The sequence below is a fragment of the Ascidiella aspersa genome, chromosome 6 (genome assembly GCF_963924565.1).
Source record: "Ascidiella aspersa chromosome 6, kaAscAspe10.2, whole genome shotgun sequence".
NCBI lineage: Eukaryota > Metazoa > Chordata > Ascidiacea > Phlebobranchia > Ascidiidae > Ascidiella > Ascidiella aspersa.
The window spans coordinates 8,938,890-9,185,880 of NC_139452.1; the positions used below are offsets into that span (position 1 = coordinate 8,938,890).

Below are 246,991 nucleotides of genomic sequence, written 5' to 3' on the forward strand. Positions count from 1 at the left end.
GTGGTTCTCAACCGCCGGTCCGCGGACCGGTGCCGGTCCGCGTCAACTCTTCTGCCGGTCCGCCAAATGTATTACAATATTAAATCTAAATTGCAAAACTCAAGATGTTGAAGGCTTATCCATCAAATTAAGAAGTTCGCCAGCTTCGTAATTTGCTGCATTGTCACGTAACTTATATGAGTTAGTTGAAGGTCTACTTTGAACTTCATTGTGTCGTCACAATGCTGCAAGTGTTTTGGCCAACTGTATAAAAGTAGGCTACAACTCGTTGAAGTCTTCAACTTTAAGACCAGTTGTATGTGAAAGATAACAGTGTTTTAGTTGCAACTATTGCGTTATTAAATTTTAGGTTGATTTTTATTTTTGAAGGTCCACCGGAAAACCGCAAAACTTGTCCGTCCGCAAAACTTGTTTTGAAACTTTACCGGTCCCGTAAGCTAAAAAGGTTGAGAACCACTGGTCTAGATTTCATTGGATAGTTTATATTTTCCAAATGTTTACCGAAACCTTGCTCGGAAGAGTTTTTTGCTATACCTTCAGGTTTTTTGGGAATGCTGCCTTTGTTTTATGCTTGTTTTGTTTTATTATTAATTCTATACGTTTCAACTGTTCTAGTTAACGGCAACGTTTTTTTATTGTATGTTTTGCCTAATCCTAATTTTTTTGCCTAATCCTAATTTCTGTCTATTTAACTGTTTAAATGTGTTGCAATGAAACCTACTCCTAGAAAGTTTGAAAACTGACGTCACGAAACAGACCAAGCCAACTTTCCGGTTTTGAATTTCTATTCGATAAAAACGCCATGTGAATAAATCGGTATACGCCGTGATTTCAACTTTAGAAAGAAAAATTGGCAAAGAAAATACAAACAAGACTTTGGCAAAACGGAAAGTAAAAGCACGAAATAGTTTGGCACGAACTGACACCAATGGGGCGTCGTACCATAAAAGGAAATTATTCCGATCAACACCCGGAATAAGTTAAACACAACAAAAATATGAATCACACCCGAAGCGATAAACGGCATCTCGGTGAAACGTTTTGCTATTTTTGCCATGGCTCGAGGCTGTAACTGTTCCTCGGGTGCTTTTTCATCGGAACCACGAGTGACGTAGCAGCACGAAGATGACGTCACGCATGGCTTGGAGTCAATCTGGAAATGAGGCAAGGCATGTTTAAAGCACAATATGCAAATGCGACACATTTCCAATAAGAAAGATCTTAGCGGGAACGTTTTAAGCAAAACCAGTTGCAGTCGTAAAGTCTTAACGGTTATTAAGCGAAATAAAATTACAACGGGCAATAAACTTACAATAAATTCGACTCCGGTTGCTCTTCTTCTTTTGCGTTGTACCACACAAAGAGTTTATTTGAAGGCGGGAGAAACAGCATTCGATACACACAATAGTCGAAACTGCTGATGTAGCTTTCGAGGTGCTTGAGCTTGCTTGTTTTTCGGTTTTCAAACGTGGCTGTCGAAGTCCTCTCATCAAAATCAATGAATCCCTGAGGCCTCGCAGCTCACAAACAGTCTTTCAATATCAAGCTCAGCTTTCTCCAGTCGCTCTTGCGTTTCAAGAGTCTTTGAATAAAACTAGCGGACGCGCCGAGAGGCTGATGCAGTTTTGCTTTGGTAGATTTTTTTTCATAGAAACAAAAATTTTCTCTTTTCTTTTTTGTTTTTTCGTCTATGAAGCTTGTGTTTTTTTTTCTGCGCATCAGTCCCCTTGCAAACGCTCGTGCTTAATAGCATTCCCTGCGTTCGCTCGAGGAACCGGACCCGGAACAGTTCTCGGGCCAGTCTCCGACACAATCCTGCTAGCAGAGTTTGTCGGCGTAGCCTTTAAGCCGCTACTAGGCATCAGCATTGTTCTGTATTGTTTCTGAATAGCACACGATGAAATCCGACGGATACAGCTTGTCGTTGTCGGCGCGACGAAATACGGTCCAAAAAAGTTGCTTGCAAATCTGCTTTTCCTTTTGCCACCAATGCAAGGCGAGTCGATTTTCGCGATTCCAGACCGCCGGTCCAGAATCATTGCCAGTGGGGGCCCATGATGAGGCAGTAGACAAGAAAAAACACAACTTTTTTTAAAAGAGTTTTTCAAAAAGAAGCTGTACAAAGCTAGACACACAAAACGGCACTCTGTACAGTTCGACGTTCGCAGCTAGAATGAGGTGACGCAACCGTGCGAAGCTTTTATACGAGCCGGTCGCGACAGCAAAATGGTCACGAGGGCGCTCTCCTTATAAGGCGACCACGTGACAAGCGCGCGAAGTTTCTCGCGATTGCGCAAGATCCGGCGAAGCGCGCTGAGCGAACGACGACGCGACGTCGCCTGGTTTGTTTGTGGGCGCGCTGGGGGCGTCCGCGGGCGTGCCCAAACACACCACAGGCACATTCCTAGCGATCCTAGGTTGGCCGAGGGGCGTCGCTAAGCTGGGGCAGGTGTTTTTTCAGCCTTGTTCCATTTCGAAACACGCCTCGGTCGCCTCGTGTTTAGATTGGGTTACGAAGTTGCGAAATGCATCGAGCCGAATCGCGCTTTGGAACATGTTTGTCCAACACGTGGTCGAGCTAATGGTTTTGTTCTGCCTAGTTAATACTTTGAAATGAACAAACTGGTCAAAATATGACGGTAAACGTTTTTCAGGAGCTATCCTACATGGTAAGATCAGGAAGTTATTTTAAAAACAAGGGCCCCACTATAAAATGGCTAAGAAAATCTATTATTTCTTGTTTTTTCGTTTGTATACTGAAATATATTGTAATTTGATGACTAAAATCAGGGTTTTTTATGATCATTTATGTTGTTTAAAGAAGCCATCCCACCTGGTAACATCAAGTAGTTGTTTTAAAACAAGCGTTCTATGTATTATTGGATGTGAAAATCTATTATTTCTTGTTGTTTCGTTTGGATACTTATATCCAGTAATTTAATGACTATAATCAATGCTTTTTGTTCAAATTATGATACTATGGAACTTTTACGCCGTTTGGACACAGTACCGTAACCACAGATGTGTCTCGACTGGACGTCGGTGTTTAGTGGGTTGAATAGACGTTTAATGATGTACACTTGTAGTAACACTTTGATTAGGTTAAATATACCGCGCACCACTGCGCAGTGAAATATGACATCAGTTTAAGAGCATATACTTGGAATTTTTCTTCTGCGCGTAAAGAATTCCTGCTTCATAAACTTATGAGTTAGGGACAGAGAATGATGACAAGATTACAAATTTGTATTAATTGCCTTTACTATAACTATTACACATGCCACCGGAGCCCAAACGTTGTTTAATGAACAAGACAAAATAACGGAATTCAAATAAACTCAGTACCAACATCATCTACTGTAGAATAGCTTAATAGTATACATTTAACATAGCTTAAAAGAGCCGTTTTAACAAGCAGTTATTAAAACTATTGGATATAGCCGTTGATTTGTACCAACATAAAAGGCCTTTTGATAATTCGAAAGAACGCAGTAACTTTTTGCCGAATATGGCTATCATACGTCACTGCTTACACCCTTGCTGTACAACGTTACAGTTTCTCCATGCTGTACGAAATGGCATCGTTAGGAGTTTACACAAAATCGTGTCGTATTTCCTCGAGATAATGAGGTGAATTACCAGTTCTACGGGGCGCGTGTGATGCCTATTACGTCAAGAATCCCATCGCCTGACGAATTCCAAGCGGTGACCAGCTTTCTCCGGCGACCCCGGCTAGCTTTCGAGACTCGTCATTTCGAAACACGCCTCTGATTGTTACGTCACAGAAATTCCCCGCGTTCGCCCGACTGGCTTCGGACTCGGCTGGTCTCGGGGCATATTGGCGTATGCATGCCAGCGCCGATCCGTAGCCGTTCAGGAATGTCAGTCACGAGTTTGCGTCAAAAGTTGACTCACACTGCAGTAGCAGGTGATCGGGACAGATTTGATAGGGACGATTTTCTGGGGATTGAATAGTCTTTTGTACGAGACCTGGACAACTAGAGTTTTATCAGTTATTTTAAATTAGATTGGATTTTTAAAATAAAGCATTTTTTTAATTGGATTATAATATAAATTACAGAAATCGTAAAACTAGCAGTTAAACTAGAATGTGGTTTAATCAACCCACAATCATTTTTGATATAATCGCATTTGTTCTCATAGGAATGTTGGAGTCAAAGGTTTAGAAACTTTTCAGGCTGTAAAAATTAATAAATCTAACTACTTATTTCAATATTTGTAAAAGTGGCATTTTAGGTTCAAGTATAAATTAGATTAAAACTGAATTAGGGCACACAAACTTTTCACAAATTAGATTAAAATTAGCAGAATATCGCTATAATTTGTTGAAATATCCAACGAGAATTATTTAGTTGTCCAAGTCTATGTTTTCTACATCCCTGATTGACGGCTATGGAAGGAAAATAAAACGATTCCCAACGCGATGTTTTTGTCGTATTTTTAACCGAACATTTCGACAGTGCTGGGTAAATTTACAAAAAAAGGTTAAGACCCTGAAAGCGTCCCACCACCCATATTTACCAAGTCCGGAAGTGCGACAAAAGCCAAACAGAAAACCAACAGGACGCCTTAAAATAGGTTTACGATAATTGGTGATTTCGTCGGCAAACAGATGACCGTCGAATACGGTACGTGGAGTGGGCCACTAAGATATCCGGTTAACTGTTTGGAAACGTGCACAAAGAAATTATGTGTTTCTAGTGACGTACGCAAAGACCCATGTGTCCGTATGTCCTTCATTAATATTTAACCGACGAGCCCCCCTTTAGGTTTACGACGGATTATGCTTTACTCTGCTTCAAGCTATCAATGGAATCGTTGTCGGAAAGTTTTTTTTTTTAAATCCGAGTTTTAAAGACTTGCGCATTAATTCCGTCTATTTTAGTATGCCTAACGAATCTGTTTGTGCACATGGCATTCTAGTTGCCATGGTAAGTCGATCATCTCATGAAATTCACAAATAAATACTTTTGCAATCAAAGCACCAATGTCTCCACATATTATCATCTAAGCCCCTTGCTATAGTCAAAACATTTTCAATCTCTTATGTCAACAAGATAGAAGGCAACATCGTTGAATTACACAGCTCCAATATAACGTAGCCATGTGTTCCCGTGTCGAATAGATCTTTATTTTTAAGCATAATGGCTGGCAGTTGTATTTATGACGTATAGTAAGGTTATCAAAGACCATTCAGAAGTAGGTATATCATTTTAAACGTTTCGAATAACTATTAGTTACTAAGAGTTATTTGAAACGTTCAAAATGACACCTATATAGTTCTGTCTGGGCTTTGATATTTTTTTTAAATCTTAGTTTCTAGGAATAAAGATTCACACAAATGTCGTTCACTTTTACGTTGTCTTTAAAATGACGTGTTACTCCATCCTTGTAGGTTATGACTATTTTATTTTAGGAAAAGTAGTTCAATAATTACTAAATATAAGTTAAAGCTTGCTAGATTGGCATAGTTTTTAAAAACATATGAAGCAACCTAATAAACTTTTCCATATAAACCGTTGTCCAATGAAGCCTATAAATCATAATAACATTTACTCAATCAACAAGATGAATGAACTATACATTTCATTTTTTAAAGCGTGATATCTGACATTCACTTTAATTGTGTGTTTGATGGCGAAGGATCCAACGTTTAACTGTTGTTGGTGTCTGCCGGTTCGACGGTAAAAATGGGCACCTCACTTTGATCTTTTCAAGAGGCCTTTGATTTCGCTTGCCTTCAATAGAATTCCCTTCGGATTACACGCGTACCAGCTTGGCAGAGTGCCTGGTTAAACCTCACTTAATTGGTTTGCGGTAACTTCGTCCATTTACCCAGTGTGAAAAATTCTTCTTTTTCATCTTTAAGCATCTAAGGTACCAAGAGGGTTATACCAATATTCACAAGTAAACGCATAAAATGTATTAGTTTATTTTGTAGGCTGTAGGCCTAATGCGCTTTGTCATTTAAAAATATTTAACCTGCTTGTTAAAGGCTCAAGCTGTCAACAAATATTTGATATTGTATGTTAGGGCAGCATATGTTTTTATAATACAACAGATGTATTAGTGTCTCAAATCATAACAGTGTATTTAATTTAAACAATGAATTTATATCATTTTAATAGATATATTTTAAAACAGATTGTTTTTTAAATTATACTAATCATGATAATTTATCGCAGTTAAACTTTGGCATTCTATCGGAACATTTTAAAATGGTGTAATGGCTGTTGTTGCCAATTTTTCCTGTGCAGAAGTTAACCATTTTACCCTTTTTGTTTGTGTTGGTGGTATATGTAAGTTTAAACTATGGTAGGTATTTAGGTTATTCTTCCCAAACTAGGTTTCCCCAGAAAAAAAGGCGGGCTCTTTTCGTGACACACAAGGCTTTAACCATCATGAACAGCTTGCTTATAAACTTGGTATAGTATTAGTATTTAGTATGACCAACGTTTGTCGTGCGTTACAAGTCGCATTGTTGCCTAAAAAACGCACCGTCACCAATGACAAGGGCTGAAAAAACTGAAACCTGTTATATTGGGAAGATGTGCAACTCGTGACTAGTCGTCGTGACAAAAACACCTCCTATGGGCAAACAGGCTCCAGTGTGGAGAAACTGCCGGCCTGGCTTACCGGCGCCATGGTCCAATGCGGCACCAAACAGTGTCTTTTCGTGGATTTTCCAAAAAAAGAACTCTCAAAGAGATAATCCGGGCGCTTTGATGAAGTTGGAGTATTTGCCTTAGCACGGTTAGCAACGATTTTCGAGCTCGGTGCTTTTGTAGTCCAAAAGCTTAAAACACCTCAGCAGCACAACATCAACACGATTTTATCTGTAAAAAAGGCACATAAAGGTATATACACCGCGGTCTTCTCTTCAAAATTGTGCGAAAAACGAAAATCCAGATAAGCAAGGCACCATTGTGCATACATTAGCGCGCTCGTTATCGACCCTCGAAAATGGATACTTCAGAGGAAAATCGGTTTTTCATTGAGGATTTGGCGTAACCTGATGCCTTAAATGCACCGACGACCGCTGAGTACAAGGCTTAACGCTACGGCTTACTGCAGGTGTAATTTGACGCTCGTGCTATGAGTTTGAGTTGACAATCGGCGGTTTTGTGTTACCATTCTCAATAGGTTGTTGTTGTCCTTTCGCAAAGGAGAGGTCCATGCCGAACTTGGCATCTCGGGTGTCATGGGTCATAGGCCGAATGTACTTTCGGCGTTTGATTATGCGCGTCACAAATTAAAAATGGTAATGCCCAACCCTGGTTAGTCATTCACTCGGCCGTATATGTACGGAAATATGTCTTTGCACTGGGCTCTAAAGAGGTTGGGAGAATTTTTCGAAATACACTCATGTAACGCGAACGCCTATATGGCTGTTTAACTTCAATAAACTTTTAGTTTGACGTAAATCGTGATCTGGTATTTAACATCACCTGACATTGTGTGCCAAAGGAAATTTCTTTTTAAATCATATAGCTAAACTTTTTTCGGTTTTAAAATGATGATACATCAGCATTTTTGCCTTTTGTCGTTTGGAAAAGTGAACTTTGTACCATTTGATTGAATTCAAGATTTTGTGAATCTTAACTAATAACTAGATAAAACAGTTCTAATGGCAAACGATGAACCTTATGATTTCAATTTAAACCCACCATGGTCATTTTTTCGTGTTTTTCTGTGAAGTATACTCAATAATTATAAAATTTCGAACTAAAGGCTAGACATTTGTGATTAATATTGAACAGTTATAGATAGTAACCAACTCTATAAATCATGTATTGCAAAGGATATTACAAAAGGATAGAATTTATTTATGTTTTCTAATACCTCTTTACGAATCTCGGGTTGAGAAGCAATGTTCCTATAGGCAGGTCACGGGCAGAGGCTTCTCAAACCGAGTTTAATAAAAAAGTATTTTAAGTGTTTTTACGAAATGCGTTTAACTATATGTTATTTGACTTTGGAGCATGATGGTTTAAAGTAGTAGTAGGACGTAGTAAGAATATCAAAGCCCATACAAAAGCAACCTTCTTCGGGACCGTAAGAAGTTGCAATCCACTGGCCTATAAAATTAAGGTGACTTCACACTTTGCATATAACAGACGTGGTTGTTCGACATCTCCAAAATAGTCTCATTCGCGCGTCAATCGCACAGTGATTGAAAGCCAACACCGTTCAACCGCTCGGCTATTTTCGGCCGTTGCGACTGACGCAGGCGACCTTAAGAAACACCAACACTGGTGTTACCTGTGAACCACAAAACAGCAACAAGCGAATCTTTGTTGCGGCCCAAAAGTCGGAAATAAATCTGTAGCGAAAGCGCGAGTGCAGTCTTCCGTTTTCGACTAACCCTAAAATACGTTTCCCTTGTACGCGCGCGCAGCGATGGGTGTCTGGGTTTATTTTTGAAACGCCAAATTGCAAAGTGACGAACGCAGGACGAGTAAAAGCAAGCTCAAGTTTTAAGGGAAACGGCAGGAGGCAAGAGGGATAAACACAGTCTGAAATGCGGTTGTATGCAAGATCGCCCATGCGTCCACCCCTTTGATTCTAAAGAGCCGACGCACATTACAATGTCTGCGGTCACGCCCCCTATTCACTGTCTGCTGTCACACCCCCCTATTTAGCGATCACAGCAGCTCGCTTGTTTCGTCGACAAAGGGCACGTGACGTAATTCGGCGTATTTTTTCCGGCCAATGGCAAAGTCACGTCGACAGGGCGCACCCTTTATCTTATTGCAAGTTTTTTTACAGTTTGCCTATACCCCTGTGACGTATCTATCGTTTGTTTCAACCACGTGGCATATCGCAAACAGAAAACCCGCAGCCCCGTCTCATTCTGACGTCATCAAAAACCCAGGGAGAAGGGGCCGCCGCCTTTCGCCCAAAATCTTCCGTATCGTCTGCTTTTAACAAAGCACCAAGTTGTGCGGTTATAAGGTGTACGGCGGTAACTTAAGGTTATGAGCGAAGCCCTTTCAATATTGTTACACGTGCGTTTCAAGTTGGGGAGAACGGAAGTAGACTGTCTGCGGTCGTGCACCCCTTTGCGGCCGCATTCAATCCCCGTATGAAGGCTTGCAGATAAAATCGCGGGGCCCTATAGATAGAAAAAACACAAGGCAAGAGCAAACAAACATGACGTTCGCGCTATATTTTCTTGCATGCGTGATATGTGTTATTATGGTCCTTGTGGACCATAACAATCTAAGACAAGCGTCTGTTGGAGTTTCGGAATTCTCACGATGCAATACAGTCAATATGGGGAATTGGTAGTTTTGTTAGTGAAGAGCTAGTATATGGAACTAGACATTTTTTTAAAGACATTTCCGACGAAATAAGTAAATTACGTTTCGCAAACATTTACAAATAATTTATATATATTTATGACATTTCTGTAGCTAACATGATAACTGTCTCCACAAAACAATAGCAATATAGTGTTTAACACCAAACAACAAGTAAAAAAGGCATCAGTGCAAACCGGGAAAACGGAGAAAGGTTTGCGAATTTGCTCATGAGATTAAAACATATTTTCTAAGATAAATAAAGCGCGAAAATAAAAAGCCTCTAGGCAGGTAACAAGGATTGTTAGTATTTTACTATACAGGGCACCTTTTCCTATTTGACCAAGAATTATCACGAAGATACGTTTTGGGTCATATGATATGAAAAAATATGATATATCATAGTTAACAAACATACTTGAAACACAGAATAAAAATAATACTCTAACATTTTGATCGCTATTTTGAAATTAACGTCCGTATCGTGTTGCGATGGTTTGACGTTTGTGCCCCAGCTGTTTATAATTGCGGGATTTCACCGACACAAAAATACACCTGAAGAGTCATCGAGTTCCGACGATCGTTGGTACTTGAAATGTATTATCGGCCACCGTCGACCGTCACACAAGTGGGACTTTTCTGACGTTATGGGGTTGTTGAGTAGCGGCAAAAAAAGTAACCGGGCTCGCCCGTGTTTGAACGACGACTCGCTTTCGACAAATGGCACTTTCTCCCGTTAAACTGCGCGCCCAAGTCGTGAACTCCTGCTGTAGCGCTTCGTAAAAGCTGGATAAAATCTGAAAGGCGTATCACGATAAACCAATATAGCGGGCAATGAATTAACGGTGGTATCAGCAGTTTAATCAGCGGCATGTCGCGGGTGTTTTTTCCAATAGGCATATGAAGCTATGGAGAAAAGTTTTAGCACCTCGTACCATCTGCGATTAACGGCGTGTGTGTGTGCATCGAGCGCCACGCTCTCGTATTGCGTATTGTGCAAGCGCACGCATACACAATGCCGTTGTGTTTGCTTAAAAGTCGTAAAACCTCGGCGGCGCTGCGCCTGGCCGTTAAAGCCTTGGAACTAATAATTTCCTGTGTGTATTTTGTCCCCTGGGCAGCAACTTCGAGTTAACAACATCCGGCCGACCTTTGAAGTTCTGCCTTAGGACCAACTGAGATGATTTGTAGCCTTTATAGCGCTGTTTGTATTCGAAAAATGTTGCTGCTATTTAGCGGTATCCGGTAAGGAAATTCTGTCGATCTTTAGTTTTTCTGGTGCTTAGCCGTATAGGGCTAATCATCGCGTCGTTTCTGAACTTTCCCGGTTTCAGATTCGACTAATTTTAAAAGCGTGTTTTTTGCCACTGCTCGCTATTTCGGGATTTCAATTGTGCCCAAATGGGATTTCATTCGAGCATGATTGATTACCGGGTTAGAAGTTTGCGAAATATGCTTCTCTAACACAGTTTGGGGTTGTTTTCTACTATTATGCTTGGGGATGTCCGATAAAATCGGATCGGAGCCGATACCCGCGGTATAATCCGTACTCGTCTGACATTTTAGGTGCTCATGCGATACCAAATTAACACAGGATTTTAAAAGACATATCCGACCTTAAACTGTAGTTATATCTTGCAAGGTTAAGTTATCAAAAAATAGAAAAGCACAACTATGTAACTAAACTTCTTAGTTTTTTAGCTAAAACAAATGATGGCCTACTATAGAAAACGAGAAAAATGCCATTTAACTCTTTGGGCATAGCAATGACGTCATGTGGTTTTGGATTGCGGAACATTTTGTTAAACATTACGGGTATCGGTTCGACATAAGATTTCAATTATCGGAAACCCCTAGTTATAATTATAGGGTCGTATTCAGGGATGTAGTGAAAAAAAGTTCAAAAGCGCAGCTATTTTCAATGATTGCGGGAAAAAGGTCACAACACCGCTTTCCGAAAATCACGTTTTTTACACGTTATTGCAACCGATATGACGCCCTCATATAGTGCTGGTCATCGTATAAAAACTTGGATCCTATGGGGGGGGGTGATTTTTTCACTTTTGGGGGGGCTCAGGAACCTAAGAGGTGGTTGAGGATAAGGGTTGTTGTGTTCCCTTAAATCCCCATAAAACACAATAGGTTAAAAGAGATATAAAACAACTTTATTAACATACCAAATACTACAGTATTTTCTTTGTGTTTTCAGTTTTTAGCAGAACTGATGTTACTGTTTTTTGTGTAAGTGCAGTATTCTGTCTTTTAGTAGAGTTGTTTTAGATCTTTTTTCACTCTTTGTGATTCTACTGGCAGTGTTGACAGGCTTATATCCGAATATGAACAATGAAAATGAAATGGCGTTATTTATTATAACTAACTATTTTCTTTTCGATTTATCGTTTATGGATCAGGCGTCCTCTGAATGAGATAATGTCCACGCCGTATATGTCATATGGTTTAAAGAATTGTTAAATCGAACTCGAGCCATTTGGCGAACACAAAGTAAAACGCGAATTTTTTTCATATGCTTCAGATAGAATTGGCATTACAGCACAAACAACGGTCTTAAGACAGTGGTTTGCACAGATCACAACGTAAAATTCCGCCACTTAAGCGCCTCGAGCATAAATTCATTAAATTGCGGAATCTCGTCTTAAATTCGGAACTTCCAGAGCGAATAAACATCTCGGTTTTCACAAGCAACCACATGGAAAGTCATCTGCGACTTTTTAAGCCGGTTACAGGCGTTAATTCGAAACCACACATGCAATTTTGGCTTTACACGTAGATCACCGAGGCAGACGCAGAAACAAAAAACCCGACGTATTTCTCGTCTAAATGTATAGTGATTGTTGTTTCGCACAGATTTAATTGAGGTGAACTTGGCTGTTCTAACTTATCAGTGACATTTGCTATTAGGATGAGGAAATAGTAAGCGGCCTGCACGAACGGTTAAGTTACAAATATCGGGCAAAATTTGTAGTAGATTGCTGACAAACTAACTATAAACTGTACGATAGTTACAAAACGCCGTTATCAAAGGAATTAGACCGATACCACCCCAATATCGGATGACTACCAACCCCAGTTCGGCTACGATCCTAACATTATCCGACACCCCTTTAATTCATGTATGCCAAGCAACACTTTATACTTGCGAAAAAAGCTTCACACTTATACGCATTAAAGAGGCACAAAAACACTCTCTCGTGAAATAAACTCGACGGGCTGATTCCAGCAGCAAAATTGACCGCGGAAAACCTTTTATGACGTGCATTTTGAGCGAGGTTATCGCAGTCGTCCCATCTGCGACCGCTCCCCGTGGCATTTAGCACATTTTACAGGCCGTTGAGCGTCAAACGTCAGTCCAAACAATCTCGAGGTCGCCAGCGACGAAAACAAGTTTATTGCGCCGAGCTCGGGAAATGCCGGATGCTAAAATCGTCCGGTTGTTTCAGGTCGAGTGCTTTTTGCCGCGCTGAATTCTTTTCGCGGTGCCGATGTTAGGGTCGCTTGAATATCGTGTTGTGATTGCTGGGGGAGAAATCGTTGTCTGCGCTTCTCAGGGAAATTTCAGGTTGTTTACCTTGTTGTTTCAGAGAGAACTTGAATCAAATCCTAAATCAATTTCGTGGTAAAAGTGCGAAGTGGCTTTAAAGTGTATGTACCTATTCTATATGTGGAAAACCTTAACGGTAATTTAACAAAGATTGTACCATATTAGTAGAATTTCGCGTGAAACAGGGTCACTAAGCAAACTTCTTATTTTATGTGTCTACAGCTTGTGAAATCGTCTATCATTTTATAAACGGATTCTGTTTTTTTTATTAAATTCTGTCGTCATATTGTATGACGTTACTGGACAACGTACACTCGAACCTGTTATTAAAGATGGAATCTATCCTTGAGAGGAAATATCAAACATTTATGTCGAACTTCACGACAAGACTTGAAAGCCGGTATTGGCCACTTGGTGGAAACACAATTGAGTGTTTTATAAAACACCTGGTGATCAGAAATTCAAGGTGCGATCGTATCGTTTTTTTATTTATTTTGTTCAAACAACACGAAAAAGTCAACTTCGGCTGTTTCAAACGTATTTTGGGGGAATTATGTAGCAAGTGTTTGCCTATTTAACAAAACGAGCAACTGAGAAGTTCTAATCTTGGTATAGTGTATCCGTTAATAGCCGCTGGCGTCCCTTGAGCATACGTGCATTTCAGAACGTGCCGATCGGTGTGGGCGACACACTGCAAATTGGCGGGCGACACGCCGTATTAGTGACGCGTCGACGTCGTCTACGCGCTTCACGTTTTCCAGCAAAGCCAGCTGTACGCTTGCCGCAGCACGTGTAGTCTCAGCGCATCACCTCCCAAAATATTGTATTACCGTCGCCGCGAACGTTCTGGCTACGTTTTGTAGATTTTATCTCTTCTAACCGTTTGCAATTTTGTCGGCGATTTAACTATGCGTGAATTTCTTTCTTCGCGACTATTTTTGTTTCTTTTTTTGGGGTCGTTTCTACATTTTTCCTTTAGCCATTTTCGAGGCTTTTTACCGAGGCAAGATTCGCACGTTACTTTTTTTTCTTTATTGCAGGTTACGCTTGTTCATTTTTCAGCAGGTTTGTGAATTGCTTTAGTGACGGAACATACTTCGCATGGATCAACACCCGAATTTAAATACGCTCACATCAGAGCATGCATTTTTGTAACGTTTGAAGAAAGTTGGCAAAAAAATAACAAAAAATACAAACAAATCAAAAATGGCAAGGGGTATAAATCGACTTTCAGATTAAAAAATTTCGCAGCTGCAGTAATTCTTCCAATGTAAGTTTTGCAAAACAGCTACACAAATCCGATACGGAGTTTTCCGTTCAAAAATTCGCTTGAAGGCAGTTGCAAAATGTATTTATGTGTTGAGTTTCAGACAAAAAATATGTCTAACATGGGGGCCCTCACAAAGTTGTGTGGCGTATTTTTAATTTTCTGTTAGCCAAATAATATGTATGTAACCTATCTGCTCGTAAGCTTTTTTGTTTTCGGCATAAACGTGACCAGTAAACATGCAACTACATAAATATTGCACATTACCATTAGCCCTTTTTATCGCTGGTAATCGCTCGCCAAGATCGCAATCGCAGGCCATTTTAAGAAAGCCATTAGACGTTTTACAGCCGTTGGTGCATTAAACCTCGTAAATGCAGTGCACAGGAATTTAACAATATTGAATCTTCGATCATTCTAATAAACAATTAGCCTTTTTATTGCTTTTAGCTCAGTAGAATGCAGCAAAATTCATGTGCATGAACGTTAGCCAATTTTCGACTTGAGAAACGCCCGTAAATGCCCAATTTGTCAGATTACCGCAGCAACGCACCGCTCCGGTTAACACAAACATCGACCATGCCAAAATAAATTTTTGTGGGCCGTAATTGCGGTTTGCCCAAGTCATGTGAAGCATACCATTGTCGCAATGCAAAAATAACCTGTTTGGTCTAACGCTTTTTCGTAATGTAAGACAACACTTGTATTTACATGGCGGCGGGCTGTTCAGATTTTGAAGATAGCCACGAAGGACAAAGAGTATCCAACAAACGGGGGTTAAATGTTTGACCTTGAAGCGTTATCGGGAAAGAGTCAAGATCACATTCTGCACGGCTGGAGGCCACGCTCATTTCGCCTCGTGTTTACGTTGATAAATGGTGCGATAAGCGTTGAGCCGGAAGAGTGCTGTTGGCCGTTTCATTGTTATCTCTTGATAGCAGGATGCAAAAAGCAAGTCCTATATTCGTCAGGATTTATCGCCCCCAATCTGCCAGAATCGAACCGGTCAAAACCGGCTCAAAGCGGTTTGGCTTTCTCACCTCGGATACTCAGTTCACGTGTCTTTATTGCTGCGACTGGCGACTGCCTTTATTTTGTATTAGACCGCCACATTGTACAACTTATGTAGTAATATTTTGCCAACATGGCGATGCTTTAATCCTGGCGCCAGTCGCTTAAGCTAATAAGCTTTGGAAGTGGTCAGTCTTTTTACCTTTCAATCTCATTTTCGAAAGTTTATTGATTCAAAGCGTTTGACTAAACAGGTGTTCCATCTTTTGTGATCTTTGACCTTTTTTAAACATAGCAAAACTTGGCTTACATTTACAAATTATAGCAAACTTTAAATGCCAGATGGCACTCAACGAATGTTAAAAAATGCTTAAACATAATATGTTATATTAAAAAGCCGCTTTCTTAAATTTAAAAAAAAAATCCGCAAATTTTCAGTGTATTCACAGAACCCAGAAAACGCTATAAATTAACAAGAAAAAATGCTATAAATTAACAAGAAAATACCGTTAAATGTTTACAATCTCATGTAGACTCAGGCTAAGTGTGATATTACGCCTTGGAGTGCTATAGACGCTGTCCTTAAGGCCAAAACTCAGCTGATATAAAGGTGTGCACGCGCACGGCGACTTTTAGTACATTTAATCGGTCGAAATTCTTTGCTAAATTTGTTCAGCCGAATTGTGACGGACAGCTCGAAAAACCGGCGCCTGCAAAACTACGATTTTCTCGTGATTAAGGCTCGTCAAGGAAAACGCCCGACAGACGAGGAGTGCCATAGAGGCAGCGCCGTGTCTTCCGCTTAATGTTTTTTTCTGGCGTGTGAAGGTTATGTCCGGGTTAATCCCGGCTGCACGTTCGGCTCAACTTGTTTGCAGCCAATTTTCGCCATCGAAAATTGCCTTGACCGCAAACAAGTCGCCTTGCAAGCCAAAACGGGCGATGGACACTCACGATTTTTTGTGCTGTTTACCTTTCTCGTGTTGTTTTCGCCTGTATTTCAACTATAATACGACCATATATCGCAGATACGTAAAATATTCGTTGTTATGTTCGTATACCATTGCTGTTTGTGACCGTATTTGTACGCTTGACTTTTCCAATGAATCTCACGCCATTATCGATGTAAAATCGCCCTACTAAATTTTTGCTGCGATGTCTTTGGCCAGGCGTTCCCGTGCAGGAAAGGTCAACAGGCAAAAGTTTTAATTTGTTGTGATTTCGAGCACGTGCGTCACGATAACAAGAAGCACAATTTACCCTGGTCGTTAGTGGACGCATATAGCCTGTTCCATGCGCTTGTCCACCTTCGTTGTGTGGTTCCGGGAAATATCCGACGGTGAACAGTTTAATATTTTAGCACAATTGCTGTTGTATTTTTATGGCCCGCGTAATAGGCACTGCTATCTGTTTGTTTTGCCCACTTTAAAACCATGGGTCAAAAAGAAATTGTTATTTATGACCCATGTTTCAATTATGTTGTGTATAAACTACAGAAATAAGGAACACGACTATTTGCTCAGCGGAATTAACCTCCCGTGGCAATAAAGAACGAGTTATGCTTTAAGACTCGCCAATGAACCCAAAAAGCAGTAACACAGTAAAAATGTACAAAATCAAGATAAATATACGTAAACCAACTCTCTAACTTGTTATAATACAGTTTTTTATTACATTTACATAACTATACTTGTATTTCAATAGGAACTCAGCATCCTAAGCCGTAAGTATTTTTACTCACTCAAAAAGGATAAAAACGCTTTAGAAGAAAGAAAGAGTGGGTATGACGCAATTGAACCGCATCGTTATCAGCAGTTGCCTTATTAATTATAAAAGATAGTCTTGTTACAAAAAAATATTCATGTCGTTCTGCTTTAACGTTCAAGGTTTTTTGCCTCATCCAATGAGAAATTCACTCGAAAAAGTAAACAAGTATAAATAATGTAATATCATGCGCATAACAGAATAAGAAAAAGTACAATCTTGAAACATTCGTGGTTGTTCCAAGATGCTGACACTACTTATTCGGGTGTAATTTAGTTTGCTTCTTACCAAAAAATTGTTATTGTTACAAAATACACTGGTTTAAGTACCATTCATACATGGCAACTCAGGCTAATTTTTATTACATTATTGCTTTATTTGATCTGCACAGCACTTCTTAAGATGCCTTATATTAAATCATCTTCTTTAAAAAAAAGAGTAGCTAAAGCTTTGAGTAAATACCTGCAATTTTCGTAATCGTTACGAAGGTTGATTTTTGTTTGTTGTGGGTGTTGCACTCCGTGCGTCATCACAACTGTTACAAGAAGCGTTTGTTTAGTAGCACCTCTTATCTCCACTGTATCGAATCTCTACCGAAATGTCTCGCATTTACCTCGAGCGGGGAAAGTTTGCAACAGACCGGCCTTGTAAGGATTAAAAAGGCAGCACGGCCAATTAAATTGTACTTTAAATCAATACAATCGGTTTATGTGCGTTTTGTTTACAGCCGGCGTCTTTTCGTTACTTATTTTTGTTTATGCAAGCTTTGCTGTAAGATCACTATGCGGCATTGGCATCGGGACATCGGGTCCGACAATTGCTTTATACGTTAAAGCGAATCCGTCAAATCGCAGTCAACGTAAACCTTTGCATTTATTTTGATAATAAAATAACCCAAACAGAATGTACATTCCGAAGTAATTTGTTTTCGATTTTTTGCAAGGCGCGTATACCGCAGCAGGTCAGCAAAAGTTAAGTACAAAATCGCCCTGCTCATTGAGAACACGGCCCAGAAGCGAAAACAATGGAGCTGGCCGTTTTTTGTCTCTGTTATTTTCAGGCTTAGCACTTGGCATTGAAAACGGTCCTGTTCGCCAAAAAGGGGGGCCAGAACTTTTTAAGTGGCCTTAAAAGCAAGCCATAATCTTGACCGCTGCAAATAGAACGGAACCATGTGGGCAGACACGTTTCCACAAGAAAAATAAACGCTCCTTTCTGCTGCGATCGTTCCCCCGCAAACAATTGCCCCGTAAACGCTCGGACGGTTTTCGATCGAACGAAATCCCACTCTCAAGGCCCGAGTAAATAAACTTGTCCCCAGCGAACCCGACAGAACGTGGCCAATGTCACATTCTTGCGGCCGATTTCGCCAGGATCGCGATAGAAATAAAGCAATTTTGCCGCGTGGAGCGCTGAAAATTGATGATTTCAGGTTTCCCTTATCGTACAGTAGTTTTAACTTCCGACGCTGGCGCATTTTAAGTGACGTGTTGGTATCGTTCGCCGAAACGTGGCGATATTGACGTTGCGTACAGCGATAAGTTGTTGTGATTTATTTGGGCGTGCCTAACACAACAAGATGTATTTTTTAGTTACGTCGCATACGTAACCTTAAAAAGGTCAAAGCAGCACCAGTGTTCACCCGAAGAAATTTTCCTGCAGATCGAATGGTTATTTTGGTGAGAATCAGTTTTCAAGGTTGAGTTGGTGGAGTCCCAAATAACTCACAAACTTTATAGTGCAGAAATCCTAGTCTTAACTTACTAACAACTTACACGTTTAATTAACAAAGCTTATCCTATTTTTTTGTTGCTTGTTCAGTGTGTATTAACTTTGGAAAGGTTCTTTGCTGAATCTTGATTGATGACGAAAATAAAATTTTGCGAGCAAACGCTTTGGTGATTATGCGCACAGTGGCCGACCTCGGAGGAAATACTGGCAAGGAACGTCGCAGCCTTGGCAACTGAAAGTCAAAAAAAAAGTTAAAGTGGATCACGACGCCCCCACGTGGCCGAATCGTTCGTTGCTTGCGCCTATATACTTTTGACCTTTCGTCCGACCATAACTCACCCGAAGTTTTGGCTTCGTTGGTCATTGTAATTGCGCATTCCGTATAATGTAATCGGCTTTAAGTTTTCTGCTGTCGGGCGTTTACCTTTTGTCAAATTTAATCAGACTCGGGCGGGTCCGTGTATGTTTTGCCGAATCAACCGCAACTGCGTATTTGCTTATCTCTAGACAAAGCGCAAAATTGCAGGTTTTTGTACGGCTGCGGTCGGAAAAGCACGGATAATGGCGAACGCGGCCTTAACTGGCAGATATAATTTTGCTGAAGGGCGCGTCCTCTTAAACCCACGCTTCACTTTGTCAGCAGTTGTTCATCGGTCGGCAAAACCTCGACCCGGACGGTTTTCGATCGAACGAAATCCCACTCTTGGCGGCCCCGAGTAAATAAACTTGTCCCCAGCGAACCCGACAGAACGTGGCCAATGTAACATTCTTTCAGCCGATTTCGTCAGGATCGCGATAGAAATAAAGCAATTTTGCCGCGTGGCGCGCAGAAAATTGATGATTTCTGATTCCCCTTATCGTACAGTAGTTTTAACTTCCGACGCTGGCGCATTTTAAGTGACGTGTTGGTATCGTTCGCCGAAACGTGGCGATATTGACGTTGCGTACTGTGATAAGTTGTTGTGATTTATTTGGGCGTGCCTAACACAACAAGATGTATTTTTTATTTACGTCGCATACGCAACCTTAAAAAGGTCAAAGCAGCACCAGTGTTCACCCGAAGAAATTTTCCTGCAGATCGAATGGTTATTTTGGGTGAGAATCAGTTTTCAAGGTTGAGTTGGTGGAGTCTCAAATAACTCACAAACTTTATAGTGCAGAAATCCTAGTCTTAACTTACTAACAACTTACACGTTTAATTAACAAAGCTTATCCTAGTCTTTTTGTTGCTTGTTCAGTGTGTATTAACTTTGGAAAGGTTCTTTGCTGAATCTTGATTGATGACGAAAATAAAATTTTGCGAGCAAACGCTTTGGTGATTATGCGCACAGTGGCCGACCTCGGAGGAAAAACTGGCAAGGAACTTGGCAGCCTTGGCAACTGAAAGTCAAAAATGAAGTTAAAGTGGAGCACGACGCCCTCACGTGGCCGAATCGTTCATTGCCTTGCGCCTATATACTTTTAACCTTTCGTCCGACCATAACTCACCCGAAGTTTTGGCTTCGTTGGTCATTGTAGTTGCGCATTCCGTTTAGTGTAATCGACTTTCAGTCTCCTGCCGGGCGTTTTCCTTTTGTCGAATTTAATCAGACTCGGGCGGGTTCGTGTATGTTTTGCCGAATCAACCGCAACTGCGTATTTGCTTATCTCTAGACAAAGCGCAAAATTGCAGGTTTTCGGGTCGGCTGCTGTAGGAAAGGCGACGAACACGGCCTTAACTGGCAGACATAATTTTGCTGAAGGGCGCGTCCTCTTAAACCCACGCTTCACTTTGTCAGCAGTTGTTCATCGGTCGGCAAAACGTCGACCCGGACGGTTTTCGATCGAACCAAATCCCACTCTCGGCGGCCCCGAGTAAATAAACTTGTCCCCAGCGAACCCGACAGAACGTGGCCAATGTAACATTCTTTCGGCCGATTTCGTCAGGATCGCGATAGAAATAAAGCAATTTTGCCGCGTGGCGCGCAGAAAATTGAGGATTTCTGGTACCCCTGCTCGTACGGTAGTTTTAACTTCCGACGCTGGCGCATTTTAAGAGACGTGTATACGTGTCGTTTGCCGAAACGTGGCGATATTGACGTTGCGTACAGCGATAAATTGTTGTGATTATTTGGGCGTGCCTAACACAACAAGATGTATTTTTCAGTCACGTCGCATACGTAACCTTCAAAAAAAGGTCAAGGATATACCAGTGCTTACCCAGAAATTTTCCTGCAGATCAAATGTTTGTTTTGGTGAGCATCATTTTTTTAAGGTTGAGTCCCAAATAAATTACAAATTTATGGTGTAGAAATCCTAGCATAAACTTTTGCCAAAATGCAAACAACATACGCGTTTATTTCACAAAGTTTATCCTTGATTTTTGATGTTTGTTCGATGTTTGCACCTTTTGTGAAGGTTTATTGGTACGCCAAAAATATCGAATCCCTACTTCACAGCCTGTCAGATGTCTTAACGCTACACGGGACGTATTTTACAGTTGTACTCAATGGAAGGCGATAGAGGCGTACTTAAATGCAAAACAAAAAAGGGCGTAAGGAGTATTGACCAGCCACTTTGTAAACGAGGACAATCTAAACTGGTGGAATGTCTGCCCTGACTGTCGACTCCCTACAATATTTCACAAAACTGCAGACGAGAAGGAAAAATGTGAGAGCCAAAGTAATTGATGAAAAGCTGTCAGCAAACGTGTTTAGACAAGGAATAAACGGGTTAAAGGTGAAGTGCAGAAGTGAAGAGGCAAGAAAACTTAAGCTTGTAAGAACGCAATTGTGAACACAAGGTGAAACCAACATAGAAACAAACAATAAAATAATCTTTGCAACACTACTGCTAAATTTTAATTTTGATTGATTTTGCTAATTGGAAAGAAGTCAATGTTTTCCAGCAAATGCTTTGGTGGTTATGCGCACAGTTGCGGCCCCTTAACGTCACTGGCAACTAACTGGTGAGAAGAAAGCAGTCGAAGTGGAGCACGACGCCCCACGTGGCCAAATAACGACGCCCCACGTGGCCAAAAAGTTGCCTTGCGCGCACTTTTGACCTTATATTCGACCATAACTCACCCGAAGTTTTGGCTTCGTTGGTCATTGTAATTGCGCATTCCCTGGAGTGTAATCGGCTTTAGGTATTCTGCTGCTGGGCGTTTTCCTTTTGTCAAATTTAATCAGACTCGGGCGGGTCCGTGTATGTTTTGCCGAATCGACCGCAGCGGCGTGTTTGCTTATTTCCAGACAAAGCGCAAAATTGCAGGTTTTCGGGTCGGCTGCGGTCGGAAAAGCACGGATAAAGTCGACTAACACGGCCTTAACTGGCAGACATAATTTTGCTTAAGGGCGCGTCCTCTTAAACCCACGCTCCCCTTTGTCAGCCGTGGTTCATCGGTCGGCAAAACCTCGACCCGCTCCAAAACGCAAAATTACCCCCCTTGAAACTTAACGTTTACCGACATCGTAAGTACAATCGGTCGGGTGACAATTAAGCCTAGAAAGCCACGCGTTACGCTTGTAATCCTACCGCGTGGGCAAGTGTAATTTTCTCGAGTTCGGCTCGGACATTATGTTCTGTCTTTTGTCGCTGCTCCAGCAAAACCGCAAGGCTAATCCGCAACTGGCATTATAAGCGTTGTAAAACACAAAACCTGTTTACGTAGAAAGCAAGGCGGAGCCGTTATTAAGGCCGCTTAATGGGGCGGTAATTTCAGGGAGACATCGATCATTGAGCTGCAATTAGTTTCTGCTAAACGCCGACGTTCAGGTTAAGTCTTTGCAGAGCGGCGATGACTTAGCATCGAATTTACACGCGCATCCGGTTCAAAGAGGTGGACTTTTAAAACTAAAAGATTTAACCATTTGTGATGAACCTATGTTGCAAAGGACTTAATTCAAAATTCTTAAGAGCTGCTACGTAAATAAATTCGCTCTACCCGAGGTTTTTTTTATTTTTTTTACCTTTGTTTACATTTTGCAATATACAGAAACTGGTAAGAATCCAATTCAGCACACATTTAACGCGATATACTTGGTCGTTTTGATTTGTTCACTTGGAAAGAAATATATACGAAAGCGCTATAGGCCAGCAACGTGGCTGACCCATTTTCCGAAATTAGTTATCTTATGGACGCAAACCAGCACCAATTTCTCACGAAACTCTCAATTGCGTTGCGTAAATAGCTTTCCTTGGCGAACGCCAAGTTGAAAACGGCAACAGGGCGCGCTGTACATTTCCCACCGTGTCTACACAGTACACACGTGCAAGGGCCTCTGCCTTTCACGCAAGGTGCCGTGTAGCGTGTGACGTGAAGCTTGCGCCAAATTGCGCCGCAGAGCGCTTTCCCAGGCAAGCAACGACGTCTCCCATTTCCGGTAGGTACAAGCCTCCCAGCAACTTTGCAGCCGTCCAGCACCTGCAACTCTATAGCAACTGGCTCTCGCCGGGCGAAATGGCTTGAATGCAGCAGGTCGATTCGAGTACATTGTTTCCTTGCCGGTTTATTTGCTGAGCAAATTACAAGACCCAATTGACTTATCTGAAGGGCTTGAACTGCTGGTAACGCATCCACGCCTAACATTTTAAAAATCCGTGTGAGTTGTATGCAATGAGTCCTGCAGCACTTTTCATAGAGATACTTCAACCAACATGGTAATCATGTCTTTGTTTTAGTTATAATACTGCTGAATCAGAGTTAACGCGTTGAGACTAGCCATTTCACCTTCTGTGAGAAGGCTTTTTTGTTGGTGTAAAATGTAACCAAGAAAAGAGCCCAGTTGGTGTTTAAACTCATCATCTTTCAACAACGAGCTACAGTTTGCTCGCTATATGTAACGGTTTGTTGTTTGCAAATCCAAATATCGCTTTTAATGATATTTTACCTGGAACCAAATTTCTTGGCTAGGACTTGGTTTATTCCAAAATGAGTTTGTACAAACTGCCTAAAAAATCGTTGCCCTTAATGCCAATCCATTTCCTTGCGCGAAGCAGAATCGTATCGTGGACTAAAGCATTGCTGTAAGGTTTGTGGCCAGGCGCAAATGGAATTGAAGGCGAAATATTTCAGAAAGCATGCACGGCATTTTACGGCTTACATGTTAAACTATGGCAATCAGGGGTATTAACAAGGACTGCGAAATTATTTTTTGAAAAATGATATAATAATGAAATTATGGGTGATTCCGGAAATCAGAAACTCGTCGCAACAACGTCATGCGTCATCGGCCTACGTCACTCGCGCTTACTGTCGGAAACTTGGGTGACGCATATTTTTTGCAGTTGGTAACTTTCGAAAAGATCGAAAAACAGATAAGGCGGACTTGGGCAACTCGCCCAGCTGCAACTTTGACCCTCGAAACGTGATCAAACCACTGGAATACCCCGACCCGGCTTTCCTCAAGCGCCTTGACATTTGCACGCGAAAACACCATCGATTTCCTGCACTCCAAAGGCCGGGTAGAAAGAAGAACGCTCGTTGGGCCGTTTCCTGATTTCGCCGCTGCGACGCACGGCCGATTTGCTCTGGCGTCACTCTGCGTCTTGACGTCACGTGGTGCTGCCGCAATATCGCGGGTCGAGAACTGCGTAACTGTTGGCACCTGGTCGAACGCCGTGGGATTTGGACCAATCCGAGGTTGGATTTTTCGCTGGGAAATATTTATTTAAGGCTGCTTAAAGGTTGTGCGTTAAGCGGTGTATATGTCCAACCATTTAATCTCACGTTTTTGTTCAGTTTGCAATATTCTCACCCTTGTAGTTCCGGGTACGGTAGAGACAACCTCCAGGATGCCCGAAAACTGTACAGAATTTGCCAGTGTTAGTGAATTTAGTCAATAACTTTACGTTAGTATACTTAAGGCACGGTTTTCAAACGACTTGATTAGACTTGGCTTCAGTATTTTGATAAAAAATCACCTGAATAGACTCAATTCTTTTGGACAAATAACTCGGTTTGAAATGAAGTGTTCGTTTAGATCATTTTTCATAAAATTCAGTTATGTATCTCATTTTTTGCACCTAAAACAATTGGCTTGCTATATGTTTCGTTTGCGTCGTTTTTTAGTTAAGTTTGCTTATAATCGGGCGAGTTTAATAATTTTAATAATATACCGTCCAATAGTTGTTATACAAGGTCTTGATTTGGACTTCAGTTATTTTAAAATGACTTGTTAACAACACTGAAATTTGCTGGTTAAGATCCACATCATACAATTTAAAAAATTGTATGTTAAAATATATCTAGGTATCCTTAATGTGATTTTTCTCACAAATCCATAAATGACGACTGTCTTAAAATATTGCGAAAAACTAAACATATAGCGTAGGCCTATATGTTCAATCCAATGTAAACTTTGAACTGCTAAATTGATCATAGTAATTGTTGACCTTAGGCGCCTTAACAGAAGGTCGCTGTTGTTTTCAAGTAGACCTATAGTGGCGACAAACGCCTCGCGAGAAATGGAATTCACACAAAAATCGATTGTAACAGATTTGTTTTCCTCCGTGTGCATAAATCACCAGCAACCCGAGCGTTTATCGATTTGTCCTTTGCACAGAAAACTGAGTAAGTTGCTGACTTTTTCCGTAATCTGTGCATGACGTGGCCGGAATTGAGGCTTGCCTCAATGAAAAGCCAAGGCTTTTCTTTCACGCAGCCGAAAGAGATGTAAATCGACGATAATTTGGCATAGAGGATGACGCTTGGTTGCAAAAATGCCAAGTCAGTGCTTTGCCGTTTATCGATCTGTTTCCGGGTACTTTCCATAGAGCAATGTTTCATTGGCAATCCGTGCGGCGTTTTGGCTGGAATTTCAAAAGGAAGAGAGTCCTTGGAGACGACGGGCATTCCCTGACAACGTTTATTGACACAAAAATCACCCTGAAACACGCGGTTTTCTTGCGTCATGCCGAATGAATAACGCCCACTCGAATCCATTCCGCTTCGCCCCTTATCGAACACGTCGCTGAGATAAACAAGCCGAGTGGAGGACATGGCATGTGAAGTGCGCACTCAAAACGCACACTCGTACAACCAGATCACTAATTTGGACGGACGTCGACGCCATTTCGCGGTGGCTCGACGTTGTCATTCAAACATCTCATGTTGAAAGGTGGATTCTTTCTGCCACGTTACAAGAAGAAACATACACTTTTATAGAATCGTTATTTTTTTTTTTTTTCAATTGGCATTGCGAATTTCCAAGGTCGATAAGAAATTATTAACTGGTCCGCGTAACATGTTTGATTTTTTTGACCGGTATCATGTATTAGCCTAGTTAGATTTTTTATTTGATGGCTTGTGTATAGTACTAAGTTTGTACAAGAATTGGTTTGGATTAAGGATTTAAACATATACGTTAGTGTTATTTTTGAAATTATTTTCGTTTTAAAAAGGACTGGGCTCTCTATACAAAAGGGGTCCGCCAGTCGAAAACTTTGCGAACTACTGGCTTCACTAATCTATTAAGTAAGTGGCCACAACAATTTACAAAACATGAAACTTTGATAATCTAAAGCAAAATGATCAGAGTTGAAGAATATAGAAACCATTGCGTCAATAATTTTTTACCTCGAGGATGTACCTTTTTGGTCATTTATGTCGGCTAAAGTGAAACATGTTGTAACCCAATACATGGGTTTTCGGCGTAATGTTATAGAAAATATCAAATCCATAAGGCTGAACTTCATTTCTACACTGATGATGGCCAGGCTACATTGCATCTTAAAACAGAGCAATTTCACGATTTTTCTAATTAACGTTATATACTGAAACAAATTGTTCTAAATATACAGCAAACAACAAAAATAACACAAAAGGCCGACGTGCAGCTTAGCGCTGGTACTTTACCGCGCAAAGGCCAAAGGGTGCTAACCTATTGTTTTATGCATTTCGAAACCAACAAGTATTATAAATAGCGGATGGTCTTCAAACCTTGACAAAACGGATAAAGTTTTCAAAGTTTGGTGTTTATTTTTGGTTTCGGTTTTCGATTTCAGTTTGGATCCTTCCTTTTTCCAGAATGTTATTGTTATTGCAATGACTAATGGTTTCACTTTTCAATGTCACAATGATTAACTGCTACGATGCTGGTGCTTTACCGCCACCTTCCAGTAATGTTTTATTGTATTTAACTACTGGCGGCACTGTAATTTAGCGCGCAGCACACTTTCGCACAAACAGGAATATTTATAATGCCTGATTCTATTTTAATTAATCAAACGTATAACAATTAATCAAGAATCGTATTGCCACTAAAAAAATAACAGTTGCGGATAAGGTTCGCTAAGTGCTGCCTCTGAAAAGTGGAATCGTTTTTGAATCTTTTTTAGATCGCTTTGTTGCAGTTTAAAATTACATACAGTTTAGGTTTCCCTTCTATTATCATCCTGGAAGTCAAAATATTTCTCTGGGACTAATTTTTGGCCTACAACTGCAGTCAATTATTTCGATAACAAAAATATATCCTTATGACCCTTTACTGACACCGTGTGGCATATTAATAATATAAATTCTGCATCCAACCATTCCAGACGAACTTGTTGTCAACATTTGTTACTTTTTCGACGACTTTATTAATAATTTTGGTACGTATTGCTTTAGGTATAAATGCGCTCAAATCGATAAAGGTTGCAAGTACTGAAGGTGCATGCTGTGCAGTTAAGGTGATGACAAGCTAAAGAAGGAAGTAAATTGGACGAAGAAAGCATTGTAAGATATTTTTGAAAGGCCAGGAAACCTCAGTTGGTCACAGCTAACCAAAAAAGGTTTTCGGTCTAAACGATAGAGGTCTGCCAGGTAAGCTGGTATGTGACTGTAAATACGTTCTACTATTTTGACTATTTGAAGCTGGAGTGGTTAGTTAACTGTGATTTGAGCAAAAAATCCTTATTCCGCGGGCGTTTAAATCGGCGTTAAACAGTAATTCATCATCGAGAAGAGAACAAAGTTGATGGCAACTTTATAAAGTATTTTTTTACTTAACAGGCAAGAGTTGGGTGCAAGAACATGTGCATTCCGAAGCGCACGTCTCAAAGCGATAAGCAACGTATCGTGTGTTTAAAAACGAACATAACATATATGGTACAGAAAAAATGCGTTTTCAAAGCGTTCAAGTGCGGGCGTGCTTGTCACACATTTTCATTTACTATCATCGTAGCTGTGGCTTTCCGTTCCGCCGTGGCCATAACCTGAAAATAGATCACCATTAAAGTGCATCTTTTACATGATATTTAACTTAAAAAGGACAAAATCATAGGAATAACTACAACAATTCATGTTCATTAAAATTTCACAACAGCGTTCCAAACTGAAGTAAAGAGGGTTTACCTTAAAATGAAGACATTCACATTTTTAAAAAGAAGAATTAAAAAAAAGGAAAAACTTGACCTATTGTCCTGTGAAAAGATGATTTTTTTAATTCGGTGCTTTAGAATTTTTTTGTTGTAATTGTGCGGCACACTAAACGAAATTTCTAATATTTCATTTTTATCCTTTACAAAAAAATTAATAAACGTTGTTAAAATCGACAGTTTTGTCGCAGGAGGCATGTTCACATGTCTCCACCTTGGATTTGTCCTGTAGTGGATAATTACTTTTATATATTAAAAACTACTTAAATCCATTGTGTTAACCAGGGATTTTCAAACTAGAAATTTCATTTAAAACACCTCACTATCTTTCACCACCGATTGAAAATCTTTGTTTTAATTGATGTAAGTGCAGGGTTTTTTGTTTTAATTGATGTAAGTGCATTTAAACTATATTATAATACCAACCCTAACCAAGCGGATAAGCTTCTTTGGTTGTATTCAAACACTTACTTCAGATTACAAATTTTAATTTACCAAATCTAAAACGTATCGGCTTATGTGTTAAAGTACTCGGCGACCCAAGTGCTTTATTTAAGCCCATAGCGTAAAACAAGTAGTTGCAAGTTTCACATCACAACGCCATAAGATTAATGTTGCTTTTGGACAGGTATTTTTTCTTACCTTTGGGTCCAAAGAGCGCAGAATAGCAGGGGATGTCGCAATACGGCTTGTTGTTGTGCTAAAAATCGGAAAATACGTTTTATTGAATTGTATATTAAAGGACGAATCAAAGGGATTTCTAACATGACCACTTGCCTAATATGGCCCCTCTATACTAATGCGTCATCGTTTACAAGTTTACCACTTTTTAAGCAATTTTATTTTTTTGCATTTTCTCAAACCTGACTGCAGTTACTGATCCAGAACGGCCGAACAACTGGCATTTATTCCCCTAAACGTTCTCTTGAGTATCATGAAAATCGCAATACTACTATGGGTAGAAGTTGAAGTACAGGGGATTTTAATTACAATATTTTGTCAGAAAGTAAGAAAATTGTGCCTTTCAGAAAAACATTTTCTATTACAGCTCTTCTCTAAGTAAGTGAACATAATGGAATCAAATACACTCAAAAAGGAAATTTTGTATGCAGCAGTTAAAATTTATCTTCGATTGCATTTTTTTCGATCACAGCAGAGAAAAAAGGCCGCTCAAAACTCGGTGTGAATAGCTGTGCGATGCTCGTTACACGGTCGAGTCAAGCCTCTGGGAAAATTCCTCGTTATTCAATCAATCTCACCTCGGAATGCTTTCCGGGAGTCAGAGTTTTCCTGCATTTGTCGCATCTCAGACAGGCTTTGTGCCAGATCTTTTCGATTGATTTGATCTTTTCAGCTGCAAAACACAGCGGAACTGCTTTGTAATTCGTCGCTACTCAGCAGACGGGATGACCAATGATAAAAGATCGGATCCTATACCCGATACCAAGTGCTAGTATTGCTACTCGTTTTATATATAGGGTGTTATAGTTGTAGATCCGATACGAAATTACATAGGAATTTCACCTTTGATTTGCGATTCAACACAACGATTCTACATTGCAGGCTATATTATTCAAAAAATAGTATTTTCAACAATTGGATGCTGCTAAACTTCTCAACGATAAAGCAGATTGTGACCTAATAACCTGGAAATGCTTATTAACGTTTTAATTTTTTGTACTTTGCTTGTTTGAGCATAGTTATGACATCATCTGGTATCGGATCGCGGTGATTTTTGTCTACAATTTCGTGTATCGAAATAAAATGTTAAGTATGGACATCCCTACTCAACAGGGTTGTGCATATCTGGGTTTGAACATCACACTTTCTTTATTTACAGTGGCCGCAACGGCGTTCCGGTAAAGCATTTTTGCTGGTAAACCGTACAGGTAAAAATGATGTTCTTAATTCCACTGTAGAGAGACTATAGATCACACCCCAGATTTAAATTTGCCAATTTGACCTTCATTCTTATGCATGACATTAAACGATAAGCCAGGGTTTCTCTAAGTTGTTTGTTTTATAATCTAACTTTGTGACGTGATCTCTAGAAAATTATTCCACGCTCACATCTGGTTATTTACTTCATTGCATCATGCGGAAAACATTTGCCGGGGAATTTGCCTTAAGAACCTATATATCGGCCCGCAATAATTTTAGAATTCAGTATTTATGCGATTGTTGCCTTTTAAACGTACAGGCAGCAAAGTGTACACCGATGCATCAACACAATAACAAAAACCCTACCCTATGATCAGGAAGAAATTTGACATTTTCAGTAATAAATTTTACAATTATATTAAATACTGTCTTTATAGCTTTGGAAATTACATTTTAATGCATATTGCGATGCCAAATAGGTTGATTTTAAACTTCCTTTTAAAGGTATACTCAAAAGGAGCATTAAACTAACCTTAAATAAACAGCTGCTACCAGGCATAGTAATATAAATATTAAAAACACCTCGTCTTGTAATTATAATTGTAACATTGGTTAACAATTACAATTTCAAGAGGAGCTTACTTTGATTACTATAACCTCAATAGGGCTGACAATTGGACTTGAAATCGCAAATAGTTAGCGGTGTAGGACTAATTAACGTCAATGACATATTATGCCATATAATTGACTATTGTATTATGTATATTTCCAACAGTGCTGAAACTGCCGAGGGATACCCGCGAGGCGTGAGCGGCCTTAATCTGTGACTGAAACATAATGGTTGTTGCGAAGCAAAGCGCACTAAAAGGTTCCTTTGTTGCCCTTGTTTAGGCAACACATACTTAACAGAGGCTTTCTAGAGGTCACATTCTGGTGAAACACACAAATCCGGTTTTTAACGCGTGTTTCGAGAAAGCAGGCGAAACCAGAGTGGGAATGCTGAAAGACAATTTACCAGTGTTGTAATGACTTGAAGTTTTGTCAAGTTGTTAGCCCAAAAGACTTAAAAAATGACTTACGTTAAAAGAAGTTTTTTCATTGAGCATTTGTTTTATAAAATGTGGTTAAATATGCTATTTTTTCTGCAAAACAATTTGCTTGCTATATGTTGCGAGGTATTTCTTGTAGTCAAGATAGTTTACCGATTTTAGTATTTTATTGTCTAATTTTTATGACAAGGACTTGGCCTAAAATTGACCTACTATTCAAATGACTTGATTGGACTTAGGTTATTTTACGAATGGCTTGACTGGGACTTCAGTCATTTTAAAATGACAATCTAATTACTATCCAACAATAATGGTTTATTCGGCTGTCCCGCCAACAAGTTTTGCCCATTGCCCCCAAACAATTAAGAGTGGCCTTGCCTAATTACATTTGCGGGGTGGGTTTACAGTACACCGGTGTCAATGGATGTGCACCGTAGACACTAGGGAGGTGCACCAAAATACGTATGGGGTACACGTACACTAGTAAAAAAGGGTGTAAAGGGGTGCATGACGAACCTTTAACACTAAACAGATGTTTTTTTCAAGAAAAACCTTTTGTTAGAGCCAGTGGTGAACGTAAGCCGGACCTGTTCGAAACGGCGTTCTGTCAAAATAATTCTTGCATGTACGCCGTATCAGTAAAAAAATACAAATTTTACCAGGCCATCTTGCCATCACCTTAAATGCGTTTAAACTAAAATTTAGATTGTTGTACTTTACATCATTCGATAACCTGAGGTCACTTGTGTTAGATGTTCGTTGCGTTATGACGTTAATTTGTGACGTCATATTTCAAAAATGTTTGCGTTTCGTTAAGAAAATTATTCTAATTTCACCACTATTTGGAACCAACCAATGGCCTACATAATTTGACACTAATTCTGCACACATGTTAAAGTATGCTGCGTAACAATCAGGCCACAAGCAGCAGACAATACGCCATTAATTGAATTGTATAGCTAATCTATTCAATCAGGATACTTTATTTACAGGGAAGCACACAATAGGACCTGTAAATCAATAATGCTTACATCGGATTATTACCATAGTATTAAGCTATTTTGCACCTGTTTACCCTTGGTTGTGGGTGGGTAATGTATTTTAAAGTTAATGGTTTTGGTCTTATTCAGACGGGTTTAGGTCATATTCCGATGTACTGTAGCCTGTGTGATTTAAATCTTGTTCAAAATCCTAAGCCCGAATACAAACAAAATAAATTCTGAAAGAAAACAGAGATAGAAAAGGCGATTTCTGGAAAACAAATATGTAAATTTAAATCTCGGAAGACGAATTGAATCACACATTTCCATTTATTAAACTATAGGAGTGTTTCGTAACCTTTTTAGCGCTCGTACCCTATGAGTATTCATGAAATTTTTTCTCGTACCTCTTGTCTACAATGGTCGACGGAAGTAAATATAATTGTAATAATAGACATTAAACTCAGTGTATTTATAACCTAAGTGTTGAGTGCAACAGTCTTGTAGGTTTAACAAAATTTACAACGCCCAAACAATCGGTAAGTTTACTAATGACTTTTTATTTTTGCTTTTCGTAAATTACGCATTCTTCACAAATGCCTAAATAGCGCATAACTTTATAATGCATGTCGTACCACTGCTTTGGTGCTTCGTACCACCAAGGGATATACGTACCCCTGGTTTAAAAAACAGGATTAGAGAGACAAATAAACTTAAGTTTAATTAGTTGTTGGTTGATAACACGTAACAACAAAAGTCATTCAAAGAGATTTTTAATGTTGTAATGCAACAGTATTTTAGCTATATTAAAATGGGTGCATGAGTTCGTCAACATTCTACGTGTTTTCACCGTAAAAAAACGGTTGAAAAGCACTTCCATACACACTCACCGAAATAAACAGTTTTCCCGCATCCTGCGCACTTGTCCGGCATGTTTTCGCCTGAATGCGACGTTCCAAGAGCAGAATTAAACGTTAAATTGCTTGCTAATAACTGAAAAGAGAACAACACTGTTTTTAAGCTCAGCATTAATTGCGTTGTATAAACTGTTGCTACCATGCATAGTAATACAAATAAAAAAACAGGCTCCTCTAGTAATTTAAATTCTTGACCAACGTTTCGGCAACCTATGCAAGCCGCCTTCGTCAAGGTGAATGACACCAAACGCTTGTACGGATTGCGTTGTGCTGGCAATCGAAAGGCACTCTATAATTCGCTCAAATCAAAATCACGTGCTTGGTTAACTGTTTGCTGCTACGGTGAACGACCCCCGTGTTCCGTTCGAACGCATATATTTATTATATTGACAACAATAGTGCTCTAAATATAGCGAGAGGCACATCGTAACCGAAAACCAATCAAAGATAGATGATTAAGTTTACGAACGCTATTTTCTAAACACAGCCCAATACAGGTTTGGCGATTGATAGGCGGCTGCTTTTAACCCTACTAAATCGCCAGCAACGAACACTCGAACGTGTATGGCTGGTCGCAAGAGTCCATTCCGAGTAATTTGCATGCGTATATTGGAGCGTTTGTTTACTACAGCGCTAAATCTCTACACCGAATTGCGTGGTAACAGATATATATCGTGTTTATAGATATACGACTGTTTGTAAAACGCTGCTCTGGCTGCTTGTTAATATATTTCCCGATACAGTACACACGTCATATCAATCTGATTTGACATTTATTTTACACTATTTGAAAAAAATCATCACCGGTAACCATTGCTAATATAATAAATCAACTATTTCTGCTCCTAACTATTTAACTTTACTCACTGACAGTTTTCATACTCCGTATATAATGAAAGCCTGTTTACAAGTTTACCCACTTCACTTATCGTATCTCACTCGAATCTTCTGTTTTTGTGGTGTAACCAGACCGTATTTAAGGATCATGCCCCTTCCTAACTGAAGTTCCACCTTTAAAATATTTCAATTTCTTCAAGGTGCTAAATTTATTCTGCGCTTTGATGGTATATCCACATTTTACAAAAATATCCAAACGGACCAGCCAAATGTTGGCGTTACAAGAACGGCAGCGACCAGCTTGTTAAAAATACTTAACGTTTGTGCTTTGAACACTTGTTTGTATGGGCGCCCGATGTACACAACGCTGTCATAACAGGGCCTCGTCCCGTCGACATCGTGTTCATTCAATTGGGCTACACTGCAGGTCTGACCACTATGGCTGTTTACTACCAGGTACAACATCAAAACAATTTCAATGTACGTTGGCAATGAAAGTAAGTTCTGCGAGCCAATTCTGGCATTTCAGATTGACATTTGCTGTTCACTGCTGGCAACCCATTCATTCAAACCCGCTTTGAGATTCGCATGACACCTCGATACAACACAGCACACAACAATGCAACTTCAGCTCTTCTAGCAGCCAACAGTTAAACGCGGCAAAGCTATCGTCGTTATTGCTATTCTATTCTATCCTTTGTAACCAACCGCAATTCAGAACCAGATTGTCCCGTCCAGAATAAAGGAAAGTGCTTGCACGAATGGCGAGAAACCAGCACAGTGGACTGCAGAGATGAAACCCGATGCCGACTGTTGTCGCAAAGCCTTTATGCCGCAGCCTCCCCGAGCCAAATTTGATTAGCAATGGTGCGCGGCAGTTGGCAGATGGGACGGCCGAGCTTCAAAACCTAATTCGCTTGTTAAGCTATACTAGACGCCAAGTAGCCGATAGATCGCAAAGGTTCGGTTTTACCTTACGCTACCATTGCGATTACCGGGATAGGTGCTCGCAATGCAGATTATTTGGCGGCGTAACCTTCTAACTGTTTACCCAAAGAATACAGCACGTTTAACTTGTTTTGCTGAAAAGTGTCAACGCGGGGAATAAGTATAGGCGCTTTACCTTAGTTCGCCACATAACGTCGTTGTTTTATCGTAAAAACCTACGCTCATGATGCATTTATTTCAGAATTCGCTTGCGTATAAACGTTGAACACCCCCGACCGCACTTTCGAATACCAAAGTACAATACAAAGTTATAATTCAGTGTGAAATTTAAAATATGCGATTTGGTCTTGGCTTTAATACGGACTTTAAATGTTCGAATTCAACTATTTTTAGTAAATTGGCCTTAGTGATTCTTGTTTGATCCTAATGACTGGCATTCCATCCAGCCGCCGTACTATATTGGACATTATTGAAGTTATTAGTGTTGGAATGCCGTACATATCTTAAAACAACAATATTTATAAAAATTTCCAGTAGTTTAATTCTGGTATCTGAAAGTGCAATTTCTTTAAAGCATTTTTCAACATTTCGAACTCCGAATACCAAAAATTGTGAGCGAAACAAAACTGAAAGACTTGTGGTGTTTATATACGTATGCAAAGCCCCGACGCAACACAAAGACTTCAAATCAAAAAGTCTAAGATTGCCTGTTGACGGCAATTTACTTTGCTTATGCATTATTAACAACCGCGGCGGGCGGCTTAGCCGGAACGTTGTGCTTACGAAGTAATTAGCTGCAAAGCGTGCTACTTGGTGTACCTTTGTCAAACTATAGTGGCAAATATTAAAAAACTGTTATATTTCGAACAAAAAACTCACACTAGGGAAAATAACTGAAGCGTTCAATGAAAATCTGTAAACTATTACCAGTATGTTTTCTTCCATTTTAATTTGTTCACGCTGAAACCTTAACTGCAACATGAACAATTTCAAATGTGTGCCATCAAAGATATGTTTCATTTACCAACTACAGTTGCGATAATAAAAAATCTAATTTGCTAGGCTTGCCAAAATTTCAATACGACTAATCATTTCGTCTTAAATTATGCCCTGTCTTGACTGTGGGCTTCTCCGAAACCGCAAAAAGCTAACAAAAAGAGTTTAAATTATTAACCTTAGCTTTCACCTGAAACTGTAACGCGAACGATTCGGAGTATATCGCGTTCAAAGCGGCTCGCGTTTTCAATTACAACAAGAAGTTTCTTTGCGGCAGGGCTTTACACCAGAAACCGTCACGGCCATGGCGTGTATATGCCACAGCACACAAAGCTCTCTAACTACCCTCAAAACTAATTAGCGCGCCGTCGCCTGAACGCCGCGGTTCGCCTGGCAATGAAATTGACACAAGTTTTACCACCGTCCGGGCAAGTAGTTTATCGATTCGCGTTGACCTATAATCCGCATCGAGGGCGCTCTGCGAATTCGTTTTACGACGCCCGGGCCCGGCCATTGGATCTTGTATTTGCACAGCATCTGTCGGACATGTTAACGCATTCTTGTGTATACTGTTTATGTTCAGTAGCCGGCAAACATAAGGCGACTCAATTTTATCGCTTTGCTTTCACGGAGTACTGTTGAAAATTTTTACCCTATACAGCAGTGGCTTTCAAAACTTATTTTAGCTTGCGGTTCATTGCTTACATAATAAAATTCGCGGCACACGGCATTGGACCATTGGTAATACAAGTAGGTTATATTCCAAATCTCTACAAAACGTTTTGCGGCACACTTAACAATCGCACATTTTACTACACACCACTTGATCTCAGAAAAATCTATTTTTTGTCTCTCCTTAATCGTAAAACACACAAGTTAATTAGCCAAACACTTAACGAAAGGCGCAACAAGACGGTCCCTGAATATACAAAGAAGCAATAGCTTGAGCGGGATGATAAATTAAACTTGCATAACAATTTTCCGCTGAAGGGCGACAAGCTGCTCGCGTACCGCTTGGAAACAGTTCGCGTAAAACTAGTGGTACGACAAGAAAATGTTAAGGCGGTCACTAAAGCAGCATTTCGCTTTGAATATTAACAACCGTGAAGTTACCTTGTGTATCGTCTTTCATGCTCGAAGTTTCGTATTGGCTTTGCGCAACGCTGTGCTGCCGTTACAATGGGTCATTGCCAAAACGGGCAAGGGGCGCAATACTAGATAGTTTTCTTTTTCACTTTAAGAAATCAATAAAAATGGTAGTTGTCTATAAAATACATTTAAATGGTACATTGCCTACTATTAAAACCAACTGTAAACAAAATTGAAAGACGGTTAGTCCCAGCAAAAATTAGTTAAAGCTTCGCCTACATAAATTGCAGAAAATCATATTCACAACATGCCTTTAGAGACCAGTAAACAGCATTTGACAGGCACTTCAAATATTCCAAGCAAAACGCAGTACAGCCTACGCTATTCAGTAAACAGTCCTGGTCGCGGCTTCTCTAAGTTTGCTAACACGGATTCCTTTCACCCTCTGACGCACAGCTCTGTCCCCCTTGCTTTCCAAAATTGGCGCGGCCAGTCGCTTGGCAATCAACTTATTATCGCAAGAGATTGACTTGGGTGGCAGTTGACGGTACGCAGCGGGCAAGATGACATTTCCAAGTGTCGACTCCTGCGCAACAGTGACAGCCCGCGTATTTCTGCAAAATGACCGCACTTTATTACGCGCACAGCGTTGTGGCTAAGGGGTGACCTGCTTGACTTTGAACATCGTTCAACGTAGGCGAGTATCTTACGGAAATAGTCACGTGCAGTGCACTAGTTTGCACTTAGTGATCGATAATCCTGAAAGCTATTTTTTGCACATCTACACTAGGGATGTCCGATAATATCGGATCGGAGCCGAAACCCGATGCCGAGTGGTGGAATCGGTAAACGTCCGATACTCGGGTGGTATCGGTGCCGATCCGATACCAAATTAGTTTGACCATTTCCGATACCGAGTGATAGTATCGGTGCCGATCCGATACCGAGTGATAGTATCGGTCGATCCGATACCGAGTGATAGTATTTTGCAAAACTACTCCGAGTTTTCCATTTAAAAAGTTATTTTGTTAGAAAATAGCATGATTACAATAAAGGTAACTAGGCTTCCAGCGATAACCTTCGCGCGTTACAATTTTGCCAATTTTGCGTATTTGACAATAACAATGACGTCGTTTGGTATCGGATCAGATCGGCGGTACGTTTGCCAAAAATATCGCATATCGGTATCGGAATATAATACGAAGTATCGAAAATCTGGTAAGCCCTCTATTTAGATTTATATGTAAGTGTTAAGGCTAAACTTTGCATACAGTCTTATAGCGATAACTTTGTATACTTTTCTATACAAGTTTCTCTATAGACCATCTAATGCCAAATATTGCAAAATATAAAAACCTTTTACTAATTCTAATCTACCACTGAAGGAGACTATTGGATACATTGAAAATCCAATGTTGCTCGCTACGTTATAGCATAAGTATAAAGCTCTTACCGTTCCTATTCCTAAATCCTGCAGTAATAACGTCGGACTTCCATATTTATTGGCCCTCATTAGGGACGCCTAATCCCACCGGTAAACGACGTCAGGCGGTATAGGTTAGCGCGCGTCTTTAATATTCCCTCCGCCAAGACGGTTACAATTGTTTCCTGACGGGTTCCATTCAATGGTGATCTACCATCAAGAAGCTATTGCGCTCATGTGCTTGCGTATTATGCTTTTAAGAATTTCAAGCAACAGGACCGTTTTGGCTATACAGTAAGAGGAGCTTTACAGCACAGTTGCGTATTTTGAAAGTTTTCACATTGTGAATCTCCCCTGACTTTATCAATATCTTGGCCTTCTGCAAAAGATTGAAGAAAAAACAAAAACGGTTTTACATATTTAATACAATGGTAAGTGGGTGGTTTCAGTTTGTTGCAAACATAAAATCCAACTTTGAAAGTAGAAATAAACAATATAAGGTGTCCAGGTTACTGACCATACACAAGGTAGCATGTTGGGAAAGGACAAACAACTGAACATCGTTCAAACGATTCTTTTTTCTACCTTGGATTGAGTATACAACTCGTAATATTCTCTCGAAAGATCGGGTTAGAAACACCCGTATAGGAAGTGATTTACTGATGATTTGGTCATAGGCTTACAGGCAATACAATGCAAGATAAATCAGTGGGGCATTTGTCTCTTGATTTCCTTAGTTACGACACATTTCTTGTCGCTGGTTCTTTCCTTGCACAAAAAACCGATGATCACAAACAGTTTGTAGCCACTTTATGATCGATTGAATTGAGCGTTTTGACGTTCAAATCTTTTAGCCGCGATCTCCCTATAAACCATTTAAAGACGATCCACAGTTTGGCACGGATGAGGTACAGAAGGATATGTGTGTTACAGACATCGCAGGGCAGACAAACAATACAAACGGAAATCGCGCGAAGTCGTGTAATACTTAAACGATGTCATAAGTAGCGGAACTCGGTGGTGGTGGTGGTGGTGGTGGTGGTTCGTAGAGTAGTGGCCATAGTGTATCAGGCGCAGTAGAAAAGCTCAATATTTTCTAAAAATATTTGTACTTTTGCAAACACATTAATTTCCCCAAATAATAAACAGACAGTTTATGTGTGAGCGGTAGTTATATCATTTATTTAAGGTGTAATACTGACTTGAGTTACTTGTGCAGCTCATTTCTTGCATTTTTAGAAAACGGTTTCAATCATATCTGAAAAGATTGCTGTTTGATGGTGATGGTAGTTGGCCTTTGAATTTTTCGAACCAACACCATACTGATGCAATTCGTTAAGCACTGGTTTTTCAAAATGCGATTTCATACGTTCAAGCGGAATTGGAAAAAGTTTGTCGTTGCATCTTTGCTTATTATGCTTGTTGCCTTTATGTCTTTGGAATCCATCCTGAGTGAAGTGCTGGTAAAAGTGGAACACATCAGGAGTGAGGTACGAAAAATTCGTTTTAGGGCGTATTGCAAAACAAATTCCGTATTGCAAAACAAATTTCGCTTAAAGTAATATAAAACCTCTACGTTATGACTAAACTCTTTTAAATACAACAGTAAATTTAACTAGACTGGTTTCTTTTTTAGAAAAGTACTTAAACTTTATTTGGCCCCTAAACATTTTATGAAAAGTGCGCCAAAGAATGTTTAGAGATGACGTCATGAATGGACGTCATACAACAAGTAGGCAAAACCTGCCGTTTTCTGTCCAACAAATGTGAAACTTTAAATTCGCTGACGTTCGCAGGTTATGGAGTAGTCATTTGAACCCGAACGTTCAAAGTCGTTCACCATTTTAACCCCATTTAATACGCCGCTGTCTATACGGGCCTATATAAGCGTCGTCTCTTGGTAAATTGCAGCTTTAGCATGAAATGAACAGTTTGTATCCTTTTTTCATACGACCGAGCGGTTTGTATTATCTTATTAACGGCGTAAATCAACTTAGTGTAGTGACTTTGTCTGGAGTTCAAGAAGTTATAAGAACTCTAGCGACCTGCTACTTGCAGTCAGATGCACCAAAAGACGTGTAAGAGACTTAGGCAGCCGTCGGCTCTCGCCTAATGGTCACGTGCCTCACCTAAACACCCTAAACTGTACAGCAACCAAATTAACTGGTGTAAATTGTCCCCGGAGCGCAGCCTTTTTGTGGTATATATACAATCAAACCACGGTGCACGATAGTAACGTCAGTTCATTTGCAGGCGAAGAACGAAACCCACCGGGACAGGCTAGCGCGGCGCGCAAGACTCAAGGCCAACTGCCGGGTCCCCAGCGATGGCGGCTACGTCATATGTGACCGGCTACCGTTTACCGAAATCGAGTGCGGCGCGAGGCCGACGCAAAAAGGCGCGTACAAGATTAACAACACGGTGCACTTCGTCTGGCTGGGCGACGAGTACAAGATGAACTTCTTCCACGAGTATTTGGCAATGCGTTCGGTGGCCAGCATCCAGCGTCCGTCTGTCATCTACTTCCACCAGGGCCACAACAAGGAAAACATAAGTAAAGGACACGCTGCTACTGTTCTGTCTTCATGCCGCTTACCAGTGTTGCGTTTTCGAATAACTTGAACTGACTAGAGCACATATACACTATAGGCATACACAAGTATACGCACTATACGTAAAGATTTATGTATCCATCATGGTGAAACATTTAGCTTTGATCACGATGATGTCAATTTATTCGATAATTTTCGACTTTGATTTGAGATTCATTTTTAAGCTACATTCTACATCCGTGCATAGTACCATAAGTTTATTGGTATCCATTAATGCATTCAAGATTTACTCCACCTTTTTGGTTTAACTTGAGTAGTTTTGATGGAATTACTTGACTTGACTTCAATCGTTTGTACATAGGACTAGACTCGGACTTATGTCATTGAGTCATGCGACATGAGGTGAAATTAAGCGTTTTCGTTTGATATTTTAGTATTAAATGGAGCTATTTATCTCAAGTTTTGCACGTAAAACAATTTAATTGCTACGTGCTGTATTTATTATTTTTATTTGACAATTGCTCATATTCAGGTGACTTTTCCAATTTTAATGCTTTATTAGCGATTTGACCTAAAGAAGACTTGCTGTAAAATCTGCTTGACTGGGACTTGACTTAGGCAATGATGAGTTGGACTGGGGTCGTTAATTTTTAAAAAGACGTACCATTTATTTTCACAAAATTTAAAACGGCTTGTTTACAACACTACTGCTTAACATTTAATCCCGAATGTTCGACTAAAGTCAGATTAATTCGTAAAAAATTGCGATTCATTTCAATAATAATAGGTTTGCTTGAAACTTGAGTGGTTGTCTTTTGCTTATTCTGTTTATTTCGCCACAAGAAAAAAGCGCAAAACTTCACGGTAAAATCGGTTGGTTAAAATTATAACTATATAAATCAGCATTAAATATCACGCTACCGGTATTTATGTAAATATTATTTGTTGTGAAAAGTAGCCGCTAGTTGCTAACTAACATAGTTGCATAATTTTTAGTTTGTTAATCACAAGCACGCTTTCTGATCTAAAATAAATTTTGTATTCCTTGCAGAAAAGACGGAACTCTGGAAAAGAGTGCTGAGAGAAATTCCATGTTTAGAGATTTTGCAGGTTACCGCTCCTTCAAACGCTTTTGGTAATCAGGTAAGTTCAAAACTATCTGAGTAGTGCGTAATATTTTCTCATAAACTATTTCTTTATTGATCACAGGACGTTTCACTAACTTGCAATAAGAAATGCAACGATAGGAAGCTTTTGGGAATTAGTTTATGGTTTTTCCTTTTATGCAAACCAGGACTGCAGAGTCGGTTTGAAACAACTTGAATCCGACTCAGGCCAAAAAGTAAATTCATGCCCGACCCTATACATATATTACCCAACTCTTTGAGTACCTTTGACTTAATAGCACTCTATTCCACCCTTCCCATTAACCAAAATAAGGAAAACATATAGCAATCCACTAATAATTGGGCGTCAAACAACTAACCAATCCACATAACGTTGGTGGAAAATATTCCACACTTTGCCTTTGTGATTTACAACTTGTGGCCTAATCGTTTCCGGGCGTGGTACTGCACATGCCGAAATCGGGATTCGTGTAATCTCAAGTGGTCTTACTCCCGAATACCGAATCCAATTCTTGTCAATAAAACCGATGCCGTCGAGTCCCGAGTCTAAATCCAAGTATGCAAAATTTGCGTTTAACATATCGGATTCACGCATTGTTCTCCATGTTCTTAGTTCACCAAGGAAATCTCAAGATCGGATTTTTACCGACTGCTGATGCTGCAAAACATGGGCGGAATTTATTTGGACCTTGACGTAATAACCTTGCGAAGCTTTGATCAGCTTCGGGTTTATGAGGCATGCATGGGAACGTAAGTTACCGGTACTTTTAGTTTCGTTTGGCGTTTTCCTTTCTCGTTGTCATTATATACGAGTTTATTATTTCTTTATGAAAAAATTAAAAATGTAAGTGTGGCAATTTTAAAAGACAAACAGTATTTACCCTTTTTTAGGTACGTTTTCTAATAAAATTTTGTTAAATTTTAACGACTTTGAAATTCCTTTTTCGCTTAACCAAATTTCCCAACCTTACTTTATCAGTTCAAAGCAGGGCTGGGGAGTCGGACTCGGGACTCGAGTAAGACCTTGTAAAACTACCCGAGTCCCGAGTCCGACATGCGCATGCACACTACCGAATTTTAAAACTGATATGGCCACCAAATGGAAATTGTAAAGGTGGAATATTATATGGCGGAATATTTTCCAACCATGTAATGTGAGTGAATGAATTATTCGACAACCCTATAAGTCAGTGATTCCCAAACTTTTTCTCTCGCGTACCATTTTGAGCTTTTGTACAGTGTTCATGTACCACTTAAGTTAAGCCTACATCTGACTAGAATATCTCAAACTATAGCTATTTTAGCATATAAGAAAATGAGCATGTAGCTGTATTAAAGTTTGACATATGTCATTCCAAGAAGACATAAAAGCCATAAATTAAACAAAACACAGCAAATAGTTTTAATGCGATTTATGTAGTTGTTTTTTCTCCACCAGCTGCTAACAATTAACGTTTTATTTTCCTGAACAACATAAGTGTTACGTCATAAACAAGCGAAACCTCAACTTAAAGGTAACTAAAACGCAAGATTGCAAATTACCCAATCTGAAAGTTTTCAAAGTTGAAAGTTTTCGGAAATGTATACAGATGCTTTGAAAATTTTATACGTAGTCGCGTACCACCTGAAAGACTCTCGCGTACCACCGGTGGTACGCGTACCACAGTTTGGGAACCACTGCTATAAGTGGATCGGTGAATATCCACCTTAATTTAGTCACGTAAATTGGTTAAATACAGGCTGTAGAGTCGTCTAAAGCTTTGGTAGTAAGAAACGCATAGATAATAACTTAACTCCCTATCATGATGACCTACGGGTTGTTTTGATAATGGCATTGTCTTTACAGACAGTTTAATATGATTTCAATTGTAAAACAATTTTATTGTAACTATATGAGGCAAAAGTACATAATTTATACCAGGCGAACAATAAACGAAATTATACATTTGTCAAGCAATCGGGGGTTTATCCTGCTTTTCTTGCATTGTTGTTTGAAACGTTTGTTTGGTATATTTTTTCGTCTATAGTTGCAATAATATTGCCATGTAGAATATTGCCCGAATAGGTGGTCGACACGTTAGAAGCCTACATAATAACATTTGCCGGAAAACAGTTTTACAATTGAAACAATGCCTGACAGCAACAGTGCGTGTTCGTTTAAACGGATTTGCTTAGAATCCTAATATGCTGTAAATGCAAACGTTTCTTTTCAGCTCGGTCACAGACAGTCTGAGCAACGGCATTATCATGACAATGGCCGATTGTGATTTCATAAAGCGCTGGGTGCAGGCGTACCGAAAGCTGAACACCAAGAACTTTCTCACCTGGGGCATCAAGGTGCCCTTCGAGCTCTACAAGGAAGACGGCGGTGTTAACGTTCACGTTGAGCAGTACACAATCAACCGGCCCAACCCGTACATCGACAGCAAGTTCTCAACCACCAGCGACAACTACAACCTGTCCGAAAATTTCTTTCTGCACATTCACCCCTACTACCATGGTAAGCTGCAAGCCGAGCATGTGCTCAATGCCCGCGAAGAGCAGTTGCGCACCATGGACAACACGTACGGCGCCGCGGCACGGGTGGCCCTCTTTGGCTCCGAGGACCTCGTCTTTCTCACCGGCGAGACACCGTTTAAAAGAAAGCGGTCAAAACTCGTAACGTGAAGCTCGTATGGCATAGGTGCCTTCTTGTCGGTTCGGACACTGCACAGCGCCACCCGAAGCACTTTTCGTGTCTCGGTCCCACAGGCGGACCCGGTTTTTGTCCCGCTGGAGCCCTGAGACACTTTTACACCAAGGTTTCTTGACCAAGGGTGCGAGGATGCTGAATTAGACACAGAAAATTTATTACTGTAATTTGTTTCTTACCTCAGTTAAACGTAAAACTAACTCACAGTTTGGTATTGCGTTACTGTGTTATCAGGTACTTGCATGGGAATTAAATTAGAATGGTTTTGTTATTTGCGCAGTTCTGGAAGGGGTTGGAGAATTGGTTGTTGATTTAAAAGGGGTACAGCAAGAAAAAAGATACATTACCACTGGTTTAGACTGTTGGTTTTTATTTGTAGAAAATTAAAAATAAATAATAAGCTTCAGATTATGGAAATCCTTGCAATGTTGGCCTTGTGGACTTTTCACTCAGAGAAAATCAATTTATGACGTTAAAAACAGTAAACTAGAACTTCCATTGTAGGCCTCCTTATTGACACGACCGCTTTCGAAAATGAACAGAACGGCGACAGCTATAGTGTTGTATTTTTTATTATAAACTTACATGATATATCGTTAAGATACTCGTGGTTAATCATTTGCGTCATATAATCAATAAAATCTTTAGGAAATCGGCCTATTGACACACGAACCTATGCAAAGCAGGAAATGGTAAACAATTGACAAAACGCGGTGGGTATTTGGTAGTTTTGCCATACTGATAGCCAGCTCGCAATGTTGTAATTACTCAAGTCAATGACTTGTCTTGACTTAAATCATTTGGGAAAAATCACTTTACTCGATTTAAGTTTTTCGGGCAAATCACTTGACTTGGGGTGGGGTGGGGTGTTTCCATTAAGCATGTTTTTTTTTATAAAAATGGGTTATTTATCCTAATTTTTATACACAAACAATTCGCTTGCGGTACGATATGCTGCGTTTTTTTAGTGAGATCGTAATCGAGACAGCTTACAATTTTTAGTAGTTTAACGTTGACATTTTATTACTATAGGACTTGGCTTGAAATTGATTTGCTATAATTATGAGTTATGACTTGATTAGGACTTGACTTGTGATTTATTGAAAAAAAATGAAGTTGGACTTAAGTTATTTTACAAATGACTTGGAAAAAAATTATTCTGTGTGTGTTTTAATTAGTAAATGTTAACATGACGATTAGTCGTTTTGCTATTACAAAGTCGGTAAAACACCACGTCGTTTCTATTCTGGCGGTAAAAGCTTTCAAAATGCAATAAATCATTGTGAACATAACAGTGTTGAAATACAGATGGTTGAAATTTATGAGTATTCTATGTTTAAATGTAGTCATGCGTTTCCTTACATTTTCTGTAGTAGCATAGAATACTTACAAAACGCTAAAATTGTATGATTCAGCTAAAATGAACTAAATCAACAAAAATATGCCGGCATACGATGTGGCATTTTGTGGACATTTCTTTGAAACGATTTTAAAAATTTTTTGACAGTTTTACAGTAATTCATATATTCATTTATTTAACTTCAGTACCGGTCCGGTGGTACGGTACCTATAATATTAATATGTACATACGATTTTATATCAGTAGAAAGTAATATAAAATCAATATTATTCTATTACCAGCTTAGTAAAACTAAGTTAGTAAATATAATTATAAACAATAATCATCATCGCTTTTTAAAATTCCAGAGGGTGGCAAGTCCCCCCGTAGGGTCGCCCATGGTAAGAAACAATAAATGTTGTCCGTACAATACAGGGAAGTCGTGTAATTTTCCTGTCTGAATTTGTGCAGGCGGGGCACAACAGAGAAGAGATTTTTAAGCAACCGTTTTTAGTTTGCTCACATGATTTAATGCAATGACACACACACACCTAATTTTAAAACAAAGGTTAAATTGTCAAGCCGTAGCCTGTACAAAAAATGTTACTGATACTTAAAAAATTGGTGTTGCAAACCCAAAATCTGTGTGAAAAGTGACATGAAGTGCAGATTAGCCTGTACAGTATGATTGTGTGTTCTTTTGTAATTTTAGTAGATCTTTTGTCACATTTTTTAAAAGTTTAAGGAAATTGCAGTAGAGATGATAACTTTTTTTATTGAAATTGTTGTAAACCTAGCATACTCTAAATGAAACATGAATGTACCATTCACATAATATTAATATACCTGCAGTAGAATTACAAATTTGTAAAGGATTTGTACCTTTAGTTTCTTAGGTAGTGGTATATAATCATAAAGGTTAGGTAGCATTCACAATGTCCAATGGCGAACTCCTATCGCATGGAATCATGCTGTGTTTCCTGTGCGTTGGCTTTTATACATTGCTTTTGGGATATGATGAAAATCAATGCAAAATGACCTACATGTATAATCCGCCAGAATATGCAAAGGTTGGTTTGATATTTCCAAGTGAGATTGCTGTAAATAAAGTACATTTTATTAATAGGGTTATAATTTATAAGACTGAACTTCTGTTATTTTTGTGCACTCAATCTACAATATTTATATTTGCGTTTGCTGCGAAAGAAATTCATCTGGTTTAAAGTTATTCGGAGTTGATTATATGTAAATGTTTTTATAATGGCTGTCATCGTTTATTGCGAAAATGCAACTTACTTTTTCCTTTTAATGTTGGTTTTACATCCAAAAGTGTAAAGTTTGACGTAGAAACTATTTTACAAATTACCTTACATTTACTGAAGCACATAATTAAAATATTTTTTTACCATGGTTTATACCTGATTTTCCTTAGTATAATTATGTTTTGGCATGTTCAATTTGGTCAACTATAAACAGTTTTAAGGTTAAAACCTTATTTATTGTTTACCATTAACCAATGCCTGACAATTGCTCACCAATTTTTAGGTTCCTCTTGAAGATGAAGTAACCGAGGCATTTCCAAGGTACAACCTCTATTTGTATGGGGAAGGACACTATTTTCAACAAGTTAAAAGTCTTGATCTTAGTGGTGTTCCTGTTTTGTTTATTCCGGGCCAAGGTGGAAGTTATAAGCAGGTCAGCAAAAATTATTTTTTTTACTACATATAATTTTTTAATATTTTTTGGTTTATTTCTTATTTATTTTTTTTTATTCTTTATCTAATACAACAAGCATCCAACTTGATAATGAATTTCAAAGCCATATAGGTCAAGTTGATTAACATAATTTTGATTAATACTTTCGATACGTACTTGTATTATCTTCGATTAAACTTTGTGCGTCTTAATCAAGATAATTAAGCTTTGAAATTCATTATCATGCAGCTACATTATTTTAGATCCATGCATAGTGTACCCAAACATGCATTCAAGTTTGTGATTTTTCTTTAACCTTTTTAGGCTCGCTCAATTGGTTCTGTGTTGCTTTGGAAACACATCAACAAGCCAGGAATTAACCATTTTAACGTCTTCACTCTGGATCTGAACGAAGAACTGGTGGCATTTTACGGTGGGACCCTCCAAGCTCAAACAGAATTCCTCAGGCACTGCATAGAGAAGATCTTATCCTTGTACAAAACAACTGAAAACAAACCGAAGTCTGTTGCAATTGTTGGTCATTCCATGGGTGGAATTCTTTCAAAGGGAGTTTTCACGCTTAACGGTTTCGACCCAACCAAAGTGAGCACCATTGTAATGCTAGCAACCCCAAACTTATCCCCGGTCTTGAGTGTGGACTCGCTCATAGCCGGTTACTACGAGAGGGTAAACTCCTTCTGGCGTAAAAATGCCCAACAGCTGCAAGACGTCAACATTGTATCAGTTGGTGGCGGCCCGAGAGACTACCAGGTGCCAACCGCCTTGACCAGGCTCCCCCTTAATAGCAGCTCCAATACGTTTTCCACCATCGCCACCACAGTACCGAGGGTACATGTCTCGACCGAACACCAGACCATAGTCTGGTGCAACCAGCTTGTGCTTGTCACTGCCCGATTTTTTATTGACCTCCTGTCGCAAGACACTAAGCAAATCACTACCGACGTGGCGCAGCGCACTAGGGTTATGGATTTCCATTTCAGGCGGAACCCTGGTTTTGATGTTGTCCCCAAAAGCGACAAGCCGAAACTAGTGCGTCTATCAAAGTCCCATGCCTGGAACGAGGTGCACAACGATCGCTGGTCGATGAACAAGCTCGAAGCGGGGCCTGGTACATACTTTAGCTTTTCGATTGACCGCTTCTTGGAGCAGATTTCGTCCCATTTTGTCGCTCGCACTGACAGCCCTAAGGAAAAATGGATCCTGGCCTGTTCCGTCGACGAAACCGGCGCCTGTCAGCAGGCCACCGACCTTTCGGCTCAAGGCACTTTGACCGACAAATACAAGATCATCCACCTGGACTTGGTCGAAATGAAAGAGCGCGGATTTACCCACGTGCTTTTTCCAATGACCAAGAACTCCAAAGCAAACATCCTGGACGTTAACGTTTTATCTGACGGCGAGTTAAGCGCAAGCGTTACGGTACCGCATGTTTTCTCGAACCTATGGACTTACAACAAGGGCGCAAGCCACACGCTAGAGTCTGGCGGCTCGGTTGAGGACAGGTTCTACTACCGCGTAACGCTGGAAGGGTTTCAGAACATCTATCAGTCGTTTAAGATCTCGATGGCCGATTCAGGCGCCAACCAGCTGCTCAAAATGGAGGTGCCTTGGGATGAAGGCCAGACCATCTACGGATCCGGCAGCATTTTGGCCGGCCTATACAGCGGCCCCACCGACTTGAAACAATCGGCAGTGCTGCATGTTTACGCAGACGCGGGTGACCATAAACCGCCGCGCTTTAACCTCAAAGTCGACTTCTTTCAAGTTCTTGGCAGCCTGGTTCGCTTTTTTGGCGTGTCATTGCCCGTCTACGTTGTCTGCAACATTTTGCTTACCTACTTTTACATGGTCAACCAGATGCAGCTCGCCAAGCCTTGTCACTCTATCTGGGACGCGCACAACCTTACCGCCAAGCCCTACAAGATTCAACCCTTCATCAGCCTCTTTAAGTATTTTTATACCACTTTTGCACTGTTCTCTTCGGGCTGGACGGTTGCCGGGCTTCCCCTGCCCGACTCTATCACGATGGAAAACGAAAACCAGACGTGGTTCACATTCGCGCCCCTCGTTCTTTTCCTTTTTGCGTTTGAGCTCTTCTCTGTGACCAGGATCATCCAGCGCCTTATCATGGTCATCATTACCCCGCTTTTGCTGCGACTCTCAACCCTAGCTCCCTTCGCGCTGCTCACAGATTCGGCGACGGCGCGCTTCGTTCTCCACTCCGTTGTGCTCGCCGCCGCAGCCCAGCAGTTCAGCTCGCTAGCCTTCCTCTATATCGCCGCCGTTTCATTCTGTAACGTCTGCCTGCTGCGCAAAACCGCGCTTGACAACCCGGCGCCGCCTCCGCCGCCTTTGGACGTCCAAAAGCCCGCGGAAGGCGGCGAGGACGAATCGGCCTCCAAAGAGGAAAGCAGCGAGGCCGCCCCGAACCTTTCACCCGCCAAGAAGGAGCCGGATCCCACTTCGCCCGAGGACGACACCTTCTCGGTCAACTACCTTGTGCTGCAGATGTGGATTTGGCTGGCTCTCTTCTCGCTGCCCTCTCTCGTCGTGCTGCTCGTCAACTTTAGGTTTGTGTGGATTTTCGTGTTTAGTTTAAGCATTTAAACACTCAACAAAAACAAAAACTGACAACGATTGCGTTTCAACGGTGCTGGTCATATGCTTGTCGGCCAACGACAATCTACACTACATTGCTTTTAAAGAACAGACAACATTATATCGACTAAATATAAGCAACGATTTGCACAAATTTTTGTTATTAAATTTATAATTTTAATTTTGCTACAAACTTTAACACATTTCGGTTTTTTGAAGTGCACCACCCAATTTCTCATTTTCAACGTTTGAAAAAACTGGCACGCAGTTAAACTAGGTTTTACTAATTTATTTTATTGCCCGATAACTAACTTTAAAGTTAACTATCGCGGGCCGGATATTAAATTTTGTATCGAGTTTTAACAACTTGATTATCGTCGTTAAACGAAGGAGATCCAAATAGCTATTTTAAAAAAACCGTAGTGATCCTCACCAAATTGTCGTTCGGTTAAATTTTCAGCGATATTTAGTTCGGAATTGCTTCGGACACCATTTCCAATGCATTATTTGTTAATAAGCGCAAATAAGTCGGGGGCCGAATCATTTAGGTGAAGGCAAATCTTGTCGGCATTTTATAGACTCAAGTAAAAGTTTATTTGACACTTAACCCTTGTCGCAGTAGGAGTTTTAGGTATTACAACAGTTTTAGTTTTGTGTTTAAAATTTATTTAAGTTTAAATATAAATCCGCTAAGTCAATGTGTAACTAACAAATTTTTGGCACACTGATGGTACCTGGAGTCTCAGATTGAATCCGATCTTTGCAGATTTCACTAACAAAGTTTTGAACTCGCGAACTTTATTCAACGTTAAGAAAACATAAAAAAAATATTAATAATTTCCGTGCAGATCATTATAAATTGTCGTTCGGTTTAAAATTTCACCGAAATTTAGTCTTCGGACAACATTTTCACTGTATTTTATGTTAAGAGGGGCTAGGGCAAATAAGCCGGAGGCCGACACAATTAGGTTTCTAGGCAAAGTTTGTAGTATCGATCTCAAATAAAATGTTATGAAAATAAATTAATTTTTAAAGAAAATAGTTTAACTAAAAACTAAACGTTTTTGCACTGAATGTATTTAGACTCTATCTCAACACAAGATTTGTGAAGTCATTTCTATTGCAACGTCAGGTTATGACGTCATTTTAAAAAAAATTGCCTGCCCTGGTTCAGGCTATGCAACAATATTTTTTGGGGGGTCCGCCGTAAAAAAAGTTTTGGAACCCATGCTCTAACTTTATCCAACGCCTTGTCTCGCGCAGGAACGAAGGGGCTCTCCCCAGCGACCCCATGCTGCCCCAAGCCGCGATCGCGTCGGTCATCTTCGTGGCGCAATCGGTCTACCCAACCCACGATGGTATCGTGCGATCCAAGGTGGCTTTCCTCTCCTGGTTGAAGATGCCTCTCCTCGTGTTAATGGCTCTCATCTCCAGCCATTCCTTTCACAGGGCGCCCTGGTTCATTTTGGCATTTCTCGGCTTTCATTCCCTTTGCCAGATTGTGTAGAATCGCTCGTTATTTGTTTTGTTTTTGATTTCGGCTGCTTTGGAGTCCTCCTGCTGTTGTTTACGACTAAATTAAAGCGCCCTTGCGTTTTCTTCAATATATGCGATCACGTTCTTTTCTGCAGTATATTTGCGCGCGTGATTTCCTCCTCAAATATCGGACGGAAAATGAAGCAAAAAGACGTTTCCGGGTTTCTTTCTGTTTTTACCCAATTTTGGTTTATCGGTAAAAGGGTTGTTTTTTTACTAAACTAATATTTGCAGTCATTTTGCATGCCAGATTTTGTTTAAGGTGGTCCATTCGACAGGAAAAGAATGGGTGCTATTTAATTGGCCAAGCAGTTTGTTGTTATATCCATTTATTTTTCGTCTTGAAACTTGCATGTTTAATTTGATACTCGGCGGTTTTAATTAAATAATTTTCAATCCTCGAAAACGAACTGCTATTTTTCAGATAAAAGACTATAAATTAGTAGCGAACGACCAACCATGTTTAAAGCAGTGATTCCCAAACTGTGGGCAGCGTCACACCAGTGTGCCTCAAGAGATTGTCAAGCGCGAAACGTTTTTGTAATTTCTGAAAAGAGAGCATTTGTATTACCCATAGGCATACCCGCAAGCATTTTAGACTTAATTACGCACTATTCATTACAAATTAATAGTTTTGAGACATTTACTTATAGCAGTGCTTTTCAACCTTTTTCTGGAGTGGAACCCTATGGAAACGTTCCACTGGCTCGAGGAACCCCAGTGTTGTTCTGTTAAAAGTGTCCTGCGAAATAGTTAAGATTTGAGATTTTTAGTGTGCCGCGAGCCAAAGAAGTTTGGGAACCACTGGTTTAAAGTTTCAATGAGAAAAGTCCGATCTTAAGAAAACAGTTTGCGGTAATTTACTTCTGCGTTAACATTGCTAATCAGGTCTGCCGAATTGGTTTAAAATAACCGGAGTCCGATTCGGGCCGAAAAAGTCCATATTCAGCCAAATTAACTGACTCTGTCGAGTCAGGTGTCCATCTCTGAATTCATTCCCCTGGATTCCAGTTATTGCTAAGGACGTGACTTAAAATTGACTTGCTCTAATTACGACTTGACTTGCGGAACTGATGACTTGGAATTAACTTGTTATTTTACAAATGACTTGACTGGGACTTCAGTCATTTCAAAATGACTTGTTTACAACACGGGTAATAAACACATGATTGTGCCACACAACTCACCCAACCGCATAACTTGGATGGAAAATATTCCACCCTGCTATTCCACATTTCTCATTGACACTGGGTAGCTTTACCGCTGCCGAACTTGCTAATAATTAAGCGCACGTCGGACTCGGTATTGAATTATTCTCGTATCCTTACTCCAGCCAAATAAACCTCCTCTCTCGAGTCCCGAGCCCGGCTCCTACTCCGCAGCCTTTTTACTAACCACGCGTATTGGCCATTCAAAGCAAGAAGTTATATTTTAATTCAAGTATTTTCGGCTCAATACAACGATATCCTTTACCGCTTGGTGGCGCAAGCAAGTACTTCTTGCTCTGCATCAACATTTGATTTCGAAATATAACCTACTCTACTGCTTGGCCATTATCTTTCCTCGTCCTACAGTTCGCCAACTTGTCAAGATGCTGTTGGTAAATGTCGTAACCTCCAGTCAATCAAAACATAACAATTAGCTATGGTGTAAGTAACGTGTACAAACACAATGGTTGCAATCTAATGATATAAGATCAAAAAAGTTTCGTAGGTGCGACAAACAGTCCATAAAGAACTCTTATCAATCCAGCTTATTTTGTCTCTGGCAAAATTTATTATGAAATATGTTGACCATAAGTGCTAAACTTAGCCCCGGTAAGAAAATATATAACAAATATGTTTATAACTATGTTTAACCTCTTCATCTCGACTCGCTGTACAGTTATTTTCAATGAATTTTCTCAATCTCCCCTCTGCTCGTAAACAATCACCCCATTACCCAGTATTGCAAAGACTTAAGTCAGTGACTTGACTTCAATCGATGTTTTCAATTGACTTTTCTTGACATTAGTCTTTTGGACAACTAACTTGACTGATAAAAACATTTTGCTTGCTACATGTAACGATTGTGTTATTTTTCAGTGGAGTTACTGCTCATAATCGGACGAGTTTCACAATTTGAACAGTTAAATAAACGTTTAATGTCTATGAAAAAGACTTGACTTGAAATTGTTTTGCTCTAATGACTTAACTGACTTCTTGTTTATTCAAATTGGCTTTACTCGGACTTAAGTATTTTTACAAATGACTACACTGCGATCATTTCGAATGACTTGTTTCCAACACTGCGATTACCCACTTGGCGAAATCTTACAGTTGTGCTTTTACAACCAATGGTAAAAACAAATCACAGTATAGACAGTTGCTCAATCGTATTGCTTGTTAGTAATTTTAAGCAGAGACAAACTACAATTTGTCCTCGGTTGAAAGTACAACCAGGCCACGAGTGAGTCAAACAGTTTAAAAGGCCTCTGAAATCCTTACTCGAAAGGCTACAAGTTACAGTTGTTGAACGTGGGAGCGTTGGTCTCAAATTGGCAACGAGCGTTCGAATGGGTCCAGGCCGGTCAATCTACTACTTTTAGAACACGAATGCCTCGTCGGTTCGGCGCCAAGCCTTCTACTTTGTTGAAAGAGATCGGAATGGCCACCCCGGTTCCGGAATCCAAATTGGGCCAAACAGAACGGCGCCAACAAAGGCTACGCGAGCGTAACAACGCAAATTGTGCGCAATTTCAGGATCAGGCGAGGTTCAGAGCGATTCCGCCCGTTTTGTTGTTGTGATCTTTCGTCGGCGAAAAGTAGTTTGCGGAAAAAAAGAGAGGCCGTCACGCCTGGGCGCTTTTCTGACGCGCGACGACGTTGTGAAGCGCTGCTGCCGAGATCTGTTACAAGTGAGCGATTAGCCGCGATGAATAGTGACGGTTTTCCCTTTTCTCAGCGCGGCATCGCGTGGTTCGTGCTGATTTACGTTGATTTCACGGCACTGCAAGCGAAAACTGTGTGAAACAGCTTGCGCCGTTCCCGAAAGCGTCGACAGTTGAAAGGAAAGGCGCACATGTGCAGTGAGAAGGCAGTGTTTTGCACACGCCTGCTTTAGGTTGTATGTTAGCTGTGTTGAAAAACTAAGAAATAGTGCAATACGCGGTCGGCAATCTACACAAGACTGTGTGTAGAGGGGCTGCTGCTGCTGCTGTTGCAGTCACTAAAAAATTAACTGACTAAGAAATGATTGCAATTGTAAACATGTTATCGTTTGTGAACCAGTTTTAGGATACTAATGTTTCGTTTTCGTCTTTATCATTGGACCATGAAGGTAGGTTGCAGCAGACTGCAGTGAGCTGTAGACTAAATATGAATTGCAGGATTATTATGTTTATGCAGATGACTAACACTAGACTAGGCCAAGTCTTATTACTGTTCATTTTACTTATGGGCTATGGCAATTTAAGAGTCTGTTATTTTGAATTAAAGAATAACTTGCTATGATTTGCCTTATTTCTTAAATTAACCTTGAAAATTGTTAAGGTATATTCAAGTTGTAAGATCCTTCTGGACAATGAACTGAATTCCAACTCTGACAATGTCATTGAGCAAGTAGCAAACCAAACAAAGGGATTAAATTTGTCTGTGTAGTGATTTAGTTGTAGTTCAGCATGTCTCAAATGAGTAGTTGCTCTGATGGCACTTCGGAGGATTTATTAAAGAATATCGAAAAACGACGACAGCTCCGACAAAAAGAACAACTCAACGTTGGATGGTAAATTTATCTTGCTTTAGAGAAGTTTGCTCGCTTGAGTAATAGTGTAAACTATGCTGCTATGATAACTTACCATACGGTGCTGTGTATGAAACCCATTTACTTTAAAATTAAACAGCATCTCCAAAAAAAACGTGTGCTCAGTTATAAAACCATTTCCTTAAATAGGGATATAAAATATTTGTGGTTCTATTTTCGGATTTCATGTTTTATTTTTTTAATTACACATACACCCAAAATACCTTTGTGTCAGCCTTGAAAGCAGAGTGACGTAAATGACTTATAAAAAATAAAAATGTGATTTGGGAAAAAAATGTTTTGTTTAGGTACTTTTGGCTGCTGTCAGAAAACCCTGTTCTGGTAATCTTTCTCTGTGCAACTTTTTCTGTGGTCCTCTCTGTGATTGCGATATTTTTCACCAATGCACCAGATTTTAGTGAACCAACCAAGGTAGGGAATGGATTTTATTGTCGTGCTTAAAATAGATGATTTTAATTCCTTGTGTTTTACTTTTATTGACAAGCTGATCGTATTTTAAAATATATATATATATATATTTTACTTTATGCTACATAATGTATCTGGTACAAAATTTACTTCGATATTTTGCAATAGTTCAAGAACAATTGGCTATTTGTAAATGCTATTGGTTTAAATTAAAAAAAAATGTTTTTGTAGTGTTATTTGTGTCCTAATTTATGGTAAAAATTGAAACACAATATATAAAACTAGCAGAAATGTTGTCTAGTTATCTTTGATGGCAGATTTATATAGTTGTCAGCATTTTTATTATTGTTTTAACAAAAACGGTGCCGATCGAGAATCGCTATACTGTAGCTAAATGAGGTAAATTTAAAATTGCAAGAAATAAATCAATATGGTAGAATAAATATAATAATAATACTTGATCCATCCAAAAAAAGGCACCTCGCAGCCTAACCCAAATATTGTTAGCAATATAAACCTTTAGACTAAAATGTGGGAGTATGCTAGACCAGCACTTTAAAAAGTATTGAATTATTTTGTGTTAACATTTACCTCTTGACTTCTGCCTAACAGTCGGTATAATATGCCGCTTTTAAATTGTTCATCAGACCTTGCCAAATTGAGTAAAATCGCCTCCATTGTAAGACCAGGTCGGTGTATGTTTCAACTTGTCTCAATTATTGACAGCTCCCAAACTTAAGCCCACCCATGCGCTGTTTAACCCTCTCTTAAGGCGGTTAAGCAGCCCGTCCGGATATTTATCTCGCTTTCTGGCTGCCTAAAATCACAGAGATTTAGGTTTGCTTTTCTTACAAGGTTCTAGTTTCTGGTTAAACAGCAACGAGTTGTTGTGGTTCTGCACTCACCTAAGCACAACTGATTAGGGTTTGCAATCTATTCATATATATATATATGCCAACTCCTGTGTGGGGGGTAAGCGCATGTAAAACAGTGGGAGCTTGTTGATAGCATTTATATTATTTTTAAGCTTTAATGACCTTCTTTAAGTATTCCATATTTTTTTAATTTGGATTTAACACATACTCCCTAAATAATTCGTTTTGTCGGAAAGCTAAATTATTTGAAGAAAGTGTGTTTGTTTGGGTTGTTCATAAAATAATTATCCTAAATATTTTGTTGTACCACAATAGCATTTATATCTTGGTTTTACATTTCGTTTTTCAGGGCAACATTTAAAGACATCTTAGCTGTTAGTAACATATAAAAGTTGTTGCTCTTACATTTAAATCATTTTTTTCATTGTCTAACTATTTAGCCAAGGGCCCGTTTGGTCTGTTTACATTGGTGCGCAAGTCACACCAAGACTACCCATTCCAAATATTTACCAAGGGCATACCAATATCAGTGCAGGGAATGAGTTTGACTTACTGGTTACCTGGGTTTGTGGAAATTACCTTTCCTTTTCTCATTATATTCAGCCGTGTTAGGGATAATCACATCAATACAGTGTTGAGAAAAAGAGTCTCTTTTCAATAAGAACAGACCAATTGACGCAGAAATGACACAAGAGTACACATAAAGGAAAGCCATCGCTTTTCAAATCCCCTTTAAAACTGGCCGACCGAGTCCGTATGACGTCATTCGCCAAGTCTTGCGCCGATTCTACGTACAGGCGACGCGAGTTCCGTAAGGCCGCCGCTAATCCCGTGTGTTTTTTGCGTCAGGGTTTCGAGGTACGGGGCACCGATCTGGCCAACAAACTGGTGACGTGGCGCAACATGCTGAATCAGACCGGCTACAACTCGACGCTCTCCTACTGCCCCTACGTCTACATGAGGAGAAAAGCGGCGGTCCCACAAGTAAGTCTTGGACTCTTGGATGTTCTCTCATAGCGCCGTGCGCCTTTGACGCAAGGCGTTCAACCGTTTTTTTTTGCGCGACCCTGATTAATATGACTTGAAAAGATTGTTTGTTTTTTTTTGCAAAAAGCGAACAAATTGCAATGAGAAATTGTCGTGTGTGGCGTACGCCCATTTTTAAATTACGGGACCTAATGTGTTCTTAATTATTTTGATATATTACGAATACTTTTCACAAATATTCGTTTGTAAATCCCACAGCCATGAAAAATTCGCAGTTGACAGAATTGAAGTGACGTCTATTGTAGTGAAGAACAGAACTTACGTTTTTGCGTCCGAATTAACAAATTGCTTTCTACTTTACCTGACGTCTGATACACACGCGAAGGGTCGTGATTGTACGGGCAGACTCACGCGGCGACTCTCGTTTGCCTTCGGGAATCGGATTGCGCAAGGAAAAAGCTACAGAACAGAGTAAACGTTATCTCCCGGTCCGGGCAAGTTTGCGGTTGTACCTTGCCCCGTGCTCCGAGCTACAGCCGTCAAGTTAAGTGGCCACGCTCGAATAGTCATCCCGAGTTCGAGACAAAGCGAGCACGGAGCATGTTTGTTCAGCTTTCTCGATCGCGAGATTATCGACCCTCCCCCAGTCTTCACCGTCCCATGTTCGCCTTGGCGTATTTATTTCGCGAACGGTCGTTTGGAGAGATTGCAGATTTCATCAGGCGTTTACGCCACTTTCTACCTGAAAAGGCCGATTGTAAATACGGCTGTGAAAGCTGCACTACGTCAGCGGGTTAGAAGCGGGTGACTGTCCGTTTTTTGCCCTTTCATGCCGGTAGTATATTTCGTGAGGCTGTTTATCATACCTGGAAATCCATACTTTTGTGCCCAACATCAGTCTGTTAACATGGACTTCTCACAAAGCCCTCTTTTTAACCCTATTTATGCTGCACAATTATATCAAACGAAGGGTAAAAAATCAGCCGATAACTTTGAAATGGTAAAACCGCGATCTGTTACAAGTTAAACGCAAAACGAAGCTCAAAGAAACCGTCAACCTTAAACTGGCCGATCGGTAGAGGTCCATTAATCAGCGTCAATTGGCTTGCATCGGCCTCAAAACAGTGCCTTGTTCGTCGCCGGTCGAACACTTTTTAGGTAGCGTCGCGGTATTTTGTTGCTTTCGTTTCGCTGGTCGTCTGTTTGTTTAGGCAGCGCCCGGCCCCGAGGAAATTAGTTGTTATTTCAAGCGCTTCTGAAACCCGGTCTTCATCAATTCGACGTGATTGCTCGGGCGGGACTTTATCGCTGCGAACCATCGCTACTTTGAAGCAAATCGTCCTTGGACGTTGATTAATGCGACTGTTTAGGCGCTGTTAGAAAAAACGCGCCAACGGCGCCTAACTTTCCGGGAGAAAGCGTGATGAGATTTAAGACATTTCGCAAAGGTGTGAAATGGCATTCACGCGCAAACGTGAAATGCTGCTTCGTGCTTGCTGCTTGTGATGTCTGCGGGAAGCTTGATTGATTTGCCAAGAATGTCGTTCGCCATATTAGAAAAGCGAATTCATGTATATTGTATAGCTATGGTATTGCCAGTAAAATAAAAGCCCAAATACCCCCTGCCTTAAAGCCACTATATGACTAAAAAGAATGGGGAGTAAAATAAAAAGTTTGTTATTTCTACATTACGTGAGTTGTGCTTAATTTCTTGCCACGCGTGTATCAACGAGAAAACTTTTGTGTTTTTCATGATGAATCACCATGCAACTTTGTTTTACTGTAACAGTCGCTCTGCGTTGACTTTTGCAAGACAATGGATTACGCTAAACCTTGTTTACCACCGATGCCGAAGACCTATTCGCATTTTAACTAAATGTATATTGGGTCAACTCATCCTATTCGTGACTCAACCGAGTTAAGACCACGCTAAAGTTCTCAAAGATTGTGCAGAGCGAGCATTCGGGCCTTGCAGCTTTCGACCGGGCGAGTTTAGGTGATCGGAAGGATCCCGAAATAGCCGCGTTTTTCAGGTCGCACCGAGCAGCTATAGCGCGCTCCAACAGCAAGTCTAGTAGTGCTGTCGTTTCACCATCCTCGGCGCTCGGCTTCGCCAGTGGTTCTCAACCTTATTTTCTTTCGTGGCCCATTTTACGTTCCAAATTCTGTGGCGGCTGTGGCCCAATAAATTTTTATGAAGAAAAAAAATCCGTAAAATAGGTTTAGAACAAAACACAACAAAACATATTTCAAAAGAGATTATTTATTCAACCGTGCATTAGTGAGATACTTGCGGCTGAACAACAAATTTGCATTCCTTTTAAATTCCTTCCCAAGCCATAATTCCTGTAAAATTAAATATAGTGACACAAATGAAACTAAATCTAGCTTTTTAAATTGGTCTGTGGCCCACCTCAACTGTTCTTATGGGCCCACCAGTAAACCATGGCCCACTTGTTGAGAACCGCTGGCTTAGGCGGTTGTGGGACGCTCGCAATCGGCGTCACGTAGGAAACACTCGCGCGCCCATCGCTTCCTACCTGTGGCCCGACACACACACGTACAGCCACAAGCCCGGTCCCTATAGTTGCGACGCTGGCGCCGGGCCAGCAAGGCCAGCAAGGCCAGCTATTTCAGCTATTCCAGCGGCAAAAGCAAAGGCCCTGTGTTGTCGGTCACGTTTGTTTGTTCGGCCACGAGTCCGCCTGTTGTACTTTGACGTTTGAATCGGCGATGTGTACATGATCGCCATGCGCTGGTATCTTTTTAAAGGGGCAAGTTTTTGAGCTACGCACCCACCTAATGAACCCGTGGTAACTGATCTTAAATGATCTTAAAACAGCCAGAGCTTAGGATCTCCTATCTTATGATGTTTTCTAGGGTTTACTTCGTATATTGGTTCGGTATACGCATTTGATTTCAAAATGAATGGTTTTAAAGGGGATTACAATGCTATGGAAATAATGATGGTTGATAATCGTAGCCATTTAACAATCACTTCCGTTAATTTCTCATCTTCGTCATTTGGTGATCAACTTATCACAATATGTTAACCATTTTCTGTTTCTAAAGTTTTTGTTTTAGATACCCACAATATGTTACTAAATCTCTCTTTTTTTTTAAATCTTTGATTATTAACACCAAAAACATTGTATTTAACGCAGGGCTTGAGGTGTAATTTCTGTTCTAGACTTGTGTTCTTAACATAATGCGCTGATTTTTACGAGATAATTGATTAATGTTGATCGGTGTTCTACCGTCGGAAATGATGCGACAATTTGTCATTGCCTTTGCTCCAAACTATCTGTCAACATACCGGCATCTGCCCTTTAATGGCCTGGACATGCCCTGGAATCGTTTTCCTCTTGCGCGTTCATTTTACGACCGAACTTTGATTTTCCAATTGGACTTTGTGATTCAAGAGAGTCGTGATATGTCAGCTGGGCCGTGCTTTGTGTGCTTTACATAATTGGGATGACTGCGCAACCCAGCTATGAACTGCTCGTGTATCAAATAGCTCTTTTATGGAAAAATAATCTAGCAATTTGACTACATAGTGCTGTAAGACAAAACGTTTCATTTAGTTTTAAAAGTCACGATTTTCTAGTAGATTTTAAGAATTTATGGGATAAAAACTTACCAAACGTGTCGGCTACATTTAACTAAATAATGTGTTGCACCGTACAAAGTCTTCGACCGACTGGTTTAACCTTGCGTGATTTATCGCACACCTGGTCACCACGAGGTTCGAAAATGTGTCGGGAAATGCGAACCTTATGTTGCTTAAGACTAATTGAAATCGATAGGGCAAATGTGACCTGCCTTAAGTCGGCAATATCAATTGATCTTTTATAGTAGGCTCTGTACAGTGTACAGTGGTGTATCACTATTACCTTCGGTTCTTTTTCGCGTAGTAGCCACAAAAGTTGAAGCCGGTTCGCACAGGCAGAGGCTTTTGTGAATGAGTCCAGTCTGTGGGAGTCCACAGTTCGCGCGCGCGCGCAAATGCCAGAAGGGAAACCGGACTCACGTGTTTGCCGCGCTCAGCACACACCTCACTTCCGTGTCCGCTTTGCCGGGACTCGTACCTAGTCCAAAATCACTCGGCCTCGTCCGCGGCCTTCAAAACGTTTGGCGTTTACGCGTCGCATTGGGTTGGTTCGACCGGGCCCAGACCCTGGTTAGATACCCAACAAAACAGATTTATCAACGTATTGCAGAAATAAGACCAAAATTAGGAAAAAAAACGTCAAAAATCTAATAGGACCTTAACTTCCCAACAGAAGACCTGAACCTCCAGAATAAGATTACATTGTTGCTTTAACAGCTCATACAAGGTTGATTCACTTCGTACCAGCGCTTTGAAGTAAAATTTGCTTTTATTAGACCTACTAGAATCAATTAGTCAATCTGCGACAAATTATGGTAAATGCCAAACCGAAACTGGAATAATTAAAAATTGCCCAAATAGCCAACGATACACGCTTGCGCAACTATACAGAAACGAATTAAAATACACATCGTATACGTTTCAAAGTGTTCGATAGTCCAGCAAACTGCCCTTCTTTTAAAAGGTAAGTTAAATCATTGATGAAAAACGATTTGGTAGGACGTATAGTTTAGGACGACCTTCCGACATTTCTGACGAGTACTGATTGTTATTGTTAGACTCCCGCCTGATGGCGAATGCAAATCACGATTGATTGACAACCCTGTCTTATTGTATTTTTCCTTATTTATTGTATTTTTCCCTTATAATTCGTAAAACAATTTATGAATGACTCCGGCCGGTGTTTTTTTTTATTGAGTTCACGTTATACTACGCGACACAACAAAGCGGGCTATAAACTATACACTAATACCAGCCTCGTTTTGCCTGTGGCGAGAGGCATCTGTTTTGCGTAGTTGCCAGTTTACGCCGGTTCGCAGAGCCATTTATGAATGACTCGGGTCTGTGGGAGGCTTATGTTCTGGGTTCACCGGTATGAGCCACAAGGCCACCAATTTTTTTCCGTAATGCGACCGAATAACTGTATCTGATCGCCGGTCTAGAAATATAATTTTATGTTGTGTTTAATTGACTTGATTATTATTAAACGAAGAAAGCATTGAAAAAAATACTTAACAAATATATTAGGCTTCATAATTTTGTCTTTTCGCTGAAAAGATTCCAAATTTAGTTAGAACTTGCACCCGAGAACATTTGAACCGCATTTTATGTGTATTAGGGCAATATGCCGCGGGTAGAAAGAATTAACTCTGCGTGTCCCATCTGGTCCGTTGGCCATGGTTTGAGGATTACAGATTTAGACAAAAAGCTCTGCAACGCGGCCAACCAAATCCTTCGAACGATATGATTAGAGTTTTAAACAACAGTTCTGCATTTAGCTTAAAGTGTTGTTGTGATGTCTCCGCTTTGCATAGAGGATACGGGCAATTCTTTACTTTTTTTTAATATAACTCATTTATGTGGGAGGCAATTTGAACTGGGTTCCGTTTATGCTGAGTACTTAAACAATGCGGTACTTTAATAAAAATTATATAAAAATAACTCCGTGCTTTCCTTTGGCGAGAGCTATTCGCTTTGCATAGTGGCCTACGAGGCGCCTGTTTTAAAAACTATTTATGAATGAATCCATTTTGGAAGGGACTCGCATGACGTATTTCAAGGCCTCGATACATTTATTGTCAATTTTCTGCACTGTTTCAAACCTGTCATTTACCCGTAATAGTGTGCATGGAAACAAAGAAACATTTTACGCCACACCATTTTGGTTAGCTCTTGCTTTAAACAACATGAACTTAATCGCTTAACAACAAAAAAGTATAGTTTCATAAGAAAGTCCAAGATACCCCTTCAATGGGTCAACGTGAACCCACAGGAGGGCATGAACCCTTAGTTAAGAATCCCTTCTGTTTTGATGGACTTCGGCCATACGGGGCCATTGGCCAACACCAAGCGATCTAATACAAATACTAATACAATACCCGCACAACAAACACATGCGGGTAAACAAAGCGAATAAACTTCCCGGACGCGGAAAACCCACGCCCACGTCTGTACGCCAACACGCGTTAAACGTACACGCCGATCAGGCGCGCGCACCAATTCCCAGGATGCAGTCCATCCTATGCGTTCGCGCCGCGCCTCGTCCTAAAACAAAGGCCGGAACCAGGGCCCGGCTCCAATGGCTGATTCAGCTTTATGTATCGCTGCCCTCCCGATTCTACGCCGTTTGAACCTTGGGTCAAGTTGTCGCGTTTTGGCAAACCCTCGTAATCCAATATCAACTCGCTGTCGAGATTTTTGGCGCGCGCTGCAGGTTTTTGCTGCTCTCTGCCTTGTTGAGCTGCTTCCTCTCAAGACAATTGCGTGGCGCTTTGTTCTCACGGCTGAAAAATGAGTTATGTCCCTACCGGCGAGTGTATGTTTAATAAAAGCTACATTGTGATTCATCACAATTGTGTAAAAGTATTGATCAATGTGGGTCTTTACGTTTTGATTTAAGTTTAATTTTTTGTAATCACCTATGCACCCAATATAATGCAGTCATGGACGCCGAGTTTCGGGTGATTCGGGTTCTCCAAACACCCCTAGTAAAAACCCGGGGTGCCGAGCCCCCCTAAATAATGATAAATCCTTCTGTAAAAATATGTCATATTTCGGAATTTTTGAGCACTGCTGTGAACAACAAAAGTCGGCGACTATGGGCGAAACATAGAGAGTACAGTATGAATGATTCCAGGTATGTTTTCCTAAACAAATCCTTGTTTTCGCGTTAGTTAACTTGTCCGTTGCTTCCTTGTTTGTCATGACTCGTGTGTATTCAACTGAGTAATCTGGTATTTTTTGTTAGCGTTATACAATTTATCTCACTCACGCACTTTATAAACCTCAACAGCAACTGTATGTTTGAACTTACGGCGCTAAATCCTATTTTGGTGTACGTAATGGCCACGTGTTGCCACCCGTCAATCTACGCCAAAGTAACGACCCCAAAAATCAACCCAATAACCCGCCTATCCATTCCACTCGCAAAAAAATCAAATTTTACGCCAGAAGAGTCGCCCCTTCATGGGAAGGAGCCCGGAAAATAGCGACCGGGATTTGATTTGGGTCGCCCGCTCGAATTTCGCCACTCCAAACCCGACACGGCCCTTGAAAGACGAGCAGCGGCCAATCGAAACGAGTAGAGCCACTGGACGAATACCGGCTGGTGTTGAGTGGCACAGATCCCAAAGTCGCCGACCCGCGAGGGCCTTTTTCGCTCGCCGCGATTTAATGAATGTTCTTATTTCGCCGGCTGCTTTCCCAGACGCTCCAGAAATCAGCGAAAATAGCCGCGGTAACTGAACACGGGGTCCCGCGAAGGAAACCGCCGAAGATTTGATTTCGGCGACCCAACTTAAAAGCTTAAGCGGGAAAATTTACCGCCTGCTTGGCTCGTTCGAATTAGCGGTGCCGCTTTTTGAGCAGTTGCCATTTAAAAGCGACCGTTTATGCGTGCATGCCTTTTTGGGGGTTTCAAACCGCTCTGAAACCTATTCTATTAAATGTAAAAAAACTGCAGACTCTCAAGAACGGCAAATTACCGCCCGTCCGACCGCTTGTTGTTTCGGCTTGGCTGCGCCCTTTGCTCAGATCTGGTCGGATCATGATTCCCGACCGGGCCTGGCTTGTTGCGCTTGGCAGACGAGACCGGCTCTCGGCATATTTACCTAACAAGGTTAGTGAGCTAGACCGAGACGGCGCTGTCTAACGAATCGTGAACGTAACTGCCTTTCCTACGTGACCACGTCTAGCATGCCGACCTTGGGCCCCGTCTTGTGGACCCCGCGCTGTTTGTTGTTAGTCCCGACTTTAGTCTACTTGGCGATCCCGAAAGGCGCCAGGCCACTTTCTGTATTGTGATACCGCCGTTTGTTCAAACATGATTAAATGTCTATAATTTCCAATGTTTTTTTAATTTAGTTGCCCTATACCTGTGTTTTCTAAACCGTGTGTCGTCCTAGTGCGTCGTTTTGATTTTCAAGAGCTTTGCGCAAAGATTTCGTTTCGTATCTAAATAATATTGCGGTAAAACGCTTATAGGAATTTTAACCTAGCTATGACAATGTCATTAAAACTTAAATGCGCCAATTGATTATTATCAACTTCTGGTCAACAAATAAATAAAAAAAGTTAATAAAATTCCTAGCGCAAGTGCATTGAAATATCTTTTCCTAAGGAGGCCCGAGAAATAAAGTTAGCCGCCAAAGCGTTTTTTAGTTGATCTCTTTTCTTTAATAAAGGTCATTCATTTCCAAACTAATTCACGTGCCCCAAGTGATCCACCAGACCCCAGTTTAAAAACCCCTGTACACTAAGCTCTCGAATTTGTCGTTGGCTAGGCGCCCAACCTAAACCCATTATTTCATCTCCGCTTAGAGTCGAACCACTATCATACGTTTCCAGTTAGTCTAAAACCCGCCTATTACGTAAATAGGTCGGGACCGCTTCCGCATTTTACCGTCCTTTTCAGTTTATCGGCGAAAAAACGGCTCAATACGATGAATAATTGATTGGCGAACACCTGGCCTGACACTCCATCTGCCGTTATAGGGTTTAACTGGATTCGGCTCCGTGCATAAATGATTTTTTTAAATAACAAGACGGTCGCCGTGGTCGATTATTATAAATCAACTTGCGTTACTGATTTTTGCTAGAATCAAAAAAATGAGAACACACAATAAGACCTACAATGCAACACTATCGAAAGCAGAAAATATATGATATTATAGTAGTAAGACGAACGACATAATAAAGCCAAGTACACAGTTATATCTACGACAGAATAAGTTCCAAATGGTCTAAATAAGATCTAAATCTGTCAGAATAAGGCCAAAACGGCCAAAATAAGAAACTTAAAGACAGGTTATTATTAGTCGTATTTTGATTCCAAACTGTCTTTTATTCCGACGTTAATGTTGTTCTTATTTTGGTCTTATGACTGGAGTTCAAAAAATAGTTTGTAGTGCTTGAATTGTTCGTAAAGTTAAATCATTTTTTGTTGCTATTATTTTCACCCTTAATTCCGATTATTTTTACCCAAAGAAAGCCACACACTTAATAGATGTACACGTTTTTTGGATGGTCTCATTTCGATTCCAATTTCCAATCTGATTGTTCGAGCCATGCAAAAGCTAAGCAAAATCTAATTTCCTGTCGAACAAGATGGAATTTGACGCCTCGAATATTTGCCGTCTCGCGTCTTGCTACGTTGCCCCTGTGTGCCGTTGTTACGGCCGCCACTTCCTTGCTTTTGTTTTACCTCGCCGGTTTCCAAAACAGGACCTAAATTTGTTGTATTTTAGATTCGAAACGGCGCAACAGAAGTCTTTTGTTTTCCGTAGTCGACAACGAAGTAAATAATTTAAACAAATTGATGTTTTAAAAAAAAAAAAAATTAAAAAATTGATGTTTTTAAAACTTAGGCGTCTTCAAAAAGTTAACTCGTTTGAAATTAATGTTTAACTCGTCATTCAAAAGATTTAAAACTTGCATTTTGAAAAAAATTGAAAGCAAATAATTCAGTTAACACACACAACTCGCCAACCAGTTTGGTAGAAATTTAACGCCGGAGAAAAACACCCTAGGTCCCTAGGCCTTTTAGCCCGACAACTAAACTATTTCAATCCGTCTTTTCCAAACTTTATTCGTGTCACCTTGGTCAAATTAATATCGACAGCCGCTTTGCATCAAAAAACTGCTGGGACTAGTTCGAATAGCGCCGCTGTTAACAGCTGTTGTTCGCTTCGTCGTGTTTTGATTTCCTGTCCAGCGGTAAGCGACGAACTTTATTTAAGTGCGCCCAAAGTGTTGTCAGATTCAGTGGTGTGCTGGATACATGCCAAATCGCCGAATAGGTGCGAGTTTTTCTCTCAAAGAGCTAGAGGTTATTGTACATCAGTGTTTCTCAACCTGTAGGTCTCTACCGAAAGTTGAGTCGCTGTTTAGTTAAATCTATTGGGCTAGGTTTCCGCCAAGATGTATCTAAAATTCCCAAATTTACTGGTGAAATAATTAAGCTCACATTTATTTTGTGTTATGTGTCTTTTATTGTGTTCACTTGCAAAATGTTCAGTTTAGAGAAATTGGTCGGCAAAACCAGTTTTAACGCTTTGAATTTGAGTCTCCGCGAAAAAAAGGTTAACAAACACTGTTGTACATTGTTCAGCCGCCCTCCCCAGTGTATACAAACCAACGACCACAAGGCGCCCGTCTCCAAGCTCATATACACTCTTATGTATATGTTCAATCGTACATCCACATTTGTCACGCGACCGGGATTTATTCCAGCTCGCGTGTTTAATATCAAACACTGGCTCTGGGCGAATCCCGTTTGGCGCGATACACCTACAGACCTGCGCCCGCTGTAATTCTTTCACTCCACATTGAATTGGCCATGTCACTAGCTGTGACCCGTTTCCCATAGTTGAATTGCGAACTTGTTTGACGGCAAACAACGGTAAGCCAATGGATTTGTAGTTGATGTGTTCGTGTAAATTACGAAAACGGACAACAGTTCTGGAAAATGTAAATGCAACGCTTAATCCTTGTGACGTGTGATAGCTTTTTACAGTGTTTACCTTGTAATCAACTTTCGTCACATTCCAAATCGGTTTGTTACAGTAGTTGTGCACTTCCATTTTAAGGTTTACTAATTAGACCAGAAAAAAAAATTGTTGTAACTAAGGCTAATACATTCAGGTAGAAACGGGGTCTAATTTGCCTCCTAGTCAACACCTTACATTTTTTTGGTTATTGTCGTCGGTTTACAGACATTGTTGTCTCTATTGGTTGATTTTTGGCCTTGCAGGAAAGCCCCGGGCTTTTTGCCCTACGAGTTTGAAATACGTTTTAAATTGTTTATTTATTTAATTTTCTTTAAAAGCTAAACAAACGTGCATACTCTAAGTCTAAACAGTGTGTAGAGATTATCAATAAAATAAACGTGTAGAAATTGTAAATAAATCAAGTATCTACAAATTTTCTAACCATTAACAGTTAAGGATATTCTGTGTTTTTTTTGTGTTGCATAACACCTATATACAGCCTAACTGGTGTCAATAGTGTCAGACATCGCGTAGTCCGTCTCTTCAAGGTTATAAGTTAATTTTAATGTAATAAAAGTAAAAAATGAGCACATTTTTATCATTTTATAATTCATCTGTCTTTCTTGTAACACCGGGCGTATGTGGATTGTGTGAAATACCGCGCATTAGTCCGTTTGTCCAAGTTTCAATTAATTTCCAAAGAAATAACAGTGAAAATGTTTTCAAATGAGCACATTTTATTATAATTTTCTGGTTTCTATCTTATGTAACACCGGACGAATGTAAATTGTGTCAAACACCGCTCTGGCTGTCGCTCCCAATTTTACGCCAAAGCCGCCACAAGCTTAATCCACTCGCGCGGTTGCCGCCATTAAAAATTAAACGTTACATTGTCGACGAAAGCTAAATTTAGTAACACGGTCGCGCCACTATAGAAAGATGCCGCCGCCGACATATTCCGACGAATCTCAAATTGGTGGCTTTTTCTAATTTCGCTCTTCGTTGCTTGTCGGACGCTCGTATTCTCAACGAGTTACAAGACTTTTGCGCTCAAAGCTGGTGTTTTTAATTTTCTTCTGTCAGCGCCTGGCGGAAAAATGCCACCTTTGTTGTTACCGAGACACTTTTTGTAGGCTTATTTGAAGCCTTTTTGGTCATTTTTCAGCCCCTTTAAGGCCGCTTTACATTTTAGAGCCCCGATGTTTTTTTATTACGTAAATCTGATAATTTAATCAAATACTACGGCTGTCAGATCAGGTGCCAATTTACATTATTCACTGCTGGTGAAATAGGCAAGCTTGATATTTTCATAAATCTGGATTAAAGTGGATGTTTTTCAAGGCACAAAGACAAAATTTTCTTCAGCGTTAAAATGCCAAGCTATACCTTAATTGTATATGGTTTATTTTCCCCTAAAAATGAGTTGGGATCGTTAAACCAAGGCATAATAAATGCACAAATTATTTAGTATTTAGTCGGTGACGTTATAAACCTAGTATCTGACGAGTACCGATAACGCCACTTGGCATCAGGTATCGGCTTTGATCCGATATTATCGGACATCTATAGTTTACCGCGTCACTTTAAACGCAACCTCTCTCGGATTTTTTATGCACGTCGTTTTCCGTTCTGCTTTCGCCCCTCAGAAAACGATCGAAAAAAAGGCCCTCTGCAATGAAATCGGCCAACTAATAAGGCCTATCGCGTTCTCTTGGCAAAGGAGGATTTCGTCTAAGTGTTGGTAACCGCAGTCGGTAAATCCAGCTTGGGATCGACATAGCGCCGCTTCAAATGCGGCGACGAGAGGTTGCAATTTCGCGAATTCCTGGCGAACAGAACATGGGTAAATCTCGGGTAAACGCTAGCCTGGTGCGCTGGACACTGCGCTCTCCGGACGTGGCCAAGTGTTTTGTTTGCGTGAGAAATTGCACAGGTTTGAGTGGAATAATTCGTGTTCTGCCTAAGTTGACATTGGGGCATTTTTGGTTTCCAATTTTAGTCTTTTTGTCGTTTTTTGGTATGAAAGTAGTGGAGAGGTGGACACAATACGTTTGCGTCTTAAGCAACTTTTGTGCGAAAATAACCCAATTGAAGTCTTTTTATTTTATCGATTCGCAAATACTTTCGGAAGATATCTGTATACGATATTTAAGCGTATAAAACTATTTAAAACGGCCTTTCGAGGAAATTACGTTCTTGTCAAATGAACAAAAATTAAGTACCAAAAATAACACTTTTACTCGCAACGCATATGGAATTAATGGTCACCACTTTTAAAGCGGCCTAGCGATTATTACATGGAGTAAAAGCGCTCTTTTTTCATTGCTGTTTTATAACATCGCCGGGAGCAAGTTCGACATTACACAACAGTAATGAAAAAAAAACGTTCCAGACATTACTGTGTGGTTTAAGGGCGGTCGCGCCTCAGTTCCGGACTTTGGCCAGCACACCTAAATATCGGAAAGCGAAAGAATAGCTTAGCTTAGTCTCCTCGCGCCGGTTCAGCAAATCAGCAACCGCCGTACATACAAACACAATATTCCCCTTGGCCTGTAAAGGCGGCTGTTTATAGGAGGTCGACGCCTATGTTTTTCCGAACAGCCAGAACTTGCTGTAAACAGGGGTACACAGAACGCAACCCGTCGTTTGTAATTAACCAGAGTCTCAAACTATGCGTCGTTGCAATTTTCCAGGGGCGTCGCATAGTGATTTCGCTTCTTGTATACCGCTTATGGGTTACTATTTTCTTCTAAAAACAAACAAATAAATTGGCTTTAGTGTACTAATCTTAGTGAAAATTATTAGTGAAACTTAAAATGTTGTGTGCGTCGCAAGTTACTTTTTCAAAAGCGTCGCAAGAAAAAAAGTTTAAAGACCACTGGCGAAAAACCATCCAGAGTCTTCCCAGCAACGTTTTAATAAGCGAAACCGGTATCTTTGGCCGTTGTTGTAATAAAATAAAGTCAGTTGTGGTTAGGAATTTCGCCTGCTGCCGGGATTTAGATTTCGGCGCCGACTTTTTCCAATAACCTTGCTGATGTTGACGGAAAAGTTCGACGGCCCGTATCGCCGCCGTATTACGCTCGGCTAAAGGGAGACTTGAGTTTGGTCGGGCATGGTTTGCCGGTTTTGCTTGTCGCCCAGCAAAGCTGACGTTTTCCCATCTATCTTTTGTGTTTGAAAGATATAAAAATAACGCTCGTCATTTTTGTAAATCACGGGGCCCGATATTATCGAATTGGAGCTGATTTACAGTTTAGTGTCCCCTACTCGTGTGGTACTAGGGTGGTACCGATTGCCTTCCATGAGCCGTTTTAGCTTTTAATTGCGGTTAAACACAGTGTTCTCCACCATCAAAGGCTAATTTGCCAGGAAATGGAAATTTACATTTCAAGGTGTCAAAGCATTAACTTAAGAAAATTTTGGGCGCTGGTCTAGAATCCTACCACAGTTCTAAAATCAATGCACAAAATTTGAGTTAGGTTGCGGGTTAGCGTTTGGGTGTGGGTGGGTCAAGTATTATTATATTCTTTATTTAATAATAATACTTGACCCACCTTTACCCAAACGCTAACCCGCACCCTAACCCAAAAGGTGTTTCGTTGTGGTAGGATTCTAGACCAGCGCCAAATTTTGGTCTGATTAAAAACTTCCATTGCATCTATAATTTTATTTATCTTGCTTGCTTAATCACAGGAACGACGTAATTTTGTATAGAATAGGGCGGTCGTGCCTTTTCCAAAACTCGGGTATATAGGACATTCTGGCTTTCATTGTAGGACTGAAACTAGGGTTGTGGTTACATATTAGAGCGGGAGCTGTTTTAAGCGTTATTTTAAACCGACTTATTTAAATATGTAAATGAAAGCGTGTTAACGGATAATCGGAAAATCCTTCTAATCGGAATCAGCTGTTATAATAAAAGATAATATGTGAGCGCCCATGCTGGTAAAAGTTAACATCAATACCAAATTTTCACCCCAAATTTCCGCGGTTTTGACGATGTTTTATTTCGAAAAACTGCTTGTTTTGCTTTTAGCTGACGAAAACGACCGAAAAAGTATAAATTTGTATTAATCGTTGGCCTTAACCGTCAGGTACGGTCGCAATTACTCCAAACCGGTTTGTCCTGCTTATCAACCATAAAGTTAGGGGAAAGCTTGTTGCACCTGCTGAGAAGGATGTAAGAGTGCGAACGTCCAATGGCACATCAAAATACCTGTTTTGAAAATCGTAATACTTTTCTCACGCTTGTTTTAATTTTAACTTCCTCAAACTATGTTGGAGAGAAATTAGAATGAGAGACGCCGTGTATTTTTCTTACATTACCTTATCGAAATCACACGTTAACGGGTTTGTTTATTTTTGCATGCCAATCACAAATCCCAGACTCCCTTATTAGTTCAGCTTTCACAATCCCCCCAAACATCCCAAGACGAGATTTTATTTTTCCACCTCATAGCCAATTGTCACGACTTCTTCATAAAGAGTCGACATGTCTTATCCACGCATATAAGCACTGAAGTAAGTTAAAAAATTCGGTCACTAATGAGCTGCCTGATTTGCAACACCCAAGTTAAACGACTTGCCAGCAAGACTCCTCCCAACAGATCGAGTAAACTCGCCCGAGATGGTGTTTTTTTGTTGAGAATCGCGCGTCGTGCCTTTATTGGCCACACACCTCGCTCAGCCAGCAATCCCAGCGCCGAGAGATCTTTGTTTTGATAAAATGTGGCCCGTGTCGAAAAGCGTGCCGTGAGCTAACCTCTCGACCAGCGGTCGTTTAGTTTTTTTTTCGAGGCGTGCAACTTTTTGAGGTGACAGTCATTGGGTCTTCCGGTTAGCCACGCGAACTAGTTTGTCCTTTTTCTTTCTTCCGTTGGTTCTGCAGGAAGTTCTGCGTTTACTAGCTTCACGTTTTTGTGCTTGGACACCTCTTCAATAACCTTTTGTGACTACTTGAATTGTTTTACCACGTCTGAGCAACGCGTTTTAGGCACTAGGAGACTAAAACAAGTCAGGGTTGCAACAAAAACGTTTTGGTAAAAGTACTTGATTTTTTGTAAAGCTTAATTTATTTGTTTAAAAATTTGCGGGGTAAAACTATTTTTTAAACTTTTTGGTATTGTGCTGACCAAGATATTAACAAATACTGTTTTGTTTTTAAACTATATTTAAAAAACGTCGGGAGTGTCCGAATTTTACGTCTTTACAAAGTGATAAATTTTCTTTGAAAAGTCTTTAAATTACTTTTAAGTTTTTTCAAAAATGTGTGTGGAAGCCCTGGAAGTCACACTTAAGGTATACGTCGTCCAACAATATCAGCTACAGTAGCAAACTAAATGCATTTTTTTACTTCGCAAACATGAACAATATAAGAAAAGCTGACGAAATATCAGTTGTTATAAATGCTTAAAGTTGGAAACGCACTCAGTATTCGTCAAAACGTAAATACATGCATGCTTTAAATCGTTTCACGCTTAAAACCCAAAGTTCAAACCTTAACCACTCACACACAAAAAAAAAAGTCGCCACTTTGCATTGGTCAACTAGCCCCGCTATAAGGTTTTCAGCTTAGCGCGGGCCACCATTGGTTGTCGGCGCGAATAAAAATCACGCTTCAATATCTCGCCGGGAGTGATTTGATTTGGTCTGTGTGCGTGACCCGCCTTGAAAGCGGGTCGGCTTTTTCCCACCGACTGGTGCGTGGCAAGATTCCCTGACAAGCCACGAAAAAAGATGCCAGATGCTGAACGACATCATGATGTGCAATGCTGGTCGAGAGCGCCGTATTGGGTTGTCAAGTTCTCTAATTCGCTTTATTAAACTTTTTTCAAACTTTAACATGACAGTTTTTGCACACTTTATTTTTAACATCGTGAGCCCTCTCGAAAGCAACTTGTTCGAGTGGTTTCTTACCACTTCTTTATCATTTTTTTAAATTGAACCTATCCTTAAGGGGGCTCGTTGGGGTATGGGAATATTATGTGCCAGGTCGCTTTTGTATGAAAATACTTTACAATTACTCTTACCACACGGCAGGAGGTAATAGGTAAATATCATAAAAGTACCAGTTATTTGATTGAATGGTGTGTATTCAAGTCTTTCGTGCTTACCTAGATACCCGTTTTTGTTTCGATTAGGTTAATTTTGCAAAGTTCCAAAGCCCTGCTCTATATTCTTGTGTAGGCGGTACAAGTTTGCCAGCGTTTATTGCCGTAATAATATTGGCGTTGTATTCCAAAAAGATTACAATTGTTTTACTTTAAACTTTATATTTTAAACAGGGTGCTAGGTGATGCAACCACTGTACGAAATATTCCGTAAATCACACTATACAACAAGGTCGTGGACAATATATGGCCCTTGGGCTTTTGCTTGGACCACCCTGTCTAGTGGACTAAAAATATTGGTTGAATAATACACATAAAGTAGATCCAATGGTTTTAAAATCTTCTCAAAACGTGGTACATGATATTGACAAGCAGGCTATAAACAACAATTACTGGCGCCAAACGCTTTTCCAAAAACATGAGTAATGTTGCAAGAAGACAGCAAAACTTCGAAGTTTGTTATGTTAAAAAAGTTGTTTTCTGTTCTCGGTTAAGTGATAACAATGTTCTCGAATGTCTGCTCCCATTATTCGAAAACAAACGTAACAATGACGTCATAATCACAGTTGTTCAAGAGGCTTCGCCGAGGTTCGAAACAAAGGTCGTTTTTCCTGATATACAAAAACTCGTGAATCGTAATGCATTTTTAGACTGTTTACTGTAATGAATAAACGCCGAAACTTTCAAAGGCGACCTTACGGCACATAAAAAGCGAATGAATCGGTTGCTAAACATGGTCACAATAATAGTGGCAGAAAAAGAAAGGCGATACTTACCGTGATAAAAACAAAAACTCGTCATGCTTTTTAGGCAATTCACTGTAAAGAATGGACGCCGAAACTTTAAAGGCGGCCATACGGCCGATAAAAATGCGCATAAATCGTCTGACAAACATGGTCGCAATAATATTGGCAGAAAAAGGCGCGGCTTGGCCAATTTGCTTCACGCAGTAAAGAAAGCGTAAACCTTGCGGCTCTGTCAAGTCGCCCGCTCGGCCACCTAATGCGAATATAATTGGCCGGTAAATGGACACCGCATCCCGATATTATCCTTTCTAGTCGCAGCGCCACTTATACCTCGTGGCAATACCGTGTTACTCTCAGTAGTTGCCTCACTGAAAATCTCCGAAAATCAAGCGCCGTATAATCGTGAAAATCGCATGTGATCTGTTGACCGGCTTCTAGATTTAAAACCCGCCTTCCTTGGCGTGTGTCGCCGTTCTACAGTTTATGCTGGGAATTATGTATTGTTACATTGCCCCATTTAGCTTTACGGCCTCAGACACCACTTAAACAGTTTTTTCTAACGAGGGTTGCGACAAACTGTCCCTGGAGGTTCGGGGTTGCTGAATCAGACACAGAAAATGCGTTACTGTAATTTATCTAACTTACATTTTGGTATTGTGTTACTGTGTTACCAGTTACTTGTATGAAAATTAAATTACAATGTTTTTTTTATTTAAGCAAATCTAGAAAGGGGTGCGAGGATTGGTTGGTGATTTAAAAGGAGTGCAGCAAGGCAAAAGGTTGATAACCACTGACTTAAACAGCCACGAGCCTAAATTTTGATGTTTTGTTATGCAACTTTTGCTGATTTGGTCAACGCTGATCTATAGGGCCCATATTTGACTTTCAAGTCCAACTCAAAGTTAGACTGGACCACTTTAAACAGCAATTGAGTCGGGGTAGATTTAGTGTGGCGTTATTAGCAATATAATAGCCGGCCGGCCAAAGTTTTAAGACATCCGTTGATTCATGCTTTGTGGTTCGATTCAGCCAGCGTCATAACACAGGCATTGTCCCAACAATTCACCAATTGACCGCAGTACTCCAATTACCTTCGAGGTTAAATTCGTACCGCAGCAGTATTGTTTTTAAAGCATAACAAAAGCAATGTCAACGCCTTGACTGCTTAAGTCGGCAACATTCTTTCGCCTACACCAGTGGTGCTCACATTTTTCACCTGCGGCACACTAAAAAGAACAAATTCGTGGCACACTTTATACAAAAATATGCAGTTTTAACCTAAAAATTAACTAAACTACACGGCAAGGTATGTAATAATACCATATATTTATCAGTTATCTACCGCAAGGGTCCGCAAATACTTTTTTGCGCGACTCAAATATTTCGCGTGGTGATTTCAACTAAAACGTTTTGTTGATAATGATTGTTGTTTGTAGCAGCTTTTTCACAAAACAGTAAAGATTTCTCCACATTAACTGAATGAAACTAAAATAACAGAAGCTATGAAGTCTTAGATTTCGTCTAAGACTTGTGTACTAATGCAAACCATAAATCATTAACAAAAATACTTTGTAATTCATAAATCCTTCAAAATAAACGTTATAGCGTCCCAAACACTATTTGCGGACCTCTTGACCTATGGTGGATATTGTTCATTCAATTCTAACGGACATTTAACACACATGCCTATGGAGAATATTAATAGTTTGCTTTCCTCAATAACCGCGGCAGACCGCAAGTTATAGATCCCGTTCGTCCCCTTCTCCCACCAATCATCGTTTCTATTTGTGTAACGGGTTCGGCGATATTGTATTCGAGCTCCGCGGTTTCCAGCCATTGTTTTTCAACAGTGCAACCACGTCAGTCGCCGCGCAACCGAAAATCGGCTGCTGACAGCAGGAGCACGGTTCGCTGTACTTTTCAACAACCCCCTTGGGGCGGCTTTGTGTCTTCGAACCGGGGTCGGCCTTTTTTAACACCCGGTCCCCTGCTTTAAAATCGCTGGTTGAACACTTTTTTGGAGCTGCTTCTATAGCTTTTCGGTTTTGTTTAGGCTTCGGCAAATAACTTGACTCTCTTGTTGGATAAGTGTTGATTTAAATGTTAGAAACACAGCATTGCTGGAATTTTGGGAGTTTAAACATCTTTTTTGAGGTTGGACATATATTGTGGGGTCTTTTAAAGTTACCAAAAATTTTCTAGTGTTTGTCGCTATTTCGTTTCCCCCTGCTTTAAAACATGTATTGCTGGTCTGATCGACCCCCCCCCCCCCCCCTCCCCCACAAAAAATACTTTTTGGAAGCTGCTTCTCTAGCTTTTCGGTTTTGTTTAGGTTTCGGGAAATAACTTGCTTCCCTTGTTGGGTATAGGTGTTGATGTAAATTTTGGAACACAGCTTTGCTGGAATTTCGGTACTTTAAAACATGTTTTTGTGATGTTAAACATACATGTTTGGGCCTTTAAAGTTACCGAACAAATGTTCTTAATGTTTGTTGCAATTTCTGTTGTTATACCACAGTCCCGTATTAAAATGTTGAAGTTTTCATTTTTGAATTCCAGTGCAAATTCCGAGTTTAAATGTTCCTTAGAGTTGTTCATTCAAAAGATAAATGTTTGCTTTGGCGCAGAATGGTTGGAAGTTGTAGTGAGACGTAGTAAGAATATCAAAGCCCGTACAGAAGTAGGTAGAATTTTAAATGTTTTGATTACTCTTTATTCATTTTCAACATAGTGAGCAGGCACTCCTAAGAATATTCGAAACGTTCAAAATGATACCTACTAATGTATGGGCTTTGATGTTCTAACAATTTGCTTGCTCAAGTTTCCAACGCCCAAACAGCCAGTTTTACACGAAAAATCAAACGTATGAATATTTTATGGACTTTATTCACTATTTGAAAGCCCAATAACTCAGAAACGACATGCCCCACCCAATAAACAACATGGGGATCATACAGGATCGTTACGCGGGTGAATCATTCTCTGTCACTGGCCTACAGCAGCAGCGTTAGCTATGCTTCCGCCAATTAATGCCCATTTTTATCAGCAAGGGCTAGCCTCGCCCTGTGATTTTCAGAAGCGCGCGGCAAGTGTGATTTAATGAGGGTAGGATTGAACCTATTTAACCCCAGTTGTTTTTGGTGAGCGAGCGAGATACAGTCGCGCGCCTATAGCTTGGTTATGCTGCGGTCACAGGTCCTTTGCAACGCATGCAAAACCTCGTCGTTCATTTATTAAATCGTTCTACACGCAAGACGAATATTTTTGGTCACTTTGCGTACAACATTTAAGGCGTATTCATAAGAGATTCCGCTGCTCTAAAAACCCGTTGAAAAAGAGGACCATCATCATTATATTTATGTTTGTTAGCTGTTTACACGAAGGGTTAATAATGCAACTATAGGTTTATTCCGCAAATGCCTGGTGTTTTTGCAAGAAAAAAATCGTTGAACAAGAGACCTTTTAAAGTGTGCTGGCTTTGAATGGTAGACTCTTGCCATTTTTTGCCTCCCTAAGCCCCTTGTGTGGCTAGTTTTAGGCTATGACAAAATACAGCTTTTGTTACAGTAAAAAATTATGGCTTCTGTTTACACAACAGATGAATCAAAAGCTTTTCATTGTGTTAATTTTGTCACAAGCTACAGGCAAACTCTCAACAGCTAAAGAAGACCCTAAACGACCCTCTGCCGTTGATGTCGTTAAAGCAACTTCCGGAAATGGGTTGAATCTAGGCGTCTTTATCACCGCGTCTTGCTTGCTAATTGCCGTTTAATATATATATAGTTCTTTAAGGGTTGAACCCGTTTTAGTCGAAACGAACGATAAAGCGTTTCAGTAAAGATCCAATTTTCTATTTTTATTTTCTTTACTCCCCCGCCGACCCTTCGAACCACTTAAATAGATCCTTGACGGGTTCATCTTTTTTTACAAATATTTAAATGATGACTATTAAGACCGACCATTTAAAATTACAGTCACGATGTTCACAATGAGTTTGCCAAACTCCGCTCAATGTGCCGTTTGCGAACTAAGTTTTCAGGGAAATAATTTCGAAAACGCTCAAACGGCTTCGATTGGTTTACGAGGCCGCCGTTAAATTGCGTCACGAAGTCGCTGTATAAAAAAAAGCGTCGTCCTTATTTACCCTAAACTATAAGTTTCCATTTTTAACACACCAAAACTGCCTCTATTTCTAAATTAATACCCAGTCTATTTTATCACATAATTTACATAGGAGCAAAACTAGAAATTTTTCGCAACATTACGATGACGTGTAGCAATAGAGGAACGTTAATATGCCGTGTAACAGCATCAGGTTGTAAAGGAATCGTTTGTGGAATAAATTGCCTTAAATTTTTACCCAACTCAACACTGTCGTATAATACTACAAACCGCGCTCGTTGGGAAAAATGAGTTTCCGGGAATGCGCTTAGAATAAATAAAAGCGACTTGTTCACACTTTGCAATTTACCCGCTCGGCGAAGATTGACAGGATATGCGTGGCGAAATTTGCAGACACACATTTTTGCCCCCACTGGTTCGTTACTTCTAATACCATCTTTACGCTATGTTTCGTTTTGGCCGCTGGATTGGCATTGCTTGTACCGCTAAACGATAATATGTAATTAAATTTAAAATAGACTCCACCTTCATTCAATTTCAAAAAATGTTTCCTGAAGATATGGCCATCAACCAGCAAGTTTTTTTTAGTTCCATTTTAAGATGTTTTAATTTCAGAATTCGAGTAGAAATGTTTTATAAAAAAAACTTTATAAAATTTAGGAAAACCTCTTACAATGCACGGCTTTTCTTTTATTCGATTTACAGACTTGGTTTTCCACTGTTCCCCTTGTTTGATTCATACGCCCGGGGTTAGAAAATATGGCCTAGTGTTTTACTCAGACACTCAAAAAGGAGCCTGACTTCAAATTTTCCCTTTTCCCGAACTTCAAAGGCGCGTTTCTTAGTCTTGACCAAATTTGGTGCCGAGAGGTCAATTGGTCAGATGACGCGCGGTCACTTGAAAACGGTCGAGGCCACTTTGCCCAAAACTTCGTTAAAAAGTGCGCGAAACGATTTAAGTTCGGTAAGCGAAGGGACGGTTTGCCCAGTTACATAAAGTCTCCCTTTTTCACTCGCCTATTCGATTATCACAAACTTAAATAAGAGAAAATACGCAAAATTACGGTATGTTGATTTTAAAGCGGCGTGTGTTACTCTTTTTTTTTTTGCTAAATTCTTGCCTCTTTTTAATGTCGGCGGTAAAAAAGATGAAAAAATGGCCAATAATTGTAAACGCCCTCCGGAAAACCGGTCACATGGACAAAAGCACGAAATATTACTTTTAACGCAATACAAAATGAGGCGAAATAAACACGTGTCAGAATGCGACCATTTAGCAGGGAGGCATTAAAAGACAACTGTGGATTCGAGACTTACGACTGTAGTATTAAGCTTCAACAGAGCCCTGTCCAGCACGAAATATTTCGAATAGCGTAACAAAGTAGGCCGCGTGTTAACCGGCCTGCTTGTGGATCTAATCGCCCCCTTTATCAAAATTCCTGGCGATATTATTGCCTCGCGAGCGTGCACCCGACCCTAGGAACATGATACAGGCTCTTCCCTAAGCGCCAAGGGCTATGCTTTACTGCTACTGCTGATGTGATACAATCTTTATTACGGCGCTTACACTGCAAATGGATCACGACTTCAGAACAATTTGCGTGTTGTTTTAGGCCGATTGTCGTGATTTTCTTTTCGCGCCAACTCCATTTCGCGTATTTTTGCTTATCTACTGGTTTTTGAAGGCGATTGTAGTTATTTTCGAACGCTTCGATAAAGCCACCGCCTATTTTCGCTTGCAACGACATAAAAATGAAGAGTTTCCGCTTTTAAATGTCATAGTGACATTAACGCTCGCAAATAAAACACTTCATAATTTTTTGACGAAACTATGATTATGAAAATAATCCATGATAACCAAATAGGCCGACACTTGTTTTTAAACGTATAAACTGTACAGTAGTATAAATTTGCATTGTTTATTATTCAACTGTGGGCGTTTTTTAACAAACTAGTTGAACAGTCACCCCGAACAGATTTTCGTGTGACCAAAGGTTAACCAACAGCTTGGCAAAAATATGTCGCTCGCAAACCGTTGAAGGCTAAGTGTGAAGCACCAACTCTCATCGCCGAATAAAGCGGTAAAAAAGAACCTGTTTCGTCCAAACAATGGGAACTAACAACAAACTTTATATCCCTGGAAACTAAACCCTAAAATTTAATTATTTAACCGTATTAAATAAAAAATAGAAGGCCCTCGCACAAACTCTCAACGCCGCATTACGTGGTTGCATCACTTTGTCACATCCAAACCATGGCCGCAGCCTCCTTATTTCGCCGCACACGAAGCTGGCCAGCAGTTTTAAATGGCGCCGATAATCGGACATCGTTTCACGCCGCTTTACCAGTTCTCGCCAGATGATAAGACGGGCGCCAGTGAAAGACTCCCCTTTGTTCTAAGCTCGCGTGTCTTTGGCCGAGTAAAACTAAACCAGGCCGGGTCTCGCCAAGCGAAACGCTCACCTGTCCGCAATGCAAACATGTTGTGGACGGACTCTAAGATTGCCTGGATAAGGACCGCAAAATCAGGGATCGTTTTCACCCCAATCCTAAATAAAAAACTTAATTTTGTGAAAAAAACGACCCTTTGGAAATTTGCGAACAATTAAACTCCATGTGCTGATTTTTCTTCTGTTTTCTTGTGTTTTGGTTTTCAACTTTGTCCAGGCTTAAAAAGTATGTTTTATGTGGTTTCCTAACGCTGAACCGACATCTTGGCTCGTTAATAGTGTAAATACTTACGGGACATTTGTTTTGTATTGTGTTGTTGTTGGTCTTGATCATAGCCACTGTATGTTGGCGATTAAAAAAAAACATCTTTGCAAGTTGTTATATAGGAAATTCACAGCCACGCTTTAAAAACTAAAAAATTTGCGCGTTTTTTTTATTTCTGAAAATGTTCACTTTTGCCAGTAAACTTGAAGTTTTGCCGAGCAATAGTCACAACTTTAGCAAAAAAACATGAAATTTGGCTTTAAAACGACTTCAAAACAAGGCTTTACAAAATGCACCTCGACACAACTTAAAGCCATATTGAAAAGCAAGAAACTTGACTCTGAAACACTCCGAAAACGGACTCTGAACACTCCGAAAGGCGTCCTCGAAAATTCCGCAGCGCCTGAAAAAGACGCCGCCGCCGCCGCTTGGTCAGTCGGCCGTTGCTCTTTTGTACAACCTGAACGAGTCTTGATCAGTATAGTAATCAGCTTATCTCGAGCCGGTTCGTCTCAGCCTGTCGGCGCGCCTAAGCCGTGTCCTGTTTGTTTTCGTCTATTAGCGTGCGATTGGCCTTCGCCTCGTTACTGTAGCTAATTTCCGCCGACCGTGTTTGATTGCATCTCGGTGTGATTAAAATTCCGCCCGCTAATGCTGCGTTTTGTAGCTGCTGTCTGTAGGTTGTCGGAACAATGCCCACGGCGGCCCGCCAACTTCAGGAAAAAATAATTTTTTTGGCCAGATTTTTATTTTACTTTTGCGCTAAACGCTCAAAATAAACAAACCCGTTCTTGTGGCTGCCTTTGTCTAAATCTAAGCCGTCTTCTTGATCTTTCTTTGTGAATACGATGTAGGCTTTTCGAAGGGCTCAAAATATTTTAACCAAGTATAGACTTCGTAAGTTTTCAACCTTATACTTAACGACATTTGATGGAGCTTAAAAACTTGCAAACCGTACTTAACGCCACGAAATGGCAAAAATAAAAACATATTGGGTAAAACGTTACTTCATATGTCCAAATTAAAATGTGATTTTTTTCATTATTATCCTAAATAAAAATGATTAGTGAAAGCAATCCATGATTGTTCAGAAATTCTCCCGTTTTCGAGGTTGCCAAAAAGCCACGCATTCAAAATATTGGCATTTTGTCCTCTTTTTTTTACTTTTAATATTTGTACTAATAGTAGCATAATGTGTGTCCATGGCCTTCAGTAAGTTTAGCCCCTCCCCACTATATTGGAGTTTGTCTTTGTCTGCTGACACGCGCCTGCTTCAAATGTCGCTGTATGTCCCTTGTCGAAAAGAGTATGTCCCTCTGTCTTTTCCTTTAAATTAAAATTTATTTTTTCGCCGTTTAGGGCTCGTATAGGTTCGCTTGAAGCCCTTTGGGAAATGTTCTTGCTAATTTGCGCCAACGCTGCAAATTTTCCCATTTTATTATAGTTTTTAGTTTTCTTTGATTAGAATCAAACAAAAGTTTAATTAGACGCTGTACAAATGAGCTAAAACGTCGATTCTTTAACAACACTCCTACGAAAAAATAAAATAAAGTTTAAATTAATTGTAAATATATTCCCTAAGTTTTCAATTTTGGCGACTCGAACGATCAAGTTTTTATACCAGGTCTGGCTAAAAACTCGCGTTTCAACCAATCATGTGGCAGTTTGGCACAAAAAAGATATACCTAAAAAAAATGGACTACATTCAAAGATTCCTTGCAAAGCCGCACATTATTATCAGCGTTCCGTTTTCGCGTCCCCTGTTTTTTTCCCAGCGGATGTGGCAACCATTGCGAACTTTGAGCGAACCTGTTTTATTTATTTCTGTCGAAGCATCGTGATTTCCATCTCGCAGGCTTCCCTTGTGCCCGTAGCACGTCGCGTTTTTGTGGTTTAAGCAGTTCTCAGTGAGGTGAATGACGTCTTGTCGTTGCCAAATCCAAGCGCAGAGCAATTGCTTCAAAAAACAGTGTTGTAGTGCCTTAATAACAATGAATTGACTTAAGTCTTTTGGGGACATAGACTTAATTTTTATTATAAAATTAATTTTTTTTTTTGAATTTTTTATTAGAAAATTAGGTTATTTACCTTAATTTTTGCACATCAAACGATTTGCCTGCTGTATATTGCGTTTTGTGTTATTTTGTAGTTAAGTTACTACTCACAATCAGACTACTTTACCAATTTTGATAGTTCAACGTTCAAGTTTTATGACAAGGGCTTGACTTAATATTGGTTAGCTTTAATTATGACGTCACTGACACTTACCTTGTTATTTATTGAAAATTACTTGGACTTAAAAAAAAAGTTTTTTTAAATGAATTGACTGGGAGTTAAGTCATTTTAAAATCACTTGTTTGCAACACCTTCAAAAACTGCCACTGCAGACTATTTTTATTCCAAGGAATAACGCCGGTAGAAACGCGCGCTTTATATTTCAGCAACATCGCCAACCCCGTCTCGTGTCAGTGCCTGCAAAATCGGCGTGTGTGTTTGCAATAAGGATTCGCCTGTCTCAATTCTGTCACGTCCCTTATCGCCTTTCGACGCCAAGGCTGCCCGATTCTTGAATATTTTTCCTGTACAGATTAAGTTATGATTAGGATGATTGCCCTAAATCTTAATAGTTGTTAACAACCAGAAAATTTTAGAAAGCACTTAAGCAATAAATCTGCACTCGTGGAACTGTAATGGATAAAGTTTGAATGATAAATGGGATTCAACATTTTCGGGAACAATTTGATATTTAAATTACTTAATGCAACTCAAATGTTTTTCAAATACCAGGAGTATAAACATATAACATTTTATTTTAATTCTAGATCAAAGTTGAAAAAGAGATTAACCGTAAACCCATAAAATACCATTGTAGATATATTATTGGCGTCTTGTGAATTGTATAATTTATTCTTGGGACCCCCCTCACCCACTGGCCTTCGATAAGAAAAAACTGCGATTATCCAATAACGCGCCTCGAAGGTACTTAACCCCACGTAGTCAACCAGTCGGTGCTAAACGGTCAGACGAAAAAAGAATCCGGCATCAGTCAGATTAGTGCGCCACAGATTTGACCGAGCTGCCCCGCGCCAGATTATGGCTTTTAACTCGGCCGAAAATCCGACGGATAAACAGTCTTTGATCTACTCGCCGCACTCTCTTAATTTAGCGCCCCGGTTTATTCCTGCTTTTGTGCTATAGCCCGTGTATAGGTGTTGGGTATTTCCCCTAGAACTATGGTTAAAAAAATGTGCTTTTGTTTAGTTTGCGACGCGTCATTGCAATTGAGGGAAAAATTCCAGCCCAATTTCGTGAGTCAAATTGTTTTAAATCGATTTCCATCTTTTGTTGAAGTGTGGCGAAATGAGTTAACCCAAAAGGATTTTTTGCTTGAAAGCAACGGTTCATAAAAAGACTTCACAAAGCAACATGGCCGTAAACATTTATTTTTTTTACTTTTTTATTTTAGAAAGCGTTTATCTTCGGTTCAAAATCAGCTACAGTGTACAGAGTTATTAAAGCGAATAAAGTTATTGAAGCGTAATGTTGTAATTCGAGTTCACATCCATTTTAAATTCAGTTCGCTGTCACCATTTGTTTGGTTAAAATAAACAGGGGGTTCTGTTAATTGAAGACAGAGGAACGCCGACTTGGTGCATTACAACTTAAGTATATTGATGATTTTAAATAAGGATTACCCCATAGCGAAAATTATTTGCCTACAGTTTGCTACTCGTTAAGTAAACCGACGTAAATAAATTCTCCAAAACCAACAAGAGAATTTCTCTGATCTGTTTTTGGTGTTGTGTTACGACAACAACACGTAAAATGTAACACCGCCATAGGTTTAAGTTTCAATGGGGTTTTGAAAACTTGTCTGTTTCGGCAGTTTTGGTCAATAGTCCTGGATAAACACAATACACAACAAAGTTAATTACTATACAATTTGTACACGTGTATAACAATTTGCAACCTTTCGTGTCAACTATAGAGATAGGCATATATTATCTTTTGGCCGATGCCGATAAAGTGAGTTCCAAAATCAGGAAAATTTATTTTAAAGGATTTTTCATGTAGTAAAATATCGGCAAAAATATCGGTCCTAATTTACCGATACCGATATATCGTTGAAACTGAAATATCATCCGATATTGTCAGTAAATCAATATATCGATGTATCATCGTTTTTACCCGTGCATTGTTCTTTAGAATCTTTTCGTTAAAGGTCAAAAAGCCGAATAGCTGTTTTGTAGTCTTTTGCTGTTAATTGCGCCGCAAGTTTTCTTTTAATTAGGCGTTCTACGATAAGGTTAAGGTTGAGGTTAATTGAAGCGCGCTGTGTTTTTAAAGAATTCGACGAAAAACAATGAATGAGTGGTTGTTGCAAGCCATTGTGTTGAAATATGAGGCTGCCTTGGCTCATTTCCTACAATTGTTCAGGATGGCGGTCGACTCGAAATAAAATTATTGCTCACGGGAATTTTTGCCCGGTCAATATAAACTGTGAATAGGATCAGCATTTTTTAAGCCGCTCAAGCGGTGGGTTAAGCTAGTTTGCTAGTTTTAAACGCGATCAAATGACATTTTTTAGCCACGACTTTTTGCCTCTATCTTCTTTTACTTCAGCGCTGGTGAACATAACACAAAATCAGGGTGATAAAAAACAATTAGCTGCTTTTTAAACAGCTATTAAAATCAGAATCAATACAGGGTTGCCTCAACGTATTCCAGTCAAATGGCTTGAATTAATTCATTGAAAAGTCTTATGAAAAACCTATATTTTACCAAAAACTTTACAAAGTCTAACAATTTATTTTACTTGCAGCTTACGTAACAGGTTTAGAAAATGTCGAAGTAAAGCAATTTTTAATTTTTTTTTTAATTTGTTATTGTGTTGATCATGGCATTTGTTCGAATTATACTGTTTTTGTTTTCTAAGTAAATTTAAAACACGCCGAGTGATGTAATTTTGAAAAACACATTTTCTCAAAATGTCTTAGAGTTTATTTCGTAATTTGCTTTAGCATTAGGAATTTTTAATGTCTTATAGAGTTTATTTCCAAATTTGGGAAGGTTAAGCTAACAAATTTATTGTTTAATAAATATATTCAATCAAATTGTAAAAATAACCGCGTTTGACCGCAAACCATGTCTATAATTGGTGTGATAGTATGGTATCGAATTTGTACCGATACCACCATTTGGCTTTGGTTATCGACTCCGGTCCGATATTAACTTTAATTCTTACACCCAACTATACTAATTAGAACAACGATAGAAAATACAATTGCAATAGCGATATAAATACAATTGCAATAGCGATATAAATACAATTGCAATAGTGATAGAAATACAATTGCAATAGTGATAGAAATACAATTGCAATAGTGATAGAAATACAATTGCAATAGTGATAGAAATACAATTGCAATAGTGATAGAAATACAATTGCAATAGTGATAGAAATACAATTGCAATAGCGATATAAATACAATTGCAATAGCGATAGAAATACAATTGCAATACAATTTGTCGTTAAACACTAAACAGTGCAACCCGATTTCCAGAGTAAGGATTAGACGAAGACGGCTACATTACATTACAAACTATGACCCGTGTGGAGTTTTCCATATATGGAACGCATAACTGCTGTAGTGACGCCGGTCGCGGTATTTGCGCCCGACGGACTTGCTCAGTAATTAGTTTTTGAACCGGCGTTCTTTTGGGGGCGCGTCGGCATGTCTTGTTACTTTCCGCAAGGCTGCGCGCTAATGCTCTGTTTGTTTGCTTCCACATTAAAATCACGCCAGGCGTGTTTTCCACACACCCGGGTCCGGTCTTGCTTTGTGCGAATGAAGAATGCCGCCATTGTGTAGTTGTACGCGTTCCGGGACCGTTTCATTTTTGTGAAGTTGTTTTCAGTATGTTTCTTGGTAAAATCCAAGTGGAGACATGTGTTTTAATATCGCTACTCGTCCGATACTGGCTGGTATCGGCGTCGATCCGCTACCAAGTTAAATCATGTGCGTTGCAATCATGTTTTGTGTTACAAAGCTGAGTTTTGTATACAATAATCAAAGGAATTTCTAAAAACAAGTTACAGTGAAAAATGATTATTGATAGGTTTTCTAACGCAAGAGTCATTTTCGGCCTAATACCCAAAAAATCGTTACCAATTCCCTTTTTAATTTGACCAATTGCTTATTTGACTATAAGGGCATCAAATGGCATCGCATCAAGTGACGATATTTTTCCTCAAAATATTGGCCATCGGTATCGTAATAAGATATAACTGTCGCATATCTCTATAGTTGACACTGTAGCAATTTCCCAGATACCTTTTTGTTGGAACTTTGAAATTCGACAGAACTGATATCGGACTTGACACGTTATTGATATACTATACGCAACAAAGTAAACTGTGCAAATGGAAAAATATTTGTGACACTTAACCCAATTTTTACATTAAGCAAAGTTTTTCTGTAACTTTAATTGTAAGCAGCGAATGCGACCAATCACATCACCCACTTCATATTTGCTGTATACAAGTTTTACTAACCACTATATTTCTTTACTTTGTTCAGAGGAAGCAGCGATCCGACAAGGTCAAGAACGCACGAAAGCGAAAGAAAAAAGGGAAGAAGAAGAAAAAGAGAAAGTCGGAACGTCAGCGGAGGTCAATCATTGCCAACAGCGAGTCACCGCTTCCTTACGACTGGGACTTTCGACAAAACGGATACTTCTGCGACAATCCGAGTAAGATCGCTTAGGCTTTTCCTAAAACATGAAAGTGATTGTCAATGTGGTGGGTCGGGCTGTTTTCGATTTTTCAAAAATTTTTTTATTGATTCTGCAACAGTTTTGATTCGGATTCTGCGGCCATCTCGCAACGTTGAGTATTGGAAAAAATCCATGAGCGTAGTATCTGGGTGCAATTTGAAACGCGCCTTATAAGCTAGAACTTTTTTGTAGTATGATCAGCAAAATCACACCCTTGGCGGATATTTATTGGTTCCATGAGTTAACTATTTAAAAGTAAACAAAAAACATCCACGCTGATACAGAAGGGGTTTACGCAGTATAAAAATCAGTGATAAAAGTATAAAAATCAGTATAAACTATTCAAAATAATAGTTCGAAAGTTTTACACATAGTCACCTATAGTTTGTATATGTTTAGGTAAAACCACATAGGGTCTGTGTAAATTGTAGAGAACACGCAGAATTCAACAAGCACAAAGTTCACAATTTTTTTTTTGTTTATCCTACTTAAAAAACCCTCATTAAAAGAGTGAGCCTTTTCGTCAATTTTTAACTTCTAAAATTCTAATTGTTCTCATTACCACGGTAAACTAATGAAACATAAATTAACATAGGCCATCTTGCAAACCTAATGTCCCAACATAGGAGTGAAATTAAGCATCGCTTCACTGTCGCTCGAATTTTCGATTTCCAACCCCGACCGCCTCCCGGCGTTGGCTCCGACCTGGCTCCCACTATAAGGCAATACGCCAGCTCGCTGTGAGGTCAGCGGAAGCCATGCGGGGGCACTTCGGTCTCATTCTACGAGTTCACGCGAACCGCAGTCGGCCCCCGCCCTAATGACCGCTTCTTAACGGCCGGAACCCGTTTTGGGACGTTTTTTTCGTACAAGTTTTTTAAGTTTTGGTAATTCTGCGAGTAGTAGCCTCTAAAATATCCAAACTCGTAGCGATTTTGCCTGGTAATTTTCCGCGAGCTAGGATTGGTAAGATTTAAGGAGGTGATTGTTACTTTACAAGTTTGAATAATTGCCAAAAAGTGTAATTCGACAACTCATACAACGGATCATTTTTACAAAAATATGTCATGTTATCTTTGCTATCTATACTGAATAGCAAAAAGTATTATCAGTCTTACAAATTTATACATTTTTGGTCTATGTTTGACATTGGTTCGCATATATTTTTTTAATTAATTTGATGGAAGTTGTTAGGTTAGCCAAACATTTCTTTCGGTCATAACTTTATTAATTTTCAAAATGGGGGTAATTGAAAACCATTAAGTTGGTCTCAACCGTTCAAAAATAAAAAATAAAAAGGCTTGGAACCACTGGCTTAGGAAAAAATAAGATAGAGCCGGGTCTCTTCAAGAGTGGCCGATTTGCTTGTGTTCGCGTTTTAATTGCGCGATGACCTCGGTCTTATTGCGCCACACGCGCGCGCGATTTTCGTAGTACTTCCACCCCAGCTCTTATCCATTTTTCTTAACGTGATGACGACATCTCTCGTATTTGCTTTTTTCAAGTCTCCCAATGCGTTTGCCCGCGACCAAACGAGAGCCAATCAATCGGTGCTATAGCGATTGTGCAATACAATCGATTTAAAAACAGGATCACCAGCAGTATGTGGTGATGCAATCGACGGATTTCCGACTTTATTCCGCCTTTTTCCCTCCCCGCTCTTTCCACAGCGACTCGCTGTTGTTTTGTTCACGCCCTCGCTTTTTTCTGCTTTTTTTCTAATTTGAGAGCCGCTCATTGACTGTAGTTTGTTTTTCACTGAAGGCTCCCACTCGCATTTTGCGTCTTAGGCAGTGGCTTACAACAGGGTTGCCACAGTGTATTTAAATGTCTTGAATTGATTTGTGTGTTGAAGATCCTTAAAAAAACCTGCTTTTCCAAAAGTCATTGAACTTGTTTTATATTTAGTTTAACTTAGGAGAAAATGTGTTGAAGAGAAACATTTTTTTTAACCCTTTTTTATTGTGTTGACCGTAGCATTTATACTGTTTTGTTTTGGAATTATTTAAAAAAAATTTAACCAATCCTATTTTAGGTCTTTGAAAGGGTAAACATTTTATTTTTTTATAAAACTGTGTGGAAACGCTTGGTTTAAGTTAAGAGGTGATCGTGTTTGTTTTTTCTCGTGAACCAACTTAAACATTTATTCTATTGATGTCGAACACTGTCCAATAGTGGAATGCTATTTGGATCCAACAATCAAAGGACAAATACAAAAAATAGCGGGAATAGTGTTACTACAAGTTGATTAAATTCCTTATCATGACTAACTTTTCACATTTGAAGTCCAGACTTCCTAAAGCCCATTAAAACCAACAATTTACGTTAAAAATAAACATATTTTTTTAAACAATTAGTTGTTTTACTTTACCTTTGGCGACGGCAGTTTAAATTGACATTTATCTACTAATGTTTTTTCACTCAGAAAAACTGTACTTTCTGTGTTTTTGGACTCCCAATTGCTATAAAGAGGAAAGTAAAAAACGATTTTAGGGTTGGAACGATTAACATCAGTATTTTTCAAGTAACATACCAAGTGAATTCCCGAATAACATTGATTTTACTGCAAAACGTTAAGCTCAACTAGCATAGCGACAGAATTTCGCTATTTTTTCCTAATCCTGATTTAAAGGTCCAAACAAGAAAAATTCCCAAATTTACAAAACTGTTGAAAATCTGAACAACCCCACCGAACACGCGCCAAGCGCAAGTGAAAAGCTAATTACCTCGACCCCTAACGTTGTTGTGTCCCAGCCTCTAGCGCTTCGCCTGTTTTGTGCGTGTTATCTGCTTTACGCCTAATTATAGCTCAACAGCGTTTTGGCAGAGGTCGTACGTCAATCACGGCCTTGCGCCGCTTATATGGGCAATAGATGTCGCCTGCCCTGACCCGACTGCTCGAATGAGGAATTAAGCAACTCATTCTGCTTCTGCGTGTATGCTGCTCTTTGTGTTTGTCCGTAAACACCTGGAGAGTGGAGGTGTGCTTTCTGTTTTCGCCAAATGCACGCTTCGTTAAATTTTCGGGCGTGCGTTTGCGCATTAGGCCGGCAGTTAAAACCGCCTATTCCGCATCGTTTATTAAATCCCTGAGCCTAATGGGATTTTTTTGGAAGCTAAGTTTGTTGAAAAACAAGTGATTTTCCCTAAATGAGTAAATGCGTTCATCTTATAGCCATTTTGAGCCGTTAAATTCTACATGAGACTTTTGCCCTGTGCTCTTAATGTGTTTCCAAATTCGTGGGCTATGATGCAACTGTTCAATAATAGCGTTGAATGTCATAGGGGAGCTTGTTTAAATTATTTTTTGGCATTGTTTGTTTAGAAAGCTACCAACTTATGAAAAATACCTTTTTATCACGATTTTATAATTTACGCTGAAATTGAAGACTGATTTTAGCGACGTTTTTAGGAAACTATATCTTAAAAGCGTATTTTTGTGTTATTTGTGGCCAGATGTATACCAGTAGTTCAGCAAACAACCCTTGATCATTGGCGATCAAATTTCCTTTTAAAACTCTGAAAACCAATGCCCCTGTGATATGTTGCTCGCATCCTATCAATTGCTCATATCACATGTCGGGTTCCTGTAAACGCATGATTCCCTCCACTGTTCGCCGGTTTGCGCTACTCAATGTTGGCTAAAACTCACGAATCGATTTGTTGAATCTCAGCTGGTTTGAGTATTTTTACTATCCATCGCTTTTTGCCCAGGTGTCGCCTTTCTAAGTATTTTAATTTGATTTATGTGACGTTTCGTACAAATAGGCAGGGTCTTACATTAGCTTTACATACCTTAATCAAATAGACGTAGAATGAATATCAAAGCCCATACAGAAGCAGGTAGCAAACGTTTTGAGTAATTTGTCATTCATTTTCAACTTGATCGAGAAAGCACTTGTCTAATATACTGCAATCTCCCGCCAATATGCTTTTAAGTTAAATAAATTTATTCATGTAATTATACAGTCAAGTTTATTCATTATTATATTTCACACACAACAGCCGTGCGCTTTGGTTGTGATTTGACAAACCCAATCTAAATCGAAACGTTCTTGTTTGTCAATCCGGTTTGATTTTTGAAATAATACACACACCAGATGCCGCCGTGAATTCGGTCGCTTTTGTGTTAACCTTATTTAAATGGATATTTCGTTTTTACCAAGGCGGTTGGTCTCAACCAACACATGTAAATGCGCGCGTAGTTTCTCTGCTTGAAATGTCACACATCACCTATAAGAGGATTTTTCGTGTTTTACGAGAACTTACAACCTTGTCTACAAGCAATGCACATTGCAGAAGCACAGAGTATTTTTGCTTGCAGTCATACAACCAATTTGTTTCAATTTATGGTGTATACTATTCCTTTTTTTATTTTTGGCCTGCTTTTGTTTAAATTTGGATTTACTTTTGGTCCTCGGTCTGACTTTCTCAGGTTTAAGATTTCCTAAACTTCTTCACAACTTGTAGATTCATTCGAATTAAAATATACTGGCGATGACTTTGTCAGCAAAACATATATATCTTTTAACATATTTAAGTAGTCTCTGACCTGAATTACAAGCTTTGCTAGACTGTTACCGGTCATGAATTAAGGTCAATGTTCATCTTGCTTGGGTCAAGGTGATTTCCAATGTCACATATTCAGTCCAAGTTGTAGGTTACGTCTTTAACCAGGTCAACTCGTTTAACCCATAAAACACACAGTGCCTCACCAATTCAAACCTAATTTAACCCTTCTATCCCCACAGACCGCCACTTCTCGCGTATGGTGTACCACTTGAGCTCTGACAGCGACTTGCCTTCCCTCTGGACAGTCGAAGCGATGCGATCCATCTGCGAGAGTGAGCGACGACTTCTCTCTGCCCCGATCTACGGCCAGTTCTGCTTTCGTCACGAGAACACCACCGGCTGTTGCCCGACCCTATCCCTACCCAACTTCGTCGCCTACCTGGACAAGCTGGGCACTTGCCGGGAAATCACCGGGGGCTCGCTGGACCGGGTCGCCGCCCTGATAAGTTCCTGCGCGCCCCACTACTGCGCCGGCGCCCTGGGTCCCGAGTGCTGGGACCGCGGGGTGAACACGTGCCCAGAGCTTCCCCCCAAGTGCGTGGAAAACAACGCGGCACACGCGATGCTGCATTACCTTATGCCGAAAAGCGCGGCCTGCGCGAATTCCAGCGCCCCGTTCAACCTCACCCTTAACTTGCGGCGAACAGCAGTCTTTATGCCAGCCTACAGCCGCTCAAACTTCCTCCCTGTGTACAAGAGCGTTTTCTCCGACCAAAAGCGCCTCACAGATGGCGTAACTGAAATCCGCGGCATGCAGTTCGGCCTCAAGGACACGCTATTCTCTGAGCTTCTGTACGGCGAAACGCTTTACCCTGCCATAGCAATGGGCTTAGTGCTGTTCATAATCCTGCTCTACACCGGCTCGCTGTTTGTAACAATCACCGGCTGCCTAATCTCGACCAGCGCCATGCTGATCGCCTATTTCCTCTACACGGTCGTCTTCGACTTCGGCTTCTTTCCCTTTATGAACATCACGGCCGTACTGGTGATGGTCGGACTCTCAGCCGACAACGTACTGGTCTTCCACAGCGCCTGGCGCAGTTACGCGGCCGAGGACCGCCGCAAGGTCTGCCCGGGACAACGCCTTGGAAAGGCCGACTACCCGCTTCCCAGTCGCGTCGGCGTCGTGCTCAAGGCCACAATGGGCCACGTGGCCTGGTCCCTCTTCGTCACCGGCTTCACAACGGCCGCCGCCTTCCTAGCCAACTACGCCAGTTCGGTGACGGCGATCAAGTGCTTCGGCATGTACACGGGCCTGGCCGTGCTCACCAACCTTTTCCTCACGCTTAGCTGGCTGCCCGCCGCCATGGTGCTTCACCACAAGTACCTGCGCTGCTGCACGCCCTGCCTATCCGGGTTTCGAACGCCGCCGCCCGTCGACGAAAAGCGCACAAGCGCGCTCACTTGCCTTGCAACGCGCTTGGCCAAGATCTCAGCCGCCGCTTCGGACTTGTCGCGGGTCTTTTTCCACCAGATCCAAGTCCTCCTGGTGGTGCGCCTGCGCTACTTCTGGCTAGCGCTTTACGTAGCGCTGGCCGCCGGCAGCCTGTACATAGTGCTGCGCGATCCCGGGCTGCGGCTGCCCGACGCAAAGCACTACTTCCGCCACTTTGACGCCGCGCACCCTTTCGAGCTCTACGCGTCCGACGAGGCGCCGCAGTTCGCCTTCGAAAATGACGCGACGCAGCGCGCCCCGGTCCGCGTCATTTTCGGCGTGCGCGCTTCGGACGCCGGCGCCGCCACGGACCCGGACCGCTTGGGTCCCCTGGCCTTTCAATCGCGCTTCAACCTAACCGCGCGATCCTCGCAACGCTGGCTCGCTCGCTTTTGCGCAAACCTACGCTCCGCGCCCTTCTATCGCCAGGCGCCGGTAAGCGAGCGTTTTGCCTTCTGCTTTCTGGAGACCTTCCGCGCCTGGATGAAGTCGCGCCCGTGCACGCGCTCACGACGCGTCTGTTGCCGGCGCCAGTCTTTCCCTTACGCGCCCCACGTTTTCGAGCTGTGCCTCAAGGAAGCGTTGTACGCCATGAACGCGCGGATGTCTCTCGATAAGTGGACCGCCGGGCCGAGGTAAGAGTTTCTTCTGCTTATTTAATCCCTGGCGTCAAAAAAAATATTTGGTTTGTAACTACATTAGGCGACTGGCATTTGGACTCAAACGATGTCGTTTCGCCAGAATAACCTAACCTTAACATTTTATACCAGTGGTTCTCAACCTATGCATCGCGACCCCAATTTGTGTCGCCGTATTTAGTTGGGTCGTCGACTGCAGTAGTTCACATCGTTATATTTCTTGAAATTGGTTATATAAGCACGATTTCTCCAATACTTAAGAAAATTGCAAAAGCATTAATAAGACATGGCTGATAAGTGATAACCGTTGTTTTGACTCAATTTGGAATAAGTATTTACGCTGCCGTTGGCAGTGCTTTTGAGCCTTTTTTGCGGCGTCCAAATATTAAGCGTATGTGATGGCAGAGAAACTTAGCAACCCAATTCTTAAGCGAACAAAAAATACGAAATAGGTTCGAATTTAATTAATGAGCAATGACTTCGTATTGCTTCTTCTTCATTAATTAAAGAAGCCTTAGATTGATTAAAGCTTACCTCATTTAAAACTTTACGTAATTTTGTTGTAATATAATATAAAAAAAAAAAAAAGGCGAAACATAATCGAACATAGTAATAAAAAATCTTATATTTATTCGAAAAAATCTGAACAGATGAGTGATGGTCCTTGTTGTGAAAATAACATATTTTTTCTCGGCTGCGAGTCCCTCATGAAGTTTAGTCTTACAGAAATAATTAGAACTTTGGTGCATAATGGCTGGAAGTTGTGCAGTTAGACGTAGACTGAATATGAAAGCTAAGCATTGGTCAGGTTGTGAATGAATCAGAACTATTCGAATTCGAAACGATTCACAAAATGCCACCTACTTCTATATGGCCTTTGACATACATTGTCCGCCTAAGTAGAACCTTTTTGTCCGTTTTTTTTTATTAATATAAGCTTAAAATGTTTAAAAACAACGCTCTTGATCCAGGTTCGACCAGCACGACAACCTAAGGGCCCTGATCGTCGAAATCCCGACTACGCAGCTCTACACGACCTCATACCAAGAGATGGACGACTTCTACACAGCGGTCAGTCGTTTCCTCGCCCCTCTACTCAAGACCGCGCCACTGGGTCTTCATGGGGGGTGGTTCGTGGGCGACTTTCAATTCTACTCGCTACAAAAAGGCCTCTACGAGGGCACCCTCACCTCCGTGGGACTTTCCCTGCTCGTGGCACAGGGCGTCATACTAGTGACGTCACGCAACCTCGTCATCGCCGTGTTAGCAAACCTCTCTGTAGCATGCGTCATTTTCGTAACTGCGGCCGCTTTAGTGTTAATGGGCTGGGAGTTGAACGTCCTCGAATCTGTAACAATCTCCATCGCTGTTGGCCTGGCTGTTGACTTTACGCTGCATTATGCGATTGCATATATCGTGGCGCCATCTAGCGGCGACCGGCAGCAGCGCGTCGAGTTCGCTGTGTCGCGCATGGGAGCAGCAATCAGCGTGGCTGCGCTCACCACCTTCGTAGCGGGAGCTGGACTGCTTCCGGCCCGTGTGCTCGCCTACAGTCACTTCGGCGTTTTTCTTATGATCGTAATGGCGGTAAGCTGGATCTACAGCAACTATTTCTTCCTTCCGCTGCTTAGCGTTGTTGGTCCTCAGGGCGGCTGCGGCGACTTGCGATGCTCGTCGTGCTGCAGCGGCGCTGCGCTGGACAGCGACGAGCACACCACCGTCATGACCGAGACCTCGAGCGTCAAAGTTGTGTCGTCGACTCCACCTGCCTCTTCGCGTAACCTTGTCATTTCGAGCGTGTCCTCCGTCGCAAATACTGAGATCGTTGAGCGCTCTACCGTCATCTAGCGGCTATTGGCAAAAATTCGCGGCCCTAAAAAAATTGGTTTATGACCATTGAGGAAAACCTTCTGTTTGTGGGGCGCTTACGGAAATGCACCCACGAACAAAATTGCGGGATTACTTTTCAGGGAAGTGCGGATAAGCGCGCTTGGTGAAGGAAGACAAGCGCATTTACTTTACAATCAAAGCATACTGAACAAAACCTCGGCCGTTTTTTACTTTTCATCGCGTTCAATCCTGAATTCCATGCGCTCTAACAACTCAAATCAATCGCGAACAAAAAAATTAGATTAGGCATCATTTGTATCTTCGTTTACCTTCGATATGTAGCAACCTGAATAAATTTTTTTATCTAGCAAAAGATTATTACTTAAATCGAATTTAACAATACTAGTAATAATAACAGCATCGACACGAGGCCTCAGTTTTTTTTCTAGAAAATCCACTTTCTGTCAGCCTTGTATTACATTCCAACGTCATGCTTGCTGGTTTAAAGTTATCCCCATAAGTTTATATATTATTTGAAGAAAAGTTTATGTAGCGCTGTTAAACAGCTTGTGAACTTTGCTATCTGAACTGGAAAATTCTCCTAAAACGCATGGCATTTTGGCTGCGGACCCTGATACGTAAACATTTGTAAGTCACGTCGAACTTTTTCAGACCATTCTTAAACCAATGATTACTAAGCCGAAATGAAAGACCAACTGATCTCAAAAACTTCATGGCTCCAATCAATGTTATTTATAGCATAGCTACCTTTTTTGTGACCTCCGATATTCAGCTCGATCGAAACCAGCAGTTTTTTTTCCTTTTTTTTTTCTTTTTGTTTCTCTCTGTGCAATAAAGCGTTACCATTTTTGTTAAGATGCGCCACCTATATTTTATTACCATCGTGTGTTTTTGTGCACTGTCATCATTGTCTATCGTTTTTTTTTCGCGGACGTGTTTTTTCGTTTTGACGCCCAATACACAGAGAAAGAGGCGTGAAAAGTTTTGCAGTAATTTGAATATTTCTACTTTAAAACCTAAGGTTAACCTTCCTATTTTTGTTTTGAAATGGCTGTGGAGTCGGTTAAAAATAACCCGAGTCCGACTCCGGGCAAATGTAAGATTTTGTCGAGTCCCGAGTCCAGCTCTGACTCTACAGCCTGTATTTTACCCATTCACGCAACTAAATTAAGGTGGATTTTCTGCAATCCACTCATATTGGTATCATAATTGATCCACCCGCATTACATAGTTTAAAAATATTTCACCATTTGCTATTACACTTTTACAGCTTACATTTTCCGCCTTAACAGTTTTAAAATTAGATACTGCGCATGCGCACATCGGACTCGTTTTTTACGTGGTGTTACTCGATTCCGACTCCGGCAAAACAAACGGACTTCGTCGAGTCCGACTCCGACTACGCAGCCCTGGTTTTGGATGTAAAACAGTTGCTCCAAAATCAGGTACGGCATTATAGTTTGTCTTTCAAGGAACGTGTATAGTTCATGAATAAGTTTATTCAAAGGGTTCCTGTCATAAGTTTTCAGCTTTTTTTAAACGCAAAGAGTTTCTTCCACATGAAGCCTTTCAAAAAGAAGAAAAATACATTATTTTTTAAAAGCTACTTTCAACCTAGGCTGAATACCACAACGAAAAACTACAATTTTTCAGAATATTTATTTTAACGCGTTTAACAGCAGACTTTAAGCAAAATAAAAACAACTATTGCAGTGAATCTAACAAAATTTGATTATAGTCACAATAAATTTAGGACTCTTAGCGAATATGAACATTCAAAAAAGGTGACAAAACACGTTGGTAATTACGATTTAGACACGTTTTTTTGGACTATTTAGCCACTTTTAATTAGGTTACTAGTATTGTAATTTAAATTTGTTCTTTATAAGAAGATAATATCAACAACAAATTCTTTTAAATAGAAAAACAACTCTATTGTTTTTTCAGCAGTTCGAATATTAACATGCTATCGAATCGCATTGCCTGTGAATCAGTGTCACATGCACCGTCGTGTATAAAGAACAAAATAAAAAATCGAGCGCGAGAACTAGATACAAAATGAAACAAAAACAGCGAAGTTCACGATATTAAAAATGCGTTAATGCGTCTCACGGCAAAGAAAAAAAAAAGAGGATTGTAAAAATGAATTTGTCAACATTGATTAGAAATCATATAACTTACGTTACGAAACCCAACAAATCCTTAACAGTGAAATTTCTTAGGCTTCATCATCAAAGGGTATTTCCTTGTGTTTTTTAAAACAGTTTTTAGCCAGTGCAGCTCACTTTTGACCACTTATACTTACTCCCACAAAACCTATTGACAAAGGCTCAACGCTGGGCTTTTGACTCGGTCTGTTTACACCTCTACAGTCAAGTTAGCTGCGGGCTGCGTTCCGACAAATAATACAGTGTGTTGTGTCCTCCTACAGGTATATCCTGTCCACATGCCGATCGACCGGCTGTGCAGTCGTTGTTTTGACACTCTTGCCCAACGGTGGCTCGTTACAGTGTTCGTGCGCCACTCGAATGTGCCTTATGTTGGTCTGTCAATTGGAAATAATGAACCGTTAATTAAAGAACTTTCGCCTAAAACCAAACTCTCTTTCTTATCGGTTTATTTTTCGATACTTTTAGTTGCTTCGTAACTACTTCGTCTAAATTTGAAATGTTAGTAAAAGTATGCTTCACGTGTGGAATTTTTTACCAACAACTCGAGAGGATTTTGTAAAAATAAATTATGTCAGTTTTTGGGGTTCTCAAAAAACCTGTGAGTGAAATACGAAGAAATTGACCATATACGGTACTTTAAGTTCCCACTCATAAGAGCGCTGTCTTAAGTTATTTGGGTCGACGCAAAAAATAGTCCAGTAACACGGACTTATGTTCAAGTTATGGCGATTTTCACCAAGAGACGTCAAGGCGCAGTCCAAGTTATTGACTTATTTGCCAATGGCCATTGGTATGAATAAACCTTAAAATATATTTGGTAAACTCAATAGATTTGGAGCATCACTTGGCATCACAAATCAGCCAAAGCGAAACATAGAGAAAGCGAATTGTTTTACGGGTAAAACATAAATAAACTGATTTCGCCTTTTGGTTAAGCGACTTAAACTCAAGTTACGACATATATTACGAGGTCAAGTGGTCGAAAACACCAACCACCAGTGTCGTATGACTTAAAGTCAATGAGTGCACTTAAGTCACTGTTTTGAAACAACTGACTTAAGTCCTTTTAAGTGTAATGACTTGACTTGGATTTAATTAAATATGTCAAATTATATATATATTTTTAATTGAACAGAAATACATTTATTTTTAGGTTTCAACTTTTAAAATTTTTCTAACTTGTTGGATTGAATACTATTTAGGACTAGGTAAACTGACTATTCGCTTTATTTTCGTCAAATAATACAAGAGATCTAATGAAATGATATTTTTTTTAGTTAGGACTCGACCTGTTTATTGTTGAAAAAACGACTTCAGAGTTATTTTTAAAACGACTTAACTGCCACTTAAGTCATTGCAAACAGACTGAGGAGGTTAAATCACCACACACACTCACAATAACTTTCTTGAACGTCGGTCTTTCAGTGGGCTCGTGGCGCCAGCACTTTTGCATCAAGTTGTAAATCGACTCGGGAAGGCCGGCCTGTCTCCCTGGTCGCATTCCGTCCTGTACGGCGCCCAGAATGCTTGGAAGTAGGATGTCTAAAACGAATTGATATAAGTCATTTTGGCGAAAACAATTCGTTTTTTTACATGTGGCCAGGGGTAGATCTAAAGGTGTGTGTGGGGGGGGTGTCCATGTCCCCCCGAAAATGTATTTTTTTGCCCATTTTAGGTAAGCAAATACAAACAATTTTAGCGTTTCGCGCGAATTTAGTTATGTTTCTAGAATGCATTCTTAGTCCATTTTAAGAAAATCATTTTAGCCCATGTGCGTCGTGCGTCCTATCGCACCCTCGAAAATAAAAGTTTTAAAACGATATAAAGACGTTATGCGCTTTGCGGTTCCATCACAGCGTTGAAACTTTTATAACGAAAGTAACACCTGTCCAATCTAAAACTTTAACAAAGCGAATCAAATCTGGGTGCTTTTAAGGTTATTTTATGACGTCGCATTTAGCTGTAACTTTGCGACGTCACATTTTGACTAGAGTTTGTAACGTAAAATTTTGGCGTAACTTTGAGACGTCTTTTCGGACAAAAAGGTATGACCACCCACAAAAAAAAATTGCCAGATCCGTGTGGGTATGCAAATGTAAGCACACACAGACAGAAGGCCACTGAAACGTTAAACCGTAAGGAAGGGATTTAATTTACGACAGGAGGCCGTAACCTTATGCCAGCGTTCGTCATTTTTGCATAAATTATTGGCTTGCTGATAGGAGAAGGAGGACCTTAGTATACAGATAAATGTATATACATAAACAAAAATTTAAACATAGGAATGCAGTAAAGGAATAAACCCAGCATTGAAACTTATAAATGAGCAAAAGTCTCTAAAGGTTATTTTACAGTCATATAATTTGTGATGCATTGGACCTAATGTGAAATTGAATATACCTTTCATATTTTATATCCCGTATAAATAAAAGCCCTGTTCAAAACAATAAAGGGCGCTAATCGCACAATATATTACTGTCGATGATTTACATTGGGGTTTGTGGGTTTGTGAGTTGTTTAAATTGCATATCACAATCAGGGAAGGTTTGCTTGTCAGACTAACGTAACGCAAACCACACAAATTCGTGTGGGGTTTATTGCCTCTCTGAACATGGCGGCCACAAAATGCGGTAGTATTGTAATAAGCTTTTATTTCAAGGCTGCACGACTGCACGATTTGAGAAATAGGACTGAGTACAGGCCGATTTGTCGACTCGAATGTTTGCCTGTTTGCTGGGACCATTTGTCGTGCTTACCGGGAACAGCAAAGCATTTATTTTTATGAAGCCCAAGTATTTTAAAGTCATTCGGTGGGTTAACATCATGTTAAATCCACATTGTAAACAAATAAAGGATTTCGGGCAAGGCATTAAACCAATTATGTTAAACGAAAAATAATTTAGTTTGTACAAATCGTCACGACAAAAATCTAGAAATATAGCATTGTGCTGACGTTATGGTTAAACTCGCATTGAAGGATATAATTTTGCTAAAACATATTCGCGAAGTTTTAGAAAAAAATAGTCTTAATTTTCAACACCAGTTATGTGCTCATATAACGCAAAAACTCGATTTGGAAATAAACGAGAATAATGTTTGAAACAAGACAAGTAACTTTTGGAAGAGAATTTACCTGCAAACGGCAATTCCCCTTTTGTGAAGAGTTCGTAAAGGAAAAACGCAAACGACCAAACGTCAGAAGCTGTCGAGAATCGACCAAACGATAAACCCTCCGTCGCCATCCAGCGGTACATGGACTTTTCGTACTGCTCGTCTAAAATACAGAAAAGCAATATTTTCTGTTTGTGAGCTTTCGCGGCAATTTCATTTTTTTTACCGACAAGTGATCTTTCATCTTTGTTATACTTTTGGTTCCTTTCAACAAAGTTTGCAATCTTCAGTGTTATAACATTGCATTAAATTGGCTAATCAGCTTTCAGAATTAGCCGCGTATAGTTTCAGTAATTTAACTGAATTTATGCGAAATTAGCGAGTGGTGCATTTTCTTTAGCAAATTTACCGCGAAACTGGCTTATGCTGACCAACAAGCAGCCCGCTATACCGTAGCATAATAACTGCAGGGATTTTGTGGATAAGAAAACGCAAACAAACGTTTCAAACAAAAAATTGATCAAAAAATTCGCCCAATCTTATCGATTACTGCCGACAAGCCATAAATTGAAATGACGATGTCTAAATGAGGCACCAAAATAACACTTGGAAAATCCCGAACGGTATAACAATGTCACATGGGGGCATTTAACCTCTGGTGCGTCGATCAGGGCAATCGATGCAACCAACTTATATAGCCGTACAACTTTGCAAATAAAACAAAACACGCTTTAAAACGGACCTGACTTTGCGAAGTAGAAACCGTTCTCGTTAAGGCTTTCCGCGTAACTGAAGCCAGTCAGTTTTGCATTGAGGTCGTTGTCCACCAGCAGGTTGGCAGCTCGTACGTTGCGGTGGACGAACCGCATAGACGATATGTAGTCCAGGGCAGACGCCAGCTGTAATAGGTAAAATGCAAAAACTTATTTTGTTTTGAAAATCAGTAGCGCACCAGTTTCCCGAAGGAAGATAGGTGTTAAGTTATGGTGGGGCGTGGATTCAAAACGTGTTTAAAATTTAACTAACGAAAAGAAGTATCTTGTAGAATGAGGATTAACAAACATTTTTAAAACAGATAAAAAGTAATCAAAAGTCAAAGTGTTGCATTCCTTGTTGAAGTGTGTAAAACCAAACTTTAAAGGCAGATTAAAAAGTTTAAAGAACTAATATAATGTTGCATTCTTTGTGGATGTGGACTAAAGGAATAAAAAACAAGTTATGTCAAGGGGAAAATTCCGGTGCGGCATTCCCCAAGTCTTCGCAAATCGAGTAAGCTCGTAAAATATATTTATACCTCGCTAAATACGTCACGGTATTGTTACCGGAATGCAACAGCTTCTCATTAAAGTGATTACCAGTGATTTACTGAAGGCGAGGAGCACGACATGCAACTATTTTTATCATTTTAAAATAAAAAGGCCAATGTTGGTGTGTTAACGGACGAATTTATGTAGTGGAACACTTGTAAACTAAACTATTTATCGACTTTGAATGAAGGCTTAATATATTTTAAGTTATTACACAGTGAACATACAAATCGTTAAAACCTCAAAAATATTGCGAACTTAAGCTATAGTAATAAAGAAATAACGTTTAATTTTGCGATACTTCCGGATCCGTCTTGAATTGGTCATATAACAGCATGCTGGTCAATAACATATTTGACTTTTAATAAAAAAGCGAAGCAGCTTAAAATTTGCCTGTTAGCCAAAGCGTCAGCCAGACATATTTTAAACACCATTTACGAGTTCCTTGACGGTTGACGACATAAAATGTACAGGAAAATTTAGGAACGGTAAAGCTAAACACATTTGTGTTTGGTCAACACTACGTGACTTTAAGCATGCTACTGTGGTTTTGTTGTACTTCCCACGCGATGTTTATCGCCGAGACACCATCTGGTAACCCGGTCGAGTGTGTATTTTGTTTTGGAAACGGTGAATGGTGCAAATCTTTTAAGGTTTTTATTTTAACGGAACGTTTATTTTGCGAAAAAACAACAATTTTGTAATGTGTTTTAAAATATCTGTTTTCTGTATCAAATTAGGGAACGTGGCTTTAATATTTTGTTTTGCCCTTAGAGCTATCACCACTTACAAAAAATATAGAAACGTTAAAAAAAGCAATGGCTTAAAAGTTGTCAGACAAGCATGGCAAAACTCTTGCCAGATTTTTTGGCGCTTGTGAATAGAAATGAAGTCTAAATTAGAACGTCAATTTTCCTAACCTGTTCAGCGACCACAAGCAGCTGACTGAATGCCGTTTCGTAGCAGTCATTTTGCAGCAGAAATCCGAGAAGGTCTCGATTCTGGTGATATTCGGTGACCACACAGCTTGGAAACGGCGTGACCTGAACAAGGCAAAGGCATTTGAGAACATTCCGAGAAATAAATAACCTCCAATGACCACTTGGGTTGTTCTGTTGAGCTTCTTAGAAACGTATTCCAACCACTCGTCATAAGCCGTTCAAATACGCCCGCTGTACTAACATCTGGCAAACGAGAATTGTTTATAAAAGGTTAATTTAGACTTGAATCACCGAATTCGAAAAAACTAGTAATCGTATTAAAATCTAAACAACAATTACTTTTATTAAATTCACAATTTTTGATTGTTGATAAAATAGCGTTTTTAGGTAGACTGTAAATCTCAAAGATTAGAAAATAAGCATCAGATTTGTAGAACTGTATGTTTTCTTACCAAGTTAATAATGAGACATATCACCAAACCGCACTTGGCCTTCTCTGTAACTTTAAATGCGATTATTACTATTGCCAAAGTATAATATTTAAGGTAAATTATGTGTATATATTATTATTGCCCCTCCCCTGGACATTTTTCGGTCTCTGGACATCATGCCCAATGAAAACCATTAGCACAAATGATTCTCACCACTCCGACGAGACGCACGATGTTTGAGTGCTTGAGGATCTTCAGGACGGATGCTTGTTCCATGATCCGCTCCCCTCCCTCTTCACCACCGTTCTTCTGCATCTTGACAGCTACAAGACCCCCAGTCTCATCCAGTGTGGCTGTTATAATTGTTATATGGTAAATAAAAATCGATTTTAGGTAACCGTCACGAACAGGTCCATACTGGAAAATAAACAGACCGCCTCGTTAAAGGATACCGTTTTCCAATTTTCTTTATAACGATAGAGAAATAAAGCCCGTAAAAATCGTTCGGGAAACATTTACTGTACTGTGAAAATAGTTTATCGCAGTCAAAAATATTTACTGCACCGTCAGATGTGTTTGTTTGGTTCGCTTCCCTGCTGGAACATTTTCGCTATAAAATAAATTAATAAAAGAAAGGTTTTGCCTATTGTGTACAACAGTTCGATATTTAACTATACGTTTAAATGGTATACAATGCATGCCTTTCTTTTAAATAAAGTGAATGCCACAAAAGCCTGCTGTAACCAAAATAGAACAATAGTCGATGCCCGGCAATTGTTATAATCAAAATATTTCAGCCTCGCTTATTCCTGATATAATTCGTGAATTCATAAACCTCATCCAAACATTTAAATGCTAGGTTTGAACTGCAAATATGCCCTTTTATCTAAATGCTGTGAGTTACAACAAAAATAGCCTAAAATGACTTGAGTGACTCCCAAGCACCCCGGGGTTTATAATTATCCGGCAAACTATAGAATGTCCAATTCACGTATGTATATGCCCTTGTTTGGTTACCTTCGGCAACGAAACATTACTGTAATAAAACAACCCATAGCAGTGAACCCTTAGGCCGACATCCCTTAAAAGAGACATGATCCTCAGCTAAGAAACTTTACTGGAATGGCCTTAAAAAGTTAGATATTATAAAAGCGTAAGAATAGTGACATCGCAGCCCAAGCTGATATTTAAAATGAGGCAAAAACACTTTTGTCATTATTTTATTGATCTAAGTTAATCAGCGACATTAAAATTATTCTATAAGTCTGAGGAACTTTACTCTTCAAACATCAAAAAAATTGTTTTGTCATCGTTTAAGATAAACAATTACCTTTCTAATCCCATCTACACATTTTGAACCAAGACGACAAATTTTGTATATACACTAAATCGTATACCGAATCTTTTAAAGTCACGTTAGTAAAAGCCAATCACCTTTCCAAACCTCGGCGGGCTTCTCACGATGCGACGATATCTTCTCGATGAACGTGAGCTTATCCCTGCTCATCTCCACTCCAGACGTGTTCTTCCTCCTGCTGCCTGAGTAAGGCGAGGTCAGACGAGTTCGCATGCTGGTCACTGTCTCTGGGTTGACATATTTGATGGACATTTTAAATTGACGTTCAACTGTATACTTTTGAGCAAACTCTACTGATGCGTTTAAGTCAAGCACGTATTAATCGCCCGCCACCCATTAGACATGAAAAAGTTTTTTGTAGGGATAGGTTCAAAACATCTGGTCTCTACTGAAACTCCATCTACGAAATACGTTCAACTGTACTTTGAAGCAAGCTCACTTAAGTTAAGCACGTATTAATCGCCCGGCACCCATTAGACATGAAAAAGTTTTTTGTAGGGATAGGTTCAAAACATCTGGTCTCTACTGAAACTCCATCTACGAAATACGTTCAACTGTACTTTGAAGCAAGCTCACTTAAGTTAAGCACGTATTAATCGCCCGGCACCCATTAGACATGAAAAAGTTTGTTTTAGGGAGAGGTTTAAAACATCTGGTCTCTACTGAAACTTCATCTACGAAATACGTTCAACTCTACTTTAAGCAAGCTCACTTAAGTTAAGCAAGTATTAATCGCCCGACACCCATTAGACATGACAAAGTTTTTGTAGGGATAAGTTCAAAACATCTGATCTCTACTAAAACTTCATCTACGAAATATCCGTTTCTAACCATCAGCAGTAAAGAGATTTTATTTGTGTGTCACACAGGTTCGGTGTTTTGTTGTGGTCACCCGGAAACAACGTGACAATATAACGATTGGCACAAGCTTCAGTTCTTATAGTCATGGTAAAATTTTACTTTTTTATACACGCTTAAATAACCAAAACGGTTCCCAAAAACATATTAGAAAATTTTAGAAACATAATATCCCGTACAAAAACAAAACTCGCTTTCAATGATTTTATGTAAAAATCCCCTAAAGGCGGTAATAATCTTATTTATTATTTTACGGCTGTTAGTTCGACTCTACTTTTCTGCTAAAATGAGTCTTTGTGAAGACTTTCTGACTTTTTTTATCAATAGAAAATTATGTAAATAAAGACTGCTGGTTGCTTCAAAGCTACTGTATGAGCTCAGGGGTATTATTTTCGTTGTACAGTAGACATAGAGATATAAAAATAAGATTTGTACAACAAGTGTCATTTTCCTATTAAAACACTATATAGCAACGCTTCTCCCAAGTGATACCGGCCCACTAAATATTTATCCACGCTTGTCTAAAATTGGATGTTTGTACACCTGTAGGCCTAAAGGCGTTCCTTTCTGTTAAAACAACATGAAAAATTTACGGATGGTCATACATTCGCAGCAGTTGCGAAGCTCTACAAAGTTTGTAATTGGGCAGGGTTAACGCCCATAGCAAGACCTATTTTATATTGCGATAACGAGAGGATCTTTACTTTGGTCAAGTTAAGAAATGAACAAAACTTGCTAGAAAAACGAAGTTAGAGAAGGCATGAATCGACAGACAAGCAATTTCCTTAAACTCGTCCTTTTGTCGCTCTTTATAGATCAGTATTTTACAAACCTGCAATATCTGTTTCTTCGGGCTAAAAATAAAGATCTACCGATACCGGTCAAGAAAACCGAAACGATCAAACTTACCTTGGTAGTATTGTATAAGCTGTTCCACGGTTGGGAAGCAGACCATGGGGTCAATGTAGTATTCCCCAGACAGGTTGACCTGGATCTTGCAATGGAAGATCTTACACTGGCCATCTCGCCATTCCAACACCGAGAGTCGATACGGGTCAGAGACTAGACAAAGTAAAATAATGTATGGATTCTGGCTGGGTTGTTTCCATTGGCCAAATCGTAAAGATGAGTCGCTGAACAAGTCAGTAATGGTCTGAGCTCAGTCCTGACTACATTTCTCCACTGGGGCGCAGCCAAGATTTCTCCGCCAAGAAAGAAGTGCCCGAGTTTGAACTGCGTATGCTGGCATTACGTAAACTTTTAACCTTTTTTGTTTGTGATGTTGGTTTACCTAAATCCTGTAGTAGCTTAGTGAAAACACAAAGAACGAAGGTGTTTGCTCGTATATAAGCTGTGCGGAAAACCAGAAATGTAGATCCAAATTAGGCAATATAGGCGCCATGCCTACCCTATTAGAATAACCGCTATGTAAAATGTGCGGCAGTAATTGTATTTCTTTGTAATGTGTGGAGATCTTTCTAACGTTGTACAAAGTACATATATTGCGAAATTATTATTTCCAATTCAGGTTATGTCTATACGTGACGATATGAGGGTCACCAAATTTGCTTTGTCAAACTATAAAACACTTACATTGATTTGCAAAGACAAATTGATTTATTTTTCCCTCAGACAACACTCATGTTTTCCAATATATTGGGTACAACATTTTTAATTTTTTGAGCAACGCTTAAAATATCCTTTTTCCAGGTGGATTAAAACCAGATTTCCTTAAGGATAGAATATTTTTAACTTTTTCACTATATCGTTGGCAGCCGACCGAATTCGAAACATCGGTGTAACATATTTTTCCTTTACGTTATTTCAGTTTACTTTCAACTCGAAAACGTCCTACCTGTGCTGGGCCTTGCATCTCGCACGAGAAAGGTACCCTCGTCTTGCCCATCTTGTAACAACTTGATTTCGGCATCTATTCGCGAAATTGTCCCAAGGTACCACCTTTAATAAGTTTGGATAAGATGAATTAAATTGATTACAAATTGGCGTTTTTTTTAATAGCACACTATCTTTATCGTTTTATAAAAGCTATAGTAATAGAAATTATATAATAGTGGGGGCTCTATCTGCACTAGCTTGCATACGATAGGTAGATTTGAGATTTTTGGCTCAGAAGTTTTCTTTAGCGTTTAATATGTAATAACATAAAAACGCAAAATCAAATTTATAAAACTGATTAGAATGAGGGGGTAGTAGCACACCGAAATCGAGTTGGCTCCAAGCAGAAATAAAAATAAAACACCAAAATGAACATCTGTGCCAAAAATCTCACGTCTATCTATCGTATGTATGCCAGATTTTCTTTTGACACATAGTTCCCTCACTATATAATTATGACCCTGCGCGGTAACAGACTAACACGGCTGTAAGACAAAACGTTTTGGTAGTAGCGACAAAACCATTTGCCGTCGACCCAATTTTTAAGATTAAAACTTGCTCCTAATGCTTTGAAGTGTTTTTTTGAACGATCGTAATTTGGCAGTTATAGTTTAAAAACTTTAAATTCATGCATGCGAGCACGTATTTTTTTAAACCATTATTCGCACTATTTTGAATCAAGGAGTAAGGGTATGGACACATTTTAGCATCGGACTCTTGTTTAGTTGGTCGACCTGTTATCTATTAGAAGTATTCGCCCTATTTATTCCAAACCGCTTTTTAAGTGCTACCTAAATGCTTTAGGCGTTGAGACACGATTTACGACCAATTCTTGCGCGTACTAATTGCGCCGTGACAAAAACACGACACGTATCCGGGTTTGTGTCCCCTAAACATGCATCCACACACGGTGATTTCGTGTCAGGTACATTGGCACTAAAACAATTGCAGCTTGCCAAAATACGTAGGTCCGGTATAAGTGCATTTCTTACTAAAAAAATGAGCTTAGCGATTGACGATAACGCTGAAATAAAAAGAATACATAAAAACAGAAACGGCTATTTACATAAAATATCTAAGCGGTCGTCACCTATATTATGAAAACATGAGTTGCAGAATTTCAAGTTAAAAGTTCATACATTGGCTATATACTGCTTTTAAAATGACAGGTCACCGATCAAGTATTTTAGGCAAGTTACGAAAACACTGATGAATTTCGTCGAATACACATATCGAAAAGTTTTTTGTCGAAAACGTTTTTAAACAGCGAAATGTCAATTTCATCGAATATATTCGCTTTACTATTTTTTTGGAATTACTTAAAAACGTGTATTGTGTTCTAAAGTTGTTTGTATAGGTTTACTAATATGTTAATATTACAAAGTAAATCGTGAAACGGAGGCCATTGTCCTTGAAACAAGTAACATCACATAGTGAAGGTTTTGCCTATAGTAAAACACTTCAAAAAGGTTCATACAAATTACCGTCAACGGTAAATACGTTTTCAAAAACCTAAAAATACTTTTACTTACGGAAAGTGTTTAAACTGCTCCCGCCGCGGGCTCGTGGGAGTCTGAAAGACTTCGTAGCCTGCCTCTTCCAAAGTCATTGCTGGCGTGGTCGTACAACTGCTAAAGCCAGGTAAGTAAAACACATTTCACGCCAATAACTGCAAAGTATATGGAGTGTCAACGTTGCTGCTGCTCGTGTGTTATGGCATGACAAACATATCAATAAGCTGCAAAATAACGATATCACGCACTGCCAAGGTTGAAACCGTATAATTCTTACATGCACACGTTGTTAATGATTGATTTTAACCTAAACGACTAGCTGTCGTTCTTTGTCGAATATAATTCTCTAATAAAACGTTAAGAAGACTTTCGTCTTTCAAACCGCAAAACGTACCACCGCAGAAATCCAATGCAAATGCGCTTATTTGGGGTCCATAGCAATAAAATCAACTGTGAAAAGCACTTTGGTGTCAGATTAAACAGTGATCAACAAACATGCGAAACAAGGTGGCCCTAAAGGTCTTCTAGGCTAGATAAAAAACAGAAAGTCTAAAAATATATCATGCCACATTAACTGTATAGGTGTATAAAGTTATTGCTGTATAGACATTTTGAAATGATTCAATCCAGTCCATAAATCAGGTCTTTTTAAATGAATAACAAGTCAAGTCCCAGCTCAAGTAAAAAGTCACGTCTCAGTCAAGTCATAGGAAGAGTAAGTCTAATGCAAGCCAAGACCTTGGAATATAACTAAAATGTTAAAATATTAAACTTGGTAAAAATACGATTATAAGATCTACCTTAGCTGAAAAAACACAAAAAAATACAACACAGGCCAACAGCAAGCAAATTGTATCATGTGCAAAAATTGGGATAAATAACTAAATTGTACCAAAAAATGCTTAAACAACTCCTTATTTCAACCCTAGTCATTTATCCAAATAACTGAAGTGAAGTCAAGACATTTAAAAACATTGCCCTAAGTGCACTTAAGTCAAATCATTGACTTAAGTCACTACAACACTGACAAAAGAAGTCGCATTGAAAGTCTTAAAAAAGTTAATTTCCTTCATAAGCCAATACAAACTGCACCAAATCGCGAATAACTTCTAAAACCAGGGTAACAAAACGCCCAAAAAACAGTAATTGCAAAAGGAACTTTCATAATGTGATGTGTCCAACACAATCGATTTTTTTAAACTGCACATTAAAATTATGTGTGGCATGGCCGATTTTTGTCATGCTCACAAGAACACGATTACTCTACATTTTTTCTGTACGCAGTCGAAAGCAGAAACAATATATACATTTTTTAGCACCAAAATATATAATGTATCTAATGCGAAATCAAAGTAAGAGCTATATTTCTTTGCGCTGAATGCGAAAACCTTTCTCTGGCGCCCATGCGTGCCTCCGAGCGCACACTTCCGGGAAAATAAAAAGTTAACGTTATTTGTCCGGTTTCCCTCGGCGTGACTCACGAACGAACTGACCTCACGAGTTTCGACACGCAGGCTTGTCGTTTCGACGCAAGGCGGCGCCAAAACAAAGATTCTTCGAAAATTTTGGGCTTCTCACTTCGCCGCGCCTCAAAGAAACAAAAAAAAAAAAACAGCAACAACAAACTAAATGTCCTATATATTTTTTCAATTAAACCCACGTTACACCTGTTTTACCTTGAATTATGTCTTTCGGACAAATGTCATGCCTTAGACTTTTTATTTAGGCAAATAACTGTACTCCAACTTTGGTCCTATAAAAATGACATGCTTTTCAACACTGTGCTGTACAGCATCGAAACTCCATGTTTTTGTTTGTAATTTTGTGCTTCTTTTTTATATCCTTCATAGAAGTATCCATTAGATAACTCACATGGCAATAGCGCGTTAAGCTCAAGAACTCAAATAAAAACTAGAAAATAAAAAAATAAAATACAAACAGCGCGGCCAAAGTCAATTAAACAAAGTCAAATCACATCAAAATGCCCGGCTTAAAACAGTTGCGCTCAGAACAAAAGCGCTTCCTACAAGGAAATTAATTGTGCACACTCGATTCACCGAGACATGTGAGCTCGTGTAATGTCGCGCTGAAACAAGTTTTAGGTCGTACTTATTATTCGAATTCCGAAAAGTCATCATCGGGCCTCGCGGGAGCCTTCATGACGTCACACGAGTCGAAAACGGAGACTGTTTGTTCGAAAAGCTCAGAAACTTTAAATGCAAAACGATTGCCCAACTTCTTGTATACTTGTTCGCTACAATGACACACCCAATTACAGAAAATTCCACATCACCAAAAGTGATTCTGGTCTATTTGCTTAAACGGTACAGCTTGTTTGAATGACAGATTGAAGGGTTAGAAAGGCACTCAACATATGAATATTATCGTGGGTGAAAACGCTATGATTCCAATAAGGTATTTTCCACAAACCTCGAGTTACCTTTCGATACTCATAAATATAATTAAAAATCCAATAAACTAACTGCATTAGCGTCTTTCGAATGTAAGTAGAAGCCAATTCCTATTTTAATCTTGATCAAAGCTCAAAATAAAACAACAGATATCTTCTGCAATCATCCTTGGATTTGCATGACTGTTGCGCGTGCCGTACGCACTGCTGTCCAGTCACAAGATATATACGCTGTTCTGTCAGAATCCCCATGCTTCCTTCTATATGACAAAGATGCTTGCTATGGTCAAAGGTTCAACGCAGAGACGCAAAATCACGCAAGTTGCTCAAAAGGGGGAAGTACTGTGGAAATATTATAGTGTCTATCTAGTAACAACGAGCGTTCTTAACTTATTGGGCGATACTAATGTGGTATTCAGTTGACTTAACTTTATTGCGTTTGTCCTTAAGGCCAATGTCTTGCGATGAACAGACGCTAATATCTTAGCATTACACCCGAAACGGAGAGGTGTCTTGTTTTGTTTTATACTGGCGGGGGCGGAGTGTTAGGCACGTATAAGATGCGATGTCATAATCACGATGACGATAAAGGCTGATGGGCGTGAAACTCGTGCCAAACAACTGCATTGGACTGCAGGCATTCCAACTTACGGTTTAAATTCAAAGAAATAGGTGGGCGTTGGTGACGTTCTCCCTTCGCTCCTTTAAGAAATCAAACAAGTTGATCTCCTCTCCGCGTGATAACCACGTATTCTGTGTTTGGCAGGCTTTTAAAACGCAGCACCTCGTGGTGCATATGCCTACAATTAGTTTCTGACTTATCACGTCGCAATAATCGTTAAGTGACATCAAAAGTCAAACAAGGAAGTATTGCGTGGCGTCATTTCCACAAACCTTGTATATTTGACCTAAAAATCAACAGGTTATGACAATTTCTATATGCAGTATAAACGAGTGCTTTGATTCCAAGTCCCGCCACTGCACGACAAGAAGTGACATTTCAAACTTGTGAAAAACTGATTTAATTGGCCCATCAAATATACACATTAATTGTACGGCGCATCTGCTTGAAGTTAGGATTTACAATTTTTTATTTCAGAAATCATGTTAAATCAAAACACGTAGCGAATTTAACTAAAATATCTGCACTAAACCAGAGTGTATAAATTTAATAATGTCCAACACTCACGCACAATGATGACCGTTGGTATATAGCAGTGTTTCGCAACCTTTTTTGGCTTGCGGCACCCTACACCAACTATATAAATAGTTCGCGGAAGCCTTGCTCGTATATTTGTTGAGTGCTTAACTGTAATGTTACAATAAACTAGAGTGAAACAGCACATTAACTGTGCAACCAGGTTTAAAAACCTTTTTTATGGCACTTTTATTGTACACAAATTGTATTAAGAAGCTCACCAATAGAACAAAAATTGGAGTCCTAAATAATTTGAAATATATCTCGGCACCCTTTAACAGTTTTGAGTGTTAAAATATGGCGCCTAAGATGCCGCGACAACCCGGTTAAGAACCACTGTCATATACCACAAAAAACAGTGGTCGATAAATAAACCTTAATTGTCCTCCTTTATCAAGCCAACAATTAGCAGCTGAATAAACTTAACATGACTTTGCAGCAAAAATCCTGCCACTTGCTTGTTTAAGCAAAAAAAACTTCAGCGCCCAACGGTAGCTTACCAGGCGATTAAAGCCTCGTCCCGTTTTCGCTTTCACCCTGTTGTCGTAACATTCACTGTACGGTGGACTAAAATACAGGTTTAGGCAGTTTATTGCCAGCTTATACTGTTTACCGTAAGTCTACGGTCGACCAGGTTCGGCAGGTTAAGCAGCTAGCAGCGGGAACGTTTGTTGTACGAGTGTTTTACTGTTTCAAAGCGCTCGTGAACTGAATCTGATGTAGCAGCAAACACTGTTAAACAGAATAACTTATTCCATTGTGATGCCGCACGCAAAACGACGTAATAATTTTTCTGTGAAGCGGTGTAATTGCAAGCCGATACACTTCAGTAGGGCTCCGTCAATACGTTTTTTGCTTTTAATCACATAGGCTAACTATATAGTTTTTTTTCTGGTTTTCTGTTTTTAATCACATAACTAGCTTTGTTAGTACTGCGGTGGTCAGTGTTTTTTTTAAGGTGGTTTGGGGGACCAACACGGTCAGTCAAATTTCTCTAGCGGTTTCCCAAATGTTGGACTTGCAACTTTTTGGTATTTAAATGAAACACTTGAGGTCTCTTAAAACTACTTAGCGGTCACCCAAACCAAACCTTAAAATAAACCTGGGAGTGGTGATGGTAAAAATTTGTAGCACTTGTAAAGATAGGTAAGCCACAAAACAAAACCTTATTGTCTCCATATCACGTTAAAAATTATATTAATCCAGATTAAATTAGCATAACTTTAATTTTATAAAGCACAGGGTCCTCAAGGGAACGGGTAAAAAGATTAAAACAAAATTTCTTGAATAAAGCATACTACGAAGCAGAGAAAAATTCAACTATGCTAAAGAGCTTCTTATTTCGGTAGTCATTTGGTTAAAATAATACACAAAGCCCCGCAGCCCCTCATCTGGATCCAACCAACGTGATCACACTATTGCAGTTCTCTTCAACCGGTGTGCACCAGTACGAAAAGGTATACAAGGGTGCATCACAAACTTTTAACGAAATTTGACATTTAGGGTATAAAATTTTGTTTCAATGCTGTTTTGTGACATGCAATAGTCGCAAGCAGCCTGCAGCCATAATAGAAATCTCACCGACAGTGTGTAATATACTTCGGCCGCTCCGCTCGGTTTAATTGACATAGTGATATTGATATGGATAATGATTTTTCATATCGCTTTATACCCCAGTGAGCGTTTACCTCAATGGCACTTCCCTATTGTATACAAGACTAATGTATGCGGCGTGTTAAATAATCACGACCCTTCTAAAGACATCGCATATTTGTTCCAAGCTCTTAAAAATAGATCAAAAAGCCATGAACTACAAGGCGCATCCAAAATTTAATTAGATACGACATATTTTGTCAAGATATTAATTGTTTGCACTGCCATAGAAACACAGAAAAAATACGAAAACGATGTTACCGAACAGCACAAACATTACGCTAATTTAAGGCAATCAGTAATATTAAACAAACAGACTTGGCACTCATTGCGTCTTTGACCCATTGTATAGAAATAAAAATCGGGTTAAACAAAAATATCTTTTTAAGGCACTGTGATTAATTCTAATGCAAGTCGACGCCCTAATATCTGTCAAACATTTCTATTTGCCTTGTAAAGGAAACACTCTAAAAACAATCTAACGTTTTGCATGCTTGTCTAAAGCTTTTTGCATACCCAGTTAGCCTTAACTTAACCCTATCATATTTTTACTGAATCACCAAACAACTATTACCCGGAGTGTGTCATCTTTGCAGAGCTATACCATAGTAGTATTGCGTCATTCTCTAACTTGCAACGTGTCGTTAAAATACAAATCGGCCGAAAACGCGCAAATTTATTACTTTCGCTTTGCTTGACGCACCGCCTAACTGATTTGTGTTCCTGTAGATCCCCATTGCGGGCGTTTTGTGGCGTTGAACACGAGTACATAATTTGTTTATTCTTGGCAAACACCGCTAGCGTCTGTGAAAATAGTTGTTAGTCATTGACCGGGGAAAACCAAAACGTCTCCAATTAAAAAAACTATAGAGCAGGATTTATTAACCTGGGGTGCTCACACCTTTGAGGGGTGCGACAACTGTTCCAAGGGGGTGTGGGGTTGCCTAATCAAACACATAATGTATTACTGTAATTTTTTTTTGCTTAGTTAAATACAAAACTAACTCACATTTTGATATTGTGTTAGTTTGGTTTCAGTTACTTGTATACAAATAAAATTACAATGTTTTTGTTATTTAAGCAATTCTAAAAGGTGGTGCGAAAGTTGTTTGGTGATTTGAGGGGGCTGGAAAAAGGGAAAAGGTTAAGAACCACTGGTGTAAAGCATTTAAACAAGACAGAACTATAATGACAACGATTTTCGAATGGTGGTCAGTAAAATGCGAACTCCAAACAGGGAAGTTAATGACTTGTTCACGCAAGCCTGGCTTTCTTTATTTACATCTAGCGATGCCCCACATCAGTGTTTCGCAACCCATGGGTCGCCACCCAAACTTGGCTCTCCATTGAATTTGGTTGGGTCGCTGACTGCATTAGCTTTATATGGTTAGATATAAAATTACCGAAGTAGGCCTACTGCGAAGACATCTCAATTTTAATAAAATACTTATTTATGCTATAATATTCCACGTTTTGCTGGCATACAAAAAGCTCAGTGAAGAGAGTTCGGTTCGCTGTTATATAAATGAATAGTATTTTAGCACAAAAAACAGGACGAGAAACTATGCTCTATGCATAAATTAGGTTTGCAAGTACGCAAGATAGCAGGATAACAATAACAATGCATTTTTAGAGCGCAGTCTTCCACTATTTTTTTCCCAATGATTTCTTTCGCGCCACGCCTCCTAAATAGAAATTAGCGACAATGAACCGTAAACAGTTATGTAGTTTCTGTACACATCGGCGTCTCTCACTGATACATTACTAACAGACCGATTATTCTCTCTTTTGTGCCAACTTAAAACAGTAAGCTGCCGTTTGCTGTGTATATCTCATTCACTTGGATTTAATCGTGATTGCATAGTGTTTGGTTGATTTGCATCGTTGTGAATCACCCATATATGCTGTCTCTTATAGTTGTTTATAGAGCAACTGTCTATCTCCTGTTTCACATACGCGTATTGGTGCGAACGAAGAGGCGTTCCTGTAAGTGTTTCGCAAAACGCGTAACGGGGAGCCACACAAATACAATGCTTCAACAGGCGCATGGGCTTTTATAAGGGGCAGAAAAACTTCGGCACCGCTGCATGATTAGCAACTAAACTGAAAAGTTAAAACGAGTGGAAACACGGTGATAGGTCAGTTGTCATACAAATATCAAAATTCAAGCGTAGGCTATCATTCACTGTCCTTTCAATTGATCGAAGCGGTAACTCGTTCGATTAGTATGCAAATAAATATTTTCGAAGAAATCCGGTTTAGGCCGGTTCGACTAGTTAATTTAAATTAAGGGGATTTTTTTAATTATTTTACCTTGAATACAAAAGGTGATTTTTCAGTCAAAATACTTTCAATAGAAAAATTTTCAGCTCAGCTTGTGACGTTTTGTCACGTGATTATTCTTATGCGTAAATCTAGGTATGACGTCATTGGTTCACGTCCTTCTCAACCGATGACCTAATCTTGTAATAGATTTTTAGTTGAGCTATTATAGTGTGGAATACTGATTAAGCACTTTTAAAGACTATATTAAACGCAGATTGTTTTCACGGTTAAACATGCTTAGTATATATGAATGTTTTAGAAAGAAACAGCTGTTTTGCTCGTAAAATATACGAAAAATATAATTTCAACCAAACGAAGAAGATCGACGAAAGTAATGACAAATAAAATTTACAAAGAACAGCCAAAAATGTTTTTGCCCCTATCGCCCTAGTTTTTTTAACACGCGCTCAATGTGTAGGTCAATCGATTTCGAATACACGAACCGCAATAGTCAAGTAATTCAAGCGGTTACAAACAGAGTTGGCTTAATTACATTAATTCAGTTCAATTGCAATTACAATTACTCCCTTACATGTTTCAACTACATTACTCCGTGCTAAAAATATGGAATAGATTACACATACACGCTACAGTTAAGCCACCGACCACGTGTTTAAAAAATGGAAAACAGTTTATGTCTCATCGCTTCCCAAACGTGGAACTTTATTAAAACTTCAATTTTCTCAATGTCAATGTATTGAGCCAACATTTTTTCAAATTTCAATTACATTTAGAATTACACAGAATGAAAATGGCTCAATTCATTACAAGTACAATTACATTAGAAACTGTAATTAACAACTACAATTACAATTGATCCCACTCTGATTACAATGCGACATTTGCATACGTGAATCACAGAAGACGGTCACAACACCACCTCCACGCAACGAGTGCCTACTTTTGCCGTCGAGCGTTACAACCAGTTGGATATCCACCAGAATAGAAGCATCAAGACAGCCAAAGGTTCAGCCAAAAGGCACCGGGTCTGCTAGAGTATTCTTGCGCAAAGATTATACTTCGGAAAACTCCGCAGTCTCTCGCTCGCGTCTTCTTGCCTCAGCAGTATACAGTGGCGCATATTGTTTACTTAAGAAAGAATCACAATAAGAGTTTGCTCGCGATAGCTAATAAATCCTCTCTTTAGCCTAGTTAGACCACAGTTAGATATAGTTGATAGAATATTATTATTGTTATTATTTTAATTGTTTATATTGGGAGCTAAGTTTTTTCCAACACTTCTATTTGTTGAACTTTATCCATATCGTAAGATCCAAATAGTTCGCAAAATACATGACCAGTTCTGCTTGAAAACCGTATTCAAATGATAGTTAGCTCCACGTTGGTCTAATTACTTTCGCTTATAGGGGTTCTGTAAAGTAACTAAGAGTACTCGGATTTTGCTATCTTGTTTATGTCATATGAATACCACACTTTTACTAACCAGGAAGAATCTAATTTAATGTTGTGCAGGTTGTCGGCACATAACAAAGACTTAATACAAGCAATGAACCACACAGTAAAAAATGGCGCCGATTTCGCTCGTCTTTGAGTATCTTTGGAACGCGCTGACGTCACTTGTGTGACGTAATCGCCTTTGACCCACAACCCTCTTTACCTTCTTGTACAATGAACAGGGGTGGATAGCAGAGCAAGTGCCAGGAATCTAAAAAATGGCGAAAACAAACGAGCATCACAAAGACGGGGACATCGACGTTGATGAACCGTAAGTAAAAAGTTAAATGTCCGGCGGTTTTCGCTCGCATGAACCTCTCCGTTTAACTTTCAATACACATCGTTGTCCCGCTGTGCAGTACGCGGAAGTAATATGTCGGTGGTCTGCCAATGCTTCGTGTTTTGATTAGCGTAGGTAGTCACCATAATATCAGAAGAATTGTGCGCCCACTGACACACTTCTAATATGATACAATCTAATATGATACAATAAGTCTAAGTCTTAAGGCGCTTTGTATCGCATGTCATAAGACATAAGGGCTCCTAGGGCTACAATTGGAAAGGCTGTTTTCTGCTTCGTTTAATGTAAGTTAATAGCATTTGCGGCTCCCTAAAAAATGCTGGAATTATTAATAATTTGACAACCTTTGTTTGTTTAAAAGTTTATATATAGGTTAACCACTGTACACATCACGTTGGACCGAAACAGCTACCGATCATAAAACAAAATACTTGTGAAATTCAATTCAACTAGGCCCTTGCCTAAACGATTTGAAATTTTTTAAATTGAAAATCATACTAATCGTTTGTCAGACTTGAAAAATATGCGATGGATCGCTACTGCTATTGATGTCAGATACTTGATATTTTATGCCGATACTGACACCCGTATCGTAGACAGAGAATTCTAAAATAGCAATACTTAGTTGTACACCGAAAGCCATCGCAGACTCACCGAATCTGTTGATCTAGGTTCGTTCGAACCTCACTGCAGGCTAGTTGTTTTTCTAGTCTGCTCTGCTTGCGTCATAGATCAACAGATTCGGTGAGTCTGCGATGGCTTTCGGTGTACTAATTATACGTAAGCCGTAGCTGGTCAAAAAGCAGCTTCGAAGGGCTAGATCTCAGTTATTAACACACATTTGTGTGAATGTTTCATTGAATACTTAGTTGTATATTTCAAATTTTATAAAAATAAACCATTTAAAGCAGACTTTAATGCGTTGGATCGCCAACTGTATCTAAAACACAATATCACTTTTGAATCGAATCAGCACAGATCCCATCCTAATATCGGACAAGTATGCTGGCCGATGCACATATCACTAAACGCTGCTTCTGTAAATAGAATCGTCGTAGACTAAAAACTGCGTTTACAGGTACTTTTTCGGCATGATCACACGAGCAGAGGCCGAAGCACTTCTTCTGGAGCGAGGTCGTGGAGAAGGCACTTTTCTCGTCAGAGGAGGTTGGCAGAAGTTTGTTTTACACTGTGTGTTGCGCACGTCACTCGTCGGCATGGCAACCGAGATTTAAACGGCAACATCTCAGTTTGTCACAAAAGTTTAGCTACATTCTACATATATTCAGTTCCACCCATTTTCGATATGAACATGTTTAAAGCACCGTAAAAAGGGAAATTCAAACTTTGCTGTCAATATAGTTGTCTATAACTTAATAAAAAGAGTGCTGCTATCTTAAAGACAACCCAACCAGTTAGCATCAGTTTTTTAAATAATTGCTTTCGCTTTGAGAAACAAACTTTTGGGGGTCGATATTGTCCTTTGAGGACAAACTACAGATCTTTGATGAAATAGCTGTAGTTTTTTATTCATATTAGGTTACACTTTTGAAATTCGTCCTGACCAGGTCAAAGTATATAAGAATGAGTATTTCATTCATTAAAACTAAGTGAGCAGCAAACAGGGGTGGATCCAGGGAGAGAGCCTTGACTATGCCTCCCCCACCCATAAACAATATATTCTGCCTATTTAAAATGAATTTAGGTTTTCTAGTTCAGAAGTTTATTCTTGGACCCACCCAAACAAACATCATGGAGTTTCGTTATAAATTACCTTAAATATAATAATATTGCGACGTTCCGTTTTTCAAAGGCGGAGAGGATGGCTACCGTCTTTCGCTGCTGCTGGTGACCGAAGGAAAGCAAAACGTGTTGCATTACCGGATCGTGCGAACCATATCCAACAAGACCTACTCGGTCGAGCCTGGACTACTCTTCGGATCCATAAAAGGACTTATAAGATATTATTCAGGTAAACTTTGCAAATAACGGTATTTGTCTAATTTTAAATAGAGGAATCAGGTGGCACTGTATAAAGAAAAATTGTATTGAATTCTCAACAAGCTTTCGCACAACCGTGCTTCATCAGGTCAAAGTATAAATAAAAACAATTAAAATGCACGTAAAAGCACAAGCGCGAGTAAAAGGCGATAAGAATGGTGACGTCTAACATATCCACAGGCCACATGATGTCATCAATGTTGGGCTCAATCGAGATTTCAGCTTTTTGTCACATTACGTCTCATGGCACGCTTTTCTACACGCAGCGTACTTTGAAGCGCAGACTTTAAGTTATAATTATTTTTTTTGACATTCGCATGTCGTTATTTGGCATCGGACCGCATCGCGATACATTTGTTCAAAATATCTGGATCGGGCATCCCTGCAGTAATAACTATAATCACATAACTGAGGGGTTCTTAAACTGGGGTCCATGGACCCCTTGGGGGTCCGTGAACTAGTTTTAGGGGGTTCACGAAGACTTAATTCACACATTAGTGCAAATTTAAGAAGCAATCTATTTTTCAAAGAAAACAGTTTAATTAAAATTAAACGGTTTTGCACTGACACTGTATTTAGACTCCATTACACAATTACATTTTTTGAAGCGAAATTAACAGATTTATGAAGTCTATTTGTTTTATGACGTCATTTTTGACATTTTTTGCCTACCGTGGTCCACGCGAAGCAAAACAAAATATTTAGCGGTCCGCGGTAAAAAAAAGTTTAAGAACCCCTGACATAACTGATGACATAACAAGCATATTTGTGAAACTGTTCTTCGTCATGTTTCGACGAAACTTCGTCATGTTTCGACGAACCTGACTATATAGTTGACCAGTTTCCTTATCTTGAAGGTCTATTCCAAATAAGGAGTGCATCTTCAGGCTCGTTTAAGTGTGCGCAGATTGATTACTAATCAGCTGCTTTGCATGTTGTGACCATTGTGTTGCCTAACAGCGTCATAGTATAGAATAGAAGTGAACGTTAAGGAACTGCACGGTTGGTTCGAAATGGTTAAAGAAATCGAATCGGATTTGAGCAATATGAATGTTGTAAATACTTTTGATTCTTCTTAAAAAAAAAAATAAGATTTCGGAAACAATCTAAGCTGAAATTAATTTAACATAATACCACCTTTGCTTATTCGTTAATAGTTTTCTTCGATCATTTGCGATGCCCATGTATTTAAACAAATAAAATAGAATAGACGTTTTTCTTACGAATATTCGTGTCAAAATGACCAACTATTTATGGCTATAATTGTTTTCGAATAAGTGAAAGTTTGTTACTAAGAATTACTGCCTGTGAATTCACTCGTTTACAAATTTCTAGAAAAACGTGTAGGGCTAATGACTGGTTGATAATTATCTGGAGTAGGCTACAGTTATGTCTACTTTTGCGTAACAGGCCCATAAATTTTCAGTTTGCAAAGTCGCAAGACCATCATAAATTAGTCTTTTGGATTTGTAAATGTTATGTAGCAAAGCCCGAAAAGATGTCTCCCGTAAAGTAAATCAAATCTTCTGGGAATCACAAAAGGACATCAGATATTCCTTGGCCGCAAATATTTGTAGTTAGGTTTCACGAAAAGTGTTACATCTCCAGAGACTGCTTTAATTATCGACTTACAAAGAAATACAAACAAGAAATGTTCTATCTTTGTCAAACGCAAAGGGTCAAGCGCTTTAATAAATAAAAAAGGTCGCAGTCCGAACGGTGTATAGTCAAAACTAATGACGTCACAACTGACACGGTCACCCTTTCCTAATCGTTTTTTACCTCACGCACCTAATACAGACCTTTAAAACGTAGTGGCGCACTTGGCGAGCAAAGCGAGCTCTATTCTTCTGGTTAGACCGGTATTTCTATTGAATTGCTTGCAAGTTTCTATTTTGTAGGTCTCATAGTTGCTTTATCTTTAAATAAAAATGTACACCCATAATGCGACTTGATTTAAATTATAATAGGTAATCAAATCGTCATCGATTTAATTTGTATAAAAAGTAACACCTGCCCAACCTAAAACTTTAACAATATAAACTGTGCAATATGAACTGTGTTGTGTTCTTTAGGTTCGTTTTTTGACGTCACCATTAGATGTTAATTTGTGGCGGCCTACGAGAGGTTAGCAAATAGTAGTGCGCACAGCGTTATATATAGTGAGAGATTTCGAGAAATTTGTATGTCCAAAAAGGATAATTTAACAAAGTAGAACATGCCAGAAACAACAACTGTGATGGTAACATAACTAAATTTTTGACCAACAGAGTGCAACTTGAGCGAATTATAACGAACTTTTCTGTGTAGAAAATTGGACACCCTAAAACGTGTATATTGGTGTTGTAGTGGCTCGGCATAAACAAATTCCAAACAATGTAACAAAGTGTTATAAAGTTCTTCTTGGACGCAACACTATACGCATAGTTGCACTATACAAAATTCGCACATAATAATATACTGAAGCGGTTGATGCTTTATTGCGAGACGCGTAGATCGAATAAGGGGGTCAGCGCAACACAACACTCGATTATAAAGCACAACACAAAAAAGGCAAATTGCACGCTTCGCTAAGCGCGCGCCGACGCGGAACCATGTACGCCACAGTACCCCCCTCCAGAAGCGGGCATATAAAAAGCCGCGTAGCGTTGCGGGGGATGAACGTTGCGTCTTGGTCGTCCTCTGGCCGGAGGTTGCGCGACTGGAACCGGTTTAGTTAAATCGACGTGAGCCGGTTTCAAGCGGTCGATGGAAATGGTCTGTTGACGACCTCCAACATCTAAAAGGAAGGTTTTGCTGGACGCTTGAAGGACCTTATATGGGCCATCGTACGGTTTGGTCAGAGGAGCTCGATGAGTGTCACGGCGTACAAACACGTATGGGCTATTCCTCAATGTCGACGGGACGGAAATACGAGGGTTGCTGTGACGCGACATCGGTTGTGGCAACAGCTGTCGGAGAGTGTCCTGTAAAGCAGGTAAAAAGTTAGAAGTAAAACCTCCTTCATTAGCAATGAATTGACCCGGAACTGTCAAAGGTGCGCCATAAACCAACTCAGCGGATGACGCTTTTAAGTCTTCCTTAGGAGCAGTTCTAATGCCCAGCAACACCCAAGGCAACTCGTCCATCCAGTTTGATCCCGTCAAGCGTGCCATCAATGCGCTCTTCAAATGACGGTGAAAACGCTCCACCAGGCCGTTCGCTTGAGGATGGAATGCTGTCGTGCGGTGGAGGTGAATACCCAATAGTTGGCCTACGGTAGTCCACAGCTGAGACGTGAACTGCGGGCCTCGATCCGATGACATGCGAGTTGGAATGCCGAATCTGGAGAGCCAATGAAATATGAGAGCCCGCGCACAGGTGAGTGTGGTAGCGTCTTCCATTGGTATAGCTTCCGGCCATCGTGAGAATCTGTCGACAATTGTAAAAACATACCTATGGCCTCGACACGGTGGAAGTGGACCAACAATGTCGATATTTATGTGCTGAAAACGAGCAGACGGAGGTATGTAGTCCTTCAGTGGGGAACGAATATGGCGTTGAACCTTGGAACGCTGACAACAGATGCATTGCTTGGCCCATTGAACAACATTCTTTTTCATGCCATGCCAGACAAACTTTGAGGCCATAAGTTTTTTCGTGATGCGGATGGATGGGTGTGATAACCCATGTACGGCGTCAAACACTTTTTTCTGCCATGATGCAGGGACAATTGGACGAGGATTACCTGTAGATACATCGCACAGGAGTGTAGTTGCGGAAGAACCAATTGAAATATCCTTCAAAGTCAACCCTGTAACAGCAGTGCGGTAAGATTGTACTTCGTCTGTCTGTTGTGCACGCGCTAGTGCCTCGAAGTCCAAGTCTGCAGTTGAACCTTCTAAGGAATGGACAAATGACCTCGATAGAGCATCAGCAACTGTATTTGACTTACCGCTGATGTGTTGGACATCGGTGGTAAACTGGGAAATATAAGAGAGTTGACGTTGCTGACGAGCAGACCACGGATCTGAAACTTTCTTGAATGCAAAAGTGAGAGGTTTGTGATCAGTATAGGCTGTGAAGTTGCGACCTTCAAGGAAGTAGCGAAAGTGCCGGATTGCTAGGTGTAGTGCTAACAACTCGCGATCGAAGGCACTGTACCTGGTTTCGGGTTTTCTCAGTTGACGACTGAAAAACGCCAGGGGGACCCAGCAGCCTTCTTTAAGTTGTTGGATGACTGCGCCGACGGCAGACTGCGAAGCATCAACAGTGAGCGCGATGCTGGCTTGCCACTCCGGGTGATGCAAAAGCGTTGCGTTAGCGAGTGCATTCTTTGCTTTGTCGAAAGCTTCCTGAAGAACGCGAGTCCAAACGAGTGACCTCGGCTTGCCGGATAAGGAACCATACAGGGGCTTCATAATGTCTGCGACATTTGGAATAAACCTGTGATAGAAGTTTATCATACCGCAAAACTCCTGTAAACCCTTGACGGTTTGAGGCACAGGAAAGTTGTTGATTGCGTCAACTTTCGAAGGCAGAGGTTTGACCCCGTGCTGGTCAACGAAATGACCGAGGAACTCAAGGCTTTCTTTACCGAACTCGCACTTTTGCAGGTTCAAAACAAGACCGTGGTCTGAAAGCTGCTGAAAAAGCTGCGTTAAGTGTTGCATGTGAGCAGCCTTAGTCGGACTAGCAACAAGAATGTCATCGAGGTAAACATAAATAAAGTGCAAACCTTGACAAATCGAGTCCATCATCCTCTGAAAAGTTTGCGCGGCATTCTTCAACCCAAACGGAGTTCGAAGAAACTCGAAGAGACCAAATGGCGTGATGACAGCGGTCTTTGCGATGTCTGCTTCAGCAACTGGAACCTGATGATAGCCTCGTATTAAGTCTATTTTAGAAAATACGGTACAACCAGCCAGACGTGCAGTAAAGTCGTGGATATGGGGTATAGAGTAACGATCAGCTTGAGTGGCATCATTGAGGCGACGATAATCGCCACAGGGGCGCCAACCACCCGAGGGCTTCTCTACCATGTGGAGAGGTGACGACCATGGGCTGGATGACCGGCGCACTATACCTAACTCGAGCATCTTTTGAAATTCAGCCCTAGCTAACGATAACTTTTCAGGCGAAAGGCGTCTGACGCGGGAATGTACAGGTTGGCCAGTGGTCACAATATAGTGTTGGACGCCATGCTTAGGCAAGGCGTCGGAAAAACTAGGGATTTTCAGACTAGGAAACCTATCTAATAATCTTTCAAATGGAGAAAGCAACGAATTAAGTGTGTTAAGTTGAGGCGGTGGACAGCGATATACTCTTAACGGGCAAGTAGAAAAAGCATCTGAGTGTACAAGACGTTTCCTTTCAATATCGACTAACAAGCGGTTAGCGCGAAGAAAGTCTGCACCGAGCAGTGGGCGTGAAACGTCTGCCAACACAAACCTCCATTTAAAAACTCCAGCCGGGATGTGGAGTGTAACCATTTTGTAACCGTAAGTGGCGATTAAACTACCATTTGCAGCCTTAAGAACGGAACCCTTCGGGTTTGTGCGTCGTTCGAGACCGGTAGGTGGAAGGGCACTTACTTGAGCTCCAGTGTCCACTAAAAAGTTACGACCAGAAACCCGGTCCCAAAGAAAAAATAGACTGAAAGCATTGCCGGCTGTCTTCGCTATCACAGGCAGCCGGCCTTGTCGTTTCCCTGAAAAGAACACGGTGGGCTGCATTGACGTGCGTCTGCTCCAAAGCGTCTATGGTAGAAACATATACCAGTAGTTTTATCGCTGTTATTGCGAAATTGCTTACCGCGTTGCACCTTGCTTACAGCAAACTCGTTGTTGCTACTGCGAGAAAGCCATAAAATGTCTGCCTTCAGAGCCAATCGACGAAGATCTGTGGTATCCTCGTGAGCCAATACTAACCGGATATCCTCAGGCATGTGCTGCAAAAACAAATGTTCAAAAAGAAAACAAGAACGGTGGTCTCCGAGTAGGGCAAGCATCTCGTCCATTAAAACAGAGGGTTTCTTGTCGCCCAAAGGAGGCATGTTTAAAAGCTGCGCTGCTCGTTCTTGCTTTGAAAGCGTAAATGACTGCAGCAAGCGTTGCTTAATTGCGTCGTACTTGCCTTCGGCCGGCGGGCGCTCCAGCAGGTCAATTAAACGTGCTGCAGTTCCTTGGTCGAGCGCAGAAACTATGTAATAGAACTTAGTTTTATCTTCAACAATTTTCTTAATAGCAAACTGCGCCTCTACCTGCTGCAGCCAAACACGTGGCTGTGTTGGCCAGAACGTAGGAAGCTTGATCGAAACGGCGTGTTCAGCTTCCATCTTCGACTTCAAAAGAACGTTTTAAAGTTGCGGGGTCACCAGTGAAGCGGTTGATGCTTTATTGCGAGACGCGTAGATCGAATAAGGGGGTCAGCGCAACACAACACTCGATTATAAAGCACAACACAAAAAAGGCAAATTGCACGCTTCGCTAAGCGCGCGCCGACGCGGAACCATGTACGCCACAATACAATCCAATAGGACCTATGGGAGGCCGAGCCAGACACTCAAAACACTAAATTATTGAAATATTGATCATATTATCACAGCTAATAACTCCAAAAAAGTTTTATAGGGCCAGTAACCGATTTTTTTCCGCTTTTATCCTTCTTCTTTTTTTCTTTCTTTTTTTCTCTTTTTTTATCACCGTTGGTAAACTTAGCTAAAAGAAGGTAAGAAAAAAAGAAAACAGGTAAGGGTTGTGAATCGATTCTCTCCACTGGCGAAGAAGAGGCCGAGAATTTCTTAGCAAAGTCAGTAGTGGTCTGAGCCCAGCCCTCTGACCACCTGTCTCCACTTGGGATCATGTGCCGCCACGAAAGTAGGCAACCGATTGTGTTTACTTTAAGACTCTTCCTGTGATGACCTTGGACACCACCTAACGGATCCGTGTCCCAAGGAGGATCTGTCCCTTCCTCTGGGTTTGCAGAACATCGAAGAAGACCAAGTGATTATGAAGTCGCTGTTGCACGAAGGCAAGGGCGCCAACATTTGGAGAGGTGAAATTAGAATTAAAGAGGCAAAAATAATTCCTTTAGCAACATGTTTACAGGTAAAATTAGAATCGACAAGTAAAAATAATTCTTGCAACATTTGTAAAAGGTAAATTAAAATTAGGAAGGTATGGGAGGGGGCTGCCTTGTTTTTTTATATTTTAGTGTCCTTTGCTAGGTTATAACCCGGAAAAAAACAAAAGTCGTGTTTTAAGTAATTCAGCATCACTGTATTGCATAAACCACAGCTGTTAAGAAACTTATAAAAACTTACCCTTATAGAAAAAAATTAAATTCTACAATAAAAAAGGAAAAACAATGTAAGACTGAATGTTTAAATATTTGTTCATTATGCAAGAGATTTTAAACTTTTATGCACAGGGTACCAGGCTAAAACTGATGTTAAAATCATAACGCTGCGATAAACTTTAATTTCTCGAAATATCAACTTTCAATTATCTGTTGATAGGAAGCATGGACGGGAACGCGGTGGCGGTCAAAGTGATTTTGAACGACAAGTTTGGTCGCAAGTTAATGCTACAGGAAGCCAAGTGTCTGCATCTGGTCCGGCACCACAACGTCAGCGACTTGATTGGTATCGTAAGTTTAATCAACACGACATTTTATTACGCTAATACGAGGATAGTTAAAAGTGTCCACTGCTTATAGGCTAGCCTTACATTTAATAGTATTATAGTTTATATCAGGGGCAAGGGTTGTTAAACCTTTTTTACGCTGACCGCCTTCAAAATATTTTGTTTAGCGTGGATCAGGGTCGGCATGGAGTTTTAAGAGATGACGCGATATATAGACGTCTTAGAACTAGTAAACTAAATGCTGTTTTCGGTAACTGAAAGGAAGTGTAAACGCATTTCAGGCAAAAGGCGCCAAAGCGTTTTTTCCAACTAAACTACAGCCTTCTTTAAAAAAAAAATTTATAACATTTTATAAGCTAAACACCGAGATTTTAATTAGGCCTTCCACGTACCCAGGGTTCCATGAACCCGAGTTTAAAAAGCCCATGGTTTAAATACATTTTGTTTCCGTCTAGGTCGACGCTTTTACACCCCGACTGGTGTTCTCGCATTGTAACCAGGGAGATGTGCTTCATTTCATGCTCGAATCCGGCTCGTACGAGATTCCCTTCTTCGATCGGCTGGAGATGGTCTTGCAGGTGGGTGACCTTGAGATTTACTCGGCGACTTGCTGCCGGTGTTTTGACCGGGAAAGTCAAAGAGGGTCGTTTTTCAATGTCAGATTTGGTACAATTGCTTTATGGCGCCACATTGAAGGTATATACAAGAATAAAAGAAAATTCAGTCCTATATATTTAAAGAAATTGCATTGTTTTGCAGAAGTTTTGCGACAAGGATAGGAAATGATTTGTGAAACAATATAATCTAACAAATGACATTTAAAATGAAAATTCCGAAAGACCTTCCAACTATATCAATAAACCAGGTGCCTTTGGAAGGGTCATTGCCGAAATAAAACGACCTAACCACAATTGCGGTGCAAGCAAGGCAAGGCTAGAAAAAATCTAGCCTGTGGTGTGGTTCGACCTCACGACCTCGGACAACTATATACCAAATGTAGATTACAACTCTAAGCCGGGCAACTGTACATGAAAAAGTCTTCCGTCTATGATAATAATGTAGATACAAACACTTTCTATATATATTTATCGATCCTTATTTGTAGCTGTATTAGGCTAATTCTGAATCTAGAAATCAGGTGGTACTCTTAACGAAAAATTGTAAAAGAATATTAACAACCTTTTCGTATTTGAGGCAAAAATTTTTTTTAAAGATGACGTCAGCGGTCGAATACGTCACGAGCCAGGGCTTCGTGCATCGCAACATCCGCGCCAACAACGTGTTGTTGGTGGAAAACCGACACTGCAAGTTGGCTGGCTTCTCGCACGCGCGAAAACTGGACGATGAAGGGATTTATAACGTCAGACCTGGTGGGAAAATATCTGCGAAATGCCGCGTTTAAAGTGTTGTAAACAACACTTGTACGCAAACATCTTTAACCTATCTCATTTTTCAAAAACGCATTACTAAATTAACCGAAGATGATACAAGATCGTTTAGAAGCGTCTTATTCATGAAGATGTCAATTTACTCGACCTTTTTGGATTTGCAATTCATGTTCAAGCTGCATTGCTAAATGTTGTTAAACTATCTCACAGTCATCGAGAGAAACAAAGTGCTCCACGATTGCGTTTATAGCAACTTTTTTATCTTAAAAACAGCTTTACTTGTATAGCCTGCTGTTTCTATACATTCTGTTCTGCTTAAAATGACTCGGGCTTTAGGCTAAATTTGGTAAATTAATCCGCTAACCATATCCTGGATATGCTTTTTGAAACAAGTAACCAAAATATTTTACAATTTAATGTCCTGCTAACTTTTTGAAAGACGACCCAGAGTTTCCGCCAACTGCAGTCCGTTGGATGGCGGTAGAGGCGAGTACAGATAACCGATTTTCCGTGGCGTCGGACATTTGGTCGCTGGGGGCGCTCATGGTCGAAATTTTTAGCAACGGGGAACCACCGTTTGCAAGTAAGTAAGATCAATTGCAATAAAAGTTAACTATAATCACTTTAATTAGTCATTTAGGTAAACTGTCTTGGCACTGACTTTTTGCAACACATGACTTAAATGTTTTTTTATATTACTTTTGGTTGAAAGTGACTCCTTACATGCCTTTATATGAAAGATAATAATATTTATTTTACCTAATTTGTGTTTTGTGCCAGGATTTTACTCAGATATTAACCAGTTCCCAAAAAGGCATTACCTAATCATTATTTACCACATATTGGTATAAACAAAATGTTCTAACCCTGAAGAAATTTTCTCTCAAATACACCCTTACGAAATCGCCCTGTCAGTCAGATAGGTGTCATTTACGTTGTTACTACTAGCATTATATATGTTTCTTTTCAGACGAAATCACGATGCAAATCGCACATCTAGTTCAGAAGGGTCATAGGCCGAGAAAACCCGAGTGTGTGCCGGACGCCATTTTTGCCTTAATGCTGCGTTGTTGGTATCCCGATGTCAGCATGAGGCCTAGCTTTGCAGTAATTAAGGTTTGTGTATTTTCGTTAGTGTTAACTGATTTATTCTGACCGATAACTCCGATAAGACGTTGATGTATTTTAATTGGCCCATTTTGAAAAAAACAAGAAAAGAACACAGTTAATCTATACTACAAAAACCATCCAATATTAAGGGAAAAAACAATCAAATATCCTAAAATTTAAATGAAAAGGCTGACCAAGCTACTTTCCAATAATTGCTTATTTATTAATTAACTTTAGGAAACTCTGAAACAATTCAGGAATCCCGAAGATCCAGTTGTCGAGGAAGGCAATTACATTACAATGGAAAACGAAGTTGACCAGCCAATAGAGACACCTAAAAAGGAGAAGAAGAAAAAGAAAAACAAAGTCCGCAGATACCTAACAATAAAGAAAAATAATAAGTGACCACGTTGTCCAGTCAACGTTTTTCCACATTCGGTTATTTTACATTGCCCAGCTACAAGCGGAACCTTTTTGTCGTAGGTTAGAATGACGGTTGTTTTAATTCCGCTAAGTGGCAACAGTACACAAAAAACAAACATCACCAAAATATTGAAAAGTGACCCGGAAATATTGATAGGGAGCCTCGTTTTTTTGTGGTAGGACAAATCGTGCTATCGCAGATTCACACTGCAAATAAGGATTAGGTTTGCTGATTATAAACCCCAGGTTAAATTTCACAACCAAAACTCATAAAATTATATTCTATTTATTAGCTAGGAATAGTGGATATTAACTAGGAATAGCAAAAATATTGCCAAGGATTTGGGCCACAATGTTTTTACGTTGTTTTTCATTTTTTGTTGTTGAAAAGTGACTACGATATACAGGAGCGGGTCCTGGGAGTCACAAGGCTATGCATCTCTCTAAACTTATTTTTTGCGATATTTACTCAAATGCAGATTGCTATCCGTTTTCCTGTGTTTTTGTCCGTTATAACAAAATCTATTCAGCCCAGGGCGCTCTGCATATATGACGTGTTGCGCCGGATTTCTCATCGATAAAGTGCATTTTGCATTAAATTAGACCATAAATGTCGTTTTTTTGAGGAATATGTAAATCTCTGTTATGTGCCTAATGTGTCACGTATCCTGTTAAATTGAAAAGTTTTCCAATTTAAACTATATAAAGGTAATTTTTCGTGCTTTGACTTAACGTTTTGGCGAGTAACGAAGACTAAAGTCAATTCTATAGAGACTTTGGCGAAGACCAGTATACCTGTGAATTATCTTATTTATTTAAGTATTCTATTAAAGAAAAATATTTGTCACGCTTTAATAGCCACATCGCGATTTTTAACGAATTTTGATTTGTCCAGTTACGTAATCTATTGATTTTAGTTTTATAAGTTTAGAGCTTTTGAAACGTATTTGCGGCTAAACAAAGTAAATTAATCTTTAGTTCTATATCATTCTGTTTAATTCAATTTATTACTGGAATAGTGTGGCCAAGACTGGCAAAATTGTGAAGCATTTCTTACAATTTTATTATTTTATCTGTCAGAATTTCAAATATAAATAATACCTAAGGCGCTGGTCTAGAATACTACCACAAGCTACATTATTATCTGGTATAGGGTGCGGGTTTGGGTGGGTCATGTAACATTATTGTTGAATAATAATTATAATAATACTTGACACACCCAAACGCTAACCCACATAATGTGCAATGATTTAATAGCAACGTTCATTTATTTTGTTATCATCCAGACTACAGATCACTTTCCGCTTGGCAGGTTTGCATGTCATGGCGCTTTACGCCGCGATCTCGGGTTTGCAAAACCAAAAATTTTAAAGTGCGCAACTGTGATTATGTTTTTTCGTACATCTAAGGTAGGAAAACCGGCGCTCTTTCACTATTGTACGTAAAAATTATTAAAAAAAAAATTTTCTTTAGATGCCGCTTACCACAACGCATATTGTTTGGGTTAGGGTGCGAGTTAGCGTTTGGTTGAGGGTGGGTCACGCCAAGTTATTATTAATAATAAACATAATATTACATATGCTATGCGGTATTATTTTTTTTTTGCATAACTTTTCACGTACAATAGTGAAAGAGCGCCGGAAAACCTACCACAACTTAGTGTTTGTTCATTATTTAAGTGTGCAGTATACAAACTGAGGTGTGCTCAAAAGTTCTTTGCGATAAAACATCGGGTGTAATTGTATAAAACTTTGAGTCACAGAATGCAGACTGGTCCTTTGGTTTTTAAAATTCATTTTTTTACAAACCATTATGATGTATAACAACTTTTGTTTTATGTGCAAAATAAAGTTTGTTGTTTTATTGAACATAAATAAAAAAAATTGATGGCAGTTTGCTGGCAGTTTGCATTATTGATGGCAGTTTGCATTATTAGAAGAAAACTTATATTTGACCGAACCAATTTTTAGTTTGTTCATGTTCATTAGTCATAACTTGTAACCAAACTGTTTGTTCATTTTAAGGAACAGTTTTCAAAGTGTTGATTTGAAATTTCCTAACTTCCTTACAGCCATCTAAGACACATTTCTAAATACTAAATATTGCTAAACCATTACACATCAACCATGCAGGATCAAGTTGTTGCAGATACATCGCTAGATGGTATGGAAGATGACGAAAACTTCTTTCAGGATATCAACCTTCTTCAAGAGCACGGTGTAAATGCAGCTGACCTCAAAAAACTAAAAACAGCAGGAATATGTACAGTCAAGGGCGTTCAAATGACTACCAGAAAGCACCTATGCAACATTAAGGGTATCTCTGAGGCAAAAGTGGACAAAATTAAGGAGGCAGCAGCCAAGATGGTCACGCCAGGCTTTATCACGGCGCTGAACTTCAGCGGAAAACGTCGCAACGTTTTTAAGGTTTCAACAGGCAGTGAGGACTTAGATAAGCTGCTCGGCGGTGGTGTTGAAAGCATGGCGATTACAGAAGTGTTCGGCGAGTTTCGCACAGGAAAGACTCAATTGTCGCATACGCTTTCAGTCACAACGCAACTGCCAGGTGCTAATGGGTACACAGGTGGTAAAGTAGTGTACATTGACACAGAGAACACTTTTCGACCGGATAGACTAAGGCCTATTGCAGATCGCTTTGACTTGGACCAGGATGCAGTGTTAGATAATGTGATGTACGCTCGTGCTTACACCAGCGAGCACCAAATGGAGTTACTAGATCACGTTGCTGCAAAATTTCACGAGGAGCCAGGCATTTTTAAGCTGCTCATAGTAGATTCAGTGATGGCTTTGTTTAGAGTTGATTTCACTGGGAGAGGTGAACTAGCAGACAGGCAGCAGAAACTAGCACAGATGCTATCCAGATTGCAAAAGATTTCCGAGGAATACAATGTCGCAGTTTTTCTCACCAACCAAATGACTGCCGACCCTGGTGCCACCATGTCCTTTCAGGCAGACCCGAAAAAGCCAATCGGCGGCCATATCCTGGCCCATGCCTCCACCACCAGGATTTCACTCAGAAAGGGTAGGGGAGAGTTGAGGATAGCCAAAATTTATGATAGTCCAGACATGCCAGAGTCGGAAGCCACATTTTCAATAACAAATGGAGGCATTGCAGATGCTAAAGATTAATGGGAAAAAATAATAGTGTGAATGTAAAGGCTGAATCAAGTGCTGTGTTTTAGTTGTGTTTTTTTGCCATTCTTGTGTTTGCTGGCTTTAGATTGTTCAAATTATATATTGTATTTTTATGTGGCTTCATGTTTTTAGAGTTCAGGTGAATCTGACTGTTATTTGTAACAGATAGCAATAAACATACTATAAAGTTGAAAGTAGGGATTTATAATGACCGAAACATCATCATGGGTTGACCTACTGAGGTCGGCAAGAAAGGCTGCAATAGTACAAGATGGTAAGCTTTATGTAGTAATTCTTGATTAAATTTTTGTTTGCTGGGGTGTGCCATTTTTACATCACCGAACGATAAGTTGTATCACAAATGATGAGTTTTACATAAACATTCATTCACATAATGTGTATAACTTTTCAGAAGTTTCACTGGCAATTATGTTATGCATCTCAATGCTACTTCCTGCACTATGAAAAATTGTCTCAATCCCTATTAGCACACCTTGATTTCACACTGATGGCATGGAATTGTATAATAAAATAGTAACAAGAGTCAGCAGTCAATGGTGCCCTATTTGATTCTTGACTTGCATTACAACTATGCTGATGTATCCTAGTTGATCGAATGGAGGTCCCCATGTAACAGAGGGCTTTAATTTATACTCCTCAGTCAGATTTGTTTCCCCTTTCAGCTAAATTTTTCTAGCTAATTAGCTTTTATTACTACCTTTATCAATGTAGGTCACTACAAGCTTGATTTGATTCGAGGATTTAATTTTCTATAGTTTCACTTAAAATATTATGTATAAAAACAGTTCAATTTCAAGCTAACATGAAATACCTAAACCAATTTTAGGCAAGCGAAAGATACACTTCACAATGCAAAACGGCACCGAGTTGTGCGAGGAGTATGACTTGAAAACAAATGATCTTTTGATTCGAAAGTGGAGAAGAAAGTCAACACTGGGAGCGACCAAACCTTGGGAAATGGAAATCGGAGAACCAGATGTAGTTTCTAACATGGCCGCTCTTAATGTCGGCTCGCAGCAGTTGGTGGAGAGCAACACAAATGTGCGTTTTCAGTTTTAAAATTGGATGATTTGTTTTAAAGTCTTTAATGTGAGACTTCTTGGACAACTCAACTGTCCATTTCCAGTTTACTTCAGGATATAAGGATGCCTAAGCTTATGTAATACTGAATTTCTATTTTGTTAAACATATTGTCCTCTGCTAATTTTAACAGGTAAAATATTAATAATAATTATTATGGTCCATGTTAAAAATTTAGAAAAATGTTTATGGTACCCCACTCCACTTTCCTAATGACCCAACCACAGGCTTGTTATGCTTATCCAATGTTGCAAATATAGTTTTGCTTTTCTTATATGAATATTGATTTATATACTTGTACACTATACACGGAACTGAAATGTAACGGATCTGTAATGAAAATCATTGTCAAAGCTAATTGACGTTGATTTACTCGACCTGACATTCATTTCAAGCTAAATATTGAAAAATTTGTACCCCAAACCGTATTATAACATTTGTGTTAACTTTTGTGCTTGTTCAATTTAGCCCGTTTGCATGCGATTGGACACGAGAAAGGCGTTTCAATGGAGAGTCCGGAATCTCCCTTATCCACTTAAAACATATGACGTCACAATTGATTCGGAAAGCAACAACATTGTCGTCAGAACCAGCAACAAAAAATATTTCAAAAAAATTAACGTGCCAGATATGGATCGCCGAGGTTTATCATTGGAATCCAAATCTTTGAATTTCGCCCATGGAAACAACACCTTGATTGTACAGGTACATTTCTTTAAAAAAAAAGGTTTTACACTAACTTTGAAGCCCTTTCAAAACCGATGTTTGATTTAAGAAAAAATGTCCGTAGACCAGGTAATACTTGTTTATTTTATTTCCCAATTCTTATTTATCGCCACGGAACTGATTAAATAGGAAACCTGCAAAAACTTATTTTGTTTTATTTGTCTACACTTGTAGTCCCAGTAGATATGCTTTCACGAGCATAGTTACCACACTAAAGCTTTTGTTCGTGAAAAAAGTTGACCTTAGAACTATACATACACTTGTATACGTTTAGAACCGTCGATAACTATATGCTTGAATTTTAATAAAATATTCGCAAAAAGTAAAAGCTAAACAATCGCTTATCGACTTGGAGCCAAATAAAACAGTTCAAGATTGATCTACTTCATTTAATTTTCCAACATACTTTCTTTGAGGTGAAGTTTATCAATTCATTGAAATTTTTTTCTACATGGTTTGCTTGGTCTTCGTATTAAACGTGTCAAATAGACATAAATATACAGCATTTAGGTTTCTTTAACCGACTTTGTGCCACTTTAACACCCTGTTAATAACGCCAACATGATCTTAGCGCGTGTAGGGTTAATGTCCGCATTGAAAAAGCTTACTTAGTGTTGTCGACTCCAAACTAGATGTTTTGTATGTAACAAGGAGTATCATAAAACCCTCCTCTGTCCCATGTTCGTTTTACGTTTAGTATCAAAAGCCGAAATGCGTGCTGGATGACCACGAGCTCCTTGTAAATGAATTCAAAAAGATGAAGACGAGCAAAGATGGCGACGCGGACTGCAACCAGAGCTAACTGGAGCTAGTCCTAACGCCGCTGCAGCTTTTCTTTAGGCTGGCTCTTGTTTTTATTTTGGCATTGGCCAATCCCTGCAAATTTTCGCCCACTGTGATCGGCAATACAGGACAAGTGATTTTTGTACGCAAGTTTTGTTAGATAGTGGATTTTTGAGCGGTCGTCGCCCCACGGAATCCTGCTCGCTTGTTATATCGATTGTACCCGAGCTTGGTTCTAAACACTGCCAGAAATATTTAAACACGGTAGTAATAACTGATCGCTGTAAGACTTATACTAGGAAAGCTTCGGTTTGTTAATTTTTTTTTTCAATTTTAAAGTTTTTCGTTTATGGTGGTCCTGCTACTCAACAACAAAAAAACAGTAGATATTGATCTTTGATGTATACTCAGGAGACTCCTGAAAACCCCTATTTTAAGTGCCCGCCATACTTCACTGGTTTGTTAAATCAGTTTATTTTACGTTACTCTGTAAAAAGGACCAGAACAAATCATAAGCAATTTACAAACCCTGGTAAAAAATGTCTAGTCATTACTCTAAAAATGTTCAATAGCCTTAAAATATGTCCCTTAAAAAAGCGGCTGCTAAGTATTATTTCTTAAAAGCCTTAAAACGTTATTGTGACAGACCAGAATAGTTGATAAAATGTGTTTGCAGTACTTCGCTTAAAACTTCAAAATCCCTGATTACAGTTCAACCTCCATTATGCAGCTTGTTCAGGTGCAGTAATTTAGCTTTAAAACATTTAAATTTTAGCTCGCGATAAACAGCATTTTAACTATGCCCGATTTAACACCAAAGGATGTTTTTTTTCATCGATGTGTTTTACTGGTAACTGAAAGAGCTTCATTTCATCTCTGATGCAACTGCCTATCACACAAATTATAACCAATACTCGGAATAGATTTGGTTAGTTTTTTTTTATTTGAATATTGCAAAGCGACAGCCAAACAGTTAGTTTTGTGCGGTAACAAGTTTTTTTTAAGTTATTTAGTGGAAAAATTGCTAAGTATTCTTTATTTTGAATTTAACATCTAAACATTTATATATATATTATACTTTTAGAAGCAATAAACATTAAAATATTATTTTTAACTTAAAATGCCGAAAAGGATTAGGTTTAGTTGAACTTTAAAACAAGCCAAGCGATAAAGTAAAGGTCTTCATCTGGTTTCTTCTGTTGATGGTTTAACCGAATAAGTTTCCCGGCATCGGACCATTCTGCTGGTTACCGAAATTATCGGCCGATGCAAGATTCATAATGCCGCCCATCGCACCGAAGACACTGCCAGGACCAAATGGGCCACGTCTGTGACCAGGTCCACCATCTGTAAAACGACATTTTTGTGATTAATAAACAGTTTCAAAGTCCGAAAACCTTCGCAGGTGTACCAATTACACGTAAGCCGTAATCGTTGGTAAAGCAGCTTCGGGGATAGACCCTAGTTGTTAACACACATCCTATGTGCATGTTTCATTGAACAGTTTCAAAGCCATTAGGCTTTAAATTACAAACTGCCCTATTTGTGCAACTCTGATTCAAATATAGTGCTAATAATTGCCTCAGTAAATAACTTTTTGCTATGTCATAAAACAACTTCGTGATACATCTAATGAAATCACCTTTCAGACTCAACAGAAAAATACAATTAGGCCTACAGGTTTTATAAAGAAATTGGCATGTTGTCCATAATTCCTAGAACAAGAGAATAATTTTCTCAAAAAAATGTAATGTCCTGTTTACTTACGATGGCCGAAGGGCGAGCATCTCATAATGCACTTGAGGCATTTTTTCTTATTCATTTGTTCGCTGTCGGTGAGTGGAGGGCACTGGAGACAATCGATTCTCGCTTTCCTGATGCATTCTTCCTTATCCGTACTGTCATCGCTCTCAATATCGTCTGATATTTTAGAATAAACAATTAATATATGTAAGGCTAGGTATCAGCATACTGACTGAACCAATTATAAAGAATAGAAATGGTAACGTCGATGCCACAATCATAGTATAAAACAAAACAGCGGTTTAGAGATTAGTTACAAAATGAATTATGAATAACATGACGATCACTTACCACATGCATCCTTTACGCATTTTCTGCATCCCAACGTTGCGTTCATGACCCTCATACTCTGTTCCTTGGGACTCGGACAGCTGTCGCAGTTCTTGTCCTCGCGGCTGCAAGAAATTACCTTCAGAAGATGCATAATGAACTTGTGATGCATACGACGTCGCGGAAAACCTCTTCCAAAACGTGAAAGCATACCACCCAGAAATTTTCCCATACCACCGGACATAGGGCCACGTCCACCAGAGAATGGTCTCATTCCACCAGAGAATGGTCCAATTCCACCAGAGAATGGTCCAATTCCACCAGAGAAGGGACCAATTCCACCTGACATTGGGCCACGTCCACCAGAAAATGGTCCAATTCCACCAGACATGGGGCCACGTCCACCAGAGAACGGTCCAATTCCTCCAGACATGGGGCCACGTCCACCAGACAATGGTCCAATTCCTCCAGACACGGGGCCACGTCCACCAGAGAAGGGACTCCCTCGACTAGATTTTTCTTAACATAAGAAGGCTATAACTGGTAAGGTATACTAGAAATATGATCATCGCGAAATTTATGAAGAACAGATTTGTTAATGACGAGAGAATTCTTACGTACCTTATAAATCGTTTTATTCGTTTGTAACAACGTTTTATATCAAAAGTGGTCGTTTCTCAATATACAATGGTGTAGTAATCTAACCTTGTTTTGGAACACATTGCTTCATGCAATGCTTGCACTTCTTTATGTCCATTTGATCTTGGTAGCTGATGGCAGGACATTCCGTACACTCTGATCTTGCTTCAGCAATGCACCCAGCATCAACGCTGTCTTCTGTATTGCAAGGGTTATATAAAAAACTTTTCATACAACTCACAAACTATACGAAGCAAGGTTAAGTTATGGCGCTGGGACAGGAACGAACCTTGTTCCAGGGTAAATACATATAGGCTATATATTTAGTCATAATATTTCCAAATACTTTTCAAGTAATGCTCGCTATTCGATGTTATGCTTTTGCATCGGCTTGTGCTTTATCAACACTAGTTGACAAATTTAGTTTGCATTTATAGTGCTTGATGTAGTTTGGATGGATTCTCACCGCATTCTTCCTTGACGCATTCCCTGCATTCGTTCCTGGCTGCTTGCATTCCTCGCCTCATTTCCTCCAAGCTCTTGCAATACTTGAGCGTGACGCAGGTCTGACGACACTCACGTGTCTTTGCTAAACCCGAGTTTGGTCGACCTATGTTGCAAAAGTTTTTTTTGCATTGAATGTGTTTTGTTATATTCAAAATTTACACCAAGTTCTGATAATTTACAAAACATCTCAAGTTTTTTTATCATTTTATATATTGTGTTTTAGTTATTCTTAGACAGAGAATACACTTTTCCTTCAAATATTTGTTACATTTTATATAAATAATTTAAAATTGTAAGGTTACAACATAAACAACAGTTGTCTTACCCCCGAAAGGCCCGTTTCGTCCCATGCCAAATGAAAGTCCATTGGGTCCTGGAAATTGTCTTTCCTGAGAACCTTCCGACCCTGAATAAAGATTTTTTATAAAAATTGAATCGTTGGCCACCTATTGTCATTGTCAGAAAAAGGATATTTATATTTTAGACCTTGATTTTGAAAAAACTAAACCGAAGCAAATGGGATGTTTTTGACGACCGTTAAAAAAAACACTATGTCGTGAGTTACACACCTGATCTTCTACATTGCATCAAGCAGGATGTGCAGTTTATAATCCTGTCTCTGTTCCTCAACGGGATGCCGGGACAAGAGGAACAATCGGAGAAGGCGTCTCTCACGCATTCGATGTCGGTTCGGTTCCAGCGCTCAAACGGACCTGGAACAAATATTGCAAATACTTTCCATTGACTTTTTCCGATTGTCTCGTTTAAAATTCGCATTGTCAGTTTTAAAAATGGTAGTCCTAGCAATTTAAATATGATGAAGATTAGGGTCAGCTGTTCAAGTGGCTTGAAACTTGTTGTTTTTTATAAAATAGCGCCCAAGAGGACTTTTAGCAGAATGTTACGTGTTAATTAACTTGCATCTAACAGTTTAGACTGTCGGCTAAAAAAGGATTGTACAGCATATAAAATTGTCTTGTAGACCTTTTGACAGGTCTTCCATTTAAAATCTAGCATATCCTTCTGATTTTAAATCATAAAGAAAACAACAAATAAATTTCCATGGCTTTTAAAATTAGACCGAATAGTCAAAACGTGATTAATATAATAAAACACACGAATAAGACTTACCACAAGTTGCGTTGATGCATTCGCGACATTCCTTCCTCGATTCCTTGATTTCCTTCTTGATTTCCTCTCTGCTCGGGCATTTTGTGGGGGAGACGCATTTTCGGCCGCACTCGTGACCCCGTCCCCCGTCGACCATAGGGGAATTCCCCATGTTTGGGGATCCATTGGGTCTAAGGGCCCTCGGTGACCAACCCCCCATTCCTCCCGGGTTACTCATAGGCGGCATTGCTGTAACAATTAAAAATAAATCAATATGTTTCGATTTTTTATGTTTGTTTAAACGATTTCAGGCTGGAACTTCGTTTTAAAATAGAAACATAATTTTTTGCTTACCGCTAACGGCGACGCATAAAAGCGCTGCAACGATTATAATTGACTTCATGATTGATCTCGATGACACTGGGGAAAAAAAACACTTGGTAAACTTACGATTAAATGTATGCTTTGCATAACTCAATTAAAACTAACATGTAAAAAACATTTTATTAGAACAATTCAATAGTTTTCGGGGTCATTGCTTTGCGACATAAATTTTGTAAACCTTGCGTTGGGCCTCTTTGCTTTTTTGCGACAAGGTAAACGAGGTTTTGATTTTATATTATTAAAAACAACTACAATCTTTCAAAAATTCACCTTAATTCGTGACGAATTACTTGTTAACTCTTTAAGGTAAATCTTGCTGAGTAATAAAGTTATCCTGATTCGTGCAGACTTATATAGCCAGCAAATCCTAACTTCAGAGTATTCTTGTCAAAATAACTGACCGTCAGACGTCGCCCTAGGGCGCTATACCTTGCATTTGTGACGTTGCATTTCCGTTGGGTCAAAAGCGTCACAGCTTTGGCGCTTCGGGCTATCACACAACATGTGTCGTTGTGAACATGAGAATCTGACGTCAGGAAAATTAAAATTAGCAACCCCACCCTTTTTTTGAAACAAGTAAAGCTTTGTATATGTAGATTGTACAGTATGTGTTGCATTTTTCTTATAAATTTTATTTATATAACAGAGATTTTGGGCATATTTAATTGATATTTCTTTTAATATACATTCCGTTCTAACATGCTTGATTAAATCATTTTAATGGGTACAAGGTACATTCTGCATTCCACAATAATGATGTTTTTCTGCGTTAAAAACAATTTATAAATGCCGGTGTGGCACTTTTGTATATTTTAATACAGTTAGGAATATTAGAGGCACATTCAAGAAAAAATAGTGTTTATATTACAACGCACTCATTCAAGCAAGAATAAGAAGTGAATTTGGCAAGAATAGGTTTGTTTATGGTGAAATAACTGCATAATACGTACGTAAGTATTTTACACAGCATGCTTTTCATACCTTAACATTGAATCAAAACTTTTTAATAATGAAATTGAAATGTAGCTGCGGTCATTGCTGCAGGAAACAAGTTTGCAACTCAGAAGTTACTTGCTATGGCAATCAAACAACACTTTCTGGTGGATTTGCCTGGGGCATTGTGACGTCACTTGGAGCATCTTTTAAGTTTCAAAATTTGGTCTTTGTGCAAAATTTAAATATAACTCAAATGCAGTTTAAATTTAGATTGTTTTGCGCAAACTTGTGAGGAAAGACACTCCCTAAAATGTATGTTGTTTAAATCACTTCCTCCTTGAACTTGACGATCGTGCTGTAAAGTCCAATCCATAATAATGCAGCCAGTTCATACAAACTGGTCTCTAAATAAAGTCCAAAATTAGCGTTTAACAGCAACGCAATAAAACGTCACTTCGCCTCAGGCAACGCGGGAGGATACGCGTCAGCAATTATGGGGTTTACAATCTATTTTCAAGCGTTTCAGAAAATGAAAAAGCTTTTGCAAATATCTCACTTTCATTAATTGATTTTGCCCGATTTTATCCTATACGAGAAATGTGTGTTCACCTACAGTGCTACAAGTGCCATCTTTGCTTGTGCGTAATTGACCATTTTTTTAAACAATTTTTTATTGTTTTATAGGCAATGGTTATCTGCTGCATTATAATTGTTGTTTATATATTGGAGAAATATGCAATCTTTAGCAAAATTGTCAAAATTTTCTCCTATATATTTTTTCACCAACCATCTTTTATTCTTGGCCTTGCAAGATCCAACTGAATATAAAGTATCTTTGTAGTCTTGCATCACCAAATATAGACAATAAAGTTTTTCAAGCATCGTATCCTTTAAGACCTATATGCTTACATGTCGGTTTAGTCTACGAAAGGGGTTCCAAACCTGTGGTACGCGTACCACTAGTGGTTTTTCAGGGGGTACGCGAGCAGCATTTCGTTTTTAAAAACCTGGATTCAGAACTTTTAAATTTTGTTTATCTTGTTTTGTTTACAAAATCAAAACTCCTGAAGCCTATTAATTGTTAGGTAACTATCCCCGTTGTTTCGTACCATTACGATCTTCGAAATACAGGACATGTCAATTGTCAATAAGGAGCACAGTTGCTTTAAAAAGCCGTACAACGCTGTGGGACAGTGGGCCCTAGGGGCGCCAAGCAATTCTTAGGTGGGCGCAAGGTCTACCTTCCAATATTTAACTTTTTGTAATGATTTTATCAGTTCCACGTTGCGTTAGGTATTAAGTATTCTTGTATGCCGCCCTATGCATAACATCAAAATTTCACAAGTTTAGAAAAGAAACTGAAGAAAGAAAAATTAATAATTTTGCGATTTGCGAACTTTGAGGCTACTTGTTTAGTTTCTCGAATTTTGGGTCAATCTTTGCTACTTAATAGGGCCTATTGGGACTGTGTTTAGTCACAACAGTATGATATAGGTGAAGAAGATTGACCTATACATACTGTGTTTTGTCGATTTTAACAACAAAACTACGTAAACATTTAGCCCTTCGCGCCAACTACGAATTACTATTTTTGCGCATCACTAAATGGGGGGAATTCAGACTTTTTTGCGCCAATTTTTATTGTTATTTGCAGTAAATAGCCTTCGCATTGTGTGTCACTTTTTAAAACACGATTACCTCAATGTTTTAATTTTTTACAACATGTCTGTCAAAATCAGCTCGATGTTAACCAATGTATCGAGCACGAGCAACTTTTGGGTGTCTCCCAAATTAAGATTCTATTTTAGTATTATTGTTTAATATCTAAGGGGCACAAGGCACAGGACAATTACCAAAAGGTCGCGGTAGAAAAATGGTTAAGAAGCACTGTTCTAAAAGAAGTGGTAAGCGTGGCAGTACAGAGCGTCCCAAGTGGTACGAGATCGTAAAAAGTTTGGGAACCCCTGGTCTACGACATAGAAACAGAGCAAACCGTCATATAAGCGTATATAGGCAACAAAATAAGGATGTACTATTATTACTTTCATCATAGGTCGTTGGTTTAGTCAACTAACAGAATACCATCGTTACCACGAATACAAGTTTCAACAAATTTTACAGCAAATATGAGTGTTTTGACTGCTATTTTGTTTTGGGTTTTGTCGTGTTTTTTTGGTTCTTTCGTTATCATCCAAAGCGAAATCAAACTTAGGCAGCGAAAATTCTGTGGGGTTACGCCATTTTGTATTTCTGCGAGTTGGAAAAATAAAGGCGAATTTCTTGTATTGTTAACGGATGTTTCTTCTATTGTTTTGCACAATTTATAAGTAAAAATATGTTTGCAAACAAAAAGTTGTTTGTTTAATTATTATGAAATACATTTTAGTCTTCACTAAAAAAATGTCACTTGCGGGATTTTTTTTGTTTAGTGTTTCAAAACATATTGGTGAAGATAACAAAGTGGTTTTGCCATTTTACTATTTATGCAATGTTACAAGCAAAATTGTTGAAATTTAAACGTTGAGAGCAGTGGTTCTTAAATGGGAGGGGCCAAATATCAGGGGACGCGAGTTCAACTTAAATGTTTGAATTTCATAATGATTTTATAGGTTCCATGTTGTGTATATGTTTCTCCTTTTATGTTGTCATATGCTTTAAATCAAAATTACACATATGTAAATACGAAGCTGAAGAAAACCGGTTCATAATTTTGCGATTTGCGAACTTTCGGACAATTATGTTTTTGTATGTTATTCCGGTTTTAGGACAGTATTTGCTACTTATTACGGCCTTTCGGGCTGTGTTTAGTCAGAACAGTATTACATGGTTGATGGCGGTCTCAAACGTGCAAAGGGTTTGGGAAACATGTTACCACCAACTGTTTTTTTTTTCAACTTTTACAACAAAACTGCAATAAAATTTGCGGTTCGCTCGAAACTGTCCTTCATTTCACAAATTAGAGAAAATCTTTTCGTGATTTTTAATGCTGCTTGCAGCATAACCTTTGCATTGTGTGTCATCACACCTTCGGACACACGCAGACTTGGACAACTAGATAATTGTAGTTTTCTAATTTAATAAATTAGAGCAAAATGCGGCAAATTCTAATTCTAATCTAGCTTAAAATTGCATGTGGGCTATAGCTCTAGATCTAATCTAATTCGGATTTACCAAAAATGCTACTTTCTCCAACGGCATTTTTAGTCTCTTAGTCAAAACAAAGAGTTTAGAATCATAGGCAATTTTTTCAGTCTGAAAAGCATAAGCTATACTAAAAGGCCTAAAATTTAGCACACATATATTTATCATTCACATTCTCATTAGAATAATTTTGCGATTTAAATTGACTGTGAATAATCCAATGCAATTAGTTCAAATTCTAGTTGAAATACGTTTTAAGAAAAAACTCCGTAAGTCTAATTCTAATCCAATTTGAGAAAACACAAAATGATCTAATTCTAATTCTAATCTAATTTGAATAAACTGAAATAAATCTAGTTGTTCAAGTCTGGACACACCATTAACGCAATGCTTAATTTTTGCGCTTCGAGCGACATTTTGGCGTGGTTTCTGTGTAGTAACTGTGAAGCCAATGCCCCCACAACATGTTTGTCAAAATCATCTCGATTAGAATAAATATACAGAGTACGAGCAATTTTTGTGTTCGAAATGCGTCAGGTCTCCTATAATAAAGTTTACCCAATTCAAACCAAATAAACGCAAATTGTTTGCACGATCAAGAGTCAACTTTTGTACTTTCTTCATGTTGTGATTTATTCTGTAAATCGAACTATAGTGCGAGCTAAAAAAATTAGTAACCGCTGGTTTAAAAATATTGTTTCCGGTTGAACAGACAAAAAATTGCTTTAGCGTTAGTAGCATAATGTAGTAACATTCAATTGTTATTTATTGTTTGCTGTTAAATTAACATTCTTTAGGTATAGGAAACGCTCTGTTGGATCACATGTAATGCCTAAAATACCTTTCTAAATTGGATCGGTACCAATACTACTCTAATATTGAACGAGTGCCGACATCACACAAAGTATAATTTTATTTTGTAGTTTTTTTATTGAACATTGCAAAGCGACAGCCGAACGGTTAGTTATGTGCGATTACAAAATGTGTTAAATTATTTAGCGGAGAAGTTGCGGAGTATTCTTTATTTTGGATTTAAAAACTGAAACGTTTACGTATTTTATACTTTTAACAGCAATAAATATCGGAATATAATTATTAACTTAAAATGCCGAAAAGGATTAGGTTTAATTGAACTTTAAAACAAGCCAAGCGATAAAGCAAAGGTCTTCATCTGGTTTCTTCTGTTGATGGTTTAACCGAATAAGTTTCCGGCATCGGACCATTCTGCCGGTTACCGAAATTATCGGCCGATGCAAGATTAATAATGCCACCCATTGCACCAAAGACACTGCGAGGAGCGAATGGACCACGTCTGTGACCAGGCCCACCATCTGGAAAACAATATTTTTATGAATAATAAACAGTTTCAAAGTCCGAAAGACATTGCAGGTGTACTAATTATACATAAGCCGTAATCGTTGGTAAAGCAGCTTCGGGGATAGATCTCAGTTGTTAACACACATATGCGTGTGAATGTTTCATTGAACAGTTTCAAAGTCATTAGGCTTTAAATTACGAACTGCCCTATTTGTGTAGCTCTGATTCAAATACCGTGCCAATAATTACCTCCGTAATTAACATTTTGCTATGTCATAAAACAACTTCGTGATATATCTAATGAAATCACCTTTTAGACTTTACAGAAAAATACAATTAGGCCTACAGGTTTTATAAAGAAATTGGCATGTCGTCCATAATTCCTAGAACAAGAGAATAATTTTCTTAAAAAAATGTAATGTCCCGTTTACTTACCATGTCCGAAGGGCGAGCACTTCATAATGCACTTGAGGCATTTTTTCTTGTTCATTTGTTCGCTTTCGGGGAGTGGAGGGCACTGGAGACAATCGATTCTCGCTTTCCTGATGCATTCTTCCTTATCCGTACTGTCATCGCTCTCAATATCGTCTGATATTTTACAATAAATAATTAATATGTTAGGCTAGGTATCAGCATACTGACTGAACCAATTACAAAGAATAGTAGAAATGGTAACGGTGATGCCACAATCATAGTATAAAACAAAACAGCGGTTTAGAGGTTAGTTACCAAACGAATTATGAATCACATGTCAATCACTTACCACATTCATCTTTCACGCATTTCCTGCATCCCAACGTTGCGTTCATGACCATCATCCTCTGTTCCTTGGGATTCGGACAGCTGTCGCAGTTTTTGTCCTCGCGGCTGCAAGAAATCACCTTCAGAAGATGCATGATGAACTTGTGATGCATACGACGTCGCGGAAAACCTCTTCCAAAACGTGAAAGCATACCACCCAGAAATTTACCCATACCACCTAACATTGGGCCACGTCCACCAGAGAATGGTCCAATTCCACCAGAGAATGGTCCAATTCCACCAGAGAAGGGACCAATTCCACCTGACATTGGGCCACCTCCACCAGAGAATGGTCCAATTCCACCAGACATGGGGCCACGTCCACCAGACAATGGTCCAATACCTGCAGACATGGGGCCACGTCCACCAGAGAACGGTCCAATTCCTCCAGACATGGGGCCACGTCCACCAGACAATGGTCCAATTCCTCCAGACACGGGGCCACGTCCACCAGAGAAGGGACTCCCTCGACTAGATTTTTCTTAACATAAGAAGGCTATAACTGTTAAGGTATACTAGAAATATGATCATCGCGAAAACTTTGAAGAACAGATTTGTTAATGACGAGAGAATTCTTACGTACCTTATAAATCGTTTTATTCGTTTGTAACAACGTTTTATTTAAAAAGTGGTCGTTTCTCAATATACAATGGTGTAGTAATCTAACCTTGTTTTGGAACACATTGCTTCATGCAATGCTTGCACTTCTTTATGTCCATTTGATCTTGGTAGCTGATGGCAGGACATTCCGTACACTCTGATCTTGCTTCAGCAATGCACCCAGCATCAACGCTGTCTTCTGTATTGCAAGGGTTATATAAGAAACTTTTCATACAACTCACAAACTATACGAAGCAAGGTTAAGTTATGGCGCTGGGACAGGAACGAACCTTGTTCCAGGATAAATACATATATATATTTAGTCATAATATTTTCAAATGCTTTTTAAGTAATGCTTGCTATTCGATGTTATGCTTTTGCATCGGCTTGTGGTTTATCAACACTAGCTGACAAATTTAGTTTGCATTTATAGTTCTTGATGTAGTTTGGATGGATTCTCACCGCATTCTTCCTTGACGCATTCCCTGCATTCGTTCCTGGCTGCTTGCATTCCTCGCCTCATTTCCTCCAAGCTCTTGCAATACTTGAGCGTGACGCAGGTCTGACGACACTCACGTGTCTTTGCTAAACCCGAGTTTGGTCGACCTATGTTGCAAAAGTTTTTTTTGCATTGAATGTGTTTTGTTATATTCAAAATTTACACCAAGTATTGACAATCTACAAAACATCTCAAGTTTTTTTTATCTTTTTATATATTGTGTTTTCGTTATTGTTAGACAGAGAATACACTTTTCCTTCAAATATTTGTTACATTTTATGTAAATAATTTAAAATTGTAAGGTTACAACATAAACAACAGTAGTCTTACCCCCGAAAGGCCCGTTTCGTCCCATGCCAAATGGAAGTCCATTGGGTCCTGAAAATTGTCTTTCCTGAGAACCTTCCGACCCTGAATAAAGATTTTTAATGAAAAATCGAATCGTTGACCACCTATTGTCATTGTCAGAAAATTAATATTTTTATTTTAGACCTTGATTTTGAAAAAGCTAAACCGAATGGAATGTTTTTGACGACCGATAAAAAAACTAATAGTGTTAAATGGGTTTTTAAAAATTGTATGTCGTAAGTTACACACCTGATCGTCTGCATTGCATCAAGCAGGATGTGCAGTTTATAATCCTGTCTCTGTTCCTCAACGGGATGCCGGGACAAGAGGAACAATCGGAGAAGGCGTCTCTCACACATTCGATGTCGGTTCGGTTCCAGCGCTCAAACGGACCTGGAACAAATATTGCAATTACTTTTTCCGATTGCGGTTTTAAATTTCAAATTGTCAGTTTTAAAATTGATTTAGTCCCATCAATCCAAAATTGATGAGGATTAGGAACAGCTGTTTAAGTAAGTTGTACTGGTCGTTTCATTATGAACTTGCGAACAAACGGACTTTTAACAGAATGTTGCCTGTGGATTAACTGGTATCCAACATTTAGAACCGTCGACTTGACAAGAATGAAAAATTCGAATTTAAAACTTGTGGCAGGCATTTTATATTTTCTACGAAATGCATAATCATCAAGAAGACTTTTAAAAGAATGTTACGAGTAACATTTATAAAACTGTCGGCTTTAAAACGGATGTAATAGCATTTAAAAATGTTTTGTAGGCCTTTGCACAGGTGTTCCATTTATAATATAGCATATCCTTCTGTAGTTAAATCATGAAAACAAAACAAATAAACTTTCATGGCTTTTAAAATTAGACTCACTGAATAGACAAAACGATGTATAATAATAAAATACACAAATAAAACTTACCGCAAGTTGCGTTGATGCATTCGCGACATTCCTTCCTCGATTCCTTGATTTCCTTCTTGATTTCCTCTCTGCTCGGGCATTTTGTGGGGGAGACGCATTTTCGGCCGCACTCGTGACCCCGTCCCCCGTCGACCATAGGGGAATTCCCCGTGTTTGGGGGTCCATTGGGTCTAAGGGCCCTCGATGACCAACCCCCCATTCCTCCCGGGTTACTCATAGGCGGCATTGCTGTAACAATTAAAAATAAATCAATATGTTTCGATTTTTTATGTTTGTTTAAACGATTTCAGGCTGGAATTTCGTTTTAAAATAGAAACATAATTTTTGCTTACCGCTCACGGCGACGCAGTAAAGCGCTGCAACGATTATAATTGACTTCATGATTGATCTTGATGACACTGGGAAAAAACACTTGGTAAACTTACGATTAAATGTATGCTTTGCATAACTCAATCATAACTAACATGTAAAAAATATTTTATTAGAACAATTCAATAGTTTTCGGGGTCATTGCTTTGCGACATAAATTTTGTAAACCTTGCGTTGGACCTCTTTGCTTTTTTGCGACAAGGTAAACGAGGTTTTGATTTTATATTATTAAAAACAACATACAATTTTTTAAAAATTCACCTTAATTTCGTGACAAATTGCTTGTTAACTCTTTAAGGTAAATCTTGCTGAGTAATAAAGTTCCTGATTCGTGCAGACTTATATAGCCAGCAAATCCTAACTTCAGAGTATTCTTGTCAAAATAGCTGACCGTCAGACGTCGCCTTAGGGCGCTATACCTTGCATTTGTGACGTTGCATTTCCGTTGGGTCAAACGCGTCACAGCTTTGGCGCTTCGGGCTATCACACAACATGTGTCGTTGTGAACATGAGAATCTGACGTCAGGAAAATTAAAATTAGCAACCCCACCCTTTTTTTGAAACAAGTAAAGCTTTGTTTTTGTAGATTGTACAGTATGTGTTGCATTTTTCTTATAAATTTTATTTATATAACAGAGATTTTGGGCATATTTAATTGATATTTGTTTCAATATACATTCCGTTCTAACATGCTGGATTAAATCATTTTAATGGGTACATTCTGCATTCCACAATAATGATGTTTTTCTGCGTTAAAAACAATTAAAAATGCCGGAGTGGCACTTTTGTATATTTTAATACAGTTAGGACAAATATTAGAGGCACATTCAAGCAAAAATAGTGTTTATATTACAACGCACTCATTCAAGCAAGAATAAGAAATGAATTTGGCAAGAATAGGTTTGTTTATGGTGAAATAACTGCATAATACGTACGTAAGTATTTTACACAGCATGCTTTTTATACCTTAACATTCAATCAAAACTTTTTAATAATGAAATTAAAATGTAGCTGTTGTCATTGCTGCAGGAAACAAGTTTGCAACTCAGAAGTTAGTTGCTATTGCAATCAAACAACACTTTCTGGTGGTTTTGCCCGGGGCATTGTGACGTCACTTGGAGCATCTTTTAAGTTTCAAAATTTGGTCTTTGTGCAAAACTTAAATATAACTCAAATGCAGTTTAAATTTAGATTGTTTTGCGCAAACTTGTGAGGAAAGACACGCCCTAAATTGTCATTTGTTTAAATCACTTCCTCCTTGAACTTGACGATCGTGCTGTAAAGTCCAATCCATAATAATGCAGCCAGTTCAAACAAACTTGTCTCTAACTAAAGCTTTAAAATTAGCGTTTAACAGCAACGCAATAAAACGTCACGTCGCCTCAGGCAACGCGGAAGGATACGCGTCAGCAATTATGGGGTTTACAATCCATTTTCGAGCGTTTTAGAAAATTCTAAAATCATTTGAAAATATCTCGCTTTTTCGAATCGATGTTGCCCCGATTTTATCCAGGGAGTCGAACCGGAACCGAACCGGGACTTTATGAACCGGTTTTGGTCCAAATTTTCCCGAACCGTAACCAAACCTGAACCGTTTTTGTAAAATTGAAAGGAGCCGAACCATAACTGAACCAAATAATTTAAAAGAACCTGAACCTTAACCCAACCCGAACCTGTTATAAAAAGCAGTTCACTCCAGCATGACATCACAACTTATATTTTACTGAGTCAAGGTATGCCATGGCAGGAATTTTATGAAAAAAATATATACAGATTAAATAAAACGTAGAGTTTTCTTTTTTTTTTAGATATTTCAATATTGAGCTGCTTGTTTACGTCAGGTTATTACCCACATTTTCATCTCAAATTGCATCCGAACCGGAACTTTATAAACCGGTTTTGAAAATAAATTAAGCGGAGCTGAACCGGAACTTTTAAAATGCTCAAAACCGAAACCGGAACTGAACAGGATTCCCCAAATATTCTTGAACCCGAATCGAATCTGAACCGGAAAAGTTAAACAGTTCGACTCCCTGATTTTATCCTATACGACTTATATGTGCTCAGCTACAGTGCTACAGGTGCTATCTTTGCTTGTGCGTAATTTATCATTTTTTTAAACAATTTTTTTATTATTTATACAATAATTATCTTCTGCATTATAATTGTTGTTAAGAGATTGTAGAAAGAAGAAATCTCTAGCATAAGGGTCAAAAGTTTCTCCTATATATTTTTTCATTGGCCATCTTTTATTTTGACGCCTTGCAAGATCTCAACTGAATATAAAGTCTTTTTTGTAGTCTTGCATCACCAAATATAAACAATAATGTTTTTCAAGCATCGTATCCTTGAACCTTCAGACCTATATGCTTACATGTTGGTTTAGTCTACGACACAGAAACAGAGCAAACCGTCATATAGGCGTATATAGGCAACAAAAATAAGGATACTATTATTACTTTCATCATATGTCGTTGGTTTAGTCAACTGACAGAATACCATCGTTACCACGAATACAAGTTTCACCAAATTTTACAGCAAATGAGAGTTTTTTTGACTGCCATTTTGTTTTAGGTTTTATCGTGTTTTTTCGGTTTTCCGTTATTATCCGAAGCGAAATCAAGCTTAGGCAGCAAAAATTCTGTGTGATTACGCCATTTTGTATTTCTGCAAGTTCGAAAAATAAAGGTGAATTGCTTATATTTTTTACGCATATTTATTATATGGTTTTGCACAATTTGTAAGTAAAAATGTGTTTGCAAACAATAGGTTTGTTTAATTACTACGAAATACATTTAGCCCTTACTAAGAAAATGTCACTTGCTGGATTTTTTTTCTCTGTATTTAACAACATAAGGGTAAAGATAACAAGGGTATTTCGCCATGTTACCATTTATGCAATCTTACAAGCAAAATTGTTGATATTATAGTGTTGAAACCAGTGGTCCTTAAATGGGGGCGCTAACCAAATCTTAGGGGCGCGAGTTTAACTCAAATATTTGACTTTTTATAATGATTTTATAGATTTTCATGTTGTTGTTTTTATAATGATTTTATAGATTCCACGTTGGTTCGGCTTTTAAGCTGTCATATGCTTTAAATCAAAATTACACATGTGCAGATAAATAACTGAAGAAAAACAGTTTATAATTTTGCGATCTGCGAATTTTCGGGCTAGTTTGTTTTTCTTCTTTCGGTTTTGGAACAATATTTGCTATTATTGGGAACGATTTGGGCTGTGTTTAGTCAGAACAGTATGATATGGTTGATGGAGATCTAAGTTGTGCATAGGGTTTGGGCACCATTGTCACCACAAACTTGGTTATTGTAAACTTTTATAACAGAACTGCAAATAAAATTTCCGCTTTGTGCGAACCTGTCATTCATATGTCACAAATTGGGGGAACTCTTTACGCGAATTTGTAATGCTATTTGCAGGGTAACCTTTGTAATGGGAGTAATAACACCTTTGGAACACGATTAACGCAATGCTTAAATTTTGCGCTTCAGGCAACATTTGGGAGATGGTTTATATCGAGCACAAACACTTTCTACGTGCCTAATGCGTCAGGTCTCCTACAATCAAGTTTATCCAATTCAAATCAAATAAACGCACCTTTTATGTTGACGTCACGTTGTGATACGTACTGTAAATCGAAAATGGCAACAATTTGCTTTAGCTTTGGTAGCATGTAGTGACATTCGATTGTTCTTTAAGTATAGAAAACGCTCTGTTGGATCACATGTAATGCCTAAAATACCTTTCTAAATTGGATCGGTACCAATACTACTCTAATATCAAACGAGTGCCGACATCACACAAAGTATAATTTTATTTTGTAGTTTTTTTATTGAACATTGCAAAGCGACAGCCGAACGGTTAGTTATGTGCGATTACAAAATGTGTTAAATTATTTAGCGGAGAAGTTGCGGAGTATTCTTTATTTTGGATTCAAAAACTGAATCGTTTACGTATTTTATACTTTTAACAGCAATAAATATCGGAATATTATTATTAACTTAAAATGGCGAAAGGTATTAGTTTTAATAGAACTTTAAAACACGCCAAGCGATAAAGCAAAGGTCTTCATCTGGTTTCTTCTGTTGATGGTTTAACCGAATAAGTTTTCCGGCATCGGACCATTTTGCTGGTAACCGAAATTATCAGCTGGTGCAAGACTCATAATGCCACCCATTGCACCAAGGACACTGCCAGGACCGAATGGACCACGTCTGTGACCAGGAACACCATCTGGAAAACATTTTTGTGAATAATAAACCGATTTCAAAGTCATAGGCTTGAAATTACGCACTGCCCTATATCTACATAACCGTGTCAATAATTACCTTTAAAAAAACTTTGTTATATATCTAATGAAATCAGTTTTCACATTCTACAGAAAAATAAAATTAGAGGGTTTATGATGAAATTGCCATGTCGTCCATAAATACCCAGAATTAGAGAGAAAATATGATCATTAACTAGAAATCATGTTATATCAGGTTTACTTACGATGTCCGAAGGGCGAGCATCTCATAATGCACTTAAGGCATTTTTTCTTGTTCATTTGTTCACTTTCGGTGAGTGGAGGACACTGGAGACAATCGATTCTCGCTTTCCTGATGCATTCTTCCTTATCCGTACTGTCATCGCTCTCAATATCGTCTGATATTTTACAATAAACAATTAATATATGTTAGGCTAGGTATCAGCATACTGACTGAACCAATTACAAAGAATAGAAATGGTAACGGTGATGCCACAATCATAGTATAAAACAAAACAGCGGTTTAGAGGTTAGTTACCAAATGAATTATGAATTACATGTCAATCACTTACCACATGCATCCTTCACGCATTTTCTGCATCCCAACGTTGCGTTCATGACCCTCATTCTCTGTTCCTTGGGACTCGGACAGCTGTCGCAGTTTTTGTCTTCACGGCTGCAAGAAATCGCCTTCAGAAGATGCATGATGAAAAAGCGGTGCATACGACGTCGCGGAAAACCTTTTCCAAATTGTCCACCAGAAAATGGTCCAATTCTTCCAGGCATGGGGCCACGTCCACCAGAGAATGGACCTATTCCACCAAAGAAGGGACCATTTCCACCAGAGAATGGACCCATTCCACCAGAAAATGGACCATTTCCACCAGAGAATGGACCCATTCCACCAGAGAAGGGATCATTTCCACCAGAGAATGGACCCATTCCACCAGAAAAGGGACCATTACGACCAGAGAAGGAACCACGTCCACCAGAGAAGGGACCACGCCCTCCAAATGGACTAGGTTTTTCTTAATATAAAAAGGCTGGTACTAGAAATATGATATTCGCGAAATCTATGAAACAAAATGTACCTTATAAATCGTTCAAAACGATTATTATCACGTTTTATATGAAAGTGACAGCTTCTTATACTATGGTGAAGTAAACTAACCTTGTTTTGAAAGACATTGCTTGATGCAATGCTTGCACTTTTTTATGTCCATTTGATCTTGGTAGCTGATGGGAGGACATTCGGTGCACTCTGCTCTGGCTTCAGCAATGCATCCGGCACCATCACTGTTTTCTGTGGTACAAATGTTTACTTATGTCAGGAACTTTTCGTACAACTCACAAACTAAACGAAGCAAGGTTAAGCAATGGCCCTGCTGAGAAACCATAACGATCCTTGTTGCAGCATAAATGCATATGTTAGCCATCATAATTAGTGCTCGCTATTGAATGTTATGCTTTTGCATGGAGTTGTCCTTTATCAACAGTAGCATTACAAGTTCAGTTTGCATTTATAGTGCTTGATGCAGTTTGGATAAATTCTTACCGCATTCTTCCTTGACGCATTCCCTGCATTCGTTCCTGGCTGCTTGCATTCCTCGCCTCATTTCCCCCAAGTTCTTGCAATACTTGAGTGTGACGCAAGTCTGACGACACTCACGTGACTTTGCTAAACCCGAATTGGGTCGACCTATTTTCAACAAATGGTTTCATTTGACATTTGTAAGTTTACAGTATAAACAACACTAGTCTTACCCCCGAAAGGCCCGTTTTGTCCCCTTCCAAATGGAAGTCTATTGTTTCCAGAAAATTGTCTTCCCTCAGGACCTTCCGACCCTGAATAATGTTTTTTATAAAAAAATCGAATCGCTGACAACCTATTGTGTTTGTCAGAAAAATGAATATGTTGACTTTGATGTTAAAAAAATAAACCGAAGCAAAACAAATGTTTTTGACGGACGTTAAAAAACTAATTGTGTTAAATCCATTTTTAGTATTTGAATGTCGAAAGTTACACACCTGATCTTCTACATTGCTTCAAGCAGGATGTGCAGTTTATAATCCTGTCTCTGTTCTTCAACGGGATGCCTGGACAAGAGGAACAATCGGAGAAGGCGTCTCTCACACATTCGATGTCGGTTCGGTTCCAGCGCTCGAACGGACCTGGAACAAATATTGCAATTTCTTTCCATTGGCTTTTTTCGATTGTCGCATTTAAATTTCGCATTGTCAGTTTTAAATGGGAGTCCTAGCAATTTAAATTTGATGAAGATTAGGGTCGGCTGTTTAAGTGGCTTGAACTGGTTGATTTTTATAAAATAGCGCCCAAGAGGACTTTTAAAAGAATGTTACGTGTTAATTAACTTGTATCTAACAGTTTTGACTGTCGGCTAAAAAAGGATTGTACAGTATATAAAATTGTCTTGTAGACCTTTTCACAGGTCTTCCATTTATAATCTAGCATATCCTTCTGGATTTAAATCATAGACAACACAACAAATAAATTTCCATGGCTTTCAAAATTAGACTTACCGAATAGGCAAAACGTGATTAATTTAATAAAACACAGGAATAAAACTTACCACAAGTTGCGTTGATGCATTCGCGGCATTCCTTTCTCGATTCCTTAATTTCCTTCTTGATTTCCTCTCTGCTCGGGCATTTTGTGGGGGAGACGCATTTCCGGGCGCACTCGTGACCCCGTCCCCCGTCGACCATAGGGGAATTCCCCATGTTTGGGGGTCCGCTGGGTCTAAGGGCCCTCGATGGCCAACCCCCAATGCCTCCCGGGTTACTCATAGGCGGCATTGCTGTAACAATTAAAAATAAATCAATATGTTTCGATTTTTTATGTTTGTTTAAACGATTTCAGGCTTGAACTTCATTTTAAAATAGAAACATAATTTTTTGCTTACCGCTTACGGCGACGCATAAAAGCGCTGCAACGATTATAATTGACTTCATGATTGATCTCGACGACACTGGGGAAAAAACACTTGGTAAACTTACGATTAAATGTATGCTTTGCATAACTCAATCAAAACTAACATATAAAACGTGTTACATTGGAACAATACTATATAGTCTTCGGAGTCATTGCTTTGTGACATAAATTTATAAACCTTGCGTTGGACCTCTTTGCTTTTTTGCGACAAGGTAAACGAGGTTTTGATTTTATATTATTAAAAACAACTTCAATTTTTTAAAAATTCACCTTAATTCGTGACGAATTACTTGTTAACTCTTCAAGGCAAATCTTGCTGAGTGATAAAGTTATCCTGATTCGTGCAAACTTATATAGCCAGCGAATCCTAACTTCAGAGTATTCTTGTCAAAATAACTGACCGTCAGACGTCGCCCTAGGGCGCTATACCTTGCATTTGTGACGTTGCATTTCCGTTGGGTCAAAAGCGTCACAGCTTTGGCGCTTCGAGCTATCACACCACATGTGTCGTTGTGAAGATGTAATTTTTGACGTCAGGAAAATTAAAATTAGCAACCCCACACCTTTTTTTGAAACAAATAAAGCTTCGTTCTGCTTGATTGTACAATATTTGGTGCACATTTTATTATAAGTGTTATTTATGTAACAGAGATTATTTGGCAAAAACAGTCTTAACATGCTTGATTAAATCATTTTAGTTTGTGCATTGTAGGCCTACATTGTGCATTCCATAATAACGACATTTTCTGCGTTGACAACATTTTAATATGCCGGGTTAGGCACTTTTTTATATTTTAATACAGTTAGGACAAATATTAGAGGCACATTTACGCAAAAATAATGTTTAGATTTACAATGCACTCATTCAAGCAAGAATAAGAAGTGAATTTGGCAAGAATAGGTTTGTTTATGGTGAAATAACTGCATAATACGTACGTTAAGTATTTTACACAGCATGCTTTTCATACCTTAAACTTTTTAATAATGAAATTGAAATATATCTGCTGTCATTGCTACAGGAAACAACTTTGCAACTCAGCAGTTAGTTGCCATGGCAATCAATAACACTTTCTGGTGGTTTTGCCCTGGGCATTGTGACGTCACTTTAAACTGGCGCATTTTTTAAGTTTCAAAATTTGATCTTTGTGCAAAACTTATATATAATTCAAATGCTGTTTAAATTTAGATTGATTTGCGCAAACTTGTGAGGAAAGACACGCCCTAAAATGTTAGTTGTTTAAATCGTTTCCTTCTTGAACTTGGTGGTCGTGCTGTAAAGTTAAACCCATAATAAAGCAGTCAGTTCAAACAAACTTGTTTCAATTTAAAGCTCCAAATATAAGGTTGTACAGAGGCGCAATATAAAACGTCACTTCGCCTCAGGCAACGCGGGAGGATACGCATCAGCAATTACGGGGTTAACAATCTATTTTCGAGCGTTTTTGAAAATAAGAAAAGCATTTGAAAATATCCCGCATTCTAAAATCAATTTTCTTTTTTGTCCCAGATTTTTATACCTATCCACGATATATGAGTTTAGCTATCAAGCCCAATTGGTAATATACATTAATTGTGGTTGTGCCTAAATTACTATATTTTGGAGAATTTGTATTTATTTATTTATTATATGGGCAATACGATGGTTATCCGCTGCATCAAAAAAAATCCTTGTGTAGATTATAGAAAGAAAGAATCTCTAGTTAAGGTTTAAAAGTTTGTCCAACCCATTTTTCATCGACCATATTTTAATCCTGGCACCTTGCAAGATTTTAAACCGAATATAAACTTTTTTGTTTTGTCCAACTAATTGAAAACAATGAGTTCTTTCCAGTATTCTCTTTCTTGGCTTTTATGGTTTAAATATACCAACATAATGACGGTTTAGCGGCTTAGCCAAATAACCTAATACCACGGTTACTACGAATAACAAATTTTACAGCAAAGAGAGGTTTTTTGATTGCCATTATGTTTTTGATTTTATCGTGTTTATTCGATCTTTTGATTTAACCTAAAGCTAAATTAAGGCTGGACAGCGAATGTTTCAGTGGTTACGCCATTTTGTTTTCTACATGTTTCCAAAAAATAAAGCTATAGGCTACATTGCCTATATTGATCACGAACATTTGATCATATTATTTTCAAAAATTAATACGTAAAAATGTTATTGCAAACAAAAAGTTGTTAGTTTAAATACTGTTTGACATACATTTAGAGTTCACTATAAAAATATCGCCTTCTACAAAACATTTTTGCATAGAAATTAAAAACATAAATGTGTGGATATACATGGGAATTGCCATTTGACCATTAAATTCAAGATAGTTGACATGATGGTAACGTTTTTCGGTTTATTATAGGCCAAAAATTGATTAGTTTTAAAGCTTCTGCAGTAACCTTTCGATTGTTTGTAACCGACGTGTTAACTTGTTCTGGTAGAAAGCGCTCGGTTGGATCACAAGTAATGCTTGAAATACTTATGATATTTTAATATCGGATTGGCACCAATACCACCCTAATATCGAACAAGTATCGTTACTATTACTGGACATCGGGTATCGGCCTATATCAGGTATAATAAGACATCCTTAATACCATTACTATTAACATTAATGGCATTTCAGTTTAACTTTAAATGCACTATATAAACGCGTCCATCTCTAAACAACACAAACCCGTCGAAATACGTCAACAAAGGCCATGGAAAACACTAGAAAGACGGTTGTTTGGGCGCAATCGTTCCGCATCAACGTTTGGACGCTGCAGTTAGGGCACAGTGCGGTTAACGGAGGAGGGTTATGGTTGAGGTAAGAAGTTGAATGAATGATAGGGTAATTTGAAAAGTTAGTAATAAAGTATGAGGGCTAAGATTTTGTGGAAAGGTAAAATGTTGTTCAGTTCTTATTCTGACGGCATTTGTTCTTCGTCCGAATTAGGCATTATTTCGTTTCAGTCTTGTTATGAGTTTGGTTTTATTTCGACACTGATATTAGACCAGTTTCGGCATTTTTGCGAGAGTCTATCTGATTTTAACGTCAATGATCCATCGTAAAACAGAATTTCTCAATCTGGACAAGTTTATAGTCCCATTATGCGCTTTTAGGAATACTGCAATTTTAGGGGAGTTTGGTATGCATTGGTTAAAAAATCACGCTACAATGACTACTAATATACTTATCATCACATGTTTGCAAGTTCCTATCACAAACAAAGCGATGTTGATTTTTCAAACTTTTGATATCTTATATCCAAAGCATATATGGCTTCCACTTTACTCTTCCAAATTCCCATACGCCGTAGTGTGCCACAGTATATTTTTTTCTGTATTAGGCCGAATATCGTAAAGGTTTGGCCATAGTCTATTTTTTTTTTTTTTTTGAAACAAAATAGCGTTGTTGACAAAATATTAATTAGGGGTTCTTATAAATGACTAGATCTATTTTCATTTTTTACACTTTTTTGAAGCGCAACTAACGTTTATAGCGTTTGCTAAAACAAAACAAATTCCATCCAACTGAATTTAGTAACAATTTATTAAGTTCTCTTTTTTATTCAACACAGCAAAAGCGGAAATAAATATGGCTAGCTTCTGTGATTAGTGTTTTAAATACAAACACAATATTTTAAATTTGTAACTTACACAACATGCAAGCAACGCTGTCAAATATTTAAACAAAAAAACAACCACGTAAATTTTATGTAAAATTTAACATTTAAACATACAATTACTTGATGAAATCCAACAGACAATTTTCCAACAGTTTACAAGTTTATTAGGGGAAAATTTTGTTGGAACTTAGCAATAAAATAAAAAAGATGATATTCATCTGGTATCGTTATTTTTCAACCGAAAATATTTCTCGGCATCGGTCTATTTTGCTGGTAGGCTGTATTATCAGTTTGACCGACATTGTCAAACGGGCCGCCCATCGCACCAAAATTACTGGCAGGTCCCTGACTGAAGAACATCATATCAAAAGTGCCCTCAGAACCAGGACCATGGGGACCACGACTGTGACCAGGACCACCAGCTGTAAAACAACATGTTTGTGTGTTACAAATCAGATGATCGAGGTCCAAATTTCAGATCAAATATTAATGTGCTTGAGACATTTCGCAGTTTGCTTAAGTCAAAATGTTTTTGCGGTTAAGCCAAAGATTTGTGCTTAAACGCGTTAAATCAAAGCTAAATCTACTTCCGATCCCTTTCAGTGCCCAGTAGGTTTTTAGTCAACCTCAGTAATTACTTATTGTTGTTTAAAATCATAGTTTGAGTTTACAGACTATAAATTAAGCAAAGAATATGGCGAATTCTTCAGGTTTTATGTTGAAGGTTGATCGCCGTCGACTACTCTCCAATGTAAGAACAACGTTTTATTAATAGGAAAATATGTAATGTCACGGTTACTTACGATGTCCGAAGGGCGAGCATCTCATAATGCACTTGAAGCATTTTTTCTTATTCATTTGTTCGCTTTCGGTGAGTGGAGGACACTGAAGACAATCGATTCTCGCTTTCCTGATGCATTCCTCCTTATCCGTTGTGTCATCGCTCTCAATATCGCCTATAATAAAAGTAACTTAAGTTAAAAAACTGAAAACATTATTGTTTTCATCATGATAATTAATGTGTCTGTAATGTGTTGCCACACTAATCTGTTTCGAAGTTATTAATATAAATTTGACCTTTGAAAGTTTTAAAAGCAAAATGGTGAATACACGTCACTTACCGCATGCATCGTTTACGCATTTTCTGCATCCCAACGTTGCGTTCATGACCCTCGTCCTCTGTTCCTTGGGACTCGGACAGCTGTCGCAGTTTTCATCATCGCGGCTGCAAGAAATAACCCTCAGAAGATGCATGATGAATTGGTGTCGCATACGACGTCGCGGATAACCTCTTCCGAAATGTGAAAGCATTCCACCCAGAAATTTACTCATACCACCGGGCATATGGCCACGTTCTTCAGAGAAGGAACCATTTCCACCAGAAAATTGTCCAATTCCTCCGGAAATAGAGCCACCTCTTCCAGGGAAGGGACCATTTCCACCAGAGAAAGGGCCACGTCCTCCAGAAAAGGGACCATTTCCACCGGACATAGGGCCACGACCACCAGAGAAGGGGCCATTTCCACCAGAAAAGGGGCCACGTCCACCAGAGAAGGGACCATTTCCACCAGAGAAAGGGCCACGTCCTCCAGAGAAGGGACCATTTCCACCAGAGAAGGGGCCACGTCCTCCAGAGAAGGGGCTACGTTCACCAGAAATGGGACCATTTCCACCAGAGAAGGGACCATTACCACCAGAGAAAGGGCCACGTCCTCCAGAGAAGGGGCCATTTCCACCAGAAAAGGGACCATTTCCACCAGAGAAGGGACCATTTCCACCAGAGAAGGGGCCACGTCCTCCAGAAAAGGGGCCACGTCCACCAGAGAAGGGACCATTTCCACCAGAGAAGGGGCCACGTCCATCAGAGAAGGGACCATTTTCACCAGAGAAGGGGCCACGGCCTCCAGAAAAGAAACCATTTCCACCGGACATAGGGCCTCGTCGATTAGGTTTTTCTAAATGTAAAGCTATTAATAGTATGGTACTCGCGAAATGATATGTAATTTTTTATTTTCTAAATTGTTGAACGTTGCTGTTAACTAACCTTGTTTTGGAAGACATTGTTTCATGCAATGCTTGCACTTCTTCATGTCCATTTGATCTTGGTAGCTAATGGGAGGGCATTCGGTACACTCTTCTCTTGCTTCAGCAATGCAACCAGCATCTTCGCTGTTTTCTGTGGTTAAAATAGTTTGACTTAAATGTTAGAATATGTCCAAGAATTTATCAATATTGAGAAACAAGGTTAGACTATAGCGCTTGTGAGCAAACTGTAAGGATTAGCTTTCCGGCTTAAAGGTTTTGGTCATCACGATTTCAATTACCTAAACCGTAATGCTTGTCTTAATATGATGTACTTCCCTAGTAATTTTTTTGCTTATTGAAACTATAGTTTGGAAACTTAGTTTGTTTCCATGGTTGGGAAAATGCAGTTAATTGTAAAATATTTATATTGGTACTTGATGATTAGCCTAAACCAAGCTCTCGAGTCTATAGAGTCTAGAGTGGATTCTCACCGCATTCTTCCTTGACGCATTCCCTGCAATCGTTCCTGGCAGCTTGCATTCCTCGCCTCATTTTCTCCAAGCTCTTGCAATATTTGAGTGTGACGCAGGTCTGACGACATTCACGTCTCTTTGCTAAACCTGAATTTGGTCGACCTATGTTGCAAAAAATGGTTTCTGCGTTTAAGAAATGATACGTCAAAGTATTTACAACTTGTTGCATGCGACAATGCCTTAAATACTGGAAATTTATGTCACAAATAAAGCCTATAAATATTGTTTTTTGGTATCTTATGACAAAGCATATTTTTATATACTTAAGGTTTATGACAACATTTTTATAAAGTAAAAAGAGCACAAAATAAAACATTAAAAAATATTCTTACCTCCAAAAGGCCTGTTTCCTTCAACGCCAAATGGAAGTCCATTCTGTCGAGGAAATTGTCTTTTTAGAGGTCTTTCTGTCCCTGAACAAATATTTTAATAAAAAATCAACACATTTATTTTTTGCTTGAGAATCGCGAATCTTTTTTTTTTGATTTTGATAAATTTATTTGATCGTTTGATCAAAAATAAATAGAAACAGTAAATTGAGTAGAATTTCGTCGACTGCTTTTCTTGCTCATGGTGATTAATACGTTCGCCAAAGATAAACGAGCAACATACACACCTGGTCTTCTGCATTGCTTTAAGCAGGATGTGCAGTTTATAATCCTGTCTCTGTTCTTCAACGGGATGCCGGGACAAGAGGAACAATCGGAGAAGGCGTCTCTCACACATTCGATGTCGGTTCGGTTCCAGCGCTCGAACGGACCTGGAACAAATATCACTCATTTATAATTGTTTTCATGCCATTGCACTTTCAATAGATTTTCGTTGCTAATTAAAATAATGGTTAAAACACGGTGGTTAAAAACAAAAAAAATTGTTAAAAAAACAAGAAATTCGGACGGTCCTATTGTTTGGTTTATAAACTTGTCAATTGGTTTAAATAGTTTTACAAAATCGGATGGACTTGGAAATTTATTTAAAATTGCCAACTGCTAAGGTTTTTTGCTTGGCTATTTTTTTTAGTTTACAGCCCTTTGTTTTATGTGTTTAACCCTAATAAATGTTATGAGTAACATTTCAAAAATATCAAAACTTGCAGAAATGTATTTTGCTAGTTTTCCTGATCGACTTACTGTCACTTACTAAGCAAAACTATAACAAACATTCAAGTGTAGCAAAACACACGGGTAAATCTTACCGCAAGTGGCGTTAATGCATTCGTGACATTCCTTCCTCGATTCCTTAATTTCCTTCTTGATTTCCTCTTTGCTCGGGCATTTCGTGGGGGAGACGCATTTCCAGGCGCACTCGTGACCCCGTCCCCCGTCGACCATCGGGGAATTCCCCATGTTTGGGGGTCCTCTGCGTCTAAAGACCCTTGACGGCCAACCGCCAAACCCATCCTGGCTGCCAAATGGCGGCATTGCTGTATCAAAATAGAATTTGTATTCAGTAGTTTTTAAAATACAGTATGCTTTAATTTTTGGCTTGAATTTTATTTTGTAATAAAAACACAATTGGATCGTTGCTTACCGCTTACGACGACGCACCAAAGCGCTACAGCGAATATAGTTGACTTCATGATAAATCTCGATGATACTGAAAAAAACACAGATAGTATACATTTTTGTGTAGTAAGTATAATTTGTATAAAAAGAAAACTTCAAAATAAAAAAAATTATATATCACAAACATTGCTATAGTTTTAGGCAGCATTGCATTGTCACATAATTTTAAAAAACTTGTATTGAAACGGCTGGCATTTTTGTGAAAATTTGGTTGTGCAGTATTTTGGAAGATGTGTGGTAGAGCCGATTTAATATTAAATCAGTTATTTCAATCTTTTGAATGTTTTAATTTAAATGACTAAAATTTACGTTTTGCAATCTCCAATTGGAGTTCTTACATGTCTACCGTTGCTTTATGGGCAACGGCGAAACACACGCCTCTTCTAATTTACGGGATTCCCTATAGATTTTGCACGCCTCCAGAATTTGGTAAAAATTAAACCAAACCGCGTAGGTGAAACTTGAGTTTCGCGTGGCGGAATCTTTTTCCTGTACACGGTTAACGCAGAAGGAAACCAAGGACAGTCACATAAGGGAGGAGATGTATTTTTGCGAAAATTTCAACAAAGTTTTGATGTTATTTTAATAAGAACAACTATACTTTTCTTTTTTTTAAACTCACCTGAAATTTTCTTGACGAATAACTTGGCAATCTTGAATTTGAATCTTGCTGAATGATAAAGTTGTCCAGATTCGTCCCGGCTTTTATAGCCAGCGGTTTCTAATTCCAGTGCATTCTGTATACAATACACTGAACGACTGATGACGCCCAAGGCGCTGTAAGTTGACGTTTTTGTTGCGTGATGACGTATTTTGGGTCAAACGCGTCACAACTTCTGTGCCCAAGGCTATAACACCACATGTGTCGTTGTGAAACAAAATTTTGGAGTAATTGAAATTAGAAACCGCACATACGAATATGTTAATTCAAATATCGTTTTATTGTGCTAGAAATTGTGTTAGCCATGCTTTAAAATGTCATTTCTAAAAAGAATTTCAAAAATGCAAAAGATCTCATTGCGGATTGTAGGATAATATTTTTGTATTCCTTTTGTTTGTGCCTTTAAGTCATTTAATTCATGTAAGCCTTGATTAAAGTGTGATAAATGCCATCAACAAAAATGAATATCGATGTTTATTTATACCTTTACAGTAGGACAACTTGTTGCAACAATTTTGTCTCATTATTTAAGCTCATTGTAGAAAATTAGCAAAGCAACATCTTTTCTAAAAGGGTTAATTCTGGAGGTTTGAGAAACACAAGTATATTTACATTGGTCGTCTTCGTTTTCAATTGAAATGTTCACCAAATTCTGCAAAAATTTGCAAAAACTCATTTTTTAAATTACACGATTATATTCGAATGTAAATATGGTTGCTAACATTACTTCTCAGATCAACCCAAAGATTTTCAAATTTGATTGCCATGGCAATAACAATCTTTTTTTCGATGTACCGCCTGAGGGTTTGTGACGACACAGTTAAGCTGCTGGCGCATTTTTTATGTTTATATTTGCTATAGGCTTATTTGCATCTTAAATAACATAAATGTTGCTTTAAACTTGGACGATTTTGTGCGAACCTGTGAAGAAAGATAAGTTACACCCAAACAGTCGTTCGTTGACTTCTTTTGCTTCAAGTATTTGGTGGATGTGCTTTAAAATCCAGCCTAAAACAAAGCAATGAGTCCAAATAAACGAAGGGTCAACTTAAATACTTAAAATAGCGTTTTGCGGAAGTACAATTTAAAATCGCCAGCTTTCATAACTTTGCTTGAGGCAACGCGAAGGATGCGCGTCATCAATTACGGGCTTAACAATCTATTTTCGAACGTTTTCCGTAAAATATCAAAGCAGTTTGACAGAGGTTCGTGCGTTTGATGTTGCCATACTAATATTTCTCGTTTAAAAGCAATGTTAACGCAGCACGGAATTTATGGTAAAACTCGAAAATTACTTTTCTCTTACTCAAGTGAAGTTTCCAAAGAGGGTAATAAACTCGTTTTAAACCAAATTTACCCATAGAATTTAAAGTATAACACTAACTGCATCGGATCTGGTGACCATTGTCAGTTTTTAGTTAACGAATGCTCTCTTTTCGTTTAAATGAAAACCTATTTAACTGATGATAACCCTTCGAAACTGGTAAATAAATTACCAAAAGCGTTAACAAGAAACTTTAGTTTCTGACGCGTAAACGAAAACCACTTCTTTTTTAACGCTGCTAAAACTATAAAACTATCATCACCAGTTGGTGTTGTTTTTTTGACTTGGAATATAGGCTAAGTTTTGGTTAAATTCGCACGCTAAAATTTATCGACATCATTTCAAGTTAAAATCAATAAAAAAACACTTTAGTGGTATTGTTAAGGTTGTGTTTTCGCGCATGTGTTGACTTTGGTGCTGAATGTATAGTTTATTGTTTATCCCAGGTATCACCAAACTTTTTGACAAAGTGCCGGCCTTTGCTTCAATAAAACAACCGCCAGATGTCGCCCCAGCTCAAAAGCTTCACAGATTAAGTTCTGGAGGCTTTCACATTCGAAAATCAAAATTACCAAGCATACGTTTATCGCATAATACATGTCATAACCCAAAGTTTTAATTCTCTCACACAGGTATGGCTACCGTTTTACTCTTAGCCTCTAGTTTAAGTCAACTAATAAATAAAAAAATAAAAAAATGTGCATATATTTATGAAGCGCCAGAAAGTGCCAATAAAACTTAATTTTTTATTTTTGTTTATTAAGTTGCATTTATTGCATGTAATTTGATGCACAGAATTTAAACTTAGGATTGGCACGTAATATACAAGATCAGGTGGGATTTAAACAACTTCACTGATCACCAAAGAATCGTTGAGCAGTTTTTTGGGAGACGTATGGTGGAGTCGATTTAATATTAAATCAGTTATTTCAAATCTTTTGATGTTTTAATTTAAATGACCAAAATTTACGTTTTGCAATCTCCAATTGGAGTTCGTACCTGTCTACCGTCGCTTTATGGGCAACGGCGAAGCACACACCTCTTTTAATTTACGGGATTCCCTATATACTTTGAACGACTCCAAACTTTGGTAAATATTAAACCAAGCCGCGAAGGTGAAACTTGAGTTTCGCGTGGCGGAATCTTTTTCCTGTACACTGTTAACGCAGAAGCAAACCATGCAAGCACAGTCTCTTAAGGGAGGAGATGTAGGACTGTAAGTTATGACAATGAATATTCTGATGTTTGGCTGAATTTAAAAAAAATAGTAGTTGAGCTATACATAATTTTAATGGAACCTTTAGAGTTTATGCTATTGCAATTGTAATTTAAATTTGTAATAAGATTACACTTTTATTTCATTACATTTCAATTTACACTCTTTCGCAAGATATTCATGCAACAGATTTTCGTCACGCTCATAACCAAATTGCCTAAGTCGTTTTTATTGATTTTTAAAGTTTTTGATTCAGTTACTCCTTGTTACCATCACCATCCACAGAAAAAGTGCTTGGGTCATTTTTAGGTCATTTCCCACTTCCTTGTGCAAAAAAATGACTTAGGCACTTTTCCTATGGATTAGGATGCCAACAAGAAATGACTTAGGCAAAAATTCTAAAAATCTTAAAAAAATAACTTGGCAATTTAGTTATGAGCGTGATGTTTTATTTATTAACGAGTCGATTAAAGTTGTAATTAAATTCGGTTGTATTGAATTTGAGTAATTTTAAAGTGCTTGTTGTCATAATCTTGTTATATTAAAACTGTTTTATGTGAAGGTATTTTCCTTTCATCTCGGCTAATTTTGCTTATACAATTTCAGAAAAATCGATTTCGAGATATATTGTTGTTGTGTAAAAAAATTATGAAAAAACAATTGTGACATTTAGTTGTAATTAGTATTTGGTGCATGCCCAAGAACAAAATATTGTATTTGTAATTGTAAACTGTTATTCTAAGGTGGGAGTGATTGCTAAAAGAAAAAATAATACAGTAACTATATTTGTAATGTTTTAATTTAAATGACCAAAATTTACGTTTTGCAATCTCCAATTGGAGTTCGTAACTGTCTACCGTCGCTTTATGGGCAACGGCGAAGCACACACCTCTTTTAATTTGCGGGATTCCCATTAGATTTTGCACGACTCCAAAGTTTGGTAAATATTAAACCAAACCGCGAAGGGAAAACTTGAGTTTCGCGCGACGGAATCTTTTTTCTGTACATTGTTAACGCAGAAGCAAACCAGGCACAGTCACATAAGGAAGGAGATGTAGGACTTTAGGCTATCACAATGATTATTCTCAGAGTTTATGCTATTGCAATTGTAATTAAATTTGTAATAAGATTACAATTTTATTTTCATTACATTTCAATTTACACTCTTTCGCAAGATTTTCATGGAACAGATTAATTTATTTTTAACGAGTCGATTAAAGTTGTAATTAAATTCGGTTGTATTGAATTTGAGTAATTTTAAAGTGCTTGTTGTCATAATCTTGTGATATTAAAACTGTTTTATGTGAAGGTATTTTCCTTTCATCTCGGCTAATTTTGCTAATACAATTTCAGAAAAATCGATTTCGAGATATATTGTTGTTGTGTAAAAAAATTATGAAAAAACAATTGTGACATTTAGTTGTAGTTAGTCTTTGGTGCATGCCCAAGAACAAAATATTGTATTTGTAATTGTAAACTGTTATTATAAGGTGGTAGTAATTGCTAAAAGAAAAAATAATACAGTTTTGTAATTGTAATTTTTCTGAAGCCTTTGAGTAGAGGGAACTTTGACACATAATCATATTTTTACGATTCTAAACTAAACACTGAAGTAACAGATACACTTGGGTTGTGTTTAAAGGAGATAAAAAGTTTTTTAAAAGTTTTTGCACATGATGTTGCTTCTTTCCCGTTTATGTTATGATAAGAATATGTGGAATACTCCTGTATACTCGTTAAGTATGTTAAGTCGAAATGTATAATCTCTAGCGAATTGCACGGTTTTAATGTATTTGTATTTGTAAGAATTGGCTGATTGAAGTTTTCCTAAACAAAATGCCAACAATAATATTATGGTTGTTTTGCAATACTTGTTTACTTTTAGGTAGCAGCAACTTGCCTTATTTTTGAGTAAACACGGCGTATTTCCAAGTGAAGTTCCATAAAATGGGGGATACAATGTCCGAACCAATATCCGGGCCTAGCCTAGATGAAGATATTTCAAAAGTCGAAGGGATCGGCGATGTATTAGAACCAATATTTCGTGCTGAAAATATTAATACGGTTGTTATTTCGTTTTTGGATATTTGATAATCCAATGGGTAATCAAGTGACACCAAATAAAGACAAATTGTTTTGATTCTCGACAAGCTTTTGCACAACAGTGCTTCATCAGGTCGTGGTAGAAATGAATGCAATTAAAACACACAAAGTGGAACACAAGCGCGAGTAAAAGGCGATAAAGAACAAATTTGACTTTCTATGATGCCTCCTGATTACCCTATTTATAATTAGATAAACAGCCATTTATGAGAATTAATGAAACAAATCGGCTGTTTTATTCATGAACCAATCATGAAGAAATACCTTATTAAAAACGTGTTTTAACTTATTCGTTCATTCTAACAAGTTTTGGCGTTTGCATTCCATTTTTTTCGTAATACCGAATAAACAAAAAATAAATAAAGGGAAATACCCAGTTACCACTTCCGGTAGGCCTGAATATCCTATTCAAACGTTGATCACCTATGCTCTATGGCACCATACATGTCAGTTTAAAATTAGTTTCTTTGCTTTTGTTACAGGTTGGAGAGCTTGACCATGAGATCTTACGTCGCATGGGACCGAATAAAACCCCTGACGGTGCTATACAAGTTCTAATTAACATGGAAATACCAAAAATGAATGCTGGTAGCATCGTCAAGGGCCGAGCATTGGCATATAAAATCAATCCCTTCCAACAATAAACATATATAATTACACTCGATGTAATTATTTGATTAAAGAAAAGTTAGTGGTCGAAGTCGTGCATCTTAATTCAGTGCAGTTCGTTTACCCTGATCATCTTTAATCAATAATAAAATATCAATAAAAAATTGTGTTCAATTTTGCTGTATTTTGTTCCTTTCTACATTCGTCTTATACTAAAAGTAAAAACTCTAGCTAATCTCATTACGATTCAGTTAGATCGAAGTCATATTAAAATTCACTAATACCCGATATTTGCAGGAAGTAAAGTTATGAGACCCAGACATGATTAGATTTAGAAGTGGGCCATGAGAGCCATGCCCACACTTATAGCAACTTCGTTTTAACTTACTTTATTTATAAAAAAGCGTGAAATTCGATTATCTAATTTGTTTGTTTTTTCAGCCATTACTTCGGAATAAAACACACTTCATAATAAGACTAAAATAGCACTAATATCTAATAGTCGTAATACAAAAAATCGGATTAGGACCTAAACCGTCGGAATACGACTTAAAGGGCCGAAATCAGGTTTATACAACATTTTAGATAACCTAAAACCCCACCCCTAAGTACATCACTGACTACCCTAATACATTCAACCCCAACCCATTTCCTAGCCCCATCCATTACACACCAATAACCCCAAACAGCCGTCGTAACGGCGCTGGTCAAACTAGGGCGCCCAAGCGTCAACAGCATAACGGCCGATGCCAATCGTCCAATACTCTCTTCCTACTGTTTTAGGCCTTATTCCGATGAATTTAGGACTCATTCCAACAGATATGTCTTATTCAGACAATTAAGTTCTTATCCTGTAGCGGATATTACTGCGTATTTGGCTTTGTTATGTCGTTCGTTTTATTGCTATGGTTTTATAGATCTGCTTTAGTTATTATCGCTTTTTAGGTCTTATTGTGTGTTCCCCGTAGAAACTCGGAAACATAGTTTAGTTAATGATCAACGGTCCATTAATTACGTATTGAGCAAATCATTTACGCGGTGTTCTATAGGTGCCATACACTACAGCTTTGGGTCATTGGCCTTCGCAACTCTTTGCCACTGTTAATTAAATAAAAGTATCACGTTCGGCCTTAAACTTTATTGTACGGACATTGAGTCATATCTTCTTTTAAACCGAAGGTCTTCAACTGGGCATTGGGCCTACCAGGTTTATATTCTGGTTAACCTTAGTCACATCACATCATTTCGCAATTTAGTGACGTTATGTCTGCGAGGTTCATTCCAGGCGTAATGTTAAAATAAAAGTTCCTGAAAAATCATGTAGATTATTTTGACTTATTTTCGAAGTGACGTCGGAATCTTTTTGTCGATAATAATCTTTTTGGAGCGATTAGCATTTTAAGTTTTATTTTATATTTCAGCAGGCAAGGGTATGCACTCAACTTTAACTAAGAATGCAAAAACAGCTTTCAGGAAACATTTTATCCAAAACGCTTAACAATTTGGGTTAAATATTTAGCCTATTAGTTTTTTCAACAACAGCTTTCTTTAAATTTGGCAGATTTAACTACTGTTTAAATCATACAGGTAGCTTTTGTGCTAAAGAGTTGTTGCGACAATAGATTTCTAATAAACTATGCTAAGAAGGTCGGAACAAAACACATTTCGAAAAAAGAATAAAATAAGACGAATAAATAATACTCGGAACTCGGTTCAAATCGGAATAACACCTAGGCCCGTCGGCCAGAATAAGGGCCAAAGAACCCTTTTACATAATTTAAAACCCCATCCCTAAATGCACCTTCTCTGATAATTTCATCCTTAACCTAAATTTTAAGTACAGTCTCCTGACTCCTAACAGGGAAACATTATGTTGTCTAAACGGGGCATCCTAATGCGCAGTTCACATTATGGCGCTCCAATGGTTGAAGTCAGACCGGTAATCGTCTTACACCCTCTTCCTCCTATATTGTTACCTTTTCCCTTTGTCACTGTTGTTTAGGCCATTTTGGTCTTAATCCGATGAGTTTAGGTCTTATACTGTCGTTGATTTTACTGCGTATTGGGCTTTACTCAGTTGTTGGTTTTAATATTATGGTATTACAATTCCGTCTTAGACACGGTTGCTTTGTAGGCCTAGTTTTGGCTAAACGCAGGCTCACGCTAATGTTGTTTGTTATAACAACCATCTTGAAAAGCTTACGACAACGGTCTTCGAGTAACATAAGTGTTTTGCTCTTTTATTAACTTAACACTCTTGATTGAATAACACAACATATAGCTGCTTTCAGAATAAAGACTTTTATAATTTACTAAAATGTTCACGATTGGGCGCTCAACGATCTTAAGAATTTTCACAGATTTTTGAACGCTCCTGCCAAAGTCCAATTCCTGTCGGATTTATCGTATTAGCTCTGACGCCCATCTAGTGTTTAATACAAAATCAATATAACTCCACAAGGTGTAACAACGGTAAGGGTACATGAGCGCTCGCGTTTGGCTTGATTGTAATTGTTGACCTATCGAGAATTCAGGTCGGTTATCAAAAAAGCAAAGTTCAGATATTGAATTATAGCTTAACAAAGCTGGCGAGTTGAATTTAAAGATGTGACGGGGGTAAACCTGGCTTGTCTTGTTTATATTTATTGAATTATGATTTGAAACCTGGTCGTTTTGTTCTGACTGTAACCAGCTGGGTCCTGCTTTTCTTTGTATAATCTCCACTTTAAATCACAGAACATCAGGTCTGCGAAGTCGGTTAAAAATGATCCTGAGTCTCGACTTAGATTCCGACTCTATACAGTTGATATTTCACCGATTTGCAAAGATAGGGTGAATCTACAGCAATCCATTTATAAGGTGTCATTTTATTATTCCACCCACAACTTAATGGAAAAATATTCCACCATATGCTATTCCACCTGACAATTTACAATTTACAGTTTGTGGCCTTTCGGTACGGCGCATGCGCATGTTGAACTCGGGTCTCGGACATTCTTTTGCAGTCTTACTCGAGTCTCGAGTGCAACTTCAGTAAAATTAACCGACTCCGCCAAGTCCCGAATCCCGAGTCCAACTCCTACTCCGCAAATCTGCAACGAAAATATTAATCAAAAAGTCACCTGTTGTTTACAAATATTTTCCCACTGTAGACCCCTCACAAAACTTAAAATTGCTTTAAAATATCTTGCGTTGCTGTGCATTTTGTTGTTTTTGCACAGGTTCGTTCATCATAAAACAGCAAACGAACACTATTCGACTACAAAATTATGTAAAACAGGCGTATTTATAAACGAAGGCATGTTGTTGGTACATATGCTAATAACTCTTAGCATATTGTGTTTCTAGCTTCTGATTTCCAAGCGATAAAGCAACTTGAATTTGATGAATTAAAATTAAAATAACATATTTTGAGGTTAAGTTTAAACGTATATATAGTCAAATACTTGTAGGGTACCACGCTCTCAGAAAATACAGGGTAAGACGCTCTCTCTTTGCGGGCTACGTCTCTCGTTGAAAATACGGTTTAGTTATGTTTATCTAATTTGGGGAAAAAACACTATAATTTAAATTCTAGGCTCATTTCAACAAACTCAAAATACCTATTTGCCAATGTCTGCATTTATCATTACTTTACTTAACAAATTTACATTTTGTGGAAAAAACGTCTAGGACGTAATGTCGTTGTGACGTCGCAGAAGAAACCGGTTCGTGTTTACAGCGGAAGTTTTTTGCGCCTCGCTGCTCAGGAATAGATCTATGGTCGGGAAATCATCAAGACATTTTACAAGGTGAATTCATTTTTAAGAGAAGGGCAACTAAAAACAAATTGGAGTCGCAACATGCTGACAGCGTTTGCAGTGCGACCATCGAAAAAGATTGTTATCTGTCGTTTGCATGTTTGGAATATGAATAAGGCATAAGAACCCGAAACCAGTGCGACATTGTGGGTCGTGGCACGCGTGCGCTTTCAGCCAAGGAACACGGCTGTTGGATGTCGAAGTGCTTGACTGACAAAGTGTTACAACTGTTTATTGGTTGCTTATCCTGTGATTGGAGGCACATTTAACGACCGACGGTGTCTGCTACGTACAACTCCCGGTACCAGACCAGAAAAAACGCGGCGTATGAGGTATTTAGATGGGGTTTCTGGGGGGTTTGGAGGTCGCGATGTCATGAAATACCAATAAACCTTTTCTTAGAAAGGGTTATCGTAATAAAAATACAGCTACTTTTCGCAATAGATGCAAATGTTTCTTTGGAAAGTTCATGTTGCATCAATATTAATCGTTTGTGTGTGCGTTATTGTTTCTATATTTTATCGTTTGCACGTCGTCGTCCGTTTGTTTTTTTCACCTCATCTTTCTCACTCACGTAATATATGGTTTTTCCACTTCTGGACCACGTCTTTCACGTTTTATTTGTTATCTTGTCGGCTGTTCAATAATTAGTTACAGTTGGCCCTTACACTAAGTTTTCCTTCGTTGTGGTGGTTCGAGAAACTGAAAGCAAGTTGAGGGCAGTCGGGTTTATGGAAGGATAGAGAAACATTTCGACACTATTGCAATTTACGTTTCTGCCCTTTTCAGACGTGGCCTGTTTATATTGTTTTGATTGCTGTTTCCTATATTAATAAAGCTTTGTATATCCGACAGGCCGTTAAGTAGGGTTACTATATTTTTGGCGCAACAATTATGCCGCTAAATATGGACAGATTGAAACTCTAAATCTCTAAACCAGCGATTCTTCAACTTTTAATTCTCATTACAAATAAGATAAAAGTGCAACCTCCCCCACAAATCAAAAAAAGGTATGATCGCCTATGAATTACTTGATAAACATACTTTAACAAACGAGCAATTCACATTGAACTGAACAATAAAAAATGTCAACAATTTGAATGCTGGATACTATACTTTTTGCTTTAGCGGTAGCATCTCGTATCATTATCAATATTACTTTTGAATGTAGTCGTATTGCCCTTTCTGTGGATAATTTCACTCAGGTTAACCAGAGCGAGAAAAAAGTAATCTCATATGTAAGCGAAGTTCCACTTTCACAAATTAAAAGGAAATAATCGCTAACCCTGTACGTTTTTGTTTAAAGCGGTGACATTAAAACTTGAATCAATTTGAAACGTCAGATTTTTTCCGTTCACCGTCTAACGATAAATCTTATCTCGTTTTCAAAATTAACCCTAAAAGTTGCCAAATCCCTTATTGGGGTGTAGTTTTCCACAGGTAAAGAACCACTGCGTGAAACAAAGCGGCGGAAATATAAAGAGATACATTTCGACATTTCGATTGCTCTCTAATAAGGGCCCGCCCTGTCAGCAGCAGCGGGCAGCAGCAAAAGAGGCAAGGTGTACAGCTTTAGCGCGAAGGGCGAAGCCTCCAGCCCGGCGCATTGTGCGACTGCTCGGCGCAATAATAATAATCAGTTCCTTGTCCGCCATCACGACATCAATATTTATGATTTGAGGAAATGCGACGAAAACATCTGCTTAATATAAACGCGCGCGTTCGAATTTCGTGTCGCGCGATCCGGTTACGATTTCGGCCCGATTGGCCTCGCGACCTGCGCAATGTTCCCGATGTGCCCGGCCCCCCGTTTTTCCGCCGGCGAACCGCTACAGCACACCCGAGCATGACTAACTTGGATTTTTGTTTTGGAGCCGAAAAGCGGTGCTGCTGATCAGCGTATTTTAGCGTTAATTCTCGGTTAAATTTGATTGCCAGACGAGAGTTGCTATAGGGTAATTTGATCTTGTCGGCCTGTCTGCCGTATTCGCGCCAAAGTAATCTAGCAATGAGGCAGCAGTTTCATGTCCAGTTTTGAGCGCGCCGTATGTTGTAAAAATATCGCGATTTACAGTACATGTTGGCTGCAGTTCTTCATCGCAAAAATTGCTTTTATCTTACAGTAAATGTGTACAGTTGTTTCTGCTTTCATTAACTATATGAGTATGCGGATGCGGACAAATACTATAGGGCTGAAATGCGATACCTTTTGATTGTCGAATATAGATACCTTTAGTATCAGATTATTATCCATATTTTCACATTTATGTAAGGTGGAAATTAATGCAGATATAAGACAGCGTGGTCATACCCAAACAAAAACGAGTTTTTGTCCGCACCCGTTTTAACTTCGTACATTAATGCGAACACCTCATTTAAGTTATTTCTGTCTTTCTACCACAAGTTTTAACTAAACAGACGATCGTTTAAACTTTGTGAAAAAGATTTGGAGGCAATGCAGTTGTCAAAAGTTGCGATTGATACTATATACAAAAACAGTTAATTTTGTCGGATTTAATAAGAACACGGACATGCGTTACAGCCACCTTGAGACATACGTCGTTTACGCAGAGAGGATTATTAAGTGTACGGGTGCGATTGGCAAGTTTCATAATAAGATATTGGCTTCGCAACATTGGTATAGAACGCTTTCTGTTAAAAAAGTGAAGTAACGCTTTACAATAGCATTGCAATAAATATATTCTAAACTTACATGCTGCAAGTATAAAACGTGGTCAGCCACATTAGTACAGGTTGTTTTGTTTGCCAGTGTAGCCCACTATAACAACAAAGCTACCAAACCGCCGATGCGGCATTGGCTCTCGTCACTGACTGCAGAACTTCGTTAAGGACGCAGAATCATTTCATGATTTACAAAGAGAGTTTACGTGAGTTAAACTTTGCAAACGCCTTTCTTCGCATTGCTGTAAATTGTTTCCAAATCGAGATATTGAATTCTACAAATTTTCTGAAAAACTGTATAAATGGTCGCGGATTGGTACTTTAAAGAATCTCAAGTCAAGGTTTAGACAGTTTAGCAAATAAGCATAAATGTGACAAACTGTGACAGTTGCAACTAATTCCAACTGTTTGAAAAACATTTTTTAACTATCCAAACTTTGTCGTAGGGTGGTGACAGAGAGTAAAACAGTAAACCATGATAATTTAGTTATTCAATCCAAAAAATGTAACAAAACTTGTCAATAAGATTTGATTCTGATTCGAGCCGAAACAACCTCACAACGAGTAGTAATCAAAATACATTTAATAACTTGTACATAATTGCTCAAAGCGCAATAAAGAACCCTACGTCACGGCGCTGACTGTTTGCTTAGTTTACTGCAATAAGACAAACATTCGCAAAACATACAATTGAGAATGTCCGTTGTGTGACATTTTGTCTCGATACCCATATCCGAAATGTTAGCGTGAAAGTATGGCGATCTGATCCAGAAGCGAATTACGTCATAACAATATGCTCAAACAATCAAAATAGATAAAATCGGAACGTTAAAAAGTATGTTTAGGTTATAAAGTCAAAATTTGCTTTAACGTAAAAACGTTTGGTTACCTCCAGTCGTTAATCTACTACTTTTTTAATCGCTAATCATGGTTGAAACCGCTATATCAAATAGGTATCGGATCGCCACCGATACTATCATAGTATCGGGTGAATACCGATACTATACTACTTGACATTGGTTATTGGCTCCAATCCGTTATTATCGAACAGCCCTCTTCATACAATCATAAAACGCGAGTCCCTAACTCAGCAAACCAAAGAGACATGCATCGACTTATGCACCTTCATTATAACCTATAAATGTTCGATAAAATCGGATAGCAACCGACACCCGTCGTCAAGCAATATACGCTAAGGCAGTGGTCTCCAACCTGTGGGTCGCGACCCCAAGTGGGGTCGCCTAAATTTTTTCTGGGGTAGTCATAACTCATCACATTTTTTACTGTTTTAGTACGATTTATGTATTTTGTTTTCTTTGCAATTACGTCACGCCAATAAATGTGACTGAGTACATAGAAAAGATAAGGTTTTGTTTCTTTAACATTAAATAGGTCTTTTTAGCTCTTAAGAGCTGCTAGGTTACAGAGATTTCAGCAAATAAATATTTACTTTTGGACTTTTATGCAACAAATTTACCAGTCTCTGTCCATTTTTGTGCGTTAATTACTCTTTCCATTTTCAACCACACGGCTTGGTTAAACAAAATTTAGCGCACTGGTCATATTAAAAGCGAAACATCGTGCATCGCTTGGAAGTAGAGCATGGCCGTCATGCTTATGCAAAGTGATCGGCGTTTTCAAAAACTGGTGGACATTAAGCAGGCGCAAGCATCGCACTTAGTGTTGAAAGAAATTTATTTTTTGGCATAATGCTCGTGTGCTAAATATAAATTTATTGTTTAAATCAAACTACCCAAAAGAAATCATTTTGGTGCACATAGATAGCCACATTTCTCTGAAAATGTGTATAATTTACACATATTTGCTCGTGTTACTTAGTTCCAGCATTATTATATATATAATTTAGTCCTATCTGAAAAAAATGGGGTCGCAATGTAAATTCTGATTTTATTCTATTTAAACTGGGGTCGCTTATTAAAAAGGTTGGCGACCACTGCGCTAAGGTATTCTTAGGTATTTCAAAACTCCAAATGTACAAACAACTCGCCTAATTGTATATGTATTTAATTTTTCCTGCAGAGGGTCCCTTTTAGTAGCCTACAAAGTGGCATACAATTATATCCAAAGGAAAGTTGGCTGGAGATTTATAAAATATTTTTTTCTTAACAGTCAGAAGTAACTTAGATTTTACACCAGAAGCAATTTGGGCTTAGGTCCTAAAAATGATACATTTGCACTCTTGATTTAACTATACTTTAGTTAGACTTAATAAGATTATCAAATCCCATACAAAAGTAGGTATCATTTTAAACGCTTTGAAGAACTCCTTATTCATTTTCACAATCAGACTTTAGTTATTTTGCTGCATGAATGACGTCATTTGGTTGTGGAACGCACCGCCGTTGTTCACGCCCAAAACATCGGGTACCAGTTTTACAATAAGTACAAAGCATTGGACCACCCCTAACTCATATACATACAACAATAGTATGCATTCTTCACTTGGTTGGTGGTGTTGTACTTTTCAAGAATCCAAAGTACTTTCAAGAATCCAAGTTTCGCGATAAAACAACTCTACGTTTTGCAATTTGGCCATAGGCGAAAACATCCAATCTTTAGGACTGATTTAGAAACGCATTTCAGTCAAAGCGTTGTCACCGCGGCCCTATTTCGATGTTCCGCTCTTGTCTTCCGCGTCCATTTCGATTTTTGAGCGATTTTCCGTCGCCGTCTTTTTGTTAGCCGGGGGTCGCGCTTTCATGCGACAGAGCTAGGGCGCGCGATCTATAAAAAATCGATAGAGCAAATTCAATTATCGATAAACACGATTATCAAGCAAAAATCGATCGCATCATTTCATGAGTTTAACCCAACCGTCGGATTATATCGCGCTTTTAGGCTTACGACACGACGCCTAAAGGAATAGAGACAGGCAATCGCAATATTTGGATAACGGTTTGTCCAAGCAGCGGACCGATTTTGGTGCTTATCGTTTCGCTATTTCACTGGTCGAGAACCAATCAGCTTGAATAGCATTTTAGATAGGAATTTCCTTCAGGCAGTTACACGAGGTCAGGTTTATGTCGTAGTTAGTGTCGAAATATTTTTTTCATTTTGTTAAATGTAGGTAAATTGTTCCGACAATCAGGTATAGGTCGCTATTTATAGGTTTATGTCGAGACCGTTTATTTTTGTATTATTTACAGTTTTATCCATAAATTATATTAAGGGTAACCTGATTTTTCAGCACTTGATTGACAAAACAGTTATTTCCTAATCGTACACTGTGTTGTTCTTTCTTATTCAAAGAGTGTAATCTGCCGAGGCTATATGTGCGCAATATTACTTCAAGGATTGGTTTGGCCAAAAACTCGCGTCATGGCTTAGACAAACTTTAGAGTTAACAAATATACTGCATTCAAGCGAAATTTACAAAGTGTATGTTGTTTCATTTATATAAAAGGCCATACCTCTATGAAATCCAAAACCATTGGCAGTAGGTTCTTGCTTGTCGATCACTGTTCCGCTGACGCGTATCATAACAATTCAGTTACCCAGGTTTTTAAACTTTGAATTCTATTGCTGTTTTTTTAAGAATGTTAATGTGAGCTTATGTCGTTGTATCTGCGGTGATACAACTGAATTATTGTTGTAAAAGCTTAGCGTTTTTTGCAGCCTTTAGCGCTACATATACTTGTGGTTTCTAACCGTTTTTAGTTTACGGCATCCTTCATCAAATATGAACCACAGAAAACAAATGTTCGCAATTTAGGAAAATGTTCGCAATTTAGGAAAGCATTCTTGATTTGTACAAAAAACAGACTCCAAATAATTTTGAAGTATATATGGCTAACCTTTAGCGTTATAGAAACGGCACCCCGGTAAGGCAACAAGGCTATAAAAGATAAATTTATACAGGAAAGCAACGCGAGACCGTGCTCCACATGCAACTCTTACCCACCCGGGCCACTTGTCGCGTTCTATAGTGGTGGAAATAGAGTTTGGGCAAAGTCGCGCCATCGATTTATTTCGAGGGCCCGGGGTCTAAGTAAACATGACGAGCATGCCACATCGAAACACAAGTATGTGTCATCCGGCACTCCGTGTCACCGATTCAACGTCCGTAGTTGCTTTGTTGTATGTGGAATTATGTAGTGCTGTTACATCTGGACGTTTATAGACACATATAGAAGAATTATAATTTTTTAGGCAGAAAGGCTATCTGTTGCCAGTGTGCTATACGTTTTGTAATTTAAAGAAATGCCTGGGTTTGAAAAGCGTTTTAGTTTCGTGTTTAGGGTTTATTCGACACACCATTATTTATTGATATTTTTGGTAATAAGATTTAAGTAAAAATGGAAAGCGGCATAACAGGTTCGCGTGAATTTTTCGTACGTATTTTTTTACAGTCGCTTTTGCTTCAAAGAAATGTGTTGCGAATAATGAAATTAACATTTTCAGCTAATCAAATAAATAAATTATTTTCAGGCCAAGTATTCACGTTTGTCGCAAATTACGATCAGCACTTATTCTAGGTTATGTGTTTGTCAGATATATTAGCCCACATATACCTTAAAAATAAATTTCGGACCTTCAAACAAACAAAAGCAAAGCAATTTTTTTATCGCTGTAAAGGCTGAAAGATTTACGCCGTAAAAACAAGTACAACATTTCTGGTTCTCTCATTTAAAAAACTGTCCGCTAGACGTCGCTCACATACAACATTGGAAAAATAAGTCCGCTCTGTAAATTAACTCAAAAGCCCTGGAGAACATTCCACAAATTGCTGAAAAACATCTTTTCTAACCGTGCGTTATATTTAACGAAATATATGTCATAAAAACGCAACAACATATTTTATTATAGAGATTATAAACTAGTATGTTTATAGTTACTATTATAAAGCCCTTGTATAATTTGTTTATTAGAAAGGTGTGTTTTATTACAATTGTAGTTAAAGGGACACATATAGAGGCTTAAAACCCATCTGTCTACAAGAGATGCTTCAGATCGTAAGCCACTTGATTTAGGGTTTTTTAATTTCAAATATAACATAAATAAGCTGCCTATTCTTTTTCCGTGTCCAGGAAATAGCTATGGGCCTACAATAAATAGGGTTGCATTTTCCATAAGGCAAAGTGTGTCCCTGAAAACTGCATATAGATATCTGAAGATTCGGGCCTACTGAAACACCGTATATTATTGGCATTAAATCACTCGGTTTTTATTTTGCTAACCAGTAACAAGATTAGGTGACTGTGGCACAAAGCCTACATCATTTGCAAAATATCGAATAATAATTTATCTACTTAAAATGTTTGTTTATTTTTCTGTTTTATTATCCCTGTTGCATTGGTTTCTGTTTTATTATTCCTGGTGCTTTAGGTTGTAACTCAAAACGGTAGAAGAGTCGTATGTATACATTGCAATATATACAAGTATTTATACATTGCAATATATACAAGCAAGATATTAATACTGTTGTGCGAAAGCATACCAATTCCAGCTTGTTATATAAACATAGGCAGTCAATATACATTATTGCATGAGTCAAAATTTTGCCATCCGTAAAATATTTCATGTTGTATCGCGTTCGAGACTTTGAGTTTGAGTGGCCGTCCTGTAGGAAACACATGCCAGAAACAAACAGCAGAGCTTGCAATGTGGGGACACACATTAAAGTTACACTGGGTTACCGGCATTTGCAAGGACTCTTGTAACTGCAGTGCTGGGGTGTTACATGTATACCCCAGCTTGAGAAAATAAAATAAAAAATCGCGACGCGCAATTACGGCGACGTGTAATGTAGATATCAGCGGCGCGCTCAAATTGCACGGCCGGGCCAGTGATAATCCGGCTTTATCCGTCGCGCTGCCAATACACAAGCGAGATCAGAGCGACGCTGCGACGTGGAATCGCGCTATTTACAGCATCTTTACACGTCGACGAATGTATTTATTGCGCGCGTGGTTAATAAGCGTATTTGCCACCCTCCCCCATTTTTCCAGTACCCCCTGCCCGCCCTACAAGGGCAACGACAGCTTTACGGTCTCCGGCCTTTGTCTGTCGGTGGCAATTAAACGATGGGGCGTTGACCGCCATTCGCCCCCCCCCCCTCCCCACGCCCGCCGCCGCTGCTGTATGTTACGTCACAATGTGACATCTCTGTGAGAATTCGTCATCGACTTTGGCGCCCCAAGGCCGGTCACTCATGTCTAAATTTCCGATTCGCTGCCGTTTTAACTGCGTTGGCAATAAAACGTATTTCTTATAAGGCGCTTCACAATTTGTTATGAAAAAGGCCCTTACATTTTAGATTGCACCTATAGTTTGCAGTTACTTCTTTCGCGCATTATGCATTTTTCGCCCACCTACTTTTAAGGTTTAAGTGTGAAGGTTAAATATTCTTTCAAATCCCGTATTTTTATATTAATCATTACATAATCTGACTAACAAAATTTGTTAGTTTTGCAGATAAATGTGACTGTTGTATATTAACAACACCATTCGCATTATTTTAAATTCTGTCTTAAAATTTGTGCTCAGTTTTGTCATATAAAAATCAAAAAAGTTAAATCAACTTTAATTTCGTTAGAAACGGAAAAGCAAACGCATTAAGTTCGCGTAAAAACCTTCTCCCAGTTTCCTGCGAAGCGGTACTTTTGCTTGTCGGCCAACACAAGCACAGGATCAAATTTCCATTAGTCTCTTCGTGCTTTCTATGTTTTGATTGAGAGAAGGTTGTCCGACGTACGCCCCCCACCCCTCCCTCTCAAGCACACACATATATTGGCTTCCCAATCGCTCCATTATTTATGATCTTTCAATGTTTTATGATCGGCAACAATTGCCGTGATTGTCATGACTTTCGGCCGCCGGCTGTACCAACACACGCAAACACACTGGGTATTTCAGATGTTGGGCATCAAACTGAAGATTCGAAACATCGTTTAGCTTCGTGCACCGGTATTCTTATGAACCCATTGGTTGTTTGACAGCCGTAACTATCTCAAGACACATTTTTGTTTTGCTGCATGTCGCTTAGTTTAAATCAGTGGAAATTTCCAGCTCTGAATCGTCTTTTTTATATACTTCTTATTCGAAATAATTTCAGCAATTAATTTTAAAATAAAATTGAATTAAAATAATCTATTTGAATATACAAAATTGGCGCTTTTGAATATACTAAATTAATTATTCGAATCATAAACGCATAAAATGTTTGTCTAAAATTCAAAAATTATGTTCTTCATTAGACGAATCACTAAATGATAAATCAGCGAAAAGTCATGAAAATTAAAAAAAAATATAATGAAATCAAAAAAATCGTGCAAACATTAAACAAACAATATATTTACTCTTATCGTCTTATATCGTTTTAAGGAGTTAAGCCTAAGTGTCTTATATCGTTTTTTAAGATTTATCTCGAAACATTCACACGCGTTCGATGAAAACAAAAGCATCGCAATCTAACTCGTAAAACAGGGGTAGAGGGGCCGATTGGCGCACCGGCGATTCGCCATCAATATTTAATCCAAACAAATCAGCGCGCGAAAAGTACAATAAACTCATTACCTTTAAGCGAATCGCCTGGCAAATCGTATATGCGTCGTGCGAACCGAAATCGGCTTTAATTATTTATGGCCGAAAACAGTAAATAAGCGATATATCGCGGAACAGCACTTGTTGAGTGTTATCGCCCGCCGCGACAGCTAGTTTGCGATAGGGCCAGATGTAAATAAAATTCTTTTTTGTGGGTGAGGGGGACTGGGGGTGCTTTCTTGTCTTCTTTGAAACTTTGCAGCTGTTTTTGGCGGTGGCGCTTCATTGCTGAGTCCTAGGGCAAAAATTTAATCTATCAAAGTATTAGTTGTACGATTGATTGTAAATATAAATCATCATATATTACACCTGCATATATTTAAAAAATATTTTACAAACAGCAATCTCAAATTTTGTCTATTTGTTTTTTTACCATGTTCTAGAAAATCGCATGTAACACGATTTGATATGCAGACCTTGATTTGTATATTTATTAGGGCAGTTTTACTTTTCTCATACATCGGTATCGAATCTCAATTTGCAGTTTAGATACTGTTTGCAATACAGCATTGATTCTGGCGCAAGCCATCTGTTTTCCCGGCGTCATTTCCCTTAATAAAAAAAACATGTTCGGTCGCACTGCAATAAAATTGTGACATCATTTATAAATAGTTTCCCACAAACCAAAGTCGATTGTCGTCGTTTAATCAACCGGCCCAGAGGGACTATTTCAATGCTCTCTTTTGGGAAGGAAGCGGCTTCACAATCAGACCGCTGCTTGTGTTAGCTTAACTGATCTCTAGCGGCGATTCCTAATTCTTAAATATCATTGCAGTTAAGTAAAATCTTAACGAGACGCGGTTAATGAGATCATTTTGATCAGTGTTGTAATGACTTGACTTAAGTGCACGTAAGTCACTGTTTTCAAATGACTTGACTTGATTTAAGTCTTTTGGACTTTTGGTTGAAATAATATGTTGTCATTAAGCATTTTGTTTTGTAAAATTGGATTGTTTATTCTTATTCTTGCACATAAAACAATTTTCTTGCCATATGATGCTTTTATTTCATTTTTCACTTGAGTGCTCATGACCTAACGAGTTCATCAGTTATAATAGTTCAACATTTGTTTTTTACTGAGGACATGAAGTTGACTTCCCCTAATTATAACTTAAATGGGACTTGACTTGGCTGGCATTGGCTGGGGCTTGGCTTGTTATTTCTTCAAAAAAATTGACTTGGATTTAATTTATTTTAGGAATGAATTGACTTAGACTTAAGTCATTTCAAACTGGCTTGTTTACAGCGCTGATTTTGATCCAATCAATTGAGTAGGGTCGCAGCGGTGAAACGTCGATAGGGATCGCCTCGATATTGCGATAATATCCCGACGAATGGCCGCTCTTCCTGCCGGCTTTGGCGTCTTATTTCCCCGGGGTCTTGTTTCTCTGGCCCGATCCGCCTGCCGACACGTTTCCTATCTCTGTTTAATTGGCATTATTAGGTCTCTGGCGCGCAAATCGACCGGGCGCGCCCGATAATAATAATGCGACGGCGTTATGAACCCGCAAGACTCGTTTTTTTTTTGCTTGGCGATGCGTTTTGCGTATTGCGGCGAATACGCGACGCCGCTACGCCGGGGTAATAAACGAGCGCTTTATTGTCGCGGGCCACTTCTGAAGAATATTAGCTGGTATTTTATTGCGCGGTTTGCCCGTCTAATTGCGATGGCAAGTTCATGGAGCATTGCTTGTGTGGAAGAGAGCGTCTCGACGTCCCTTTGCGCGAAATTAAAACGCGGTCGTTTGCCGGAGGGTTGGCGGGGTCAAAAGTTTTGGCCGGGGACATTCGCCGCATTCGGAATCGGAATAAGTTTAGTGCCCTGGCCCTGTTCGCATACCTGATCACTTTGTCTGGTCGAAAAAAACTTTTCTGTTGTCTAGTTACACTCGTTTTGAATTTAAGGGCCACAAACACATTTTTTGGAAAGAATTGATCTTAGAAATAAACCAGTATATCGTTTTATAACTTTGAATTATCATACAAGTTATATTTTGTTTTTATGTGATAAAAAATTGGATAAAATATTACATTATTAAAAATATAAATGCATACTATGTGATTTATAATATAGGCTGATTTTCGCATACCGATTGGCGTGTTTTGCTCCAGACATTCATTTGGTGTGTGATTCACTTTTCATCTGATATTCAATTTATAGTGTTAAGATTTGCAAACAGAAGTTTAAATACAAATAAAACACAATATATATATGCGAAGTACATTTAAACACGTTGGTGGTTACCTTGTGTCGTGAACGCTCAAAAAGGTACAAAAGTTATATTGATAAATTAATTATTTATTCAAGAAAAAGCAACAATAGCTCGTTTTCTGTGGTTGTGTAAAGTGCCCTGATAACATCCACATCTTTTCAGAACACGAAAAATAATAATTCAGGTCTCATTGCAATCGGCATTATTTCGGTAAGAGTTTTTCGTGCAGGTTTCAAAAAGCAAAAAGGCAATATATAAACCGCGTACCACGGACGGTCACACCCATCAAGCGAAATTGTGTCAATTTCGCGAATCCGTTTACAAGGGCAGATAACGCGGCAGGAGTCATCGAGGGCCGCCGCTGGCACAAATATATATATATACTTAAACGCTCCCGGCCAATCTCTCTAAGTCGAATGCAAAGCGCCCGCGAAAGCCGCGCAATCAATAATTAATCGGAGAAACTTCTGAATTTAAATAGCCGCCCAAGAGAGTGGGCAGATTCGATTGGAGATACGCGCTCAGGTGGCCCCTGCGTCGTATTCTGTTTCCCATTCCGGCGCGGCTAATTAAATGGAAATATTCCTCTATCAATTATAAATGGCTCGTCTTTATTAAAATACGTTTTTCACTGTTTTTTTTTTGTTTGTTTGTTTTTTTGCCCGATATGTTACGGAGTAAATGCATCTCAGTGGCCAGCCAGTAAGATCGTTTTTATTGTTGTTTGTATTTTTTTGTGTGTGTGTTTTTAAGCTATACAGCTGAGTTCAATGTTGAGCAATGGACAAGCAATGTTTGTTTAAAAGAATGATTATAAATAACAAACATCACTGAGCCGTCCCAATGTTGAAACCATCGTACACTCATAATTAAAAAAGTGAACAAAAAATAAAAATTAAAACAAACGATTAAAAAAAACGACCAATGATTGATTTGGATAGAAAAACTTGGCTTTTGAATGCCGCCCAAATATAAATAATCTTATGTACGAAATATTGCCCATCTAACTGGAAAGACACATACGATACCGTTTTCATATTCTTTAAATTGGACTCCCAGGCTATTATCAACCCCCATCTACGTGACAGATTTTGCGGCAAATATAATTGCTGCGAGTTTTTGAAATTTATATCGATAATAATTAATTACAAGGTATCGGCATTTGTAACAAAAGTAAATTTGTTAAATTATGCCAAGGGTTGTATAGACACTGTAGTAACAAAACACATGTGTCAAATAACAAAAATGCGCTTATATATTATAGGCGCTTGTTATGACGGTTTAAAATGTCATGAAAAATGGGGTGTTTTGTTAACTGATTCCATTTTACAATATAGCGTTAAAAGATGCTGAAAAATATCCTACATATATATAGATACCCTAATTCCACTGGTACTTACATAATCTATTAGCCAAGAGTATAGCCGCTCTATGCGACTTTGTATCAGGTTCCGTTTCGTGACAACAATATCGGACCTCGAAAGCATATATCGCGTTCAGCAGGCACTGTTTGCATTGAAGCGCTAATGCGCGATGCCGCGGAGCCGAAGCACTTGACAGTGCAACTATAGCCCTCTCTCGGCTCGCTATACTTAACACCACGGCATCGTGCCTTTCGTCGCAACGCGCTGCCTTTTAAAGTCGCCCTGCCAAAGCAAACAAGCGAACAGCTAAACGCCTTGTCCCGTCGTTTGTCGACAGAGCTCTAAACGAGGCCCGATTGCGCGCATTTGCTGGTTCGACTGCCCCCCCCCCCCCCCCCTCACATACACACACACCAAATACCCCTCTTTGCCTATCGCACTCTTCTTGGATTAAGGCGCCTTGTATAGCTGCTATGACTGGACTTGACAAAAATATCTGTTTATTGATAAGTTTAATAAACGATAGGAAAATAATTGTAAAATAGATTGCTTAAACTTGTAACAGTCATTATCATTTTTTATAGCGTATAGAGTAACTGTAAAAATTACTAAGAGTAAACAATTTTTTTTAAGACTTTTAAAGATGGTTAAACCCAACGCGATCATTCTAGTTTTTTTATTTTTCCGCCAGGGTTGATTAACTGTCTAAAATTCTCTCTATAAATTAATCATTTGGAATTAAAACATTTAAAGTTAGCTGTTAACTTCTAAAGAACCGCAATTTTCGTCTATCTCGCCAATAGAAAACCTACGTCACAACCCTCAAATATGACGTCATAAAGTTAAACGGGTATCCAGCGAGTAGAGCCCACACTCGTAATTCGTTTGGTCGGCCTTCAAAAAATCGTAGAAAAATCAAAAAAAATCTTGCGCGTGCGAAAGTTGTGGTCGCGTGCTGCGCTGTTACGTCACGCGGCGCGACCGAGTACATTGTTTCGTCACAGGGGCCATTACGACGTGGTAAACAATGGAGACGTCCAGCGCCGCGACGCAGCCCGACTCGCAGCGACCCACATTCAAGCTTAAATGCCTCGTTATGGAGATATTGATTTGCGCAAGCTTGTCAGTAGTCTAGTTGTGTGTGTTTTACTTCTTCCTTTGTCTTGTCCGTCTTTTCTTGTTTTCTATTTCCCCGGCGAGGCAGTAAATTAAGGCGATTTCGGGTGCGGGCCTTTGCTGCATCTTTGGCCATGCTGGTTTACGTTTCAGGGTATTTTTTTATGGTGTCGTTTCCCTATTTATTTCCCGTTTAAGTAAGTCCTTATAAAGTTTGTAGGAAACTTAGATTAGGGCTTTGTACATAAAGTTTCGATTTATGTAATACTCGCCCTTTAACGCACATGCAAAGTTTCATATTGCTGAAACTCCGTCTTGGAAAATGTCCTGGAAAAAGATTGCGGAGTCGTTAATTTCAGTGCTTTTATTTAATGCTAAATTGTGCCCATTAAGTTTTTGACAGTTTGTTTTCAAACCTTCCATCAAAGTTAACTCTATGGCTTTTACCTTACCGCCAAAATTAGATAATTGTTTTAGTTTGTAATTCCTACAACTATCCCTTTATCGAGCGTTGTTTATTCACGGTATGCAAACCTATAGCTAAGTCTAAGACATCTTTCCAGCGAGCAAAAGGTTACTGATTGACAGGTTGTCAATGACGTGCGTCGTTATGATAAATCCTGGCTAAAAAGAATCTTACCCAGCCCAGAAAAGCTCTCTGAGTTACGCCGCGTGGATTCGCAAAACGGCAACAAATTTCGTCAGCTGCCCGCCAAAGCGAAACGTTTTTTTGGCGTATTGCAATCGCTATACAACTGAATCGCATAGACTTCGAAAAAATGCTGAACAAAATTATTGTTTTTGGCCCTTAAATGCATCGGACCTGACAAGCAGTCAGCTTCGAACCCGCCGCTGCATAAATCCGCTGCGTTCGCATCGTAATTCGAAACCGGCGCGATACAGATTAATGGCGGGTGAAGGGTTTATGCAAACAACTGTACAGCCGTAGTGGGTCGTTTATCTGCGTTACTACTGTCACCTTTGTATGCGTGCATAAGCCCGGACGGAGTAACATGTTTGTTAAAGCCCCGTGCAATAGTAATTTGCTTCCTTTGCTGTGATTAACCGCATTTTGTTTATTTTAATTCGAACTTATTTGCGGTGCCGTACACGTTTTAAAATGACTTGAGTCACAGACAATCATTTGTAAAACAACTCAAGTTCCAGTCAAGTCTTTTTGAATAAACAACAAATGAAGTAAAACAAAGTCATCAGTTGCCCAAGTCAATTCATTATAATTATAGCAGGTCGATTTCAAGTTACGTCCTTGTCATAAAAGTATAACTTTAAACTATTATAATTGCTAAACTCGTCTGTTTATGAGAAATAACTCAACGAAAGAAAAACTCAGCACATAGCAGGCAAATTATTTTATGTGCAAAAATTAAGATAAATAACCATTTTTACAATAACCCATTTTTACGAAAAAACTAATCAAAACAGGCGAAATCATTTATCCAAAAGACTTAAGTCAAGTCAAGTTATTTGTCCAAAAAACTTGAGTAAAGTCAAGGCATTTGTAAACAGTGACTTAAGTCCAGGTGGCTATAACACTGCTTATTTGTCGAATATATAATATTGTACAAACTTATAATAAACAAACGGTTAGGTTTTGGAACCAACCATCATCAGTATGTGACATTTTATGCCCCATACTGCGCTGCCAGTTAAAACCATTTTGTTTTACGCGCTGCACATTCATGTGGATTTATTTCGCTTACCCCGTGACGCCTTTCGATCGGCATTGTGACGTCACAAATAGCAGGGTTTTTGAACGAGGCTTTATTTGAACAAGGGCAACAGTGTTTCCTTTGTTGCCGGGCAGCCTGAGAAAGTACGACGGCCTGTATCGATTTACCCGTTAAAACGCGTAAATACATATTGATGTGTCATAAAAGGCTCAGTCGACCCGCGGCCTATTTAAACCGACAAACCACTTAGCCTATTCTGACTGTTTAAAAGCGCTATTGTTGATTAGTAAAAAGCGTAACTTGTAAACTTTTTTTCCGACGAAGTGTGCGACTTTCCTGGTATGGATGATAATTTTCAACCGGAATTCATTATGTAATAGCCGAGGATAACTATTTTAAACAGTAGCAAATAAACAAAGATACCAGTCGCATTTGGTGCCGTATTTTCACAGCAGAACCCATTAAACACAGGCTATTTGTAGCGGCAGGCAAGACCCCTTAAAATCTCAGACACGCTATGGTGGTTTTGTGTGTTTAACGAAAAAAAGTGTGTTTGTGGGTTCAACGAAACATTAAGCGAAACCTTTTCTGGAGTTATATCGACGGTCAATTGTGGCATATGACGAAATAATGCGATACACTGTTGCCTTTATAAGGCGACCATGCGATATGGCGAGACGAGCCAGAAAGGGCATTGTGACGCAATTAAGGTTCGCGCGCGCGCCCATGCGGAAATTGTCGTAATGCACTCTTCAATCCGTACATTTCCGAAGCCTTCGCGTATAGCGCGTAATGGAAGGTAGGCGCGTATAGCGCGTAATGGAAAATACGCCAACACTTGCGTTGCCTTGTTTCGTTTATGGAGAAAAAAGAGAAAAGGGAGCTTGAATTTGAAATTCACGCTTGTCCCTTTTTTTGTGGGTTGGAAAATTTTGCGCTGAGGTTTGGGCTGTAAACTTGGTCGGGTTTTAGAGAAGGGCAAATGTCTGATTACAATCTCTTTCGCTTCCAAAACATTGCGGACTAAAAGCAAACGGATTTTTAGGTTGTTTTGAATAATTTAAATTAAAACGAAAAATATTTATCGAGTCAAACGTTTATTGCATCAATATTTACAACTCATGTGCAAAATGTAGCATTGAGCAATACACGCCTACAAAACAAACACCATTAGAAATGCAGTCTTTTTCAATTAAGTGTCATATTACTGTAATTAATCTTGTTATGATATAAGTGAATTTATTTACTTTTTTTAGTCATAGGGTTAAAAAAAACATTATAGATTTGAAAATACATTCTGTTTAATCAAGTTACATTTGGTTTTATTGTGAGTAATCATTTAGTATGGTGCTGCGATTGTATAGAATTTACTATGCTTTTACAGTTACATATGCCTAAAATATTTTTTACCCACTATATCTAAATGTTTGTTTTTCTAACTGTAATCATGTGTAACCGACAAGATAATATGTGTGGATACGTGTTTGGACCAACGAAAGTAACCCCGGTAAAATTGTATTAGATATGCGGGCATAAATGCCAACCTTTAAAAATTTTTAACGAGCATCAGAAACCGAAATAGAAACCACGCCGCTCCCGAAAATTGGAACGAAAAAATCGCAAATCTTTTATTCTCTCTTTCTCCTCAAAAACACAAAAAAAAGAGAAAAAGGCACGCGAGAGAGGCAGAGTGGGGCCAGCCGCTTGGACGAAGCCCCGAGACTACATTGGGCTCGCATTAATTGAGTCGTCATATCGAAATGAAAAAAAGGGGGAAAACGCGGTGCGTGTGAATAGGCAAAGAAGGGCGCGTGCGTTCGCGTGTGTGTGCGACGGGGCGTGCGCGCGTGTCAGGCCGGGAGTCCCATCGTCGGAATTTCGCCACGAATGCCACAATCGCTTCTGGCCAGCGGCCGAGCGGGGTACGATTCGAATGCGATCGCGCTTTCGTAATGTCTTGATAACTTTATAGGCGTCGAGAGTCTTTATATGCCAGTCAAAACGGCAGCGTGTTGACTGTATAGGTAAGTATGTGCATTTGTTCGCAGCAAAGTGAATTAATAGAAGCCAAAATCAGAAATGGCAAAAATCAGGCAGGAAAAGGTATACATGCAATCATGCAATATATACGATTTTTATGTTGTTTTTATTTAATCGAATTTCCCGCAGGACATTAAAATCGCAATTCGAATATCCAACAATTAGTTTTTAGGTCTGTTTTCAGATGAGAGTCAAAGCATATTGATAAAGTAGCAATAACTGCGAGTTTTGTTTAAAAGTCAGCATTCTCAGCTCTTTAGGCGATTAAATTCCAAAACACCCGAACGTTTAATTTAATTTCGACGCATACGGCCAAGCGACCGCAAAGACGTGTTTGTATCGTTTAGTTAACGCGATAACACGATCGCGATACTCAAACGACGGCGCTCCTATATAGTTGTTCGAGAAAAGGTATTTGGCGCAGGGGCCAAAGGGTTCTTGTTTTGCCATAAGAGATAAAGGCCGCGGTACACATTTTTGCCATCATCAGGTTCGAAGTGATCGCCGCGTGAGCTAACAATCAAGATTCCCGATCGCGATCTACTTATTGACCTTATTTGCATCGCGAACTTAATCAAACGGACAAGCAGTCGCCTAATTTAGCAGCAACGAGTGTTATCATTGAAGCATTTTCTCTCGCAGGGCATCGAAATACTTTGAAGCCGCAATCTGTTCCTAAACTTGGTTTCAAGTATTTGTCGAAACTACGTTGTTGGTGTTTTGTGAGTTCGGTAACTTTCGCTTCCGTATTGTGTTTATGTATAACGCGCGTCTACAATTGCCAAATTGGGTATCGAAGGCACTTACTTTATGAAGACAACGCTTAGCTTTCCAATAATAGTATTGTTAAGACGCGGGGCTCAACAATAATAATAATTCTAACCAAATAAGCAATGATACCACTGATTATGCGGTTTTCTTGTTTCTGTGATTTAATGCAAGCGGCTTTTTCGTTGTATAAGTTTCCTCCCCTAGGATTTCCCTTGACCTCTATTAACAAATACAAAAGCGCCGGGTTTAAGTCAATCATAAGAATATAATTTATTAAAATTAATTCGGCCTCCTCTGTAAAATTAGTTGTGAAGAGTATGGCACAGCCGCGAGCCCTCGCATATTTCCTTTTGCGTTATGGGAACAGCTGAAAAGCGTTTGCCTTTACAAATTTAAACCAGCGGGTAGAAGGACGTCGGCAAAACACCGAAATCAGGAAATTAACAGTTGTCACTCGGCTATGGGAATTGAAGCGCGCTTGTGTATCTGCTTGGGACTGTGTCGAAAGAGCAGCGACGCAAGACCCCGAAATGTAACCGCCCCTTCACAGCCGCCAATGTAGGGGCACTTGACACCCCACTCGTCCAATTTGATCTCGACTTGAGTATCTTCTACGGTGGCCCATGGCTAAGAAGCAAACTTCTTTAGCGCGAGTTTAGCGTCAGAAACCAGGATTTCGCATAACAACCTATAAACCAGAAAAAAGGTGTTTCTGCGACTTTCAGAGCGTACCAGGGCATTCTGTTTCTTTTGCAAGTGTTTTTTCTTTCGAATTTGGAGAAAAAGGCGGTAGGGTATGGTTCTATGGGAAGAGCCCGGCAATATACCTTTGCGGCCAAATTGCGATTTCGCGGCGGTCGTCGGTGCAGAATGCAATCTGCCGCGGCGCGCCGATGGCTATCGAAGTCGGACGGCTGAGAAAAAGCCGTTTCTCATCTCCGCGTCTTAATCTCGCCTGTTTAGACTGGCGTCGGGCCGAAACGGCCAGAGATCGAGCTGGCGATAAAATTTTGATATCCGAACATTGATTAAGGCTGCTGTGAAGCGGCGAGCAGTTATGCGCTTCGAATAATGAGAACACGCTCGTGTACTAGCCAGCCATTAAGGCGTATTCGCCAAGGGCCATACTGCCAGTTGTGCAAAGCCGTAACATATAGAGGCGGCGCGATTTAATGTAGATTTACCCGATTAAGAGCGTATACGGGCGCAACAGTTCTTTATCGCTATGCGCTTGGCGACTTTTAATGCGCGCCCGTTGCGGCGTTCTTGTATGCTGCTGACCAACAACGCAGGCGAGGGCAAAACAAAATGGCTCGCTTTCACTCTCTTCGCTTTGATTGTCTCGTAGACGCAGTGGGACGCGTTGAGTCGGTTTATTTGTTATTTAAGATTAAATTAAGGCATGTTTGTCCGTGTTATCTAATGATAGATTACAAAATGGCGCATATACACAGTATTTTTTAAGACAGTTTCGTTTAGATGTGATACTTTCTACTGCGAAAGGGTCATTTATCTGGATTTGCAAAGCAGTAGATTTAAAACAGTATAGCTAATAAACATAAAGATATATAGCAGTATGTTTCGCTTCTCAAAAAAACATTACATTGAATTTACGCCCTCTTTTGCAGTTATTTCAGTGACGTAGCCTGTTTTTCCTTGAATTTTCTCACTGTTATGAGACACTGACCCGGTCGTGCTTTAGCGAAGAAAAACAGCATCTGTTTGTGACGTCACAACCGACCTTTTGTTTTCTGAAGTTTTGAACCAAACGGAACAGGAAAGATGATGGTCGGAAACTTAACACAGGTAAAACATTTTACTAAATGCCCTCCATATGCTTACACACCCATGTTCTAAGAGTGAATTTAATTCAACTAATTATCATTTCTTGACTTTTATTTTTTTTAATCTAAATTGAAATTTATATAGAAACAATGGTTTTCAAATATGGTATGGAAAATTGCAATTTAGGAAATTCAGGAAAAACACAAAAAAAAATTAAGGACACAAATAGTATTATTTTGTTGTTACACCTGTTTATAACGTGGTTGCAATACGAATATAATTATCAAGGCTTTAGAAAATCGACATTTTTGTGTTTAATGTGAACAAATGAGAAAATCTTAATGAAAAAATAATATTTATTCTCGGATTAGAGTTTGGTTTATTGATTTAAGCTAAATCACGAACGCTACATAAATAGCAACTGAAAATAGGGTTAAAGTGTGTTTCTCTTAAACCGAGCGAGCTTATCCTTCACACATCTTCTTAAAACATGATGAACGATGAATAAATGAGTGGAGACTACACTGTTGAATTTTTAAACAACAAATGAATAAAATAGTAGCATCACTTTTCTTGGGTAATTATGTGGCATACATACAACATGTGATTAATATGTACTGGACCTTGGTATTGCAAATGGTGGACGAAAAGCGTTTTTTTGTTATTTTACAAATGTAGAAAAAAGTTAATACCATACATTGCCATTCTTCCACTTTTAGTCTAATTTGGAAGCAATCATCTACACACGGTATTTGGGGATAAATGCTGGAAGCTAATTGCGCCCTAAATTAACTGCTTAAAATGTGCCAGGCATATGTTATATCGCCTAGAAAACAGATTATTTTGGGGACCGCGCAAATCTGTTCGGTAACTGTTGTAGAAAATATATACACGTTATTTGGGGATAAATGATGGAAGCTAATTGCGCCCTAAATTAACTGCTTAAAATGTGCCAGGCATATGTTATATCGCCTAGAAAACAGATTATTTGGGGGACCGCGCAAATCAGTTCGGTAACTGTTGTAGAAAATATATATACGTTGTTTGGGGATAAATGATGGACGCGAATTGCGCCCTAAATTAGCGTACGATGCAGGTAAAATTACAAATCTGGCACGGTCGACACGTGGTCGCCTAGAATTAATCGCGATTCCGCGTCACAATGGGAGCGCGGTCGGCGAACAATGGCATCTCGAATGTCGGGCGCGGGCAGATGTCCCGCGAATCACAGGTGACGGAATAATCGCGACGCGAAAACAATAATAATAATAATTCGGGGGGACGGGGTCGCTGCTGGCTTGTGTATTTGATTGGCGCGATTAGATGTGTTATTCCAGCGGATTTGTTTAAATTTTCGCGCGGCGCCGTCGGATTTACGCGATTAGCGCGCCGCCCGGATTATTTATTCTTTCTTTTTCGTGTTGTTTTGCGCGCGCGTAATTCGCGAATTAGAGAAACCGGGCCGTTTAGAACTCGATTTAATTCCCCCTCTAAAACTGGGGATTTAATCGGGCCGCCCTGTGGTTTTAACGTGCCCGACCGCTCGGGATTAATCGAAAGTTCTTTGTCGGTGGCACTTTGGTTAATTGAAGGTGGCTGAATCGATTGCAAGTTGTGTTTGAGACCAGATGGCTGAAAATGCGGTAAAGTATAAATGCCTAAAGCTGGGTGAATTTTTGGGGCGATTCAGTATTTAAGAGCATACATCCATTCCCGTTATCGGCCGTGTAACTGGCATATTTACTTAACCCACTGGTACCACAGCGAAGTGCCACTACAAACAGACCTTGGGGTACGCAATGTCTTTTTTATGATAAGTTCTTTGTTTTTAAATTGAAACCAAAATAAATAGCTTATTCAATTGAAACAAATGCACTAATCTTAATATACTTTACCAGGGTTTTTTTTAGGGGCACTTTTACTTTTTATATTACATTTTCAACATGAAACCGTGGTTGACCAAACATGGAATTCAGCTATACAAAATTAAAAAGTTTGGAAACCACCTGATTAGCCCACCATTGCTAAAATAAGGAACGCATTGTGTTTTAATTCTACGATACATAGCAAATAGTGTTAAATTTGAAATCCTCCCCCAATGCACTAAAACAGCAGCCTTTATCGTCGCCCATATTTCATGTAGTGGCCTTATCGGGCCACGGGAAACCCGAGCTTACAGTTTCAAGAAGCTTTGAGCTTGTTGCATGATGACGCTAATTGTCGCCGCGCGTCGAACAATCGCCATTGTGACGTGTGACAAGCGCGCATCGCGTCGCATCAGAACGAAGTCGGCCGGCTAGTTAATGGAAGCGATTATCACCGCAATGAGAAGTGGTGCATAAATCGAGCGTGATGTCAATTGGCGAATGCATCCAAGTGCGTGTGTGTGTGTTAGCGTTTGTGTGTGTGCATGTGTACACCGACAATAGCAAGAGTTCTAGGCTTGACGTCACTAGACTCTTGCAACCGTCTGGACTCGGTCAAGATAATCGAATTTAGAATGGCCGCATATCGCAGCGACATTAAGGGCTCGATATTAAGTAGAGTGTGATGGCTGTTGCATACGGCCCTGCTTTGGCGAGATTGCGGAAGGCCTGATATATATTAGCGCTCTACTACTGATTATGTCACAGTGACGTAACAAAGCAGTCGCGATAATGGGGATTTCACTTGTCAGTTGTCTATTGGTTGATGTTAACTGAAAACTTGAAAACACCGATCAACGATAACCCTAGCGGGAAACACACAAAGTGGTGGTTAAGAACCCAACTGCTAAGACTGCTCTTATAACTCTTGTGTACCTCAGCGATCTTTATTCAACTTTTCAATACAAAATGAAATCTATCGTTGACGATGCGTTTACTGCATGGCTTTTATAACCTAATTTGCATTCAGCATACGAAATATTACATAAGGTTACCGACTAAGATTAATAACCAAAATAAGTGGCCATCGAGCGGTTGTTTGACCAACTTGAACCTTGTGTTGTTTAAGCCGGCACAAAAGCTTTCAGCCAAGTTTTCAAACCCTCATCGCTAAATAGCGTGTTTCAAGCCATGCATGTATTCACTGCTGTACAGCAGTCCGTCGAAAGGTTTGGGTTAGAGTGGGTTATTCGATATCGGGGCCACACAGCACGACGCCATTTTCCATAATGGGGCAAAGAGAAAGTGGGGCCAGCTCTCTCACCCAGGCCACAGCCCCAACAGTGGGGCCCTTTGCCCCAGCACAGAAACGACTGTGAAAATGGCTGCTGTTGTTCGCGAAATTGATTCGAAACGCAAATGTCAAGTTTCATTTTTCATTTGACTTTAGATTGCCAAAACAAATGGAGGTTTCGAATTCGCGATCAACCCTTCTTTTATTTCGCTGGGCTCGCGAAATGGGTGAAATAATTCGCTGATTTTAGAGATTTGGTTACTCAAAATACCACTGGTTACTCGAAATAGCAAATATATTGCCAAAATATAAAACTGCGATGCCTTGTTTTATTAAAAAAATATTCTTTGCAGTATACAAATTAGGGTGTGGGGATAGCTGCGTAAAAAATTGTTTGCAATGTGCGCCAGTTTTGCAAGCTAGGACGCTAAGGATTTAGAAGTTTGTTTTGGAAAAATCTAATTTCATTATATTGAAGAAACAGGTTTGACCTTTTAATACACAGTTTTAATCGCGCAGTGTACGGCAATCAAATCAGGAAATAAAAAGAAAAACACTCAAACTAACGTAAACATTCAAATCCCGTCCGATACCCGCCCCGCGCGATTTCCTCTGGCGAAATCACGTCACTATCGTCCTGTAAGGTCACAATTAATTAACGCGCGATCATATCGGCGACGTGTATTCGTCGAGATGCGCCTTCTAACGTTCTCCAGTCGATTCGCCACCCAATTCCACGTCACTGCGATTTTATTGCTGCAGACAATTTCGACGCCCCGGCCGTTTATGGACATGTTTATTGCCGACCGACTTCCACACCTTTCCTATGCGAGAATTTGGACGATTCGATTTAAGTACAAATCTGACCATGTAAGCTTCGGCGAACCGTGGATGAACATTTCTTTGGCGTTTGTTCAATTCGGGTGTACTTTATTTTTGATTTGCTGCCACACCAAGCGTCATGTTACTTAAGTTTTACCCGGGGTGTTTGTTTCGGTATATAACATATCTAAATATTCCTCAACACAAGTTTGAAACTTAAAATCATAGCCAGTTCGAATACACAGGTTTAAAAATATAATTCATAATTTCCATTGGGTTTATTGTCTTCATTTATTTTAAAAAGGCATGGTGAAACACTTAAAGAATATTAAGTTTGCTCCGTACCTTTCTTTGTATTATATTGCATTATATTCGTGCTGGGCCAATGTGAAAAAGACACACAAATAAGGCAATACGTTTACATAACATATTTAATTACCAAGGTGTTTAGACTATGCTTCTGCAATAATATGCCTTGGCGTAATTCATATTCAAACACATTAAGCTGCCTTTCAGTGATCAAGTTAACCTTAACGTTGTGGTAAACTTCCTAATTACAGCAACACATATATATGCTCATTTGCATGACTTTACTTTTTTAACAGTTGCAAATTTGCCTGGCCACTATACGGCAGGTTGCATTCCGCCAAGACGCCCCTTTATGCGTTTTTAGTGCGTTTAAATGACCAAATTCGATTACAGAAGTCTCCTGTGTCCACCCATGTTTTACTTCAAGTAGAAACAAAACGCGGAGTCCTTATCCGAAAGCCTTATTACGCGAATTAGTTTCTCGCATCGAGGGAGATCTTCCACCGCGATACGAATTTGATGTCGCGCCGCTCAATAAACTTGCTCGTTCTCTTAACCCGAAAACTGCCGCCTATACTTGCCGTCGTTCCAGGAAGCCGAGACCGCATTTAATAAACAGTTTTGATATCTCGATCTGGGCGCTGCACGCGAACAAGATTTTGTAAAGGTCGCTCAGGCCAGCTTCCGATTAAGGCTTCGGCGGCAAGCGGTCATCTTAATTCCCGCGGCTTGCGGCCCGCGGCGTACCACTAGAATGTTATATGCTGCCGGCTTGTAGCCGAATTTTTGCTGGATGCTTTTCGACTGTCTGTGCAAAGATTAACTGCTTAGAATAAATGGAGTGAAAGCGATACATGGCATCTGGGTATTCTTACCTTGTCTTGGATCAGTTTAAGCCAGTGATTTGCAATATTTTATGGCTTGCGGCACCCCTTTAAAAATAATAAATAGATTGCGGAACCTCGGTTCAATTTTTGTAAAGTTTCAACTGAATACCCGTACCTGAACAATATTTTCTATCCATTTAATTCGGCTAGCAGGGAAATGACCAATAACTTGAAATCGCATAAATTGAGTAGACAAGTGGTGTGAACACCTCAGAACACTACGCCAAATTCTCAGAACCGCCGTTGGCTTCTTTCCACATTCGCAATACTTCGAACAACTTACCAAGACCTCAACCTCACTATTTCTTTTCCAGGCCAAGTCGGACATCGGAATGGGAGGCAGCCTTGGTGCTCCCGGTGCCGTCGGCGCGGCTAACATGAAACTCGAGGCAGTGATGGAAAACCTGCAGCGGCAGCACCAGCAGCGCCTTCTCGAGCACCAACGCAAGTCGTCGCCCGATGACGTCATCATGGGCGTCGGCGGCGTGGGCAGTGACGTCAGATGCACCCAGGACGACTTCAGCGACGGCTCAGAGCGTCGCCGCTCCTACTCGGAGTCGCCCAAGGGTGCCATGGCCGACGACTCGGGCGATGATGAGCGACATGACGACAGCGTGACGTCACCGATGGGCATGCTCAAAGAGGACGATGACGTAAGCTCGGGGGGAAACGAACACCCCCATCACCACATGGGCGAGCGACCCTCGGCGCTTATGGTTCAACAAGTGGCGTTTGCCGCCGCTCTGGCGCAGAGGTCGTCGCCGGAGGGCGCTGGAGTGCACGGGTCACTGAGCTCTTTGGTGCCGCAAGCGATGCTTCAGTACGGACAGTTCCAAAACAGCATCCAGAACATGGACCCCTCACAATTGCCCCAGGTAGTTATACTCCACACTAACTAGATTTTACTTTTAAAATAAACCTTAAAAAACGTATTTTCTTGATAGGGATGGTCATTAGCTCGTTTTTCAGGTGTTAATCGGAAAATATTTTCTTATCACACTATACTTGACCTTTACAGAACAATTTATCAATTTGCTAGCATAATGTGTTTTCAAACATTTCAGCTCATGTGCTTCATGTATACCGTATAGCCGAAAGTTTTAACACATATCTTAACACATCGGCGATTTCCCAAATCCTATTAAACCGTATTTCAAGGTAAATTAACCTAATGTAAATCTGCCAACTTGCGCGATCGATATTACTACCTATTCCTGGTTATTTCCTGCAGGGCTTTCGCGAGCTAGCCCTTTTCCAGCAGCAGCAAATGGCACAACGAATGGCAGCCGAAGCTCACAAGAGGATTCAGGAGCAGCAGCAACAACAGCACCAGCAGAATCACCAACAGCAAGCGGTGCGGTTTCACCCGTTGTTTTAATTAAAACTATTTGCACTACAGTAATTTTATGACACATTAAACTTGCGTAACAACTGTAATGTTTTGGATAAAATAATAAGTGACAACTATAGTAGAAGTATGCATAGAGGATTTTTGTCTGTGGTTTTGTTCTTTGTTTGAAAAACAAAAATACATTTTAATTATTCCAGCTTTGACAATTTAAGACTATAGGTTGCTTATTCCAATCGCTTAATAAACGTTGCAGATGTCATCGCCATAAAACGATTAAAAATAGACTGTTGGAAAAACATATTATTCAACTGTGTGTTTTAAACTACTTAGCTTTAACTGCAATTAAAATTTCGGTGTTATTTAAAAAAAAATAAGAAAAAAAAAATAAGACTAATTCAAACTATGTTCGATTATGGGTAAAATGCATATATTTATGTTTTTGTAGTATTTAATTCGGCTTAAACTGAATATATGTAAAAAGGCTGGTTAAAATAGTTTTATTTTAATTCAATTGAGTAAATCTTATAATCCAACCAACAAAATGACTGGCTGCTTTTCATTGTTTATCCAACTCATGCGGCAATCTGGCAAATTCATCGGCGTATTAATTTCTCACAACTAAATTTGACACTCGACACACACGAATTTGCCAAATAGAAATCGGCAGATACGATCTCGGCGCGGCGGGATAATCTTCAAAAGCAGTTATTGGCAAATAAAACGCCAGATGTTATCAGCCACTAGGAAGTATATGGTCGCTCAGCAAAGCGCGGGTTGCGTTTTAATTTCGCGAGTGAAGCCTGATAAAATATTAACGGCGCTGTAATTATAATTTGTGAAAGTGTTAAATCAATTTATCTGTGCGGGTGCAAGTAAAATACTTAACATTCGCTTGGCATCGGTTACTTTGATATTACAGTTCCACCATTTTTCGCGAACTTTCGATGACATTAAACTTCGCCCTAAACCAGTGATTCTTGAACTTTATGGCTTGCGGCACCCCTCAAAAATAATAGTTAGCTTTCCGGCACTCCGACTGGAATTTCGTTGGTTGGGTGTTTTAATGATATGTCACTGTAAATAGAATTAAACAACACAATCAACTTAAAAATGTAGGCAAATATCATTTAATATATTCGTATTTAATAAATATATAGTTAAACAAATAGTTGTATCACGATGCTTACCAATTGAGCAAAAATCAGATTCTTAAAAATTATCAAATACCTATGGACTCCCTTGAGGCATTAAAAATGGCACACCAGGGCGCCGCGGCACCCCGGTTGAGAACCACTGTTCTAAACATATATGTTTTTGTTACGTCAACAATTTTTTAACCTCACAGCAGACCCACCAGGCCCCAGCGTTGCACAACCCTGCGCCCGGCCCCCACCACCCTCAGTCCGAGCACTCGTCGGCCAATTCGTCGATGACGTCAAGCGTGACGTCACAGCCCAAGGGGGGCAGCAACGGCGGATCGAGCGCTGGCTCCAACCAGCAGGAGTGGACTTACGAAGAGCAGTTTAAACAGGTTTGTGAATTATTTTAACATGTAAATGTGGTTCTTGAATAAAAAGTGTTACGTTTAAAGAACTATTATGGGTCATCTAGGCCGCTGGAACTGTTGAAAGACACTTGGGGTTAAAATAGTTATACACAAAATTGTCATTCTTAGCTATTATACTGCTTGGAATCAATTAAGATGCCTGTAATTTGCTAATAGGGAACTACAAAAGAATAAGAGAAAACACAGTCATACAACGATCGAAACAATGTTATGCTACAATCGAAACATTCCATTGATCACATTAGGCAAAAATCGTATATTGTATATTTAACACTAAATGAAAACCATGTATGTTCCTGAAATTCAAAAATAGGAGACACTTAAAATTAAGAACCCCAGCAATGCCTTTGTTTATGTCACAAGCCAAACGATATGCAGCGTTCACGACTTTCTCCCGTCGCTATCGCTAGCAACCAGCAACAAGCCGCATCCTCGGCTGTAGAGGACTTGTAAAAATAGCCTTCCTACAAGCGTCGTGCCGATAAGGACAAGCAGACACTATCTGGACGCAAAGCAGGCAAGCGCGATTGCAATACATATCGAGCAATCGTATTCGATTTGACACGCGCCATTTCCACTTAAACAGCGGCCTGTCCAAAATGTGGCCTGTCACGTAAAGTTGCTGTTTAACGAGTGGAATTAAAACACAGCAATTGCAATTAGGTGCTGAGGCATGAAAATTTGGTTGCGCATGCCGCGACAAGTCTCGCGACCGCGAAGTGAGTTTTAAAAATCAGGTTTAACAACTGCGTGTGGCTTTCTATTTGACTCAGGATAACCACCAAGATAACAAAGAAGCTAAAATAATCCCTGTTTGACAGAAGTGATATTTAGCAGTAGAGTTTGTGTTTTTCAAAAACTTATTCTTTTTTTTCTTAACAGTTTATGTTTTAAAATTTTAAAGTTTTTGGTTAACAAATACTGGCCAGTAATTTACATTTTTACTCTTCATAGTTGAATCTAATCATATGTTTTACTGTTTCGCTCGGCCTGGCAAGTCGTATTTAAAAACAACTTTTGGGGTCCATTTGTTGTTACGCTAAAAGGGGTTTCGATCACTTGCGATTGCTGATTGAAGCGCCCCCAAATCGCCCCCACCCCCACCTTCTAACCTCAAAAGAGAATCTGACTTAAATTAATTGCCCGGCTGCGAAATTATTCGGCGAATGTCTGCCCCAGGGGGGTGGGGGTGGTTCGACCTCGATTTGGAGCCACTTCAGACGCGGCGCCGGGGGTACCTTGGGTTGTTCTATGGGGACACAGACACCCTTTTCACCCCCATCCAAGGGGGGGGGGTGTTTCTTCATCCATCGAGAGTTGCAATGAGGCGTTACGAATAGATAAGAACCTCGCAGGGGATTAGTCCGCTGTGCCCATTGTTTTATCCCTGCTCGTCGTTTGGGAGATGAAAGCTCCTGATATCAAGCCCAGATTAAATTAGGCGCTCGCTTAAATCAACTCTCGACTGTGTTTTTTGGCCGCAATCCGCATTTTATTTTGACTCCTGTGAAGTGGCCGCTTCTTCGCATTGCTCGGGTGATTAATCACCGATTTTTTCGTGTGCATTCTGTGGATTATAAGCTGCATTTGAAACTTGCATGACCTACACGTAACTCTATACGCAATAAACCACACCTTAATTCCCATTAAATCAACCACGAAAACAAGCTATTGCATTAGCAGCCCTACATTTTTTATAATCGATTTTTTAGCGGCCTGTATTATTTTGCGCACTCTGTCACTTCGCAATGGGCTTTCTATTTGCGACCTTGTTGCGGTTTAAACGAGCTTCGGTCAAACTGCGGCGGCGAAATCGTTTGAAATCAGCCGTGGAGCATCGAAATGCGATTTGCCGGCCGGCAAGCGTGCTTTAATTGTTGCGCATTGGCTTATAATTGCGAGGGTCCCGTTGGGACCGAATTGCCGATATTGTTTTTATTTGCTGTTTCGCCTCCGAAACACGCGCTTTCGTCCTCGGCGCATATCAAGCTGTCCTTTATCGCGAATGCACAATCAAATCTCGTCAAATCTAAACGACAGGGCAATAACCCGGACGGAGCCACTAGAATCTGGCGGATTCCGCTCGAATGTGAACAGCAATCGATTTCGACTATTTTTTTGCTCCATTTTGTCTTTTTACGCTCTGCTACAGACGCGAATGTTGCATTTGTGTTGAAATTCTTTTTCTTTTGAGTTGTTATGATCTACCGATTCTATTCGTTACATCAGACATTTGCTGACCAAAAAAATTAAATTGACTTAAAAAACATTATGAAACATTATGAAAACGAGTTAATAGTCGGAATGTGTAAGTTGTTTCACCCAATTAGTTTGCAGAATCGAAGATTCAACCAAACGATTCATCCAAGATTTAACCACTTATGTTATGCGAGTATAAGTAAAACTGGGCACCCAATTCTTGGTAGTATAAATCTATTCGATAAAACGCGAGAGATGTGCAATTTTCAAACACATGACTCGTCAGAAGAACTCCAAACGATCTTCTTTTTTCCCTGTGTGCAAGTGCATATGGTTTCAACAAAACCGACGTGAATACGGCGAGAGTTGCAACTTAAAAAATGGAGACGCCTGTCGGAGTTATGCAGTTAGGTGCGGGCACGGACAACCGCCGACTCGAAACCATAGCTCACTTCTAACCGGAGTCCATTACTGCCTCGCCAAGCAGGGCACGTGCGACGTGGGGGGGGCATCGTACCCTCGAGTTGCGCAATTCTTGATTTTCAGCGCAACCCCGCGTAAACATTACGTCACCCCCCCGTTATAGTTACACGTTCTCGAATTTGCGGCGTCCGAAAAGCGGATTAAACCTATAGGGAGAGTGTCAGCATGGCCCCCCTCCGGTAAAATACCAACGACGGTCCCTGGACCCTCCGTTCAACTTCCTCTCGATCCAGTGTACATAAACTATACGCGGCGAGATAAGGGATCGACTCTATAGCGAGGAGTCCCCCCCACCCCCTTTGCTAAACCCCAAGCCCCCCTAAGGTTCTCCATAAACAAGAAAGCAGGATTAGCAAAACACGGCGGCCACGGTTCGCCGCTCGAGGGGTCAAGTTCCAGCGCTACCCAGCATCCCGGGGGTTGCGCGACTCCCACAGATCGAGTTACTCTGATGCCTTCGTCGGACACTTTCGGCCGCTCTCTCTTTCATTTAGCTCCCTTCGAGCAGATCTTACCCCAAGGGGGAGGGGGGTGGGTGGATGCTGTTGAAAGGGTTAAAAATGAACATACGCTCGACACAGGCGTAGCGTAGGGCGCGTATATGCTATTCGAGAGCGCATCCCGGCCGTTTAGTCATGGGAGACTGGCGCAGGAAATGTTTGTTTTACGAAGTTGCGCGCCACTTTAAAAAGACGAACCGGGCTATATGAAGGGTACCCGGCCTTTACGGGATGCCGTCGTTGTTCTCGTCTATTTTTCAGCAAAATGCAACACCCGCATATTTGCACTTCCACTTGTTTGTTCCCGTGTATAGCTTTCGCCGACGGTCGCTCACCAGTCCGGCCCTTTTTTGTCTTTTGATTTATTTTAGTTTATGCGCCAGAAACTCGAGCTCAAACATCCTTCAAATATTTCGTCAGGTTTTAGTCCATTTCGCAGTGTTTCCGATAAACATATGTGCTTAGCGTTGAGCTCATACTGTTTTTTGTTAGGAAAAGGCTCGTTAAAACTTAAAAGTATATACAAACCAATATCACAAATTCTTGCAATGCTCCAAAAGATTGCGTTAACTATTAAAGTTTGTTTGATAAAGTTGTGGTTCGTTTAATTCAACAAAACTACATGTCAACGAGTTAATATATACTGTAATCCTCGTAAAGATGCTGTATAACACCAACGTCAACAACTCACGAAATAGCACCTTATCGACATTACACCCCACGTTCTCCCAAATGTAAGCGCGCTGTCTGTCGGATTCGGTCAGTCTTACGTTTGGTTTCCTATCTCCCTGCCAAAAAGAAAATTAATTTTCGGTGTCTTATCATCGACCCTCACCCCTCACCCTTCAACCCCCGGTTCATTTGCTTTAAACCGCCCCAGATCCCGGATTCGCGTTCGTTTAAAGTCCTCAAGTCGGCATTCCTTGTTATAAGGCGGCATTAAGTTCAATCTGTCTTCGCTACCCCTTACCCCCGCACCCCTCAAAAAACGAGCGAGAATTAATCTTTACCCACTGCCCCCTACCGTTGGCTCCACGCCAAGCGCCCCTTGTCGTCCCGGCTACGGGTCACTTGCCAAATGGACATCTTATTTACCCAATATCACACGCCCGAATCGTAACGCAAAGCCCCCCTTGTACTGTTCGCGTTGCCCGCTTTGGTACACTGCTTTTTTCGTGTTGGCTAATTTGTGCCGCTTTTTGAAAAGCTGCCGAACACAAAACTTATATTTGCTTGCCTGGAACTTTTTGCTTGCGCCCAATATGTCATCAGTTCGCTTGATCTCTTGGTTTTTACGTCACACGCGTCTATTTAAAGACATGTTGAGGCGTTTCTTATCTTGTTGCCGTATTTGTTTTTCCTTGGTAAATAACTTTTCGATTCAAAAAATTCAATCAAACGAGAGCAAATAATATGAAAACGGATAAATTTATTTTAAAGTATTTAACAAGTCGCACAGTAAAAGTACGCACTACGCACGTATGATATTTGATTCACTTTTATGAGAATCATTTCAAATCGGCTTTTAATTATTACATATCGACGTGGCTTTTGGTTTAAACGGCAGCAACAACTACAAATGTTGTGGTTGGTTTGCTGCCCGTCCAGATTTTCTGGGGATAAATTTAAAAATATTGTAGTATTGTTCGTGTCGGTCTTTTTAGAACAACCTTTGTTTCTGGCGTTTTCTTGATTTCTCCACCTGCCATAAGACCCATTTAATTTGCAGCTGCGTTGTGTATTTGGGTGAAAGGTAAAGCTTCAATAAATCGATAGACTATCTACAATAGGTGAGGGTTCAACCTATTAAAATCGCAGTTGGATTATCTTATTTAAATGTCGACGCAGCTGCTAACAAATAGAAATCATCTTTCACATATTCACTACATCAGATTGTACTAATCTTACAGAGCGTTGCATTGATTGAAGCAGGTGTAACCCCTGCGGACGTGTGCTTTTAGTTGTATGTGCGCTGGAAAAATCGATATTTTATTATAAAAGATTTCTCAGGTCACCAAAACAAGACCACCTATGCGTGGGGTTAATTTAGACATAATTTAGACGGAAGTAGCAATTAGGCGCCTTTCGACTTTTCGACTTTCTCCACATGCATTAATATAATTCCGTCATTTGCTCAGCAGAATCAAAACCTTTTCGGGGTATTTTTGTAAACCTTTAAAAACAACGATTTTTTAACTGTTCATTTTCTCATTGAGCGCTAAGGAGTTTTGTTTTATTAAGCGAAACATCCCGCAATAGCAAACACCCAAAATACATCGTTTCCAAAACTCCAAAAAAAATTTAGCGAAAAAAGTAAAAAGAAATCGCGCGTACGGTGCAGCTGGCAGGAGGTTGCGTGCTTCCCAGGGCGTCTCGAGTGACCTTGGAGGTCAAATGACCAGATCACCTGTTGACCTTATGTCCTGAAAACAGTGGACAGACGCCGACTGACCGGATATTAAAACTTTTGCCAGCACGCCAGCTTTAATTGGGGGTCAAAGGTGTCAGGGGGTGCACTGACCAGCCGACAGTGCCTGGGTGCTTTGTAACCCGACCCCACATAACAAGACGAACCCCTGGGTCAATAAAACCAGACCCCGAATGGAGTCTAGTAGGGGACGTGTGCGCCCAAAACTGGACACGGAGTTTACCAAAGATGGCTTGGAAATAGTCGCTGGGTGATAATTTTTGTGAAGGGTGGTTTGGTTTGAATGTAATTAAAAATTGACCAGCGAACTTTTATATAAAATTCAAACTGTCTCAAAAGTTTGCTACGCTTGAATAATGAGTAGTGTTTTCATTAAGCCGCCCCCTTAAACTATTTTATTGCTCGCTGTAAAATGTGCCACAACAAAATCCATGCCTTCATCAGTCGCACGAATTTGTTGACTTATTTTTTATAGTTATGTAAAATAAAACGCTATCTATACGCAAATCTCATTTGCTGTATATGCACATCAAATATCAAAACTTCGAAGCTTAAATTAAAACTATATCTACTCTTCGCAACGTAAAATTGCAGGGCTGCTTTTAAAAGCTATTTGCGGGGTTTATAAATGTCGTAAATCACTTAAAATGCGTTTCTACTAGTGGGACGCGTTGTGCAACGATATTGCACAGCGAGATTTTCTCGTAAATTGCTCGTAAAGACCCGACATGAGTTCCAACGCTGCATTGCCGTTTGTTCCGCCAATCAGCGGGCGCGCCGTAAAATGGCCATTGTGACGCTTGAACGGGCACTGTGACGATGACCGACCGGGGCAGCTGGCGCGAAATCGACCCACTGCACTGGACACAGAAATGCAGCAAAACGCGCAAATTATTGCGCAATAAGCGATTCGGTCGCCGCAGGGGGGCGCTGTGGTCGATTGGCTTTGATGCGGCCAAAACGCCCCAATCGCTTTACCAGGGGGGTGGGGGAATTAAAAATTCATAAGCGGCCGACAGGGATGGGGCGCGAAATCAGATTCGCGATTTGTAAGCGAATTGGCTACATAATAGAGAGCGCGCGCGCTTGTGTTTATGTTCGTTTTTTGTCTGTACCACCTGCATTTTGTCGCGCCATCACTTATTCATGGCGCGATTGGCGAAAAATCGACCGGCCGGTGATCGCGCATCAATAATGCACGCGCGTACACAGGCCGCATTCGAATGCGACACTTCAATACATCGGCGCCACAAATTTACCGCCGCGGGGTTTGGGCCTCCCTTTTCCAGCAAAACCGCGCGCAGAGCACCGGGCCTTAATTGCGTCGGCGCGCGCGAAACGCCATCACTTATTTATGTTTCAATTTCGCTGAAATAAGCGCCGATCGCGCCCCCGCTTAAAGACCCCCTATAACCCGCGAAAGCTGCCCGCCGCGCCGTATAAACTCAATTATTAATGGGCGGCGTCTGATTGCCCGAAATTCGCGCGCGCCCGCTTTGTTTTTTCGCGTTGGCGTCGCAAATGGCCGCATCCGGCAAGCGTTAGTGGAAGCCCGCTTGGCAGCAGCGTTCAAAGAAAAGCAGGTAAACTGTGACGCATCTGCTGATTTGCGGTCGGCGAAATTGGATTGGCCGCCGTGCGCGAAAATCGGGCGCTATCGTGGTCGCGGACTGAAGCCTGTACACTCTCTTGGGGAGATTGGCGGAAATTTTTTTTTCGGAAACGCTATTGCGAAGAGCGCAGCGAAGAGCGCAGCGAATGACCTGTATCGTGAGAAATTTCGCGCACATTTGAAAAAAAAGCGGCTAAATATATGTGAACGGGGCTTCGCTGCGTTGATATCTAAGTGGCCCCGAAGAAATGGGTCTAATGGCCTGGGGCATACGCGGCCGACCGGGCGTGGCCCCTCCAACTTGTGTCGCCGATGTGTCTGTAAGCTTTACGCGAATTTCGTTATTTACGTTCGCCGGTCTTGAGCGAGACGAACGAGAAAGCTTTTCGGCTCGAACGACATTATTTTTAATCGTGACAATGTCGCCGTTTGATCGCCGAAAGCGAATGTTGACGTTTTTCGCGGCTTCCATTCAAGCGGCTGCGGTGTTTAACCTTTGAGGCAAGCACAGGTGTTGCGCGTGTATTCCAGCGGCTGTAAAAAGTAAACAAAAAACGCCATCAGAGGCGGCAAGCGGCGCTTTACTCACACCCCTAAAAATGTCAACAGGAAAGCGAAAACCGAGGGGATTTCACACGTTTTAGCGTCTCCCTTTATTTCGACTATTTTAAGATAGCGCGTCGCACTTGTCGAATCACACTTTATTCTATATGGCGCGTTGTACAGATAACTTAATTTCGAAGAGCAAAGTAAATTGGAGGGGGCAGAGAGAACATTTTATGGGGCAACTCAAATATATTGGTGTAACTAAAAGATGATGACCAAATCACTGCACAGGTTGCCAAACAAAAACGAACAAAAAAACGCTGGTCGAAATTTATTTTAAGCTAACGTAATTAGGTACATCATAGTCAGTTGGAAAATATACTATAGGGCAGGATTTTGCAATCTTTTTTCGCTAGCGGCACCCATACAGAAGTGATTAACTGCAACGTTACAATAAACGATATTGAAACAGCACATTAACTGTGCAACAACGTTGAAAAACCCTTAATTTTTTGCACTTTTGTCGTACAAAAAAAATTGTATATAGTAGCTTACCAATAGAGCAAAAATTGGATTCCTAAAGAATTTGAAATATCTCTCGGAAGCCTTGAGCGTTAAAAATGATACCCGAGAATGCCGCTGCACACCGGGGGGGGGGGGGGAACCACTAAACTAGGAGTACCTTATTTTTCTTGAAAACTCACAAAGCAGGAAGGAGCATTGCGCAATTGTACAAGATGGTCGCCTCGCAATTCATTCCAACGCAGTCGGGTAGTTATGGGGGGGGGGGGGGTATATAAGGGAGGCCCGCCTCGATACAGGAGGCTCTTATGTCGCGCGATTCGTCGTTTCGAGAGACATCACAAAGCACTCGAGCCCACAGATGTTCAGCCTCGTATGCGTGCGTGTGTATGTGTGCGTGTGCTCCTAAGGGGTTTAAATAAGGGGGTAGGGGGGCCTTATAACTTTTATCATCAAGTTGGGCCGCGCCCCGGATCGATAAGTTGCCATTGTGTGGCGAACGGCCGACGGTCACTCTCGCCGATTCGAGTGGCGATTTCGACGGGACTCGACGTTCTTTCTGCCTCCTCCTCGATCGCTCAACACTTTCGCCTCGGATATTGATCGAAATTAAGTGTCCGACTCTAAACTTTAGCGCTGCGCTGCGGCGCAAAACAATTAATGCTCTGGCTGCCTATACAAGTATTCAGTTATCCCTCCCCCTATAGCTCTTACAAGTGCGCGCGCGTGTGTGTTTTATTTAGCCCTCCTTTGTCCGACCGGGAGACTAAATTTAATTGAAACACTGAGGGTGCTGGGCGCGCAGGCGGCCCACGCTGTTTTTTGCTGTTTTGTGGTTAGTAAAATTTTGTATATATATAGTTAGAATTCCTCTTTTGCCAGAAAAAAAAGCGCCAGAAAACAACTGTTTTCATAAAAGTAAAACATCTTGTAGTATGTTGAAAAGCAAAAACTTAAGAACAATACCTATCACATTCTAATACATTAACTACTCTTCGTCTAATAAGCTTATACTTACCTGCGGTTTTTATCTAATTTAATTACACGAGTGCACAAGCCTTGCCATTAACGCGAAATCTCTAATGCATTCGTTCATTAGAAGCGAATCCCGATAGTTTGATTTGGACCTATCGTGGCAAACTAATGAATTAATTGCGGCCAATGCAATCACGACGTTGGAATTAGGCCGTGTGCATCACGTGTACCACTGTCAATCTTTACCAGCAATGCGCATCTTATTATCCATTGGACAGTTTATAATTAGTTAACACTAACAATTAAATATAATTGTAATACATTGAAAATGTTTTAAATCACACACAATCGTCTAAATCGCATTTTTAACAAAACTTACAAATAAGAAATTTCCTTGGTCAACTGAATTGGTTACTAAACGGTTAAAAATGTATAAAAGTTTCAGTTGTCAATTTTAAAGATTTTCAATAGTAATTGTTCTCCGTGTCAAATTAGTGATTTGTGCAGCATCATATATGGTTGAAAGAAAACGTAAACTTAAAGGGCGAAACAGGCCTCTGTGTAAGCGACCTTTTAAGTTTTCGGCCAGATGTAATTAATCTCGTTGAGAAGGCCTCGAAAACACTTTTTCCCGCTTTTTTCTTCGTTTTTTTCTTATTGCGGAAGAAACGTGGGCTATTTGCGGCCGCGGCAAACGGGCCACTTAGGGCTCTTCCTAATCGACGACAGCGATTGTCGACGCAACAAAGAGCGACAATCGACTGACAAGGAATGCCCGCGACATTGTGACGTCACAACCCGAGCGGCACTCGATGATTTAATTAAGTTCGCGGCAGCGATGCCTTCGTAATTTTAAGGGGAGTAGCAAATAACACGAGTAGCAAATAACGCGTCAAGCGTTGAGCGCGTGGGCAGCTTTTTAATCTGTATAGTATGGTTCGTTGGGTTGCTATTTTTCTTCCATTTTTGCACGGGTAAAATGCTTAAACGTTAAAGCATACCCAGGCAAATAAAGATGATTAATAGACCGAGTGTTTGTTTCAAAAATAATTATACTGTTACTCACCAAAAAAAAGCAAAAACAACAACAGACGGCTCTTTTCTTAATGTCCACAATCAGACCCATTTATCAATAACCCTTTTCAATCTCAGTTCTTCAACATAACTTACCGTCAATAAATGTAGAAATAAAAGCAATTGTACATAAAACAGCAAACAACTTATTTAAATTGCCATGTCGGCCGAAAGAACAATTAATTAATGTATTATCTTTAAGGGTTATACATTTTTTATCCTTGATTTGAAACCCCTTCTCAAATGCAAAATAAGGAGAAAAGAATGATGGCTCATAAGCGTTCAGTTGTAAGTGAACAGCTTAAAACTTAAGAATACATTCTAAATATTGTTCAACCATTATGACGTGATAATGCATGTTGTTCATTGGAACGTTGGAACAATAATAAGTCCTCCCTTTGTATTGCAGTTGTATGAGATCGACGCCGACTTCGGACGCAAGGAATTCTTGGACGAGCTCTTCAGCTTCATGCAGAAGCGAGGTAAGAAATCTCTTGTGTTGCATTTTAAAGTCAGCCCACCAAGCGTTTGACGCAATAATTTGCGATAATTTTGGGGCTGAAAAAGGGTACGTACGCTATGGGCTTAACGTACGCTAAGTTACAAGTTTTATCAATTCACTTTGCTTGCCGTTTAAAACCACTGTCATTGCTTCATATCTGCATTATTAGCTTTAAATATATAACTAAAGCACATCTTAAAATTCGGGGCAAGTCAATAAAAAATGACTTTAATAGTGTGTTGTAAAATTTATTCACTTAAGGATACGTGGTCTTGTGACTTTACAAACTTTAAACACACAATTGGTCGAGATCATGCTAGACATCAGTAAACAAGTCGAAAAACCGGCACAAAACAAAATATTGTGTTGAAGACCCATGGCCTGACATAATATGACGTCACAAACGGGCCAGAGCTTGCCGAAAATAAACCCATTTATAGCAAAGCCGAATCTGGCTGTCACGGATAAAGTCATTCGCCTTACGCGTGTACCCATGTGCGGAAAAGCCGCCCAGAAATTACATCGCAACAATTTCGGCCCCAGAGATTTGATCGCTGCGATTTTTTCCGCCCCAACGATCACCCTCGGGTCCCGGATTAGAGTCGAATTTCGAGGGGGCAGATCGGATAAAAATCTAACCCCGTCGCCGATGTTCGACGACATGTGGAAGATTAATCTTCGAGCCCGCGCCAAGTCAAGTAAAAACATAAAAAATTCAAGCCTTTGGGCCTCTAAAAGGTTTCCTCTGGATTTCGCATGGCTGCTTCCACGCGGCTCAGCAATCTAACCTTGGACCGCACCGGCAGCCTGTATTTGTTCAGGGGCTGCGAAATGTGTGTTAACAGTTTTTTTTCGTCTATTTTCTTGCCTCGCCGCGGCGCATAATTGCCCGTGATCGCTCCACGCTTATATGCTCGCCCGTGTTTTTACCACGCGTTCCAAACCGAACGCCGGGCATTGCACAATAGGACTACCCAATAAAAAAATCTTTTTCACAACTCTAAATTAAAATGGCGCAAAATTCACACCAAGAAACTAAAAAACTATTTAAAAATTTTTCTCTGAAAATTTTGATAAAAAGTAAATTTACATTTTTATTCTTCGCCTTGTAAAAAGCCACCTTCTTTGACGAATCCCTGTGGAGGCCTAAAACTTGACAGTTTTTAAATTGCCACACTTTCAACCGTCCACAGTGCTTTAAAAGGTCTCGCCACTTATACTTGGCCGGGGATGGCGTCGGGGTGAAAATATAACTCGAGACGAAAGTCGTTTGAAGAGCCCACGACTGTATGAACTAACGACATCGAATATTTCCCGCTCTCTTCTTTTCGTTTCGCATTTACCTTTATGCGGCCGTATTACGTCAGAGCGGCGAAATTTTCGAGCTTCTGCGGCGTCTTCTCGTCACGCGAAATGGGTTTCCGCTTTTCAGCAGGGGGGAGGGGTAGGGGGTAAGTTATGGCGAAAAACACGATGAAAGTGTGTGTTTTTGCGCTGAAGCGAGTAAGCCTGCTGCTGGCCCGGGCGTATTGCATAATGTGTCTTTTAATAGGAATTTATCTAACAAACATAATTTTGACGGCTTAATTTGTGATTTTTGAAAACGTTTAACTTCTGAGGTAAATATTGCAGAATGTTTTTTTAAAATAGCCACTTATGAAAAAAGCATTAATAAATTTGGCGAATTTAATTGTGATTTTCAGAAAGTATTATTTTGAACTACGGGGTGGAAAAAAATAATAAAAAGTGGTTAACCGCCGTTAAACCCCCCTTTATTTCTAAATGTAGAATTTACACCAAGACTTACCCTTGTTACGTAAATGTTAAAAACCGATAAACTTTAGCTAAACGCGTCGCGAAAGTCACCGGTTAGTTTTGTGGTCTACCGCACCACTTTGTAACACGGGCCGCCACACCAATGTAAACAGAAGGTGTGACGTCACAGGAAAATCGCAAACAGACAGGGGACTCCCCCCTGGGTTGTGTGGGAATTCTCGCACAAGTCTCTTTGTTTGCATTAGCGCCATCAATATTGCAGCACCTTGTTTGGACAGTCGGAAGCAACAGTTTGCCGACAAGACCTCTATCTGGACAGTGGGGCCATTTCGCGCCATGCATTATTAACGCCCGGGGAACGTCCAAGGACGAATCTCCGCGTGTGTGCGTGCGCCTGGAAACAAAACGCAATCAATTAGCGATGACGTCACTCCTGAAAAACGGGGACGGCGACTCGTCGAAAAGGTTGCCGCAATTTTAATCAGCTCGGCGCTCAGCGGTGCGCGAAGCGGCCTGTTGTGCCCCGATACATGATCGCAGCGCGCTATCAAAACACGCGATTTATCGAGTTGCAGCCCGCCGGCGCCGCCGGGTCTGTCCGCCCCTTCACCCCCCATCACCCCCGCGTATGAAACCCGGCCCCCACGGCAAGAGTGGGCCTGGCGGGGCCAGAAGCACTCCTCAATGCAATTAAGAAGGCCGCTTCACTGTTTTATGCATTGTTTTTCAAGCTAACGCCGCAAAAGCTATTAAACACGGCTGCTTTCTATCTCGTCTACTATACTTATTTCAGTCAGTCCCCAAGTTTTTGAGTGTTAGCAAAATGACAGCACAGACTAATTAAACGTTTTACCAGCTACTGAGGTATACAATTGACACAGCACGTAATGGACAGCATATTTATGCCTATTGTTTTACCCTTACGCAATTCGCAACTATATCCTTGAAATGCACGGGTGCCAAATTTGTTCGAAACCTCTGTATTTGGAATAGCACCAATAAGCAAATTAAACGATTGTTTTTGTTTGAATTTAAAACCGGAATAGTCTAGTGTTACGTCATAGTCGCCCATTGGCTTTTCGAAACGGCCGAACAAGAACCTGGGGCCACCGTCGGAACGCGACACCGCCGCGGGTCGCTTTCGTTGCTCGCCGAAAGACAATGCCTGTTTACGTCGACAATGGCGCGCCGCGATGTTTTGCCTGCACACTTGGAAAACACACACACACATACTCGGCGACGGTGTACATGACGCGGCCGTAATTAAATTTGGGCTCGAAGACGAATTTCTCGACCTCTGCTTGTGTGTGCGTGCACGCGTGCGCGTTTTGTTTGTGCGCAGTTAATGGCGTCGCGCTGGTGATTGAGCGGCTGTTAGAATGCAGCGACGGGCCAGCAAAGGCAGCGTTGGCGCCGCGACCAAACGAAAAGGTTAAATCAACCGTCTTGTGCGCAACCCAGCCCGCTCTCGAAAGTGCCATAACTCATTCGCGAAAGGCACTTAGGTGCCCGGCCGAGCGTACCCCCTACAGGCCCCCGATCGGCACCCATACGCGGCGCCGGGGTCTTAATTCGTCCGACATTAATTCGCGCGGGCACAGGCGGGCGTCGCGGTTCAGTGCGCGCGCCGCCCGGCCGTGAAATCCCGCTCAATTAGATCGGGTTTCTGGCAATTTGTCGAAAGAAAGACAATCCCGATTCGGACAGCACTCGTTATTTGCCCGGTTGTGTGTCTCACCCTTACCCATGTCCCTCATCCCCAACCCCAACTCCCAGCCCACCATTCATGGCGACCCCCCGATTAAAGGCGTTTCGCCCCTGAAATTTTTCCACGGTTTACAACGAGGTGAGCCCCTTTTTACGCTCTTTGCCGCTTGCGTAACAAAACAAACAGGCTAGAAAGGTGGTCTGTGCTTTAATGCTGCCGCTTGCGCATAATCACTTCGCCTGTTTAGGGGCGAATCGACTCTATGTGAGCTGTTTTATGAAATTCCACCGCATTAAGGAATGCCGGCCGACCTTTTTAGAGCGCCGCCCACGAAATATAAACTAAACACATCAGGGGTGGGGGCGCGATCGAAATGGGGGTTTTGAAGAGCGCTATAGGGGGTTTGGGGGGCGGAGGGGGGCTTAGTAGAACCCCGGAGCCGGGTTTGATTGGGTTGGATTCGGCTGACTGGGCGAGTCAAGTTGGGCGCTCCAGAAATACCGCCGCCGCTACTTTGTAGAAAGGCCGGGTTAAGTTTGATATTGACGTAACAATCAAACCGCGGCGCCGCCCGGGGTGGCCGCGTCGCGCCTAATCGCGTTCTGTTCCTTATGTTAGGGCGCGCGCTTACGCGGATTATCAATTAGAGCGCGCACTTTCTGTTTTTTTTTCTGAATTGGAATCGCGTTCTGTTAATTTGCGGCATTGCTTGTAGTTTTTGATGCCGGCTGACAAGCGTAAATGGATTAACGTGGGCATATTGGAATCGATTGTTTCTGGTCTCACCACTTCAGATAAACTGTGCAAGCTCTGGTCTCAATTCATAACGTGTAAATCTTTCGTCTTTTATTAAAAAAAAAAATCTGGGTGAAAAGGAGTACATCTGGGTGAATAAGAGTAAATATAAGTGAATAAGAACCGTTCTAAACTGAATATCAAATCAGATAATATATATTATAGCGCAAAAATGCAAAGAAAAAGTCATTTCGGTAACACGCGTAAAATTGCATTCACAATGATAATCGGGTTAATCTCAAAAGTGGTTCTCAATCCATTTCTTTTTAAAGGTTACCAATAAAATTCTCAAAACAGCCCAACTAACTTTTATGTATTTTAAATGTAATAAAACTTTTTACAACCATCGATATCATTTTATAGGTAAAATTACCGTGAGCATTAAATCAATAGAAAGCGCAACATGTTTTTAATCGGGTTGTAAAATTGTGCCCATCCCAAAAGTAAGCAGGCTCCAAGGTTCCGCATTCCCCTTAAGCGTCTGATCGTGGTCGACTTTGAGCCAAAAAATGAAACAAAATGGCGCGTTTCGTCTAAAACTGCTTTCAATCGAAGAAAAAGCGAATTTCGTCTGGTTTCTCTTATCGACGGATTAAGCAATCGCCGGTTCGCGATTGTTTTTCGCTCCGACTTGTGCGGCGCCTGACTCATTAGCCCGCCCCCTGTGAAGGGGTCAGCGACGGCGCCGTGACCCCCCTGCCACGGAACCCTAAATATTCTCCCGTTTTTATTCGACGAATTCAAACAAGGGGATTCGATTTCTGACCTAAGCGCTCGACGAAGCGCGACCGACGCGATTTGTCTTATCTTGCGATCCTGGCGATAATGCGTCGATACCCGGCTATCGGGGATTAGGGGTCTGAACCCCCACTGGGGCGACCCTTGTCGGGGTTCGTTTGGATCAAGCCGCTATACTGTCGACAAAAAAGTTGTTTTGCCCGGTTTCGTGTGATACGCTTGGGTGGCGTTAGTGAATGTTTTATTTTTTTTATCATTTAGTATTATTTATTGTGATTGACTGTTTTATATCTTCTGGACTTTTTTTCTGGATAAGTAAAGTTAAACGCGTTACCGTATCTTTTAGCATTTAAAAAAATTTAGATTCTATTTTTGGCAACAAACCTGCATTTTTACTTTCGGTTTCCCTAAACAAATAATTTTTATGAGTTTTAGATATAAAGATGGAAATAAGTTTTACCAAATAAATTATTTTGTGATGTTATAGTTTTTACGTTTGATTGTCATCAGGGATTCGTTATTTGGTAATTCCTAAAAAGTGCACCAGATAAGAGCTATAGGGAAAATAATGCTTAAATTTCTTGCAACAAAATTAGCCTGTACAAACGGAAACCATGTAAAAAGCCTCAATTCCAACAAGAGTGTCATCACGTTTCCCATTGTCTTCCAACCAAGCCTTCGTTTCCTACGACTAAAAATAGCGATTAAGTTAACACTCGTTACAAGAGACAAACACCCAAGGAGCTGGCAAGATAAAAGGCAAGCTTTTGGTGGTCTTATCGACGAACTGTGTCGGCCCTCCTTTGCAATGCAAGGGTATCGCTAACCGATGGCTGGGTCCTAGCAGCATCGTGTTGTCTAGTTGTGTGTTGCATGATTTAGAACGCACACCTCATCTCGGGTTTCCGATGCTCAATAAATGCGGATTAACCCGATCTAGCACTCGCGCGGAATTTCTCTAAACCGTGGGAGGCCGAACGAGGAGGGTTTGTTTTCCGGGCGAATTATGCGGCTCGGATTTTTGTGGCAACATTTTTCACGCACCGCCGGTGTCCTTCGTTTTTGTTGCAGCCTATAGTTTTGCGATTGTGCAACTTTCAAGCAGAGCTGAAATTAGGTGTTATCGGCTTTCAGCGTTGTACTTTTCTTTCTCGTGCTATCATATGGTGAAGTTTTAAAACGCGAAAAAACAAATAAAATAGGATTGAACAGATTTTGTTTACTCGAGGTTTTACGGTGAGAATATATCACATTTGTTTTTTTTTCAAATCCCCAGACAAATATAAATATTCTACACAGTTCAGGGTCTATTTATGTATAACAATTTGTATAAACATAATAATAACACCAAACCAGTTGCATACTTTTTTTTCCTTATTTTATGTTTGTATCAAAACCAATCAAAGCTAAAGAAATATCTAATCAGTTAAAATAAGTTTCCAAGGTACAAAAACTTGAAGTAAGTAAACCCCGCTTTTTTCACCAGGAACTCCCGTTAACCGCATCCCGATCATGGCCAAGCAAGTCCTGGATCTTTACCAGCTCTACAAGCTCGTGGTGGAGAAGGGAGGACTGGTGGAGGTCATCAACAAGAAGATCTGGAGGGAGATTACCAAGGGACTCAATCTTCCATCCTCGATCACCAGCGCTGCTTTCACCCTGCGGACCCAGTAAGTACAACCTACAGGATCGGTACAGATCTCCCGCCTTTAAATCTTTTTTTTTATTTTGTTTTTGCAAACAAAAGTTGACGCACGGTGGGATGCAAGCTAAGGGCAATGTATTTTTGTCAGCAGCTTGCGAAAACAGCACATAGAACAAAATGCCTTTTTTGGTCTGGATTAAAACTGTAATAATAGTGGGGAAAATGTGATATGAATGAATTGGTTTTTGCCCGGTTACATTAAGTAGAATGATGGATAGAGTTAAAATTGTAAGATCTGCTTTTTCGGTGATAAAGTTAGGCAAATAAATTAGCGTGACTACATATCAAGATCAATGGGCTTCGCTTGCTCTGTTAATTGTTTTCTCATAACAACCAACTCAAAAAGCAACGGCTTATAGATTTGCCCTCGCATGCCTCTGTGCTTGGTTTCAAAGCTTTATTTTCCTGAACGAAAGTATGTTCGAGCTATACAATCCTATATACAGTGTAAGCTGATTAGGGAAGGTATTGGTTGAATAACTGCCGATTTGTTACTGGCAACTAGAAAGAAGGCGAACCAGTTAATGTAGTTGAGTTGAATTATATCCAAGAGGAAATCCCGCATTAGGCGTTTTCAAGCTTAAAATGGCCTTTTATATACCAGCATTTTACTGAAGGCTAAAAGCAAAACAGACTTTTAGCTATGAGTTTTCGTGTCAAGATAAGCAAATAGCAAATAAATGTTGATAAATTGCCTGTCAGCCCACTCAATTACATCCCATGACGGCAACGATCAAGTTTCGGCGAACTTTAATCCTGAGCAGTAGAGGCAACCGCCGTATCGCCAAACCTTTCCAAATTAACAAGTCGGCCTTCAGCAAACCTTTAGTAGCGTGATACCGTTTTCGCGGTGCTGTTTAATTAAGTTAAACCGCCTTCGGAATGCGGCGGTTTTCGAATGCATTTCTATATTTAGCCTATTGCTGCCTATTGCCACTTAAGCAGAATTGAGCCGAAAAGCAAACAGCATGCACAGCGCCGCTCGAGTGAAAGCTTTGACGTAAATTAAAATGGCGGAACCCCGAATAACGCAGCGAATACCTGCGGTGACTGCGAGTAAGGTTGCATGAGCTTTCGTGCATTCAATACCTTGCCAAGGCATCAGTGACTGAACAGCTTAAACGAGAGCATTAACCGACATTATGCTTGAAAAGATTGGTTGTATGCGGGGAACACACAAGGCTTTTGTATAGATTTTTACACCCTGCATATCATTAAAAACAGTAGAAATATGATACTTGATTTAGGTTGAATTACTTCTATGCCATTGGTATTTATATTTTTAAGCACACTGAAAAGCGCATAATTATTCTTTGTCTTATGTACTGTATCTGCTATAATCGTGTATATTAAAAACGATTTTACAGTTGGTTGCTTTTGGCACCGACTTGCAATCCGAACATAGCTTGTCCATGCGAATTAACAACACATGACACTCTGTGTTTCAGGTACATGAAATACCTTTACCCGTTCGAATGCGAGAGGGAGAAGCTGTCATGTCCATCGGAGTTGCAAGCAGCCATCGAGGGAAATCGAAGAGAGGGCAGACGGCCAAGTTACAGGTACCCAACATTTACTGTTGAAACTTATTGGGATAACTTTTGCAAAGCCTTAACGCAGGTTTTGTTCAATTGTGATTAACCAGAAACTCTGTTTTGTTCAACACGGCTTTTCATTCTATGCCTGTAGGTCAATGTTGATCGACATAAAGATAGAAATGTGCTACAACTTATTTCTTCCGTTTTGGCATTTTTAATTTCAATACTAAGTGACTATAAAAAAGTGAATCAAAGGACAACCTTCATGATCTATTTTAAGTAATCTTGTTTGTATTTCAGTGGATTTCTTTAAAACAATAAAATATAATTAATCAATGTTGTTCTAAATAAAATAAGAATGTCCTGATTGGAATTTCAGCTCGCATATGTTTTCCTACCCGCCAAGTTCGAACGGCGCCGCAATGCTGACCCCCCAGAAGTTCGCTTTTCCCCCACACAACGGTCTCGGACAATTGACATCGATCGCGGCAAAATACGGTGAGAGGGAACTTTTAGGCCTTTTATTTTTGTAACGCCAAAGCGAAAACTCAGCCAGCGTCAAGATCTGAGACAAGATAAACTCATTTACTTTCCGCGAATAAGATCGACATTTGTTAAGCAAACAACGCTTTGAGAATCCGCAAAATAAACAGTGATCTGCATAAAAACGTTTAGTGTTATGAAATAATTAGTCAATCTGATCCACCATATTCAATATAAACAATACATTGCAAATTATAATCAGTAGTGCACCACCATTATATATTTTACTATTACTCTATTGGACTACTGTACTGACTAATAGACTGTGTTTTTCAATGTTATATTAACAGAGACATTACTACATTTTGGCTGCTGTTTGTTTTTTAAAACGAGACAAGTAAAAAAAATAACGCATCATAAATTAGGTGAAGGCACGCCGTATGTACACTTTTTGAGCATTTTTTTCTGCAAATGACTGGACAATACCTAAATAGGCCATATCAACTTATAGGTAATCTTTAAATTTAAACCATAACAACTCGATTGTTTCGTCACACAGGCCAAGCCGACGACCGGCTGCTGCCTAACTCGCCAACCCAGCAGCTGATCGCCCAGCAACAGCAGCTTTTGCAATCCGCAAATGCACAGCATGTTGCTGCCATGGCTGCGCTTGAAAGCATTCAGAATCAGGCAAAAGTAAGGGTAAGTGTCCCCATGTTGTGATTCTGTATATATTAATTTATAATCAAAGAGTGTTTTGTACAGGTAGCTAAAAAAATATTATAACTTTTTTAGAATGTGTGCGCATTTAAACGACGGCCTTGTCAAATCTTTGGCATTTATGATTTAAATTGCTTTAGTTTGTTGTCGCATGAGCTTGGTTGCACTATTCATAATTCGCTTATAGATAAAACGCATATAAAGGGTTTTACACTCTACCAAGAGTTTAAAGATGTTTTTATATTAAAGATGCGCAGTCAACTTGATGTCTTTAGTACTAACTTGTTTTAAAGACAAATGCGATGTCATTGTTTGTATATCTTTATATTTGATCTAATATTTAATTGGTTTGTAGTTTGTACTACACAAAGTGCTACATTCGTTTGTTTTCCACAAATTATTTAAACGTCATTGTTACGTCACAGGCGGCGCACGCGGCACACCAGGCAGCGCAGCACGCGGCCCAGCAAGCGGCCCAACACCAGATGTCGCTAAAGAAGGAAGTCGATTCGGATTACTCAGAAGGGGAACTCCCCCCGGAGAAGAAGATCTGCTACGAGGACGAGCAGGCGGCAAGGTGGGCGACGAGTTGAAAAATGCACTTTCAGTTACAAAACAGCTAGAGAGCTGAGTCTGTGAAATCGAAATAAGTTATTATATTAGGATTAATCCAGTTGGGCGTATAATGAAGAACTATGCATTTTTGTGGGTCTAAAAAAAGACTGAATCGACTGTATTTGATAAACCTATTCTAAACTGAAAGCACATAAGATTCTAACGTGTGCGCTTTTAATTATGCGTTTTTAACGAATTCGCTTAGATGTCTCTATATCTGTTCGACTCTTTATCGATTTGTCACTTTGTCGAAAAACAACTCAGCTGAAATTGGTTGCCGGTTTTTGACGAACCTTAAAAAATCTCACTCGGGCAAAAAACACGTGAAACTGATTTCTTCCCTTTTTGCAGCCGTCGTTTTAGTCCCGAGGTGCAAAGAAGATCTTCCTCTTCATCCAGATCTTCACTCAAGATGTCCATGTCCGACCGAGGTGAGTTGATGTTTAAAAATATAACCTCGATTTAAAGCAGAGAAATTATTCTTCGTGATGACGCACAAAAAATTCGATTGAGTTCGAACCTCTGAATCAAAAGCAACCTGTCTACTCAGTACAAGTTTTTGTCCTGTTTCTGTCACTCATTTTAAATTTGCAAATTGTTATGTTGAGTACTTTGTACGATTGATTTAATCATTGTCGAGAATTAAAAACATTCAAAATATATTGCTTTACTAGCCTTTTCATGTCGGAAAATATTCATCACCTATAGTTTGTAAAAAATACCATGGCGGTTGGCAATAACTACTCAATTATTTGATTGTCCTAAATTTTATGATTCGTTCACGTCATAATCCTAACCAATTGTTTCGTCACAGGCAAGCAAGGCGACATGAATGACGTGTCATCGGCCGATTCGATCGATATGTCGGTGGAAGTCAACGGGATAACCTACCAGGTAATTCGAGTTACTTTAATCGTATTACAGTAAAAAACTAACATATACAAAAAAATATTCCTATATAGCCTTTTTTGGTATTTAATGACAAACAAAAATAATACTGTTTAAAGGTCCCACATATTGAATACAATTGCCGGTAGAGACCCATTCGGGTTACGGCAGTGTTGTTTACAAGTCATTTGAAATACCTTAAGTCCCAGTCAAGTAATTCGTAAAATAACTTAAGTTCAAGTCAAGTCTTTTCGAATTAATAACAAGCCAATTCTAAGTCCAATCTTTGTCATAAAAATAATTTATTATAAATTAGTAAAACTGGTAAACTCGTCCGATTATGAGCAATAATTCAAGTAAAAAAACATAAGCGCAACATAGCAAGCAAATTGTTTGTGTAAAAAATACCCAAACCAATTTTATAAAAAGGGATAAATAAAAAGATCTAATTTTAACCCCGTCATTTGTCCGAAAGAAAACAGTGACGTAGTGCAGTCAAGTACTTGACTTAAGTCATTGCAACATTGGGTCACGGTGTGAAATTTTACCAAGGTGTGATGTTTTAAATGTAATGCTTTATTTACAGGGAGTACTTTTCGCCCAATACCCCAACAACTCACCCCTCAAGCAATCCAGTCCACCCCTGCAACAGCCCCAGCAACACAACTCTACGTGATCTGCCTGGCGCCACCTACCGCTCGCTAACCACCTCGGCGTCGATCCGCTAAAGGGCGCTACCGAGCTGCAGCGCTCCGAGTTGGAGCTCTGCCGCCGCGCGCCTTATCGCCACCGTGTGGGCACTTTTGACTTTTTCGCGCGTGAACCAGTGTACACATATCTATTGTTCTCGTTGTTATTATTTTACCCCACTTTCTCGAGCGTTTGCCGTGTTTGATTTCTATTTTCGGTGCTTTTAATGTCTCGTTTATGTCGTTTTTTTTTTTTGGACGACGACAGCGTTGACAACGCGAGTGACGTCAAGTTTGCGTTCTCGAATGTTACGTAACGACCTATCAGTGTTGGTGCACGGGTGTTTTAAAACATCATGTGCGCGATGCTTAGTCTTTAACTGCAGCGATTTACCAATAAACTACTTTAAATAAAACACCTTACGAAAAATAGCACATTTTAACTGGTTAGTTTTGTTTTTTAGGCATTTGTAGCTAAATTAGTCTTACTAAATACAACACCTGCCGAATAATTGCCACTATTATTATTCGGTGACGTCATGATGATGCGTATGACGTCATCGGCCGTTTTCCCACGGCACGGAACTACCTCTGAGGCGCACAGAGCCGGTCCCGAATTCTGTCGCGCGCCAGTCTCAGTGTTTTCACACCGTCTGAAACAGCGACGCGTGCACTGCCAGCGAACAAGCGCACCGCCAGGTGTGAGGATACCGGTCGCGCCCTAAAGGTGTTTTTTTCTTCTTTTTTTGCTCACCTTTTCACCGTTTCCACATTTGTTTCAGTTTATGTTTGCGACTGTTTAGTCCCGAATTTATTTGACGTTCGCGCAGAGCCTATTATACGTGTTCGTTTTCAACATAAATCGTTTTAACCGTTTGTGAAATTGACCAAATGTTTGCGCTCAACTCGGTTCGGCGACCGTCGACCGGTGTATAGCGCATTGATAATTTACTCTGTTGCATTTTTTTACTTTTGTGTTTTTTTTTTCTTCTTGGGCCAGCGCCTCACAAACCTGCCAACCATAACTGGGCGTCTCCTCGTCGTGTGCATTGCCATCTCTTGTACAAATCATTATTTTACCGAGTTTTATCACTTTACTGCGTCGCGATTAAAAATGACTGCCTCATGCAATGTTTGCTTGTTTTCATTTTACTTCAATAGGAACAACTTACGCAGCTAAGCGCATGTTGTTAATTGGCGAAGATTGCGATGAAGTATCAAAGTTGTTTCGTTTGAGGTGAGGTTTAGTAGCATAAAATATTTTTGGAAATTAAAAAGTCAGAAAATTATTACAAGCAAGTACAATTCTACAAATGACTCGTACAAATCCAAAAAGCGTCCAGTAATTAGCGCATTACAAAATGTTAAAAGATAAAAACTTAAGATAAATAAGAATAAGACAAAAGCAAATTAAGCAAAAAATAAATTAAAATTTGTAAACAGATATAGAAGCTCAAAATGCGAAACATACTACTAGAAAAATGTCAAGCAAAATCTAAACACCATTTACACAAGGTTAAAGTATACCTTTATGGTAACATGACAGAGTCGTGACTGGGGGGTGTTCGATAATATCGGATCGGAGCCGATGCCCGATGTCAAGTGGTAGCATATCTATACCCTTCCGATACTCCGTTTATATCGATGCCTGTCCGGTACAAAAATATTATTGGAATTTCAGCGATGATTTGGGATCCAACGCTGCGGATTTTACTTAGAAAGCTAAATTAATTAAAAAAAGTGCACAACTGGGTATAATTAACCTTATTTACGCTAAGGCAATTTTAGCGCTTAACCTCCTTATTACTTATATATGTTTTATATAAAATTACAAGTTAAGATAATGAAAGACTATCTGCTTTCTAAACGCGATGTAACGCGCCACCCAGCGGTAACGTCGCTTTACTGTTATCGTGAATTTATAAGGTCGGTATTGAAAAAATAAGCTTAATGGTGTTTAAAAGCAGATTTGTGCTGCATTCCAACAGTAGTTTCACGCTGCGCAAACTTTTGCATTTAGGTTTAAAAATTGGTGGACTGGGTTCTGCTGTTGTATTTGATCGCCGGAATCGAAGGTTTTGGGCGATTTCTGGCTGGAGGCAAAACTAGCTTTCTCCGTATGGTGGCGTTCTGGAAGCAGTAGAAGAAGAACACGGCCACGCCCTGCAGCCCGTTGACTGACGTGTGGACGTACGTCAGAACCTCTGACGTCATCTCGTCGCCGAGACCTGTGACGTATAACGGAAGCAAGGTCGACGTAACAGAAGAAGTACCAATAGGATTTCGTTTATGCCTAATGGGTGTTGTTGGTTTTTCGATTAAATGTAATGTAGCTTTATTCAGAAGAACGCGAACGACATTGGTGTGTCCGTAAATTTTATATAAAAAATAGTCAGACAGATGTTCTGACATTAAACCGTTTGCGGTAATTTCTATTTTCGAAAAATAATGTCAACTTTGGTATTAATTGACAGTGCATTAAAATGAGCCTGATGTAGGTGTAGCCTATATATGCGTTTATAATTACGATCAGTAACATCGCACTTCTCTAGCCAACGACAACTGCTTTTCATCAGTAGAACACCGTATATCAGTGTTGAAATGACTCAAGTCGATGAATTGACGTAAGTGCACTTAAGTCACTGCTTTTAAATGATTTGACTTGAAATGTTTTCCATAAGCATTTTTTTATAAAATAGAGCTATTTATCCTAACTTTCGCACTTAATAGAATTTGTTTGCCATACGTTGCGTTTTTCTGTTTTTTGGTTCAGTTATTGCTCCTAATTGTACGAGTTTAACATTTCCAATGTTTTAATGTTTCATTGTTTATGTCAAGGACGTTACTTGAAGTTGACTTCAAATTATACCTTGACTAGGACATGACTTATTATTTTTAAAAAGACTAGACTTTGACTTGTTAACTTAGAAATAACTTAACATGAATTTAAGTCATTTTAAAATGACTTGTTTTACAGCGCTGTTAGATATAGAGTTCAGTTAAGACCGACCGAACTCAGAGTATCCACACGTATTATTTTGAGCAAATATGAACGGTGTTTGACCTGCGAAAAATCCGAGCAGCCAAGTCGTTCCAAGAACTAGCAGCATTGTGAAGAAGCAGCCAGCAACTGTTTTCGCGTCTTTCATAACCTCGCCCTTCCCCTGGCGCTGGCCACCGTTCCTGGCCTTAAATGGAATGGCGGCGCGGGCAGTGACCACCGAGGCGGCCAAGCTGCCCAGCACAACAATCCCAAGCGGTAGGGTAACCGAGAGAAGAGACACGATTGATCCAGGAGCCAGCCAGCAACGGTCGTACTTTCGCAGATCCAGTTGAAAGCGATTACAGGCACTGTACCCGACGCTTAGCGTCATGTAATCGCCAGTGTGAAGGCCGATGGTCAGCGCCGCTGTGACTATCGGGACTGGGGCGAGCCAGCCAAACAGCAGAAAGACAGCTAAACGTTTTGCCGGGTCCTGAGCGCGGAACCTGGCCGGCGCCGTGAAGGCCATTATCAGGCGCGCGCCGTCCATGAGGAACCAGAAACCTAGACATACGAGGTTAAGAGGTGGAACGCCTAAAGACCTGATAAATTTGATTATGGACTGAATGGCCAATTTTGATCATGGACGTTAAATTGAATTTCAAGTAAAATGAAACTAATTTAAACCCCAATAGAGCGTCCTAAGGTGGGTCAGCAGGGACGTTTTTGTAACAAAATCTTTTTTATAAAATAAACAACGAAAAATTCTGTTTTATTGGTGTCATATTTAATAAGCTTGGAAAGAAGACCAATTCGCTTAGCTGTGTAAGTTAGAAGCCAAAGGCGCCCGCAAAAAAAAATCCAGGGGGTGCACAATATTAATATTTTCAATTAATTTAACTTCAGTATTTATAATATTAATATGTACATACGATTTTATATCAATAGAAATTTATATACAAATCAATATTTTTCCATAACCTTCATAAGTAATACATATCAAACTCATAACCCATAAAATAATCGCATTTTAAAATTCCAAAGGGGGGCAAGTGTCTTTAGAATTTTATATAGAGCATTTTCGTTTTTCCAAATTAGATAAGGATTAGATCCTTTTTGTTTTCTCAAAGTAGATTAGAATAAGAATCACCGAATTCTTCCAAACCAAAATTTAAACTAGAATTTCAACTATGAATAACATTCAACTAATCGATTTAATTTTCACACAATGTATTCGTATAGGAATGTGAATGGTAAATATGTGTGTGCTAATTTTCATATGTTTTAGCATGACCTATGCTGTTCAGCCTGTACGAATCACCTACAGGTCGTTTCGACCAAAGGATATTAATTTAAACCGTTGGTGTCTAATGAATGTTAGAATTTACAGTCGGCGTAATTAGCAACCGGTGATAATTTTGTAGTGCTAATTAAGCACGTAACAGTGTCGAAGAAGCGACTAAAAATGCGCTGGACAAAGTAGCATATTTTTGGTAAAATACGAATTAGATTAAAATTAGAATTACCCGTGTTTTGCTTTAATTCATTGAATTAGAAAACTAGAACTATCTCTTCAGTTTATAAAAATAAAATACGCAAGATCTCGTTTATATCAGTGCCATATTTAATAAGCTTGAAATTCAACTGAATTAGAAGCATAAAATTAGAAAACTAGAACTAGTTGTCCAAGTCTGTTCCCGCTCGCCTTACCGGTGGCCAAGAGAGTGTAGTGTGTGAAGGCCGACAAAGCGACGCAGACGATGTCGTGGTTCACTGCGGCGTCGTTGAGAAGGTTGGCGATGTGCAGAGCAAGGAGCGAGGAGGCGACGCAAATCTGGATCAGGGTCCGGTCGCTGTCGATCTCGCGTTTGTTTTGTATGAGGAGGATCAGCGTGAAGACCAGGAAGAGAGAGGACACCGACTCGCAAACGTAGGAGAGCATCTGCGATTTGGACGAAAGGAGAAATGTGACAGTGACAAGAGCCGACCAGTTTTTTGTGAAGGCAGTTTATTCTAAGTCAGTTTTTCCACACGATGCGTTAGAAATTGGGGCATTTCTAAGCAAAAAAAGTCTACGACAATTAGGGCATCCAAGGGCAGAAAAATCTGACTTTCAGCCCTTATGTCGTGGCAATGCACTAATTGGAACTTCAGGTAAACTTCCGGCGTAGATAATTTGAATATATTCGCTAAAATTTCACAAAAGATATAAAAAAAAATGAGAGATAGAACTAATAACACCTGACCCACCTGAATCCAAACGCTAACCCGCATCCTAACCCAAATAATGTGCGTTAATTTAATATTATTGGACAGCTGGAAAAAAAAGCCTAAACTCGGGTGGGCATAAGATAGTTTCTCGTCCATGGTATATAGAATCGTTACGTCACAAATTGAGGTATTGGGAGTTGGGACCTAAAGCGTTTATGTAATTATTAAATCAATGCACATTATTTGGGTTAGGGTACTGGTTAGCGTTTGGGTTGGGGTGGGTCAAGTGTTATTAAACCTAATCCTCTTATGCACATTTGTTAGTCCAATTAGTGCATTGTCCAAGTCCTCAAAGTCTAAAAGTTGGACTTTTTGATCCTTTAGATGAACTAATTGCCGTAGACCTGCACTAATTTCTGACGGATCGGGTGTTTTTTCTCAACCTTCAGCTCGCGACCCGGAATTGAGTTGCAAGAAACACTGTCCAAGTGAAAATTAGGAAATAATGATTTTGTATGTTTAACAAATATAGAATCTTAAAGAGAGGCATTAATGTTTTCACTTTACCCAAGAGCTAATTGCAGTTTAGGGATGCTCAAGACATTTTGAAGACAATGATAACGTATGTTATAAGTTTACGCCAGAAAAAAACGACATGTTTTTAGTTGAAAGCAAGTAGAAGAACAGTAGAACTGATCAAAGTCATACACAAGTATATAGCTGTTTCTAAGTGTCAATGACTTGCCTTCACCTATAATTCCCTCTCTCCTGGCTGATTTTAGTGGGTGTAAAGTTTTATGACGTTCTACAGAGACGTCGGAGAGGGGGGCGCGGGGGGCAAGCGCCCCTCCTGCCCTTTGCTAAGGGGGGCAAGGGGGGGAAGTGCCCTTTTCATGGAAAATGTTATATTGCTTTCACAACGTTGAATATTATGAGACGGAAATCATAAAGCAGTGTTGTACACGCATTTTTTTTTAAGAAACTTGGCTCAAGCCGAGTACTAAAAGTTTCTTTAAATTTTTTAACTTTTTTGGTTACATTTTAAGCCAATCTAGAGTGTGTGGCGCAAAAATTTTTACGGGGGAGTACCCCCGGACTCCCCAATATTTCGGCTTGCTACGCTTGCTTGCGGTCTATGTTGCCCTTACCAAAAAAATCGCCCCCCCCTTGCCCTCAAATCGCTCCGGCGTCCCTGACGTTCTATTGATAAAAAGATGTTAACTTTGGCCAGTGTGTCTTCCAAAGTGGTCAATTGCTATCATAAAACTAAGCATATGCACAAACGTACAGACGTAATATTTAAGTTCATACAGTCTATCAATTTTAACATACCTTAAGCGCAGGAGTAACGGTGACCATCTGAACAGCTAACAGGACGGAAAAGACGCTATGGTGATCGCATTCGCAGCGGACTCCACGCAGGCCGATCAACCCTGTGCGACAACCGGCTGCCGAGTAACTGCGCGTCTTCGGGTCAACGAATACACAGGATAGCTCGAGACTCTTCACAGTGGCCTTGGCCGCCAAATCGCTTTGCTTTTCCTGAGCGAGGCGACAGGCGCGCTCTAGGCTCTCGTGGTCGCTGGAAACGTTCTCGCTCGAAATATAAGCACGTCCGTTGAGTTCGGCTCCTGTCGTTGAGTCGTATCCAGTTAAACCCACGAAGAGCGTTTCGTTTAGTTCGACGAAGTAAGTCCTGGCTCCGTAGAGAACAGCGGCCGTGTACGCTGCTGAGGTGCTTGATGTTGCATTGTGGCTGATAGCTACCGCGAAGGAAATCGCAAGCGCGCCGTTCTTTGTGTCAAAGGAGGATTGTACCAGAGTGGTGTCCAAAGCGATCTCGTCAGTTTCGGCACGGCCGTCGACTGAACGAAGCGGAGTTATTGCGACCTGGACTTGGCCGATCTTGGTACGAAAGCTTGCCGTGTTATTGCCTTCTGCCGCTTTGCCGAGAACGCTTTCGAGTGAAAGCAAGCTTCCCAAATCGGCGCTTCCCTGGGCTAAACTTGCCCCGACTTCGGAAACGTTCTCCCAAGCGTTAATTCCGAGTTCTAAAAATACAATATCACGATGAGATTTGTGTAATTTCAAAAACTGTACATTTATTGTTTAAGCGATATATGTCAAACACATTTATTTGGCCTAAACGCGATGTCCGTGAAACAAAGCAAGGTAAGTGTAGATTTACAGGTTATAGGAAATATAAGCCTTATTATTCGAACTTGACACAATATAAGAAAATTCTTAATCCTAAAATGAATAATTTTGATTCTCAAAACTTGTAACTTTTAGAGCAGACCATTATGCTGTGGCGCTAAAAACAATTTTTAAATATTTACTGTACAAACGGTGCCAAATTGACAAGGGTGTATTAGTAATAAACTAACAACAAAAAATACAAAATGCGCCAAGGCAGTTTAGATATAGGGTGTCGCTATAACGTCACTGTTGCGCCATTTCTTATTCACTGCTTTGACGGCCTATCACTGACTGGATGCCGCACTCAAGTTAAAAAATAGTATTTACTATCCAGTATGGCCGTGTGGCGCGAACGCCAACACTAAGCGCAAACTGTTGCACAGCGGCTAGCGCATACGCTAGCTCGCTTTCTAAAAAAACGAAAATAGTGCACCACACCACGCTCAAAACGGACTACCGGGGTTCTCTGGTTTCAGCCACTGCTGAAACTAAGGATTTGCCCTTTAGCAACAAAACAAAGGCGTAAAACTATTAGTGGTAATAAGTGAAAAACGCAAAAGTAGAAAGGCAACAAAACAAACCAAATGAGGTGAAGTGAAAAGTTAAATAAAGCGAACGAAAATATATTTGGTATTACATCGCTACTGTAAATTGTTTCAGATAGCGTTTCTACGGCGCAGTATATAGGCGCCAAACTCTCACCTTCAATACTGACGTAGCAAAAGTCAGGCCCACTGCTGCCACAATTCGGAATCTCGCCATTACGCCAGCGCAGGTATAACCTCACACAATTGGGATGAGGAATTTCAGATTTGCCGAAGAGAAATTTAAAAGACGTCTCGTAACCATCTAGCCAGTGCCAACCACTGCCGCTGTACCAGTGTTCAGGGTCGCCTTGGTACGTTAACCCTGAGAATTTTGGCTGTTTTGTATAATATGCCTTTTACATGAAGTGTTTAATTGAATGACAGGGAAAAACGTCTTACGATTTAAACGTTATGGTTGGACCTATTATACAATTTAAGAAAATGTCATCAACAAGCTGTTATATCTATATATAAAAACACTTTAAATGGTCGAAAAACATGTTAATTTAAGTTTTGATTTTTATAAAAAAAGGTATTTTTGCGGAACAATTCGGCAAAGGACAGTCATATAAAGCGTGAATAAGTAAACTGTAACCATTAAGCTATATACATCATACATAGCCCATTTGTGTCGCAAGAATAAAAATGTCGGATCAAAACAAACTCACCTATCTCAGAAAACCTATCTTGAAGCTGGTGAAGTGAAAAAACCTCTGCGCAGTCTTTCGCTTTGGTTGTGTTCACATCTAAAAAATTTCACTTAAGTTGCTAATGTTGCTCTTAATTCAACGCCATGTAAATTAGCAAGAACGTCTGCAAGATAACTTTGATTGATCGATAAAAGACGTGCGCAAAACAATTATTCGGCATCAAAATTACGTTTTAATCCAGGCCCACAGAGAGATAGGTTTTCCAAGCGGACCGATAAATTTAATGAAATTAAAGAAATAGATTTTTCAAAGCGTTTGTTGCTTGGTTGCAAACACGCGTATATTGTTTTTAGATTGTTATTGTTTTGAAATGCTTATCTTTGGACCCAAGACAGTAATACCCAGTAATGTATGACTTAAGTCATTGACTTGACTTAAGCGCACTTAAGTCACTGTTTTCAAATGACTTGACTTGACTTAAGTGCTTTGACCAAAATTGATTGGCTTGGCCTTCCAACAAATGACTTTTGGACTGTGAATGACAAGACTTGAAATTACCTTGCTCTTACAATGACTTGGCTAGGACTTGACTTGTTATTTTTTCAAATGACTTGACTTAGAATGGAGTTATTTTTTACCTGACTTGACTGGAACTTAAGTTATCTCAAAACGTCTAGTTTATAACACTGGTATTACCAGTAATGACTTAAGTCATTGACTTGACTTAAGTGCACTTAATTCACTGTTTATAAATTACTTGAATTGAATAAGTTCTTTGACCAAATGACTTGACTTGACTTAAGTCTTTTGGACAAATGCCTTGACTTAGACTTAAGTCATTTTGTCAAACATCTTTTAAATTCAATTAAGTGTTTTTGAATAAAATTTATCTTATGTTTTACACATTAAACACTTTTATTGCTGTATATTGGGTTTGTGTTATTTTTTAGTTAAATTGTCGCTTATAATCGGAGATGTTTACCAATTTTAATAGTTTAACAGTTTACTTTTATGTCAATGACATAAATTAAAATTGACTTGCTCTTATAACGACCTAACTGGGACTTAACTTGGGCAACCCCTATGACTTGGACTGGGACTTGACTTGGTATTTTCCAAATGACTTGACTTGGACTTAAGTCATTTCAAAATGTTGTTTACAGCACTGGATAATACCCTTAGCTCCAAGGATACATGTCAATATCGGCGAAAACCTACCGCATGTGCGCAAGGTGCGAAACTCCGATAAAATCGACCGAACTTTCTTTCGCGATTTCACCGGGGTAGTGTCAGTCACGCAGCTGAAAGTTGTATCGCAGACACTTCCGATGCAAGAGTCTGAGTGAAAGGAATTGCATTGGTATGTTTAAAATAAATTTACACCGCAAATGGTATAAACGGCGAACTTCTCATATTTTCAATGAGAGGATGAATGTCCTATAGGTTAAAATGTTAAATAATAGGAGCAGTAAGTTAACGCGATTTTATTAAAGCTGAATAGAAAATGTCTACATTGTAGTCAAGAGTCCATAATTCTGTTTTTTTCCGTTTTCTATATTTTTTTCTAAGAAAAAATTTTGAAATAAGAAACAGTTTTGTTTTCTTTTATTTAACAACAAACATATTAAAAGTTCTACTGCACACTACGTCATCGTTCAACATCGTAATTACTGTAAGTAAAACCTACTCACATTTTTGAAAGACGTTTAACACCAATTGCAGTGCACCTTCTATCATATGGCGATTGATGGCTTCTGGTTTCCTAAATATGCGTGAGTTATAAAATTACTCAACGCTGAATGTTCATTACGCATCAAAAGTTTTTTGGCACATCTAAAGACAAAAAAAGTGTTTTGCTTTTTTAATACGTAAGAAAAGCAAACTTTTTTTGTCTTTGAAGGTTCCAAAAACCTTTTTCTTTTCGCGGACCACTAACTTTTTCGAACATATCGTGCGCTCTTTACATATTCCTATGGATAAAAAATATACATCAAAAGCTGACTAAGTTGAACAATTTTTGTTGCTTTTGTATTTTTGCAGTTATGCATTATTCTGGTAATCTTGGATCATGTACCCTGTAACTATTTGGCACTATTAGGTGTAGCACAGTCTATACCAGTGGTTCCCAAACTGTTTTGGCTCGCGGCACACTACAGATATCTTAAACATCTCGAGGCACACTTTTAACAGAACAACAATAGGGTCATTTTACAATCGCTTTCAACACACGGCAAACTATATGTATAGGTCTTAATATGATTAATTTGTATGGGAAGTGCGTATTCAAGTCTAAAATGCTTGCATATATGCCAATTGGTAATACAAAGAACTTTTTTTCAAAATTGCAAAACGTTTTCGCGGCACACTTGATAATCTCCTGAGGCACACTAGTGTGCCGCGGCACACAGTTTGGAAATTACTGGTCTATACAGCGGTGTTTCTCAACCTTATTTGGAAGAACGCAAACACGAAGAACGAATAGCTTTGGCGACTCGATTTCTTCACTGAACTTTTATTGGTAAACAAAGATAATAATTTCAAATATAGTTAAAATGAGCCATGTCTACCCATTTCTTTCAAAATGTTATTAATTATGAGGAAACCGTGTTTAGACCCAATCTTATCAAATCGAATTATATAAAAACCGCCGGCGACCCAACCGAATCCAGCAGTGACCCAATTTCTTTTTTGACACATGGGTTGAGAAACATTGGTGTTTATAGTGTCTACCCGGAGACCTCGAAAGTAGCATGTATCCGAGAAACTGTCGTTTAGGGCTGTTGGAAACCGTGAAGTCGTTGTTGGTCAGTTGCGATGAGTTTAAAAAATCAAACTTTACCGATCCGTCTTTGGAAGGTATTATCTGCTCCACAAGTTGCAATTATGAATGACTAAAAACTATAGTCTTTAAAGCAGGCACGAAACAAACATATAAAATGTTCAACTGTAAAATATTAATAGATAGAAATCGCTCTTCTATCTTTTTTACAGTAAAGCTTTTACAAATAGAGTTAGCTCCACCAGGCAACATATTAATAGATAGAAATCGCTCTTCTGGTGTAAACGAAATATAAATACGTTTGCGTAACGCGCTCTCGTTTCAATTATTATTAACCCTGGTGAGGCCAGCTGGTATCTGCTGCCGAAACGTGTTTTTAACCTCGTTTACACCAGTAGAGCGATTTCTATCTATTAATATGTTGCCTGGTGGAGCTAACTCTATTTGTAAAAGCTTTACTGTAAAAAAAAAAGTGATTGATACGATTTAGAAGTTTTTAAAATTTTTTAACTGCGTTACCCTTGACTTTATTTGTCGAAAATCGAAACGTATTGCTTACCATCCCACTGAAAACGTTGTAGAAGACTTCGCAGATTGCCGGATCCCTAGTTCCTGAAATTTGAAAGACACTGTAAGAAAGCTTCAATTTGTTGTTTGAAAGTTGCCCACTGAACGTATTAACGATTCCACGTCCGTCAGCACCGGCGTTTCCATGCACCTAAAGACATTAAAATCCCTGGTTCAATTGACCAAATATAATGGGTGCAAAAAATGTGTTTTTTGCGTAATGAAGGGTTTGAAGTATTCTGTTAGAGGATTAAGAGGATCCAATCGTCTTGTGAAAGTACGATTTGTCAGAACTCAAATTAAAAGGGCATTAACAGGTATAACAACCAAAAAAATTGCAATTATAAAAAAACGGTTCTCTGTTGAATTTGCCGACGATCCAATATTAGAAATAATTTAAAATATCAAACAATGTAATTCTTGGTCCTTTATGCAGGACAACTGCAGGATTTTTGTTGTTGGGTGATTATTAGAGAAAAACGCGACAGATTTATGTAATACACAATTCAAGACTCAAGAAACCCGTTGTTTTTGGTCGAACTTATATGCCAATGTGCACCTGATATAAAGTCAAAGTACATTAACGAGGAGGTGGCAAAGCTGGAATGAAATCCATTAAGACACTTTGCCTATGACAAGTTGTGAGGGCCATTAACCAAAAAGTGTATGTGATTTCAACGAAAAGTTCAAGAATGTCAGATGTGCGTTTAACGTAATTAGAAAACATGCAAGTTAGACAGGTATTACTTTAATTTCGTGTAAAAACGATTTTTTGGCTAAAAACGTATTTCATTCAAAACTGATTCCATGCGGCACTAGTGTAATAAATAGATTATTATATCATTTTAAGAGAGTACATTATACCGCAATGGAAGCGTTTTTTCCTTTGTAGAATGCGTCCAACCACATAACAGCGTAAAACGGATGACTGGTGGTAATTCCGACTTCGAAACCAGCGTAACTGCAATTTGTTTATTGTTAATATAATTAATTTAACATAGCTTCAGTTATCGTAAACGTAGACTATCGAAAGAGGCAACCGACTCCAAGGTTATATACATCTCAGGCGTCAATGTAAGACAATTCAAATAAAATGACAAAACTTTTTTTGTGTTTTTAAGGGTTAGTCTTTATGAAATTCGCAATTTGACAGCAACTTTCTTCTGGTTGGTCATTGCCCAATTTTGATAAAAAAAGTGTATCGCTGTATCGAACGTTTGTTTTTCACCATTTCCAGTAACAGTGACAGATCTTGCAATATTTAGACCAGGGGTGGAGAACCTTCTGTTTCAATGGGCTTATTTCAAAAGCTTTGTATTGTTAAAAGAAGATTGTTAACAGAGGCACACGAAACAATGAAATGAATAAAAAATATTGCTAGTCCTATGCGTCCAGGGTTACTATCTGCTCAGACCAAAAACTAAGCACGCTACACCAAAAAACTAAGCACGCTACCGATGACAATGGCAAGATTGAGGATCATGCGGGTGGAATCTAAGCTGTTCGGAATAACGTCATCAAATAAAATAAAAACTTAAAAACACCTGTTTTTGTGTGCAAAAACCGTAGGTTAATCGCGCGAAGCGCGAAAGAATGCGTTTTTTTGATCGAAATTGGTAAAACCATGTATTGAAGAGCTGTTTTGTTTTTCCATAGCCTCTATAGGTCAGTCTTTCCCAAAGTGGGCAGTACCGCCCCTTTAGAAGTTAAAGACTTACAGGGGGGTGTTCCTAGTCGTTCTTGATTTAGGGGTACGAAACCCACATTGGGGGCGTTAATAAAATTTTTTAGTATTACTGATTATACTATGTAAATGACGTAACAGCTTTTTAGTTCACAAAACTCGTTAGCCTTCAAATAATATTATAAAATGTGCTGCTTGTATATCGTGGTAGCCTACTTGAAAGACATTAAGTGCGTTGTCTCCTCCTTAACGTACTTTGTTAACTATTGAGAGCCCCTCATAACAAATTGACAACGACTTATGCAAATTGTACTGTGAAGTGACCACTATGGACTTACATTAAAAGCAGCATGTGACTCGTGACCCATGGTTATCTAAGCTTGTAGCTCTGCACTATATCGCTTTATGAACCCGTAAAATTGCTTGCTGCACCTTACAATACATTCACAATCAATTGTTAATGTGTAATACAATGCATTGTTTTATAATCTGGGTCAAAGAACTTGGTAAATATAAATAAATGAAGTTTCTCACTCGAGTCACCCGTCAAAGTGAAATAATTGATAAAAAACATTTTAAGAAACTAAAATAAGACAAACTAAGCACACAACTCTAAAATAAGCACGTTTATTAGAAATAAGCACATTTGTTTTTTTTAAGACACTGCGCCCCAAAATAAGCACAAATCTTAGAAATAAGCATGGTTTTACCAGCGGGCATGCATTTTCTTGTGTTATCGCGGGGCCACCCCATCCGTCAGAAATCAGTGCAGTTCTAAGCAAAAAGGTCTACGACAATCAGTGCATTCAAAGGATCAAACAGTCCGACTTTTAGACTTTGAGGTCTTGGACAATGCACTAAATTGCATTAACAAATGTGCATAAGAAGATTAAGTTTAACAATACTTGACCCAACCAAACCCAAACGCTAACCAGCGCCCTAACCTAAATAATGTGCGATAATTTAATAATTATAACGCTTCAGGCCCCAATACCTCAATTTGTGACGTAATAATCTTAAATACAATGGACGAGAAACCATCTTATGCCCATCCGAGTTTGGGCTTTTTCCCCCAGCATTTAAAGAATTATTAAAATAACGCACATTATTTGGGTTAGGATTTGGGTTAGCGTTAGGGTTTAGGTGGGTCAAGTGTTATTAATCCTATCTCATACTTTTTGTTATCTTTTCTGAACTTTTAATGAATATTTTTAATTTATCTACGCCGGTAGTTTACCTAAAGGTCCAAATCAGTGCATTGCCAGGACCTCAAGGTCTAAAAGTCTAGACTTTTCTGCCATTGGATGCCCTGATTGTCGTAGACCTTTTTGCTTAGAAATGCACTGATTTCTAACGGATCGGGTGGCGGGGCTATAGTTCGCACTTGCAATCGTGCAATTTGCCACTGTTGGCACATGCGAAATACGTAAACCACCCGTGATTTTCACTGTTTAATCAGCTTTATACTGCTGTTATTTTTAAGTTGTAAATGTAAATAAACAAGTACTTGCCTTTCAATACGATCATATTTTGCCGTTTCTAAGTTGTTGAAGGACACCTGAAGAAATATAAGGGCTTCTATACTTGTTATTTTTTGGTTGATGTGTATCTTTATTTATGTTGATGAGTATATTTTTCTTTTTTTTTTATATTTTATTCTTAAATGCGAATTGTCGCTATACACAAAAGCAATAGATTACGGTTATTATAGTAAGTTATTTTTTATAAAACCTTTAAATTCCGAAATTTGCAATCTCCTACGGTTAAAAATAGTTTTCAATTATGAATCGTTGATTCAAAACTTCAATTAACTGACAATGTTGCCTCTGTCGTACATGTCGTTCCCTCCGTCGTTGATTCGGTTGTGGTTTTCTCCATCGTACTTATAATAGTAGAAGTTTGGTATATTGGCTGTTATGTTTGCGTTGATGTTCTGCAGATCAGCTAGGACTTGTCCCACCAAAGATTCTACAAAAGATTTTACGAATCAATATTCTCTGACATAAGAAAGTCATTTCGAAGACAGCCCTAAAAATGCAGCTGTTACTTCGGTAAAAAAATACATTTATGATAATCATAGAAAACATTAGATAGGCTGAAGCTTGAGCACAAAAGCCAGAGCACAAATTTACCTATAGCAGCAAAAATATTAGTTATTCAACTGGGAGCGTAATAATAAAAAGTTTTAAAAACGGCCTAAAAAGAAAAATGACTATACAGCAATGATATATAAACCAAAACTATATAGACACCCTCAAAAACAAATGTTTGGTCTAAAAATACGAGTTACTAAAACACAGACAAAACACAAACCGATCCTAAAATCAAATTTGGCATAAATTTATATAAATATTTCTCAATTTATATTTTTATCCTTCAGTATTTCAATAGTTGTTTCAACTGAAAGAACATTGACTCTTTGTATTGGGCCAATTCCCCTTTATAGGACTACAAAATATGGTTCAATTCCCATTATCTTGCTTTGATGTTGTTTATGGGCTAGCCTACATTATCTTCCAGGGACACTTTTTGACCGCAGACCCCTAATTTTTTATTATTTTTGCTTTGCTTGGGCACGGTAGGCGAGAAAAATTTTCAAAAATGACGTCAATTGAGTTCACAATACAAACAGACTTTAGATATCTGCCGATTTCAGCCAAAAATAGGTGAAAGTATAATGGAGTCTACATTCAGTACAAAACCGTTCTAATTTTAATTAAAGTTATTTTAAAAATTGATTACTTCTTAAATATACAGTGCTATTTCCATTAGGCTTCATGGAGCCCCTAAAACTAGTTCACGGGCCCCAAAAATCCAATAAATATAATTATTTACCGAAACAAATTCAGCTTACCAGCAGCAAACGAGAAATCGTGCCACCTAAGAACGATTGCAGAAAGCAGCATAAACCTCACAGCAAGCTTCATTGTAACAAATTGTTATGGTTTGTAGACGGCGAATACTGTACAACTGATATAACGACCGTGCGCTTAAACAAATGAATTTTTGACCCATCATCAGAAGCGTGTAGTCTCTTGTACAATATACTAAATGTACATTAGAGTTTCGCTTTTTTTCTGACACGTTAGTTACCAAATTTTCTGCGAAGGAATCAGGTCGTTGTGTGAAACACATGATGACAACATCATTAGGCGTTCAATTCAACGGTAATAAAATGGCTACAGGAATTTTCCACAGCTACAGAAGCCTAACCCAGTCATAGTTCAACGTAAGTTGAACATATTAGATTATACGTTTATTTTTCATATACGCTTATTCATATTTCGCCGTAAATTTAGAACATTAGATTGAAATCCGCGGCACATAGGTTTATTGGTAATGACAAAAAGGTGTATCATTATGCTGTAATGGAGTGTAATCCATCAACACGCAAGATTGCTTTCTTCTTGGTCAATAAAAAAATATATATTAAACGATTGATCCGTCGTCATTTTTAAATGCACAAAGCATTAAAAGTTAAACATACAAGCTTAATATACACTAGATCACTTTATCGCTGCTCAACTTAACTTTAAAAATATTCTGGAAATATTAATATTGCAATTCCCACAAAACACCAATGATTGATGTCAAAACACAAAATAGGACATTTAACTTCGTATAATTGAATGATAAACAATAGTGTCTTAACCTATTAATTAATAGGCTTTTAACTTTGTTTTACTTCTTTACGAAGTAGGCTACCATGGAAACTTTTTGGATCTGGTTTTAATTCAGATATTCCCAGTTAATTTTCTCATATGCATTACGCACTTGCGTATACAGCAGTGTTCCGCAACCTTTTATCACTGGCGGCACACCAACATGGTTTACAATTTCGGCGAAACACCTACACGAATATACATAAGCAATTGTTAGTGTTTATATGCGCCATCATAAAATTTTTTAACCGATTAGCTTATCTTATAATTTTGCGTTTTTACACTATTTCTAAAAAGCACAAGATTCTCAAAGTTCTGGGATTTGCTTGGTGACCTACGATGGCAGATCACAAAATACCAACGAAGATAAAAAAGTTCCTATAGATGGTGAGGCACAAATTTTTTCGAGTCACGTTTTTCTTTAACAACCACAAAAACGGTATCGTAATAACAAAAAAATAAATAAACTCAAAAACCATTCAGAGATCAAAATCAAAACGACTAAAAAGTAGTAAAACTACATTAATATAGCAAACGTATTAATGACTACATTGTTTATGACGTAACAGTGCATAACAATTGAAGGTGTGGCATGCCTGTGATCGTCTGTTATGTGGTAGGTTACTGCTCATAAAAGCTACAAAACAAACTTATTATTAAGAGTACAATATTTATAAATTTTTGGGTGGCCATGGCCCCCCTGGCTACGCCTATGACAGCTACACATATACTCCTTTTTAACCAATCTCTTTGAAAGTTGCGTGTTATTTTTTTGTCCGGTCGTCTGATGCCAAAGTTTAAAATTTGCAACAGGTCTGTCTTTATTTATAACTTCAACTTTAGAGATTTACACTACAAGAAATACATGTACTATGCGGGCATTCAATCTGGACGAAAAAAATGTTTCATAGCTGGAACGTCACAATTGAGGCATGCCTCAAATCATAGCTAATTCGTTCATCGTGTTTTCCGAGAGAATTAGCGAAAG

The 246,991-nt window shown here is 39.4% G+C and overlaps 11 protein-coding genes, 1 long non-coding RNA gene and 1 pseudogene across 13 annotated transcripts; 6 read left to right on the top strand and 7 right to left on the bottom strand.

Moving 5' to 3' along the window:
* Positions 1-763: 763 nt before the first annotated feature.
* On the bottom strand, positions 764-2,162 carry LOC146139542 (uncharacterized). The gene is made up of 2 exons (XR_014501303.1): positions 1,313-2,162; positions 764-1,153 (listed from the first exon to the last, which is right to left on the bottom strand). It is a non-coding gene; the product is annotated as an uncharacterized LOC146139542 (long non-coding RNA).
* Positions 2,163-27,176: 25,014 nt separating this feature from the next.
* On the bottom strand, positions 27,177-32,882 carry LOC146139543 (cysteine-rich protein 1-like). Its single transcript, XM_083391955.1, has 4 exons — positions 32,795-32,882; positions 29,254-29,348; positions 28,637-28,694; positions 27,177-27,832 (listed from the first exon to the last, which is right to left on the bottom strand). The coding sequence occupies exons 1-4, from the start codon at positions 32,835-32,837 to the stop codon at positions 27,783-27,785; spliced, it is 246 nt and encodes an 81-aa protein (XP_083248081.1). The 5' UTR covers positions 32,838-32,882; the 3' UTR covers positions 27,177-27,782.
* Positions 32,883-46,721: 13,839 nt separating this feature from the next.
* On the top strand, positions 46,722-51,787 carry LOC146139544 (GPI inositol-deacylase-like). Its single transcript, XM_083391866.1, has 4 exons — positions 46,722-46,894; positions 47,370-47,519; positions 47,844-50,110; positions 51,402-51,787. Exons 1-4 carry the CDS (start codon positions 46,760-46,762, stop codon positions 51,643-51,645), a joined length of 2,796 nt encoding a protein of 931 aa, XP_083247992.1. The 5' UTR covers positions 46,722-46,759; the 3' UTR covers positions 51,646-51,787.
* Positions 51,788-54,734: 2,947 nt separating this feature from the next.
* LOC146139545 (protein dispatched homolog 1-like) lies at positions 54,735-97,969 on the top strand. Its single transcript, XM_083392979.1, has 6 exons — positions 54,735-55,436; positions 55,763-55,886; positions 57,608-57,742; positions 88,628-88,790; positions 93,566-95,456; positions 96,431-97,969. Exons 1-6 carry the CDS (start codon positions 55,333-55,335, stop codon positions 97,305-97,307), a joined length of 3,294 nt encoding a protein of 1,097 aa, XP_083249105.1. The 5' UTR covers positions 54,735-55,332; the 3' UTR covers positions 97,308-97,969.
* Positions 97,970-99,033: 1,064 nt separating this feature from the next.
* On the bottom strand, positions 99,034-111,046 carry LOC146139546 (proto-oncogene tyrosine-protein kinase Yrk-like). Its single transcript, XM_083392480.1, has 11 exons — positions 110,915-111,046; positions 109,342-109,445; positions 108,670-108,837; positions 108,396-108,548; positions 106,706-106,855; positions 105,485-105,624; positions 104,820-104,942; positions 103,335-103,491; positions 102,615-102,755; positions 100,878-101,023; positions 99,034-99,855 (listed from the first exon to the last, which is right to left on the bottom strand). The coding sequence occupies exons 1-11, from the start codon at positions 110,989-110,991 to the stop codon at positions 99,736-99,738; spliced, it is 1,479 nt and encodes a 492-aa protein (XP_083248606.1). The 5' UTR covers positions 110,992-111,046; the 3' UTR covers positions 99,034-99,735.
* Positions 111,047-120,002: 8,956 nt separating this feature from the next.
* LOC146139547 (proto-oncogene tyrosine-protein kinase Src-like) lies at positions 120,003-131,843 on the top strand. Its single transcript, XM_083392481.1, has 8 exons — positions 120,003-120,208; positions 121,317-121,405; positions 122,052-122,210; positions 129,125-129,274; positions 129,738-129,868; positions 130,320-130,442; positions 131,078-131,234; positions 131,692-131,843. Exons 1-8 carry the CDS (start codon positions 120,156-120,158, stop codon positions 131,841-131,843), a joined length of 1,014 nt encoding a protein of 337 aa, XP_083248607.1. The 5' UTR covers positions 120,003-120,155.
* Positions 131,844-132,662: 819 nt separating this feature from the next.
* On the top strand, positions 132,663-135,934 carry LOC146139548 (meiotic recombination protein DMC1/LIM15 homolog). The gene is made up of 2 exons (XM_083391281.1): positions 132,663-132,674; positions 134,918-135,934. Exons 1-2 carry the CDS (start codon positions 132,663-132,665, stop codon positions 135,932-135,934), a joined length of 1,029 nt encoding a protein of 342 aa, XP_083247407.1.
* Positions 135,935-136,052: 118 nt separating this feature from the next.
* LOC146139549 (protein DPCD-like) lies at positions 136,053-138,695 on the top strand. The gene is made up of 4 exons (XM_083392052.1): positions 136,053-136,214; positions 136,788-137,002; positions 137,510-137,746; positions 138,465-138,695. The coding sequence occupies exons 1-4, from the start codon at positions 136,148-136,150 to the stop codon at positions 138,567-138,569; spliced, it is 624 nt and encodes a 207-aa protein (XP_083248178.1). The 5' UTR covers positions 136,053-136,147; the 3' UTR covers positions 138,570-138,695.
* An 855-nt stretch (positions 138,696-139,550) lies between these two features.
* LOC146139550 (uncharacterized) lies at positions 139,551-143,126 on the bottom strand. The gene is made up of 8 exons (XM_083392484.1): positions 142,901-143,126; positions 142,339-142,482; positions 142,095-142,175; positions 141,729-141,872; positions 141,329-141,460; positions 140,645-141,142; positions 140,318-140,470; positions 139,551-139,897 (listed from the first exon to the last, which is right to left on the bottom strand). Exons 1-8 carry the CDS (start codon positions 143,124-143,126, stop codon positions 139,758-139,760), a joined length of 1,518 nt encoding a protein of 505 aa, XP_083248610.1. The 3' UTR covers positions 139,551-139,757.
* Positions 143,127-148,507: 5,381 nt separating this feature from the next.
* LOC146139551 (uncharacterized) lies at positions 148,508-150,966 on the bottom strand. Its single transcript, XM_083392485.1, has 6 exons — positions 150,888-150,966; positions 150,521-150,664; positions 150,126-150,257; positions 149,421-149,939; positions 149,093-149,245; positions 148,508-148,671 (listed from the first exon to the last, which is right to left on the bottom strand). Exons 1-6 carry the CDS (start codon positions 150,910-150,912, stop codon positions 148,508-148,510), a joined length of 1,137 nt encoding a protein of 378 aa, XP_083248611.1. The 5' UTR covers positions 150,913-150,966.
* A 5,348-nt stretch (positions 150,967-156,314) lies between these two features.
* On the bottom strand, positions 156,315-159,287 carry LOC146139552 (uncharacterized; annotated as a pseudogene).
* A 3,976-nt stretch (positions 159,288-163,263) lies between these two features.
* Positions 163,264-167,008, bottom strand: LOC146139553 (uncharacterized). The gene is made up of 9 exons (XM_083392486.1): positions 166,783-167,008; positions 166,204-166,347; positions 165,920-166,000; positions 165,541-165,689; positions 165,074-165,215; positions 164,445-164,984; positions 164,151-164,318; positions 163,833-163,985; positions 163,264-163,451 (listed from the first exon to the last, which is right to left on the bottom strand). Exons 1-9 carry the CDS (start codon positions 167,006-167,008, stop codon positions 163,264-163,266), a joined length of 1,791 nt encoding a protein of 596 aa, XP_083248612.1.
* Positions 167,009-197,942: 30,934 nt separating this feature from the next.
* Positions 197,943-229,634, top strand: LOC146139554 (protein dead ringer homolog). 2 transcript variants are annotated; one of them, XM_083391798.1, is made up of 13 exons: positions 197,943-198,111; positions 203,582-204,142; positions 204,499-204,621; positions 205,964-206,149; positions 216,934-217,006; positions 223,530-223,713; positions 225,197-225,310; positions 225,666-225,784; positions 226,329-226,471; positions 226,915-227,066; positions 227,456-227,535; positions 227,919-227,998; positions 228,579-229,634. In XM_083391798.1, exons 1-13 carry the CDS (start codon positions 198,088-198,090, stop codon positions 228,666-228,668), a joined length of 1,929 nt encoding a protein of 642 aa, XP_083247924.1. In that variant the 5' UTR covers positions 197,943-198,087; the 3' UTR covers positions 228,669-229,634. The 2 variants fall into 2 exon arrangements, with proteins under 2 accessions (XP_083247924.1, XP_083247925.1); XM_083391799.1 differs by having other exon boundaries at positions 205,967-206,149.
* Positions 229,635-246,991: the final 17,357 nt, after the last annotated feature.

Bases quoted from the DNA above. Each gene is read 5' to 3' on its own strand.
- LOC146139553 (XM_083392486.1), bottom strand. From the start codon at position 167,008: ATGCCGCCATTTGGCAGCCAGGATGGGTTTGGCGGTTGGCCGTCAAGG. The intron at 166,348-166,782 runs GTAAGATTTACC...TATTTGTTCCAG, and splicing joins ATGCATTAACGCCACTTGCG to GTCCGTTCGAGCGCTGGAAC. The intron at 164,319-164,444 runs GTGGCTCTATTT...ATTTCGGAAGAG, and splicing joins TGGTCCCTTCCCTGGAAGAG to GTTATCCGCGACGTCGTATG.
- LOC146139547 (XM_083392481.1), top strand. From the start codon at position 120,156: ATGGCGAAAACAAACGAGCATCACAAAGACGGGGACATCGACGTTGAT. The intron at 120,209-121,316 runs GTAAGTAAAAAG...CTGCGTTTACAG, and splicing joins GACATCGACGTTGATGAACC to GTACTTTTTCGGCATGATCA. The intron at 131,235-131,691 runs GTGGGAAAATAT...ACTTTTTGAAAG, and splicing joins GATTTATAACGTCAGACCTG to ACGACCCAGAGTTTCCGCCA.
- LOC146139544 (XM_083391866.1), top strand. From the start codon at position 46,760: ATGTCCAATGGCGAACTCCTATCGCATGGAATCATGCTGTGTTTCCTG. The intron at 46,895-47,369 runs GTTGGTTTGATA...ACCAATTTTTAG, and splicing joins ATCCGCCAGAATATGCAAAG to GTTCCTCTTGAAGATGAAGT. The intron at 47,520-47,843 runs GTCAGCAAAAAT...TAACCTTTTTAG, and splicing joins AAGGTGGAAGTTATAAGCAG to GCTCGCTCAATTGGTTCTGT.
- LOC146139549 (XM_083392052.1), top strand. From the start codon at position 136,148: ATGACCGAAACATCATCATGGGTTGACCTACTGAGGTCGGCAAGAAAG. The intron at 136,215-136,787 runs GTAAGCTTTATG...AACCAATTTTAG, and splicing joins GGCTGCAATAGTACAAGATG to GCAAGCGAAAGATACACTTC. The intron at 137,747-138,464 runs GTACATTTCTTT...TTTTACGTTTAG, and splicing joins ACAACACCTTGATTGTACAG to TATCAAAAGCCGAAATGCGT.
- LOC146139551 (XM_083392485.1), bottom strand. From the start codon at position 150,912: ATGGGACGAAACGGGCCTTTCGGGG. The intron at 149,246-149,420 runs GTAAGTGATTGA...GTAAAATATCAG, and splicing joins ATGCGTGAAAGATGAATGTG to ACGATATTGAGAGCGATGAC. The intron at 148,672-149,092 runs GTAAGTAAACGG...ATTGTTTTCCAG, and splicing joins GTGCTCGCCCTTCGGACATG to ATGGTGGGCCTGGTCACAGA.
- LOC146139550 (XM_083392484.1), bottom strand. From the start codon at position 143,126: ATGCCGCCTATGAGTAACCCGGGAGGAATGGGGGGTTGGTCACCGAGG. The intron at 142,483-142,900 runs GTAAGTCTTATT...TATTTGTTCCAG, and splicing joins ATGCATCAACGCAACTTGTG to GTCCGTTTGAGCGCTGGAAC. The intron at 142,176-142,338 runs GTGTGTAACTCA...ATCTTTATTCAG, and splicing joins GATGCAATGTAGAAGATCAG to GGTCGGAAGGTTCTCAGGAA.
- LOC146139545 (XM_083392979.1), top strand. From the start codon at position 55,333: ATGTCTCAAATGAGTAGTTGCTCTGATGGCACTTCGGAGGATTTATTA. The intron at 55,887-57,607 runs GTAGGGAATGGA...TTTTTGCGTCAG, and splicing joins ATTTTAGTGAACCAACCAAG to GGTTTCGAGGTACGGGGCAC. The intron at 88,791-93,565 runs GTAAGATCGCTT...CTATCCCCACAG, and splicing joins ATACTTCTGCGACAATCCGA to ACCGCCACTTCTCGCGTATG.
- LOC146139543 (XM_083391955.1), bottom strand. From the start codon at position 32,837: ATGCCGGACAAGTGCGCAGGATGCGGGAAAACTGTTTATTTCG. The intron at 29,349-32,794 runs GTGAGTGTGTAT...TGTGTTTTGCAG, and splicing joins CGGGAAAACTGTTTATTTCG to CTGAAAAGATCAAATCAATC. The intron at 28,695-29,253 runs GTGAGATTGATT...TCCGATTTTTAG, and splicing joins CTCCCGGAAAGCATTCCGAG to CACAACAACAAGCCGTATTG.
- LOC146139554 (XM_083391798.1), top strand. From the start codon at position 198,088: ATGATGGTCGGAAACTTAACACAG. The intron at 227,067-227,455 runs GTGGGCGACGAG...CCCTTTTTGCAG, and splicing joins GAGGACGAGCAGGCGGCAAG to CCGTCGTTTTAGTCCCGAGG. The intron at 227,999-228,578 runs GTAATTCGAGTT...CTTTATTTACAG, and splicing joins TCAACGGGATAACCTACCAG to GGAGTACTTTTCGCCCAATA.
- LOC146139546 (XM_083392480.1), bottom strand. From the start codon at position 110,991: ATGACTTTGGAAGAGGCAGGCTACGAAGTCTTTCAGACTCCCACGAGC. The intron at 108,838-109,341 runs GTAGGACGTTTT...TTTTCCGCACAG, and splicing joins AGATGCAAGGCCCAGCACAG to CTTATATACGAGCAAACACC. The intron at 99,856-100,877 runs GTGAGTGTGTGT...TCCAATTGACAG, and splicing joins CGACGTTCAAGAAAGTTATT to ACCAACATAAGGCACATTCG.